Source organism: Canis aureus, chromosome 2 (assembly GCF_053574225.1).
Source record: "Canis aureus isolate CA01 chromosome 2, VMU_Caureus_v.1.0, whole genome shotgun sequence".
Classification (NCBI taxonomy): Eukaryota; Metazoa; Chordata; class Mammalia; order Carnivora; family Canidae; genus Canis; species Canis aureus.
The window spans coordinates 35,559,595-35,847,952 of NC_135612.1; the positions used below are offsets into that span (position 1 = coordinate 35,559,595).

Below are 288,358 nucleotides of genomic sequence, written 5' to 3' on the forward strand. Positions count from 1 at the left end.
GGACCTAGTGATGTTGACCTTGGAAACTTGTTTTGCCTGCTCTTCCAAGTTTGGAACTTTCTCTTGATCATTTGGGAGTGGAAGAGATATAGGAGAGGAAGGATAAATGAGGAAGGATATATTTCTTAGAGATTTGGGGTTTTGTTTTTCTTGCACAATATGCTTTTGAGAATCAAAAAGGAAGGTCTGAGGTGCTATAATATAGCAGAAATGGAAACAGTGAAGGAAGAGCAAGATGACTCCATGGCTGGAAGATTGTAGGAGGTTGCCTGCATAGGGGCCCAAGAGGCAAACATCTGACCTGGTAGGCTATTGTGGATACACTGGCACACTGCCTGACTTCCCCCTCCACAGTTGCTGAAAGCCAGTAGAAGTAGAGTTACTACATGCAGACAGACTACATTTGTTAGGAACCTCAGATGTTGCCCTGATGCTTTTCTCCTCCCTTTAATGTATATGCTGGTCATCCACAGTTGCCATCAGGAATTTCCCAGCCAAATTTTACCCCCATGTCATGCTATTATTTTGAGCCTGCTCAGAACTGTCCTGGTAGACATCCTTTTCTGTTTAATCACACAGGACACATCTGTGTTCTTCCAAAACAGAGATGAGGTCCTTAATACCTAGAGGGACAACAGTGGTGTGGAAGGGAAACCTTCAGTCTTGGCATGTAAATGTGGCTGGAGAGAGATGATAAAGTCATAATACATCTCTGTACCCCACTCAACATGGGCTTCTGTGGGCAGAGACCAACTGCTATTCTAGTGCTATTCAATTAGCATATCCACCACTGTTATTTGCCTGCCACAAGATTAGGAATGCAATGACAGGTGAATGGATAAAGAAAATGTGTATATATATACTTATATATTATGTTTATATATATTATATACGTATAATATATATTGTATACATAGACACATAATGGAGTATTATATGTACACATTGTATATATGTATACAATGGAGTATTAATCAGCCATCAGAAAGGATGAATACTTACCATTTACATCAAAGGTGGATGGAACTGGAGGATATTATGCTGAGCAAAATAAGTCAGTCAAAGAAAGATAATTATCATATGGTTTAATTAATATGTGGAATTTAAGAAACAGCATAGAGAATCATAGGGGAAAGGAGGGAAAACTGAAGGGGAAGTCATCAGAGACATAGAGATTATTTTTAAAATAATAAGAAATGTCAAGGGCTAGGAGGGAGGAAATTAGGAAAGTCTCCCCTGATGAGGCCCCAAATGAGCTGAATCTTGAGAGATGAATCTTGCAAAGGCAGCCATCAGTGACACTTGGTCACCCAGAGCAGGTCAATCTACCTAGGATTTATTTTAGTTTATGATATGAGATTAGGATTTGACTTTTTTCCCTAAATAGTCCATTTTTCCAGTATGCTATATTGAAAAGTTCTTCCTCTCCTCTATTGATTTAAAATTCCACATTTATCACAGATCAGATTTCCATAAATACAGAAATTTATGACTTTTGTCCTAGGTATACATTCCTTCATGAAAACCATTAGGAATAATAGCTTTAATTGACATATAATAGGATATCATCATCTTCTTCTTCTTCTTCTTCTTCTTCTTCTTCTTCTTCTTCTTCTTCTTCTTCTTCTTCTTCTTCTTCTTCTTGAAAGTGGAAATTATAGTGTTTTTTCCCCCACCTTTTAAATAAATCATTTGGTATATAAACATTCTTCATTAGATATGTTAGTTATAAAGCATAAAAATACACTTGAATAATAGTTATCTATTACTAAAAAACAAACAACAGTCACTTAAAACAATAATAGTTTATTGTCTTTCAGTTTTGTGGTTCAGGAATTCAGGAGAAGCTTAGCTGATGGTTCTGGCTTGGGGTCTTCCATAACCCCAAGATGCATTAAGATGTTGACCAAGGCTGCAAATATCTAAATGCTTGATTAGAGCTGGTGGCTCCACATCCAAGATGACTGGCAGTTGGCAGGAGATCTCAGCTCCTTGCCACATGGATCTCATAGGGCTTCTTAGATGCACTTCACCACAGTAGCTGGCTTCCCTGGAATGAGTGATCTAAGAGAAGCAAAAACTGCAATGTCTTATGACCAAGCATCAGAGGTCACACGTCATTTCCTCAGTATCCCATTTATACATATCATCTCTGTTCAGTGTAGGAGGGAACTAGATCACTGGGGCCACAACACAGAACAACCATGAACTCACCACCACCAAGACCAAGAAATTGTACACTACCAAATAATTTGCATCTACCCATGTGTCTTTTCCTTACCACAGCCTCCTGCCTCCCTTTGGTATTTATCATTCCACCCTGATTTTTTTTGTCTGTGTGTGTGTGTGTGTTTTAAGATTTTCTCTCTCTGTCTCTCTCTCTCTCTCTCTCTCTCACACACACACACACACACACACACACACACACACACACACAAATAGGCAGAGGGAGAAGCAGGTTCCCTGCAGGGAGCCCCATATGGGACTTGATCCTAGGACCCTGGGGATCATGACCTGAGCCAAACACTCAACCACTGAGCCAAACACTCAACCACTGAGCCAAACAGAGCCATACTCTGTTTTGTTTTGTTTTGTTTTTTAATGTCTGCGTTCTCAAAAAAATTATTTTGAGATAATTATAGATTCATATACAATTGTGAGAAATAGCACAGGGAGATCCAGTACATTTTTTACCAAGTTTACTTCAGCATTAACACCTTACAGAACTATAACACAGTACTATAACCAGAAAATTAACATTAATATGATTCATCAACTTTATTAGAATTTCACCATGCACTCATGTGTGTGTATTTGTGTGTGAATTTGGTTGTTTTTTAAAATATTTTATTTTTAAGTAGTCTCTACACCCAGTGTGGAACTTGAACTCACAACCCCAAGATCAAAAGTTACATGTTCCACCGACTGAGCTAGCCAGGCACCCTGTTATGTAGGAATTTAGTTCTATGTAATTTTGTTGCATGTGTTGATTTATATGATCACCACTATAGTCAAGATACAGAACACTTCCATCACAAGACTCCTAGGAATACCCTTATACCTCCATAGCCACTTCCCTTCATCCCTCCTCCCAAACCACCAGCAAGAACATTTGTTCTCCATCTCTATTACTTTGTCATCTCAAAACTGGAATGGAATCATACAGTATGTAACCTTTTGAGATTAGCTTTGTTTCTGAGCATAATTCCCTTGAGATCCAGCCAAGCTCTTGTGTGTATCAATAGCTCATTTCTTGCATTGTTGAGTAGTTAGTTCCATGATAGAGATGTACTACAATCTGTTTATCTACTCAAATGTTACAGACACTCGATTTCTTTCCAGTTTCTAGTTATTGAGAATAAAACTGCTGCTATAAACATTTGTGTACAAGTTTTGTGTGAATGTGAGTCTTTTTTTTTTAATTTTTATTTATTTCTAATAGTCACAGAGAGAGAGAGAGAGAGAGAGAGGCAGAGACATAGGCAGAGGGAGAAGCAGGCTCCATGCACCGGGAGCCTGATGTGGGATTCGATCCTGGGTCTCCAGGATCGCGCCCTGGGCTAAAGGCAGGCGCCAAACCGCTGCGCCACCCAGGGATCCCATGTGAGTCTTATCTAATAGTGTAATCACTGAATTGCATGGTTAGCACAGGTTTAGTTTCATAAAAAACTGCTTTATCAAAGATAAAAGTGCTGAACAACTTTTTGCTCATAAATGCTAGCATTTGTGCTCTGTAAAAACAATATTGTCATGTATGTAGTCTTCTGGGACTTGCCTTTTCACTAACATTAGGTTTCCAAGATTTCTTCACATTGCTGAATGTAACTGTAGCTTGTTTTCATAGCTATACAAATGTTTCATTTTGTGATTACTGTACCCAATCAAAGGGTAAACAAATTGCTCCCTTTATGAACAAGCACATCATTTACAAAGGAAGTGTTCAGGTGTAAGATTTACTTGGCATATTCTTAAGTATGGGGTGCTGAGATTTAAAGACTTTGTTCAAATTTCAGATGGAATACCAAATCGCTAGCCAAAGTGGCTGCATCCATTCATACTTCCAGTGGCAATGTTTAAAAGTTCCTTCTGGAGTTGAGGCAAGATGGCAAAAGAGTAGGTGTCCTCAACTCACCTGGACCCACCAACTTACCTGGATTACTTTCAAAACATCCTGAACACCTACAAATTCGACCTGAGATTTAAAGAGAGAACAGTTGGAATACTACCGAGAGAAAAGTTTTTGCTTCTAACAAGGTATGAAGGCAGAGGGGGAAAAAAATCAAGTAGGGGAGGGGGAACCAGGAATAAGCAGGGCAAAAGCAGTGCCTCAAAAGCCTCCAGGGCACAAAAGCCCAGCCAGAGACAAGTGGGAACTTTAAAAATCAGCACCTGAGTTTTCCCTGATGGAAAAGTGCTTAGCAGGGAAATTGGGCAGAATCGCAGGAGGGGCAGTGAAGCATCAAGATTCCCAGAGTCACTATAAGAGGAGGAGCATCCAGGGGAAAGTGCACCACAAACCTCAGTCTGATCTTGGTAAAGGGCTGGAGCACTGCAACCCTCTGGGACATTTGGGAGAAGACAGTTGGTTACACAGGCCTGCTCCAGAGCTGTCTTTACCTTAGAGCCCAGCAACAGACGGTGTCAGCTGTCTTCCATTCGCTTCAGGAGAGGTGGTCCCCAGGAGCGCAGGTCTAGTGGCACAGGGCTCTGGATCTGAGGGCTCTGAAGCGGACAAAGCCTAACTGTTCATCTGGTAGACAGCTGAGATAGCACAGGTGTTCTATGCTCAGTTCCCCCCAGAACAGGCAGAGGTGGGGAGGGCACAGGACAGCAAGGACTCTTACTGTGGGCACCCAGCAAGCCGTGCAGATCAGTGCACATGCACCTGTCTCCAGGAGCATCTAGGCCACTGTGGACTGGGAGACTGAGGTTACTCATGGGGAGCTCTACTCCAGAGCTGGAAATCTGGTCACTGCCATTTTTTTGTTTTCTCTTATTTCACCTAGCACCTGGGTGGGTGGGGGGGGGGGGACTCTAGGGAACAAAGGTCTCCAGGTAAACAGCTCATACTGAGCCCAGCACCTGGCAGGGGGCGGGGCATCTCCACCCAGGCACAGACACCTGAGAATCAGTGCAGCAGACCCCTCCCCCCAGAGGAGCAGCTGGAAGAACAGAGTAAGAGCAATTTTACTGAACAGGTGGCAGTGAAAAGCTCTAGGACTGAGGGAAAATAGTATAAAGAACTAGAGGGTCTTTTTTTTTTCTTTTCTTTTTCTTTTTTCTTTTTTCTTTTTTCTTTTTTCTTTCTTTTTTTTTTCATTACAGCTCCTTTTTATATCAGGTTAAAAATTTCCAATATTTTTTCTCTTTTCTCACCTTAACAATATTTTACCCACTCTTCATTTTTAAGCTTTTTCCTTTTTGACTTTCATATTTCTACAATTACATGTTATAGATATATTTTTCACTTCTGGATTCCCTTCAATGTATTCAATTTACTTTTGGTAGATGTATGAAATTTGAGTTTTTGTTTTTTTCTATCTCATTTTTTATTACAGTGGTGGAAATTAGTACCTTCTAACACACGACCAAAATGCACCCAGAACCAAGTGGAACACTATGTTGGTTCATTCTGTGAGACTATATTCTCTCTTCCTTCCCATTCAGCCCCCCTCTTTTATCTTGTTTATGTTTTTGTGGTCAATGTTGGGTCTTTATATAAGTATTGCTGGTTTATATAAATTTGGGATTGAGTACCTTCTAACATACAGAACAAAATGCACTCAGAACCAAGAGGATCACCCTCTAGGTCCCCTCAGGTAGACTATATTCTCTCCACCACCACTTCCTCACCACCACCACCCTCCACCTTTTTTTTTTTTCTTTTTCTTTTTCTTTGTTTTTGATTTTTATTTTTACTATTTTGTTTTAAAATTGTTTTTTCACCTTAGTGGTTCTTTTGTTTTATTTTGTTCTGTTCTTTTTCTTTTTATTTCTGGTCTCTGACCTCTTCAGAATGATCTAGGGTATATTTTACTTAGGTTGTGATTGATATTTTTTGACTCAGCTTGCTCAGCCACTCTGCCCTGGACAAAATGACTAGAAGGAAGAATTCACCACAAAAGAAAGGACCAGAAGCAACACTCTCTGCCACCGAGGTACTGAACATGTCATAAATTCAATTCGGAAGTACAACAATAAAGTTCCTGGTGGCTCTGGAAAAAAAAAAAAAAAAAGCATAAAGGACTCCAGAGACTTTGTTCCTGCAGAATTGATATTGAATCAGGCTGAAATTAAAAATAGATTGACTGAGATGCTGTCTAAACTGGATGCTCTAACTGCTAGGGTTAATGAGGTGGAAGAGAGAGTGAGTGACATAGAAGACAAGTTGATGGGAAGGAAGGAAGCTGAGGGAAAAAAAGAGAAAAACAATTAAGAGCTCATGACGAAAGGCTTAGGGAAATAAATGATAGCTTGAGATGGAAGAATCTACATCTACCAGAAGAAGCTGAGAGAGAGAGAGAGAGGCAGAGAGAACCACAAAGTATATTTGAACAAATCATAGCTGAGAACTTCCATAATCTGGGGAAGGAAACAGGCATTCAGATCCAAGAGATAGAGAGGAACCTCTCCCCAAATCAATAAAAACCATTCAACATCACATTTAACAGAGAAACTTGCAAATTTCAAAGATAAAGAAAAATTCTTAAAACAGAGCACGACAAGAGATTCTTAACATATATCGGGAGATAGATTAACAGCAGACCTCTCCACAGAGACCTGGCAGGCCAGAAGATATTCAGGGTCTTAAATTAGAAGAACATGCAGCCAAGAATGCTTTATCCAGCAAGGCTCTCATTCAGAATAGAAGGAGAGATAAAGAGCTTCCAAGATAGGCAGAAACTGAAAGAATATGTGACCACCAAACCAGCTCTGCAAGAAATATAAAATGGGACCCCGTAAAAGAAAGAGGAAACCCCAAAAAATAATCCACAAAAAACGGAGACTGAATAGGTATTATGATGACACTAAATTCATATCTCTCAATAGTAACTCTGAACGTGCATGGCTTTAATGATCCCATCAAAAGATGCAGTGTTTCAGACTGGATAAAAAAGCAAGACCCATCAATTTGCTGTCTACAAGAGACTCATTTTAGACCTAAGAACACCTACACCATGAAAATGAAAGGTTGGAGAACCATTTACCATTTCAAACGTCCTCAAAAGAAAGCTGCGATAGTAATCCTCATATCAGATACATTAAAGTTTATCCCAAAGACTGTAGTAAATGAAGAGAGGCACTATATCACACTTAACGGGTCTATCCAACAAGAAGACCTAACAATCATGAATATTTATGCCCCTAATGTGGGAGCTGCCAAGCATATCAATCAATTAATAACCAAAGTAAAGAGATACTTAATAGTAGGAGACTTCAACAAGGCACTTTCAGCAAATGATAGATATTCTAAGCACAATATCACCAAAGAAATGAGGGCTTTCACTGATACACAGGACCAGATGTATTACACAGATATATACAGAACTTTCCATTGGAACACAACTGAGAACACATTCTTCTCAAGTGCACATAGAAGTTTCTCTAGAATAGGCCACATACTGGGACACAAATCAAGTCACAACCAATACCAAAAGTTGGAATTATCCTCTGCATATTTTCAGAACACAATGCTTTGAAACTAGAACTCAATCACAAGAGGAAATTTGGAAGAAATGGAAACACGTGGAAGTTAAAGAGCAGCCTACTAAAAGATGAATGGGTCAACCAGGAAATTAGGGAATAATTAAAAAGATTCATGGAGGAGATGGGGCAAGATGGCAGAAGAGTGGGGTCCCCAAGTCACCTGTCCCCACCAACTTACCTAGGTAACTTTCAAATCATCCTGAAAACCTACGAATTCGGTCTGAGATTTAAAGAGAGAATAGCTGGAAGGCTACAGTAAGAAGAGTTTGCGCTTCTATCAAGGTAGGAAGACGGAAAAAGAAAGAAAGAAAGAAAGAAAGAAAGAAAGAAAGAAAGAAAGAAAGAAAGAAGAGAGAGAGAGAGAGAGAGAGAGAGAGAGAGAGAGAGAGAGAGAGAGAAGAAAGAAAGAAAGAAAGAAAGAAAGAAAGAAAGAAAGAAAGAAAGCATCGAAGGGGGAGGGGCCCCCACGAGGACCCGAGCTAAGGCTAAGCAGCGATAGTCCCCGGACAGGAAAGCCCAGGCCCGGAGAAGCAGAAACTTTACCAATCTTTTCGGACCGAAAGGCGCTCACGGGGAGCTCGGGCAGGACCCCAGGAGGGCGGGGATGCCCTCAGGCTCCCAGGGGCACTAACAGACACCTGCGCCCCGGGGAGAGCGGGCAACACACCGGCAACACATCGCAGGCAGAGCTCCTTATAGGGGTGGAGCGGGGCCCTCGGGAGAGGCTCAGGGGTGGCTCCACTCAGAGGGGGCAGCGCAGCCCCAAGAACACGATTCCGGCGGTGCAGGCCCCGGAGCCCAGGGCGCTGGGGGACACAGCCCACAATCTGGTGCTCCACCCGGGACAGGCGGATGTTGGCAGAACACAAGGCAGCAAGGACGCTCCAACCGCTGGGCCTCCTGGGCGCCCCCGAGCTGTGCAGATCGGCACCTGCAGTCCCCGGAGCATGCAGGCCCCTGCGGACTGGGAGCTGCGTTAGTTACTGTAGGAGCTGACACCAGAGCCAGAGGAGCTGGCCGCCGCCAAGGTTGTTCCTCCTCCTTGTGTCACCTTGTACCTGGGACTGAGCAGGGGCCTCGCAGGATAAACAGCTCCCACTGAGCCCTGCACCTAGCAGGGGGATGGGCAGCTCCCCCTGGGGCACACTCCTGAGAATCAGCACAGCAGGCCCCTCCCCCAGAAGACCAGCTGGAAGGACCGGAAAAAGCAAGTTACTGACCAAGCAGCACTAGAAAGTTCCAGGGGAAGTGGAGGGATTTACAGTATATAGAATCAGAGGATACCCTCCATTGTTTTTTGTTTTGTTTGTCCCCCCCCTTTTCTTCTCTCTCTTTCTCCTTTTTTCCAGTACAACTTGTTTTTGTCCACTCTGCACTGAACAAAATAACTAGAAGGAAAAACTCACCACAAAAGAAGGAATCAGAAACAGTCTTCTCTCCCACAGAGTTACAAAATTTGGATTGCAATTCCATGTCAGAAAGCCAATTCATAAGCACAATTATAGGGCAGCCCCGGTGGTGCAGTGGTTTGGCGCCGCCTGCAGCCTGGGATGTGATCCTGGAGACCCGGGATCGAGTCCCGCATCCGGCTCTCTGCATGGAGCCTGCGTCTCCCTCTCCCTCTGCTGGTGTCTCTGCCTCTCTCTCTGTGTCTATGAATGAATAAATAAAATCTTAAAAAAAAAAAGGAAGCACAATTATAAAGCTACTGGTGGCTAGAAAAAACATAAAGGATTCAAGAGACCTCATGACTGAAGAATTTAGATCTAATCAGGACGAAATTAAAAATAAATTAAATGAGGGGGAGGAGCAAGATGGCGGAGGAGTAGGGTCTCCAAATCACCTGTCTCCACCAAACTACCTAGAAAACCTTCAAATTATCCTGAAAATCTATGAATTCGGCCTGAGATTCAAAGAGAGACCAGCTGGAATGCTACAGTGAGAAGAGTTCGCGCATCTATCAAGGTAGGAAGACGGGGAAAAAGAAATAAAGGAACAAAGGCCTCCAAGGGGGAGGGGCCCCGCGAGGAGCCGGGCTGAGGCCGGGGCGAGTGTCCCCAGGACAGGAGAGCCCCGTCCCGGAGGAGCAGGAGCTGCACCGACCTTCCCGGGCGGAAAGGGGCTCGCAGGGAGCTGGAGCAGGACCAGGAGGGCGAGGAGGCCCTCGGGCTCCCGGGACAGTAACAGCAACTGCGCGCCCAGGAGAGTGCGCCGAGCTCCCTAAGGGCTGCAGCGCGCACGGCGGGACCCGGCGGGACCCGGAGCAGCTGAAGGGGCTCGGGGGCGGCTCCGCGGAGGGGGCTGCACGGCCCCGGGAGCAGCTCGGAGGGGCTCGGGCAGAAGAAGAGGCTCCGTGCGGAGGGGGCTGCGCGGTTCCAGGAGCAGCTCGGAGGGGCTCGGGCGGCAGCTCCGCGGAGGGGGTTGCGCGGCCCGGGAGCGCGAATCCACCAGCGCAGGCTCCGGAGCACAGGGCGCCGGGACACAGCCCAGGATCCCGCCTCCCCCGGGACAGGCAGAGGCCGGGAGGGCCCAGGACAGCGAGGACGCTCCTGCCCCGAGCTGAGCAGATCGGCGGCCCCGCCCCAGAGCCTCCAGGCCCTGCAGACGGAGTTCCTGCCGGAGCTGAATCCAGGTTTCCAGAGCTGCCCCGCCACTGGGGCTGTTCCTCCTGAGGCCTCACGGGGTAAACAACCCCCACTGAGCCCTGCACCAGGCAGGGGCACAGCAGCTCCCCCAACTGCTAACACCTGAAAATCAGCACAACAGGCCCCTCCCCCAGAAGATCAGCTAGACGGACAACTTCCAGGAGAAGCCAAGGGACTTAAAGAACACAGAATCAGAAGATACTCCCCGGTGGTTCTTTTTTTGTTTGTTTGTTTTTGTTTTTGTTTTTGTTTTTGTTTTGTTTTGCTTTTTGATTTGTTTCCTTCCCCCACCCCCTTTTTTCTCCTTTCTTTTTCTTTCTCTTTTTCTTCTTCTTTTTTTTTTTTTTCTTTTTCGTTTTTTTTCTTTTTCTTCCCTTTTTTTTTTTTCTCTTTCTCTCCTCTCTTTTTCTCTTTTTCCCAATACAACTTGCTTTTGGCCACTCTGCACTGAGCAAAATGACTAGAAGGAAAACCTCACCTCAAAAGAAAGAATCAGAAACAGTCCTCTCTCCCACAGAGTTACAAAATCTGGATTACAATTCAATGTCAGAAAGCCAATTCAGAAGCACTATTATACAGCTACTGGTGGCTCTAGAAAAAAGTATAAAGGACTCAAGAGACTTCATGACTGCAGAATTTAGAGCTAATCAGGCAGAAATTAAAAACCAATTGAATGAGATGCAATCCAAACTAGAAGTCCTAACGACGAGGGTTAACGAGGTGGAAGAACGAGTGAGTGACCTAGAAGACAAGTTGACAGCAAAGAGGGAAACTGAGGAAAAAAGAGACAAACAATTAAAAGACCATGAAGATAGATTAAGGGAAATAAACGACAGCCTGAGGAAGAAAAACCTACGTTTAATTGGGGTTCCCGAGGGCGCCGAAAGGGACAGAGGGCCAGAATATGTATTTGAACAAATTCTAGCTGAAAACTTTCCTAATCTGGGAAGGGAAACAGGCATTCAGATCCAGGAAATAGAGAGATCCCCCCCTAAAATCAATAAAAACCGTTCAACACCTCGACATTTAATTGTGAAGCTTGCAAATTCCAAAGATAAGGAGAAGATCCTTAAAGCAGCAAGAGACAAGAAATCCCTGACTTTTATGGGGAGGAGTATTAGGGTAACAGCAGACCTCTCCACAGAGACCTGGCAGGCCAGAAAGGGCTGGCAGGATATATTCAGGGTCCTAAATGAAAAGAACATGCAACCAAGAATACTTTATCCAGCAAGGCTCTCATTCAAAATGGAAGGAGAGATAAAGAGCTTCCAAGACAGGCAGCAACTAAAAGAATATGTGACCTCCAAACCAGCTCTGCAAGAAATTTTAAGGGGGCCTCTTAAAATTCCCCTTTAAGAAGAAGTTCAGTGGAACAGTCCACAAAAACAAAGACTGAATAGATATCATGATGACACTAAACTCATATCTCTCAATAGTAACTCTGAATGTGAACGGGCTTAATGACCCCATCAAAAGGCGCAGGGTTTCAGACTGGATAAAAAAGCAGGACCCATCTATTTGCTGTCTACAAGAGACTCATTTTAGACAGAAGGACACCTACAGCCTGAAAATAAAAGGTTGGAGAACCATTTACCATTCGAATGGTCCTCAAAAGAAAGCAGGGGTAGCCATCCTTATATCAGATAAACTAAAATTTACCCCAAAGACTGTAGTGAGAGATGAAGAGGGACACTATATCATACTTAAAGGATCTATTCAACAAGAGGACTTAACAATCCTCAATATATATGCTCCAAATGTGGGAGCTGCCAAATATATAAATCAATTATTAACCAAAGTGAAGAAATACTTAGATAATAATACACTTATACTTGGTGACTTCAATCTAGCTCTTTCTATACTCGATAGGTCTTCTAAGCAAAACATCTCCAAAGAAACGAGAGCTTTAAATGATACACTGGACCAGATGGATTTCACAGATATCTACAGAACTTTACATCCAAACTCAACTGAATACACATTCTTCTCAAGCGCACATGGAACTTTCTCCAGAATAGACCACATATTGGGTCACAAATCGGGTCTGAACCGATACCAAAAGATTGGGATTGTCCCCTGCATATTCTCGGACCATAATGCCTTGAAATTAGAACTAAATCACAACAAGAAGTTTGGAAGGACCTCAAACACATGGAGGTTAAGGACCATCCTGCTAAAAGATAAAAGGGTCAACCAGGAAATTAAGGAAGAATTAAAAAGATTCATGGAAACTAATGAGAATGAAGATACAACCGTTCAAAATCTTTGGGATGCAGCAAAAGCAGTCCTAAGGGGGAAATACATCGCAATACAAGCATCCATTCAAAAACTGGAAAGAACTCAAATACAAAAGCTAACCTTACACATAAAGGAGCTAGAGAAAAAACAGCAAATAGATCCTACACCCAAGAGAAGAAGGGAGCTAATAAAGATTCGAGCAGAACTCAACGAAATCGAGACCAGAAGAACTGTGGAACAGATCAACAGAACCAGGAGTTGGTTCTTTGAAAGAATTAATAAGATAGATAAACCATTAGCCAGCCTTATTAAAAAGAAGAGAGAGAAGACTCAAATTAATAAAATCATGAATGAGAAAGGAGAGATCACTACCAACACCAAGGAAATACAAACGATTTTAAAAACATATTATGAACAGCTATACGCCAATAAATTAGGCAATCTAGAAGAAATGGACGCATTCCTGGAAAGCCACAAACTACCAAAACTGGAACAGGAAGAAATAGAAAACCTGAACAGGCCAATAACCAGGGAGGAAATTGAAGCAGTCATCAAAAACCTCCCAAGACACAAGAGTCCAGGGCCAGATGGCTTCCCAGGAGAATTTTATCAAACGTTTAAAGAAGAAATCATACCTATTCTCCTAAAGCTGTTTGGAAAGATAGAAAGAGATGGAGTACTTCCAAATTCGTTCTATGAAGCCAGCATCACCTTAATTCCAAAGCCAGACAAAGACCCCGCCAAAAAGGAGAATTACAGACCAATATCCCTGATGAACATGGATGCAAAAATTCTCAACAAGATACTGGCCAATAGGATCCAACAGTACATTAAGAAAATTATTCACCATGACCAAGTAGGATTTATCCCTGGGACACAAGGCTGGTTCAACACCCGTAAAACAATCAATGTGATTCATCATATCAGCAAGAGAAAAACCAAGAACCATATGATCCTCTCATTGGATGCAGAGAAAGCATTTGACAAAATACAGCATCCATTCCTGATCAAAACTCTTCAGAGTGTAGGGATAGAGGGAACATTCCTCGACATCTTAAAAGCCATCTATGAAAAGCCCACAGCAAATATCATTCTCAATGGGGAAGCACTGGGAGCCTTTCCCCTAAGATCAGGAACAAGACAGGGATGTCCACTCTCACCACTGCTATTCAACATAGTACTGGAAGTCCTAGCCTCAGCAATCAGACAACAAAAAGACATTAAAGGCATTCAAATTGGCAAAGAAGAAGTCAAACTCTCCCTCTTCGCCGATGACATGATACTCTACATAGAAAACCCAAAAGTCTCCACCCCAAGATTGCTAGAACTCATACAGCAATTCGGTAGCGTGGCAGGATACAAAATCAATGCCCAGAAGTCAGTGGCATTTCTATACACTAACAATGAGACTGAAGAAAGAGAAATTAAGGAGTCAATCCCATTTACAATTGCACCCAAAAGCATAAGATACCTAGGAATAAACCTCACCAAAGATGTAAAGGATCTATACCCTCAAAACTATAGAACACTTCTGAAAGAAATTGAGGAAGACACAAAGAGATGGAAAAATATTCCATGCTCATGGATTGGCAGAATTAATATTGTGAAAATGTCAATGTTACCCAGGGCAATATACACGTTTAATGCAATCCCTATCAAAATACCATGGACTTTCTTCAGAGAGTTAGAACAAATTATTTTAAGATTTGTGTGGAATCAGAAAAGACCCCGAATAGCCAGGGGAATTTTAAAAAAGAAAACCATAGCTGGGGGCATCACAATGCCAGATTTCAGGTTGTACTACAAAGCTGTGGTCATCAAGACAGTGTGGTACTGGCACAAAAACAGACACATAGATCAGTGGAACAGAATAGAGAATCCAGAAGTGGACCCTGAACTTTATGGGCAACTAATATTCGATAAAGGAGGAAAGACTATCCATTGGAAGAAAGACAGTCTCTTCAATAAATGGTGCTGGGAAAATTGGACATCCACATGCAGAAGAATGAAACTAGACCACTCTCTTTCACCATACACAAAGATAAACTCAAAATGGATGAAAGATCTAAATGTGAGACAAGATTCCATCAAAATCCTAGAGAAGAACACAGGCAACACCCTTTTTGAACTCGGCCATAGTAACTTCTTGCAAGATACATCCACGAAGGCAAAAGAAACAAAAGCAAAAATGAACTATTGGGACTTCATCAAGATAAGAAGCTTTTGCACAGCAAAGGATACAGTCAACAAAACTCAAAGACAACCTACAGAATGGGAGAAGATATTTGCAAATGACATATCAGATAAAGGGCTAGTTTCCAAGATCTATAAAGAACTTATTAAACTCAACACCAAAGAAACAAACAATCCAATCATGAAATGGGCAAAAGACATGAACAGAAATCTCACAGAAGAAGACATAGACATGGCCAACATGCACATGAGAAAATGCTCTGCATCACTTGCCATCAGGGAAATACAAATCAAAACCACAATGCGATACCACCTCACACCAGTGAGAATGGGAAAAATTAACAAGGCAGGAAACAACAAATGTTGGAGAGGATGTGGAGAAAAGGGAACCCTCTTACACTGTTGGTGGGAATGTGAACTGGTGCAGCCACTCTGGAAAACTGTGTGGAGGTTCCTCAAACAGTTAAAAATATACCTGCCCTACGACCCAGCAATTGCACTGTTGGGGATTTACCCCAAAGATACAAATGCAATGAAACGCTGGGACACCTGCACCCCGATGTTTCTAGCAGCAATGGCCACGATAGCCAAACTGTGGAAGGAGCCTCGGTGTCCAACGAAAGATGAATGGATAAAGAAGATGTGGTTTATGTATACAATGGAATATTACTCAGCTATTAGAAATGACAAATACCCACCATTTGCTTCAACGTGGATGGAACTGGAGGGTATTATGCTGAGTGAAGTAAGTCAGTCGGAGAAGGACAAACATTATATGTTCTCATTCATTTGGGGAATATAAATAATAGTGAAAGGGAAAATAAGGGAAGGGAGAAGAAATGTGTGGGAAATATCAGAAAGGGAGACAGAACATAAAGACTGCTAACTCTGGGAAACGAACTAGGGGTGGTAGAAGGGGAGGAGGGCGGGGGGTGGGAGTGAATGGGTGACGGGCACTGGGTGTTATTCTGTATGTTAGTAAATTGAACACCAATAAAAAAAAAAAATAAAATAAAATAAAATAAAATAAAATAAAATAAAAAAAAATAAAAAAAAAATAAATTAAATGAGATGTGTTCCAAACTGGAGGTCCTAACAATGAGGGTTAACGAGGTAGAAGAACAAGTGACATAGAAGACAAGTTGATGGCAAGGAAGGAAGCTGAGAAAAAAGAGACAAACAATTACAAGATCATGAGGATAAGTTAAGGGAAATAAATGACAGCCTCAGAAGGAAAAATATATGTTTAACTGGGGTTCCACGGGGTGCTGAAAGGGACAGAGGGCCAAAAAGCATATTTGAACAAATCATAGCTGAGAACATCCCTAATTTGGGGAGGCAAACAGTCATTCATTCCAGGAGATAGAGAGATCCCCCCTAAAATCAATAAAAATGGCTCAACACCTCGACATTTAATAGTGAAACTTGCAAATTCCAAAGATAAAGAGAAGATCCATAAAGCAGCAAGAGACAAGAAATCCCTAACCTTTATGGGGAGAATTATTATGTTAACAGCAGACCTCTCCACAGAGACCTGGCAGGCCAGAAAAGGCTGGCAGGATATATTCAGGGTCCTAAATGAGAAGAACATGCAGCCAAGAACGCTTTATCCAGCAAGGCTCTCATTCAGAATAGAAGGAGAGATAAAGAGCTTCCAGGATAGGCAGAAACTGAAAGAATATGTGACCACCAAACCAGCTCTGCAAGAAATATTAAGGGAGACTCTCTAAAGGAAAGAGGAAATCCAAGGAAACAATCCACAAAAACAGGGACTGAATAGGTATCATGATGAAAGTAAATTCATACCTTTTTTTTTTAAGATTTTATTTATTTATTCATGAAAGAAAGAGAGAGAGAGAGGCAGAGGGAGAAGCAGGCTCCGTGCAGGGAGCCAGATGTAGGACTCGATACAGGGTCCCCAGGATCAAACCCCGGGCCGAAGGTGGCACTAAACTGCCAGGCCACTGGGGCTGCCCTAAATTCATATCTTTCAATAGTAACTCTGAACATGAATGGGCTTAATGACCCCATTAAAGGTGCAGGGTTTCAAACTGGATAAAAAAGCAAGACCTATCTATTTGCTGTCTACAGGAGACTCATTTTAGACCAAAGGACACCTACAGCCTGAAAATAAAAAGTTGAGGAGCTATTTACCATTCAAATGGTCCTCAAAAGAAAAAAGGGATTGCCATCCTTATATCAAATCAATTAAAGTTTATCCTAAAGACTTTAGTAAGAGATGAAGAGGGACACTATATCATACTTAAAGGATCTATCCAACAAGAGGACCTAACAATCATGAAAATTTATGACTCAAATGTGGGAGCTGCCAATTATATCAATCAATTAATAACCGAAGTTAAGACATACTTAGATAAAACACTAGTACTTGGTGACTTGAACACAGCACTTTCTGCAAGAGACAGATCTTCTAAGCACAACAACTGCAAAGAAATGAGAGCTTTAAATGATACACTGGACCAGATGGATTTCACAGATATCTACAGAACTTTACATCCAAACTCAACTGAATACACATTCTTCTCAAGTGCACATGGAACTTTCTCCAGAATAGACCACATCATGGGTCACAAATCAGGTCTTAACTGATACCAAAAGCTGGGAATCTTCCCCTGCATATTTTCAGACCATAATGCTTTGTAACTAGAACTAAATCACAAGAAGAAGTTTGGAAGGATTTCAAACACGTGGAGGTTAGGGACCATCCTGCTAAAAGATGAAAGGGTCAACCAGGAAATTAGGAAAGAATTAAAAAGATTCATGGAAACTACTGAGAATGAAGATACAACCATTCAAAATCTTTGGGATACAGCAAAAGCAGTCCTGAGGGGGAAATACATCGCAATACAAGCATCCATCCAAAAACTGGAAATAACTCAAATACAAAAGCTAACCTTGCACCTAAAGGAGCTGGAGAAAAAAAGGCAAATAGATCCTACACCCAAGAGAAGAAGAGAATTAATAAAGATTCGAGCAGAACTCAATGAAATAGAGAACAGAAGAACTGTGGAACAGAGATCAATAAAACCAGAAGTTGGTTCTTTGAAAGACTTAATAAGATAGATAAACTATTAGCCAGCCTTATTAAAAAGAAGAGAGAAAAGACTCAATAAAATCATGAATGAGAAAGGAGAAATCACCACCAATACCAGGGAAATACAAATGATTTTAAAAACATATTATGAGCAGCTATATGCCAATAAATTAGGCAATCTAGAAGAAATGGACGCATTCCTGGAAAGCCACAAACTACCAAAACTGGAACAGGAAGAAATAGAAAACCTGAACAGGCCAATAACCAGGGAGGAAATTGAAGCAGTCATCAAAAACCTCCCAAGACACAAAAGTCCAGGGCCAGATGGCTTCCCAGGGGAATTCTGTCAAACGTTTAAAGAAGAAACCATACCTAGTCTACTAAGGCTGTTCAGAAAAATAGAAAGAGATGGAATACTTCCAAACTCATTCTATGAGGCCAGCATCACCTTAATTCCAAAACCAAAGACCCCATGAAAAAGGAGAATTATAGACCAATATCCCTGATGAACACAGATGCAAAAATTTTCAATAAGATACTATCCAGTAGGATTCAACAATGCATTAAGAAGATTATTCATCATTACCAAGTGGGATTTATCCCCGGGACGCAAGGCTGGTTCAACAATCGTAAAGCAATCAATGCAATTGATTATAACAGCAAGAGAAAAAACAAGAACCATACGATCCTCTCAGTAGATGCAGAGAAAGCATTTGACAAAATACAGCATCCATTCCTGATCAAAACTCTCCAGAGTGTAGGGATAGAGGAAACATTCCTCAACATCTTAAAAGCCATCTTTGAAAAGCCCACAGCAAATATCATTCTCAATGGGGAAACACTGGGAGCCTTTCCCCTAAGATCAGGAACAAGACAGGGATGTCCACTCTTACCACTGCTATTTAACATAGTACTAGAAGTCCTAGCCTCAGCAATCAGACAATGAAAAGAAATAAAAGGCATTCAAATTGGCAAAGAAGAAATCAACTTCTCTCTTTTCACAGATGACATGATACTTTACATAGAAAACCCTAAATACTCCACCCCAAGATTGCTAGACCTCATACAGCAATTTGGCAGTGTGGCAGGATACAAAATCAATGCCCAGAAATCAGTGGCATTTCTATACACCAGCAATGAGACTGAAGACAGAGAAATTAAGGAGTCAATCCCATTTATAATTGCACTCAAGAGCATGAAAAAAATTGAGGAAAACACAAAGAGTTGGAAAAATATTCCCTGCTGATGGATTGGAAGAATTAATATTGTGAAAATATCTATGCTACCTGGGGCAGTGTATACATTCCATGAAATCCCTATCAAAATTCCCTTGGACTTTCTTCAGAGAGTTGGAACAAATAATCTTAAGATTTGTATGGAATCAGAAAAGACCCTGAACAGCCAGAGGAATATTGAAAAAGAAAACCAGGGGCAGCCCGGGTGGCTCAACAGTTTATTGCCGCCTTCAGCCGTGGTCCTGATCTGGAGACCCGGTATCGAGTCCCATGTCAGGCTTTCTGCATGGAGCCTGCTTCTCCCTCTGCCTGTGTCTCTGCCTCTCTCTCTCTCTCTCTCTCTCTGTGTCTCCCATGAATAAATAAATAAAATCTTAAAAAAAAAAAAAAAGAGAAGAATACCAATGCCAGGGGCATCACAATGCTGGGTTTCCAGCTGCATTAAAAAGCTGTGATCATCAAGACAGTGTGGTACTGGCACAAAAACAGACACAGAGATCAATGGAACAGACTAGAGATCCAGAAGTGGGCCCTCAACTTTATGGTCAACTAATATTCGACAAAGGGGGAAAGACTACCCAGTGGAGAAAAGACAGTCTCTTCAATAAATGGTGCTGGGAATATTGGACATCCACGTGCAGAAGAATGAAACTAGACCACTCTCTTACACCATACACAAAGATAAACTCAAAATGGAGAAAGATCTAAATGTGAGACAAGATTCCATCAAAATCCTAGAGGAGAACACAGGCAACACCCTTTTTGAACTTGGCCACAGTAACTTCTTGCAAGATACATCCATGAAGGCAAGAGAAACAAAAGCAAAAATGAATTATTGGGACTTCTTCAAGATAAGAAGCTTCTGCACAGCAAAAGAAACAGTCAACAAAACTACAAGACAACCTATAGAATGGAAGAAGATATTTGCAAATGACATATCAGATAAAGGGCTAGTATCCAAGATCTATGAAGAACTTATTAAACTCAACAGCAAAGAAACAAGCAATCTAATGAGGAAATGGGTAAAAAACATGAACAGAAATTTCACTAAAGAAGACATAGACATTGCTAACAAGCACATGAGAAAATGCTCCTCATCACTTGCCATCAGGGAAATACAAATGAAAACCATAATGAGATATCATGTCACACCACTGAGAATGGTGAAAATTAAGAAGACAGGAAAGAAATATTGGAGAGGATGTGGAGAAAGGGGAACCCTCTTGCACTGTTGGTGGGAATGTGAAATGGTGCAGCCACTCTGGAAAATTGTGTGGAGGTTCCTCAAAGAGTTGAAAATAGAGCTACCATATGACCCAGCAATTGCATTACTGGGAATTTACCCCAAAGATACAGATATAGTGAAACTCTGGGACACCTACACTCCAATGTTTATAGAAGCAATGTTCACAATAACCAAACTGTGGAAGGAGCCATGATTTCCATCGAAAGATGAATGGATAAAGATGTGATCTATATATACAATGGAGTATTACTCAGCCATTAGAAAGGATATATACCCACCATTTGCTTTGACATGGATGGAACTGGCAGGTATTACGCTGATGAAATATGTCAATCACAGAAGGACAATCATCAAATGGTTTCACTCACATAGGGGACATAAATAGTGATAGCGATTATAAGGGAAAGGAGGAGAAGTGAGTGCAAAAAATTAGAGAGGGAGACAAACTATGAGAGACTTCTAACTCTGGAAACAAAGGGTTGCAGAAGGGGAGGTGGGCGGGGTTTTGAGTACTGGGTGATGGATCACTGGGTGACTTGATGGGATAAGCACAGGGTGTTATACTGTATGTTGTCAAATTGAATTTATTTATTTTTTATATATTTTTTAAAGATTTTATATTTTTATTCATGAGAGACACAGAGAGAGAAAGGCAGAGAAACCGCTGAGCCACCGGGGCTGCCCTCAAATTGAATTTAAATTAAAAAATGTAGGGTCACATGGGTGGCTCAGCTGTTGAGCACCTGCCTTCAGCCCAGGGCATGGTCCTTTGTCCCGGGATCAAGTACTGCATCAGGCTCCCTGCATGGAGCCTGCTTGTCTCTGCCTGTGTCTCTGCCTCTGTGTGTGTGTGTCTTTCATGAATAAATAAATACAATCATTAAAATTAATTAATTAAAAAATAAAAATAAATACAGGTTCCTTCCTATCCACATCCTCAAAAGCCTTAAGTATTTGACTTCTTAGTTTTTGTCAGTGTAATGGGTTATTAATTTCCTATATCCAAAATGTTTCTTTAACCTACTTATCTTCATTTATTCTTCCATTACTTATATTTAAACTGTCGAGTTGAAAAAAATCAATCTAATTGCAATTAGTTTGGAAAACACACAAAATCCACAGGTTAGTTTAAGAAGCAAAACACCTCAGAGAAAGTGCATTATTTTTCCATTTATTCAGAGATATCTTCCTTTATCAGCTTCATCAATTGTTAAGTTGGCTACACATTGTGATTACATATTCCTCATCTGTGATATTGGGATAAAGATTCTCTTACCTCATGCAATGGGCAGGAGATAAAATGTGGAATTATATGCTTAGTAGGCATTACACTCCCTATGAGGGCTAAATATTATTGCTTCTATTGTTGATTTTTGTTATGATTATTCGTATACATCTTGAACTGACATTTTTTGCTTTTTGTTATATATTTTATATTATTCTAAAAATGAGATGCTTCTCTTGATCCATTACATTTTGTAATTGGTTTTTGCTTATACATGAGAAACTTCTGATTGTACATCTTTATCTCATAGTTAGCCATATTACTAACCACTTTTCTAGATAAAAATCATGATGCTTTTGGGCACCTGGGTAGCAGAGTTAGTTAAATGTCTGACTCTTGGTTTTGGCTCAGGTCATTCATGATCTCAGCTCAGGTCATGATCTCAGGGTCATGGAGTTGAGCCCAGCGTTGGGCTCTGCACTCAGTGTGGAGTCTGCTTGGGTTTCTTTCCCTCTTCCTCTCCTTTCCCCATTCCTTGTACTTGTGTATGTACTCTCTCAAATAAATCTTTTAAAAAAAGATTAATGTTGCAGATAGTGATAAATTGTGCTTTTTCTTTTCTGGTTTTTATCCCTATAAACATTACTATATGTAACAAGCTATAGATAAACTATGCATGGTTCCTTTGCAATTACACTTTCCAATTTTTATTTTATTTTTTAAAAAGATTTTAGTTATTTGAGAGAGAGAAAAAGAGAGAAAGAGAGAGAGAGAGCGAGAGCATGCATAAGTAGAGGAGAGGGGCAGAGGGACAAGCAGGCTCCCTGCTGCTCAGGGAGCCCAATGTGAGATTTGATCCCAAGACCCTGGGATCATGACCTGAGCCAAAAGCAGGTGCTTAATTGACTGAGCCACCCAGGCACCCTCCAATTTTGAATAGGAGGTTTTGCTAACTTTGTGGAACAAATTAAGAAGGTCTCAATATCTTCCTATACTAAAAATAAATCAACTGTTTTGAAGTTTCAATAGAATTTGTCTGTCAAAGGTTCTCCATCAAGTGCTTTTGAAGAATGGATTTCTGAGGAAGCTTTCAAGGCTTCCTGGGGCTTAATATATTAATCTATTCAAAATTTTTCTTATTTTTCTGAATCACTTTCATTAATATGTTAATTTATATTTTGCTAATTGTAGGAAGTAATTACCATGGATAGTAAGGTAATACTTTTTTTCTTTCAGAAAACAAGCATGGGTTGTCTCTGAAGGCTTGCTTGTCTACAAATACATTAAATGCCAGGATAGCTGGATATCAGTTTGACAAGTATGGAAATTTATATTTAATTTTGTTAAGATTGTATTTATTTATTCATGACAGATACACATTGAGAGAGAGAGAGAGAGGGAGAGAGAGAAAGAGAGGCAGAGACACAGGCAGAGGGAGAAGTAGGCTCCTCGTAGGGAGCCCGATGTGGGACTCGATCCCAGGAACCTGGGATCATGCGGAGCCAAAGGCAGACACTAAACTCCTGAGCCACCTAGTCATCCCAGAAACCTATATTTAAAATATGCTTCCCACAGAATGGTGCTGAAGTCTTTCCATCACATAATGAAAGTAAGGATTTATTTGTTGAATGCTTATAAGAGGCAGCTTGTGTGGCACCCCTCAGAGGCACATGGTCATGGTGAATGGCTAGACATGGAACTCTGCCCAGTGGAGCTCAGGTCTCCCAGTGCAGGAGAAGGAGTATCTCACAAGAAAGCATATGGCCCATCAGATATGTCAAATTAGAGAGAAATGGTTGGGGACAGGATGGGCTGTGTGGGAAGAGGGGCCTAGAGTCCTGTCCTAAGTGCGGGACTCTGTTCTCTGGTTTCCTCCTCCTTCTGGGTGTTAGCCTCATTACCTTTGCTCTGTGTCAGCTCTTAGATGCTTCCAAATAGATTTTCCATAAATGTTTTGTCCATCTTTTCTAGATGTCCTCTAAAGCCTTGGTCCAGTTTATACCTTGTCTACCAGTAGCACAGGTCAACAGGCAAGGGATTATCTGGATCCATCCTCCAGATTTTAGCCTCTTCTCTCCTATTTTCATTTCTTTATCTTTATGCCCTGCATTCTGAAAGAATTCCTCAATTTGATCATCCAGACCACTAATTTTGCCCCTCCATTATGTTTTAAAATTATGATAAAATATATGTAAAATTTATCATCTTAAACATTTTGGGGGTGTATATTCAGTGATAGCAAGTACATTCACATTGTTGTGGACTGTGTTTTTTTTAATATTTTATTTATTTATGAGTGGCAGAGAGAGAGAGAAAGAGGCAGAGACATAGGCAGAGAGGGAAGCAGACTCCCTGCAGAGACCTCGATGTGGGACTTGATCCCAGGACCCCAGGAACATGCCATGAGCTGAAGGCAGATGCTCAATCATTGAGTCACCCAAGCAGACTGTGTTTTTATAAAATATGTGATCTGTGCTGTCTTTACTCCCAAGAATTCTTTAGTGTCCCTCATTTTCTTCTTTTCCATGGTAATTTTATGGATAATAATAACATTTAATATTATTTTCTGTGTTCTGTTAGATCTTTACCCTGAAAAAGGAAAAATTCACCTTTGTGGAGTTTGCTTTCATTTATGCTACCAGTTCTTCTTAAATGTAACAGGGAGAATAACTACTCAAAATAGACAGCATCAGGCCTGGAGTGGCACATTTATCCTGGATGCAGTGAATTATTGAACTTTTTATCTCCCCAGATGCCCTACAATGGCTTGTGGTCCCAGGCCTGCCTCACATTTGGGCTTTCTTAGGAGATCTTTTTGGAGCCCCCACCCCGACACCCCCTTTTTAAAAAGCATCATTGTCTACTTGATTAAATAATGTAATTTCTTATATTTATTAGATTTCCTCACCAATTAACTTTTATCTGCTTTTTATCTCTCAGATATCCCTCATTATCTTCTGAAGAATCTTCTTTTGTCTGAAGATACTTTCTCCAGTTTCTCAGCACAACTATACATTTTTCCTTTCAAGTATATCATCTGTCTTTTTTTTTTTTTTTAAGATTTATTTATTTATTTGACAGAGAGAGTGAGAGAACACAAGCAGGGGGAGCAGTAGAGGGAGAAGGAGAAGTTCTCTGCTCACCGGGGAGCCCCATGCAGGACCCTGGGATCCTGACCTGAGCCACCCATGTGCCCCTCATGTGTCTTTTTTATAGGAATTTCGTATGAGGAAAAGGAGAACAATTGTGCTCAGGCAGGTAACCTAAAATAGAAATCATTACTTAAGCCTCTGGAATTTGGCATTTCTGGGATTTGATACATTATCATGGATTCAGCTTGTTGGATCATTACCCAATTAATGTAACCTAATTTTTGCAGCTCTATATTTTGATAATTTAATTTAAATGAATGTTAAGGCCTTGTTAATTAACAGACAACATCTGTGCCTAACTTTACACATTACAAATTCTAGAATCTCTTGACTTTTTATTTATTTTAATTAGAGACACTCACAAGAGTAAATATTAAATGCTATCAGGTTAAAATGTAGAATGTGTTTTTATACTTACTGCATAAGCATTTATTAAGCATCATACCACCAGAGTAGTGCATGAAAGCTGGAAGCCATCTTCATGACTGTTTCATCCAATTCCCTACATTTCTCAGGGAGAAAGTATCCTCCAAAGTCTCTTCTATTTACATTCTACCCATAGGTACAATCTTCTCATCACACAGCTCTAACTCACAGATATCTTCTGACATGGTCCAGATCTGTCCCTCCAGTGCTGGGTCTTTCTGACATCCTGACACTCTGCTATCACACTGCCTGACATCGGTTAGCTGTCAAACAGGCAGCTCAAGCTTCACACGGCATGTGTTAGCTTTTTGTATTTTCTTCCCCAATCCTGTTCTTTATAGGAGAGTAAGAAATTTTTTCCTTCTTCCATCCTAAGTTCTTGGTTGAACTAATAATTAAATTCATAGGAGAAAAACAAATTTAATTTCATACTTACAAGGGCCCCATAAAAATATGAGACCTAAAGAAATGACCAAAGCAAGAAGCTTTTATACCTTTTAGAAAAAGAAATAATAAATTTGTGAAAAATTGACAAGACAAAGGGGTTTGGGCTTGGGGTAGGTAATTGGTGAGGTGACATGGTCTGTTTATAGAGCCTTCTTGGTCTTAAATTCCCTATCTCTGGTGATAAGTGTGGCTTCTACCCCCCTGGTACAGCAAGGATACCTTTCACATATAAGACTTGTTTCCTGTTTTCATAGGGACAAAGGAGGGTCAATGTGTTTCCCTCTTATACTCACTGTTTCTTAAGTCACTTTTTTAAAGATTTTATTTATTTATTTGACAGAGAGAGCGTGCAGGAGAGAGCACAAGCAGGGGAAACAGCAGAGGGAGAGGGAGAAGCAGGCATCTTGCTGAGCAAGGAGCCTGACGTGGAGCTCGATCCCAGGACCCTGAAATCATGACCTTAGCCGAAGACAGACACTTAACCTCCTGAACCACCCAGAACCTCAAGTCACTTTAATTCAAAATAATCAATATGCCCAAGAGGCATATTTGGGGGCTGGAATATTCTACAATCTTTCATCTCCATGTCATCAACTAAACACTTCAGTGTTACTCTTGATTCACTTCTTTTCCTCATCCAAATATCCAACCTGTTGGTTTATCATGTTAACCCTACCTGGAAAATATACTTACAGTTTTTCCACTCTGTCTATCCACTGCCTAGAGCCTAAGCTACCACCTAATTCAGTGTCTTGCCTGCTCCCACTGGGCTCCAAATCTATTTTCTCACTTTTATTTTTTTATTTATAATAAATTTATGTTTTATTGGTGTTCAATTTGCCAACATACAGAATAACACCCAGTGCTCATCCCGTCACATGCCCCCCTCAGTGCCCTTCACCCATTCACCCCCACCCCCTCCCTCCTCCCCTTCCACCACCCCTAGTTCGTTTCCCAGAGTTAGGAGTCTTTATGTTCTGTCTCCCTTTATGATATTTCCCACACATTTCTTCTCCCTTCCCTTATATTCTCTTTCACTAATATTTATATTCCCAAATGAATGAACATACAATCTTTGTCCTTCTCCGATTGACTTACTTCACTCAGCATAATACCCTCCAGTTCCATCCACATCGAAGCAAATGGTGGGTATCTGTCATTTCTAATAGCTGAGTAATATTCCATTGTATACATAAACCACATCTTCTTTATCCATTCATCTTTCGATGGACACCGAGGCTCCTTCCACAGTTTGGCTATTGTGGACAAGGCTGCTAGAAACATCAGGGTGCAGGTGTCCCGGCGTTTCATTGCATCTGAATCTTTGGGGTAAATCCCCAACAGTGCAATTGCTGGGTCGTAGGGCAGGTCTATTTTTAACTCTTTGAGGAACCTCCACACAGTTTTCCAGAGTGGCCGCACCAGTTCACATTCCCACCAACAGTGCAAGAGGGTTCCCTTTTCTCCGCATCCTCTCCAACATTTGTGGTTTCCTGCCTTGTTAATTTTCCCCATTCTCACTGGTGTGAGGTGGTATCTCATTATGGTTTTGATTTGTATTTCCCTGATGGCAAGTGATGCAGAGCATTTTCTCATGTGCTTGTTGGCCATGTCTGTGTCTTCCTCTGTGAAATTTCTGTTCATGTCTTTTGCCCATTTCATGATTGGATTGTTTGTTTCTTTGGTGTTGAGTTTAATAAGTTCTTTATAGATCTTGGAAACTAACCCTTTATCTGATACGTCATCTGCAAATATCTTCTACCATTCTGTAGGTTGTCTTTTAGTTTTGTTGACTGTATCCTTTGCTGTGCAAAAGCTTCTTATCTTGATGAAGTCCCAATAGTTCATTTTTGCTTTTGTTTCTTTTGCCTTCGTGGATGTATCTTGCAAGAAGTTACTGTGGCCGAGTTCAAAAAGGGTGTTGCCTGTGTTCTCCTCTAGGATTTTGATGGAATCTTGTCTCACATTTAGATCTTTCATCCATTTTGAGTTTATCTTTGTGTATGGTGAAAGAGAGTGGTCTAGTTTCATTCTTCTGCATGTGGATGTCCAATTTTCCCAGCACCATTTATTGAAGAGACTGTCTTTCTTCCAATGGATAGTCTTTCCTCCTTTGTTGAATATTAGTTGACCATAAAGTTGAGGGTCCACTTCTGGGTTCTCTATTCTGTTCCATTGATCTCTGTGTCTGTTTTTGTGCCAGTACCACACTGTCTTGATGACGACAGCTTTGTAGTACAACCTGAAATCTGGCATTGTGATGCTCCCAGCTATGGTTTTCTTTTTTAAAATTCCCCTGGCTATTCGGGGTCTTTTCTGATTCCACACAACTCTTAAAATAATTTGTTCTAACTCTCTGAAGAAACTCCATGGTATTTTGATAGGGATTGCATTAAATGTGTAAATTGCCCTGGGTAACATTGACATTTTCACAATATTAATTCTGCCAATCCATGAGCATGGAATATTTTTCCATCTCTGTGTCTTCCTCAATTTCTTTCAGAAGTGTTCTATAGTTTTTAGGGTATAGATCCTTTACCTCTTTGGTTAGGTTTATTCCTAGGTATCTTATGCTTTTGGGTGCAATTGTAAATGGGATTGACTCCTTAATTTCTCTTTCTTCAGTCTCATTGTTAGTGTATAGAAATGCCACTGACTTCTGGGCATTGATTTTGTATCCTGCCACGCTACCAAATTGCTGTATGACTTCTAGCAATCTTGGGGTGGAGGCTTTTGGGTTTTCTATGTAGAGTATCATGACATCGGCGAAGAGGAGAGCTTGAATTCTTCTTTGCCAATTTGAATGCCTTTAATGTCTTTTTGTTGTCTGATTGCTGAGGCAAGGACTTCCAGTACTATGTTGAATAGCAGTGGTAAGAGTGGACATCCCTGTCTTGTTCCTGATCTTGTTCCTGGAAAGGCTCCCAGTGCTTCCCCATTGAGAATGATATTTGCTGTGGCCTTTTCGGAGATGGCTTTTAAGATGTCGAGGAACGTTCGTTCCCTCTATCCCTACACTCTGAAGAGTTTTGATCAGGAATGGATGCTGTATTTTGACAAATGCTTTCTCTGCATCTGATGAGAGGATCATATGGTTCTTGGTTTTTCTCTTGCTGATATGATGAATCACATTGATTGTTTTATGGGTGTTGAACCAGCCTTGTGTCCCAGGGATCAATACTACTTGGTCATGGTGAATAATTTTCTTAATGTACTGTTGGATCCTATTGGCCAGTATCTTGTTGAGAATTTTTGCATCCATGTTTATCAGGGATATTGGTCTATAATTCTCCTTTTTGGTGGGGTCTTTGTCTGGTTTTGGAATTAAGGTGATGCTGGCCTCATAGAACGAATTTGGAAGTATTCCATCTCTTTCTATCTTTCCAAACAGCTTTAGGAGAATAGATATGGTTTCTTCTTTAAACGTTTGATAAAATTCCCCTGGGAAGCCATCTGGCCCTGTCTTGGGAGGTTTTTGATGACTGCTTCAATTTCCTTGCTGGTTATTGGCCTGTTCAGGTTTTCTATTTCTTCCTGTTCCAGTTTTGGTAGTTTGTGGCTTTCCAGGAATGCGTCCATTTCTTCTAGATTGCCTAATTTATTGGCGTATAGCTGTTCATAATAGGTTTTTAAAATCGTTTGTATTTCCTTGGTGTTGGTAGTGATCTCTCCTTTCTCATTCATGATTTTATTAATTTGAGTCTTCTCTCTCTTCTTTTTAATAAGGCTGGCTAATGGTTTATCTATCTTATTAATTCTTTCAAAGAACCAACTCCTGGTTTTGTTGATCTGTTCCACAGTTCTTCTGGTCTCGATTTCGTTGAGTTCTGCTCGAATCTTTATTAACTCCCTTCTTCTCTTGGGTGTAGGATCTATTTGCTGTTTTTTCTCTAGCTCCTTTATGTGTAAGGTTAGCTTTTGTATTTGAGTTCTTTCCAGTTTTTGAATGGATGCTTGTATTGCGATGTATTTCCCCCTCAGGACTGCTTTTGCTGCATCCCAAAGATTTTGAACAGTTGTATCTTCATTCTCATTAGTTTCCATGAATCTTTTTAATTCTTCCTTAATTTCCTGGTTGACCCTTTCATCTTTTAGCAGGATGGTCCTTAACCTCCACGTGTTGAGGTCCTTCCAAACTTGTTGTTGTGATTTAGTTCTAATGTCAAGGCATTATGGTCTGAGAATATGCAGGGGACGATCCCAATCTTTTGGTATCGGTTCAGACCCGATTTGTGACCCAGTATGTGGTCTATTCTGGAGAAAGTTCCATGTGCACTTGAGAAGAATGTGTATTCAGTTGCATTTGGATGTAAAGTTCTGTAGATATCTGTGAAATCCATCTGGTCCAGTGTATCATTTAAAGCTCTCGTTTCTTTGGAGATGTTGTGCTTAGAAGACCTATCGAGGGTAGAAAGAGCTAGATTGAAGTCACCAAGTATAAGTGTATTATTATCTAAGTATTTCTTCACTTTGGTTATTAATTGATTTAAATATTTGGGAGTTCCCACATTCGGGGCATATATATTGCGGATTGTTAAGTCCTCTTGTTGGATAGATCCTTTAAGTATGATATAGTGTCCCTCTTCATCTCTCACTACAGTCTTCGGGGTAAATTTTAGTTTATCTGACATGAGGATGGCTACCCCTGCTTTCTTTTGAGGACCATTTGAATGGTAAATGGTTCTCCATCCTTTTATTTTCAGACTCTAGGTGTCCTTCTGTTTAAAATGAGTCTCTTGGAGACAGCAAATAGATGGGTCCTCCTTTTTTATCCAGTCTGACACCCTGTGCCTTTTGATGGGTCATTAAGCCCATTCACGTTCAGAGTTACTATTGAAAGATATGAGTTTAGTGTCATCATGATATCTATTCAGTCCTTGTTTTTGTGGATTTTTCCACTGAACTTCTTAAGGGGAATTTTAAGAGTCCCCCTTAAAATTTCTTGCAGAGCTGGTTTGGCGGTCACATATTCTTTCAGTTGCTGCCTGTCTTGGAAGCTCTTTATCTCTCCTTCCATTTTGAATGAGAGCCTTGCTGGATAAAGTATTCTTGGTTGTATGTTCTTCTCATTTAGGACCCTGAATATATCCTGCCAGCCCTTTCTGGCCTGCCAGGTCTCTGTGGAGAGGTCTGCTGTTATTCTAATACTCCTCCCCATAAAAGTCAGGGATTTCTTGTCTCTTGCTGTTTTAAGGATCTTCTCTTTATCTTTGGAATTTGCAAGCTTCACTATTAAATGTCAAGGTGTTAACGGTTTTTATTGATTTTAGGGGGGGATCTCTCTATTTCCTGGATCTGAATGCCTGAATCCTTCCCAGATTAGGAAAGTTTTCAGCTATGATTTGTTCAAATACATATTCTGGCCCTCTGTCCCTTTCGGCACCTTCAGGAACCACAATTAAACGTAGGTGTAACGTAGGTTTTTCTTCCTCAGGCTGTCGTTTATTTTCCTTAACCTGTCTTCATGGTCTTTTAATTGTTTGTCTCTTTTTTCCTCAGTTTCCCTCTTGCCATCAACTTGTCTTCTATGTCACTCACTGGTTCTTCCACCTCGTTAACCCTCGTCATTAGGACTTCTAGTTTGGATTGCATCTCATTCAATTGATTTTTAATTTCTGCCTGATTGGATCTAAATTCTGCAGTCATGAAGTTTTTTGAGTCCTTTATGCTTTTTTCTAGAGCCACCGGTAGCTGTATAATAGTGCTTCTGAATTGGCTTTCTGACATTGAATTGTAATCCAGATTTTGTAACTCTGTGGGAGAGAGGACTGTTTCTGATTCTTTCTTTTGAGGTGAGGTTTTCCTACTAGTCATTTTGCTCAGTGCAGAGTGGCCAAAAACAAGGTGTGTTGGTAAAAGGGAAAAAGAGAGGAGAGAAAGAAGGAAAGAAAAGAGAAAAAGAAAAAAGAAGAAAAGGAAGAAAAAAAGAAAAAAAGAGAAAGAAAAAGAAAGGAAAAAAAGGGTGGGGGAAGCAAACAGAAATCAAAAAAAAAAAAAAAAAAAAAAAAAAACCACGGGAGAGTATCTTCTGATTTAGTATACTTTAAGTCCCTTGACTTACCCTGGAACTTGTCCGTCTAGCTGGTCTCCTGAGGGAGGGGCCTGTTGTGCTGATTTTCAGGTGTTAGCACTTGGGGGAGCGGCTCTGTCCCCTGCCTGGTGCAGGGCTCAGTGGGGGTTGTTTACCCCGCGAGGCCCTAGGAGGAACAACCACAGTGGCGGCGGCCAGCTCTGGAGCCCTGGAGTCAGCTCCCGCAGTAGCTACAGAGCTCTTCATCTGCAGGGGCCTGGATGCCCCGGGGGGTGGGGGGGGCGCTGATCTGCTCAGCTCGGGGCAGGAGTGTCCTTGCTGTTCTGGGCCCTCCTGGCCTCTGCCTGTCCCAGGGGAGGCTGGATCCCGGGCTGTGTCCCCGGCGCCCTGTGCTCCTGGGCCTGCGCTGTTGGATTCACGCTCGGGGCCGCGCAGCCCACTCCGTGGAGCCGCCGTGAGCCCCCCGGAGCTCCTCCCGGGTCCAGCCGTGGGCGCTGCAGCCCTTAGGGAGCTCGGCGCATTCTCCCAGGGGCGCAGGCGTCTGTTAGTGTCCCAGGGAGCCTGAGGGCATCCCCGCCCTCCTGGGGTCCTGCTCTAACTCCCTGCGAGACCGTTTCCTTCCAGGGAGATTGGTGCAGCTTCTGCTTCTCCTGTACGGGGCTTTCCTGTCCTGGGGACACTCGCCCATGCCTTAGCCCTGCTCCTTGTGGGGTCCCTCCCCCTTGGATGCCTTTTGTTTCTTTATTCCCCCCCTCTCGTCTTCCTACCTTGATAGAAGCACGAACTCTTCTCACTGTAGTATTCCAGCTGTTCTCTCTTTAAATCTTAGGCCGAATTCATATATTTTCAGGATGATTTGAAGGTTATCTAGGTAATCTGGTGGGGACAGGAGACTTGGGGACCCTACTCTTCTGCCATCTTGCCCCTCCTCCTATCTTCTCGTTTTTAAAAGGGAAAATAAGATCCTCTCATCTCATGCCTCTGCTTGGGGTAGTCCACAGCTTCCTGTTGCACTATCCCTTTCAAAGGCAGGCATGGCCCCTACATGCTGGCCCTTCTGCCTCCCTCCTACTCCCAGCCACATTCTCCTCAACCCAGATCCAATCTCTGACTGTAGACTGACCTCTCTGGCTGGGCCTCCCAGAAGACCTTGGCTGTGGGCACCTCCACCAGACCTCTGCTCCTGGGGCCTGGTGACCATCCTTGGCATGACCCTCCCATTGTATTCCAGCCTCAGCAACTCAAGTTATCAACTGCTTGGGCCCTCCTCAACTCTGCTGCTTCTTTCATACCCCACACCCAGTTCAACAGCATATCATGCCTGCTTTAACATGGCCATGCCTACTCTGTACCATGGCCACACCCACAGGAACCAGAACCTTTCTTTCCAGGATTATTGCAATGGCCTCTTACGATATCTCCTTGCTACTGACCCAGTCCATCTTCATTCTATTCACCAGCAACTGATAATCTTCGAAAACCTGAGTTCAGTCACATGACTCCTGTGCTCAAAGCGCTCCAAAGGTTCCCTTCTGTCTCAACTAAAAGCCAAAATCCTTACTGCGATTCTTTAGGCCCTACATGAGCCCACTCTCTGCTACATCTCTATTCGCCCACTTGGCTTGAGACACCTGGATCATCTCACGGGGCCTGGAATTTGATACTGTCCTGTACTTGCTTGTTCTTCACCAAGACATCTCTGTAACTTGTTTACTTAGCCTCTGCTGAGGATTGCCCTGGGAAAGGTTCCCTCTAAAAGCCCTGGCCACTGTAGCTCAGGCACACCCCTCCCTGATGGGTTCCCCATGCCACTCCATTTCCTGTGTCCTTCTTTTTGGAACATCCTTCAGAGAACATAGCATTCCTGAGCACTTAATGGTGTTCTGAGAGTGTCTTGTTTAGATGCTGCCAATGTTAAGGGATGCTGATTCTGTCAGGTTTTCCCCCACACCACTAAGCAATTCTTTGACACCAGTCAGTTGTCCTATAATTCAACCTAATTCTGAGACTTCTAGTAAGCAGTGTCAGATCTCACAGTTAAGGGCTCAATCCTGCAAGACTACCTCCCAACACATACACACACACACATTTCAGATGCTAGTCACATGATCACCTGTGCTTCTGACCAGCTATATAGATCAGACGTTTCAACAACCCCATCCTTGGGTTTAATTAGGTTGCTGCAGTGGCTCACAGAACTCAAAGAAACATTTTACTTACCAGATTCCCAGTTTATTATAAAATGGTATAACTCAGGAATAGGCAGATAGATGAGATGCATAGCGCAAATATGGGGAAAGGGCATGGAGCTTCCATACCCTGTCTGGGAGCGCCATTCTCCCTGAACCTCCAATGTTCCAAACCTGGAAACTCTCCAAATCCCATCCTTTCAGATTTTTAGGGAGGCATCATTACTTAGACTCATTAAAACACTGTTTGTTGGCAACTGATTCAACCTCTATCCAGCTCCTCTCCCCTCCCTGGAGATGAGTGGAGTGGGGCTGAAAATTCTCTTTAATCACATGGTTGGATACCCGGGCAACCAGCACCTATCTAAACTGTTTTCTAAAAGTCACTTTATTAAGATAAACTCAGGTGTGGCTGAAAAGGGTTTGTTATCAATATCAAGACAACTTCAGCATTCATTGCTTAGGAAATTCTAAGGGTTTAGGAGCTCTGTGCCAGAAATAGGGACAGAGACCAAACATATATGTATTGTTATAAATCACAATATCACAGTCTCTTCCTACTAGAATGTTAGATCCATGAGAATTATCTATTGTCATCAACAGATCTGACTTTCAAGTCAGTTCTCAGTGCCTAGTATAGTGCCGGGCACATAGTGGGTGAAGAATAAGTATTTACTGAAGGAGGACAATTAAAGTGACTTGCCCAAGGCCCAACAGCACAGCCTTGTCAGAGCTCAGCGATGCAGACTGCCAGCCCAGAGTTCATCCAAGCTTGGCTCTGGCCCAGGCAGTTGCGTCTACGAGTTTAACTGGCAGAAGACATCCAAGCTCAAAATCCCAGCAGAACAATCGCAGGGAGGTTTATATATCACTGCGTATATATCAGAACAGAAGTAATTTCATGAGGTTCAATGGATTATGCAGTGTGGAAACCTCCTTGGAGGCCAGGTGAATGAAATCTTAGTGGAAGTATTGAATTTGGATTGGCGAAAAGCAGGTGGGGGAAGATTCCAGGCTTCAGGAGCAGTGTGACTCATGGAATCTTGGAACCTTATAGTGGAATGTAGATGAGAATGAGCAAGGTCTGTTCTGAGAAGGGTAAGGAGACCTCTTGTCCTGGGGCTGGGCCAGGAGTAGGGAGGGTGGAGTTAAATCAGTAAGTTGGTGCCAGTTCCCCTGAGGGCCTCAAGGGACCTCTGCCTGAGGAGTCAGCATTTGACCTTGTAAGCAACAGGGAACTCCGGTAAGCTCCAGGGTAAAGAAATGAAGGGGTCCAGTAGGTCAAGGAACCACTTAGGCAATATGTGGACTGGTTGAAGCAAAGAGACTGGGAGTCAGGGAGACCCACCCAGAGACACTCGGGCCACACTGAGGATACCTGTAGGGATGGCAGCATCTAGACATGGACATCCATAGACATGGAGCCAGTAGGCTCTGGGGCCTCATTTAGGTTAGATGATGGAGGAAAAGAAAGGAGGGTCCATGGGGTCTTAGTCATTGGAAACCAGGGAAGCTGTGGTCCTTCACTTGCTATTAATACCCAATTTGGGATGCCACTGATTCATCATGAGACCTAACTTCTTTCCCTGAAAATGCAAGTTCTTTAGCCAAATCTTTCTCTGACTCAGGCCTCTACACATTAATATTCTACCCCTAGGAATGGCGTGGGGAAGAGGCTTGATATATGGCATACGATATTTTCTTAGTATCTGTCACTCTACCCTTCTTACTGGATTCTGACAAATATTGTGGTCTGTGGCAAGGCTCCCCGTAGAGACATGAGACCCTGGCATGGCTGGATGGGTTGTGAGCCCCAGAGTACAGGAGGTGAGTGAGTGTCATGGGGAAGGCGTAAGTGGTTTGAGCAAAGCTATGGAAGTGACCTGTAGCAGGCACAAAAGGGACAACCCAGGGCTGAGGTGGTCTGGTGGGAAATGACTGAGTATCCCAGGGCAAGAAGAGAAAGGAGGCGCTGGCCTGCAGGAAGCCAGTAACTCCCAGAATCAAGACAGTCCTCATAAGGGCTCTTCTTGCCCAAATCCTCAGCCAGAGTCTCCCTGGCAAGAAATCTCTGCTGCTTTTCTCTGTGCTTCCAAAGGAGGTGCATGTCTGTGGAGAGTTTTACTTGCAGAAGTAGGAAGTCCTCAATACCTTTTGCCATACCCAGCATTCTCCCACCCCCGCCATTCATATGCAACTCTCTCGTCGGACTCCCCATGAATACTGAGGAGAGTCCTTTGTCCCAAAAGACACTTCTGCAATTCTGGTCCTCTCCTCCCCTTCCAGTCACCACCTACAATTTCCTGTCACAGCTTCTCCTAGGCCACCTCAGAACTGCAACACACAGCGGTATTTTGTCTCTGAGGTTTTACCAGAGAGGAAAGGAAAAATACCTCAAACCAAAGTCTGCCTTTGCCACCCGAAATATTCCTCCTTTCAATTAAAAGATAGAAAAGAAAAGAAAAGAAAAGAAAAAAAGAAAAGAAAAGAAAAGAAAAGAAAAGAAAAGAAAAGAAAAGAAAAGAAGCCCTTTTAGGGAAGTAAGGAAAGGCAGCGATAATTAGGGAAAGGACAAAGTCTAGTTACCCAAAAAGTGAATCTGAAAGTAGGTGGAGGTTGACAGGGACAGGAGGGAAGGGTTTAAAGGCAACAGAATCCCGACTTTTTTTTTTTTTTAGATTTTATTTATTTGTTCACGAGAAATACACACACACAGAGAAAGAGAGAGAGAGAGAGAGAGGGGCAGAGACGCAGGCAGAGGGAGAAGCAGGCTCCTCGCGGGGAGCCGGGTCCTGGAACCGCGGGGTCACGCCCTGAGCCAAAAACAGATGCTCCACCGCTGAGCCACCCAGGCGGCCCAGAGTCTCGACCTCTTGGGCTCTCTCTAAAAGCAGATACCCTTGGCAAGTGAGGCACAAAAGTCATAGCACTGGTGTGACTCATGTGGATTTTGAGGCCAGCCGGTCGCAGGAGAGGGCTCCCTGCCGGTTTCCTGGCCCGCGTCCCCCGTCCGGGCCTGAGGCAGAGCGAGCCAGGGAGCCTCCGGCTGCCGGCTGCGGAGCCTGTTCTCTCAAACTCTGCAGGTTCTCCCCACGCCCCCCACCCCCGCCCCCCACGGTGCCAGGGCGCGTCGGCCTCGTTCTGGAACCAACTGGTGCTTCTAGAAACGAAACGAAACGAAATGAAACGAAACTGCTTTAAAGTTTGCAGCTCCGGCTTTTGACGTTCCCCGCAGTCCGCGGAACCCCAGCCGGGGCGCGGCGCGGGGCGGGGCGGGGCCGGGAGCGGCGGCGACGGCCACGGCCCGGCGCGCGGGAGGACTAGGGGTGCTGTGCGCCCCGCCCCGCCCCGCCCCGCCCCGCCCCGCCGGCCCCCGACCGCGGAACCGCGGAACCGCGGGCTGGCGGGGCGGGGCGGGGCGGGGCGGGGCCGAGCGGGGCGGGGCGCGCGCTGACCGCGGCTCCTTGCGTCCCTTAGGCGGGGAGCCCGCGCCCCCGCGCGCGAGCGGCCGGCGATGATCACCTAGGAGGCTGGCGCGGGCGGGCGAGAGCGGCGGAGGAGCCGGGCGCGGCGACACGCGGCCATGCAGCGGGAGCCAGCGGCGGCCGAGGAGCCCGGGTGCCCCGGCGGGCGGCGGCGGCGGCGGCGGCGGCGGCCCGGGGACGGCAGGACGCGCGTGGTGCGCTCCAACCTGCTGCCGCCCCCGGGCGTCGAGGACCCCGCGGCGGGCGCGGCCAAGGGTGCGCGGCGGCGGCGGCGCGGGGGCGCCCAGCGCCTGGCCGACAACCGGCTCAAGACCACCAAGTACACTCTTCTGTCCTTTCTGCCCAAGAACCTGTTCGAGCAGTTCCACCGCCTGGCCAACGTGTACTTTGTCTTCATCGCGCTGCTCAACTTCGTGCCGGCGGTGAACGCCTTCCAGCCCGGCCTGGCGCTGGCGCCCGTGCTCTTCATTCTGGCGGTCACGGCCTTCAAGGACCTGTGGGAGGACTACAGCCGCCACCGCTCAGACCACGAAATCAACCACCTGGGCTGCCTTGTCTTCAGCAGGTGAGCGGGGCCGCGGCGCCCCGGGAGCCCGGCGCTGGGCGCGGTGAGCGGTGGCACCGGGCGGGGCGGCCCAGGCGGCGGCCCTGGGGGTGGAGGCCCTGGCCTGCGCGCCCGGGGCGCAGGAAGCCGGACACCTCGGGCTGGGCGCGCGGGGGGTGCCCTGCCCCTGCCCGCCGTCCAGATGCCGCATCCACACCGGCACGGTCCAGGGCTGGACTCCAGCAGCCTCATCCCCGGCGCCCCCGCCTTTTGAGAAAAAGGAGGGACATCCATGCCCTGATCTCTGGTTTGAAGTCCCAACTTCAGTTTTTGGCCAGGCTTTCTGGGACAGGTTGTTTAACAAGTTTAACTACCAAGCACAGGTATATAAAGCTCAAGCTTAGATAACCCCTTTCTTGTTTTGGGACAACAGTGAAATTGTCACCAAGGTTTGGTGTGACCAGCACAGACATATAGAAAAGCAGGGGTGATAGTAGCAATGTCCATCCACTGATGTGAGTTTGGAACAGGCCACCCAGCTGGGTGCCATCCCATAGTTGACTGTTTAATGTTAATTTTCTAAAAATCAACCCCAATTTCCAAATGGAAAACGGAGGCTTTCAGGGGTTTTCGAGCCCTGCCCATGCTTGGTACAAGGGAATGTCATCACATTGGGCACTTCCTCTCTCCCGGCACCTCCCCAGAGTTTTGGACTCTCCGCGTGGGGGAATGCTCTTTTCCGTTTAGACTCCTCACCCCCAAAAAAGCCATTTGGCTGCAGAGCAGTCTTGGAACAGCGTCTAGTACCTGAGCCCTTCAGGTGGAACCTCTCAGGAGGACAGATGGGCTTGGCTTCTCTCCAGAGCTCAGCCCAGCTTTCCTTCCTGTTCACCTTGCTTGACTCCTGCTGTAGGGGGCTGATGTGGGCCTCTGTGTTAAAGACATGATCTTGTCCAGCTTCCATTGCATGTGAGAGGCTTCCAGGAAACCCCTTATGTTCACAGTGGCAGATTGTTCCCTTAAAAGATGAGGGTCATGGTTATTCCTACCTCTTAGGATAACGTAGATGCAGAGAGTATTATTTCTCACTCTTCCAGCAACACTGGTTGTGCTTCATACTTATTTTACAAATGAGTAAACTGAGGTTCACAAAGGTTAAGTAACTTGCCCATGGCCACACAGCTGCTGTGTAGTGGTATTCAAATTCAATCCAGTTTTTTTTTTTTTTTCTTTTTCAGTTCTACAGCTTTTCCAACATTACTGGTGCTTGAGGTTCTTAAATTTATATAAAACTCACTTGAGGAGCTTGTTAAAAATAACTCTCAGGCTCCATGGCCAGTGTTTCTGACCAAGCTCTTCTGGGACTGGACCCAGGAATCTGAGTATTTAATTAGCACGGAGGTGATGCTTATATAATGGCTCATACTTTGAGTAATGCTGCCCTCTTGCTCTCAAGGGGTGCCCACTGTCCACAGTCAGCAAGCATGATGTCAGTGGACAGGGCCGTGGAATTTCCTGGCTCCTGTTCACAAGAAGCCTGAGGCCAAGAATGGAGGAGGCACCTATTTCACAAACGTCCTCTGTCCCTAGTGTGAGGACTTTGGAAAGCTGTATATCTGCCTTCTGTATGACATAATTGGTGGGACTCCAGCAGGTTTAAGTCTTTACACTCATACCCCTTCCTGTTATCACTGAGCCAGTAGCTCCTGTGGCCTCCTTTTCAGAAATACTTGGGCCTCAGGAAGTATAGTATAATTTTTAATTGACAGAGTGTTTTTAACCCATTAAGTCAATTGACCCTTAAAACAATTATCACCCCCAACATGCAGATGAGAAAATAGAGTGGGACCCAAAAGCGGTTCTCTTTACTTGACCTTGGAAGGTTTCATGGGATTTTGAAGCATTCATCTTCCCCTTGGACCATACCTATCTGTGTTCTCACCTTCCATCCTGACCAGACTGAGATTCTTAAATAATCGGTACAGCCCTAGGGGCAGGTCCTCAGGGATAATGATGCTTTCAGGAGTTCCTAAATATCTCCCAGCTCCCAAGTTGAATGCATTTCTGCGGGAGAGAAGGGGTCCTTTCTTTAGGAAGGTCCCAGGTGCTTATGCGTAGGTATGACAGGGGTGTTCAGAAGCCATGTCAAACTCCTCCAAGCCCAGGGGGTCTGAGATTGATGTTTTCAGGATTGAGCTGTGAGTGGTATGCATTTCTCAGCCCTCCCCCGTCCTCTGAAAATGGTGAGAGACTTGTGTTCCCATTGCATTCCAGGCTGTGTGTAGCTGCCTTGAAACTCCTGTCCATCAACTCAAACCAGTGCCCTGATTTGCTCCTCACTCTGCCAGGCCCTAGCTAGACCCTGGGATAGAAAAGGAGGAGGCTGGGTCTCACCTAGAACTTACTGCAGGGAGTGATTACACTTCAGGATGTATCCATGCATGGGAGACCCTAGACCTAGCCTAGGGATGCAGGATGCAGTTCAGGAGAGGCTTTCCAGAGGAGGGCATGAGTGAGGATTAGGAAGGATGTGGGTGTGAAGGGAAGATGCTGCAGTGGAGGGAACATGGTGGTGGTGGTAGGGCATGGGATAGGGTCAGGGCAGCCTGAGACTACAACCAGGGCATAACCTGTTTGTGGGGGCAAGGTGTGTGCTTGTAGCCCAGGACCTCAGGGGGCTGGCATTGGGCCAGAGAAGTCCAGGAGATGACTTATTTTATGTCAAACCAAAATTTGTTCAGTGCAGAGACAGTGGGAGGTCAAGTTCTGTTTTGGGCTGTGCCATTGCTCTGGTTGATGTGCAGAGGGATGTAAATGTAGTCAAAGCATATGTAAATCAGAGTATGAGCAAACTTTAGTTGGGGAAGCGTTACCTACTGACACTGTTTCTGGCATTCCTTGGACATCTCTTTGTGTTGTGACTACAACTGAAAGTGCGTCAGTTATTTACACCATTATTTATGTTTCCCTCAGTAACATAGTCTTTGGGTCCCTTCTTTATGAGAATCTCCATCAGACTTGTTAGAAATGCAGTTTCCCAGGCTCTCCCTTCTCACCCCTGAACTCTTGAGCCTGTGCAGGTGGGAGAGCTGGCATCTACAGCATGGCTTTGTTTACACATGAAGTTTGTGAAGCAGTCCTCTGCTTCCATGTCCTGAGCCGATTGCATCCTCTTATGGATTTCAGATTGTTGGTATTTAGGAAGATCCTCCTGAGCCATGCCCAGTGGGATGAGAGAGAGGTGGGTGATCCTGGGGGGTCAGGTCCTGTCAGTGGCCTCCGAGCTGGTGGGATTGGTCAGTTTGAGCATCACTTAGTCATGGTCTGGTGGGTTGGAGTGGGTGTGGGAAGTCCTTCATAGTCATGCAGACTCCTTGGTGCTAGCAGAGGCTGGCTAGAGAAGTCATCTCCCTTGGGGCACCAGGTGAAAAGAAAGGGGGCTTATTGAGCAGCCAGCTGGGACAAGGTTGGTGTCATCAGGGGCTTGGGCTAAGAGGGGGGTAGGTGGTTGCAGGGTGAAGGCTGATGGGGCTGGAAGAGGTGAGGGGATGGGAGCACAGAGTCCGCCTGCAGAGTGCTGATTCTGGTGGCAGAAAAGCAGAGAATAGTTATCAGAGAAGGACATTGATGAAAAAGTTGAAGACTCCTAGAAAGGGATGTTGCCCAGAAGAGGCAAAGGGAGGAAGCAGAGACCATGCATAGAAGAAATCCTCATCCTCCTCTTCAACCATAGGGGCAAGTGGATAACACTGTTAAAACAAACAAACCTCACCCCCTGCCTAATAAGGGTGCAGCTTGAGGTAAGGGTGCTACCCAAGGCCCCTGCCTTACTTGCACAGTGTTTCCTAACTTGTCAAGTGAGGTGCTGGCCCCAGGCCAGGTACCCCTCCTGGTGCTCTTGTCCTCTGGCCCTCCCTCCCTCTGCCCCATGCCTTGCCTGGGTCAGGGTGTCATTTTGTTTTCCTTTTGTCTCCATTCTCTTTGTAATAATTCAAATAGACTCTTATGGACACCTTCCAATATCTGTCTCCTAGATGGTGGAAACAGTATTTCTGCAGGAAATAATCTGAGATGACTTTTCCCAGAATCATTTGGGCTTTGTACATGGATTTGAGTGTGGTGGGTTGGTGTCTTTCCATCCTCCTTTGGGAAAACAGGTAGTCAGGAGGTGCTCTAACGCTTGCTTATCTTGGAATTGCTCAAACTTTGTTCCCTTTCCTTTGATTCTCACTTCATTTCCCCAGCTCACTGGGGTTATCTGTCCAACTGGCTTACCCTGGACTTCATGATTTGTTTTTTCAGAAGAGCCTGAAATGACACCCAGCAAAGTTCTCCTTTTGTTTTCTGTTCATTTATCTGGCCTCCCCTCCCCTCCCCTCCCCTCCCCTCCCCTCCCCTCTCCTCCCCTCTCCCCTCCCCTCCCCTCCCCTCCCCTCCCCTCCCCTCCCCTCCCCTCTCCATCCTTCCCTTTCCTGGGGAGTTGCATCTCTTCCTTGTCAGCAGCAGAAACATAGCGACTTTGTCTTAGTTGGAGTCAAAGATTTGCAAAAGCAGAGATACCAAGACCAGATCCAGGAGACAGGAATATGCCCGAGTAATGCATGACTTCTTTAAGCAGGGCTGTCTCTCAGGTATGCTAGGCAGGACAACACTTGAGGAATTATATTTGGACATTGACATTCATATGGCTTTTAGAAGTTATTTTTCTTTTGATACCTGTCATGTTTCACATGTGACTGGGCTCATGGTTGTCAAATTGTAGAAAAAGAACCTTTCTTTTCCTAGAAATTTGGTTGCCCTCAGAAGGTAGGCATGGGGCAGTTCTTCTTTACTTGTTGATAGGAGGCAAGTGGCGGGGAGCCTGATGCGGGATTCAGTCCCAGGACTCTGGGATCTCCACCTGAGCCAAAGACAGATGCTCAACCACTGAGCCACCCAGGTGCCCCAGTATAATTCTGTCTTAACCTAACACCAGTCATATTTTCACATTTCCATTTTTTTCACAGATGGGGAAACTGAGGCCATAATTCCATCTTATCCTCCCAACAGTACCATTACTTTTTATATCCCCATTTCTCAGATGGGGGAAACTGAGACTTCATATGCCTAAGGTCTCCTTTAGGAGGCAGCAGTACCATGGTTTGAAACCATAGTCCTCCTGCTCTGACTTCACTTTTGCAGTTATTTTTGTGTTTGAAACCTCTACCCCCAGGAGAAGTAGGCTTCTTTTTTTAAAAAACTGTTGAAAATTTTATTCATCTCAAAGTACTTCCTAACTTCCTCTATGAGTTTTTTTCTATGACCCATTAGATATTTAGGAATGTCTTACTTAATTTCCACATATTTGTGCATTTTCCAAATTTCTTTCTGTTACAGATTCTAATTTCATTCTATTCACACATATGGAGAAGTACACATATAATGTACCCTCATGAGGTTTCAACAGTTAGCAGCTCATGTTTCATCAGTGTTTTATCCTACCTACTGCCTCTCTCTTTTATTTTGAAGTACATCCCAGATATTTCTTCTGTAAATGTTTCACTATTTATCTTTAGAAAAGCAATGACTTTTTTTTTTTTTAATCTTTATTTCATTTTTATTTATTTATGATAGTCACAGAGAGAGAGAGGCACAGAGACACAGGCAGAGGGAGAAGCAGGCTCCATGCACCGGGAGCCCAATGTGGGATTCGATCCCGGATCTCCAGGATCGTGCCCTGGGCCAAAGGCAGGCACCAAACCGCTGCGCCACCCAGGGATCCCAAAAGCAATGACTCTTAAAAACTAAACTGCAGTGTCATTACTATACCTAAATTGATACTAAGTCCTTATTAAGTACCTAATCTGTGTTCAGATTTTCATTTGTTTCATAAATACCACATATTTCTTTTGATCTGTATGTTTCAATCAGATCCAAATAAAGTCTTACTGTGATTGGCTGGTAGGTCTCCTTTAATCTGTAGATGTCCTCCTCTCAAACTCCATTTCTCTTGCTCATTTTCTTCTTGCAATTATTTTGAAGAAACTAAGTTATTTATACTGTAGAGTTTCCCATGGCCTGAATATTGCCAATTACTTTTCTGTGGCATCATGTAACATGTTCGGTTCTGCGGTAATTCTGTTTAGTGGTAGATTGGTCTGGATGCTTTATCAGAACTCCCTCACGTACAGATTTGACTTTCTTTTCATTTTTTTTTTTTTGGTCAAAACCATATTCATAGATGTTGTGTACTTCCATCAAGAGGAACATAATGTTTCTTTGCCCCTGTTTTTCTGAATGGATATTAGCAGCCATTTGATGATCATGGCCTCCATCTATTAATTTGTTGGTGGATGCCAAATGTTGATGGTCTAGTTTACTATTGGTAACACTTTTATAAAAAGACCCTTCCCCTCATCTACTACCTAAGTTCCCAGTGGTACAAATCAAGAAAAAGAGAGAAATGTTTGATTTGCATCTCTAGCATCTTCTGGTGGGAACCAGTTGGCTTTTTAACCTTTTTATTTTGAAATAATTTGCAGAAAAGTTGCAAAAATAGTGTAGAATTTTTGTATATCCCTCACCTATCCTCTTCTAATTTTAACATTTTACTTGACTGTATTACAGTGATCAAAACTAAGAAGTTAACATTACCACAAAACTATTGATTTTATTCTTTATTCAGATCTAAACAGTTTTTCCTTTAATGCATTATTGTAGGTCAGTTATTTTGCATATTGATCCTGTATCCTGCCACCTTGCTAACTCATTTATTAGGGCTAGTTCTTGCTTTGTGTATTTGTGGAAAATTTCTCTGTACTGTCATGTCTTGTTCCTGATCTGAGAGGGAAACATTTAGTCTTTCACCATGAAATATGATGCTATGTTCGGCTTTTGTATAAATGCCTTTATCAGGTTGAGGAAGTTCTCTTCATACTTTGCTGAACTTTTTTTTTTTTTTTTTAAATCAAGAAAGAGTGTTAGATCTTGTTAAATGCTTTTTCTTATTTGACATGATCATCTGGCTTTTGTCCTTCATTAAATTGATATAATTATTACATTGATTTTCGGATGTGAAACTAAATTTTTCCTTCCTGGGATCCATCCTATGTAGTCATGGTCAATCATGTGTAGTCATGGTGTATAATCTTCTTTATAGTTTACTGGATTCAGTTTAGTAGAATTTGCTGAAGCTTTTTGCATCTGTATTTATATGGGATATTGGGGTGTGTGTATATATATCTCTTTGGTTTTGCTCTAAAGAAAACACAATCCTGGCATCATAGAATGATTTGGGGGTGTTCCTACTATTCTCAGTTTTAGAAGAGTTTGTGAAAAGTTGGTGTTCTTCACTAAATGTTTGGAAGAATTCAACACTGAGGAGAACTTCAATCTAGGCTTTTCTTTGTGTAGTTTTAAAATCACTAGTTCAATCTCAATACTTGTGGGTCCATTCAGATGTTCTATTTGTTTTTGAGTCAGTCGTGGTATTTTCTTATTGTCCTAGGACTTGTCTGTTTCATCTAAATTATCTTATTTGTTGTCATACACTTGTTCATAATAATATCTTCTAATTCTTTTTATATTTGTAAGGTTGGTAATAATGTATCATCTTCTATTACTGATTTTAACAATGTGAATGTTCTTATTTGCTTGCTCATTCTAGCTAATGATTTTCCAATTCTGTTGATCTCGTCAAAGAATCAAGTTTCTTTGTATTGATTTTTCTCTATTGTTTTCCTATTCTCTATTTCATTTATTTCTGCTCTAATCTTTATTATTTCCTTCCTTCTGTGCCTTAGGCTTAGTTTGATCTCCCTTTTATAGTTATTGAGGGTAGAAGATTAGGTTATTTTCTAAGTAATTTTTTCTTTGTTTTTAAAGATTTTACTTATTAATGAGAGATAGAGAGAGAGAGAGACTGAGGCAGAGACACAGGCAGAGGGAAAAGCAGGCTCCATGCAGGGAGCCTGATGTGGGACTCGATCCCAGGTCTCCAGGATCACTCCCTGGGCTGAAGGCGGCACTAAACCGCTGAGCCACCCAGGCTGCTCTTTTTCTTTGTTAATAAAGGTATTAACAGCTACACATTTCCCTGTAGAAACTATTTTAGTTGCATCTCATAAGATTGGTTGTATTCTTTTTTCATATTTTTTTGTCTCAAAGTATTTTCCAGTTTCCCTGGTGACTTCTTCCTTGAATTCCTGGTTATTTAGTAATGTAGTAATGTCTTATAAATTTTTACATGTTTGTGAATTTTTCAAATTTCCTTCTGTTAGTGATTTCTAATTTCATCCGATTGAAGTACTCTGTGTGATGTCAATCCTTTAAATTTGTTGAGGCTTGTTTCATGATCTATCCTGGAAAATGTTCCATGTGTGGTTGAGAAAAATGTGTATTCTGTTGTATAAAGTGTTCTAGAGATATTTGTTAGGTCTAGTTGATTTAAAATGTTTACATTTTCTATTTCCTTGTTGATCTTCTGACTGATGTTTTAGTCATTATTGAAAGTGGAGTGTTGGAAGTTTCCCAAGTCTTACCAAATCTTTTATTTCTGTTAGCTTTTGCTTCATGCATTTTGGGGCTCTGTTAGATACATATCATTTTTTTTTAAGATTGATTTATTTATTCGCGAGAAACATGGAGAGAGAGGCAGAGACACAGGCAGAGGGAGAAGCAGGCTTTATGCAGGGAGCCCGATGCGGGACTCAAACTCAGGACTCCATGATCATGCCCTAAGCTGAAGGCAGACGCTCAACCACTGAGACACCCAGGCGCCCCTGCATAGCTATTTATTTTATTTTATTTTATTTTATTTTATTTATTTATTTATTTATGAAAGTCACACATAGAGAGAGAGGAAGAAGCAGGCTCCATGCACCAGGAGCCCGACGTGGGATTCGATCCTGGGTCCCCAGGATTGCACCCTGGGCCAAAGGCAGGCGCTAAACCCCTGCGCCACCCAGGGATCTCCTGCATAGCTGTTTAAAATGTTTATGTCTCACTGATGAATTAACCTTTTTATTAATATAAAATGCATTTTTGTCTCTACCAATTCTTATTTTAAAAATCTGTTTTGTCTAAAATTAATATAGCTACTTAAGCTCTCTTGGTTACAGTTTCCATGGTCTATCTTTTCTCATCCTTTAACTTTCAACATATTTTTGTCTTTGAATCTAAAATGTTTGTCTTGTAGATGGCATATGGTTGAATTTTGTATTTTGAAAAATTTATTCTGCCAATTTTTGCCTTTTGTCATAGTATTTTATTAACATTTAATGTAATTACTGATAAGGTAGGATTTATGTCTTCCAATCTGCTGTGTGTTTTCTATATGTCTTGCATGTTTCTGTTCCATAGACTGCCATTATTGCCGCCTTTCAATATTTTCTAGTGTACCATTTTAATTCCTTGTTGTTTCTTTTACTAATTGATGTTCTTAGTTATTTTTGTAATGGTGCTTTAGAGATTGCAGATAGTATCTTAATTTAAAATAGTGTAGTTCACATTAATACTAACAATTTCCATTGTGTTTAGAAAATGTCAGGTTTAATCCAATTGGTAGTGAAATGGAATAGAAAAGCCAGGCAAAAGTTGGTCAAACAAGCTTTTAATGGGACACGATCTCAGCCTACGAGGTTCCGTGGCCGGCGGGGGAGGGAGAGAGCAGGGAAGTCCCGGGCAGGGAAGTCGCACCCAGGCACACCGCTGGGGGGTCTATAAAGGGTTTTCGGCAGGAAGATGGGGGCAGGGTGGCATTCCGATTAGGGCAAGGGTTACAGGTCTTGTAAGCTAAATTAGGGTAGGGCGGCAAGGCCGCGTTATTGGGAGGGTGCTGGCCTGGGGTTGGCCGTTTTGAGGTCCCCAGTCTCGCCAGCCCAACAGAAAATTCATTCAGTGCCCCCCTCAGTGCCCGTCACCCAGGGTGTTATTCTATATGTTGGCAGATTGAACACCAATAAAAAATAAATTTATTAAAAAAAAGAAAAAAAAAGAAAATTCATTCAGTATAATTCTATTTTTTCTTTCTCCTTTGTGCTATTACTATCCTATAAATTTGTACCTTTACACATCGTAAGTCTATCAACACAGATTTATAATTACTGCTGTATGGAATTGTCTTTTTTAGAAACTTTATTTAAATGCAATTAGCCGGGATCCCTGGATGGCGCAGCGGTTTGGCGCCTGCCTTTGGCCCAGGGCGCGATCCTGTAGACCCGGGATCGAATCCCACATCCGGCTCCCGGTGCATGGAGCCTGCTTCTCCCTCTGCCTGTGTCTCTGCCTCTCTCTCTCTCTGTGACTATCATAAAATAAATAAATAAATACCTTAAAAAAATTTTAAAAATTTAAATGCAATTAGCCAACACATAGGACATAATTCATATCTGATGTAGTGTTCAATAAGTAATTATCTTTTAAGTCCACATAGGAAAAGAAACAGTTATGAAAAAATATACTTATCTTTTTTGTATTAACTGGCATATCACCTTCAGGCAGCCATGTGATGTGGAACTATTGCTGATGATTCTTTTTTCTTTTTTTTTTTTATGATAGTCACAAAGAGAGAGAGAGAGAGGCAGAGACATAGGCAGAGGGAGAAGCAGGCTCCATGCACCGGGAGCCCGACATGGGATTCGATCCCGGGTCTCCAGGATCGCGCCCTGGGCCAAAGGCAGGCGCCAAACCGCTGCGCCACCCAGGGATCCCTTTAAGATTTATTTACTTTAGAGCACAGGCAGTCCCACATGAGTTGGGGAGGGGCAGAGAGAGATTCCAACTGATGCTGCCGCCAGAGCAGAGCTTGAGGCAGGGCTGGATCTCCTGGCTGCAGACGTGACGTGAGCCAAAACAGAGCTGGACGGTAACTGAGAGAGTCAGTGAATGCTCTGGGTATTGGGCTTTACCCACAGAGAAGGTCCAGCTCAGCTCCCATTACAACATTGTTCTGAGGCTGGGACTTTGTGAGTTACTCCGAACTCAGCCTGCCTTTTCTGGAAGGGGCAGATATCTCCTCCTGTCTGGAAGCAGGACTGCCTCCAGGTGTGCTTGCAAATACTTAGTTATCACAATGACTGCTGGTCTTCCTCGTGCTTGTGCTTGGTATTCACGGCCAGGCTGCTGCATGGTATCTGATCTACTTGCTTTGCTCTGGACAGTCCCACCCCATAAAAAACTGCCCTGCCACCAAGGCCATTTAGGCCCTCATTGAAAAGCATTTTGGGGGCACCTGGGTGACTTAGTTGGTTAAGCATCTGCCTTTGGCTCAGGTCATTATCCTGGGGTCCTGGTATTTAGCCCCACATCAGGGTCTCTGCTCAGTGGGGAGTCTGCTTCTCCTCTCCCCTTTGCTTGCCACTCTATCTGCCTGTGCTCATACCCTCTCTCTCTTTCTCTTTCTCTCAAATAAAACCTTAAAAAAAAAAAAAAAAGGATTTTGGGAAGACTTTGAAAGAAAGCACTTATCCATGTTTCTGGATTACTTGACTTGAGAAGATTCAGAAAGGTCTGTGTGACATTGGGGTCCTGCCCGTCACAGTGGGGTGGTCCCTATCTGCTGAATTCCTGAAGCAGGGGAGCCCAATGTACTTATTTGTACAAGTCTTAACCTTGCTATATATAGTACATCGAAGGAACTGGCAGTTAAAAATGGAAAGGTTATTTTGATTTTGATTTTTTTTTTAGAATACTCTTAGCTTGGTTTTCCATGTTTGCTTGTTTTGCATTTTCCCAGAGTACAGTTTGTATGCATTGCCCTGGATATACACTCTGTGGTTATTTTTCCCCTGAGTATACTGTAGTTTGAAATATTTTGCCTACAAAACTATTTTCATTAGGTAATAACACATTCTTTTGCCCATTTTAAGCCAATCAGGGACAATTAAAACCCCTTCAATGAGGTTGAACCCTTGCCAACAGTTAGATGCTGAGCAGGCTGCATCTCTCTTCAGCGCAGTGCCCTCATTTAAATAGAAGGGAGGACTAAGTGACATGATGCACAAAAAGGCTGAAGCAATGCCAGGCAGGCAGGTGTTTGAAGAAGTTATCTATAGCTCATTATTATGATTATTACTACTACTATTATTTCTATTATTGTTCAGAGCTTTTGGTCAAAATCTTTCTTAACATTGTTAATTACACTGAAGTAGATGTATTGCCAGCCCAAACAACGAACTTTAAGTGTCATTCAGTCTGTGTGGTTTCACCATAGGTAAGTGGACAGTTTTGGAAAAGCATTTTGAAATACTGAAATAATGGGAGCAGTGGACTCCCGTTGCTACCTTCATGAACCCTTGATAATCCAGGGGTACCCTTGGTTGGCTCAAGTATCTTCTTAGAAATGCACTTCACTGGAAAAGCACTACAGGGAAATAGCAAAATTAAGGCATTTTTGTTTCTTAGAAAGCAGTGTGATGTAGTTCATTATTTGGCAATAACCCTTTTATAAATGTATCAAATAAGTTAAATTCATTGATTCATTTAACGGTGTCTTTGAAATTCTCATTTTTGTTTAATCAACTGTTGTAAAAATTAAAAAAAAAAATCCTAAAGTAAGTCTTTGGTTTTCAAAAGGAAAACAAACCTAGAGCTGCCAGGACTTGCTTCCTCCAGAGATATATTCTACAGGACTCTTCGGACAAGTGCTTCCCAGGCATCCTAATCCATGATCTGTGATCTCAGAACAGTCAAGACATAAGATCAGTGTGGGAATCTGCTTTAGTTTTTCTTGCCCATCAGGTTTGCCTCTTTCAGGAACTGTAGGACTTTTCTAGGAAGGCCCCAGGCTGTGAGACGAGGGGGTAGTCTGGGTCTTATAAAGCTGTCCATCCCAAAGCTCTGGAGCCCCCCTGAGAATCCCATTTCTCCCACTTCTTTTCCTGTTGTTCTTCTCTCCCCATCAGTGCTTTTATGAATGGAACCTGCTGCCCCCAAAGGAATCCAGTAACAGAGGGGTTAATGAAATGGAAGGAAATGCAGCTGTCACCAGACAGTTGAGCTGAGCTCTTTGTTCTCACTTCTTACTACTCTTCTATCCCACCCTTTGTTTTTGTGTATTTCTAATAGCAGTTTTTTAAAAATCAAGTTCAGGAGGGTCTGTTTTTGGTTCCTGTTTGCATACTTCGTCAAAATGTGACCTTGGGACTCTTGGTGGTATGTATAGTATGTCAGCTGTGGATAGGGAGGTGCATGTGGTGGATGCTCAGTGGCACCCCATCTGTGCCACCCAGACTTCTTGTTCCAGCAGCCTCATCTCATTTGGGTGGCACCCAGAATCTGGGTTTCATCTAGACGTTCCAGTTCTCTCAAGAGGTGAGTGGGTAGAAGAGGGGGCCCTGGGACCTTATTCTGAGGATGTTAGCATAACCTTTTTCTGTGCTTGGGCAGAGATGCAGATGGGGCCTCTCCCCCAGCCCTCTGCCATGTTGGACATCATTCTCATTTCAGTTACAAAATCTGTCCTCTCTCTCTCTCTCTCTCTCTCTCTCTCTCTCTATCTTCATTGCACAGTGGCTCAGGAAATGTATTGACTCCAAAAACTCAGGACAATCTGAGACAAAAAGGCAACGCAGGAAGTTGAGTGTTATCAGGAGGGAGACAGTGGTTCCTCTTGGGATGCTTTCAGCTTTTGTCTCTCTCAGAACAAGCAAACCATTTTAAAACATAAATCCAAATGATATATTTCAGAATGTCTTCTATAAATGACAAATAAGGGCCAGAAATGTTCCCCACAGATGTTCTGCCGTCTCAAGATACACATGGCATTTATTTATTTTCTAAAAAAGAGCACTTTTATTAAATTGCCTAATATTAGTTTTGTCTTGTTACTCACGGCTAGTTGGTAGAAGCCTAGGTGGTACCTTTCCATATTGTAATTGTTATCACCCTCATTCTTTTCTTTGTTCATTTTGCCAGGACAGACTTTAGTCAAATCAGATGTGTGCGACTTTTCCTGGCACTTAACTGGCATTGTGACTTGCATTGTAACATTTTCCATTTACAATTTTTCTTTTTTTGGAAAGAAAATCGTTGCCTTTAAGTGGGATGGAAAGTTTGATTCATTACACTGAAATCTGGTTGCTGCGTTGCCTTCTGTAACAGCACGGTGAGTGTTACACCATGTTGTGGCTTGGATGCCAAGCTTGCAGAGGCCCCTGGTGCTCTTTCATACAGAGATGGGGACCCGAATTGGGTCCCAGTACTGTGGCAGCAGCCCCATGGATAGGAACTTCTTCATGGGTTCTGTTTAGACTCACTGTTGATCACTGTGAACCCCCCTGCTTATGGTCTTAGTTTCTTTTTTCCTTTTGGTTTCACATCCTCTTAACAGCTCTGTGAAGTGTGTGGGGGATATAATGGGGATTCCCTCATAGTAAGCCTGTGGGGCTGGGTGGAGGGAGCATAGTGTCTGTGATTCCTGGCTCTGTTCCAACAAGTGTGTACAGTAACGTCTTAAATCAGTCCCTGCTTTTTCAATCCTGTGTTAACTTTGTCTTTTCATTGTCTGTATTTGAGGCTTTGACATCTGGGGCCCTATGGATCCTGGTGGTTTACAACCCCTCCCAGGACCAGCCAGTTCCTAGTGAAGGCCAAGGACTTGTCTGTGAGTGCACCTTTCATATGCAAACCAACCAATCCAGAGCCCACACTCCAAATACTTCTTTATTAGGCTGTTATCCTCAGGACCACCATCTCCCTGCCCCCAATGGGCGGGGGTGGGGGGGTGGGGGTGGGGCCAGGGTGCAGGTGCCAGACAGCTAGGCACCCCTGTGTACCAGAGCTCACTGAAGTTGTTGCTAAGCCTGCTTACCCTACCTTTCCTTCCAATGGAAACCACAGTAAAGAGTTGCTCACATTGTCCCCTTGTCCTGATGGGCCCAAGTGCTTCCCTGAGTGACTGCCTGTGGTGTTGCATGCCTCTTCCTCTTGGAACTGTGAATAACTGTATTTTTAATGGCAGTCATCTCCTGATCTGATGGCCTCACCACACCTGAATAATAATAAACCCTTCATTTTAAGACATCCCAAGAAGCTGCTTCCCTCAGGCCTTCTTCACCCTCCTTGTGTGCTTGACTTGACTTGTCCTATCTACTGCTGCCTTTGTCAGTGCCTCACTTCTGGTTCTCCTTCCTCATTGTCACTAGAGCTGTATTTTTTGGATTATAAATATGTCATGTCTTTTTCTTTGAATGTTGGAACCTACCAGTAAGCCTGGAGGTCATCCCACTACATGGTGGGGTGCAGCCCTGGACCTCTGTGCATGGGATCCTGGGACACCTGTAGCCCAGCCCCTCTGCACTCTGCCACCCTCACCCCATCTCTAGGCCTTTTTTCTATGACTCCTGATGACTGCTCTCTCCTGCTGCCATCTATGCTGGGAGCAGAAGTCCCCCCTCTGTACCCTGGGTATTACTGCTCTTCTTCTGTTCTAGCTGTTTCTACGGACATACTGCTCTGTCCTGCTCTCTGGTCCACTCTGGGACCAGCCAGTTTTCACTGTCCCTGTGGTTATTGTTCCAGAGCAGGGCCTCAGCATCTTTGAATATATAGATGAGTGAGTGAACTAATCATGATATATGGGTCATGGCACGATGAATGCTTGTGTTAGAATAATGGCCCCCTAGAGATCCTGGTCCCCAGAACCAGAGACTATTAAGTTATATGGTACAGAGGTATTAAGGTTGGTGTGATGTGAGGGCGGTTGCTAATGAACTGACCCTGAGATGGGGACATTATCTTAGTTCTTAGTCGAATCACAAGTCCTTAATGTAGAAGAAAAGAAGGCAGAAAAAGATGCAGTGTGAGAAGGGCTCAGGAATTCTCGCTGGCTTCAAAGATAGAAGAGCCACAACTTGAGGAATGTAAATGGCCTAGAGAAGCTGAAAAGTCAGAGCAACAGACTTTCTCTTGCATCCTCCAGGAGGAGCACTGTCCTGCAGAAACCTTGGTTTTATTCCCGTGAGACTCATGTCTGACTCCTGATTTCCAGAACTAAACAATAACACATTTATGTTGGTTTAAGCCACTGAGTTGTAATTTTTAACATCAGCTTTAGGAATTGAATACATTAGTGTTCCTGGGAGGATATAACAAATACCAAGTGCTTTAACTACAGTTTTTGGTGTGTTACTATTGAGTTATATAGTATCAGTTAAAAACATCTGTAACTATTTGAATTAGCTGAGAATACATGAGGATCTCACTTTGCTTAGTGGGATCACAAAGACATGATATGTTGGATATGTTGGAAAAGAGGTGTTTATTATTTTTCAGTTGAAATATTTAATAATTAAACATTATGCATTTCTCTAGTATGGTATGCTTTCAGAAGTATGCTTTCAGAATTTTACAGTTTTTTTTTTTTTTTTTTTTTTATGATAGTCACACAGAGAGACAGAGAGAGGCAGAGACGTAGGCAGAGGGAGAAGGAGGCTGACGCCTCCGGGAGCCTGACGTGGGATTCGATCCCAGGTCTTCAGGATCGCGCCCTGGGCCAAAGGCAGGCGCTAAACCGCTGCGCCACCCAGGGATCCCGCTTTCAGAATTTTAAAGAACTTGTACGGTGAAGTTCCTGGCTAGCCTTGTAAATTCTTCATTGACCCTCTCTGGAAATGGTGGCTGAAGAGAGGCCTCAGCTCAGAAGGTCCAAAACTGGAGAGTGGAGAGGTGGCCCATGGGCTCTGGGATCCCAGGTGATGTTACCCAGGGCCGCTGACCACCTTCTTGTCATGCACTACCCTGCATGAGCATCCAGGGCCATCTTCAACTTGGATTTCTGTGTAGATGGGATCCAGTTGTTTAAATATTTCAGGCTCTTGAGAAAGTGTCTCAAACCAGATAATTATCCTGATAACATGACGAAACCAGAATTTACCAAGGGTAAATGACAAAGAGGCTGCATATATCCTTTTTAGAAAAAATTAAATGTTATAGACAGTCTTTTTAGTGTAACTGGATCATATGAGTCATCTTCAATCCTTTTTTTTAATTGGAGTTCAATTTGCCAACATATACCATAACACCAAGTACTCATCCCATCAAGTGCCCCCCTCAGTGCCCATCACCCAGTCACCCCCACCCCCTGCCCACCTCCCTTTCCACCACCCCTGTTTGTTTCCCAGAGTAGCAGTTTCTCATGTTCTGTCTCCCTTTCTGATATTTCCCACTCTTTTTTTCTCCTTTCCCCTTTATTTCCTTTCACTATTTTTTATATTCCCCAAATGAATGAGACCATATAATGTTTGTCCTTCTCTGATTGACTTATTTCACTCAGCATAATACCCTCCAGTTCCATCCACGTCGAGCAAATGGTGGGTAGGCTGAGTAATATTCCATTGTATACATAGACCACATCTTCTTTATACATTCATCTTTTGATGGACACCAAGGCTCCTTCCACAGTTTGGCTACTGTGGACATTGCTGCTATAAACATCGGGGTGCAGGTGTCCCGGCGTTTCCTTGCATCTATATCTTTGGGGTAAATGCCCAGCAGTGCAATTGCTGGGTAGTAGGGCAGGTCTATTTTTCACTCTTTGAGGAACCTCCACACAGTTTTCCAGAGTGGCTGCACCAGTTCACATTCCCACCAACAGTGCAAGAGGGTTCCTCTTTCTCCGCATCCTCTGCAACATTTGTGGTTTCCTGCCTTGTTAATTTTCCCCATTCTCACTGGTGTGAGGCGGTATCTCATTGTGGTTTTGATTTGTATTTCCCTGATGGCCAGTGATGCGGAGCATTTTCTCATGTGCTTGTTGGCCATGTCTATGTCTTCCTCTGTGAGATTTCTGTTCATGTCTTTTGCCCATTTCATGATTGGATTGTTTGTTTCTTTGCTGTTGAGTTTAATAAGTTCTTTATAGATCTTGGATACTAGCCCTTTATCTGATATGTCATTTGCAAATATCTTCTCCCATTCTGTAGGTTGTTTCTTTTGCTGTGCAAAAGCTCCTTATCTCGATGAAGTCCCAATAGTTCATTTTTGCTTTTGTTTCTCTTGCCTTCATGGATGTATCTTGCAAGAAGTTGCTGTGGCCAAGTTCAAAAAGGGTGTTGCCTGTGTTCTCCTCTAGGATTTTGATGGAATCTTGTCTCACATTTAGATCTTTCATCCATTTTGAGTTTATCTTTGTGTATGGTGCAAGAGAGTGGTCTAGTTTCATTCTTCTGCATGTGGATGTCCAATTTTCCCAGCACCACTTATTGAAGAGACTGACTTTCTTCCAGTGGATAGTCTTTCCTCCTTTGTCGAATATTAGTTGACCATAAAGTTGAGGGTCCACTTCTGGGTTCTCTATTCTGTTCCATTGATCTGTGTGTCTGTTTTTGTGCCAGTACCACAGTGTCTTGATGACCACAGCTTTGTAGTACAACCTGAAATCTGGCATTGTGATGCTCCCAGCTATGGTTTTCTTTTTTATTAATATTCCCCTGGCTATTCGGTGTCTTTTCTGATTCCACACAAATCTTAAGATAATTTGTTCCAACTCTCTGAAGAAAGTCCATGGTATTTTGATAGGGATTGCATTAAATGTGTCAGTTGCCCTGGGTAACATTGACATTTTCACAATATTAATTCTTTCAATCCATGAGCATGAAATATTTTTTCATCTCTTTGTGTCTTCCTCAATTTCTTTCAGAAGTGTTCTATAGTTTTTAGGATCTAGATCCTTTACCTCTTTGGTGAGGTTTATTCCTAGGTATCATGCTTTTGGGTGCAATTATAAATGGGATTGACTCCTTAATTTCTCTTTCTTTAGTCTCATTGTTAGTGTATAGAAATGCCACTGACTTCTGGGCATTGATTTTGTATTCTGCCACACTGCTAAATTGCTGTATGAGTTCTAGCAATCTTGGGGTGGAGTCTTTTGGGTTTTCTATGTACGGTAGCATGTCATCGGCAAAGAGGGAGAGTTTGACTTCTTCTTTGCCAATTTGAATGCCTTTTGTTTCTTTTTGTTGCCTAATTGCTGAGGCTACGGCTTCTAGTACTATGTTGAATAGCAGTGGTGAGAGTGGACATCCCTGTCTTGTTTCTGATCTTAGGGGAAAGGCTCCCAGTGTTTCTCCATTGAGATTGATATTTGCTGTGGGCTTTTCAAAGATCAATTTAAGATGCTTAGGAATGTTCCGTCTATCCCTACACTTTGAAGAGTTTTGATCAGGAATGGATGCTGTATTTGTCAAATGCTTTCTCTGCATCTATTGAGAGGATCATATGGTTCTTGTGTTTTCTCTTGCTGATATGGTCAATCACATTGATTGCTTTACGAGTGTTGAACCAGCCTTGCATCCCGGGGTAAATCCCATTTGGTCACTTTGAATAATCTTCTTAATGCACTGTTGGATCCTATTGACTAGTATCTTGTTCAGAATGTTTGCATCCATGTTCATCAGGTATATTGGTCTATAATTCTCCTTTTTGGTGGGGTCTTTGTCTGGTTTTGGAATTAAGGTGATGCTGGCCTCATTGAACGCGTTTGGAAGTACTCCATCTCTTTCTATTTTGCTGAACAGCTTTAGTAGAATAGTTATGGTTTCTTCTTTAAACGTTTGATAGAATTCCCCTGGGAAGCCATCTGGCCCTGGACTTTTGTGTCTTGGGAGGTTTTTGATGACTGCTTCAATTTCCTTGCTGGTTATTGGCCTGTTCAGGTTTTCTATTTCTTCCTGTTCCAGTTTTGGTAGTTTGTTGTTTTCCAGAAATGCGTCTATTTCTTCTAGATTGCCTAATTTATTGGCATATAGCTGCTCATAATATGTTTTTAAAATCGTTTGTATTTCCTTGGTGTTAGTGGTGATCTTCAATCTTTTTTGATCTCAGACCCCTGTCAGTAAAATGTACTTTTTACTGCATGTGCACTTAATGTGTGTTTATTTATGTATAAGTCATAGGCATTCAGTACATGATTGAATGAGTAAATAAATACACTAGTAAATATTTATTAGTTAATAAATCAATTAGAGAGGAATATCAATTATAAATCAAAGTTGTGATGTTTTTGCAACCCAGTGATCGTGTATTTTTTTGTGTGTGTCCACTTCTTCAGGGACCGTTGCCCTGGAACATCTTCAAGTAGCTTTATGTTGTAAAATCATCTCAGACCACTGAAAGAACATTGTATAGTTTCAGTTGTATGTCAGCCCAATTCATTCTCTTGATTTCCCTTTTATGTGAGATTACTTATGAAATTTTGAAAAACTATAGGCACCACCATGTACACAAAGGGACAGTCCTTACTTTTGTGCAGTGGGGTTGGTTCTGGTGGTCAAGAACTGTGAGGTGCTGGGTATCTGACTAGGTTCACTTTCTGGACCTTTGTGGGTGACTGCTGGTACAGGTGGTAAGCCAGCATGGGCTTGTAACTTCACACTGGGCAGCCTGAGCTGGGCTGCACAGGCACACCAGCCTCCTGCCTTTGAGTGTGCCTTTCTCATATGCCTTAAAATTTTGGATTTTTTTTTACTATGGTCAAGTATATGTGACATTTGCCATCAGAACTGCCTTTAAGCTTACAACTCTGTGGCATTAATTATATTCACATTGCTTGCAGCCATCACCACCACCTGTCTCTAAAACTTTTTCATATTCTCAAAGTGAAACTCTGAACCCATTGAACACTAAGTCCTAATTCCCTTCCCCAACCCTTGACAACCACTATTATACTTTCTGTCTCCATGATTTTGATGTACCTCTAGATACCTCATATGAGTGAAGTTATTCATGTAGTATTTGTCCTTTTGTGACTGGCTTACAAGCTTTGCATAATGTCCTCAAGTTTCATTCATGTTGTAGCATGGGTCAGTATTCCCTTCCTTTTTGAGGCTGAAAAATATTTGGGGATGTGTACATACCCCATTTTATTTACTCATCCTTATGGCAATGGACACTTGGGTTGCTTTCATCTTTTGGCTGTTGTGAATAATACTGCTGTGAACATGGCTCTGTGCAAATAAATGCTTGAGTATCTTGTGATTTATGTTTATGGTAACTTTTTGCATGAATTTAATTTGGATATCCTTTTCAAGGTCTGTATCCAGGATGGTACAGTGAGGGATGGTTATTAGGGCACCATGAATTGTGTATGGGGTCATTTTCCTACTGTTAGTTTTTGTGTTGGTCTCATGAACTCTAAAGAAGGTTGCTCTAGCCCTTTAACTGGAGATGACACTGCCAATGGACAGGCATCCAGGATTTCCAGCCACATGTTTACTTACCACACTTGTCTCCACCCCTCCCTGGTCCCCCTTCTCCTATGGACCAGGGCACACACTCAGCTTGGAGGAGTTGCTATCAACAGAGACAGTGTCATGTGCTCCTCTATGCTCTCTTGCTTAGCTATTACCCCACTATTTATCTTTGAGTTTGAGATTCCTTTTGAATCTAGAGGCAGCCCTGCTTGCTGGCTGCCTTGGCACTGCTGTGGGCCTGCAGTGTAGTGTGGGGAGCAGTGCTGGAGGCTGAGGGGACACTGCTGGAGGAGGTCAGGCCCGGTCACTACAGCTGCATTCCCATGGTGGCCTCTGATGCACAAACGTAGAATGGGCCATGCTGACTTGTTAATTTTGAAGCCATTGATCTTGATTGCCGTTCAGTCAACTATTTTATCTCCATCTGTCTTTATGGTTATCCATAGCATGCGTCCTTTGTTCACACTGACCTTTGGCAGTCAGGTTAAGGAGTTTTCTGCTAGTGTATCTTACGGCTGAGGGGGGTGGGAGCTGATGTTTTACTTGGTGATTGTCCACCATGCACACAAAGGTACCACTTCTCCCTGCATTTGGGGGATTGCTTCTGGCCAGTTCAGCCCATTGATAAGGCCTTTGTTCTGGGCTGTGCCCCTTTTGGTCAAATCGGATGCATGCAGTGATTGATTATGGGAGGAACAGGGAGGTCAGCCTTATCTAAAACTTTGTCAGAGGACAAGTCTCCAGGTCCAGAGTGCTGGCTGCTTTGCAGCTGGGAGCTGAGCCAGGGGTGTGGGGCAGGGCAGGGGGTCATGGGGAGAGATGGGGGAACTGCACCCTGGCAGCTGTTTCTCTACTTCACTCATTTCTCATTGTGTAATCATAACACCCCCTCTGAAAGAGGCTGGTTTTAAACCTTCTTTTACTAATGAGTGAGGGCTTGCTCTACCTATATTTTAAAGGCTTCAGGAACACAGAAGTTGCATCTAAAGGAAGATAATTTCCCTTATTTATTTTCCTTTTGAATATCTGTAAATTTCGTTTATCTCTTTAAAAATAATGAGGCATTCATAAAAATGAATACATTAGGAACATAGTGATAGGTAGAAAAATATCTCTTAAGCTTCATTATTCTAGACAGGATCCTTAGTTTTGGGAAACTTATAAACATGTATTTTATTCGCATCATAGTTCACCTCGAAGCTGCAGTTGCTTAACCCTTCCTTCTGTGGAAGGTCCAGCTGGCTTAAGGATGGGATGCAGAGAGAAACTCAAGAGTTATTTTCTCAAGGGCATTTCTACTGAATGGTGAATTCTTTTTTTGAAAGTGTTCAGATTGCAACAGTATGACATACAACCAATTGGAAATAATAGATATTATCAAAGTATATGACAAAGAACTTTTAAATAAGGTAATGATTTGTCTTGAACAAAAGTTTCTACTGTGGTGGGCTTTGTCACAGTTTTGTCAGAGGATTATACTGTCATTGTAGACAGAAACTCCGAAACTGTACCTTGAGACCCTGGGAAGAGGAATCAGGTGAAAAGGAGCCCTTTCTGACAGTTGCCTTTTGAGTGTTCTTGAATATAGAGTTTTGTACATCAACTGAAAAGAGCATCCAGAAATAGCTTCTAGAATTAGTGGAGTCTGTGGCAGTAGCTGTGAGTATGGTGTGATTTACCCAGGTAACTCAAATGTTGGGAGTTTCGTGTTTGTGGTTACTCATTTGTCTTTTATAATTTGGGAATGAATTCTCCTTGAATATCCTCAAAAGACCTTTTCTATTCTTGATTCTTGGATGAACTCTGAATACACGGGAAATAAGTGAGGTTATTTATGGCTAAAGGGGGGTGTTGAAAGAATATGTATTTATACATAGATGCCTAAAAGACCTGATATGTGGCATGTGTGTGCCCTATGTGCACACAGAGCTGTGCTTGCTATAATATAATGTAGAATTATAATGACAAAGCACTGTACAGAGAGGAGGATCTCTTTTCCGCACCAAATATGAACTTTGAATTGGGAAAATGTATCTTTGTGTTTATATAGGGGTAAAATTCAGTCAGTTTCTTTTTTTCCCAATAAAAGATAATTTATTATGTTTTCTACTATTTAAATCACATCTCTCTCCACTTGTAGAGAATTTCCTTCCATTTCTAGTTTTCTGCTTTGAAGTTTAATTTCTGCAGAGCTGTGTTCCCTGAAAGCCTCTGTACATACTGATGTGGGTTTGGGCAGTGATAAAGGACTTTGGAATGCCACAGCCACATAGACTGATCACAGTAGGCTCGTGGAGAGTGGACTTGCTGCTGTATGGTTCATGTCAGCCCTCTGGCACCAGGGAGAAGGCATATGGAGTGACCGTATTGGACACAAATTCAAATGACTTAATTGTGTACTCTCCCTCTAACATTAAACCATTGGCACCTCCTACGGCTATTTAGAATACTAGGTTTTGAAATTCTGGAAAATGGAGAGAGGTAATCTTAATATTTAATTAAAACTTTTTGATCATAGAGTCAGACTTTTACAGTTAAAACAGACTTTATAAAATTAGGAATGAGGTTTAATGATTGTGACCTAAAACCCTGCTGACATCAATCATGAATGTCGATTATATAAAATCTGTTCATCACATTCTGTGGAAACCATATGACTCTTATATAAATATTTCAGAAAATACAAATGAATATAAATTAATGTTTTAATTTCTAGCAGTTCCTTTAAACACAGTAAGTAGAAAAATGGAAAACAGAGACTTTTGGTTCCAGAACAGGAAGGTATAGATTCACTTTTCCCAGCCCCTTTATATAAATACAATGAAATCCTAGAAGTAATTCAATAGGAATAGTAACAGGACACTAATAGTTGGAGGAGAAGGCAGACTGGCTAGGTACCTCAGAACCTGAGGAATGATAACATGGTGAATTCACCAGATTTCCTTTTTATTTTATATATACCCAGACTAGATGTGGAGAGGCCTGTTACCAGAACTGTCAACAACTATGGACAAAAACAAAACAAAGAAAAAAAAAAAAAAACATGGCCAAAGAAGAAGGCCCACAGAGACTTTAGTGAGAGCCCAGAGTCCTGCTCTACCCGCATGATGCCAGCAAGCAGTCTGGTCCTCCTCTAGGGGCAGCATCACAGAGATCTGTGTTCTCATGCCCTCATCTAGGGGCAAAAGGAGACCCAGACCCAGGGGCTTCTGCCTACCTGACCACACTACAGCAGAAGGTGGCCCAGGGAAGGTGCCTTCCATTCCCTTACGAATAGCATTGACAGAAGGACCTACAGAATCATAGTTGAAAATCTGATGCTCCCCCCAAAGAATGAAAACAAGACAAGAATGTCTGTTCTCATCAACCTTATGTGATATAATACTAGAAGTTCTCATCACTCAAAAAGATAAGAAAAAGAAGTAAAATGCATACAGCTTGGACAAAAAAAACCCCAAAACCCAAAACCTCAATTTGTAGACACATGATTATTTATGAAAAAAATTCTTAAGGAAGCCACCAGAGATACCCCAAAACCTCTGCTAGACCTAATACATTTCCTCATTAAGATTACAGGATACCTACAGATTTGATGAAGTCCCTATCAGAATTCCAATGAAATTTTCGTGGAGCTAGAACAGATAATTCTAAAAATCTTATGGAACTTAAATAAAATCTCTCTTTTTTTTTTTTTTTTGTTTAAAAAAAAAGGGGGCAGCCCTGGTGGCCCAGCGGTTTAGTGCTGCCTTCAGCCTGGGGTGTGATACTGGAGACCCAGATCAAGTCCCACGTCAGGCTCCCTGCATGGAGCCTGCTTCTCCCTCTGCCTGTGTCTCTGCCTCTCTCTCTCTCTCTCTCTCTGTGTCTGCCATGAATGAATAAATAAAATCTTTAAAAAAAAACAAAATTCTCATGGAATCACAAAACACCCTGGATAGCTAAAGTAATCTTTAAAAGAACAAAGCTGGAGACATCACAATTTCTGATTTCAAACTATATTACAAAGCTATAGTAATCAAAATAGTATGCTGTTGGTTTAAAACAGAAGCATATATCAATGAAACAGAATTGAGAGCCCAGAAATAAACCCCTGGATAAATGGTCAGTTAATTCATAACAAAGGACAACTCAGAAATAAGTCCACGGAACTATACTCAGTTTTTGACAAAGAAACAAAAGCAATTCATTGAGGGAAATATAGCTTTTAATAAATGCTACAGGAACAATTGAGTAAACAAAAAACCCAACAATATAAACCTTGTATCTCATATAAAAGTTAGAAGGTATCATAGATTTAAATGTAAAGCTATAAAATTTTAGAAAGAAAACATAAAGAGGATTTGGGACCTACTGCTAGGCATAGAGTTGTTAGTCTTGACCCCAAGAACATATTTGATAAAAGGAAGTAATTGATGAATTGGACCTCATCAACATACAAACATGCTGTGGGACAAATGTTGCTAAGAAGAAGATAGCTTACAGACTGAGAGACAATATTTGCAATTCACAAATCCAACAAAGCATTTGTATCCAGAATATATAAAGAACTCTAAAAATCGAACATTAACAAGAACAACAACAGAAAAATCCAATTTGAAAGTGGTAAGACCTAAGGAGACATTTCACTGAAGACAATCTATGGAAGGCAGTAAGCGCATGAGTAAATGTTCAGCATTCTTAGATAACATAAATCAAGTTAAAACCACAAAGAGATTTCATTGCACATCTACCATAGTAGCAAAAATAAAAACAGTGATAACACTAAAATGGTGGTACATCCATACCATGGAATACTATTCAGCAGTAAAAAGGAATGAACTCTTGATACATACTACTTGAATGGGCCTCCAGGAAACGTTCCTGAGTTCAAAAAGCCAATTTCAAAAGGAAACATCCTGCTTTATCCCATTATGTAACATTTGTGAAATAACATAATTATGGAGATGGGGAACAGATTAGTAGTTGTCAAGGGTTAGGAATAGAGGAAGGTGCATGTGGCTACAAAGAAGGAATGAATATGGGGCCATTTATTTGATGTGGTTTTAAGAGGCTTTACACATGGAAAATTACATAGAAGTACATACACAAATACACTCATATGCTCAAAGCTGGTGAAATCTGAAGAAGCTCTGTGGATTGTACAGAGGACAATGTGTTGCTGTTGTACTCTGGTTATGCAGTATCTTAACATGGGAGATGATGAGTGAAGGGTGAACAGGACCTCCCTATCCATTTCTTTGCAACTTCTTGTGTATCTATGATTATCTCAAAAAAAGTTTAAGAGTAGTCATTTCATTATATGAACTATAATTATTAAATATGCAGTTGAGACACAAACTTATTAAACCTAGTGCACAATGAGAATGTGAAACTGCCAGGACCACAGCCTCAGGAGGGAGCCCTGGTCCCCTCAGGATGCTATGCCACTTCAGATGAGAGTAGGGGAGAAGATACGCCTGCTACTTTTTCTAGGGAGAGGTAGCATCATAGGTTTACATTCTTTTCAGCAAAGATGAAACACTTAGGTAACAATATCTCTTATGGCTGTGAGCATAATCATGTGAAATTTGTGAATAACTATAATTAAGGGCAAATAGAAGGTTCTTACTATTTTTTCAGACTTGACTTTAAGGAGACTTAGTTCTCTGGTTATAAGGGAAATAAAAAACACTCAGGAATATTAGTTTATTAAATTAATGCCTGGAAATATCCACCAATATTTTATTTTAAAGTACTTTTATCTTCTAGTCATGAGAAATTCAGATAATTGCAATTGGAAGGGATGCACCAATGCACATCCCCTGCTGCTTATTATCCCTTTCTCAATCCTAGGAGTGTCACAGCCCTTTGCCTTTTAAATCAGAACTGTAATTGTGTGCTCACAGCCTATGCCTTCCATAAAGAACAGGTATTGGATAAAAACATATTGTTGCATCATGGTCCATACCTAAGTAGTTATGCATCTTTAACACATTTACAAGAAATGCATACTGTAGCAAAATACTACACTGCTGTGCGATGTTTCTAAATAAACAAGCTTGTAGTCGGAGACATTCACTCCCATGAGACAAAACATGGTAAAAATGGGGCAGGTGTCTTGCACTAATGGACAGGTGAGGAAGTTTTCAATGGGAAATGCTTCCAAAAACACACGAATTGTTAACTATAAAAAAAAAGACTCCTTCTGGAACTGAAAGAATATCCTGGAGTAATACACACTCTTACTCTGTTTTCTCAGGGGAAATAGGTTTTAAGGAAATGCCTCATGCAATATTATCAAGAACCATAACTCGCAATGGGATGCTTCCTGTAAAAAAAAGAGCAAGGGACTCTGTTGCAGAGTAAGTCTAAAGATACAGAAAATCCAATCTCGATCTGCATTTCAGTAACAACATCCAGTTGTTGGATTAACGATAGATTAGCTGTGCAGAATTAGAGAGTATGGAGCCAAGCCCTAAGGCTATAACTGGGGTGCTATATAATGCCATCTAAGATGGCAGAGGCCCTCAGAGGCCCTTTGGGCTTTCCCACTAACAGTGTGACTGGGACGTAAATAAATAAAAGCTTCAAAAAAAATGAACTGAGATTAAAAATGTAGTTCAAAGTGCAAGTCCTCAGAAATTCTTTTTTTTTTTTTTTGAGATTTTATTTATTTATTCATGAGAGACAGAGAAAGAGGCAGAGACTGAGGCAGATGGAGAAGCAGATTCCCTGGAGGGAGCCTGATGTAGGACTCGATCCTACGTCCCCAGGATCACGACCTGAACCGAAGGAGATGCTCAACCACTGAGCCACCCAGGTGTTCCAGTCCTCAGAGATTCTTAATGCTGAGTGTTGGTGTCACCTGGAAAAAGTGAAAAGTATCACAGTTTCTGTTAGCAGGTCTGAAGTATCACAGTCTAAAGCAGGTCAAAAAAGAACCTGCAGAAAGCAGGGAAACTGTGCTTCCCTGGGTATACACTTCATGGTAGGGCCTTCCTGTGTGACCAGCCACTTATTGCTGGGGACATCTGGTGTGGAGCTTCATGGAAATAGCAGAACATCTTCTAAAGTTACGCTGGATCCCCCAAGAGCACTGGTTTTCAAAGTGTGGTCCCTGGACCAGCATCATTGCATTACCTAGGAACTTGTTGGAGGTGCACATTCTATCACCCTGTCCCTATCCAGCTGAATCAGAGAGTCTGGAGTGGACACCATGATCTTTTTGATGCTGTCACATGCTGGAGTTAGAGCATCCTGTCCTTGAGCATGGTTGCTGTCAGCTGTCTCCCTGCTCTTGTCCTCCACACTGCCAAGGAGCAGCGCCCTGCAGCCAAGATCTTCCTTCCAAAAGCATAGTCATCTCATTTAGGGTCTATGCCTGCCTTGTAAACAAGGCCACCTGTGTTTTTCCCCTTCCGTTTACCCAGTCTACTGCATGTTCTCAGCTGTTTTTCAGGGGCCCTCCTGCTAACTAGAAGCAGGCAGGTGATTTTCACTGAATTGGCTGTTTGTGAATGTGCATGTTCATTATCCATTAGTGCCCATTTGTGTTAAATAATAGTTCTGAGAGCTTAAAGAATATTGCAGCTTATAACTTCCTGCTTTGTTCTTCAAGTCAGTGTCATTATCTACACATAGAAAGCCCCGTTCTAGGTGCTTTGTGAACAGAGGTGACATATTAGTCTCTGCATTTAAGGAACTTACAGCCTAGTTGGAGGGACAGACATGCGCATCTATGACATTCCTAGATGTGTGGCTCTTTGCAAGTGACTTTTACTCTCATGCTCCTCCTCTGTGAGTCAAAGATGATTTGCTGTGGAGTGTAGTGCCCATGAGCCAATACCTGCAAGTCTTAGGACAGTTTTACTATGTTGTTGGCATTAATTGAGTAGAGGAAATCTGGAGAAGGTGGGGCTTTAAGGGGCCTTAGGAATATCTTAGTGTTTGAATAGGCAATTAAATTAATTAATTGAATTAAGTGTGTTTGTGCTTGATTGCCTTGCTTCAGTGTTGGCTAGGGCAATTCAGCTCATACCATGAGCCTTAAATGCTTCTCACCTTGATATCAGCACTGCCACCTCTGTGGTCAGGGAGTGTTTCCTTTGTCATGCCACACTTATGGGGTAGTCAGTTCATACAACACTCAGAAAGGCAGTAAGAAGGAAAAGAACATTAACAAAGAAAAAAGGATACAGAGAAAGGGATGAGGTATCTGGGAAAGATGGGGCAGGAAGAGTATAAGAAACTGAAGGGAAGAGAACATGACAATGGATCAGAGTGGAGTTTGGGATGCTCTTGTGCCCAGTGACAAAACTCGTGCATCATCTTCATGTAGTGCAGAATGCCCTGACTGCTGGAGCCCAGAAAGCAGCTTTAGAGGCTGAAAGTCTGTGTCCCCACACTCTCTGTCACAAGTAGGGGAGCCATTTCTGAGAGAGATTGCCCCTGTTGAGAATCAGGATGGCCCATGGGTCATATATATATTTTTTTAATCTTAGACTTAAAAGTGAATAGAAATGTTGGTAGCAATACTCTACTGCAAAATGACTTCATTTTTAAAAAAAGATTTTATTTATTTGTGAGACACAGAGAGAGAGACAGAGACACAGGCAGAGGGAGAAGCAGGCTCCCTGCAGAGAGCCTGATGTGGAACTCGATCCCAGGACCCCGGGGTCACACCCTGAACCAAAGGCAAACACTCAACCACTGAGCCACCCAGGCATCCCAAACGACTCTTTAAAACATAGAACTGGGTGTTATCAGAGGAAGACATAGACATGGCCAACATGCACATGAGAAAATGCTCTGCATCACTGGCCATCAGGGAAATACAAATCAAAACCACAATGAGATACCACCTCACACCAGTGAGAATGGGGAAAATTAACAAGGCAGGAAACCACAAATGTTGGAGAGGATGCGGAGAAAAGGGAACCCTCTTACACTGTTGGTGGGAATGTGAACTGGTGCAGCCACTCTGGAAAACTGTGTGGAGGTTCCTCAAAGAGTTAAAAATAGACCTGCCTTACGACCCAGCAATTGCACTGTTGGGGATTTACCCCAAAGATTCAGATGCAATGAAACGTCGGGACACCTGCACCCCGATGTTTCTAGCAGCAATGTCCACAATAGCCAAACTGTGGAAGGAGCCTTGGTGTCCATCGAAAGATGAATGGATAAAGAAGATGTGGTTTATGTATACAATGGAATATTACTCAGCCATTAGAAATGACAAATACCCACCATTTGCTTCAATGTGGATGGAACTGGAGGGTATTATGCTGAGTGAAGTAAGTCAATCGGAGAAGGACAAACAGTGTATGTTCTCATTCATTTGGGGAATATAAATAATAGTGAAAGAGAATAGAAGGGAAGGGAGAAGAAATGTGTGGGAAATATCAGAAAGGGAGACAGAACATAAAGACTCCTATCTCTGGGAAACGAACTAGGGGTGGTGGAAGGGGAGGAGGGCCGGGGGTGGGGGTGAATGGGTGAAGGGCACTGAGGGGGGCACTTGACGGGATGAGCACTGGGTGTTATTCTGTATGTTGGTAAATTGAACACCAAGAAAAAATTAATTTATTAAAAAAAAAGAACTGGGTGTTATAATGAGAAAGCTAGCACAAAATGGCCTGCAGCCAACCCTCTTTGGTGCTATAGACTAGGTTTCACTGTCGCTAGATTCCAAAGAGACATCAGTATTACCTTTCAGTGAGGTCTTTGGGGAGCATGACTCACATGCATGTATGCTTTGTGATCTTTTAATTTCTTTAGGCTATCGCTCATGCCTATTTTTATTTTATTTTCTACTTTACATGTAGTATATCAAAATAGAGTGACTGATGCAAAGGAAATGTATTTGAAGAAAACCTGGAATCCATTTTAAGTAGGACCCATCATCATAAAACAAAAAATGGAATCTGCCCATCAGCAACCGGGCGTGTAAAGATGCCCATTTGGAATTCCAGTGATTAATCCAGAGTGTCTCCAGTCTTTATGATGTCTGTGACTTGCATAGCACACTCAGTGTAATCACCCTCCCAGAAATGAGGCCTTGTGTCAGCATAGAAAATAGCGTTCAGTTCTCCACCATTACCATAGTAGTCTCCTAGGGCTGTTGTAACAAATCACCACAAACTGGGTGGCTTAAGACAACAGAAGTTTATTTTCTCTCAGTTCTGGGAGTTAGACGTCTGAAATCAAGCTGTCAGTAGGGCCATGCTCCCTCTGACAGCTCCAGGGAGGACCCTTCCTTCACTCTCCCAGCTTCTGATGGTGGTTGGCAGTCGTCAGAGTTCCTTGGCTTATAGGCTCCAGTTTTTGTCTTCATCAAAACATGGCCATCTTCACTCTGTGTGAGTCTCTCTCTTTCTTTTCTTTTGTTATAGGGATACCAATCATTGGATTAGCACCTCCCCCCCAACTCCAGTATGGCCTCATTTTTTTTTTAAGATTTTATTTATTGATTCATGAGAGAGACAGAGAGCGAGGCAGAGACATAGGCAGAGGGAGAAGCAGGCTCCCTGCGGGATCACGACCTGAGCCAAAGGCCGATGCTCAACCACTGAGCCACCCAGGTGCCCCCAAATGGCCTCATTTTAACTTGACTAATTACATCTGCAAAGACTCTTTCTAAATAAGATCATGTTGTTTGGTTCTGGGTGGGCATGATTTTTGGAAGGATGCTATTCATCATAGTATAATTGCTCTAGTCACTTACTGACACTTGCAAATCTCTGTAGAGAGTATTTTTAAGGATTCCATTTTGGTGTAAGAAACGAGGAGTTATTAAGAGCAGAAAGTTTTAAGGCTTTTTGGAAATCCATGACAATGTTTGTCTTCTGGATGTCTGGATCAGGCAGTGAAGTAATATACCCAGGAGCCTCTCTGTAAGTTCAGCGAGAGTGTCACAGTACCCCATGCCCAGCACAATCCCTTGCACACCATCTGAGCTCAGAGTTTGTAGATAAATAGAAACTCAGAAAACATGGCACATTAATGCCTATGGTATTTAGAAAAAAAATCCTTTAAGGCAATCTAATTGATTGCCATATATTTCAAGAATATTGCTGGGTCAGCTTTACTTTGACATCTCTACACATTGAATGTGTATTTTTAGAAAATTCCCAAATGTGGTTCCATCCCGTATTAGGAATTGCCCGCCCACGGCATTCCCCCGGAGAATGTTATCAAGGAGATTAACTGTGTCCGTGAATAAATCTGGCATTTTTCTGAGGGAGCATAAACACGCAGAACCCATTACAGTTATAGTAATGGCCCAACAGCGTGTAATTGCAGCACGTACCTTGTATGGGAGGAGTCCGTGGAGAACCCGAGCCACACATGGCTTTGGAATGAGCTAGCCTTCCTTAGAAAGGAGAGGATGTGGGCAGCAATCCCAGACATCCAGACAGAGTTGAGGGGGAGCTAGGCCCAGGGGCTAGCCTGTCAGATGAGGGTAGGACAGGGTGTGGTGGGGAAGGTGGGTCGGTGGCCAGGAGTTTTGTTGGTTTTGTTTGCCTTCATTGCAGATTTGTCATTCACTCCAAAAATGATTTTGGCTTTGAATAATGTGGATGGGCAGTCAGCCAAAGGAAAGTCTGACAGGACATGAAGCTGTGAAGCCAGAGAAGTACTGATGTCTCCCTCTGAGAGTACTGCTAGCTCAGCTAATTGTTTTTTGGTGCCTTTTGTAAGTCTGAGGAAATGAGTTTCTTAAATTGGAAATACTGATTCTCATAAATTATTAGATATTGAAGCTCTTATCAGATGACAGGTTTCCCAAAGCTAATTTTTTTTTAAAGGGCGTAATAGTTAACATGAGAAGAGATAATCTTCAAGTGTAATGTCTTCCTGGGATAGCTTGGGTGTGGGAAAATGAGTCACAGACTTAGAGTTCTGGACTAAAGATCCAGACACAGTGAAAGGAGGAGAAGGGTCATAATAGAGCAAGTAGTGCTTTGGTAAAGCGGAGATGTGGTGTCTGGGGACACCTCTTGAGTAAGGTGAGAGTGAGGATGGAGGTGCAGGGCCAGGAGCTGCCCTGTGCACTTTCTTTCCTGCACTTAAACCCCTGTGATGCTTGTGTGGTGGGGTGAACCCTCTACATGCCTTGTTCCATTTGTAGATCCATCCACAACTCCCACTGCTTTTCCCTGAGGACCTAGCTGCCTCCCCTTACTATGACTGACCTTGGCAGCCTAGCTGGCCTCTCTGCCTTTACTCTTGCCTATTCCTGCCTTTAACCCTTGCCTTAGCACGCACTGTGTACCCTCCACTCAGCTACCACAGTGGTGCCTTAAACTATAAAGCAGATCATATGCATCTCTGCTTGGAAGCCCCCCAGCCCCACCTGCCATATGCCCTTTCCTGGGCCTGCAGGTCTTTGTACCTGGCTGTCTGCTTTCTCTCTCCCTCATGTCATCACCCTCCCACCTTGCACCTGCCTTATACCACCTGGCCTCCTGGCAGTGCCCTGCCTCAGGTCCTTTCTGAAACCTTCCTCCAGTACTCTGTAGGTCCAGTGTCATATCCTCAGGGAGTCCTTCCCTGACCACCCTATCTTTGTCCTTAATGCTGGTCTGGTTACCTCGACAGCACTTCACCACCACCTGTCCTTTTACCTGTTTGACCTTTAGCTGTTTTGCAATCCTGCCTCCTCATTATAAGGTAAACTCCAGAGAGGCAATGACTGGCTGCACACCTGGCTCCTAGAGTAGAGTGATGCTTGTCTCCTAAATGATGCTCAAAAGTATATATATATATATATAATATTTAATGTGTATTAACATATGCATGTATGTATTTTAAAGATTTATTCATTTATTTTGAGGTGGGGGAGGAGCAGAGGGAGAGAATCTTTCAAGCAGACTCCATGCTGAGTGAGGCGCCTCACTGGGGTGGGGGAGTAGGGCTTGATCCCACAACCCATGAGATCATGATCTGAGTGGAAACCAAGAGTTGAAACACACTCAACCAACTGAACTGAGCCTCGCAGGCGCCCCAGTGTGTATGAGTATATTTGAAAGAACAAAGAACATCAACACACTCAATATTCATTGACTCAGTTACAAAATACTTTTACTAAAAATATCTATTTATGGGGTACTCTATTTTAGCACTTAAAAAAAAAGATTTCATTCATTTATTCATGAGAGAGAGAGGCAGAGACAAGGCAGAGGGAAAAGCAGGCTCCCTGCAGGGAACCTGATGTGGGACTTGATCCCAGGACCTCTGGGATCATGGCTTGAGCTAAAGGCAGACCCTCAACTGGTGAGCCTCCCAGGTTCCCCTATTTTAGCACATTTTTAATATGGAACTGATATTACCTTCTCAGTGTAAGTTTCATCAAATAAATTCAAAGCCTGTGGGTAGTCATTGATCATTGGATGTTGTCAGAGGTTATCATTGTTTTTGTTGATGTCAGTACCACACATGAAACCATGTGAGCTGACACCCTTTCCTTACATGTATGACCAAGGTTTGTAAAAATTCTTTTATGAAAAAGTATTCTTTTGATCAGCATATGTTGTTACAAGAAAGAATGGGAAAGGATGGAATACAACTGGTTCCACTTCCCACACCTTACCATGTTGATTCTTTTTTTTTTTAAATTTTGATTATTCATTTGAGAGAGAGAGAGAGAGAGAGATATCAAGAGAAAGCATGAGGGGGCCAGGGGGTGTGAAGAAGGCGAAGCAGACTCTCCACTGAGCAGGGAGCCCCATGTGAGGTTTGGTCCCAGAACCTCAGGATCTTAACCTGAGCTGAAGGCAGGTGCTTAACTGACTGAGCCATCTAGGCACCCCTACCATGTTTTGTTGATTCTTATATTGAAAGTATGATGTTTGCCACTTGTCCTTTTTCCCCAAACATTACATCATTACATATGATGTTGATGTAGCTTTACAAATAAGGTTACCAGGTATCACCAGCCATAACACTTGTGTTTAATGCACATTCCATTTCTACAAATATAATCTGGGGAAAATAATCTTTAACACGAAGATTAAAGTGCTGTGAAAGACAGCCAGTATTTGGGACAGCAAAAAAGGAACACAACTTAATGCTGTCAAATTGACACAACAGATATTATGGTAATTTCAATTGTTAGAATACTGTATAATATTGTATTTATTAAATTGCACTTAAAAATAGCTTTAACTAAATGGAAATGCTTACATTTGAAAAGAAACATAGAAATTATATTAAATATAGGACATTAAATTTCCCTCCAATCACTTTTTTGGCTGCATCCTTTAAATTTTGGTGTGTTCTGTTTTTGTTTGCATTTACCTCAAAGTATTTTCTAATTTCCCTTGTGATTTCCTCTTTGACCCAATGGCTATTCACTAGTATATTGTTTAAGGTCCACATGCTTATGTATTTTCCAAGTTTGCTTTTATTACTGAATTCTGAGTTCCATTTCATTGTGGTTGGAAAACACAGTTGGTATATCAATCCTTTAATCTTACTGAGGCTTGTTTACGGCCTAACATATGGTCTATGCTATAGAGCATTCCATGTGCACTTGGGAAGAATGTGTATTAACTGTTGTTGGATGAAATGTTCTGTACTTGTCTGATAGATATAGTTCACTTTTGTTGTTCAAGTTTTCTGTTTCCTTGTTGTTTTTCTGATAGTTGTATTCATTATCATAAATGGGTTTTTGGAATCTTCAATATTTTTGAATTGTCTGTTTCATCTTTCTGTCAATTTTTGCTTTATGTGTTTTGTGACTCTTAGGTGCATTTATGTTTGTAATTGTATGACTCCCTGATAGATTGACCCACTTGTCATTAGAAAACATCCTTTGTTATCTCTCTAGTACCAATTTCTATCTTAAATCTATTTTTTTCTAATATTAGTATAGACAATCCAGCTCCCCTGCTTACGATTTGCTTATTATACTTTTCCATCCTTTTACTTTCCACTTTTTTATATTTTTGAATCTAAAATGTGTGTCTTATAGATAGCATGTAGATGGATCATGTTTTTTAATACGACTCCATTTTGTTGGGGCACTTGAGTGGCTCGGTTGGTTAAACATCTGCCTTTAGCTCAGGTCATTGTCTCAGGGTCCTAGGACTGAGCCCTTTGTCTAGGGCTCTTTGCTCAGCAGGGGAGTCTGCTTCTCCCTCTCTTTCCATGCACTCTCTCTGTCTTTCAAATGAATAAATAAAATTAAAAAAATCAAAACCCTCCATGTTGTCAATCTCTGCCTTTTAGGGAGTTTGATTCATTTACCTTTACTGTATTTACTGAGAAGGCAGGACTTAAATATGTCATTTTGCTATATTTTTTTTTATTGTGTCTTATGTATTTTTTCCTCTGTTCCTCCATCACTGTCTTATTTTTTGTTAAGTAGATATTTCCTTGTGTACTATTTTTTCCCTCTGTGTCATTTATTTATTTGTTTATTTTTGGAGGGTGGAAAACAAAGCAAAGTGTATTATCATAAAGTTTAGCAAGGTTTATTGAGGGATAATACAAAGGTCCCCAAGAGGGGTGGGGACCTGAGAGAGTTATTCTGTTTTTTGATATCTTAGAAGTTGGCCTGGGTATTAATATTAAAATTAACATCCTAATTTATTGCAATCTAGTTCAGTAATAACACCTTAATTATAGTATTGTAAAAATTTTGCCCCTAATGTCTTCATTTGCTCTCCCCTTTCTTGTGTTATTGTTATGAATTACATACTTATGCCTTACATGTCCATCAACATAGATTTGTGTATTCTTTTTAAAAGATTTTATTTATGAGAGAGCAAGAGGGGGTGGGGAGAGGCAGAGGCAGAGGGAGAAGCAGGCTCCTCACTGGGCAGGGAGCCCAAAGGGGCTTGATCACAGGACTCCAGGATCATGACCTGAGACACCCAGGCACCTCCCATCAACATAGATTTGTAAGTGTTGCTTTATGCAGTTGTCTTTTATTTATTTATTTATTTATTTATTTATTTATTTATTTATTTAAATTTTTTCATTTATTTATGATAGTTACACACAGAGAGAGAGATAGAGAGAGAGAGGCAGAGACACAGGCAGAGGGAGAAGCAGGCTCCATGCACCGGGAGCCCGACGTGGGATTCGATCCCGGGTCTCCAGGATCGCGCCCTGGGCCAAAGGCAGGCGCTAAACCGCTGCGCCACCCAGGGATCCCCTATGCAGTTGTCTTTTAAATCAACGGGAAAAAGAGAAAACTATGTTTATACTGTCTTTCATGTTTACTTAGTAGATACTTTTACCTGGTGCTCTTTATTTCTTCATGTGAATTCAAGTTACTGATAGTGTGCTTTTATCTCAACCTGAAGGATACTGCTTAGTAGTTCTTGTCAGGGAAATCTGCAAGTGATAAATTTTCCCAGTTTTTGTTTATTTGTTAATGTGAATTTCTCCTTCATTTTTGAAGGACAGTTTCTGTTGGATATAGACTTAGTGGATGGCAGCCTTTCTTTCAGCACTTTGAATATGTTATTCATCTCCCTTTATGATTTCTGATGAGAAATCAGTTAACACTTATTACTTGATAGCATATCTGAGATGAGTTGCTTCTCTCTTGTTGCTTTCAAGATTCTATTTGTTACTAAAATTGGGCTTTTGACAATTTGATTATGATATGTGTTTAGACCTCTTGAGTTCATGTTACTTGTATTGTAGTTCATTGAGTTTCTTATGTGTGTATATTAATATTTTTCATCAAATTTAGGAAGCTTTTAGCCATTATTTATGTACTTTCTTCCCCTTTTTCTCTCTCTTCCATTGTGACTTCCATTTTGTATGTTTCCATACACTTGGTGTCCTACAGGTTTCTAAGGCTCTGTTGGTATTTATTCCTTTTTTTTTTTTTTTTTTTTGTTCCTCATACTGAACAATCTCAGTTGATCAGTTTTCAAGCTTTCTGATACTTCTGTCTGCTCAGAAATCTGTTGAGCCCTTCAGTTTTTTCATTTCAGCTATTATACTTTATAATTCCAGAATTTCTACTTGGTTCTTTGTAAAAATTTTTATCTCTTCACTGATATTTTTAATTTGGTGAGATTTAATTCTCATATTTTCATTTTTTTAGACATGGTTTCCTTGAGTTCTTTGAACATATTTAAAATAGCTGATTTAAAGTCTTTGTCTTGTAAATCCAACATCTGAGCTTCCTTGGTGACAGTTTTGCTTGTGTATGGGCTGTACTTTCTTGTTTCTTTGCATTGTCCCCTAATTTTTGTTGTTGCTCTGTTGAAAATGACATTTAAGGAATATGATCCAGAAATCTGATTCTCTCTCCTCCCCACAGTTTGTTGTTGTTTTTCTTTGTTGCTTGCCTGGTGACTTTTCTGAACCACTTTTCTAAAATTTGTGTTCCTTGTTTTATGGTCACTGAATATTACTTGATTACTAACTTAGTGGTCGGATTATGATTGAGCAGCCCCCTAGTCTTTCCTGGTGGGCTCTGTATTCATGTTGTGGCATGTCTTTAACACTCAGGTAGGCAGTTTACCCTGTTTTAGCCTTCACTTTCTGCTTATTCAGAACTTCACAGTCAGAAGTTAGAGCTTAAGGCATACTTAGGTCTCTTCTGAGCATGCACACAGCTCTGGGCATGTGCATATTTGTATGCATGCTTATGGCCTTCTAGATTCCCAGGAATATGTTGGAGTTTTTCAAAGCCATATATTATCTCATTTTCCAGATTTTCTTTCTTTCTTTCTTTTTTTTTAAATTTTTAAATTTTTTTTTTTTTTAAGCTTTTGGTCATCCTGTTGTTTGCTCCAACTCTGATTCACCATCTGAGGCAGCCTATACACTTGCCTTTAATTGTTTTTAACCAACACCTCCAGGAAAAAGGCTTTTCACACTGACTGAGTTCCAAATCAAATCAAATGAAGACAGTTTTGTTAGAGAGATCTTCCAGGGAACAAACTGACTAGTCAAATAATTATACATCTGTGAGGATGGGCTGTGCAGGCACACGTGTGTTTTGTTACTCCCAGTGGTTTCCAGGCTGTGAATTTTCACTGTGGTTATGGCTACTATGAAGCTAGCGTGAGGGTAATAGGAATGAGTAGGGAAAGTTAAAATGCCAAAAGCTCACTGCTCTTACTGAGTTTCAGCCATTTTTCTTTAATAAATATTCCCAGATTATTGCTAGTCTTTGATTAGTTTTCAGATATCTGAAAAAGTTGATTTTGACAATTTTTGCCAGTGTTGTCTTTGCTTATCTTGAGGAGAGAATTTTCCTCTAACATGGAGGAGGAAGTCAAGGCTTCAGTCCACTGTTTGCATCGACAACCTAAACATAGGATGTTAAAAATATTTTCTTAAAATTTGTTAAAATGTAAAAATGTTAAAAATATAAGAAATAATAATTGAGATTTTTTCAGTTACTAAAAATTATCTCTTCTTTCTGAAAGTCAGAAGCATTAACAATAAATTTAAGTTCATACACAAGTAAGTTTGCCTTATAGCAAATTATTGGTAACTGGTGAGTGGGAGCAAACTATGACCCGTTTTTGTAAATAAAATTCTGTTGTATGGCCAATACCGTTTGTTTCCATATTGTCTGTATCTATTTTGTGGTACAGTGGCAGAGTTGAGTTAATGCAAAAGAGAGCTTATGGCCTGCAACATTTACTCACTCTTAAGCCCCTTACAGAAAAAGTTTGCCAATCTCAGGAATATAGTAAAATACGTAGCTATTTTATTTATTTATTTATTTATTTATTTATTTATTTATTTTTTTTATTTATTATTTATTCTTGAGAGACACAGAGAAGCAGAGATACAGGCAGAGGGAGAAGCAAGCTCCACGCAGGGAGCCCGATGAGGGACTCAATCCCGGGACTCCAGGATCACGCCCTGGGTGGAAGGCAGGCGCCAAACCACTGAGCCACCCAGGGATCCCCAAGTAGTATTTTAAATTACCTTTTTTTTTCTTTCTTTTTTTTTTTTTTTGTTATAGTGATGAATTGGAAAAGTGTTAGCTTAAAGTTTGCTTATTACTATGTGTACTTTCAAAACCATAATGTCAAGAATTCATAAGAATATTTTGGTTGTAAGCAATGTTACACTATGAAAATATTTTGCTTGCCTTATACTGATTGAAATTAAGATGTTAAATTAATGCAAGTGATGTTTTTGTGTTCTGAATAAATTGTATACTAACTACCTTGGCAAATCATTTACTTATAAACAATTTGGTCCAGCATTTGAAATACAATAGTACACATTTCTGACCATAAAAGGAAGTATACCTGTGTAAAGACACTAACGCTACAAAAGAATATCTGGAGAAAGTCCTCAAGTTTTTAGTGTCCAGCTGTGTGAACTTGAGCAGGTAACTTTGTCTTGCCGGCTTCAGTTTTGTCCCCTGTTAAATGAGAATAATACAATTCTTCTGGAAATGCTTTGTGAAAATTGGGTTATGTATGTGAAAATTTCACATAAACTATAAGAGCTAAACAATGGTCTATGTCATTATTATTACTAATATAGTTATTAATAGATAATAGATATGTAGAAGATACTTTTTTTCCCCTAAATGAATACCATTGAAGCTAGAATATTTTTGTGTGTTAGTAAGCTCTTCATTAACTTAACATATTAGGCTTTTCCAAACTTAAATCACAATTTCTCTTTCACTCTTGAGGTTTCTAAATTTAGAAGTCTACTAGAATATGTAAAAAGAGTTTTTTCTTTAATTGATTAACTTATGAAAGTTTGCACATTGCAGGGGTATCAGGAGATCTTTTTTAGATTAAATGGTTCATAACTTAATGAAGGTAGAATTTACAGCCTTAGATGGAAAATCTAATGTAAGAAAGACGTTATATAGAAATCCAGATTTGTTTTTATTTTAGGTTAGAATCAGCAATTCAGTTTGGCTTAAGCTTTGGTTTACCGTGGTTAAACTTTTAAATGTTTATTTGCTGTGAATTAACAGTACACCACTTTGTGTAAGGTGTGAAAGGAGAGGAAATTGTTATATGTAAGATAGTTTTCCCTGCTGACATTATTATCTAAGTTGTAGGTTCACTCTGTGTGAGAGAATACATGAGTTGGTATGTCTTTGGAGTGAAATAGACCTGGATTTGGCTCCAGCTTACCTTAGAGGCTAATTAATTTGAACAGATACATAAAGCCCATGTTCTTCTGTAAAAGAGGAATATTACCTACCTTATAGCCTTATTGTGAGTTATGCAAAGGCATGTCACATCATTGTGACATGCCTGGTTAGCAAGGATAGGAGGAAAAAACATAAACCAGAAAAATAAAATTCACATGCTGTCCCAAAACTCACAAAGCCAGGGTAAAATTCTAATGTAATATTGAAATAAACATAAATTATTTGCACCATGAATTGTATTTTGAGAAGTAGTACATAGCAACTTAGTATCATACAATGCAAAATAACATATTTTATGATTCTAAAATGTATAGGTTAACTATAGATCATTTGGAACATACAGAAAGAAAAACACAGCCATCATGTGTAACCTTTTCTGCCACTCAGAGATATTTTTACTATCCTGATATATCTACAGCTTTGTATCTCATGTTGGTCGCATCATTACTGTATTTCCTGTGTAATAAAATATTTTGAAAATGTATGATTTTGAAAGACTGCAGAGTTTCTGCTCTAAAGATTGTCACCATTTACTTCATTGCTTGTTAATTTTTGAACTAGTTATGCATCCTTGTGCACAATTCCTGTTGGTTATCTCTGGATATATTGCTTCAGGGCTCCTATGAGTTATGGGCAAAAGCCCTTTCTTTCTTTCTTTCTTTCTTTCTTTCTTTCTTTCTTTCTTTCTTTCTTTCTAAAAAAATTTTTTTAAGATAATTTATTTGCAGAGAGGGGAGCAGAGTGAGAATCTCAAATAGACCCCCACAGACATGGGGCTCAATCTCACGATCCTGAGATCATGACCAGAGCTGAAATCAAGGTTCTGATTCTTAACCGACTGAGCCACCCAGGCACCCCCAAAGCCCTTTTCAGTATTAGGTGCCACAATTATAATGCTTGCTCAGAGTCCTTTTGCTCAGGCTTCCCCGAAAGAGGCAAAAATGGCATCTTTTGCTTTTAATTTAGGTCTCTTTGATGACTAGTAAGATTGTGAATTATTTTCTTAAGGTTACAAGCTATATGTATTTCTTGTTTTTAAATCACCTATTTCTTTGCTAGTTAAACAAAATGGTGTTTATTTTTCATTAAAAATTTATAAAATATATAGATATCCCAACCTATAAATTGATTTTTATCTGGTATATATGTTGCAGGTACTTTTTCTTCCACTTAATCATTTCTTTCTATTTCTTTTATGGTGAATTTTTTGACATAAAGTTTGAAAATTTTCATTTAGACAAACCTATTCTTAGCTTCTTTTATACCTTTTTCGCTTTAAAAGTTCTTCCAAGTCCTGAAATATGCAAATAGTCACCTATGTCACCTATATTCATTTCTTTTCCTTATGATTTTATAATGTCTTAATTTAAAAGTTTTACAGTTTGAGAGGATAGAGGTATATTTTTCCTCTTGGTATAACAAATCTGTCGAAAAAGAATGTATTGAATTCTTTCTTCTTCAACAATTTAAAATCCTAAAAAAAAAAAATTTAAAATCCTACTTTCATTGTATTAATTTTTAAAATCTTATTTCATACCACTGATCTTACCTTGCACATTACATTGCATATTTATAAGCATTTTAACATGTCGTCATGAAAAATCCTTCTACTTCAGTAGTTTTCTTGGGTATTTTCATCTGTTTATTTTTCCATATAAATAGTAGAAATATTTTCAAACCACCCACTACCTCCAGAAAAGTCCCTTTGGAGTTTTGGTTGGGCTTGCTCTTATATAAGAAGAATCAACATTAGTAAGGTGCAGAATGCTTCCATTTAGGGCAGTGGGGTGGGTCTTTGTATTAATCAAGTTTTTTTAAAATATTTATTTATTTGACAGAGAGAGAGAGAGAGAGAGAGAGAGAAATGGCAGGCAGAGGGAGAAGGTGAAGCAGGCTCACCACTGAGCAGGGAGCCTGATGCAGGGCTTAATCCCAGGACCCCGGAACATGACCTGAGCTGAAGGCAGATGCTTAACTAACTGAGCCACTGAGGCACCTCTAAGTTTCCTTTAAGTCACTCAGAAAGCATGTTGTTTTTGTCCATATAGATTCTGCACATTAAATTTTTAAAAATATTTATTTTAAAGGTTGGGAAGGGGCAGAGGAGAGAGAATCTTAAGCAGACTCTGTATTGAATGTGGAGCCCAATGTGGGGCTCGATGCTTACTCAGCTGCTCCACTCAGGTGCCCCTCTGCACATTAATTTTTAAATTTATTTCTTTACAAATTTAATTTTTGTGGTATTGTGAATGGACTGCCTTCTCTGGACAAGCGTCCTCCCTCAGATTTTTGAACTTTGTGTCAGTGCATAACTATATTATTTATAGTTATATTTGGTTATTTCATTGAAGTTGGTATTGTAATCATGATGGTTCTATCATATATATTTATCAGCATACTGTGACCTATTCATTTAATGTCTTTTGTTTAAAAATATCTTCTTAGTATTAATTTGCTGTCTTAAAAAATATTTTTTCTTTTATGTTTGTCCTCTGTTTTTCCACATTAAAAGTTCCTTTTCAGTTTCAGTTTGCTTTAAGTGTTATCTCTTGTAAAGAACAAATATTTTGGGGTACCTGGTTGGCTCAGAGAGTGGAGCATGGGATTCTTGATTGTGAGGTCATGAATATGAGCCCCGTGTTGGGCATGGAGCCTACTTTAAAAAAAAAAAAAAAAAGAATTGAAAAGAGCAGGGTGCCTGGGTGGCTCATTGGCTAAGTGGCACTGCCTCTTGGTTTCAGTTCAGGTCATAATCTCGTGGTTGTGAGATGGAGCCCCCCATTGGGCTCCACACATAGTTCAGGGTCTGCTTCAGGTTCTCTCTTTCTTTGTCCTTCCCCCTGCTCACTCTTTCTCTGTTTCTCTTAAATAAGTAAAGTAAACAAACAAAATCTTTTTTAAAAAGGAAGAAATATTTTTCTTTTTATACAGTTTTGGCATAAAAATAAAGTTAAATTAGTTAAATTGGCAATGTAAAATTATTCCTACATTTCATTTTAATGGGATTTAAGATCAAATAAATAATGACATAGATTAATTGTATTTTTCCATGTGGCTTCTTATATTTGTGACTTTACCTCACAGTTATTTCAAACAAATTGCATGAAAATGCAGTTTACTAGAATATTAAAAGTAGTTTCTTGTGTAAAGTAAAAATAAGTATCTTTGTACTCTACCAAAAAGCATGTGTGTTTACAAGCCACATTTTGCTTTATCGTCATCATAACATTTCATTACATATAATTCTTCACATTCTTTAGTACTCTTAATCTTTGAGAGAGCCCCATGTTGTCTTGTTTCCATTTTGGAGATAAGGAATCTGACCCTGAAAAAGGCTAAATAATGTGTACCCAGCTGGATCTGCATCTGTTAAGAGTTGAACTGATACTTGAACCTCATAATCATTTTTCACTGACTGCTTCCTCCCACCTGTAATCTGATTGGACAAGAAAGTTTGGAGAAAAGAGTGTGAGCAGTTTATGTTTATGTACATTTGGGCAGTTGTCTTCACTAAAGACATTACCTTATCAATCATTCCTTGTAAGATGAAGTATGTTACATGAAATTAAGTTCCCCAAGTGAATAGATAGTATTTTCATTTTAATCGTCTTTGTACTATCAGAATTGGAAGTCAGTCTATTAAACTGATCTATTTAAATATGGGTTTTACTTTCCCATGGGATACAGACTGTTAAAAGAAAGAGGAAATGTTATATTGTAAATAGTTGATTACATAGACTAGTGAAATTATAAAATATGGGCAGAATTTTTTTCCTACACATTATCAAGTTCTAGGATAGGGCCCTACCCTTTTGTAGCCCAGAGTATAAGCTACAACTGGAATTCTTACTCATTCCTTCAGCAGGCTTTTCTTTGTAAGTATCCCATCTCCCTGATGAGGAGAGCAGTACTTTAAACATGGGATCTTATACTTTTTACTTTGCAGATTGGTCAGACCTCAGAAATTCATATGGGTAAAACAAAACACATTTTTTTCTCATTTTTAAAATTTCTTGTAATATTGTGCTATCTCAAAACTGTAGTACAATGGCCGAGAAAGAGGGAGAGAGGTGGCCAAACCTTTAGCATGGTTGACAGTTACCTTTTAAAATGATATTAAAGGTGTGGTAGTATTCTGGAAATATTAAACAAAGTTATACTTTACAAAAAGTACATAGAATTCTATATTTCATGGATTTTTACTATGCCTATCTCTTAATGGAAATCTGCATTTTTAAGTTATGTAAAACCAATCAGAATTGGTTGGCACAGTCAGAAAGGAAAAACTTTGAATTCGTTTGATTTTCCATACTTTTACACTTTAAGCTTTTAAAGCAAACCCAGGGGCAGCCCGGGTGGCTCAGCGGTTTAGCGGTGCCTTCAGCCCAGGGTGTGATCCTGGAGACCTGGGATCGAGTCCCACGTCGGGCTCCCTGCATGGAGCCTGCTTCTCCCTCTTCCTGTGTCTCTCCCTCTCCTCTCTCTCTCTCTTTCTGTCTGTGTCTTTCATGAATAAATAAATAAAATCTTTTAAAAAAATAAATAAATAAAAGCAAACCCAGAAAAGCAATGTAAAATTTTTCATTTTATTCATCCTAATTTTCATTGTTCTGCAAGTTCTATTTATCAACTTCAGTTTAATTTGTAAATTTTAAATATTACTAATTTTAAAAATAATATAATGGGAATATCACACTCTGAGAAATAGTTTTAATTTTTTCATGAATTAATACAGGTATTCTAGATCCTTACCATGGAAATTTCTGCTTAAAAAAAGATTTAAATAATTTTCCTCCTTTTCTTGAAACTCTTTCATACAATGTAAATGTCAGATATTTGCCAGATTATCAGCTTGGAATTGGAAAGATAAAGTTTTCTTATATTTCTAAGAGTTGGAATTAAAAAAACAAATCACTTTGAACTACAAAGGTATCAAGTTTTTAAAGCAAAAATGTATCATTCTAAGCAGAGTAGCTAGTTGCTTGGTAAGGTTAACATATTCTCTAAAATTGCTAATAAACCAGTCTTTTGTTTGAACATTTCCACCACAATCTCATTTTCTTGGGGAAAGGTGCTTTTCACATGTGAAGAAAATATAATCATTTAAAAAAAAAAAAGCTTAATGTTTTTGCAGAATTCATTTCTGAGTTTGGGTGTATTCCATGCCCTGTAATAACCATTGAGAATTGGAAGAGGTAAGCAAGCCCTAAGGTTCTTTGCTTTCTAAGATTCTGCATTTGAAGAACATCTGCTATTAAATAGCAAAAGTGATACATTGAAGTTTCCTACTCCTGGCTTTGGAAATGGAAAGCTGGTGGAGCAGGAGAGGAAAGCTAACTGAGAGGGTGTGTGCACCCAGAGGGCAGGCACCCCACGTACATATTACTGTGCCTACAGAAGCCCCTCAGCCCCAGGAGATGCCCTTGTTCTCATGGAGTTGCACTGTTGGCTGGGTTTCACAATAAGCTAGACATGGAGATTTTTATAAATGTCTTTTTATAAGCTTCTTTTTTTCAACCAAGGGCAGAGGTTATTGTGGGCCACTGGTTAGAGACCTCAACACTCCCGTGGAATAGACTCTCTATCCACACTCTAGGTACCATTTTTAGAAGAGTTCAAAATAGAACCTTGAGACAGAGAGCCACAGTTCCTACTTTATGCAGTGAAAATGCATTTATAAAGCATACTTAAAAAAAAAATCAGAAAACAGGCCCAGAGTATGTGAATGGCCAAACTGTCACTACTGTATTTTGGCTCTGTTACTTCCCTGTGCCCCCCTCCCTAGGAGGCCACACAGATTTCTCCTGTTTTAGAATTTGAGGTTATGTTAATAATTTGAGCACTGGTCATTTCAACTGATCAATAATCTGAACTAATTATATTGATTGAACAGGCATCTGGTTTGATTTTTGTTTTTTGATGGAGCATACCAGCATGAGTTACGGAATTTAACTTGAGTGTCTGGTAGTTTTGATGTAAGGTTGGTAGAGGATGCAGCAGATAGAGGGAGTTCAGTTTAATCAAACTGATTTTAACAAACAGCAGGAGGTTCCATTGTAATATCTTTTTTTCTTAACAGGACCTTCTAATCTCTTGAGAGAACCTTTGTCCATACATACTGTTTACAGTCCAGATGGACATTTCCTGTTTAGAAGGTATACACCATAAGCAAAAAGTGAAAATATTTGTATGTTTTCCCATTAATTTTTAAACATTGGTCCCAGACTCTGACATACTTTAGAATTCTAGGTTCTGTGACTCACTCAGCCTTTATCATCTTTCTGTGCTCAATTTTGGAAATATAAAATATTTTTTCACTTTTTATACACAAAATAAATTCCCAAACCAGAAATAGTTCCAAGGGAAATCCAAAGTAGCCTAATTTAAATGTAAAAAAAGGCTCATTCATTTATCTTTAGACATAACTGACTCCCATCTGCCCAGCTTTAGGGCTGTGGAAACCTGCAGGCATCACAAGGAAACATGTATTTTCCAGAGCAACTTTAAAGAAACAAAACAACAAGGTCCCAGTAAGCATGGATAGTGCTGAGGAAAAGGGCAAATGAGGATTTGCACTTGAGACCCAAAGGTGTGGATGTGCAGGCGTCACTGGTGACACCAGGCACCATCACTGTTCCTGGTGCCTCTTGTGGCTTTTCTTACATATGCAAGGTTTTCACCTGGGATCATTTTCCTTTCCCAGAGTACAGGTCAGCCTGGATGAATTCTGTTCATTTTTCTGAACCTGAAAAAGTTTTCGATTCTCCTGTGTTTTCAAAATATATTTTCCCTAAGTATATAGTTACAGATGGACAGTGTTTTCTTTCAGTACGTTAAAGGTGTTTCTCTACTGTCCTTTTGCTCCATGGTTTCCAGTAAGAAATTTATTTTTCTTTGCTTTGCTTTTATGTACCTAATGTATGTTTGTTTCTGTTCTAAAGGTTCTGTCATTGATTTTAAACAGTTTGAATAGGATGAACATGGGAGTTGTTTTTTTCTTGTTTCTTGTGCTTGGGATTTATTGAGTGTTTTGAAACTGTGGCTGTATAGTTTTCATTACATTTGGGAAATTTGGGGTCATTATTTCTTCCTCCATTTTTCTGTGTTCCACTCTTCCCCCTAGTCTAATTATAGGTACATTAGATTACTAGAAGTTGTCCCATAGCTTCCTGATGCTCTTTTCATTCTAATACCTCATCTTTTTTTTTTTTTTTAAGATTTATTTATTTGAGAGTAAGCCAGCCCACTCATGTGGAGGAGGAACAAAGGGAGAGGGGGAGGGAAAGAGAGAATCTCAAGCACACTTCTGACGAGTGCTGAATTCAGTCCCAGGACCCTGAGATCACTTGTTATAGCTCAACCAACTGAGCCACCCAGGTGCCCCCAAGCCCCCCATCTTTTTTTTTTTAAATCTGTGTTTCATATTGGAGAGTTTCTGTTGCAGTGTGTTAAAGTTCCCTAGTTTTCTTTTTCTTTTATGTCTAATATGCCATTAATCCCATCTAGTGAGTTTTTTTGTTTGTTTGTTTTGTTTTTTTAAAATCTCAGACATTGTAGTTTCAACTCTGGAAGTTTTATTTGGGTCTTTATTTTTTAAATCTTTTGTGTAGCTTCTTGAACTCATGCATTATAGTTATCACAACTATCTTAATGTCTTACTTATTTTATTTGTATCATTTAGGGATCTATTTGTAATGATTGATTTGTATCCTCATTATTGGTTATATTTTCCAGTTTCTTTGCTTGGTAATTTTTATTCTTTTTAAAGATTTTATTTATTTATTCATGAGAGACATACAGAGAGAGAGAGAGGGGCAGAGACACAGGCAGAGGGAGAAGCAGGCTCCTGTGGGGAGCCTGATGCAGGACTTGGTCCCAGGACCCCGGGATCATGACCTAATAAGCCAAAGGCAGATGCTCAGTCACTGACCCACCCAAGTGCCCCTGCCTGGTAATTTTTTATTAGAAGCCGAGCATTTTGAATTTCACCTTGTAAGGTGTTGGGCTTTTTTGTGTTCCTATAAATGTTCTTTTTTTTCTTAAATTGAAGAATAATTGACATACAATATTGTATTAGTTGCAGGTATACAGCATAGTGAATATTTATGTATACTGTGAAATAGTCACCATTGAGTCTAATTACCAAGTACACCATACAAAATTGTTGGTATTACTGAATATGGTCCTTTTGCTATACATTACATCCCAATTCATTTATTTAATTGGATGATTGTACCTCTAAAACATTTTTTTAATTTATTTATGATAGTCACACACACAGAGAGAGAGAGAGGCAGAGACATAGGCAGAGGGAGAAGCAGGCTCCATGCACCGGGAGCCCGATGTGGGATTCGATCCTGGGTCTCCAGGATCACGCCCTGGGCCAAAGGCAGGCGTTAAACCGCTGCGCCACCCAGGGTTCCCCCTCTAAAACATTTTTATCTGTTTTGTCCTTCCCTCTATCCCTCTATTCTCTGGCAACCACCACTTCTCAGTATCTATGAGTCTCTTTCAGTTTTATTTTGTGTTTGTTTTTTATTTTAGATTACAAGTGTAAGTGAAATTGTATAGTATCTGTCTTTCCCTGTTTGGCTTATTTCACTTAACAATGCTCTCTAGGTTCATCCATGTTCTTGCAAATGGCAAGGTCTCATTTCTCTCTGGGCTGAGGAATATTCCACCACACACACATATTTTTTTTGTATATATATACATATATATATGTACACATACACAAAATGGAATAATATTACATGGAAATTCATCTATTAGTGGACATTTAGGTTGCTTTCACATCTTGGCTATTGTAATTAATGCTGCAGTGACCATAGAGGTACATATATCTTTTGGAATTAGTGTTTTGTTTTTTAAGATTTATTTATTTTAGAGGGGGGAGGGCAGATGGAGAGAATCTCAAGTAGACTCCCTCTGAGCATGAAGCCTGACATAGGGCTCCATCACATGACCCTGAGATTATAACTTGAACCAAAACCAAGAGGTGGATGCTTAACCAACTGACCTGCCTGGGCACCCTAGTGTTTTTGCTTTCTTCAGATAAATATCTAGAATTGCTGGATCATACAGGAGCTCATTTTTAACTTTTTGAGGGATCTGTATATTGTCTTCCATAGTGGCTGTACCAATTTATATTACTATGAACAGTGTATTCTCTTTTCTCCACATTCTCGCCAACCCTTGTTATTTGCCCTTTTCATGCTCGTCATTCTGATGTGAGCTGATATCTCACTGTGGGTTTTTCTTTTTTAAAGCTTACTTATTTAAGTAATTTTTACACCCAGGGTGGGGTTTGAACTCACAACCTGGAGGTCAGTAGTCACATACTCTTCTGACTGGCCAGCCAGGCTCCCCTCCTTCTGGTTTTGGTTTCTGTTTACCTGATGACAAATCATCTTTCTGTTTACCTGATGACAAGACATCTTTTCATATGTCTATTGGTGATTTGTATGCCTTCTTTGGAAAAATACTGATTTTTTTTTTGTTTTTTTGATACTGAGTTTTAGGAGTTCTTTATATATTTTGGAGTTAATTCCTATAAATGTTCTTGAGTTTTGTTCTCAGTATAGTTAAATTGCTTAGAACAGTTTGGTCCTGTGGAGGCTTACCTGTATGTGACCTTTGTGGGGCAGGATCAGAGCAGCCTTCAGTCTGTGACTCATTTTCTCCCTACTACTGAGGTGTAGTCCCCATCAGATCACTCTACCTGAATTGACATGTTCTACCCTGGCTGGTGACAGCGAGGACAGTTCCTCTACCTCTGGGCTCCAGTGATCTTCCCTTTGTTTTTTTTAATTTCAGGTGGCTCTTTCCTGGTCTTCAATAGTTTCCTTACATGCAGTGCTGATCTCAAACTCAGCTGAAAACTCAAGGGGAGACCCTCTGTTGACCTCCATTATCTTGTCTCTCTCTTTCCTATTCAGTGGATTTTATATCTCAAACTTCATAGTTGTCGACTCTGGAAGATTTATTTTGGTCTTTATTATTATTTTTTAATCTTTTGTGTAGCTTCTTGAACACATGGATCACAGGTATCACAGCTGGGCAGCTCTCCCCTGTCTGGCCCTCTGCCCTGCAAACTGCAGCTGTTCCCTGTGCTTAGACCTTGGGCTCTGCCTGGTTCCCTGTCCCATCTGCAGCCCACATCTTCCTCCAGACAATACAGTGGGGCAAATGTAGGCCTCGCCATGTTTGTACCACTCTCCTTCAGTCCCTGTGGTCCAATGTTGGAAAACTGGTATTTTTTTTCTTTAAAGGTTATTTATTTATTCATGAGAGACACACAGAGGCAGAGACACAGGCAGAGGGAGAAGCAGGCTCCATGCAGGGAACCTGACGTGGAACTCGATCCCAGGACCCCAGGATCACAACCTGAGCCAAAGGCAGACGCTCAACCACTGAGCCACCCAGGTGCCCAGAAAACTGTTTTAAAAATGTTTTTTGTTCCAGTTTCTTACTTGTTTCACAGACGAGGGTAAATCCTGTACCTTTATTTCATCTTGATTGGAAGTGAAAGTTTGTGGTCATTTTTGAAAATGGAATTATTCTTGGTCTTCTTTAAAAATCCAACTGAGAGATTAATAATGTGTTTTGCTGCCCTTCTATAGTTGAGAGAGAATAACAGTACAAGGTTTCAGAATAGTGTATTCCCCTGTGTTCAAAGAAGAAGAAAGACAGCCTCGTACCAACAAAAAATAGCTTGTTTTAATTTAAAGTGAAACAAAATGAATATTTTTTCCCCTGTGTTTAAGTGAGGCTGATCGTAGATAAATTAAAGCGCTTTGATATCATCAGTAGAGCACTCTTGCCAGCCCAAGAACAAATGCAAGTGTTCTTGGAAAAGGTTTGTGGGTGTGCTTAGGGCGTCCTTGTTATTTTCCCTTGCTTTGAATGAAAAAAGAAAGGTATTTATTTTTGTAGTAATGTTTCCTCAAAGTGATTGTGTAGCAACGGGTAGAACATAAAACTCTACATTACAAAGCAGAAACAAACAGAGCTTTGTAGTCTGTACAGGGCATGATATCCAAACTACAGAAGTGTTCTTTAATGCTGTAAGAATCTCAGTGAGGTTCCTGTTTCCTGACTTGTTATTTTTTAAGTGTGCTTGATACCATGTTCCTCACCAGAGAGTAGTCAGAAACTAAGGAAACTTAAAAAACAAAAAGCAAAAACAAATAGCACAAAACTAAAACTCAGTCATTTTGGTTGTAACTCCTAGGCTTCAGGTTCTTAGTGTGTCAGGCAGGGACCAGAGCTGTCATCTTTGCTCTTAACAGTGTTCATGTGCTCTGTCTCCTAGAGATCTTTGGTCCATTTCAGAGAAGCCGTGTGGGGAGAAACCTGGAATATGCACTGAGAACTATCCTCGTGCACTGTGCCTGGATGGTGCTATGCACTGCCAAGGGCAGTGGCTATCAGCCCACAGGCAGCTCCCAACCACATGCCTCAGTGTCCCCTAGCCTCTAGGACAGTCTTGTAGAGTGGAGAGCAGTGGGGTGCATCCAGGCATGGACAGATACACAGGGGGCTGGTGGGGGGACAGCTGAAGCCTAGCCATACTGAGGAAGCACCTTGAGTCCAGACTGGGTCTGAGCTCAGTCCCCATGTGTCAGAGAGCCTGTGTGTACTATCTTTATACTCTTGATGCATGTGGTTTTTTCTCAGCCCCTGAATCTCTTCTTTCCCACAATCTCACAAGTGCCTTTTCACTATCTTTCTTGTAAATTTTTGGATTGCTTTTCCATTTAGGCATGGTCTTGCCACACACACTTGAAAAATAGTGGAGAGGACAGTTTATACTATCTCCATCTGTTTAAAGTGGAAGCAGACCCTCAGGGGTAGTTTCCATTTGAGGCCATTGGAGGGCTTCTTGCACGCCCCACACTATTAATTTTGTCTTTCTCCTCTGTTCTCCTCCTTATCTCTGTTCCTTTCTCTTAGAGTTTTCCTCTCCTTACTTCTCCCAACCCTGCCTTATGTCCAGTGGGATGCATCACTCTCTTTATGGCCAAGAACTAGCCCTTCAGCAAAATTTGCTTCTGGCCTTCTTCTCTTAATCATTCAACTCTAGTGTCTATGAAGAGGCCATAAGAACTGTGGGCTCTGACCTCCTGGCAGCTCCCTCTGGGTCCATGCACTGTCTTCTGATGCTGACTTTTCCTCAGTCTCCTATGTCCCACCCACACTGACCCATCTAGGACCTATTTGTCAAAGATCCTATTGTCTGGTAGCTGAAGAGTGTTAATGGATTGTAACTAATCCATTGAAGTAAAATTCCTGCTAAGCTGCTCTCAAGGTCATCTTGACCCCTGCTGGATAACACAATTCCGACACCTCATTAAACACACGATGGTTGTCATCTAGCTTGAGGACGTCAGCCGACTCACATCAGGGCATAATTCCTTTTTCTCTGCTTTGGTAAGGTTGTTGTCAAAGGGAGGCCATCATATGCCCTCTAGTTAGCTTGTAAATATAATTGATGGTGTTTGGGTCTTTGTAGCACCTGACCTTCTTGGCTTTGTGGATGATTCTCCAACCACCCAGTGGTTGCCTGCTGGAATGCCAGGAAGGGTATTTTGTGTGGAAGGCTTTTATGTCAGATCCTAGGCAGCCTTTGCCCTCTAAGTCCTGCTGGGACTGTTTGTTGTTTTCAGACGATGGCACAAATGTCTGTTGATCTTATGCCTGTTGCAGGCAGGTATGAGGTAGAACCCTGTTAAACAGGGCATTATATGTTGGTCATATAATCTGAGTCAGTCTGGCTATTATTTTCTTTGGCTGTATTTCATGGTGTATTTTATTATTATTATTATTATTATTTTCAGTGAGCTCTGTGCCCAACATTGGGCTTAACTTCCTGACACCAAGATAAGGAGTCGCATGCTCTACTGACTGAGCCAGCCAGGTGCCCATTAGGGTGTATTTTTAACTTTTGCAAAGCAGTTTGTGTGCCCAGAACCCTGTTGGCATTGCTGTACTTTGAAAACAATTAAGTACATAGATGTGCATTTCCTAGAATACCTTCAGATTTAAAGGAACCATAAAATATTGCAGGCAAGAGGATTGGTCTGCAGTTAAACTGCATATGAATGGTTGTGACTTCTAAGAGATACAAGTGGGGGTGTCAGACTCTGATTGGTTGGTAACTCACCTGTCTTCTGCCCTGCTCTCCTCTTCTTCCTGGCAACCCTACCCTGTGTGTAACAGCTATCTTGTTAGGTGACTAAGGACAGCAAAATTAGGGAAACTTGAACTAGGCTCTTGGGCTTTCTGACAGCAGATCTGATTAAAAGGTTTGTGGGAAATGAGCTTGGGAATGGTTTTCCTTCTCTGGCCTCCTTGTTCCTTCCTTTCCATCACTGCCATGCATCATTGGGAGTTAGCTGTAAGTGATGGAGTAACTGCCAGCAGACCTTAGTCTTTGATTGGTGACCCTGATTTTTAAGACAAGGCTCTAAAATACTCTTTTGGTTATTTCAGAAAAAAATTCTTGTAATTAATTTCTTATGTTCAGATAGTTTATCATACATGTCCTAGATATACATGAAGTACTTATACTTAGAGTCTTTAGCTTGGTGACTTCAGGACAGGCCGCTTCCCTGTTAGGTGACCAATAATGATCTAAACTCCCAAGTAGCAGGGCTCCAACGGTGGAACCAAGAATAAAGGCCTTGGGAAAGAGGGCTAGGTGTCTTTGGTCCCTTTCTTTCTCTCTGTTTCGGGATTTTTAGTAGCAAGTCCCATACTTAAATCACAATGTGTTGCTGGAGACTAGATCATTGTGTTAGTGGAAGTGTCTTCCTGCTTTCCTGGTATATCCTGGGTGATGAGCATGGTTCTCAGGCACACTGTACATCTGTGGACCTAGGAGTGACTTTGAGGTCTTCCCAACAATAAGAGGGAAGTGAGTACAAATGAAACATATAAGGCAGAAATTTAATTATGTGTTACAAAAAAACCTCGAAATACCATTCCCGTATAAAGTAAATGTTCCCTTTATTTCAGCTCACAACAAATTTATGAAGTGGATGGGTTCCTTACATTAAGGTTTGATGCTCAATTTGATTTTTTTCCTTGTCTTTGATTTTTTAAAAATCTTATTTAAAGTTGACAACATAGAGTATAACACTCTGTGCTTGTCTCTGATTTTGAAAGAAAAATATATTTCTTAGAGAAAATCAGAGTGAAATGCATGTTCCCCATTACCATGGCAAGCAGTAATTGTTCCTGAAGGGGACTCCCTGAGGGAGTTAATGTACTTGGTTCATGACACACCTCTTTCCCCTACTCACCCCTAGAATATGTTCAGGAACCAGGGGAGTTACAGGCTTCCTCCTATATGCTAGGACCTGTCCTCCACCATGACATCTTTCAGGGCTTGCATCATCCTACACAGCTGGACTCTTTCTGGTAGTGGTCCCTCCTCTCCACCTCATAACATCCCATCCATGGTCACCAGGGATGCTCTTACTCAGGATGCAGTTCATCCCAGTGCTCAGTAAGCTTGTGTAGGGCCCAGGCCTCAGAGAATACAATAGGGACTCTCTCATTTAACCATCATATCTCTTTTATCCTACAATGGTGCCGCTCTTCTGTTAGGACCTTATTGCTGGCATCTGGTGCCTCCCCATATCCCCATCTCATGGCCAATGAGCACATCACATCCTCCTAACCACTTCAGTTTTTCCCAAAGTCCAGGAAAGCTTGTTTTAATGTTAGCACTTGTGAATTTCTTACTGTCTAATCATAAACCCACACCCTACCTTATCCAAGAAACTTCACTAGGTTTCTCCAAAGAATGGACAGTATTTGGCATAAAAGTACCATAGATCCAGACTTGCCACTCAGGAAGGGTACAATATTGGCATAAAAAGATGAGTTGGGAATCATTAGTTACTTACACAAATGTTTCCCACCTGAGAAACAAGTCACAAAAGAGAGAATGTTTTAATGAGGATTGTTGAGCAATTGTGTTGAAATAATCTTTTGTTCATTAAATTGTTAATTATGGCTAGCTGCTTATTAATCCAAATGCCTGGCAAGACAGGCCACAGTGAAACCGTGAGAGAAAGCAGATGCAATATGAAAACAAACTTGAGAACTAGGAATGAACCTTGATATCCAGGGGTGGGTGACCATGGCAATGTTATTTTCAAATTGCAAAACAAAGGGTCTTATTAATATTAACATAGTACAGCATGGAAATAAAGAGTTAAGTCAGCTTGGAAACAAAGAGTTAACTCTTTTTTTAATAATAAATTTATGTTTTATTGGTGTTCAATTTGCCAACATACAGAATAACACCCAGTGCTCATCCCGTCAAGTGCCCCCCTCAGTGCCCGTCACCCATTCACCCCCACGCCCCGCCCTCCTCCCCTTCCACCACCCCTAGTTCATTTCCCAGAATTAGGAGTCTTCATGTTCTGTCTCCCTTTCTGATATTTCCCACACACTTCTTCTCCCTTCCCTTCTATTCCTTTTCACTATTATTTATATTCCCCAAATGAATGAGACCATATAATGCTTGTCCTTCTCTGATTGACTTATTTCACTCAGCATAATACCATCCAGTTCCATCCACGTTGAAGCAAATGGTGGGTATTTGTAATTTCTAATGGCTGAGTAATATTCCATTGTATACATAAACCACATCTTCTTTATCCATTCATCTTTCGATGGACACTGAGGCTCCTTCCACAGTTTGGCTATTGTGGCCATTGCTGCTAGAAACATCGGGGTGCAGGTGTCCCGGCGCTTCATTGCATCTGTAAGTCAGTTAAGAGGGGGTATGATCTATCAACCTGATTTATTTGACTCATTTGAAAGGTAAATATATTTAGCTTTAAGTGTTATTTGATGATTGCTTATTGCTTTTTTTCTTACTGATATGTTCTTCCGTGGTCTCCCTCAAAGAAATCAGATTTTACCTTCATCTCTACTATAAAGACAGCTACAGAATTCATAAAGAAGTCATTTCAGTGTCTCAACTGACACCAATCAATGCATTTTCCTTTTAAAAACATTTGGTTAATTAGGATTTCATTTAAAACAATTACCCCCCCCCCAAAAAAAAACCCAATTATCCCATAAAGAATGCTTGACTGTCACAAGAATTGTCAAAGCCTTCTTTCATTCAGCCAGAGCATGTCTGGTAGGCCTGCTGTAGGTGGGTGTGGGGATGGGTGGCCTGAAGACCAGCTGGGAGAGGGCTGTGCACAGGGCTGCAGGAGAGTGGGTGAGAAGGCTCATGGTCAGTCTAGGGCACTACCTGGCTGCCGGGCCTCCCTGCCTGGGGTGCAGGTGCTCAGAGACTGGACACATGATCACCTCAAGAGTTCAGAGGTACTTGGCAGTAGAGATAAGAAGGCATTTGAGCCACTTCTTGAAAAATTTAAAGGTTCTACGAAGTGAGGAAGTGAGTAAAGGAGGTTTTAAAAAAAAAAAAAAAAAGGAGGTTTTGCTAGTCTCACACTCACTATGGTCATTCTTTAAAAGTTCTGAGAACCTCTCAAATCGTCCCTTTTGCTCTTTTGTTGCCTAATAAAAAGCTACACTCTGAGCTGTGGTGGAGGCCCATCTGTTTGACGGAAACATGGGTGTGTTGAGGTATAAGCTGTGGTCAGAACTGTAATTTAGATGCAGTAGAGAAAAATATGTGCTTGCCCTTCAGTTATTCCTGGAGAAAGAATGTATTATGACTTGGGGAAAGGAAACATTTACGGTAGGGAGGAGGAAAAGAATGTGTTAGGGCAGCTGTTTGGTGTAGTTCATGGAATGAATGAAAAATCACTTGTTCTATGCATGGCTAAGAGGACATTTAGTCTTCTGTATAGAAATAATCATCTTCAGCAGTTTTCACTGCTGCTTCTCAATGCAGTAAGGACCACATGTAATAAGATAAACTTCTTGGCAAAATTAGTTGAAATAAATATGATATGTGCCTTCCATCTTTGATTCCAAAATACTGTTTTTTCTAATTGGTTGGTTTGGGAATTATAAGAATTACAGGTTTTATTTTTGTCTTTTATTTTTAGTAAAGGTAGAAAATTATTTTCATGAAGCAAGTTATCAAATGTTGGGCAATCCCTAGAGTTAGATGAGTTTGGGGAAGGAAGATAGCCCAACCTTCATATTTCATCTATGGATTTAACATTTCCTTGTGTTCTTCCCCTAGAAGATAAACATAATCCTTCAGTCTGTGGACCCAAAAGGTGCTAGAGAGAAACATGACCCACATTTCTTGGGCTATAAGACTGATTTTTATCTGGACTGTACTTGTATGTTAATGCATTATTTTTCTCCTCAAGATCTATGTATAGTCAATTCATTACTGTTTCAACTCAGAGAGAGTATAGAAGTAAATGTGAAGTGTGCTGCAGTGGGCAGGTGTGGTTTTTTTTTACTAAAAGTAAATGCAAGTACTGAAATATTGATGATGATAAAGGATTTTTTAAAAAAATAAAGGTGGTATCTCTTTTCCCAGATCATGACTCTTAGGCACAGTAGAATGAACTTAAAGCCATGTAGGTGGCAGTATAGTTCCAATCCTTTTTGAGGTACTGGCTCCGATGCCCGTGTACGGCTGAGTATGACAGATTGCATCTGCAAAGTGGGTCAAAGGGACTCAACTAGTAATCCAAAATCAAGCTTGAAGTGTTTCATTGAGTAGGGACCCAGCAGGCTCATGTGGGCCCATGTGTTGAAATTGGAGCCGGCTTCTCCAAGAATATCCCCATGGACCACCATTGATGTACTGTTCTAGCAATGCCCCTTATATTTCTTTTTAAAAAATTTTTAAAGATTTATTTATTGGGAGAGGGGGACAGCATGTGCATGAGTATGGGAGGGGCAGAAGGAGAAGGAGAGAATCTCAAGCAGACACCCTCCTGAGCCCAGTGACAGGACTGAATCTCATGACCGTGAGATCATGACCAGAGCTGAAATCAAAAATTGGATGCTTAACTGCTAAACCACCCAGGTGACCCAATGCACTTTATATTTCAAAAGAGTTTTTACTTTTCCTCCATTCTTGCCTATTTTCCAAACCAAGAGCATTTACCTACCCAGGATTTATTATAATTTAAGCAAATCTCAAAAGCTAATACTTAAAATTCCTAATATTTCTGTAATATTTGATACTTTTAGAAGAAATTTCAGAATCATTCAACTATTTAAGAAACTTTTATTTGAATATATATATTAAATATTCAACAAATACCTGATGTTTGCTAGGAAAATCCTGATTTGTTTCCCAGGGACAGTTCTGAGAGGCAATTTGCTTTGCATCATTAGCCATATTTTACAGATAAGATGACTTAATGTTCATGTTTACAGAAGTTGGATGGTGCACCCAGGCAGTCAATGGCAGAGATGAACTTGAGCAGTTGCTGTTTATTTTAGGTCGCATGCTCTTTCTCCTCTATTTTGATGTCTCTTTTATGTGTATATCCTTGATGTATATACCTATTTGCAAGTGCATGTGTGCACACACACACCCCATACATATAGATATACACACACATACACATGCCCACACATGTCTTGGGGGCAGAGCATTGTGAATACAGACCGGCAACATGTAGGTGGCGTTGGAAGTACATGCAAGCCTGAGTCTGGGAGGAAAGCTGCTGCTTCCATTCTATACTCAGAGAAGCCAAGGCCCATGGAGGTTTGGGAACTGCCCAGAGTGGCCAAAACTGAGTGACCTTCACTGTCAGGTTTTCTGAATCCACTATTCAGTTCCCCTGCTGGCACGTCCATTATGAGCCATCTTGCAAGTACAAACAGGATTGGCAAGATGCTTTGGAGTTTTAAGAATGTATATCCTTAAAAAAAAAAAAAAAAGAATGTATATCCTTAATGGGATAAGTGCTGATGACAGAGCCACTTGCAAATGGGAACTGGATTTCCTGAGGATAAAGCCAGCTACACTGGGGCCAAACTCTGGTTCATATGGACTCACAAAGACAGAGGAATTTAGGCTGCTTATTTTGATTCTTAGGAGAACCCTTGAGTGAGTAAATTGCTCTAGAGGCACAGTCCTTGTAGCCAAGAAGCAAAGAAAATGTGCAGATGCCCAGATGGCAAGAGGACATTGGCAGACCCACCTTGCTTAACACCTGATGTGTCCTTAGCACCTCGCATGAGCCCTGCAGAACCAACTTGATATTTCAACAGATGAAAGAAAGAAGGAGCATGGGATGCCTGGGTGGCTCAGCGCTGTAGTGCCTGCCTTCGGCCCAGGGTGTGATCCCGGAGTTCTGGGATCGAGTCCCACATCAGGCTCCCTGCATGGAACAGGCTTCTCCCTCTGCCTATGTCTCTGCCTCTGTGTGTGTGTGTGTGTGTGTGTGTGTGTGTGTCTGTGTCTGTGTCTCTCATGAATAAATAAAATCTTAAAAAAAAAAAGGAGTGTAGGTGGAAAAGTGTAATTCAAGTGTTAGAGGAGACATTATGATAGACTGGGAGGAAGAAGACCAGCACGGGCTGCAGTGTCACTACCTACCTTCTTACTAATGATTTGTTTCCCTTCGGACCCCTGAGGGAAACAAACCCCCAGGGGGCCAGATGAAGGTGTATTCCTGAGACTTGGCTTTGCCTTATCAGGAATTATCCACCTGAAAAAGATCCCTTGGTCATGTGGACACCAGGTGGAAACTAAGTTCCTGGTGAGATCCCTAAAATGGCACACCCCATTGAATATTAATCACACTTTCCTCATATGTACAATGCAGTTGTATGTACCAAATTTTGGTCTGTGATTTATTTCAGGCAAAACAATGGCCTCCCCAAATATGTCCATCTTCTAATCCTCAGAACCTGTGAATATTTTAGGTTACATGGCAAGGTAGAATTAAAGTAGTTAAAATCATTTAGGCTTAAAATAAGGAGATCCTTTTGGATTTTCTAGGTGAGCCCAGTGTAATCACAGAGGCCCATAAGGTAGAAGAAAGAAGAAAGAGAACCAGAAAGATGGCAAATCAGTAGGAAAGACTTGGCCTCCATTGTTGGCTTTGAAGATGGAAGAAGAGGTCATCAGCCAAGGAATGTGGGCGGCCTCTTAGAAACTAGAAGAGGCAAGGAAACAAATTCTCTCTTAGAATCTCCAGAGAGGGACACAGCCCTGTTGATTCCTTGATTTAGCTCAGGGAGACCTGTATTGGGATTGTGACATCCAGAACTCTAAGATAGTAAATTTGTATGGTTTTAAGCTACTGAGTTTCTGGCAATCTGTTAACAGCAGCCATAGGAAACTTGATTTGTGATATTATTGACCTGGCTCAATAGACTGTCCACATAGCCCTAGGTTGCAGTGAGAGGGGTTCTCAGGACTGAGAAAATCTGCCCGGATATTTATCAATGTGTTCATTTCAGTTTTCAAAGAGGAAAGCCCAACTCTGTGTTTGCGATGTTAAGACAACACAGTCTGTACTGTGGAGATGGGCATATGCCAGTGTTTCCACAGTGCACTTTGCCCAATTTCTGTTCTGTTCTAAGAAGAAAAGCATCCAGACAGAGAGTTCCCAAATAACGTCTTGGCCCAAAAGCAACATTTTACTGATTTAAAACAGGAAAATCATTTAAAAAGTCTCTCTGGTGAACAAAGATGGCTTTGTATGTGGTACTGAACCTAAGTAGGCCACATGCCTCCCTCATGTGGAGTGCATGTTCCCTGTGTTGACATAAAAATGTAGATGAGATCCTTCCCTTTGGAATACTGGGAGCCTTTAGCCAAAGGCGTGTGGCTGGCTGCTCACCAACCTGGATCAGTTATCAGTGTGATGAATTCATAGCATAGGAGATTTGCTGCTATAGTGGCTTTTGTATTCTGGCAGACACTTTAGGGTTCAGAGATTAGTGTGAGGGACTCCCCAAGGGGGGATTGTGATGCCCTTCCTGCTCAGTGGTGGGAACGGGCAGCTGGCCAGGTAAGCTGTAGGTATAGTGGTGTCAGGGCCAGGGTGCTTTATAGAGCTAGGATGTGTAGTTTTCCATGCCAGATAGAACAGTTTTACCAAAATGAGCAAATTGAGGCCCAGATGTTGGCTACCTGGGACCTGAATAAGAATCAGCATTTTAAGGCTGTGGGATTGCACTGTCCCCCAGAAGCTTACACCTGAGATGCATTCACAGCAGCCGTGACTGCATACAGAAGCAGCTCAGGGCTGCCTTACTCACATTAACAAACCTGTTCCCCAACCACCCACGATGCTGTCACAGAAACTGGTGTCCTCACTTTACAGATAGGGACACTGAGGCTCAGAGACATGACTGCCTGTGCAGACTGCAAGTGCCATATCAGAGGCCAGTGTGGGGCCTGGTTCTGCCCTGACTTCTCAGCTCACTCACCTCCTGCTGTGTGCCCAGGTGCTGCTGAGGGGTATCCAACCCTGTCCACTGTGCATGACTACCGCCTTGGGGGTCTGGGGAGCTGCTGGCTGAGTAGCCTCCTAAACTCCCAGTGTGTACCCAACAGCGTATAGGGGAGCACATGTAGGATAAATCCCCTAATACAGCCCATCTCCCTGGGGACACTCCACACCTTCACTCCAAAGGGTTTTCTTTTCTTCAAGTTAGTTACCGAAAAGGAAACACATTTTCTTTTCACCCACAAGGGCTCACCAAACTCTTGGCCTGCAGCTGAAGCTCTAGTCAGGGACAACAAAAGGATAGTGCAGTCATCCAGTTGTTCAAACACCAAGAATATACTAAATGCATGGATTTTACCTCTGTAAAAACACAGTCTCTGGTGTCATTGAAATACTGGTAATAAAACTGATAAAACAAGTAAATAAGAAATAGATGCTTAACATTGTTACTGTGAGTATTGGTGTTTGAAGTAAAGTGGATTTAATTAGGACAGGTAGGAAGCTTCAGGGAATGTTCCAGAGTGGGCTGGAACACTAAACAAGGCTTAGTTTTACATTACTGGGCCTTTCCACACTAAACAAGGCTTAGTTTGCATTACTGGGGACTCCAAGTGGGGTCAGTCTATCTGTTGTCCATGTGCTAGTGGCACTGTATGTGTTTCTGAGGAGGAGGAAGGGATGGTTGGCTAGAGTGGTCAGGCAGCTACCACAGAATTGGGTTTTGCTCCTGTGATCTGGAGAAAGTTTGTTCTTTTGTTTAGTGTTTGTGTGTCATCCAGTCCACTTTAGCAGTGGAGATCTGGAAGCTGTTTCACCAGATTGGAATCTGGCACTTTGCAGGAAGGAGAAAATCAGAAAGAGCCTGGTTTTTCTCCTGTTGATTTGAATCTTCTCATTGTTCCATGCTGCCTTCCAATGTGTCCTTGGTCATTTGCTAGGATGTCTATAGGCAGGCTGAGACAGGGGATCTCCATCCTTCCCCCACCAGGTACATTTCAAGAGTCATGATTTCACATGTCCATTCTGTCATCCATGTGAAGTGGGGGACTTAGTCCCTTCTCTTTGACAAATGACCTGCACGACAGTGTCTCCTGGGCTTCCTGGGCCTGTTGAAGCTCTCCTGGCTGCAGGAGGACAGCAGGCAGTGGGGGCTGGGTGGGCACCTATGACTCTCACCCCAGGGCACTAGCCTCAGAGATGGGAGTCACCTTAGTTTCGACTCCAGGCCCTTGAATCACAAACCACAGACTGAACCTGGCACCTCAGGAACACTTGCCTCCAAGATACTTTGATTTAGTTGACTCTAGAGTCCAATCCTCCCAACCAGGACAGGACCGTCATCACCAGAAGAGTGTCAGATGTCAGAGCCTGCTAGGAGGTTATAACTGCAAGTTAAAGGAAGAGGGCAGGTGGGAGATATATGGGGTTCTTTCTTGGCCAGAAGAAGTCCATATCCCTGATTGGTGGCCTTGACAAACCTTGCAAGGGTTATGTTTTGAAGAAGCCTAAGATCACAGTTGTAAGTCATAGACCCTCTCCTAGGTCTTCTGACTTCTACTTGTGAGTTTTGGGGCATGGACTTAACCCCTTCTGACCTTAATTATCTTCATCCTTAAAATGAGTATGTCACCACCTCAGGGGCACTGCAGAAACAGAACGAAAATGATGACATGCAGGTGATGGTCAGCATGGCCACTGTCACCATATTTTTACCCAAGGAGGAAAACAAAGAGTTCACCATTCCTTCCTAATTCTAGCATTGTTGATTGTTCTCAGAAAAATATTGGGTGAAATCAATTTCCCCGGGTTAGTGCTACCATTACTGCTCTACTAGAGAACACTGAAATTTGGCTCTGAAGCTATTAATACCAAAGGTTTCTTATATCACCATACAAACTGCATCAAAAGAAATTGTGTCACCACAGCATACTTTGATCTATTTTTAATATTCCCTCTATTTTTCTCTGACAAGAGCAGTGCTTATTTGAGGTTTTTTACTGACCAAACTTTGTAGCTTGTCATAATTGAGGGACATTTGTAATATGGAGAAATGTTGTTATACTGATTCTTTTAGAAAGGCTTAATATAGACAAGAGATTGCTTGCATGATTTCTAATTCTGCATAGTAGGGAAAAACCCAGGTTGTTGGTCAGGGACCGATCTGGAAGTTAGTGCTGTTCAGTAAGCCCTAGGAAGACTTCCCAGTGGTGCAGTGACAGACAGTTTGGGCTGCACTGACCCAGTCTGCCATGCCCATTGGTTAAGAAAACTGCTGTGCTGCTCTGGTTTTTAGTCCCCTCAGAATAGCAAATGGGAGGAGAGGATCTTGTCATCAATGAAGACTTTTACCCTTCAAATTCTGATTCAGAGGAAGCAGGGAGCTTTGGGGAAATGGTAGCCAGCAAACAAACCCTTTCCCCCTCCAGCCCTCACACACCTGAGCAGGGTGGGGCACTGGGGGCTAGGTGCCTCTGGAGCAGTCTTTAGTCCATCTGGGGCCATGGAAGGCACTGGTGCAGCCTACCCGCCATGGGCTGCAGGCACTGGAGAGCACCATTAGAAAGCCCTGAGGTGAGTCCCACAGAGCAGAGCATCTTGGAAAATACCTGGGCCTGCAGAAGTCTTCTAGCCTTTAGTGGGGAAGGTGACAGTGCGTGCAAGGGTAACCACATGCCCTGGTCCCTGGTGTCATTCTTGCTCTTGGGGCTGGAAGAGACTGCCAGAGAAGGCGGGGTAAAGGTTTGTGCTCCTCTCTCAGCTGGGGAGCTACTTCACCTGCCACAGGAGGGGACCTGCCATCACTGTTGAAAGCACAGCAGAATCCAGGTGTGTTAAACAAGAATAGTAACCATTCCTCCAAAGGGGCTGGGCTGCCCGGGGGAGGAAGATGGTTTGAACAAGAGAAATCGAGCTGGGGGCAGCGACACTTGTGGCCACACAAACAAGAACTGCTCATAGTAATTGAGGGCACTGAGTCTACTGAAGAAGGGAAGTGGGGAAGATCAGCTACTGAAAGTAGGAACAAAAACTGTAAAAGACCTCAGAATAAATTTAAAAAGAAAGGTTCAAAGCCCTTCTATGAAAGTGTAGTACCTTTCTGAAGGATGTCAGCAAGCACTCAGCGATGAAAAGCTTCCTGTGGCCCTGCGTAGGAGAGTCAGTGCTGTCATAATCCCAGTACTCCCAAGGGGGATATGCCTGTGTGTAGTGCGATGCTGCTTAGAAGGTGGGACTGAATAAAATGGCCTTAAAGGTTTATAATGCTCCAGTAGAGCCAAGACATTTTTTTAAAAGATGAAGGAAGGACTTTGTACCAGTTAGTGAAACCTGGGCTGCAGCATAAGGGTGTACACGACTTGCAGGTGCCCTGCAGAGTAAGGGTAAGGAACCCATCCAGCAGTCACTCTGCATTGCTGGCCCAGCTGGTTTGGGACCTCTTTCCCCCAGAGGGGGGCACCCAGTGCTGCAGCTGATCCAATACACTGCAATCAAACCACTAGTATCACGGTGTGGACAGGAAAAATGACACGCTGATTGCTTGAACACAATAGATAAACCTCCGATACTGTATGTGAGAATTTTAAAGTAGGTATTTAAGTTCAATGGGAAAAGGATTATTTAATAATTAGTGTTTATACAATTGGCTATGTGGAAGAAATAGCATTGGATCCTTGATTGTACCTTATAAAAATGAATATCAGTTGGTTTGAGCATTTAAATATGAATAGAACTCTGCATTCCTACCCCCAATCACCCAAAACAAGGAAGCCACATTACAGCCAGGGGCACAGGAGATTTTCTGAGTTAGGCCTAGCAAGATCAGGCATATGTAACTAAATAAAAATTTTAACTGTTATATGACAAAATATGCCACAAATAAACATTATAAAAACTGTAATACTTTAGAGAAAAAAAATTCAAGGCAGAGGACAGAAAGGAGGTGAATATTTTTAATATGAAAGTTCTCACAAATTGTCAAGAAGGAAGCAAAAAGTATAGAAAAAATGAGGGGAACATAGGCATTAATTCGCAGAATAAGTCAGGGAGATGCAGATAGAAAGCTAGAGTGCCCTCTCCTACCTTTTCAACTGGAAAGGGAGGATTTTGGAAAATGAAGCAGCTGTTGCTTACAGAAATAAGGGGGCTGGTACTCTAAGATACCAATGGAGAAATGTAATTGGTGCCTTTAAAATTATTAAAGACACAGGACCTCTTCCAGCTTTAGGGCATTGCCTGCCAGAATGTGGATCATATTATTTCTGCCCATTTTGTGAGAATATCATACCAACAAGTGAATTACTGTAGTAGAAATTACCTTGGCAACTCTTAAAGTGTGCCCCAAGTGTTTATTACATGCTTCAAACGGCAGTAATTGTATTATTATTGAGATGACGAATCTGATCCCCTGGTCTTGATATCTAAGGAATTATTTTTGAGAATGTCCCATTAAATTCAGAAAAGACTGCAGTAGAAATGATTTGTCCAAAAAAAAAAAAAAAAAAAGTTGAAACTCACCAGGGGTTTTCTAAGTGATCTGGCTTAAGGTATCATTTTGCTGTCACAGGCTAGTATATTTCCTGAGAAAAATGGTTTCTTCTGGATAGGCAGTGCTGCATTGTAGCATATAATTGTGCGGTCCCAGCATAATACAGTGTAGGCTGGGAAACTTCATCTACCTCACCTTCATTCTTTTTTTTTTTTTTTTTAAAAATTTTTTTTTTTTTTATTTATTTATGATAGTCTCACAGAGAGAGAGAGAGAGAGAGGGGCAGAGACACAGGCAGAGGGAGAAGCAGGCTCCATGCACCGGGAGCCCGACGTGGGATTCGATCCCGGGTCTCCAGGATCGCGCCCTGGGCCAAAGGCAGGCGCCAAACCGCTGCGCCACCCAGGGATCCCCCTCACCTTCATTCTAAAGAAGCCTGAGGCCCTTGTTACATGGGAGATTCTGCATTTTCTGACTGTATCTCAGAGGGCTCAGTATAGACTCATTTGAGCAGTCTTCTCCATGCACACATGTGCTTCTATATATATCTGGAGCATTTCTTACTATGCATGTAGCTTTTAGAAGACATCTGGAATAATAAGTATTTTAGAAAATACATTTCATGCATATGGGTTAAACTACCATACTTTTGGTAATTTTGCTAATCATTAAGATTAACTGCAGGAAAACCACTCCCAAAGATCTTCTCACTGCCTTTGACTTTTAGTATTAAATTGAAAAGCCATTAGCATGTCTCACCAGAGGAGCAGATGTTTCAACTTAGGGTAGAAAGAAGACACATTCTGGATGTTGTGCAACATACTTGGGTCAAGTTCCTGTGGCAGATTTTGCCATTTCTTTTTCATTGCTGACTTCTCATGTATATGATTTAAAAAATATGTTGGTTTAGTTAATGTTTACTTGATAATCCATTTTCTAGAATGTTTGTCACAGGTGCTTTGAAGCAGTGCTTCTCAACCTGGGATGATTTTGTCCCCCAGGAGGCATTTGGCAATGTCTGGAGCCATTTTTAGCTGTTACAGCTTGTAGGGAGGGGCACACTGCTGGCATTTCTTGGGTGGAGGCCAGGGATGCTGCTTAACATCCTGTAAAGCAAGGTGGCTAGCTCTCTGTGGCCCAGGGACCCCTGGGTGGCCCAGCAGTTGAGCGGCTGCCTTTGGCTCAGGTTGTAATCCTGGGGTCCTGGAATCGATTGAGTCTCGCATAGGGTTCCCCATAGGGAGCCTACTTCTGCCTCTGTCTATGTCTCTGTCTCTCTCTCTCTCTCTGTGTCTCTCATGAATAAATTAAAAATCTTAAAAAAAAAAAAAAAGAATTATCTGGCCCAAATATCTGTGCTGAGGTTGAGAACTCCTGCTTTAAAGCCACTGTCTCTCATTCTGGGCTCTTCATTTCTCTGCCTTTGTGTAAATGAGGGTTTATTAAATTTGAGATAATTTTAGAGTCTCAGTGGATCTTTTTAAAGTGCTGTGAGAATTTTTCCTGTCTGTGTCTCTCTCTCTCTGTGCTCCACACACACGCCTTCATTTGTTTACAAGATGAAAAATAACTTCCATGGAGGATTTTCTTATCCCCAAGGCATTGGGCCTTGGCACTGATGATTATTCCACGAGGTTCTTGGATCACTTGCCGTGAACCTCCCATTTAGGGCTTGCCTCACCGTGTCCTGGTTTCTCCTTCATTCTGTTTGCTTCAGACGTGTTGTGCTGCTCTCCCCTTCCTGGGCCCGAGGAGTCCTAAAGTCCAGCCAGGCTGGGGATGTTGCAGTCTAGTTGGTTTGCATGTTAGGTTTGTTCCATGGTCTTCTCTTTTTCTTAAAAATGTGTTCTGTGGATCTTTATATATACTTTACATTTGAACATAGCTCAGCCTTGAACTATTCAAGAGAGGAAGAATATGGATTCAGTTCTTGTCTAAGATGCAAAGCATCCAGAGATTTCTACCAACTGTTTTTGTTGGTTTAGCAGATGTAACAGAACTTAGTTTAGTTGCAACAAGCCTGTCTCATCCATGGGATGAGTTCCTTTATCACAGGAACTGTGATAAACTGAGAGGCCAGAGTCAATTTGATGTTTGGAAAAGATCTCTCTTTTTACAGGGATTAATTGTTCTGTGCCAATGAAATAGTAAAGAATGGTGCTGAGCACGCAATCTTATTTTCACTGTGATTCTACTCATCTGGGTGCTCTATTTTACTTAACTGCAATGAATGATTATGCCATCTTTCTAAGTTAAGAAAACAAAATAGCAGCTCTTGCTTTAACTCCAAACCACAATTTAACTGTAAGGTGTAACTTGTTCACGTGTAATATTTCTGATTTTATTAGTCAAAGTCAATCTCTTGTTTCAAAAGCATAATGAGGAAAATCATGCACAAAAAAAAAAAATGGAAAGTGATGTCAAAATAGAGACTGTGGCCTTGCTCAATTTGAAGGTCCTTGTGGATGGTCTGATGCCCACCTGCAGAGCAGGAAGTCTGTGCAACCAGAATGAAGGGCTGCTGGGAGACAGGTGTGAACAGTTTCTGTGGGAAGACAGACTTCCATTTATGGACCAGGCACCTGAGGTGCTGAAGTTCAGGCTTCTGAGCCCCCAGAATGACTTAACCGTCATTATGAGGCAAGACGGTGCCTGTGCTGGGGTTTCAAGCCCTCGGTGGGAGCAGTGACCAGATGTGAGGCATCATCATTCATTATTGATCATTCCAGAGTCAGCTGCTTAGTACTGTTTGGAAATATTCTCTGGGGGAAGAAGTTTTCAAGAAAGGTGGGGGCAGCTTTCCCTAGAAGTGACCTGTAACATGCCTGCCATAGGCGAGCTAGCGAATTTGAAAATGGGCAGTTTGGCCAATAGCCTTGTCTCCAGCCGTGCCATGTGTGCGCTACCCAAGTTGGGAGCCCTTGTCAAAGCTACCAGCTCATTCCAAAGCCATGCAAAAAACCCTGCTCTCCTGCCCCAGTGACAACCCACTGACTGCCCTTCAGCCCCAGAGGGGTGTCCCCAGAGTCAGAAGTCCGAAGTGGGTGGTGTCCAGGTTGCCAAAGCTCAGAGGCTCTTGGCCGCAGTTAGGGATGAGCTCATCTCTCAATCTGCCAAGGCCCATTTAGGACACACTTCCCAGTTTGTAGCAGAGACCACAATTTGGTGACTTCTAACCTTGGATGTGGCTGCTCTGGTTGTTTGCAAATAAGCAGACGGTCAGACAAATGGACTGAAATCTGTGTCAAACACTGCAGAGGTCTAGGACTGTTTGCCTTTCCACCCTTATTCAAGTATATCAGTATTTTACTTTCAGACTACATTGGTCTCTGGGCTGCATAATTTAAAAGAAAAAAATAAGTTTTTGGCTTGGAATTTTGCAAAGTTGTCAATAGACAACTCCTTTAGGAGTTGTAGTTGTTCCTCTGTTAGGACACCAGATCAGAAGTGCTTTCAAAAGCAAATGGCCCTTGAGGCTTCATGGTTCCTGGAGATTTGGTCCTTTGTCTTCCTGGCTTGTGACTTTGGTTAGGTCATTCCATCTTTATTTCTCTAAGTGGGAATATAGTGTTAGGATTGTGTGAGGACTTAGTGAGATAAAGCTCCAGATTCCTATCTTTATCTGCCTTTGTCTTCCAAGCTGTGGGCATCCCCTACAAGGCCAACCCACATACGCTACTAGTGCCTTGAAGATACCACAATTGGACTCTCTTCCTTCCCACAGCAGACGCACCCCTGTGTAAGGTCAGTGGCTCCCACATTACATCCACCAGGGCTGGAGATGTGGATACTCACATGCCCATTCTCTTATTTATTATATTCAATTAATTAACATATAGTGTATTAGTTTCAGAAGTAGAATTCAGTGATTCATTTGTCTTATAAAACACCCAGTGCTCATTACATCATGTGTCCTCCTTAATGCCCATCACCCAGTTATCCCATCCTCTCACCCCCCTTCCCTCCAGCAACCCTCAGTTTATTTCCTATGATTAAGAGTCTCCTATGGTTTGTCTCTCTCTCTCTCTCTGATTTCATCTTTTATTTTTCCCTCCTTTCCTTTATGCTCCTCTGTTTTGTTTCTTATATTTCACATGAGTGAAGTGATAAGATTATTGTCTTTCTCTGATTGATTTTTTAAAAAGATTTTATTTATTTATTCATGAGAGAGACAGAGAGAGAGAGAGAGGCAGAGACACAGAGGGAGAAGAAGGCTCCATGCAGGGAGCCCGATGTGAGACTCCAACCCAGGACTCTGGGACCATGCCCTGAGCCAAAGGCAGATGCTCAACCACTGAGCCACTCAGGCATCCCTCTCTGATTTATTTATTTCACTTAGAATAATACCCTCTACTTCATCCATGTCATTGCAGGTGGCAAGATTTTTTCTTTTTTTTTTTTTTTTTTTTGGTGGCTAAGTAATATTCCGTTGTATGTATGTGTCACATCTTCTTTATCCATTCATCTGTTGATGGACCTCTGGGCTCTTTCCATAGTGTGGCTATTGTGGACATTGCTGCTATAAGCATTGGGGTGCGGGTGCCCCTTCAGATCACTACATTTGTATCTTTGAGGTAAATACCTAGTAGAGTAATTACTGGGTTGCAGGGTAGCTCTATTTTAAACTTTTTGAGGAACCTCCGTACTGTTTTCCAGAGTTGGCTGTACCAACTTGCATTCCTTACAATGATGTAAGAGGGTTCCCCTTTCTCCACATCCTGGCCAACATCCATTGTTTGTTGTGTTGTTGATTTTAGCCATTCTGACTGGTGTGAGGTGGTATCTCATTGTGGTTTTGATTTGTGTTTCCCTGATGCCCAGTGATGTTGAACATTTTTTCATGTGTCTTTTGGCAGTTTATATGTCTTCCTTGGAGAAATGTCTATTTATCATATGCCCATTCTCATCTAATCATTCATGGTGGGTATCTAGTCATATAGATTATAGTCAAATTTCCATGCCCATCCTTTCTTCCTGTTTCTATTTCTGAATTGACTTCTTTTGATTCAACCCTGCCTTATCTTTGATTTGGGCAGTGCTCTTCTAGCCTCTCCCTAAATTCCATTCTTTAGTATAAGTAGTCCCCTTGGGGTATGGTTTAGGCTAAGATTCTTTTCATCTGTGGGACACCTGGGTGGCATAGTCAGTTAAGCATCTGACTTCCACTCAAGTCATGATCTCAGGGTCTGGGTATTGAGCCCTGCCTCCAGCCTCATGTTGGGCTCTGCACTCAGTGGGGTGTCTGCCTATACCTCTGCCCATCCCCCCGACTCATTCTCTTTCTCTCAAATAAATAAATAAAATCTTTTAAAAAATTTGAAAAGGGGGACGCCTGGGTGGCTCAGCGGTTGATCGTCTGCCTTTGGCTCAGGGAGTGATCCCAGGTCCTGGGATTGAGTCCTGCATCGGGCTCCCTATGAGGAGCCTACTTCTCCTTCTGCCTATGTCTATGCCTCTCTCTATATCCCTCATGAATAAATAAATTTAAGAAAAAGAATCTTTAAAAAAATTTTTAAAAAAGGAAAAGATTCTTTTCATTCTTTAGGATCTAAATTCAGGTGTCCCCTCTTCTAGGAATCAGTCCCCAATTGCCTATTCAAAACAAATGTTCTTCCTTTGAGCATTAAATTGTACATAAAAACTGTAATGTGAAAACCTTTACAAAAAAAGAAAAGAAACTGAAAAACACAACCCTGAATCTCTTCTTTCTCATCCTCACTTTATTTCTTGCTCATCCTCACCCAGGATATTCCTTTATTGATTGGTTTTATTAAAGGAGAGACATTTTTAACAGAAGGGAGACAGCACGGGAGGCAAGTGAGATGTGCCGCATTACTCCCATGTGCCTCCAGTGCCAGCACCTGAGTAGGATGTGGGTGTGGTGAATGAGGAGAGGACAGGAGTGGGATTCCCATGTGTAGTTGTGAAAATAGTTTGCCATTGAATTAAAGCTAACATTTTTACAGCAAGGGGAAGTATACAATAGAATATGGCCATGTCATGTTGTTAGATAATGTAAGGGTAAGAAAACCAAATGTGTATTCATGTTGCAGCCATTTTGAACTTTTTCATTCCTCTCCTAAAATACCAAAATAGAGAAGAAGCAATAATCTCCAACTGTAAGATGACCTGGAAGCTGGCAGGTGGCAGCCCCAGGCATGTGGCCTGTGGTATTTTGTGGGCAGCCTGGCACTGCAAACACCCGTTGCTACTTTGTATTGATTACACTGTTACAGAATTTGAACGATCATGTCATATGACAACAGAGGATTAGCCTGTGTGTGGGATCAGAAATGAGCATGCCTCTTTGTGCAGCCTTTGTGGAGGACTCTTAAAAAGCAGAATTTCATTCTTGAATTCATAGACCAGGTTGGAGATGAGGGCAGTGATGATCCAATTACTCTTGTGACTGTCTTTGTACAAGGAGTGGCAGTGGGTCACCAGGGATGTTGACTGGTTGTGGCAAATTGGAACCTATTGTCACCTTAAAAAAACAAAAGCTGCTTTACTATTAGGTAGTGAAAATGATAGCCAATAACCTAAATGCAAATCTTCTGGGAAACAGTACATTAAAGATGAAAGTATAATTCCCTCATTTTTTGCAAGTGCATTTTTTTAAACTTTAAGTTTGTTTGTTTTATGCAATATATCCACCTTCACCACATTGGAGATATCTATAGATACATTGTTGAAAATTCTGAGCCATTGCTGAGATACCTTAAACACTGGAGGGTGAGGGGTTAGTAAGATTGCAGTGAGTGAAAACTCTGCCTTTTTTTAAGATTTTATTTATTTATTCATGAGAGACACACAGAGGGACGCAGAGACACAGGCAGATAGAGAAGTAGGCTCCATGCAGGAACCTGATGCGGGACTCAATCCTGGGACTCCAGGACCATGCCCTGAGCCGAAGGCAGGCGTTGAACCACTGAGCCACCCAGGCGTCCTGACTCTGATGCCTTTCAAAAGATAAAACATTAACAAGACATTCTGAGCAATGAACCCTGTATTCATGAAGAAGAGCTATGTGAACAGTGATCTGAAGGGAAAACATGCTTTCAACTACTTAGAGTAATTCCTGTGAATTCTGTAAGTCAGGTATCTCCTTTTAGGGGATTGAACCTTAAAAAACATAACTAGTACAAATAAATAGTTTAACTCAGCCTAAACATTAAATAACCAAAAATGATGAATTAAGGGATCTTAAAATTTTATTTACTGTTTGTCTTTAAATAAAATTTGTCATTGGTTATCCTCTTGTTTCCTTATTTTTTCACTCCTGCGTTTTGTTGTTTTGAACAAAAAAAGGCTCAGATGAAAATTGCCAAGTTCAGCATGACTAATTATAAAATGTTAGTAATAGATTTTCCCAGAAGGGGAAATCTATTAATCTCAGAAGGCTCACATTAGCCTCAGAACAGATTTTCAAAATCATTTATTTAATATTCTCAACTGTTCAGCTGAGGAAACAGCAGGCCCAAAGTGAGGTGGTTGGTGCAGAAAAACAAAAACAAAAAAATAGTGGCAAGGCTTTTCTTAAGAAAAGACTTGCTTTTGTCTATGGCTTCATCTGTGGATCTTTTAAATATGAGACATCTTTATCACTCTACCCCTTTTAGGTCCCCCCCCCCACTTTTCAAAAGAATCACTCTTTTTTTACTCATGAACTTCGAAATCTTGGTTCAACACACCAGAGTTCAGACCTTTCAGGAATTATGAGCAGGGAATTGCAGCTAATTAGAAGAGCCAGTTGACATTCCTGTGGAACAATTGTGCACCATGTTTGTAGTATTTATAACATAGCTGCTATTTCAAGACTGCACATTTTCAGGGTTTCCCCACATGTTAGATTTTATTTATGAGAGAGAGAGAGAGAGAGAGAATAAGCGAGCGGAGGGAGGAGCAGAGGGAGAGAAGATTCTCACCAGACTCCCTGCTGAGCATGGGGCCCAATGTAGGGCTTGATCCCAGGACCCCGAGATCATAACCTGAGCTGAAATCAAGAGTCAGGTGTTCAACCAGCCGAGCCACCCAGGCCCTCAGGGTTTTCCCACATTTTAATATGTTATTCATGCCCTCGATGGGCTTCCAGTTTATGGGAGAGAGAAAAACACGTTTGGATCTTGCTCTGCATTCTTTTCTTGCTGAATAGCTTTTCCTCAAGTATGCAGATTATAAAACTCTGGTACCTGGTAGAATCTTTAGTTTGTTACACGCTGTCCAAAATTGAGCTGCCAGGAAGGGGGAGCATCTAGCTCCTGCTTCTGTGCAGAAAATAGAAATGGTGCATATTGATTTTTTTTGTTGTTGCTCTGCAATAAATCTCTGCCAACTCAGCAACTGAAAACAGTGTTGCAACAACATGGATGGACCTAGAGGGTATTATGTTAAGTGAGTAAGTCAGAGAAAGACAAATACTGTAGGATCTCACTCATATGTGGAATCTAAAGAACAAAACAAAAATAGATTCACTCATACAGAGAATAAAGCTACCAGAGTGGGGCAGGGTTAGGTGGCAGGTAAAATTGGTGAAGAGGATTAAGAGGTACAAATTTTCTGTTATAAAATAAGTAGGTCATGAGCTGTAGTATACAGCATAGGGAATATGGTCAATAATATTATAATGACTTTCTATGGTGACAGATGGTAATTACACTTTGGGGATCATTTTGTATAAAAATATTGAATCACCGTGATGTACACCTAAATAGGAATGAATCTGTGTGTCAAAAAAGAGAATACAGATGTATTAACTTGTTTTCTGGGGGTCAGGAGTCCAGGCATGGATTAGCTGGGTCCTCTGGCCAAGGTTTCAAGAGGCTACCATTGAGGTGTTGGCTGGGCCTATGGTTTTATGTGAGTCTTGGGTCCTTTTCTAGGCTCTTTGGGTTCTTGGTGCAATGTAATTCCAGTGGTGGTTAGGACTGAGACCCCACAGTCTCAGCGCTGCCATGTGGCCACTTTCAGTGTCTGATTTCCTGTCTCTGGCCTTAGACCCAGATTTATAGGACTCCTGTGGCTCCGTGAGGCCCACTCAGATGGTCTCTTTGTTGATTGGCCCATAGTCTACCGATTGGTCACCCTAGTTACATCAGCAGGAGTGATTTCCACCACATTCACAGTCCCTACCTCACTCGGGGGCGGCAGGAGTGTGTACCCCAGGACTGATCTGAGGATCTTGGGGCCATCTCAGAATCCTCTCTTTAGAAGGAATATTATGTGGGCAAACTAAACAGTGCTACTTCCTAATTGCTATGAAGGAATGCAGAGTATTGAGGACTTGGAGATTTCCAACCTTGCTACTATAAAAAAAAAAAAAAAAATACAAGTTGTGTGTCTCAGGGGAGTCCTCGTTTCCTGGAGGAGTGCAGGCCCCTCCCTGGTGGGGGTTAGAGTTGACAGGGCAGCCATGGTGCAGTGTGCACTCCTGAGATTTTTACCATGGAGAGGAGGGTCACCCATTCTGTCCACCCTGAACTGCGTCCTTGCTGACCTAAGGAAATATAAGGCAGTTCTAAATTGTTTACCGGCTGCATATTAAAGTCTGAAGGAGAGTGTCATTAGGAGGCCAGTGTTATGTAGTATTGTGTCAGAGATTTATTTCTGTCTTCTCTGCAGTGTTTTCCTGTGCACAGATGTGTAGGGGAGTGTGGGACACATGCCTGTAGATAAATCACCTGGTACAGTGCCCTCCACTACCTGCTTTCTCTGCTGCCTCTCTTTCTCTGTCACTGTAGCTTGGGAGCCTGTCCTTCTCAAGGAGTCATGGGAATTGCAGTTACTAGGTGTTAGTCTATTCAGGCTGCCATAACAAAGCACCACAGACCAAGTGGCTTAAACAAGTTTATTATCTCTCAGTTTTGGAGATTGAAGTCCAAGATCAAGATGTTGGCAGGACGGGTTTCTTTTGAGGCCTTTCTCTTTGGCTAGCAGATGGTTGTTTTCTCACTGTGACCACACATGGTCTTTCCTCTGTGTGCACACATCCCTGGTGTCTCTTCCTCTTCTTGTAAGGATGTCAGTCACATTGGATTAGGACCACACCCTCCAACTGCATTTCAACGTAAGACCCTATGTTCAAATATAGTTGCTGGGAAAAAATAAGTGTTATACCTTCCTCATGAGGTCCACGAGAAGAAGGGTTACTCATATATAATGTGTGTGTTACATGTAATATATATTACATATTGCATATATCGGTATGAATTTATTTTTTAATTTTCTTTTAAAGTTAGCTTGATTTTTTCTTTATATGGGGCAGTGTTTCTTAAAATTTCTATATCATTAAAATTACTTAATGTTCTTATTTTGAAAAATCGACACATTTATAGGTGAGTTTTTAATATATAAAATAGCATATAATATATGCACATAGAGTATATACAATATATTTAATATATAATATAATTATATAATAAAAATTACAGAAAAGTAAGCAGGAACATTGCAGGGGTTGGTGTAGGGTCCAGACTCAGCACTGATGCTCCAGCTGGAATTGTTGATGGGACAGTGGGGCTTTGATGGGGAATCTTTGGTCTGTTGAGGTGTCAAAAGGTTCTGTCATGCTGCTCTTCTTTCACAAAAGATGCCCAGGTTTGGGTTTCCAAGGATCCAACCTACTGTAGGAATTCCTGTGAGTTGCAGGACTTTTTCACAGAAGCCTGCATTCTTTCAGGCATCCTGGAGCCACCCTCTGTCCTGCTTCCTCTTCTTTCCGTGGCTCACAGGGATCCACTCCCCAGCACTGTCGCCAGAGATCTCCTCACCCAGTGATTGCAGTTCATGGCCACATCGGGATCTGTTGGGGGTGTTCCAACAGTGAGAATCTCCTTGGAGGCTCAATGCCTCCACCAAAGTTGTTATTTTTTAAAAACAGTGCTCCAGTGGAGTGGGCAAGCTAATGTTTTAAGACTCCAAGACAGATGGAAACTGACTTTATATTAGATGAGTTCTATAAATGGAATGTAGTTAAGGTAAGCTGAACACAGACACTTCTGCTCCTCCCCTTGTCATCACCTTCCTGTGCCCCTCCCTGGGCAAGTCTGTTACCACCAGTCTCCTGGCAACTCCCATCACAACAAAGCCTGTCCACCTCACTCTCAGGGTGTATGCTGCCCTCCTCTGACTAATTAGTGACTTCGCTTTGGGAAACTTCTTTGGGAAGAGGATGGGCTCTTTCAGATTTCTCTGTACTTTCTCAACAAATGATAAGGGAGAGAAACTAAGGAAGTAATGCTTGCAATGATATAAAGTCAAGGTTTGACCTTTAGAAAAGGAGATAGGAACATTTTCAAATGTTTCATCTTTCACACATCAAGGCTGTCTGTCCACAGGGAAGAGGTCATACTGGCAGTGAGCCAGCAGGATGGTTGGATGACTGAGTGCTAATTCTGTCCCTTATCTCAGAGCCAGCTGACCTCGAGCTGGAAGCTGATGGGACCTCCTCACAGCTGTTGAAGCAGTCTTGAAGAATACCCTAGCTTTGTAGGGAGTGTTGGATTGTCCCAGGAAGAATACCTTTGCTCACATTGTGGGCTTGATTATATAGTCCTCAAGGGTTGCTATCCTGTGGTTTGGTCTTGCCTTGCATTATTTTTGAATACAGAGCTATCTAATTTATCTTTATTGGTCTTATGGTGGCCAAACTGTGCTTTGCACATGATTGGTTTGGTGGGCCTTGAATTAGAAGAAAAAGAAAACAGAGGCTTAAAATGGAAGGGGATACTTCTCCCTTCACATCTAGGGCAGCTGATGGCTAGGAGCTCCTGGAAGTTTGCCATGGGTTTCCTCAGATCCACAGCGTGGGAGTTAAATAGATGTGTAAAACTCTCAATACTTCTTCTAAAGTTCAGGAGTCATTTAGATGTGACTGACTTGGTCCACCTTGAGATCCAGACTGGCCTGAATTCAGGCTCTCCAGGAACTCAGGCGAGGAGAGGCATTTTATGAGACAGGAAACAGTAAGAAGGTGATGGTTAAGGTGAAATGTGTTTTGGTGTGTGTTTTTTCTTTCCCCTCAACACTATAAGCCAGAGGATTTCTTGCTAAAATTTCCTTATAGCATATCATGTTGAAATACAGTCCTGTTTCTATACTTATTTATAAAAACGGATAAAGCAGCCTTGAAGGAAGTCTTAAAAATGCCCTTTGTAGGATTAATTGGCCTATATTTTTTTAGAGTAGGAAAAAAACCTAAAGAAGAAATCTACAAATACGGTTTCCATCTAAGAATTTATTAATAGTAACTACTTGATGTTGAAAGCTGACTGTTGGCTGTTGTTCTGAGTGATTGGCATGTGCTTGCTATCTACTTCTTGAATGAGTTGAAGAGGATGCATCTATTATTATTTCATACTGCAGATAGGAGAAGGATAGTGAGATGCAGACAGATTCTGTTCTGCGTTTGCCTTTTGTAGTTCCTTCATAATAGTGCACTCACACAGTATTTGTCCTTTTGTGACTGACTTCTTCTACTTAGCAAAGTGTCTTCAGGATTCATCCATGTTGTAGCACGTGTCAGATTCCCTTCCTTTTCATAGCAGAATCATATTCCCAGTGTTCATATATACCACATTTTGCTTATCCACTCATTCAGCATTAGACATTAGGGTTGTTTCCATCATTGGCTGTAATAACTGATGCTACTAGGAAGATGGATGTACAAGAATCTATATCAGTCCTATCTTTTAATTCTTTGGGGTATATACCTATGGGTGGACATTCTAACGATTTTAAGGTGTATAATTCAGACATTTAGTGCATTTACAGTATTGTGCAGCCATCATCACTACCTAGTCCCAAAACATTTTAATCAAATGGAAGCCTGTACCCAATAAAAAATTTCTCCCCATTTCTCTTCCTCCTAGTCATTGGCCGCTACTAATCTACCTTCTGTGTCCCTGGATTTGCCTATTCTGAATACTTTATGTAAATGGAGTCATATTATATATGGCCTTTATGAATATCCCTTTTAAATATTTTTATTATAGAAATTTTTAACATACTGGAAAATAGATATATTTGTTAAATGAGCTGCATGTGCCATCACACAGATTTAGGTATGATTGATCTTCTGCCAGTCTTTTTAATGGTAGTCTTTTTATCAGGGAGGAAAAGCAGTATGTGAATCGATTCTGGAAAGAAATCCGAGTGGGAGATTTTGTGCGTCTTCGCTGCAATGAGATCATCCCTGCAGACATTCTGCTGCTGTCCTCCAGTGACCCTGATGGACTGTGCCACATTGAGACTGCCAACCTGGATGGAGAGACCAATCTGAAGCGACGGCAGGTGGTCCGTGGCTTCTCAGAGCTTGTAAGTGACCTGATACTTTCAGGGTATCCTGAGCATCACATCCACATGGTACCTCCCATGCTAGCTTCTGGGTGTCAGAGCACTTGCATCCTGCCCCTTATGTCCCCCCCACCACCACCTTCCCCTGCCACTCCCATCAGGCCAGGCTACTTTTCCTAGTGGATAGATGTGGAACTGAGGGTCTGAGAGGATCCCTGACCTCCTGCAACCATGACTAGCCTGTGACTGTGGGGAACAGGACCTAGTGTTTATAATTCTGATTTCTACTGTAGACTTTGGAGTTTCTCAAAACAGTATTTAAAATTACAAAGAATATTTATGACTAGCTGACTGTTAACATTTATTCAGTTGTTTTTCTAGTTTGCTAAATAGCGCTGCAGAAGTAATGCCCTATTCTGAGAGTGTAGCTCTGGAATGTTTTCTCCTCAAGGGTGTTTCTGAGTTTGGCATTAGATCTCCCATATCTGAATTCTGCTTTAGAGAGCCTCAGCCACAGCTCAAAGATGTATAGTTGATGGAGAGTGAGAAGTAGGAGCAGAAGTGAGGTCTGACTGCTGACACTCACCAACAGACTTGTGGCTGGAAAATCCAAACCCTGTCAGAGATTTCTAACCTATTCCCTGCAGGTCTGTGTAGAAGGTGTAGGGGTCAAACTCCAAGTGAAACTGAGGGGGGCACTTGACAAGCACTGGGTGTTAATACTATATGTTGGCAAATTGAACTCCAATAAAAAGATATACAAAAAAATAAAAAATAAATAAAAATAAAGGAACCTACAGTGCATTTTTTCATAAGGAAAAAAATGCAACCTACAGTGCATTTTTTCATAAGGAAAAAAATGAAATGGAAGTAGCATGAATTGTCAGGGATCAGGAGTGTCTGGGAGGGAGGTCAGCTACCCTGAACCCTGACACCTGCTCTGTCCTAGGCTGCTGCCTGTCTCAATCATGCCTGGCAGTCCTGCCATCAGCCAGCCTATATGGAAGGAGTCTTTAAGAAGTACCCAAGGAGGACAGCCTGGTGGCTCAGCAATTCAGTGCTGCCTTCAGCCCAGGGCCTGATCCTGGAGACCCGGGATTGAGTCCCACACGAGGCTCCCTGCATGGAGCCTGCTTCTTCCTCTGCCTGTGTCTCTGCCTCTCTCTCTCTCTCTTTCTCTTTCTCTGTCTCTCATGAATAAATAAATAAAATCTTAAAAAAAAAAAAAAAGACGTACCCAAGGAAATGAGTACCTGCATTTCAGAAAGGATGCCACTGGGGAGTCTCTTCCTGTGTCACATAATATGTGTCAATCAGTGTCATATATTGGGAACTTTCTTCCTCTGTCACTAAGACCTCTCCCTGAACTCCTCCTATAGGAGAACCATCCCTAGAATCAATACCAAAGGCTTCTTTGGAGCAGTTGGCTTGTTTTATAGCTTCTTGATCTCACCATGAACACTGTCAGAATTTGGGGTGGGGGGGTTGTTTATTAGGCAGGATTTATTTGGGGCTGCCATCCTTGCCTCCCACTCATGAATGAACGTGTGACTCCCCCATTGGTCACTATGACTTATCAGAAGGCCAAAGAGAATTCTACAAGCTGGGGCTTCCTGCCTTGCCTTCACTGGTGGGGACTTCAGAGCCTGACACTCTTCCAACCTACAGTGCACTTATTATCATTAGCAGCATCTGCCCCCACTTACTTCCACCACAAGTTCCTCATTCACTTTTGTAAAAGAGTTGAGATATAATGGACATACAATATTATATTAGTTTCAGGTGTACAACGTAAAGATTCATTATTTGTTTATATTGTGGAATAATCACCACAGTAAGTCTAGTTGACATGCATCACCACACACAGCTACAATTTTCTTTTCTTGTGATGAGAACTTTCAAGATTTACTTAGCAACTTTCAAATATGTAGAGCAGTATTGGTAACAGTAGTCACCACTTATTTACTTTTCTTTTAAGCCTTCTTTTGTGCCAAGTATTTTTTGTGAGCTGCCTCAAATCTTTCTTGGAATGACACAGAGCTGACATAAATATTAAGAATAGCACTTTAAAAAAAATGGGGTGCTGTCATCATACCAGATCAGGAGAGCTGGTGGAATTTGGGCCCAATGCTGGAAGTTTCCAACTTCTGCATTGATTGTGTTCCAGGGTTTGGCAATAAATGGGGGCTCACCTTCCACTGCCAGCCCCTCATCCCCGAGGCCCACATGCATATGTGTTTTCCTAAGGTTGGCTTCACTTCCATACTTTCTCCACCAGTCCTGTCCCAGTCTACTAGACTAGAGCCCAGAATTCCAGGGCACAGAGCAGTGTGTTGACTAAGCCTGAAATCAGTATGGCGGCTGCATTGCCTGCCTTGTTCTTGTCATCTCATCATCTCAGCATGCCTGCGGTTATGAGGAAGTGGCTGCAAGGGCTAGAATGTTACCCTCCTGGGAGAGTGGCTGGTGTGCATGGAAGATGACCTCAACATGAATTAATACATTTGAATCTTTAATGGATGAAAATTTGAAAACTGAAGAGCAGAACATACATGTTTGGGGTGATGGTGTAGGGAAAGCCACATAGGTGTGTCTCCTTGGTCAACTCTCAAGAATATCTTCCATGTTTCACATCTTCTAGTTTTATTCAGTTGCTAAACCCAGTAATATCTAAAAACCTCCTCCACCTACTCTTTTCTCAAACAACAACAGGAACATTTCATAGCTTGGTAGTGCTTTATATAAATGAGCTGTTTGTAAGTTGGATGTTTATTCAAGGGTGGCTACAGACTGTTTCTGTATCACCCTCCATCAGGCCCATGAATGCCTGAGGAAGTAAATGGAGTTGAGCCATAATTTAGTGAAAATAGCCAAAATGAACAACCAAAGCAATTCTGATTTAAAATAAAAGTAAATTGAACACCAATAAAAAATAAATTTATTAAAATAAAATAAAATAAAATAAAATAAAATAAAATAAAATAAAAGTTTATCAGCACCCAAATTCTTTAGTATGCATGCACATTGTCCCTGTTATTGATATATTTTTTTCACTTTTTCTTTTATTTTCCTTTTTCTCTAAAAGTCCAAGATATTTTTCTGGTAGCTGAATTCCCATTCATACATTATTATTCTGAAACATAAGAACTGCCCTGTGGAGAAAAAAATAGGAAGTTTCTGGCATTTGAAAGCCTAACAGTTGGAAAACTAATATCCTACGCTATATTAATTTTACTGGAATTAAAATTAATTAAAATTAAAAATGTTTAAAAACTAAAAAAAAAAAAAAAAAAAATTAAAAGCCTGACAATTAAAAAACCAGAGTTCTGACTACAGCATTACAAGGTCAGGAACATTTTAGTTCTCAGTATTGAAATGGGTTTTTCATAGAATGAAGTCAGCTAGTGTGTCTCAGACAAGTGATATGTTGCCATTTTGATGAATGGTCTGTTGGAAGAGGTAGTCCCTAGGAAAACTTAAATTAGAAGCAATTTGCAAAACTGAGGTGAAGAAATGTGACAGGGACTCTTTGTGTATGTCAGGGTCTGGTGAGGAGGTAGATATTACATTTGATTCAGTCAGGGCAAGGTATATGTAAAGAACTCCAGTGGGGGATTGTGAAGGAAGAACAAAGATCTGAGAAAATACAGACCTCGCTGATAGACCAGTCATTGACCCTGGGAAGAGGTCCCTAAGGTTGAGTCTTGTTTTCATGGCTGAGGGCACAGCCATTACTCACATGATGATAGAAAAGCTTCTGAGGGGCTGTATCAGCCACAAGTCAGCCATTCACAAGAAAGTGCCAAGCCAGGGACCTTGGAGATCCCAGGGCAGCTGTTTGCCACTGGGCACTGGCTGGGCTCTCGGAATGCTGCCTTCTTGTGGATCCAGTTGCTGCAGTGGGTAAAGGCTGTGTGGTGGCCCCCTCTACAGCCAGCCTGTAGAGCCCAGACCTGCACATTCAGAGGGCCCTCTACTGATGAGGCAAAAACCTAGCTCTGTTTTCAAAAGTCTTGATGAAGTGCTTGTTTGCTTAGGGAAGGATGCTACGAAAGGGGGACTTGGGCAGTGCTGAGGCTGTCCAGGTTGAAAGTGGTAGCAGCCTCAGGGTCCCTGGGTTTCTCAGCCAGGGCACAGTTGGGGTGGTTTATGTGTGCATGGCACAGACAGCTGAGCTGGCACGTGGAAGGCTCTCACCTACTTCACAGTGACCCCGGGCGTGGGATTGAGCAACCTGAACATCTTCCTGAAGTCATATCATGGAGACTATAAGAGACCCCAGTGTGTCACCTACCCCATCTCTGCATCAGGTCCAAGCTGTTAACCTGGGGAGATGGTAATCATACTGTATTCCATAACTCTCACGTGAATCTGCTTCCCACTGGCTATGAAGCTGAATAAAGAGACTCTGGAATACCACCCAGTGTAGGGAGCACAGAACTAGTTTGGACCATGCCTCTGCACATGAACCTTAAGCTCACCTTCTTTCTTGCATCAAATAATGATCACTGCACTGATCTTCCTTCCCTTTGCTTATGGCAGGAGATGGCTTAAATAAATAACTTAGATTGGTCCATGACCAAAAAAAAAACAAGAAAGAAAAGAAAAGAGGGACTTGGTTCATGTGCTGCAGGTTCTAATGATTTAAGGCAATGGGACCAATATCTAGAGGACTCTCAGGTTTGTTTACCAGCAGACTCCCAATACAGAAATTGAACAGGATTCATAGACTAGCAGCAGGAAGGCAGCATGCATGATCTGCCCAGGCCCTTGAATCTGAGGATAGGGCTCTCAGACACTGGGTGATGATCCCAGGACTTTAAACTACCTAGCCATCTGAATTCTGGCAAAGGAAACATAGATAAGAGGACTTCAAAATAAATATATGATTTAAAAGTGGGAGCCAAATTGACATTAACCCAGAAGTAATAGAGAACCCCAGTGTTTCACATGAAGCTCTCAGGATAACAACTTGAATTTGTTCAGGGTCTCCTGGTATCAGACCTTATCATGCTTCTCACATTCATAGTAGCACAGACATTTTAAAAACAGCTTCACATATTTTAGAATATAAATCTTGGGGCACCTGGGTGGCTCAATGGTTGAGCGTCTGCATTTGTCTCAGGTCATGATCCTGGGGTCCTGAGATTGAGTCCCACATCAGGCTTCCTAGAGGGAGCCTGCTTCTTCCTCTGCCTATGTCTCTGCCTCTCTCTCTGTGTCTCATAAATAAATAAGTAAAATCTTAAAAAAGTAGAATATAAAGTGAATATTAAGTGAAGATATGAGATTTCCTAAGGCACCCCTGCTGTGGATCACTGAATCAGGGTAGAGTGGAGGCAGTTCTGGGTTCTGTCACCTCCTGAGTTGGCATGCATGCGGGGATTCTCCAGCATGCAGTCCTTCCCTTTTGCACTGGACATCTGCTGTTGCTTCTCTCTCTCTGTCTCTCTCTCTCTCTCTCTCACACACACACCCTCATTCTGACCCATAGTCTTGCCCATGAGGCTGCATGCTTTTAGCCTCTATTCAGGTAGAAGTGTCTAGACTAGTTGGTCTGTAACATTTGCACGATGATTTCTGCAGAAATGACAGTTCCTTAGGCTGATGATTTAATATAAAAATATTTTTTAGAGTTTCATTTTTGTGATTTTTTACTCTTTCAACAGATATTTATTGAGCACCTACTGTGCTTCAATGCAGTTGTAAGCAATCTGTTGATCAAAAGAGGCAGATGTCTTTCTTGTCATCATGTTTATGTGACCTTTGTAAATAGTGATAGGCGCTGAGGAGGGACGTGAAATACTAGGTGAGTGTTGGAATTTCAGATGGGCATTGGGCCAGGGCAGGGCAGGCCTCCCTGAAGACAGTGGGAGAGTCCAGACCTGAGATCTTGCTGAACAAGCTATGTTAGTATCAGGGAGGAACCTTTAGGGAATGACTTCTATGTCGGTTAATTTACTGAGAAAAAATGTTCCTCTAGTTTATCTCTTGGGTAGACCTGTGGGATAATTGCCCACAACCCTGGCTATACCCACAGGGCCATCTGCTTCAGGCTGTTTGGAGCTGCAGATTATGAGGATTTCAGAAAAAGCTGAAATCATAAGCCTATGGTAGCTAGCTTTTCTCAGGTGTGTGTGGGTGTACGCACATGAGTGTGTGCACAGGCATGTGCATGTATGCCTGCTGGATGCTCCCTTTGAGGAAGAAGAATGAAACTAGTGTGGAAACTTTCCTAGGCTGGGGAGAGTCTGAGAAGCACTAGTTTAAAAGATGTACCTAATGTCTAGACCTGCACTGATTACAAGACAGTGATGTGGCTTTACCTCCATTTTGCACATAAATTTTTACTAAATTCCTAGCAGGATTCTTGAATGCCAGGCACTCAGGCTAACAAAGCACAGGGTTACCTTTATAAGGGCCATTTAGGCCTCCCCTGAGTTACTTGACAGAATTCAAGGAGCTTAGGGAAAAATCACTTTGCATCCATATATGTAGGAGACAAAATTACTTTGTTGTTAGTTGTTTCTACCTATGAATACTCTCAAAATTATCTCTACCACAGGAAGTGAATAAGGACTGTTTGCAAGATCTTGCACCAAAGCTGTTTTTTCCTTAAGCTTTTTAGGTTGTTAGTCTTTACCTACGTTAGCTAGATGCTCTGCTGTGGAATCAAAGAGGAAACAATCCATCATCTGAGTGCAAAACAAAGACAGGTATCTGGGCCTGTTAATTGGAAAGGTCAATATCAAGCCTTTACAAAAAGACTCATGGTTTTATTTTACATAATGAAGTGTAGTTACTAAGCTCATAATTTCTACTGTGGGACGTTTTCATTCCCAAACTTAACAATCAGGTAGCTTTAGTTGAAGGATATGAAATATGCAACAGGAAAGACTTTGAGAAAGAACATTACTTGAAAACACAACTGTATTTATTTATTTATTTATTCATTCATTCATTCATTCATTCATGAGACACACAGAGAGAGGCAGAGACTCATGCAAAGGGAGAAGCAGGCTCCCCACGGGGAGCCTGATGCGGGACTCAATCCCAGGACCCCAGGATCACAAGCTGAGCCAAAGGCAGATGCTCAACTGCTGAGGCACTCAGGAGTCCCAGCACAATTATATTTAGACTAAAATTTTAATTCTAGCAAGTGTGGATATTCAAATCAATGTGGTTAGGTAGCTAATATAATTATCTGAGAGATACCATGTTTTGCAATATCAACTGTGTTTACTTCATGGGAAATGTAAATTTGGTTATATAATAAGATTTTTGTTTCTAATCCCCATCACTTTGCCCTAGATTCTTTGCCTTCAACCTATAGTCTAGCAAATCAGTGGGTAAAGAGAGTAAAGCATGGTGATCATAATGAGAACAACTAAATGCCATGGGTTGATAGTACTAAGATAACTTGACATATTAATCCAAAAAGATCTTGTGCATGAAAACTTGAACATTCTCTATGTACATTTAATTTAATGCTTTTGTGTAATTGCAAGTGGTCATTTTTTATTCCAGAAAAAGACAACCAAAGCATTAATAGGTTTTTGTTCTATTTATGGTGGTATGTGATATGAAATGCTATTATTCTCTTTGATTATATTTTCATTGTTAAAAAAAGAAATTTAATAAAATTCCCACTTTCCTAAATATAGTTGAATCACATCCACAACTGCAAAGAGTTTGAGCTGAGTGTGTTTGTGTGTGTGTGTGTGCGTGTTTCTGGACTAGAAATTTCTTTACCAGTGGGAAGAGCTGACAATAGTGAGATCTGTCCAATTGACACCAAGTTCCTCTTCAGAAGTGGGTATGGATGTGTATGTTTATGTCTGAAAGGGTGTGCATGTGTATGTGCACACAGTGTTTATGCATATGTTCCTATGTGCACACTTATGAGTATACACAGGTATATGTGTGTGAGAGTATGTGTGTATAGGTGTGACTGTGCATGTTCCAAAGAAGAAAGCAAAATTAAGTAAAAGGGCTTGACTTACTACTTTCTGTTATCTTTGAGAAGAGGATAAGTATTCTTTCCTGGACTAAGACATGATGTTTAGAAGCAGATTGATCTGTAAAAACAACATTCCTGGAGAATCTGAAATTGTCAGTCTGGTTATTGAGCACCTACTATGGACTGTGTACATTAGGTGGTAGTGGTGGAGTGTTTGGATAATCCAGTCTTTGCTCAGTGGACAGGGAACATTTTGCTCCATGATGGGGTATCTGTACCTGGTGTCATATCCCTTCCTCTAGTTTTGTGAGCAAAGCCCCCAATGAGAGGAAAATAGCTGTTTCTACAACATGAAACCAGTCACCACACCCTGATTGCCAGAGCATTTGAATTCTTTGAGTTATTTTAATTTTGTTTCTGAATTTGTAACAGTCTATTTTCCCATTTCACAGGAATTACTGGGGAAGTTACATAATGCCTTCAGTTTTCATGTGTTCCTCCAATGAAAGGCAGTACTTTGTTCTTATTTTGGTATTAGTGCTTCCTAGGATTTCTCCTCTTCACAAGTGAGAGACACTATATATGGGTATATATACACACAGAATCAGTATACACATTTGGACCCTTGTAACAATATTAACATAAACCACACCTTACAAGAAAATCTGTCTTAAGCAAGGACTTCAGAAGACAATATTACCTCCTTATGTGTGGGTGAAACCGTATTTCCTAATATCTAAATTGGGTTTCAACTGTAGTAAAGTAAATTCAGGGCTTTTTCATCATTATTAATGAATAATCCATGTTGTGAAAGGTACCCAATGATGTGACTTAACAGACCCCAATGAGAATTTTAACCAAGCTGAGATCTGACCTGAAGCAAACTTTTTTAGTTTGTTGGTTTTCACTGAGGTTATTTTCAGTAGTATATCTGTCGGAATGCCTTATACTTCCCCTCCCAATATAAAAAGCATGCTTTGCTAGTGACAAAAGTCTTTCCCTCGAGTTCCAGAGAGCAAGCACTTAGGTACATCTGGGAGGTTTTGCAGGCTAAGAATTGAGCCAAACCTTAGAATCATTCTTTTTCATACTACACACATATGCCTTACCCAGATAAACATGTCTATATGTGGTTCTTGTGTCTTTTAGAGAAAGGGGAAAAACATAGTTCTCACTCATCTGTAATGGTTCACTTCTCAGAGTAGTACCTGCTGTAGTCCAAAAATGAGCCTTTTTGTTTGGTTGTTTTAAAAAGACCAACTTCAAAGGATATGGATTTAGGTTTGTTTTGGATGTGACTTCAAATAGCTGGTTTGCTCATCCGGCCTTTATCAAGTATTCTGGAGCCTTGACCATGAGGCAGGAAATTTTATTGAGGACAGACTTGTGGATGTTGATGTCTCCACCTTGGCGTCAAGTGAAGCTGGTGTTGGCCATGGAAATCCTTTTCTGATATTCTGAGTATTGGCCTTTCAAAGCTAACAGTGGACAGGGAAAGGTTGTGCATTGTAGTGTTGGATTCAGTTGCTGATACTGGACTGTTCATCTCAAGCATTAAAGTCCAAAGGTTGGGGCAGCCCGGGTGGCTCAGCGGTTTAGCACCGCCTTCAGCCCAGGGTGTGATCCTGGAGACCCGGGATCGAGTCCCATGTCGGGCTCCCTGCATGGAGTCTGCTTCTCCCTCTGCCTGTGTCTCTGCCTCTCTCTCTGTCTTTTCTAATTTTCTTGATGACTCTCTGAGGGAGGTGCTGTTATTTTTGCAAATCAAAATTTTAACTTTTGCAATTAACAGTAGCTTTGGATGCCCCCAAAACATGCACTTGGGCACTTGAGACACTGGAGCAGCAATGTAGATAGGTCAGTTTGAAAAGCTACTTGTTAAAGGCAGTGCTTGGTCACCACTGTGTGCTCACTGACCTGCCCACATTGGGGGAATGGGATTACTAAGTCCCTGGTTTACTTAGATCATGTGAGGGATCTGCCTCTCCTCCAGTAAGGACATGCAGGCCTGTGGTGGCAGCATGTTGGTGGCACTCACCAGGAAGTACCCCCTTGCTACTGTGGTCAAACCTGAGTGTGCCAGTTCCCTGAAACTGCTGGCCCCAAGAGCCCACACCGCATGGGCCGAGTGCCAGCCGTGCAGTCCTAGAGTGAGTGCTCAGGGAATTCAGTCTCCCTTGCCTCCACAAGGAATCCTCCTGAAGAATGGGGACGAAATGCAGGCTTATGCAGACAGGAAGGAAGGAAGGGAGGAGGGCCTGGCATCAGTTTTGTGATGCTCCAGCTCTGAAACCCCAGCTCTGAGGCGTCAGGGCCCTGTGCTACCTGGTGGATTCCTGCACATTTCAGATTGAATCTACAGGAGTCAGTGAGTATACATACCAGCTTGTGTATCAGCATCAAGCTCCAGGAGAGTCTCCCAACTGGAATGTCAGACAGTGATGGCTCAAGGCTTCACTGAGGTAACTCTCAGTTTCAGGGCAGATTTTGTTTTAAATGTGCATGTTTTCATTTGCAAATGATGTCGCAACAAAGTCCCACAGACCTTAGCTTAAATAACCAAGATTTCTTGTCTCATAGTTCTGGAGGCTCAAAGTCCAAGATCAAGTTGTCACAGGGCTTGTCTCTTCAGAGGCTTCTCTTAGCTTGTAGATGGCCATCTTCTCACTGTGTTCTCACATGGTCTTCCCTCCATGCCTACGTCCTAATCTCTTTTTATGAGGACATCAGTGAGATTGGATTAGGACCTACCCTAATAACCTCATTTTACCTCAGTTATCTCAAGACTCCATATCTACATTTTGAGGTACCGATAGTTAGAACTCTAACGTATAGGAATTTGGGGAGAGGTCATAATTCAGCCTCAGTGAATTAACATAAACAGTGCAGTTTCAGGGTGAAAGTGATGTCATTTCTGCAAGTTACATAAGCATGCTGATCACCTCAGATCAACTCACCATCGCATTCCACATCCCTTCTCTTCCACTGCCAGGAGGAAGAAAATGCTTTCTCTTGATGAATTAACTTCTAGAAACTTGATCCCTAGTATATTACTCCCCCATTATCCTTGGGGGGTACATTCCAACACCCCCAATGGATGCCTGTATCACAGATAGTCCTGAACCTTGTATATATCTTTTCCTATACATACATACTTGTGATAAAGTTTAATTTACAAATTAGGCACAGTAACAGATTAATTATAACTAATTATATTATAATGAAAGCTATATGAATGTGATTTCTCTCTCAAAATATCTTACTGTAGTTACCCTTCTTATGATGATGTGAGATGATAAAAGGCCTATGAGACAAATGAGACAAAGTGAAGTGAATGATGTAGGCATTGTGACATAGGTGTTGTGGTGTTAGGCTGCTATTGATCTTTTGATTATAGATCAGAAGGAAGGTCATCTGCTTCCAGACCATGGTTGACTGTAGGTAACTGAAACTGGAAAGAGATCAGGGTAGGAGGACTGTGGTGCAGTTAGTTGTCAAAGGCTGAGGCAGGATGGCTTTCTCTGGCTGGCTGCAGCCTGCTAAGAAACTGAACATTAATATATGTATGTTAGATATTAAACATTCTATGAATGACTGTAAAACAAAAAGAACAAGAATTATACTATTGGGAAAATTTTAAAAATTCGGTTAGAGTTCTTTTAAGTATTTGTGCATTTGTGTGTGTAGGGCACTTAATAGATAATGCCACTCCAGGACACAAACTCTCCTTCCTAAGTAATTTGTCTTAGAAATAGTGAGAGAAAAACCTTTCAACTCTTGACTAAAGTTTAAAAAAAAAGATTTATTTATTTTATTTTAGAGAAAAGAGAGAGAGATCGCACAAGTTGGAGAAGAGGCAGTGGAAGAAGGAGAGAGTGGATCCCATTGTAGACTTCCCACTGAGCACGGAGCCTGACTCAAAGCTCAAATGCATGATCTGAAGATACTGACCTGAGCTGAAATTAAGAGTCAGACGCTTGGGCAGCCCGGGTGGCTCAGCGGTTTAGCACAGTCTTCGGCCCAGGGCCTGATCCTGGGGACCCAGGATTGAGTCCCACGTCGGGCTCCCTGCATGGAACCTGCTTCTGCCTCTGCCTGTGTCTCTGCCTCTCTCTCCCTCTATCATGAATAAATAAATAAAATCTTAAAAAAAAAAAAAGTCAGACCCTTAACCAACTCAGCCACCCAGGTGCCCCTTAACTAGAGTCTTTTGATTTTAGAGTTTCCTTTAAGGAAGATGTCATTTCCATTGACAGAGCATCTTGTGTTTTTCCTATCACCTATTCATTTTACATTATAAAAGGAATCTCAGGATTTATTTTATACCAGTAGTAGAAAGAGGGCTCTTCTGAGAATTAGTTTGGGAAAAAGTCTGGACCTGGGGGGCAGACAAGGTGAAAATCAAGTCCCTGTGGCTGCCACCACCACACCTGTCCCCAGTGGGGCTTCCTAGCCAACTCAGAGTTTGTGCTTCTAGTTTCACAGTCATGACATGATTGGAGTAGGAAACATTTGCTTTTATTCTAAGCAAATGAAGCCATTTTCCCCCTTGTTAGACCTTTTTCACAAAAAAGTCCACAGTTAATAGCATTGAATTGTCATGGAGCAGGTGGTCTGGGCATTCCTTCTGTTTACCACCCATTCACAGCTCTGGAAGCCCCACTGACCTGACCATTCCCTTTATTGTGGCTGCTCCTTTTACCTCATCCTATGGTGATCTGGTCATTTCCCAGCCACTCCTGCCCAGCAACTAGAGTTCCCACTGTCCTGAGACCCTGCCTCACTGAGGACATACAGCTATTTCCCAGGCCTGTACATTCTCCCAGGGCAATGCCTAGGAACCACACTCTAGGGATGAGGGGCATTTGGGAGGCAGCCCTCCTCAGCCCCACCCTCATCAGGTGTCACTGCACTCAAACACATGTATCTGTCCAGGTTGGCATGTCAGATTTGCCTCAAATATATGACTCTGAAAGGTCCCTCCCCTCCTTGGGGCCACGTGGAGGACATCTAATCTCCCCTCCCCAGGAAAGTTCTTCAAATCTTTGAAAGCTGCCTGGTGGCTCGCCTGTGGTCTCCACAGCTAACATTTGCCCGTATTTACACTTAGCATGTTACTAGTATGGTTGATCTAAACCCAACCTGGGAGGTGCACAGGATCCCCTGAGGAGCTTTAGACATCCCCTGAGGGCCTGACCCACCAGCACTCTAGCCCCTTGGTGTGGGGTGGGCAGAGACATGTTCAGCCTCCCCAGGGCTGTGGACCACTACCCTAAGATAAGTACAGTTGCTTCCCTAATTTACAGATAAGGTGGCCCAGGTCTGAGGGATTAGGAGCCTTGCCTAAAATCCTGCAGCTACTCAAAGGAGGGAGCCACTGCAAATGGTACCCTGGCTGCAGAGCCCATTCTCACAATGATCCTCCTCCTGCTCCTTGGCTTGCTCCAGCTCATTAAGGGCACCCTTCTGGGGTGCTTGCATCTGTCCTTTGCTTGCCACCACCAGCAGCCTGACTTGGCTCCTCCTCACCTTTTCTCTCTCTCTCTCTCTCTTTTTTTAAGATTTTTATTCATTTATTCATGACAGGCAGAGAGAGAGAGAGAGGCAGAGACACAGGCAGAGAGAGAAGCAGGCTCCATGCAGGGAGCCCGATGTGGGACTCGATCCCAGGACTCCAGGATCACACCCTGGGCTGAAGGAGGCGCTAAACCACTGAGCCACCTGGGCTGCCCCAGTCCTCACCTCTTCTCAAGTGCACTGCGTGGCATCCATGTGGTGTTTCTCACTGCAGTAGGCCCTGCACTCTCTGCAGTAGCTGCCAGAATCATCCACACAGATCACAGTGCTCTTCTGCACATTCTGACTCAGAAGCCTGCAGGTGCTGTTGGCACTGTGGTAAAGTTACGAAGAAGCTCTCTAGGAGAACAGACAGAAAGTAAAATGATTACTGTCTAAAAATCTGACTGCAGTGGGCTATGTAGAACAGCTTGGACAGCTTGGTGTGGAGAAACTGCTGATGCCCAGATGCCGGTCAGGGCAAAATGCATATGTACGTATGTGTCCCTGTATGTCTCTATGATATATGCATACACACATATGTAGGTACATATATACACGTAGATATAATAGATAGACACACATATTTATGGGTTTCACTTAAGATTTTGTTTGATAAGAGAGTTCTACTCAAGTGTTGACAGAACTCTGACTTGAATATTTTTAGGATACATTCTGACTCTGTGCCTCTCCAGGCTATGGTTTCAATCCATGGCTTCGTTCTGGAGGCTTTGCTGAGGCATGATGGGTGCTCTTACAGTTGAGCACAGACACTGAGTTCTGGGGTTCCAGGGCACAAAGACCTGGCTTGGGCCCCTGGGGACCTCTCCTTCACCTCCCAGCTGGTAAGATGGGGGTAATGGAGACCCTCCTGGGGCTGTTGGCAGGTGAGATGACATGACCCACCTAGGCCCACTGTGTGTACCTCACCAGATAGTAAGGATGGGAAGTTGCTTTTCAGCAAGGGTGCAGCACTGGGAGTCCTTCAGATCACATGTTGCCATGGCAGTGCTACATTTGGGCTTAATTAGCATGGCACCTGAACCACACTTAGGGATGTGACCATGATGTGGAGAGAGAACTAAGCCCTCACTATGGGCCCCTTGTGTGAGGCAGCCGGAGCGGAGGCAGGGAGGCAGGTTGAGACTTCAGCCTTGTCCTTCAGAGGATGGATGTGTCCAGGTGGTGCAGATGAGGAAGCAGGAGGTTCTGAAAGACTCATTCACTGCTCACAGATTTATTAAGCACATGTGTGTCAGGCACTATAATTAAAACAGAATCCCTTCTCTCAGGGAAGCACTGGCTAAGTAATTTGATCTGCGGAGCTGGATTCAAGCTGAAGGCTGCCTCAACCAGCAGGGGAAGGAATAGGCCACACCTCCTCCGCTGTCTGTTACTTGCTGAGGGTAGAGGAGAATACTTGGCCATGTGGTTCCTCCGTGCTTGTGACTGCTGCCTGTCGCATTCCCTCCATAAATTTCTGGGAGAAAAACCCATTAATCCTGTAGGAGAGCAAACTGGGCAATGCTAAATGCTAAAAATCTAAACACTACGCCCTTCAGGTAGTATGAAGAAGAAATAAAGCTGCACATTCTTGGCCTGGGTCATGATCTGCAACTTCCTGCTTTCTCAGCTTCCCAACCTGCTCTGGTGGCAGCTGGCTCTTCTCACCCCTTCTTGCTGGCTCAGAGGAAATCCCTATGTTTGGAGGGTACAGTGAACTGCCAGGGCCTGGCAGGAAAGATGCTGGTGGACAGTTGGGGGTCTTAGAAGGTGCAGTCTGGGCAGGCTTGCTCCCCTTGGAGTTGGGGACTGGTGGCATTGCTGCATGGAGAGCAGGCTTTGGTGTCCTGCATTTGCCAGCTTGGGACCTAGGAATCCTAGGACTTCTCTGGACCTCAGTCTCAACATCTGCAAAATGGAGACAATGCCAGTTGTCCTTCTTTCCTGGCAGGCTCATGGTCTGTAGGGGTGGCCATTCCCATCACCAGGTCTTCTCCTGCCCATGCTGTTGTCCTTGAACGGCTTCTGGAGGGATGGTGGGAGCAGCCCCTTTGGGCCTTGTTTCAGGGAGAAGGGTTCACTGCTCTGTGCAGAAGAACCTGATAATAAACACAATAGATCTGTCTCAAGTGGGAGGCCTGCCTTGAATTCCATAAGTCCACAGAATAGTGGAGAGGCTGGAGAGTTTATGAGCTAGTTGAGAATTGTGCAGAGTTCTGGAAAGAAGGCGGCTACATCATTGACCCCTTCCCAGGGCAGTGGGTGTCACTCTCTGCCTGTGCTCAAGAGCAGGGCAGCTTTGAGACTGTGGTAAGAGCAAGCTCTCCACTGGCAGAGTGCCCGCCCATGGGCTGTGGGATGCTAGGTCTGTAGCTATGACCTGAGCCTCTCTGGTGTAAGAACATGAGAACAGGTACGACAGAACCAACACTTGAGGGGGCTGCTCCTTGAAGCAGCTGCAAGGAAGGAAAGTTCTGATTTTTAGAGGGAATTGTTTTGTTGCATATTGTCGTTCTTGGAAGGCATTCCTCAGAGAAAAGGAGGATATTGGCTTGATGTGGCAGCACCTGTTAGACAAATGTACACTCACAGCCCAGTAGCCTGGGCTGCAGTGCTGAGCTTAGCAGACACAACGCCCCACAATCCAGTGCCACCTTCATTATGAGTTCACATGGCCACCACGGCTCATCAGAGATGCTCCACTTCAAGCTGGAGGACTGTTATAAAAGCCAAGCTTCCAAAGGGGAAATAATCCAGAAGCAGGCCTTAATTTATGTCCAGGGTTTCTCCTGCCTCCTCATAAATATTTAGCAGGCACACTGCAGAATTAACCGTCTGCAAATGGCAGGCTGCAGTCCTTAGTTCTTGGCATCCTGAATCTGAGGGTAAAGCCTGTATGGCTTGTAGTATCTCAGGTGGAGCCATCTGTGGTGATAACCCTTATGTTTCAGGGAGGTAAATTAAAGGTGCTAAGATCACCAGGAAGGGAGCATGCTCAGTCCTGGAAACCCAAGTGCATCATGGATCTTTGGATAACTGTTTGCACATAAATCCTTGTGTTCCTAGGTCCTTGCTCCACAGGTCGGTGGGTATAGCAGCAGCATTGCCCTCACCTGGGGCTGGTGAGAAGTGAAGAGATTCCAGGTACCACCCAGCCTACAGAGACAGGATCTGCATTTTGATAAGATCCCTGGAGGATTCATATTTGAGTCCCTTCGAGTTTGAAAAGCCACACAGAAAAAAAAAAAAAAAAAAGCCACACAGTGCAAGATTTACACCTGATAGAAATACTTGTTTTTCTGCAATTATTTCCTGTGTTTTCCAGACATGAGTGGGATAATAATCAGTCTTAATGTTCTTCTTATCCTCTTGACAGAAGCTGATATTTCCATAATTCACTAATTAAGACACTTCTCTTTTTAAAAAGTCACAAAACATAGATCACCTTCAGAAGATGCACTTTTGAAAACCTCTGGATGAAATAAAATTGAGTGATATTCTTTCATAGATATAGCTTCAGAGATGCTTTGTTTGTATTACTGATAGATCTCATTGATCTATGTGGGAGGAGCCTGTGTTGGCTGGCTCTGATCCATGTAGTAGTTAATTTTGAGCAGTGTTCCTGGGGTGAATCTTTTTACAGCAGGTGCTGTGTGTCCCAGACTTCATTGAACTGGCAGCCTGTGTTCCCACCGGCTTTTCTTAATGAGAATCATTGTCAACTGGCCTCCTAATGAAGTCCCTCTGCCCCCTACCACAAAATGCTGTTCCATGTCTGACCTGTTTTGCTTCAAACTGTTGGCTTAGTCTTTCATGGTCTGTCCTCCCCCTGCCTCTGTGAAATTCCTTCAATCCACCACTACCCAGAATGAACACACTTTTAGGAGATGCTAGCATTTTGGAATATCTTCCACAGCATGCTGCAGACTTCCTTTGTTTGGTATCCTGGGTTTCTGTCCAGTTGTGAACTTGGGCAACCTTGGGGATTTCCTCTCTTCTTGGAGTCTGGCCTCTTTTTCAGGTAACTGCCAGTTTTTTAATATTCCAAATACCACACCCTATCCTCCAAGGCCTCCAGAAATCTTGCAAATACAAGATTAAATCATGTAACAAGTATTCTTTGTTTTTAAAGTTTAAAACATAAGAGTAAGCTGCAGGTGCACTGTGTGTGTGTGTGTGTGTGTGTGTGTAGATAGGTACACACAGAGCTATAGGTGAAGTTTTCCCATGGGGAAGTGTCTGCCTCAGGAACCATGATTTTTTTTTAAGATTTTATTTATTTATTCATGAGAGATGCAGAGACACAGAGACACAGGCAGAGGGAGAAGCAGGCTCCATGCAGGGAGCCCAATGTGGGACCCAATCCCAGGACTCCAGGACCACGCCCTGGGCCAAAGGCAGGCACTAAACCGCTGAGCCACCCAGGGATCCCCAGGAACCATGATTTTTATCATATAGGTCAGCTGAGACTCCAGGAGGCAGTCTTTGGCAGAAATTACCAAGGGTGGAACCATTTACAGAAACTGTGTTCTTTCCAACCTCTGCTTATTTCCTACTGATCTTAGGCCTTGAGGCTTTTTTGAGAAGAAGCCTGCCTCACTTAGATCTCTTGCAGTATTCAGAAAGGCTAACAACTCTAAAAGGTTGTTGGGTATTAGAGTTCTTGAGAGACATAGCCAATAGGAGAGATAGATGTATCTTTATCTATCTCTCTGTGCCAATATCTATAATAAATCAATCTGTAGTTGCATATATCTAGAGAGATATAGACATATAGATATCTATATATATGGAGGTCTGTATGTCTGGAGAGATTTGTTATAGAAATTGGCTCATGTGATTATGGACAGTGAGAAATCTCATGATTTGCCATCTGCAAGCTGGGGACCAGGAAAGCTGGGGTTGTAATTCAGTCTCAGACTGAAAGCCTGAGAGTCAGAGAAGCCAATGATGTAAATCTGTCTGAGGGCAGAAGATGAAATAAGATATCCCAGCTCAGTCAGTGAAGCAGGAAAAAAGAGCAAGTCTCTCCTTCCTCTTATCTTTTGCTTTATTCAGGTCCCCAATGGATTGGATGATGTGATGCCCACTCATATTGGGGAGGACAGGGTACTTTACTGAATCCACTGACTCAGATGCTAATCTCATCTGGAAATACCCTCACAGACACACCCAGAAATAGTGTTTAATCTAGGCACTGCTCTTTGGCCAGTCAAGGTGACACATAAAATTAGCTATCACATGTAAACACTTGGTATCTTGTAGTGTTTTTCTTGGAGAGAATATGAAAAGTAAAAAGTAGTGGAGGCAGTTCTGGAGCTTTGCTCATTTGAGCATGGACCATTCTTCTTTTGACCCTGATTAATGGCTTCAGAGGAACAACATGATCCTGGGGACTTCTGAAGGAACATAAGAAGAGGAGCAGAATGGAGTTTGGGGAACAGTTTTGGGGGGGCAGTGGGGCTGGGTAGAGAGAGGGGACACCAGCCATGACATGGCCATGGGACCTTAACCATGTCACAGCCCAGGATTGTCCCCAGTTTGGAAATGGACATTGTTGGACTTTAAGGTCTCAGAGATTCTCCTGTCTCTGCTCTGTGACTGCCTTTTATGGAAAAGGACAGAGGCATGGTAAAGGTGTGAGGTAGTGAGGTGGCAGTGCTAATCAGGCAGTTGTGCCCCTGTCATCACAGTGTTCAGCTACAGTGCCCACCAGTGTGTGCACTGCACACCAGGCCCCCTGTGGCAGCTGGGCAGGGGTGTGATATCTACTTCTCAGATGAGATGCAAAGCAAGAGATGCTGCACTCAGGCTTTCAGCTGACACCTGCTCTCTTCTGCCTTGTTATGCTGTAGGAGAGGTTGAGCTTTGTCAAGCTTTGTCAAGAATAGAACGGAAGAAGACAGACTTGGGCCGCGAAGATTTTAAATTAGATGTGGGGCTAGACTTTCCTGAATTCTTAAGATAATTTATTAAGATAAAAAATAGTCCTAACCTTGTGTGGGAGAAGGCGGGGGGGGGGACAGAACTCCCTGCCGCAGGGCCTTGGTTTTGAGAGGAAGATCCAGGCTTTGTTGCATTGTTGTCAGCAAGCAGCTGTGAATTGAGGGATGTCCTCATTAGCAGAAGGACGAGGGCTTGGATGATACTTAACACAGAGTGCCCTGGTGGCACAGAGGGGTTATGCTCCAGAGAATGATGGCACATCTTCAATTTAGACACCTGCCAGGGCTGGAACCTCCACAAGTGGCTCATCTTCACAGCCACCCCCTTGGAGTCCTGTTAATCCTCACCCCACAAAATAGGACTGTCATCATCCCTACTTTCCATGTGGGATTCAGAATCCTAGCCAGATGCAGCATTTTGCTGGCAGGCATATGGGAGATGTAGAATTTCCATTTGAATTTGCCTGACTTTGCCCATGTTTTTGTTCTCCCGGTGAGGTTACGAGTACCCACACTCATTCATTCATGCTACCTAGTGGATAACCAGAGCTGAAGCACATGTATCTTCCTATAATATATGCTTATTTATTATAAACTAAATTCTGTGCATCAGGTTAAGTCATTATTGTGTTTGTGAGTCAAATCACAAACTTGTAAAATATTTAATAGAAAAGAAACATTTCAGGATGAGATTAAAAATGAGTATCAATGCCTGGGTGGCTCAGTTGGTTAAGTGTCTGCCTTTGGCTCACATCATGATCCCAGAGTCCTGGGATTGAGTCCCTTGTCTGGCACCCCACTCAGTGCAGAGTCTGCTTCTCCCTTTGACCCTTCCATCTCTCTTGTCTTCTCTTACTTTCTCTCTCTCTCAAATAAATACTTAAAATCTTTTTAAAAACTGAGTTATCAGCAGAAGTTCTGTTTTAACTTGCTTCTGCCTGGGGATCTTGTCAGAGGCCAGCACGGGTAGGTTAGCTGTGAAGGCATTGGTGTCCACTTGTCACAGGGGGATTGTACATGTATATAGCAAAGGGAGTGATCAACACTGCTTTTCCTCCTTGGAAGAGATGGATATTTGTCATAGTGCAGTGGGAGCCTTAGAGACAAAGAGCCAGGGCACCCCTTTCTATGTTCCTTTTATTCCTTACTTTTCCACTGTTTTCATCGGGATAAACCAAGACAGTTGCCAAAGAACATGTAAGAGTGAACCTGACAGGGATTAGATAAACTGCACCACCATAGCTCTCTGTCCAGCAGGAGCTGAGAATCACCCATCCCATGTCCTGGAAGGACAGAACCACAGCCACCCCACCTGTCCCCAAGGGAGAAGTGCATTGAAGGCTGGGCCGGGAGCAAGGAGGCAGGGCTGTTTGGCCAGAAGGAGAATTGCTGTCCAACTTCATATCATTGGATAACAAAGGAAATCCTTTTATTTGTTCAGATTTTTAATCCTCATAAGGATTTAGGGATTTGATCAGGAGAAAGAGTGTTGCTAGCCAGTTAAGCATGGGATTTGGAGCATCGTTCTAAATCAGTTTAAGCAACAGAGGCCACTACTGTTGGCCTGCTTGGCAGAGCGCAGTGAGCAGGTGCTGACATGCAGTGCTAATAGCAGAGGAGGAAGGGAGACATGCATGAAAGCAGTACACACATAACACAGTGACTCTCCCTGAGCAGGAGCCCCCTTCCTCCATGCCCACCATGCTGGACAAGGACCCTGGGGGAACAGAGGAATGCCAGGAAGAGGATGGATGTCTCAAAGGGTTTAGCCTTCTTGCTTAACTCTGCCTGGAACCAGTTATGTGTCTTCTGGGTTCCAGTTTCTTTATTTGTGCCAAGTGTATATTTTCCTGGTGCTTGTGTAAGGATTGGACCCAAATTTAGGCATGGTTCCTGGCACATGGAAAAGATAGTGCTATTTTGAGTTGTTAGGTATGTCTGCAAAGGCCAGGTGTGTTGTAGATGTTCCCAGGGGCTGGGGATCAGAAGGGTTGTGAGTGGGAGCCAAGCTGAGCCCAGGGGATTTAGAAGGTTTAGGCAAGAGGGACAGTGAGAGTGGATTGGAGTCAGTGATAGAGGTGCAGGGAGAAGAGGGCTTGAGAGGATACTGGAGAGCCAGCTCATAGGAAGAAGTGAGTCCTGGGACCCAGTGAGAGTGAGTTGGTTGCCACAAGCAGAAGTCTGACCATCTGCTGTCATCTGGGATGAGCTGGACTCTCCAGCTGCTAATACTCAGGAAATAAACAAATATGTGGATGTTAAATTAATGATCTAGAATCAAAAGTATGCTGAGTCCCAGGGAAAATAATTTATTTCAAGAATTCCATGTGCAAGCAATGTAGGCTTCTAAAAGTAAAGTCCTTGCTCTGGGGAAGTTACTTTTGCGGGAGAGGGAAGCAAGCACAGGTGGAGAAGCAATTCTTTTCTTACAGAAATGAATTTCTTGGCAGAAAGGAGGTCCAAGATGGTGGTGTAGGAAGACTCTGAACTCAGCCTCCTTCCATGACACACAGAACCTATACCTGTGTATAGAGCACTTCCTCCTGAAGGTGAAATGAGGGCTGATTGAACGGCTTCTATACAACAAACAATTGAGGGACCACATACAGCAGAGCCGGAGGGATGAGACACTGATAATAGGACCCCATTCCCAAGGGGCCATCTGCAGTAGGAAGGGATATTACTGAGGGGGCCCACATGCAGATTTGGCTGCCCTGGGGCACAGTGAAAAAAACAGTGGTTTAAAGGGCAACTGGGGAATTGGGGGGGTGGTGCATGGGCTAGATGGGTCATGGGTATTAAAGAGGGTACTTACAGTGATGAGCGCTGGGTATTGTATGTAAGTGATGCATCACTGAATTCTACTCCAGAAACCAATATTGGACTGTGTGTTAACTAATTAAAATTTAAATAAAAAATTAAGGGCAACTCAACTGTTAGTAAAGGATATCTACTTACTAACCCTAGAGCCTCTAACAAATGGGCAAGAAACTGCTTGTACTCTCTCTGGGGTTGAAGGTGCCAGTGAGAACCATTTTTTATGTTCACTTTCCATCTTGATAAACCCGATGGGAGCAGGTTCCAGGAACTCTAGCCAGCCTGGTAGGGCCACCTCAGCATGCCTGACCCCTAGGCTTTACCAACTCTAGCTGTCTCCCTAAGGTGACCCCAGTACTGCACACCCTGAGCATCCGTAGCATATACCCACCTCAGTTCCAGCTGTTGGGTAAAGGGGATCCTGGTACAATGATGAGCTCAGGGACCCCATGGCCTGTGCCCAAACCAGCCATCCTGCTAAAAGGCAGTCCCATTATAGTGTGTTCCGGGAATGCCCTCCCTCCACATTTGCTCTAGCTCTAGCCAGCCAGCCATAATTGCCCAGTGTGGCATGTTCCAGGACACCCCTGTCTTGTGTCCACTCTAGCTCCCATTGTCTTGCTATGCTGGCTTCTATATAGCATGCACTGAGACTGCCCCTTGGCCTGCATCAGATCCAGCCATCTCAGCAAGGCAAACCCAGCATGGCCTGGGACCCTCTTGCCCCACACCTGCTCCAGCTCCAGCTGGCTTGTAAAGCTGCCAGACACAGTTTACACAGGGACTTTTGGTTACCAGTGTGGGGAGGAGTTGGGGGCAGGTGGAATAGGGAAAGGGGATTAAGAAGTACACATTTCTAGTTATAAACAAATATGCCATGAGGATCTCATATACAGCACTAGAAATAGTGTGGAAATAGTGTGAATAGTATTGTAATAACTTTGGTAACAGACTTAAATTGAAATCTTCATATGAATAGCTCCTGACATCTCAGAGCTTAAAAATGGGGCCAGAAACCGAGCAAGAATTTGATCAACTGTAAGTTATTCATCAATTGTTGCCTCTTCCATTTTCTCTCTAGAGGGACAGAACTGATACTCTATTTTTAGGTTATGAAAGAAAATGTGATAGTTAGAACTTAGTAAATAGAAAGAAAAAAAACAAAAACAAAAGAAAGGCACCAGGAATTCCACCACCCAGCGATAAGTACTCTAAATATTTGGTAATACCTCCTTTGTGATATTTCTCATGCCCTAATATATGCATATATACATAAATAAATGCAATAGTTTCTAGATGCTGCCCTTTCTATTTAGGTATTCTGGCATTACACATGCAACTTAAAATACTGCACCATGTCCCTGGATTTTAAAGAAACATTCATTAGAATTATCAAGAATTAATTGCATTTCTTATTTTTGCTTTTTGAAAAAAATCTGGCATTGTAACTATTTCTGAGTTTTACCTTAGTAAAACTTAGTATATTATCCTAGATTTGTTCACTTACAGCGTTGAACCAAGTGTTGTTCATTTTCACCTCCTAAACGTGCCTGAATTTTCCCATTCTTCTTCATCTCTGTAGCCACAGACCTCTACTGGCACCTAGCTAGAATGCTCTTGTGTGAATACCAAAGATTCACTCTTCTTGCACAACAGAGCCCCATGTAGAGCTCCTCGCCGGTCTTGGTGCCTTTGTGTTGGCCACTCTGTAACAGTAACCTGATGGCTTCACGTGCATGGTCTTCTGTCTGGATCACCCAATCCTAATCAATTTCTTTTTCAACAGTGATCATTCTTGACCTCATTTCACTTTCAGATGAGTCACCTCTTTCTCTGTTCTTCCTTACTAATCCCATTAAAGGAGATGATGATTTGTATTTGTTTTTTTTCTTTTTTTTTTTTTTTTTTTTTTTTTTTAAATTTTTATTTATTTATGATAGTCACACAGAAAGAGAGAGAGGCAGAGACATAGGCAGAGGGAGAAGCAGGCTCCATGCACCGGGAGTCCGACGTGGGATTCGATCCCGGGTCTCCAGGATCGCGCCCTGGGCCAAAGGCAGGCGCCAAACCGCTGCGCCACCCAGGGATCCCCGATGATTTGTATTTGACTTCAAATACAATCCATGTAAAATTGAACTCAGTTTTTCCCCCGCAAAAGTATTTCATTACAATTTTCCGCATTTCAGTTATTGGATGCTTCATCCTCCAGCTTATTCCTGCCAAAAGCACTGACTCTCCTCTTCTTCCTATTTGGACCAAGCCAGCATTGTTTTTTGCTTGGGTTACTGTACTGCCCTCCATACTAACTACCCCTCTTGCTTCTATGCTTCCCCCACCTTGCCTTCAGCCAACCCAGTCTCTGCCCCTTACCTACCCAGCCTCCTCTTCAACCCTCCAGTGGCTTCCTCTCTCACTCAGTGTCAAAGTCAATAATGGCTCACTAGCTCTGTATGATCTTCCCCTATCATCTCAGACATAGTCTTTTACTACTGTCCTCCTTGCTTTCTTCTCATTTGTCCACATTGGCCTTCTTGCTGTTTCCCCAGAAGCCAGCATGGTTCTGCCTCAGAGGCTTTGAGCTTGCTGGTTCTGTCTGCAATGCTCATTCCCCAGTTCTCTGTATGGCTGACCTGACTCACCCCCTTTAGGTCTTCACTTAAATGTTTTCTTTCTTTCTGTGATTATTTCTGTGACTTTCTCATGAAAAGCAGACTTTACTCTTTTTCCTTGGCCAGGCTCTGCCTTATTGGCCATTTTCTGCCTTATTTTTTCCTCATAATAATTCTTCTCAAACAATATATCACATATTATATTTATTTATTTTTATTGTCTGTCTTCTCCCACTCAAATATAAGCTCAATGAATATTTATATATTCATTATATATTTATATTTATATAAATTTATGTAAATTTTATATTTATATTCTCTATGACTTTATTCTCAATGTCTAGAATAATGCCTGATAATTAGTAGGTACTGAATAAATATTGATTGAATGTAGAAGGAAGGAAGGAGGGAAGAACGGAGGGCGGGAAGAAGAGAGAGAGGAAGGGAAATAGGGAGGAGGGAAGGGAGGAAGGTAAGAAGAAAACAAAGTGTCTCTTTTCCTAAGGTGAAAATAGCCTTGGAGAAGTCACATGACTATATAGTTCCTAAAGAACAGGCAATTTATTAAGCATTTGTTTTTAGCTTCTCTGTTAAGACCCATTCAAAAAATACAAAGGGAAAATTAACGTACCACTAGTGGGGGAAAAAAAAACCTTTCTGTAGTTAATTATCAGTTGCAAACTTCATCTGCCCTTTTATTGATATAACTGCTCCACTGAGGTACAGTCGACATACAGTAAGCTGCACATATTTCAAATGGACAGTTTGATGAGTTTTAACGTGTACACTCTAGGGTAACTGTCACCACAACCAAGTTAGTGAACATGTCCTTACCCCAAAAAGTTTATAAAGCCTTTCTCCCACCGTTCCCTGAGCCATTGATCTTTTAGTCACTGTAGATTATTTTGGATTTTCTAGAGATTTGTAGTATACTTTTTTTCGTCTGGTCTTTATCTCTTGGTACAAAGATTTTGAGATTCATCCTAATTGTTGTATATGAGTAATTTGTTTGTTTTCATTGCTATTAATACTCCTTTATGTAGCTATATGTCAACTATATCTCAATACATTTATCTATTGATAGGCATTTGGATTGTTTGTAGTTTTTGGCTATTATAAATAAAGGTGCTGTGAAAATTCATGTGTAGATCTTTGTATGGAAATAGGCTTATAATTTCTCTTGGATAAATAAAATACCCAGGAGTGGCATAGCTGGATTATATGGTAGGTTAGTTTTATTAAGAACTGCCAATTGCTTTCCAGATTGGCGGCATAATTTTGCATTTCCACTAGCATGTATGAGAGTTCTGGTTTCTCTACATCCTCAACAATAACTGATATGGTGAGTCATCAACCAGTGTTTTTATTTTAATCATTGTAAAATATATATAATGTAAATTTAGATTGTTTACCACTTTAAATGTATAATTTAACAGCATTAATTTTATTCATATTAGTGTACAACCATTGCCACTATTGATTTCCAAAACTTTTCATTAACCCAAATAGAACTCTCTAACCATGAAGCTATAACCTCCTAGATCCCTAGCCCCTGGCAACCTTTTCTCTACTTCCTGTCTCCATGAATGGGCCTATTCTAGGAATTTCATATAAATGGAATAATATTTGTCCTTTAGTGTCACTTATTTCATTTACCACTTATGTTTCGAGTTTCATCCATGTTTGTAGCATGTATCAGAACTTTATTCCTTTTATGGCCTAATAATATTCCATTGAATGGCTCTACCATATTTTATCCATTCATTTCTTTTTTTTTAATCTTTTTTAATTGGAGTTCAATTTGCCAACATATAGCATAACACCCAGTGCTCATCCCGCCAAGTGCCCCCCTCAGTGCCCATCACCCAGTCACCCCAACCCCCTGCCCACCTCCCCTTCCACTACCCCTTGTTCATTTCCCAGATTTAGGTGTCTCTCTTGTTTTGTCAACCTCACTGATATTTTCACTCATTTTCTCTCCTTTCCCTTTCTTGATGGACACTTGGATTGTTTCCACTTTTGGCTATTGTGAATGATGTTACAGTGCACATTGGTGTACAAGTATCTCTTTGAGCCTCTGTTTTCAGTTCTTTGGTTTTATACTTAGAAGTAGAATTGCTGGGTGATGTGGTTATTCTGTGTTTAACTATCCAAGGAATTACCAAACTCTTTTCCACAGTGGCTGCACATTTTACATTCGCACCAGCCATTGTATGAGTATTTCTTTAGTTTCTAAAGAATGAAGTATGAGTGTTTTCTTCAGTTTCTTTAGATCCTTTTCAACACTTACTATTTTCCTTTTTTTTAAAAGCCATCCTAGTAGGTGTAAAGTGGCATTTCTTTTAAGTTTTTATTTATTCATGAGAGACACACACACACACACACACACACACACACACACACACAGGCAGAGACACAGGCAGAGGGAGAAGCAAGCTCCATGCAGGGAGCCTGACGTGGGACTCAGTCTCGGGACTCCAGGATCAGGCCCTGGGCCGAAGGCGGCGCTAAACCGCTGAGCCACCCAGGCAGCCCGTGAAGTGATATTTCATTGTGATTTTGGTTTCCATTTTCTTGATGATTGAAGATATTAGGCATCTTTTCATATGCTTTTTGGCCATTTGTATATATTATTTGGGTAGATTTTCTTGTTCAATTTCTTTACTCATTTTTTAAATAGGTGATTGTCTTTTGGTTTTGACTTGTAAGCATTCTATATATATTTTGGACATTAAACCTTTATTAGGTATATTATTGCAGATACTTTCTTTCATTCCCTAGGCTATCTTTTCACTTTAATCATAATGTCTTTTCATTTGCAAGTTTTTTAAATTTTCATAAAGTTGATTTAATGTTTTTTTTTCTTCTGTTGCTTGTGCTTTTGTTACCACATTTAAGAATCCATTGCCGGGACACCTGGGTGGCTCAGTTGTTGAGCGTCAGCCTTCGGCTCAGGTCATGATCCTGGAGTTCTGGGATCGAGTCCCATGTCAGACTCCCTGCATGGAGCCTGCTTCTCCCTCTGCCTGTGCCTCTGTCTCTCTCTATCTCTCTGTGTCTCTCATGAATAAATAAATAAAATCTTTAAAAAAAAAAAAAAAAAAGAATCCATTGCCTAGTCCAAGGTCAGAAAGATTTACCCCCATGTTTTCTTTTAAGAATTATATGTCTGAGTCCTTATATTTAGATCATTTTGAGTTAATTTTTATACCTGGTATGAGGTAGGGGTGCAACTTTTTAGCATGGGGATATCCAGTTGTCCCAGCACATCTGTTGAAGAAACTTTTTTTCCCCCATTGAGTGGTCTTCAAAAATCATTTGACTTCATGTGTGAGGGTTTATTTCTGGGCTCTCTATTCCTTTGGTTTGTCTATCTTTATGGGAGTACTACAATGTTTTGATTGCTGTAGCTTTGTGGTAAGTTTTGAAATTAGGACATATGAGTTGTCCAGCTTCTCTATTTCATGATTTTGAGGATTGTCTTCCATTTCTGGAAAAAAAAAAAAAAAGGCTGTTGTGATTTTGACAGAGATTGAATTATATCTGTAGTTCACTTTGGGTAGTGCTGATGTCTTAACAATATTAAGTCTGCCAGTTCATGAACAGATGATGTCTTTTCATTTATTTAGTTAATTTCTTTCAGCCATATTTTATAGTTTTCAATGTACAAGTCTTTCACCTCCTTGGTTAAATTTATGACCAGATATTTTATCTTTTTGGATACTGTTGTAAACAGAATAGCTTTATAAATTTCCAGAGTATTCATTTTTAATGGACTGAAACAGCTGATCTTTGTGTGTTGGTCTTGTATCCTGCAACTTTGCTGAATTTATTAACTATAGTACTTTCTTCAAGATTCTTTGAGACTTTCTATATATAGCATTATATCAAATGTCAGTTTCTTAGTAGACACAGGGCTGATTAGTTATCTGTTTTTTTCTTCAGTGAGATTGGCAGTGTGTCTTTTAAGGAGTTTTTCCTTTTTCATCCAATTCGTTGAATTTATTGGCAGTGTTTGTTCATACTCTGTCCTAATATTGGTAACTTTCTCTCTCTCTCTCTCTCTTTCTCTCTCTCTCTGTCTCTCTTATCTGTCTGGCTAGAGGTTTATCAGTTTTATTGATGTTCTCAAAGAGAAAGTGTTTGATTTCATTGATTTTTTTTCTGTTTTCTGTGTCATTGATTTCCAATTTGATCTTCATCACTTTGTTTTGCTCACTTTGAATTTAGTTTATTCTTCTTTTCTAATTTCTTAAGGTTAAATCTGAGATCATTGACTTGAGACCATTCTTCATTTCTAATACATGAACTTAGTGCTTTAAATTTCCTTCTATGTTCTGCTTTAAAGGAATCCTACATATTTGTGTTCTCATTTTCATTCATTACAAAAAAACTTTCCTTTTTGAATTCTTTTTGACCCATAGAAATGTGTTAATTTTGTTTTCAAATATTTGGACATTTTCCAGGGATCTTTGTTATTGATTTCTAACTTAATTCTGCAGTGGTCAGAAAACATACTTTGTATGACTTAACTATGTTAAATTTATTCATACTTATTTTATTATCTAAAATATGGTCCCTCTTTATTAAATGCTCTTTTGAGAATATTGTGAATTTTGCTTTTGTTGGGTGGAATGTTCTATAAATTTCAAGCAAGTCATTCTGTTTCATGGTGTTGTTCAAGTCTTCTGTGTCCTCGCTAACTTTATGCCTATTTCTTCTATGAATTATTGTAAAGAGCTACTGAAACCTCTGAGTATATTTGTGGATTTGTCCATTTCTCTTTGGATATCTATAAATTTTGCTTCATTTATTTTGAAAATTCATTGGGGGGGGGTGCATTTTGACTCTTTTCTCCCTATGAGATGACCTTCCTCATCCCTGGCAATACTCTTTGAGCTAAAATTTATTCTGTCCACTCCAGCTTTCTTTTGAGTAGTTTTAACATGCCCATCCTTTATTTTTAAACCTGTGACTTTGTTTTTGATGTCCATTTTTCTTATAAACAGCATAAAGTTGGGTCTTGCCTTTTTTTAAAATACTTTTTCATAATCTCTGCCTCTGAATTATTTAAAGGTTTTGCATTTAATATGATTACTGACATACTTAAGTCTGTAACCTTGATATTTGCTTTCTCATCTTTGTTCTATTTATGTTCTCTTCTTTGTCTAATTAGCTAGAATTCTTTGTTTTGCTATTTTTATAATTACTTCAGGGTTTATAGGATACATCTTTAGTCTGTCTCAAGTGATACTATTCCACTTCACATATTTCAAAAGAACTTTGCAGTGGTATGCTTCCATTTCTTTTTTGGCAGTCTTGCAGCCTTTGTACTATTTTATGTGTATGAAATACTATAATATCTTGCTGTTCTTTGTATTTATACATATATTAAAGAGATTCATATAAATAAAGAGATTCCTGGTAGTGTGTGGTTCTTTTAGTGATGATTTTTTTCAGCTTTTGTGTATATGAAAACATCGTTATATTGCTTTTTTTTTTTAAATATATCCATTTTGGATATGGATTCTAGGTTGACAGCATCTTGTCTTTCAGCGCTTTGAAGATGTTGCTCACCTGTCTTTTTGCTTACGTAGTTTCCAGTGAGAAGTCTGCCACCATCCTTATTTTTGTACCTTTGTATATAACACAGTTGTACTTAAAAAAATTTTAAAAGATTTATTTATTTATTTGAGAGAGAGAGAGTAGAGGAGGGGGCAGAGGGAAAGAATCTGAAGCAGACTCCGCACTGAGCACAGAGCCCAACATGGGTCTTGATCCCAGGACCTCAAGATCATGACTTGAACTGCAACCAAGAATCAGAGACTTAACTGACTGAGCCACCCAGGTGCCCTTATATAACACAGCTGCTCTTAAGATTTTTTCAAATTGTTGGTTTTGAGCCAATTGACTATGATGTAACATTGTAATTGCCTTTGTCATTTTGAGAATTGGAATTCTTGGATCTGCAGGATTATGATTTTCATCAAGTTTGGAAACTTTTCAGCCATTAATATTCAAGTTTTTTTTTTCTCATATCTTCTCCTTCAAGAACTCCAAGTACTTCAGTTTTAAGCCTCTTGAAGTTGCTCCATAAATCACTGATCTTTTTCTTTTTGATTCTTCATTTTCTCTGTATTTCAGTTTGAATGGTCTCTGTTGCTGTCTTTTAAGTTCAACTATCTTTTTGGGGCACCTGGGTGGCTCTGTCAGTTAAATGTCCAATTCTTGGTTTTGGCTCAGGTCATGATCTCAGGAGTTGTGTGATTGAGCCCTTCCTGGCTCCATGCTCAACAAGGAGTCTGCTTGAAGATGTTCTTCCTCTAACCTTCCTCCCACTCATGCATGTGTGTGCTTGCTCTCTCTCTCTGTGTGTGTGAGTGTGTGTGTCTCTTTTCCTCTCTCTCAAATAAATAAAACTTTTAAAAAATCCAAGTTCATCTTTTCTTTTGCAATTTTTAATCTGGTATTCATCTCATCTGGTTTATTATTCATCTCCAACATTATAGTTTTTATAACTAGAAGTTCAATTTGTGTCTTTTTCTAAACTTCCCCATCCCTCCTTATATTTTGATCATAGGAAATCTAGTTATAATTCCTCTTTTAATGTCATCTTCTGCTAATTCTAACATCCATATCTCTTTTGAATCAGTTTTAACTTTTTAAATTTTTCTCTTGATGGGTTTTATTATCCTGCCAGATATTTGGATTTTTCATTATTGGGTGCTGCCCCTTTTTGTGTTTTCATAAATATTCTTAAGCTTGAGTTTCCCTTGTGTATCTGAAAATGGTTTGGTTTGTTAAGTGTAATTTAAGCAGTACTCAACTAGAGCTGATTATTTTCCATTCTGAGTAGTCCACCAGTGTCCCTGAATTATGGCTTTTCCTAGTCTGCTTCCTGGGAACAGGCACTGTTGCAGGATGCGTGTGAACCCAGAATAGAGCTCCTTCTAATCCTTAGATTATTCTTGCCCATCTGTAGTCACTCTTTCACATGCATGTGTTTGTCATCTTTGCTGGATACTCAAGGGGAACTGTGTAAAGGTTTCGGGGGTTCTCTGTGCACTTCTGTCTGGTACTCTATACTAAAGACTACAGCTCTGTACTGAAACTCTTGGGTCCAGCTCCTTCACTGGAGAAATCAGCCAATGGGGTTCCCATTCCCTCTGTCATGGCCTGTAATGTCTTTCAAAGCAGTAATCTGGGGAGAATGTAGGGATCACATCCTTTGTTTCCCTCTCAGGTGTTACTGTCCAAATGTTCAGTGTCTTGAATGTGTTTGTTCTATATATTTTGTCTATTTTTCATTATTTCTAACTGTAGATTAAGTCCAGTCTCTGTTACTAAATCTTTGTCAGCAGTTGTAGTCCTGAATTTTATGTTTTGAAATCTTTCCTTGTTGAGGCTGCTTTTCTCATCAATATTGTACTTGTCTTTCAATTCACTCAGTTATGGATGCTCAACCTCTTCTCCTAGCAAAGCACTTAGGTCTGCAAGGAGAATGCCCATGACAAGGATGGGCCTGCCTTCACAACATTTAGTCACAGGGGAGTGTTAAGTACGTAGACTGCTTTCATCCAAGCAGGGGTTAGTAAAACTCTTAGAAGTTTGATGGAAGAGAACTCAGAAGTTAAGGATAGAAGAAAATTGTTTCATGTAGAAGATGACATTTAAGAGTCCTGAAAGGTGACTCTTTGATTGACTCTATACTTTCATTAGTATAGAAAAACTTCACATTTGAATAGTACTTTACAATTGGCAGAGTTTCACACTCATTATTTCTCTTAAGGAGATATATGGACATTGGAACACTTGAAAGAACGTTCCCTGGCATAGGACACAGCTTCAATAAGAACAAGGTTTCAAGTAAGCCTTGGGTGTGTATAGAAAAGAGTGAGTTCTCCAGGTGGATTATTGTACAGATGGAAGATGGCAGCAGGCAAAACTTCTGGAGAAAAGGTCAGTTGGGGACCATTTTGTCAAAGCAATGATGTCAGGTAGAGACATTTATACCTCATTTATTAGGGAGCAGGAGCCACTGAGTGGAGCATGGGACAAAAATGATAGAAGCCATGTGTTCTGAAATTAACTTAGAAATAGGGTATGGGGATCCCTGGGTGGCGCAGCGGTTTGGCGCCTGCCTTTGGCCCAGGGCGTGATCCTGGAGACCCGGGATCGAATCCCACGTCGGGCTCCCGGTGCATGGAGCCTGCTTCTCCCTCTGCCTATGTATCTGCCTCTCTCTCTCTCTCTCTCTCTCTCTCTCTCTCTCTGTGACTATCATAAATAAATTTAAAAATTAAAAAAAAAAAAAGAAATAGGGTATGATAGGAATGGGGAGTGCAAAGAGAAAGTAGGGAAACAGGAGTCTGTTAACAAATGGTATCTCTTCTTCCCTCTACTTGAGCTTTTTTTAAAATTTTTTTAAACCCCTGTCATTCATATTGTTGTCTTGAAGCACACTGAGAAAAGGATTTGGTGTAAGCAATCAGTATTTCTAAGTGGAAGCCATTAGAGTCTCTTTTGAAAAATTAAAATAAGACAATTGTTGGTCCTGAGGCCATAATTAATATACATGATCACTCTCCTCTGCCACCTATTTCAGGTTCCCTCCACCTCAACCAGCCCATCTGGTCTAGGTCTGCTTGGTGGGGTGACCCAGACCCCACTGTGCCCTCTTGTTGGTGATGGTTGCTACAGCTGTGCATTCATTGCCACCAGTTATGAAAGCACCAGGGATGACCTAGCAAATTCTCTAAATTTCAAACATGCTTCTCCCTGTCCTAGTGATGTAGTGGCAACCTTCTATATTCATGATTTTCAGGAGTTCCTGAACTATGACAGATAGTAACTATGGCTTTAGGTAATGGAATGGTTTCCTAGTGGAAATTTAATTCATTCCACTCCCATTTTCCTCCTCCAGGAACCAGAACCATAGTGTAAAGGTGAAGGGACCAGAAACACTAATTCACCCATAATGATCTCTGTGATTAATAAAGGGAGGGGCCACTCTACTTCCACATCTTTTTTATTTCTTTTTTTCCTTTAATTTTATTTATTTATTCATGACACACAGAGAGACAGGCAGAGACATACACAGAGGTAGAAGCAGACTCCCTGCAGGGAGCCTAATGCAGGACTCAATCCCTGGACCCCAAGATCACGCTCTGAGCGGAAGGCAGACACTCAACCACTGAGCCACCCAGGTGCCCCTCACACCTTTTTTTATTTAAATAGGCAGTGCCAGTCATCCAAAGGGGTTGAACTCAATACTGATATGTAAGAGTTACTTTGTACCAGTTCCTCATTAGTACTCAGTACTTTTTTTTTTTATTGTAGTCATATGATGGATATGTAGAAGTATCTCATTGTAGTTTAATTTGTATTTTTCTAATTACCAAGGATATTGAACACCTTTAAATTTTTTTTCTCACATAGATTCTGTCTTTTGTAACATCCCTATTCATGTCCTTTATCTAATTTTCCACTAGGTTAGCTATCTTTTTGTAATTATTTTCTAGGAATTCTTTATATACTCTCTTATCAAAGTCCTGTGCAGATATTTACTTCTATTCTGTGGCTTGCCTTTCCACCCTCTTTATGGTGTCCTTTGATGAAGGTAACTTATTAATAGTTCTATATGATAATTTATTGGTCTTTTTCTTTATGATTAATTCCTCTGGAGGCCTATTTAATAAATCTTCCCTTATTCTGGTATCATGAAGATAATTTTCTAAAAGCTTCATAGTTTTTCCTTTCACAGTTAGGACCACCTGGATTGATTGTTGTAGATGAGATTAAGTTTCATTTCCTTTCCCCATGTAAATATCCATTTATCCCCAAATCATTTATTGGAAAGATATCCTTTTCCTAGAGTTATGCCATCTTATCATAAATCAGGTGACCGTATATATTCATGACTCTGGAGGACTCCTATTCTCTTCTGTTTATTTCTCTAACCTTATACCAGTACTACAGTTTTAACTACTCTGGCTTTCTGATTAAGCCTTAATACATGGTAGAGATCTTCCTCTCACTTTGCTATTCTTTTCAAAAGTATCTGCTATTTTTGGTCATTTACCTTTCCATTTTTGGGGGAATGAACTTGTCTAGTTCCCAAAGATGTTGGGATTTTTATTGTAATGGTATTGAATATATAGGTAAGTTTGGAGAGAAAGCAGTTGATAGTTATAATTTTGAATCTCCTAAATCATAAATATATATGTTTATATTTATATATATGTATATATATATATATATCCTCCCTTAATTGTATTTCCTTTAATTTCTCTGAATAATACTCTGTAATTTCAACATAAAGAACTTGAACATTCTTGTTAGATTTATTCCTACAAAATGATTTTGTAAGCTTGTTATAATGTGTATATAAATGTAATATGTATGTGCATTTTCAAAGCAGTAAATGTAATATACACACACATGCACACATATATATGTATGCATGTATGTATGTTTGCATATACAATCTATAGAAATATGGTAGATGATCTTATATCCAGAAATCTAAACCCATTTATTAATTCTGACAAGTTTTATGAAGGCTTATTTGAGATTTTTTACATATATAGTCATTTTGTTTGCAAATGATGATGGCATTATTTCTACTTTTTCAATTATAGTTTTGGTTCTTTTTCTTACCCAGTTGCAATGGCAAGAACCTCCAATTCAGTCTTGAATAGAAACGATGATATCAGTTATTCTGTCCCTGATACCAATCTTTTTTTTTTTAGGGGGGAAGGGACAGTGGGGCCCAGCATGAAGCCCGAAGTGGGCCTCAATCACATGACCCTGAGATCATGACCTGAGCTGATCAAGATGGATGCTTACCTGACTAAGCCACCTAGACACCCCAAATACAAATCTTAAAGGGAAAAATTTGAACATTTTACCATTATATACTATATTTCATTAGGCTATAGCTGAATATATTTTACAGACTAAGGATGATCCCTTTTTTTTTTTCTTCTTCCCTAGCAAGGAAGCATTATCATGAAGAGATGTTTAATTGTATTAAATGTATTTTCTGCTTCAGTTGAGGTGATCAAATGATTTATTTTTTTCCTTTTGGGGTTATATGGCTTATTACACTGATTTTTTTTTTACCAACTTTGAATTCTTGGATTGCATCCACTTTCTAATATATTGTCTTTTAATATATAGCTGGGCTTAGTTTGCTAATGTTTTATTAAGAATATTTTCATAAATGAGGTAAGCTTGTAATTTTGTTTTTAAAATGTTTTTAGGTTTTTATATCAAGTTCATATTGGCTTCATACAACATTCATAAATTTCAAACCTAATATATTTAGTAAAATTAATTGGTAACAACTGAATTTGAAATTTTCTTTGAGGAAAGAATTAAGTGATCTTTCAATTTATTTAAAGTTAAATAACTAGGGCAGCCTGGGTGGCTCAGCGGGTTAGCGCCACCTTGGGCCCAGGGCCTGATCCTGGAGACCCGGGATTGAGTCCCACCTCAGGCTCCTGCAGGGAGCCTGCTTCTCCCTCTGCCTGTGTCTCTGCCTCTCTCTCTCTCTCTGTATCTCATGAATAAATAAATAAAATCTTTAAAAAATAAAAATTAAAAAAATAAAGGTAAATAACTATAAAGTGTATCTTTTTACTGTAAATTATAATAATTTGTATTTCTCTAGTAATCCTTTTTAAATTTTCAAATTTATTGGCATATAATTATTCATATAATACTCTTAACTTTTTAATAGTTATAGATAGAATCTATAGTAATATCTTCTTTTTTATTTCAGTTGCTTATCATTTGTAGTCATTTTTTTCAAGCTCTGCCTTTCTAGGGTGGGTTAGTTGTTATATTTGGTTTTTTTCTTGGGTTATTTTATTATTCCTTTAACTTTTTTTTAGATTTCATTTACTGTGTTCTCATTTTGAAACAAATGCCTACTTTGTTAAATTTATCATTTAATATTTTGATATATGCAAATAGGCTCTTAATTTCCCTAAAAGCAAGCACTATCCCACAGATTGATACATATTCTATTTAATATAATTTTCATAAATACATGTCCCAGTTTGTCTTGTGACTTTTTTCTTTGACCCTTTAGAATTGTATTCCATAATTTCAGAGCAAATGGGTTTTTAAAAAAATTTTCTTATTTTTTTAATTCTAGTTTAATTAAGTTCTATATGAATTATGTTTTTGAAATTGATTACTTGCTTTATGGCTCAGAATATGATCAGTATTTCTAAATGTTGTGAGTGCCCTTGAAAAGACTATCCTATAGTTGTTGAGTACAGTTTTTATATATGTCCATCAGGTTAAATTTGTTAAAAGTGATGTTCAAATTTTCTGTACCTTTCTGGTTGTTTTGACTATTTGTTCTACCAAATAATAAGAAAGGATAGTAAAATCCCCTGATTAAGATTGTGGATTTCATTGTGTCTCATACGTTTCCATTAATTTTTGCAAGCTATAATTTGAAGTTATTAGAAGATGTAAATTTAGAAGTATTTTTATTTTCCTTTATTTATAATTTAAATTTTACTTAGTTAACATACAGTGTAATATTAGTTTCTGAAGTAGAATTCAGTGATTCAGTAGTTATTTACAACACCCAGTATTCATCACAAAAAGTGCCCTCCTTGGGGCAGCCGGGGTGGCTCAGCGGTTTAGTGCCACCTTCATCCCAGGGTGTGATCCTGGAGATCTGGGATCAAGTCCCACATCAGGCTCCTTGCCTGGAGCCTGCATCTCCCTCTGCCTGTGTCTCTGCTCCCCCCTTCTGTGTCTCTCATAAATAAATAAATAAAATCTTAAAAAAAAGGGACCTCCTTAGTACCTTTCATGCAGCTATCCCATCCCCCCACCTTCTTCCCTCCATCCACCCTTAGTTTGTTCTCTATTGTTAAGAGTCTTTTATGATTTATTTCTCTCTCTCCCATTCTCTTCCCTTCCCATATGTTCATCTATTTTGTTTTTTTAAATTCCATAGATGAGTGAGATCATATGGTATGTGTCTTTCTCAGACTTATTTCACTTAACATAATATACTCTGGCTCCATTCATGTCTTTGCAAATGACAAGATTTTGCTCTTTGATGGCTGAGTAATATTCCAGTGTGTGTGTGTCTGTGTGTGTGTGTGTGTGTGTGTACACACTACATCTTATTTATCTGTTCATCAGTCTATGGACATTTGGGCTCTCTCCATAGTTTGGCAGTTGTTGATAATGCTGCTATAAACATAAGGCTGTGTGTACCCCTTCGAATCTGTATGTTTGTATTCTTTGGTTAAATATCTAGTAGCGCAATTCCTGGGTTGTAGAGTAGCTCTATTTTTAATGTTTTGAGGAACCTCCATACTGTTCTCCAGAGTGACTGCACCAGTTTGCATTCCCACCAACAATGCAAGAATGTTCCCCTTTCTCCACATTCTCGCCAACACCTGTTGTTTATTGTGTTGTTAATTTTAGCTATTCTGACAGGTACAAGGTAGTATATCATCATGGTTTGGTTTGTATCTCCCTGATAATGTATGATGTTGAGCATCTTTTCATGTGTCTGCTAGTCATCTGGGTATCTTCTTTGGATAAGTGTCTATTCATGTCTTCTGCCCATTTGTAACTAGATTATTTGTTTTTTGGATGTTGAGTATGATAAGTTCTTCGTAGATTTTAGATACTAGCCCTTTATATGATATGTTGTTTGCAGATATCTTCTCTCATTCTGTAGGTTGCCTATTTTTGTTGACTGTTTCCTTTGTTGTGCAGAAGCTTTTATCTTGATGAAGTCCCAATAGTTCATTTTTACTTTTGTTTCCCTTGTCTCTGACAACGTGTTTAATAAGAAGTTGCTATGGCTGAGGTTAAAGAGGTTTTGGCCTGTGTTCTCTCCTCTAGGGTTTTGATGGTTTCCTGTCTCACAGTTAGGTCTTTCATCCATTTTGAATTTATTTTTGTGTATGATGTAAGAAAGTGGCCCCATTTCATTCTTCTGAATGTGGCTATCTAGTTTTCCTAACACAATTTATTAAAGAGACTGTTTTTTTTCCATTGGATATTCTTTCTTGTTTTGTCAAAGATTAGTTGACCTTAGATAGAGTTGTGGGTCCATTTCTGGATTCTCTGTGCTGTTCCATTGATCTATGAGTCTGTTTTTGTGCCAGTACCACACTGTCTTAATGATTACAGCTTTGTAATATAGCTTGAAGTCGGGGATTGTAATACCTCTAGCTTTGTTTTTCTTTTTCAGGATTGCTTTGCCTATCAGGATCTTTTGTGGTTCCATACAAATTTTAGGATTGTTTATTCAAGCTCAGTGAAAAATGGTGGTGGTACTTTGATAGCAATTGCATTGTAGATTACTTTGGGTAGTATAAACATTTTAACAGTGTTTGTTCTTCTAGTCCATGAGCACGGAATGCATTTCCATTTCCTTGGATCCTCTTCGATTTCTTTAATCAGTGTTCTGTAGTTTTCAGAGTATAGATCTTTTACCTCTTTAGTTAGGTTTATTACTAGGTATCATATTGGTTTTGGTGCAGTTGCAAATGGGAGGAATCTATTCCTTGATTTCTTTTTCTGCTTCATTATTGGTGTATAGAAATGCCAGATTTCTGTATGTTCAATTTATATCCTGTGACTTTGCTGAGTTCATGAATTAGTTCTGTTAGTTTTTGGTGGAATCTTTCAGGTTTTCTATACAGAGTATCATGTCATCTGCAAATATTGAAGGTTTGACCTCTTAATTATTACTGATTTGGATGCCTTTTATTTCTTTTTGTTTTCTGATTGCTGAGGGCAAGACTCCTAGTACTGTGTTGAATAACAGTGGTGAGAGTGGACGTCCCTGTTGTGTTCCTGATCTTAGGGGAAAGACTCTCAGTTTTTCCCGCACAGGATGTTATTAGCTATGGGTCTTTTGTATATGGCCTTTAAGATGTTGATTTATTTTTCTAGTGAATAAAACTTTTTGTCATTTCATATTAACCCTTTTTATATATAGAAATGCTTTTTGATTTAAAAATACTTTGGCTAATATTAATACAGGTATACTAGGTTTCTTTGTGTTAGTCTTTGTCAGATAAGCCCTTTTGTCTTTTCACGTTGTTCTTTGGTTTTTTTTTTATATTTTTAGAAATATTTTTAAGTTTTTAGGTTTATTTCTGATAAGCCTCATTTTGTTGTTGTTTTTTTAATTCTGACAGTCTTTATTTTCACTTCATGATTCTATTTGATTTACTTTTAATGTTAATATTGGTATATTTGAGTAGGAAGCTTCTTTCATTTTTGTTTTTCTGGCTGGTTTGTTTCTCTTTTTCTGTCCATGTCTGCCTTCTTTTCTTTTATATTTTTGCCTTCTTTTAGATCAAGAGATTATTCTTCCTTTACTCTCTTCTCTCTTTTTTTTTTTAAGATTTTATTTACTTATTCATGAGAGGCACAGAGAGAGGCAGAGACATAGGCAGGGGGAGAAGCAGGCTCTTCGCAGGGAACCCAATGTGAGACTTGATCCCGACAGGATCATGCCCTGAGCGGAAGGCAGATGCTCAACCACTGAGCCACCCAGGCGTCCCCCACTCTTTTACTCTCATTGTAGTTGTTACATTAGTGATTACAACATGCATCTTTGACTTATCCATATCTAATACGCATTAATTTTTGTTTTCCTAGATAATGCAAGGACTTTAAAAAAAATTCTTTTTTATTCCCTAACTTAATATGCTCTTGTAGTCATGTGTCATAATTGTAGCTGTTTTTGAACCCCCTAAGACATCATCATTATTTAAGACAACACACATTCATATTTACCCTCATAATTGGCCATTTTTGTTGCTCTTTATTCTTTTCTGCTTCTTACCATTTGGTCAGAGCCATTTTTCCTTCTCTTTGGAGAACACTATTTAGTCTTTTGTTTTAGTATTTAGTTCTGTTTTACCAGTATCAAATGCTCTCAATTTCCTTTTAAGATTTCATTTTTGGTTTTCAGCATTTTCATGTCATGTGCTTAGGTAAAATTTCCCTCTATTTATCCCATTTCAGGTTTTTGGATCTGTGAGTAGGTGCTTTTTTAATCAGATATTCTCAGCTATTACTTCTTCAAATATTGGTCCTGCATAATTCTTTCTCTTCTTCATATCTGGGGCTCCAGAAATGTATGTACTGGCCTTTCCTCTCAGTCTTCTCTGTCTTTTGCCCCCTCTGCTGTGTTTCCCACATTTTGGTCTCCCTGTGCTTTATTCTAAACAATTTTTCTGACCTTTCTTCTAGTTTAATAGTTTTTTTTTTCTTCAGGTTACCAAATATGCTATTAAACCATTCATTCAGTTTGCAATTTGATTTTTTTCAGGTCTAATTTTTTTGTTTTGTTTTGAGGGGAGGTTGTTGGTTTGTTTTGTTTTGTTTTTTCCAAACTTCTCAGGTCACATTTTAAGGTTTCTGACTCTTCCAAAATATCTTTAGCTTCCTGATCATGGCAAGCATGTATTACCATACATACAGTTATTATCATAACTTAAAGTTCCTATAAGCCTATTCCTATTCTTATTTGCGTTGGTTCTTTTTGCATGATGCCTTATTTCTTCTTGTGCCTATCTTTGAGTACATGTATGAAGTTTTACGTGGAAATTTGTTGTTGTTTTTAAAGATTTATTTATTTATTAGAGAGCAAGAGAGTGGGGGGAGGGACAGAGGGAGAGAATAATCTTCACAGGGACTGTCTGCTGAGTGTAGAGTTTATGTGGGGCTCAATCCCAATCAAGTCATGACCTGACCCAAAACCAAGAATTGGACGTTTAACTGACTGAGCAATCCAAGCACTCTGGAAATTTATGTTTTTTATAAATAATGTGAAGCCTAGGATTACCTTTTTTTTTTTTTTTTTTTTTTCATTAAGAAAGGACTTTTGTTCATTTTGTTCCGGTATCTGTAGGTTCTAGCAATCCAGAATTGCTTTCATCCAATTTTAGGGGTAGAGATATTCTGAGTCACCCAATTGATTTTAAGCTTGGGTGGCAGTTTCTACAAAGGCTCACTCTTTTAGTTCACTCTTTCTTTGCAGTTCAGTTGTTCATGGTCCTCTAAAAAGGCATAGCTGTTTATCAATCAGGCCCTTCTGTTGGTGAGTTCAATGGGAGGCAGAATAATAACCCTTAGAAGCTGGCAGTGTCTTAACTCTCCGAACCTGAGAATAGGTAATATTACATGACAAAGGGAAATATAATCAAGGTCCTTGAGGTAGATTATTCCTAATTATCCTGAATTATTGAGGTGGGCCTAGTATCATCACAAGAGGCTTTGGAGGCAGAAGAAAGAGTACACAGTGATACAGTGTAAAAAAGACTTGGTTTCCCTGCTGCTAACTTTGAAAATGAAAGGAGCCCTAAGTCCAGGAGTATGGGCTGCCTCTGGAAGCTGGAAAAAGCAAGGCAATGGATTCTCTCTTGCAACCTTTGGAAGGAATGCATCACTTTTAGCCCAGTGAGACCTATTTCCAACCTTTGACCTCTAGAACTGTCACATATTTACATCATTTTAAGCCACCAAGTTTATAGTAATTTGTTATGGCAGCAATAGGAAGCTAGTTGAGGTTCTAAAACATTTTCTCTAATTTTGCTCAATTTCTGAACTACCTCTTTCAGAAACTGTAGACTACTGTGAGAGAAAAGAGGCCCCATGGAGCCTGCTTCTCCCTCTGCCTGTGTCTCTGCCTCTCTCTCTCTCTGTGTGTGTGTGTGTGTGTGTGTGACTATCATACATAAATAAAAATTTTAAAAAAAGAAAAGAAAAGAGGCCCCAAAGATCAGTCTCAACTCCCTGGACTTTTTGTCTTTATTGAATCTTGGTTTGATTATTCTTTACCTTCTTGTTAAATTGCTGGTACCTTTGTGAAGGTGTTTATAATATTTCCCCAATATTTCTTTTTGCTGTCAAGCTGATGTTTGGTCCCAATTGCGTAGTCCTTAATGCTGGACAATCTTCCTTTTGAATCTGAGGACTGAGCTAATCTGGTTGTGCTTTAGCATTCACAATCCTGCTGTCATTTTGGTCTCGGAGTCATTCCCTAGGGTAATGCAAGGACTTCTTCACTGACCTCTTCTTTTTTAAGTCTTCCATCCTGATTTTATTCTTAACAGTAGCTGTATGACTTTTTCCTACATGGTTACCACTGGGACTCGCCCTCAGAGGTTACTTCATTATAGATGTCTCTAGTTCTTTCTGTGCTGCCTGGTGAGAGGAGAGCACCTTATCTCCAGTTAGGATGTCTGTTTAGTGATCCCCAAAACTTGATGGGTTTATACCCACAGCCCTGTCTTTGCAAATTCTATTATGCCCACCTGTAGTGATGGAAGAAGGACAAAGAGGTTCATGGCTATGAGACAGGCTGACTTGTAACCTAGCAGTGCAAATTTAGCTCAGCAGCATTGCTATAGACATATTGTGTACAGTGGCACCTTGTTAGATCAAGTACAGATTCTTTTAAGAGGGCTATTTTAAAATACAACTCTCATTTAGGTTTTGAAGTTGGTTTTCTATAAAACAACTCCTGCTGCTTGCTGTCTGGTTGCATAGCCTGTCCTTAGATACTCTTAACGCATTTGATAAAAGAAAACGTGGAGCTCTGCTGGCAATCACAGCCCATGAAGGCAGCAAGAAGCATTTGTAGCTGTGAGAGAAAGAAAGTGTTTTGATTTTGAGAAGTTAGGCTCAAACCCAGAACTCTGGGCCTTTGAATTTTGCCACCATCTAAACTAAACCTTGAGGGCTTTTTGAGTATGAAACAGCAAGGAGGCAAGGAACAAAGGATGAAAAGGCAGGGAAAGGAAGGGAGGGGTTGCTCCTCCACTTTCAAGTCAGAGTCAAAGAGGATAAGGCTGGCTTTCTACTTTCAAACAAAGAGAGGGCCACCTGATTCTTGTAGTTAGGACAGGAAAATTTGCAATTAGAAAAAGAAGGCAGCAAATTAGATACCCCTTGATCAGTTTTTGTATGCACTGTCAAAAGCTTTGAGCTTCCAGAAGCCTCCTGTAAGGCTTGCTGAGGCCCTTATGCCCCTCCCATGGTCCTTCCTAGTCAGCTTTGTTTCCCTAGAGAGGACGGTGGCAGCAGGAAGGAGTGTGGCAGTTATTAGAGAAACTGTCATGAGTTGCACTACATCCAGTGCTTCATCATGGGCTACGGCACCAGCCTACCTAAGCACTTCTATATTTAGGACACATTGGATAACAGTCACAACTACTGCAACCATAGAGTAAATGGTTATTTAAATGTGTTTTATGATCATTTGTATCAAGGCATAAACTCCCAGTGAAACAATGAGTCTATGAAAGTGATTAGAAGAGAGATTACTTTGATTTAAGGCTCCTTAAATGTTTGATATCTCCTGCTACCAGTGCCAGAATGCCTACAATTTCATTGAGACTTTTATTTTTTGATTGATTAAATACCGACTGTGTGCCAAGGGGACACATTGGTGGACAAGACAGACTATTTCTTTCCCATTTCAGGTTAACTATTTGAAAATATATTTATTTGGCAATACAACGTTTGTAGTAAGTGAGTAAATTCATTCATTCATTCATCTGCTTCTGCAGTATTGGGCTATCCACCTTCCTTTGAATTCCACAGCACTGAAAGCTATGTGGTAAATACAAATTGGATTAAAAATGCAGAACAAAAGTTAGAGTAATTATTCCATTAATGTAGGGTAAAATGCTTTGCCTAAGTTAATTCAGATACTGTCCACCCTTTGTTAATAAATAAGCAGCTAGATTAAAGACTGTGAAGAAATTCTTTTACATTGCTACTAAATGAAATGCATTTGTACCAGAGAGGGACTGAGTTTCTGAAATACAGAGAAGCCCTACCAGCCTCTTAGCATCAGATGAGGGAACACCAGGCAGGAAGAGGTTCTAGGCCCCAAGAGCCCAGCATGGAACGCTAGGTCTATTTGGAAATTTGTAGTATATGAGATCCTTGCAAAATAAGCACCCATCCCCCTGGGCCATGTGTACATCAGGCTCTGTACTAGTCTGGAGGGGATAAAGGTCCTGTTCTCAGAGAACCAGAAGTCTAGCGAGGCATGGATGAAGTCAGCAAGCTCAAAGCAATGGCACCTGCCTATCCTACCTAGGGCAGGAGGCTGTCACTTCTTGAAATGCAGGAGGCAGTTAAGCAAGTGGAGGAGTGTGGGAGGGCGAAGGAAGCCATGCAGAAAGGTCTGAGCCTCTCCAGGACATCCCAAGTGGCAGGAATAGGAGGTGGGAGGGGTGGCAGCCAATCCTGGGCAGAGCCTGGCTGCTGTATTGGATGTGAATTTCATTCTGTATGGCAGCAGCTAATACAGAGTAATCGGCCTTTGTAAAAGTTTTTTGTAAAGATGTATTTATTTTATATATATAGAGAGAGTGTGAGTGCATGTTGGGGGGGGGGGCGCGTTGCAGAAAGAAAGGGGAGGAAGAGAAGCAGACTCCCCCCTGAGTGGGGAGCCTGACTTGGGGCTGAGTCTCACCACCCTGAGATCATGACCTGAACCAGAAACAAGACTTGGATGCTCAACCAGTTGAGCCACCCAGGTGCCCAGGGTAATTAGCATTTGAAGGCCAATGTGGGGTGGTGATGTTGAGGCTGGAAGTAGAGGGAAAATCCTGAGTCCCTTGTAACCAGGAGCATCATGACAGATGGCACAAAGGACATTTTCAGGACAGAAGGAACATAGGAGTTCTCTGTGTCTTGTCACTGCTTGTTGCTCTCTGTACATTCTCTCACCAGGCTTCTTTGGCACCATGTCATCCAGAGACCAAGACAGACAGCCTCACTCTGAAATCTGTACATGGAGAGCTGGTGGGGTCTCTGGAAAATGTGCTTATCCCATTTTCAAAGCAGTGTCAACTGGTTCATTTCACTCTTCTTATGATAAAATATAATTGTGTCTACTTTAATGGACTGAAAATATTCTTTTAGATATCACTGCTTATGTTTTAGGGTGGAGGAAGTGCACTTTCACTTTTACTAAACAGGAATTCATTTAGTGCAAATGTGAACTATAAGATTGGTAACAGAGTATCCCCCGTGAACCAAGCCTTCCATTTAGTGAATAGTCTGGGTACTGCTCAATTAGGCGTCATGCCTCCCCCATGTGGTTGAACAGGGGGACACAGCACCTGCAGAGAGAGATACCTGCATGGGGGTGGTTGCTGAGCATAAGGGTGAGGTGAGCACTGGGCATCTGAAGGATGGACCATTTCCTGGAGTGACTTGGTTCATAATGCTCTTGGCTGCTGCAGTTTTGAACAAAAATGCAAGTTCAAGGGCAGAACTCTCTCTCTCGTATCACTGCTCTGCCTCCTCCTTTTCAGGTAAGATCAAATCCCTTTGTCTAAGAAGTTGGAGAAATATTCAGAGTATAGCAGCAGAAAGTATGAGCATTTTATTTCCAGTAAGGTACTTGTTTGGAATGTCATCAGCTACGCTTGGCCTGAGATGTTCAGCATGCTGTGGTGGTGCTGGAGAGGGCCAGCAGCTTCAGTGTGAGGACCTGCATGTACAAGAGCACTCTTATAGGTAATGATGCTTCTGCAGCACCTCCCAGGACTGAGGCTGTCACAAGCATGGCAGTGAATGAGAATCACCTCTGCATTCTGTGGAATTGTTGATTTGTAGGGCTCCTGAGACCTTGGAGATCCAAGTCTGAAAGCTCTCTCTTGACTTGTTAAAAGGCTCATATCTATTAGACTGCAGAGCAAGGGCTAATCCCAAGCCTCCTGATTTTCTTTACTCCATTTTTGAGTGAACTCTGGGAGCTCCACATCTACAGGCATTGCCAAAGATGGGAAGGAGGTGGCTATCAGCAATCAGACCAAGATATATTTAATTGGAAGCATGTTTTTAAAAATATTAAAACTTGAAGATACGTCTAAATATCTTTGAAATTTTCTGTAGAATTAATTATACACTTTCTGGCTTGTTAAACATAGTGTCATCTTTTCCTGGTAAAGCAGAATAGTCTCAGTGTCAGTGGCTGAGCTGGATGTCTGGGAGGCTGAGGAACTGCCGTCAGTTACTTGAAGGCCTCTTGACCTTGGGCATGACCTTAGGAATGGTCCTTCATCACCCTAAATTAAAGGTGGCATGAAAATCAACCCTGTCATGAATGGTGGTGAATAGCACTTAGCACAAGGCCTGATGTTTAGCAAGCTATCAAAAAATTGTAATTGGTGATGCAGATGTTATGGTGCAGTTGTGCCTCCAAGAATTACTTACACAACATGGTGCTTTCCATATTTTTATTGAAATCCCTGGGTTTCTGGGCTGTGTTCTACTTGATGAGTAATTCGTTTCATCATAGTCAATTCTCAATGTATGTTTATATATGCTTTTTTTAAAAAAAAACTTTTTGTCATGATAAAGTATATAAAACAGTTTATCATTGTAACCATTTTAAGTGTATAGTTCTGTGGCATTAATTTTATTCACATTGTTGTGCAACTGTTATTATCAGCTACACTTTCCTCTTCTCCAACTATGTATCTGGATATTTTTTTTAATGGAATTAGCAAGCTCAGAATGGAAGGGTGGGCTGGCATCCTTTTACTCTGTCCATGCTCCAGGTGGCAGGGTTGGCAAAAGTTTGGTGGCTGATGGTGTTGAAGGCATGACCTTGAGGCCGGTTTGAAATGAAGCAGATGGGTAGATGAGTGAATGGGGAGATAATATATTTATTAAATGGGATATTATTATGTTGTTAGTTTACTCAGAAACAATCAATATAACTAGAATTTTCCCATCTAAAAAGTGTGCTCTGGATGTGAAATCTCTTTTAAGTGAGAATCTTAAAGGTGGTCTCTATATTAGTGTGCTAGGGCTGCCATAACAAAATACCATAGACTTAAGTGGCTTAAACAACAGAATTTCACTTCCCGGCTTCCAGAACTATAAGAACTGTAACCCACTTCCACAGGGTTGGTTTCTCTGAGAAACCCCTCCTTGGCCACATCTCCTCCCTTTTTCTTTTTATGATTGTCCTTCAGTTTGTGTCTTTTTCCAAATTTCCTCTCATGAGGATACCAGTCAAATTATATTAGGGGTCACCCTAATGACCTCATTTTAACTTAATGATCTCCTTAAAGATACTATGTCAAATATGGTCACATTATGAGGTTCTGGGGGTTAGGACTTCAACATATGAATTCTGGGGTGTGGGCAGGGATAATGGTGGTTACACAATCCAATTATCACAATCTCTGAAGATCCCTCCAATTCTAAAAATCCTCAAAATTCTCCCCAATTCCAGATGAGGCAGATGAAACCAGGTAACCTGTGCCCTGGACGTATACATTCCCCAAGGCACATTGTTATTGATGGAACATTAAGAATGCAGCGCTGAAATCCAGAGATGGAATGTCCTACCATTTCTGAGCCGCTCACATTACATTTTTTTTAGAGAGAAAGAATAACAAACAGAGATAGTATTTTAAGTGCACCCTCCTTGTCTGCCAAGAATAATCCTGCGTGCTGTGGAACTCAGGCCCTTCGTGGCTATCCTTGATACTGCACCTGCAGATATCTGCCTTGGAAAAGGCAACCAACTGGCTTCAAGATATTTCACATGGCTTTAAATGAACACAAGGCAGCTTGAAACATAGCCTCACTCTAGAAATAGAGCCAGAGGCCATTTCAGTTCACGGGGAGCAGGGCTGATGGCTAATTTAACTTCAAGATGAGCCTTTTAAAATGGCATTTTAATTTCAACTATTGAATTAAGCTACTATTATCCAGTGAGTTCTCTTTTTAATCTACACGATGCACTGGAAAACAGTAAGAACTGACATTTGAATAATTACCTTTATGGCTGTATTCTGTGCTGGAAACTACACTGTTGTGGTAGAGTAATAATCACCTGGGGTGGTATTAACAGTGTATATGCCATTGCTGTGATTTTTAACCACTTGCACTTTTTTTGATGGATTTACTTGTGTGAGCAAAGGCAGTTCAATTTTTCACCATGTTGTGACAGTTAGTAGAGAAAAGACAATGACAAGCCTGAGCAGTGAGAGCTAATTTTTTAAAGAATTCATTAATGATAGTTATTTATACTAAAGGTCTATTCCCTGCACTTCCCTCTGGTTTTCTTCCTCCCCTCTCCCTCCCCTCTACTTCTCTCTACTCCTGATCTGGTCATATAGTTTATGACACTGTTACATCTCTCAGTGGCAGAATTCTCAATGATAGACTTTGTAGTGAGCTGCCATTTTTCATCAAGTAGAATAATAAAGAAATTATTGGCTTACACTTTGGTTTTTTAAATGTATTTCATTAAGTATCTATGCAAAATTTTTAGTGCACATTGGGGAAATGTCATTTTATTGTAAGTTCCTATTTTCCAGATGGAATTTGCTTCTTTAAATCTGTATAGGAAATTGGAAGATGCTGGTCTGTTTCAAAATAGTCATTTATCCCTTTCAATCATTAGTGGCTTCCTTTGTGGTTATCTCATATTCTCTTATTTTCATTAGAGCAATAATCCTTTCCAGCTCACTTACTCACCAGTACTGTTCTACTAATTGCTATTACATTCTATAATGATCAGTTATCATTCAGTATAAAAATGAGAAAGCATGAGCTAAGCTCTGAGTGCATATTGGCATTCTGCAGAAGGTTATTGCAGAGGGTTATTGGGCAGACTCCTTCCATGAAATTTCCCTGCCCCACGAGGATGTGAAACAGAAGAGTAAGTGCCTTTTAGAATGCAATAGTCTGAGCCCAGATTTTGCCCCATGAGGATGTGAAACAGAAGAGTAAGTGCCTTTTAGAATGCAATAGTCTGAGCCCAGATTTCTCTAATGTATGCATGCTTTTGTTATAGGTCTCCGAATTTAATCCTTTGATGTTCACCAGTGTAATCGAGTGTGAGAAGCCAAACAACGACCTGACTAGGTTTCGTGGTTGCATGTGAGTATTATACATATGCTTGATCTTGCTCTTACACACACACACACACATAAATATATAGGATATATATAGTATATATAATATGTACATAATACTGTATATATTATATATATACGATATATATATATACATACACATCTACATGTACATATCTATATACACATAGTTCAAAAATATACATTTAATATTCTTTGCCACATTGTGTAGCCTTTTAGGAATGCTGCCCATTTCTGAACTTTCTTGGTTGCTTATTGGACTGGTTTGTAAGATCCTGTCAGCAATAGAAACTTGCCCACACTACCTGTGATGAATAATTACTGCTTTTCCTTCTGCTAGCTGGGCCTGGAAAGTTGAGGGGAACAAGGGAAGTATGGTTGACTACACATGGCCCCACTAAATGGAAGCATGCAGGCCACTCAGGAGGAGCCTGTGTGGAAGCACACTCATTCGTTCACTTAGGTACTCAGTCACCAAGTATTTGTTGAGTCTCTGCTGCATGATAGGCCCTGTTGTGGAGGGGCTCTGAGAGTAATGCAGTGAACTGAATAGTGGAAAAAAAAAATGCTGCCTTCGTGTTTATTTCATTCTAGTTAGGAGAAAAGAGGGACAATAAACAACCAAAGTAAGTAGAATATATATAAGTGTCAAATAGTTTAATCCCTTGCTCCAAAATGGAAAGACAAAAAAGGTAGATAAATGACATAGGATTGGCATATGTTGGTACCTGCTGAAGCTGGGATGTGGGTACATGGGAAATATATATGCTAGTCTCTCTACTTTCATACTTATTTGGAAGTTTTAATTATAATTGTGGGGTGTGTGTGTGTGTGTGTGTGTGTGTGTGTAGTCATTTGGCTTCCAGGAAAAGAAAACGGGAGAGAAGAGGGAGTGTCAGCATGGAGTTGCTGAGTTGGGTGCCAGACCTGTTGGCAGCAGCCTCACAGAGAATGAGTGTGTGTGCAAGAACATGAAGGACTTCAGGTTTGACCTACCCTAACTTGCTGGGTAATCTCTGGGCCTTACTCTGCTCTCCCAGTTCTCTTGTGTGGAGAATTTTTTTTTTTTTAGATTTTATTTGTTTATTCATAAAAAACACAGAGAGAGGCAGAGACATAGAGGGAAAAAGCAGGCTCCTTGCAGGGAGCCCAATGTGGGACTCGCTCCCAAGACCCCAGGATCATGACCTGAGCTAAAGGTAGATGCTCACTTGAGCCTCCCAAGTGCCCCTTATGTGGAGAATTTGACGCCTTCTCTCTGCCAGCTTTCCTGCTTGACATGTGAGCTGACCAGTCTACTGCTTAATGGTCCAGGCACAGAGTGGTCCCCCACAGAATATGGGGTGAGGCAGGATATTCTGTTTCTCGAAGTGCATTCCATTTCTAAGACCTTTCAGTGTATGTTTGAATCTTTGGGTTCACTGGCACATCCAGCATTGTTGCATGTACCCCATATACAGTCAACTTCCTGTCATACTACAGGGTGATCAGTGAATGAAAAGTGTTAGTAAAGAGTAAAATGTGTGTGCTGCCAAGAGATGACCCAGTCACCCAGTGAAATCGCTGATCCATGCCTGAAGATCAGAACTTGGACAATGTTAGATCACCCCTTAACGGAACCAGTTAAAAGAGGATAAAACTTGTTAAGAAAAATGTTAAAATATAGTGTATAAAATATAGGAGAATACTTAACTACTCATATGTAACTGGCTACTATAGATTTTCCCCTGACCCATAGCCCTCCGGGCCATCTTCTGTAGGCCCACAGCCCCGTTGTCCCCCAGACTTCACACATGGCACCATTCTCAGCACCACTGTGAATCTCCAGGACCACATCAGCTAAATGGAGCAGATGCTGGGTTTCCAAAGACCCTGAAATAATCATGTTGAAGGGTGGCAAAGGCATCTTCTAAGGGGAATATTCTATGCACGTTTTTGCTTATGAGGTAATTTGGGGTGGTTGACTCTACCAAAGACAATGAATAAACACCCTTCACCAAAGACTATACTCCTCTCTTATGGTCTGTCTTCTCTTCTGTGGGGGTTCCTCCAAAGACCCTAAAAGATGCACTGCTGCCATGCTCTGATGACTCTTCTCATACTTTTGTTACCTGCTCTTGGGTTGGGTTAACATTGAAAGAGACTGAACCCTAAGACAGCAGCTCTGAGTCCTGCCCTCTAGGAACTACTTTGTCATTGGGATTTAAACAAGTCCAGTTCAGTGCTGAGGCTGGTAGGAGCCCACATTTTCTAGCTAGATAACCTTGGGCAATCTAGTTAACTTTACCCCCTCGAGCCCTTGGTGCAAAGTTTTAGTCAGTTTAATACACGGATAGCTTTCAATGCATGCTTAATTAATATTTGCCACTATTATGGTCATTGCTGCTATTGTTAATACTACTGTTACAGATAATACCATAGAGCAAGGAGGTAAAAGGATCAGGATAGAGGTAAAGGTGAGAACACAAATGTGTCCAGGGGAGGGAGGTCCAGTTTAAAGGGGAGGGTGATTTGTCTACAGTATGTGTATTAGAAGAAGCCATAGAAGGAAGGAAGATTGAGTTTTGAGGTTTCCTGAATTTGAGGAGCTGGTAAGTGCCTCAGATGGAGTGAACCAGGACTTTAGGGTGCTAAAGTATGAGCTAAAGATATGGATTTGAGGACCCTCTGCCTCGAGGTCATGTATGAATTCAGGGAAGGGGCCCAGGAACGTGGGATGGAAGGCTTGGGAAAAAAGGAAAGGAATAAAGACCGTAACCCCACAATTAGAAGCAAGCATCCTTGGGTGTGATAGGGGTGTGGTTACAAAGGCAATGTACAATAGTGGAGGCATAGCAAGGACATTTGGAAGATCTGCATGCCACACTCCAGTGGTAATGTAAGGAACGGGAAGGCCACACCATTGGAGCATAGACCAAGTGGGGCAGAGTCCAGATTGCAGGAGATAGAAAAGGACTTCTATTTTTTCACTACTCTTTCTAGAAATGTGGCATAAAAGGAGGAACAGCTCCAGAGATGAAAGCCTCAAAGAAAGGGGAAGTACTTTTATTAGGAAAAGAGAAGATAACAAAAAGCCAGGCTGGTAGAAATCTCCATGTGGGCAATGATAACTTTCAGGTGTAAGGAGTTAGTGGTCAATGAAGGGTAACATCCCCTTTCAGGTGTGAGGAGTTAGTGATCAATGAAGGGTAGCATATCCATGTGCTGACTGGCTCCTTCCTTCCTTCCAGTACCTGCACCACCTCCATGCCCATCCCTTAGCTGATTTAGCACCCCTGCTGTAGTTTTTTAATATAGGTAAGGTTTGGTGGGGTCCAGAGTGAATGGCCAAAAAAGAATTCTTGAGACATCTTCCGTGCAAAATGGTGGTTTTGTTAAAGCATGGGACAGGACCCATAGGCAGAAAGAGCTGCTGCTCCCTGCAGCCCCTGGATTATGAGGAACAGTTGATTATATACTTTGGGGTTGGGGAGAGTAAAGATTAGGGAAATTTCAGAAGGATTTCCGTATGCTGAAAGATGACTCAGGAAACCTGAGGCCTTGCTATTGTCAAAGCAAGATGGTTTTTCCCTCTAGCAAGGCATTAACATTAAGACAATTGGGAGCTTCCTGGAGGAATTTATACTCTGCCTGCCTCAAGTATTTGTAAATGAGCTGCAGGTTATGAGGACATTTGATTTTATCTATATTTCCTCTGCCTTTGTTTCCCACATCACCCCAGCCACTTTTTTTTTGGAAAATGGCATCTTGTGCCCCACAGCCTGACAGGCTTACTCAGCTTCTCCAACAGATGCCTCCAGCAAATGTTCCCTAACATGGATGGGCCTCTCTCCCAGCAAGCAAGCTCAGACAGGTCTCTGGAGGTGGGGCACAGGTGACTGTGTGTTGAAGTTTCTCCTTCTGGTGCCTCTGTGGTGCAAGCCAGCATGAGGAGCCCTGCTCCAGGAAGAGTTGAAGGGAGAGGAGGGCAGGTAAGTGGAGTGTTAGGGGAGGGGCCTCTTCACACCAGAGTCCTGTTTGGGGCAGAGAGAAGGGAGTCCCCAGTTCCCATACTGGTCCTTATTATGCTCATGGGTGGGGCTAACTTGGGTGGTAGCCCTGCAGTGTAGACACAGGGAGCAGTAGATGAGCAGCCAGTTCTCTGGTTTGCTGGCTTGCTGGATTTCATCACCTGCGGAGGGTGGCCTCCCTTCAGCCTTGCCTCCGCTACTGTCCTGTAGCCTCACGCCAGCCAAGGAGCCCAGGCCAAGCCCAGCCACCATTGTACCAGCAGGTTTCATTACTATTTGGTACAGCCAATCTGAACTCAAAACTTTAGCCACTTGCATTTAGACCTCAGCTTAGGTTTATAGAAAGAAGAAATCTGAATTCCAGCTTTGTCCACTCGCTGGGCAGGTTATTCTGGCATTTCTCAATGTGGCTTCCTCCTAATGCTGGAGATATAGTGGCTGACATGAGAATAGAGGGAAAGAATATGGGTGGAGCATGAGGTGAATTAGAACACATCATGTAAGAGAGCGGTGTTAGCCATGGTATGTAGGATTAAATGACTTCAATAGGAATGTCTTTCAAGACTGAAAGTACATTAGTGATTGCCAGGGTTTGGGAGTGGGAGGGGGATGGGGAGTGACTGCCATTGGGCATGAGGTTTCTTTTGGGGGTGATGAAAATATTCTAAAACTAGCTGATAGTGACAACTGCGCAACTCTATGAATATACAAAAAAAAAAAAAAAAACGACAACAACAATAAAATGCTCATCCATACACTTTAAATGGGTAGATTTTTTGGTATGTGAAATGTATCCTCAAGCTGCTAAAATAAACAAAGTGTCAGGAGCTCCATTATTGAAGTGCACCTTAGTGCTCACCGATGTATAACACAATCCCAAAGTTAAGCACTAATGAAATCCTGACTGTTCTCCACCCCTGCCGGTGCCCTCTCCCTAACCTAAGGCCCCAAGAGGCCCCTGTGAATGGAGAGGGGTGGCCTACTGTCCCAGCAACTCAGGGCACCCTGCTCAGCTGTGGTTAGCCAACTTCGTGGCATAGAGTGGGTGATCTTTGAAGCCACCAATCAATCAAACATTTTCATTTACCTTTAGAAATAAAGCAGAGAGCCTGGTTGGTTTAGTCTGGTTTAAAATTCCATTTCAAATTAAAACCCCACGTTCCATTTCTAATCCCAGAGTCTTCCACAGACTAAGTCCTGAGCTCCCTCCCCACATGCTGGTGGGAGCCTTATGTGACCACATAGGGCTGAGAACCTGTCATTGCCTTCCTGGGTGTGTTTGTTGGGATAGCCTCCCTGCCCTGCAAATGATACACTCCATCACCACTGTCATCCTGTAATAGATAATAGCATTAGGACCTGGTACAGGAAAGCCTTCATTGCTCCTCACCCCTCCAGCCCAGTGTCTGGATAGAGCTTTGTGTGAGCTTATGTCCACGATGTACTCACTACCAATGACCAGGCATTAAGATGTACTATAGCTATACCACCTGGACTCATTAAAACTGGGAAATGTTTATTTTACCTTGACCCCTTTAGTGGACATACTTACATCTCAAGAAAGTCCATCATTGGCACAAAACACACAATTGGATTATTTCTGCATGTACATTAGAGAAACCTACTATCTCAAAGGAAATTCTGGGGTGCCTGGGTGGCTCAGTCAGTTAAGCGTCTGCCTTCAGCTCAGGTCAGGATCTCAGGGTCCTGGGATCGAGCCCCGCATGGGGCTCCTTGCTCCATGGGAAGCCTGCTTCTTCTCCCTCTCTCTCTCTGCCTGCCACTCCCCCTGCTTTTGTGCTCTTTCTCTCTCTGTCAAATAAATGAAATCTTAAAAAAAAAGGGAAATTCTGCCCAGGGTTCAGCCATGGAAGGAATTGTCTATTATTACTTTCTCCCTACCTCTGTCACTTACACAATAGAAGTTTATTATCTCACATTTCTGGAGGCTTGAAGTTTGAGTGTCAGCAGGACTGGTTTCTCCTGAGGTCTTTCTCATTGGTGTGCAGATGACCATCCTCTCCCTGTGTCTTCACATGGTCTTAACCTCTCTGCTTGTCTATCTCTGTGTCCCAATTTTTCTTTATACGGATACCAATCATGGAGTTATAGCCCGTCCATATGACCTCATTTTGACTTAGTTACCTTTTTAAAGACTCTGTATAAATGTCACTTTTGAGGGGATTAGGACTTCAACAAATGAATACCAGGGCAGAGAGCACATGTCAGCCCATAACAAAAAGTAGGTGTTGGGAACAACTAGATGGGGAACATCTTCCTAGAATCAGGCCTCATACCTGCTTGGCCCTGGGCCTATTCTGCCAAGTCCAAGGACTTCAGCTTTCCCCTTGTTCTTCAGCTTTCCCCTTGTTCTTCAGCTACCCCGCTAGAGCTTGGCCTGCCTTGCTCCACCTCCTAACACAGGGGCCATTCACTCAAGAAAGGCCATTCATATCCATGTGCTGACTGTCCTTGTGGTAGTAGTCCTGATAGATCTATGCACCTGCTGGTAACCAGTTCTGGTCTGGCTTAGTGTAATTAGAAAGCACAGTATCACTCAAAAAGTGTGTGTTATGTCAACGAAAGCTTAATACAAACTATTTTTCTTGTTTCTATAGAGTTCACCTTTTATTCTGAATGAGCATGACTGGAACTTTGATTGAAACTGGTTTTGTTTTTTTTTTGTTTTTTGTGTTTTTACTATTATCCCTCAGAAATAGTTTCTATGTCCAGCTATTACCAAGAAAACTGTGACCATAGGCATCCTCTCCTTCCAGACGTGGGAATGGTGTTTTGTGTGTACCATCTTATGCATGCTGGTGTCTTGATGCATTAGCCAAAAATAAATCTTTTCTAAAGCAAAACCTGTTCTGGAATTTCCAAAGGGGGGCATTTACACAGTGTTGTTTGAACCCCCTACCCCCATGTTCCTTTGCATGCTTTCTGCAGAATAATTAATGCTGTATCGTTTAAATAACAGGCTTGTGGAAAGTGCATCTCCCTAGCCTGCATTTTGGTTTTGTCTTTATGATTTAGCCTCTCTTCTTCACCAGAAAAATATATTCATTTCCCTGGTTGTAAATAACATGGGTTGTGTCTGAGATTGAATGGTATCCCTACCCCTTATGCCAGTTACCAGGGTCCAGATGTGGCAGGAAATATTGTTTCCCCAGAAACCTTGTGTGCGTCCTCTGATCTTATACTCCCCAGACCATATCTACTCTCCATGTCAGTGACACTGTGTTAGGAGTTGGTGTGAGGGAAAATGCCTGCAGGTGTCCTTGGTGAGCTTTAAGAACCAGAGGAGTTTGGGTTATGTGTGTGTGGGAGGGGTGAGGAGGCTGTCTACTGATGATGTGGGAAGCTGGCTTTTCTGAAGTCAGCTTTGGAGGCACTGCCTGATGTAGCTTAGGCTGGGCCCCTGCTCTAGTTTTGGAAACCTCCCAAGCCTCCCCTTGGTGTTCATCAGGCTCCAGGACCAAATCTGTCCCAATGTGATCCTAGCGTGGGGTGATTCTGGTCAGCATGGATGATGATAAGGCCATCTTTAGTGGATCAAGAGGACAAGTTTGAAAACCAGTGGCTTAAACATGGACTATCCCTCTGGCTCAAAACAGCAAGGAAACCCAGTTTCTAAAATGGAATTTACCACATTTCAAATGTAATACATTAATATTTCTAATAACATAGTGACTTTTTGTAAGAGAGATTTAGAAAATGTTGCTGAAACCAATACCATCCCCTTTTCTAAATCTGTTGCATTTCTATACACCAATAATGAAAAAGCAGAAAGAGAAATTAAGAAAACAATCCCAAAAAAAAAAAAAAAGAAAAGAAAACAATCCCATTAACAACTGCATCAAAAACAACAAGATACCTAGGAATAAACCTAACCAAAGAGGTAAGATATCTGTACTCAGAAAACTATAAAACACTGATAAAGAAATTGAAGAGGACACAAAGAAATGGAAAAGCATTCCATGTTCATGGATTGGAAGAACATCTATTGTTAACAAAATATCTATATTACCCAAAGCGATTACACAGTTAATGTAATCCCTATCAGAATACCAACAGGAGTTTTAACAGAGCGAGAACAAACAGTACTAAAATTTATATGGAACACAAAAGACCCCAAATAGCCAATGCAATCTTGAAAAAAGAAGAGTAAAACTGGAGACATCACAATTCCAGACTAGTTATATTACAGAGCTGTAGTGATCAAGACAGTAGGGTACTAGCACAAAAACAGACACATAGGTCAATGGAACAAAATAGAAAACCCTGAAACAAACCCACAACTATATAGTCAATTAATCTTTGACACAGAAGGGAAGAATATCCAATGGAAAAAAAAAAGACAATTTTCTCAAAAAAATTGTATTGGGAAAATTGGACAGTAACATGCAGAAGATTGAAACTGGATAACTTTCTTACACCATACACAAAAATAAATTCAAAATGGATGAAAGACCTAAATGTAAGATAGGAAACCATTAAAATCCTAGAGGGGAACACAGGCGGTAACCTTTTTGGCATCCGCTGTAGCAACTTCTTACTAAATACATCTCCTAGTGCAAGGGAAACAAAACTAAAAATGAACTATTAGGACTTTGTCAAGATAAAAAGCTTCACAGCAAAGGAAACAATCAACAAAACTAAAAGGCAGCCTGTGGGATAGAAGAAGAAATTTGTGAATGACATATCTGATAGTGTTAGTATCCACAATCTATAGGGAACTTACCAACTCAACACCCTCAACACCAAAAAAACAAAAATCCAGTCAAGAAATGAGCAGAAAACATAAACAGACATTTCTCCAAAGAAAACATACAAATGGCCAACAGACACATGAAAAAAATGCATTCTCTCTCTCTCTTTCTCTTTCTCTCTCTCAAGTAAATAAAATCTTTTTTAAAAGATCCTAAAATTTGCATGGAACCATAAAAGACCCTGAATAGGCAAAGCAATCCTGAAAAAGAAAAACAAAGCTGGAAGCATTACAATTCCGGATTTCAAGGTGTATTGCAAAGCTGTAACCAACAAGACAGTATGGTACTGGCACAAAAACAGACACATAGATCAGGGAACAGAATTAGAAAACCCAGAAACGGACCCTGAACTCTGTGGTCAACTAATCTTTGACAAAGGAGGAAAGAATATCCAGCAGAAAGAAGTCTCTTTAATAAATAGTGTTAGGAAAATTGTACAGCCACATTCAGATAAATGAAATGGGGCCACATTCTTTACACCATACACAAAAATAAATTCAAAATGGTTGAAAGCCCTGAATGTGAGACAAGAAACCATCAAAACCCTAGAGGAGAACACAGGCAGAAACCTCTTTGACCTCAACCATAGCAACTTCTTATTAAACACGTTGTCAGAGACAAGGGAAACAAAAGCAAAAATGAACTATTGGGACTTCATCAAGATAAAAACTTCTGCACAATAAAGGAAACAGTCAACAAAACCAAAAGGCAGCCTGCAGAATGGGAGGGAGAAAATAATTGCAAATAATATATCACATAAAGGGCTATAACCAAAATCTGTAAAGAATGTATCAAAGTTAACACCCAAAAAACCAACCTAGCTACCAAATGGGCAGAATATATGAATAGACACTTAATCCAAAGAAGATACCCAGATGACTAGCAGACACATGAAAAGATGCTCAACATCATACATTATCAGGGAGATACAAACCAAACCATGATTATATACTACCTCATACCTGTCGAAATAGTTAAAATTAACAACACAAGAAACAACAGGTGTTGGTGAGGTTGTGGAGAAAGGGAAACCCTCTTGCACTGTTGGTGGGAATGTAAACTTGTGCAGTCACTCTGGAGAACAGTATGGAGGTTCCTCAATACATTAAAAATAGAGCTACCCTATGACTCAGCAATTGTACTACTAGGTATTTATTCAAAGAATGTAAAAAATACTAATTCAAAGGGATAGCAGCATTATTTACAACAGCCAAACTGTAGGAACAGCCCAAGCCCCCATTGACTGATGAATGGATAAAGATGTGGGATAGATAGATACAGATATATACACAAACATACACATATATACATATGTGTATATGTATATATAATGGAATATTTACTCAACCATAAAAATAATAAAATCTTGCCATTTGCAATGATATGGATGGAACTAGAAGATATTATGGTAAGTGAAATAAGTCAGAGAAAGACAAATACCATATGATTTGACTTATGTATGGGATTTAAGAAACAAAACAAATGAGCATAGGGAAAAAAAAGAGACCGAGAAACAGACTCTTAACTATAGGAACAAACTGATGGTTACCAGAGGGGAGGTTGGGGTGGGGGAGGGGAGAGGGAATGAGTTAAATAGGTGCTGGGGATTAAGGAGTGCACCTATGATGAGCAGAGGGTGTTATATGGAAGTGCTGAGTCAGTATATCATAGACTTGAAAGTAATATTACACTGTATGTTAACTAACTGTAATTTAAATAAAAACTTAAAGAAAGATATGTGTATTTGTGACAACACAAGGTACTGATGAGGAGCAGTGTTCTCTATGATGAGCAGGAAACGGGCATGAGACCACCTAGCAACCTTCCCTGGCCAAATTCTGAGTCTCACAGTTCCCAGGTCTGTCCTTTCTAGCTGTGGTCTGTCCTTGTGATAAAAACAAGCCTGTGATGCTGACACCAATTCTGACATGTGGGTTTTTCCTACACGGTCAAGCAATTCTGTGACACCAGCTAGGTGTCCTCTAATTTAACTCAATTCTGACACTAGTTGGAGACAGCATCAGACCCCAGAGGTTAAAGCTCAATCCCACAAGACTTCCTCATTTAAAATGCCAACTACAAGTCCAGATTGTCACCTGTCCTTCTAAGTGATCAGCTATAAATCAGAGGTTCCCACAATTCCCTTTTCAGTTTCAATTAATTTGCTAGAGCATCTCATAGAACTCGGGAAACAATTTGCTTGCTGTTTACCAGTTTATTATAAAATGATATGATAAAGAATACAGGTAAACATACAGAAATGGAAGAGATGCATAGAGCAAGATATATGGGAAGGGGTGCAGAGTTTCTGTGCCCTCTCTGAACATACTACTCTTCCAGCACCTCCATGTGTTCACCAACCCAGAAGTTCTTTGAACCCCATTCTATTGGGATTGTATGGAAGCTTCATCACATAGGCATGATCAATTATGAACTTAATTTTCAGTCCCTCTCTACGCTAGAGAATGGAAGGTGAGGCTGAAAACTAAGTTTCTAGTCATGGCTTGGTCTTTCTGGTGACAGTCCCCACCCAGGAGCCCACCTAGAGTGGCTTCATTAGAACAAAAGACACTACTATCACCCAGGAAATTAAAAAGGATTTAGTATCCTGTGTCAGGAAAAACTGGGTTCAGAGACCAAACATTAGAACAAAAGATGCTTCTAGTGCTCTTATCACTTAGGAAATTACAAGAGTTTTAGGAGTCCTATGCTGGGAACTGGGGTCAAAGATTAGGTACTAGAATGAAAGATCCTCCTAGCAGCCGCACTTAGAAGGGTTTTAGGAGCCCTCTGTCAGGAACCCAGGGCACAGACATATCTATCTTACTATTTCGCAAAGCCCTTGGACAAAATAAACAAACATCAGGCTGTTGAGATACTTCTAGAAGCCCAGTTACTAGTGAGCACCAGCTCCCTCTCAGCTATTGCAGAGACCCACGGAGACAAGCAGCCCACTGCTAGGGTTCCCCGTTCCCCTTCCTAGTGTCCAGACCTTGAGGAAGAAGGCCTCCTTAAGACCCAAGGTGCACTAAGCATCCACATAATGCATGCCACTTTTTCCTTTGATAGCATACACGACAATGGGAAAAAGGCCGGGCTGTATAAGGAAAACCTGCTGCTGCGAGGATGTACCATCAGAAACACAGAAGCTGTTGTTGGCATCGTCATCTATGCAGGTAGGCATGGCTATGGCACATACGGTCTGTAACACAGCTGGCTTGCCACCTGTGCTGTGTGCTCTTGAACGTTGCTTCTTGTTCTTTTTTTTTCTTTTTTTTTTTTTTTCTGATTATAAAAGCACATAGCCATTGTAAAAATTTAGAAAACTACGAAAACAGAAGAAAGCAAAATTTCTAACAGTATCTCAACCAAAAGTGTTCTCTCTTAGCATCTTAGCTTATTTCTTTCCATTGTTTTTTCCATGATTCTTACATAGTTAGGGTTAAGTTCATACCCTGTCTTTTTGACTGAGCATATCCTGTAAGTATGATTGGATGGCAGCACTGTTCTTCAGTCCCTGTGTCAGGGTGCTCTGTCAATTCACTGTTGGGCATCGATTTACTGCGCCCCTCATGCTCCCCTTCCAGGACATGAAACGAAGGCCCTGCTGAATAACAGTGGGCCCCGCTACAAGCGCAGCCAGCTTGAGAGGCAGATGAACTGTGACGTGCTCTGGTGTGTCCTCCTCCTCATTTGTATGTCTCTGTTTTCCGCGGTCGGTAAGTCTCCTTCATGGGTCATGAATACGGGGGCACTATTGGAAGCCTCCAGGTGAGCCCAGTGGGCTGCTGACGATTCATTTTGACCAGCACTCTAAAGTTAAAAAACACATTTGTCATCCACTTAGACTCAAGAGCTGCTTGCATCAGCACAGACCATATTGGAGATGCCTAGATGAATGAGCTTGACAAAGTAATGTTATTTTTCAAATTTGCAACTTCTTGAATGAAAGAATGTTTTAATCACACCAGTAATGATGATTCCAGCAGAAGTATTAGTAACATGGTGATAAACTGAGAATAATATAGCAGGAGAAGCACAAATGCTACTAATTAGAACTCTAAGAGAAAAGGAAAAAAAAAAGTGTTTGGGTCCTAAGAAGGTGCTAGCACTTAGATTGCACATGAGCTCTGGGCTCTCAGACTTTGATGGCCTCCAGACCTGGCATGCTGCCCTGGAATGCCTTGCAGGGAACTGTGTTCAGCCTCCAGGTAAATGGTCTTCACCACGTCTCCTGCACAGCTACCATTGTGAAGCAGTGCAGATGGGTGTGATATGGTCTCGGAGCTCAGTGCTAAAAGACATGGTGTATGGAACACGAAAAGGGCTTCTGTTATCAGATAGTTGTGGGACTTAGATGATGAAATAATGTGCTTGGCTTCTGAGGGTCCCTGATAGGTGCGATTTAAGTCTATAGCAAGGGTTGATAATGGGCAGTATCTGGGGCTGACTGATGACACTGGTATTTTGTGAGGCACACACTGGGAGATTACTTTTTGGGGATTTCCTGTCAGTAGCTGCCAGCACATACCCAATTTCTGCCTCATGACCAGTGTGCTTTTCAGTGCCAACAATGGGAAATGCCCAATGTGAGGAAGAGTCCAAGAACCAGTACCTTCCAGCAGTCGGATTGTGGGTGCCAATAGTATGTGCCATGTGCTTTTGCTTTCTTATGTGGCAAGGCAAGCTAATGAGGCACGAAGTGCCTGTGTTCATAGTCATAGTTTTGCTTTTATTTGCACAAGCAGTGTCTTATTTTTTCATTGGATGAATGGTATATCTTTTTGAATGTTGCTGTAGGACATGGACTGTGGGTACAGCGGTATCAGGAGAAAAAATCATTATTTGATGTCCCTGAGTCTGACGGCAGCTCTTTATCCCCGGTCACAGCAGCAGTTTACTCATTTTTGACAATGATAATAATTCTGCAGGTAACAGTACTAAATACCATACAATGAATTGCTTTACTCTTCTGGTAAGAACTTAAAGTCATCATACTCTGCTAAGAATGTCCTATAAATTTTGCATCTGGGAGGACCACAGGTGTACCTGCCTAGTGTGCTGCTTCTTACTTTTCCACCTAACTTATCTGTAGGGTCTTTTTTGGGTACTTTTCAAGTTAACATTCTCCTTTGCTGTCCCTAAGATTCTTAGGGCTTGCGGGGTTGGTTTTTGGATTATTGTGTTTGTTATATTTTTCCATTCAGTTCCTTCTTTAAAAAAAAACACTATATTTTGATATAATTTTAAGATTTACAAATAAGTTGCAAAAGATAGTATGGAGACTTCCCATGTGTCTCATACCCAGAGTCCCCTAATGTGAACATATTACATTACTGTGGTGCGTTGTCAAAACCAAGAAGCCAACTTTAGTACTTTGCAGTGAACTAAATTCTAGATGTCATTTGTTTTTTTACTAGTCTTTCCACTTGTTCCAAGGTTCAATTCAGGATATCACACTGCATTTTGCAGCATTGGTTTTTATTATTTTTATTAGTATTACCATTAGTATCGTTAGTTCACGATACCTCATGTACAGTCCCCCATCACTAACTGAATCTATGCCCAAAGGGCTTGTTTGAGAGTAGAGAAGGGGCAATGAATGTCATCCTAGGAACAAAGTGTAAACAGAGGACGTCTGCTTAGTCTTTGCCTATGAGGGGAACTCTGCTGTCTTTTATCACATCTATTTCATACGACAGGAGCTTTCAAAATTAGTCTTTTTTATGAATGTACATTTCGTTCTAGCTTTGTAGTAGTAGTAGTAGCACTACAGTAGGGGTAGTAGGTGTGCACCAACATAAAGTTACCGGGAGAACCCAGTTAGTCTGTCTGGATATGATATTCTGAGCCCATGAATATCAGTTCAATACCATTATTCAAAAAAGATTTAAACATTAACTTTATGAAGATTATCTTATATTGTCAATGTCTGTGAATATTCTTGTCAGAGCCTTCTTCCCTTTGCTATGTATTGTACAAGATCACAAAAATTGTCCTGCAACACAAACAGTCTCTGGAAAGACTGTCTCTCCTGAACTGTGGGGTTGTGTCCACAGAATGGGCATCTCTTGTTGCCGGGAGCCCTGGGAGAGCCTTGGGGCTGAGTGCAGCTGTGGTGCGAGGTGACTTTGCTTATGAGGACTCTGACTCTGTGCCATGTGTTTTTTTCTCTTTCTCTCTCCTCTTTCCTTTCCTAGCTTCTCTCAAGCACAACTTAGTAATACGAAAATGCTTGCTTCTATCCAAGCCATGGTTACCATTCTTCCAGACACGATAGTGGATTTCTGCTCTGCAGTGACACCATAGGCTGTCCTATTTTAAACTCTTTGCCAATATCCTAATACTTTTCCAATACTGACTCTAAACCAACCTTTTAAGCTCTTAAAGGTACAGTATATAGTCCCTACTTATTTGTGGTTGTAGTCATTTGAATAGTTTGGACTATTTCTACAGCTCCCTAGTTCTCATCATTGTTCTTCTATATGCCTTATGTCTTCTAGGTTTTGATTCCAATTTCCTTATATGTTTCCATTGAAATTGTTAAAGTATGCCAGGTGTACTTCATTAATCAGGACATAGAGTTGTATGACGAAGAAACAGACTCACAGCTGCAGTGTCGAGCTCTGAACATCACGGAAGACTTAGGACAGATACAGTATATCTTCTCAGATAAAACTGGCACTTTAACTGAAAATAAGATGGTTTTCCGAAGATGCACTGTGTCTGGCATAGAATATTCCCATGATGCAAATGGTGAGTCTGAGGGTAGGGACTCCCAGTCTGGGCTGGACAGAGCTGCTATGTCAAAGCTGCATTCACATGTGCCTGTGTGCATGCGCATGTGTGCACACAGACACACCAGCTTCAGGGATTGCTGATTTTTGAGAGAGAATAAAACATGGGCTGTCAGAGCAATTCAAGAAACTGAAGCTGGGTGGCATTTATAGAATTCCCTGTTGCTGACAACGCCCTATTCACTGCAGTGTCTTGTGTGGTGGGCATCTGCTTAAATAGTCATTTTCTGCCAGACAATAGAAGCAGGAAGGATATTCTTGAGGAACTCACTTTTGAAGCACCCAGTCTCTGCCACACCAAGAAATGATGAGATATTTTTTTGTTACCCATCAGTCTTCTTACAGCTGAAATTTCTCAGAAGGGCATTGGACAATTCATGATGCATTCTTTCCCTTAGAAAGTGTTCATGGAAGCAGAAAAGAAATGTCACTCCCTTTTGAATTTTGTAGGTGGTCATTCCTCCCACCTCTCCTTTCCTTATCCTTTGCTGCCTCTGTCCTCCCTGAACCCATAGGGGAGCTATCCACTTCATAAGTGGAGGGTATGGTGAGAACTATCTACCCTCCTGAGCCAGAAGAGGGCACCGTGGTAAGTGTCCTGGTGGCACAATAGGATTTGTGGAGCCATGGTACCTTTGAGAGGCACACCAGCCAGGACTTCCTCTCCTTCTTGTAACAGCATCTGAGAACATGAAAGGAGTCTTGTCACAGGAATAGAAGCAAATATAGAACAGGAGTCAGTACATGGGCATCATTAGGAAGCTTTTATTTAGGGGGGTATAGTGGGATAGATCTTTTAGAAGCATGGGATTTTTGCAAGTTTCATAAAACCAAGCTTTAGGATATCCACTAAGGCCCTTTGTGTAAAATGAAAGTAATCATATTAAACAGAAGACATAGGAACTTATCCACTCAGTTTATTGCTGGTCAGAAGCTGCTACATCATTGTAGACCATATACACATCAGCAGTGCTCTGAAAGATTGCTACTTTTAGGCTAACATTTGACTACTGCTTCAGGAGGGTGGGACAGACAGGTGTATCCTTGGAGAGGTTGACACCAAGCTCTAAACGCACAAGCCCAGAAGTTTGACAGCACTGTGTCTGGGCTTTGTTCTTCTTTGCTTTCCATTCACCACCAAGCTGGACTTATATCAGCCAGGAGTGGGTGGAATGGGCAGAAGATTTACTTCTAGGGTGAGGCACCCCCTGAGTTGAATCCTGGTATTGGCAATTATTTGGCCTTATGACCATGGGTGACTTTCCTTGCCTTATCTCTGTTTTTCTCATCCCAAAAGAAAAGTCTTACTGATGAAAGATACTGAATATAAGGCCTGGCTCACAGGACAGACCAACGCCACAGGCATGCCCAGATTGGAGAGCCCTTCTTACCTCCTCATGCAGGCCACCTTGTGTTGAGATACCTTGTGCTCACACCCAGCACTGAACTTGCCCTTGAAGTTCTTAGTAATTGCTTGTTTTGAATGAATAATCCTCATGAATAGTCTCCTTGCTTGTCTATGATGAAACCAGCTGAACTAACTGGGCAAAGCCAGACAGATGTGTTTGGAGACATCCTTTAGCAAGAAATAGTGCAGATGTACTTCATGTGATTCACTGAATGGCCACTTGGCCACAAGGACTTTTGCTGGACTGTGCCCCCTTGAGGGTTCAAGCATAGAATACAGTCAAAGTAGTCTTTAGTGGAGCTTTGCCTGCTGGCTCTGTATCCTGGTGGCATTTATCCACCCTGTGCAACCACAAGGACTGTTAGCCTCCCTGATGCATAGAGCTTCATCCGTATAGGGTGAATGCAGATGATCCCCACCCCCTGCCTGGCCCTGAACAAGGATCCTCCATGGAAAAGCACCATCAGCACATCCTGAGAACCAGTACTTTTGTGTGATTACAGGGCAGATGTTTAATATGTGATCTGTCCTGACAGCCCCACAGAGCCAAGTGGCCCCATGACCCCAGGATAAAGCACAAAGCCTGGAGCCTAGCTACTCTGGGGACTAGGCCTTCACTGTGTCCCTGCCTTCATCTCCCTGCTATCTGCTGCCCAGACCCCATTCATCACTCCTCGAGTCACCTGAAGAGAGAGGCCAAATATGAATCTATATCTGTCCACTCCTTACTTGTTTATGGAATGGGATGGCCACTGTGCCAAAATGCACTGGACCTGAGCTTGGGCATCACATTGACCTGGATGTCATCTCCACCCTCTTGAGTCCTATGCACTTAGCAAGTTCTTTAAGTTTTCTGTGAGTCAGTCTGCTCATCTGTGCAGTGTTGTTGAGAATGTCAACCTCATCAGATTGACTGTAGGTACAGATAACTGAGAACAGCATCCATCTCTCAGTGGAAATTCTCAATAAAGTGGCCTTGCCTTTAAAAAAGCTACAGTGGCGAGTGCTCTGAGTCAGCTTCCATTTTCCTAGCCTCCCTGTGACATGTCACCCCATGTCCCTCTGCCCACAGCCCAGCGTCTGGCCAGGTACCAGGAGGCAGACTCAGAGGAGGAAGAGGCAGTGTCCAAAGGAGGCTCACTGCCTCAGCGTGGCAGCATTGGGAGCCACCAGAGTGTTCGTATCATGCACAGGAGCCAGAGCACCAAGTCACATCGGCGCACAGGCAGCCGGGCTGAGGCCAAGTGGGCCAGCATGCTGTCCAAGCACACGGCCTTCAGCAGCCCTATGGTGAGTCCCACTCAGAGGACAGCAGCTGCCCCATGCTGGGGTAGCACCACCTTTCCTTGCCCTGTCACTTAGCTCCATTCATCAAAAGTATCCGAATGTAACAATAGAAATGAGCTGTGGTTGGGGGGTTAGCTCTCCTCAGTTAACAGAACTTTTGTGGCCAACACCTTCTCCCCACAGTGCTGTATCTTTTCTAAAACACTGACATGGCCCCTTTGACATGGCCTCTAAGAATGGGGGATTGCCAGTGAACTACCCAGGTGGATGACGGAGAGGAAGTTTGTCCTGCCAAGTGAAATAAATAAAGCTTCAGAGCAAGATGACAACTGTGAAAAAGCAAAGCCAAGTGGAAAAAAAAAAGTTTTCATTAGATGAGCCTAAATCCAATAATTTCTTTCTTCCTTGCCTTGGCTGCTGCCCAAACATTTATGGACCATTCTGATCAGTCAGGGAAATTTCCAGAAGTGAGTGAATGACCATCTCTAAAAAATCCTTTCGCTTCTAAAATGATTTAAGAGCAGAGAGAGAGAATCCATTTTGATCACTCTGTGGTGGCCTCATTCTCTTATGTCCTTTGAAACCCATATAGAGGCTACCTAATATTACCTTATGGTCATGACTGGTGGGTTTTTATAAAAGCATTTGGGAAGGAGGCCTCTCACACTTGATAGGAGGGAAACTGTGTTGGACTAAGCTTTTCTGACATTGATTTAACAATATGAGTCCAAGAGTATTTGAAATATTCAAACTTTCTGACCTAGGAATTTAGTGATTCAATCAAAGATTTCTGTGCATAGAAGTTTACTAGTAGAAAAAAATGTATTCAGTGATCAAAGAACGGCCAAATGAATCATAGCATGCCTATTTTGAAATTGTTAAAAGTTGTATTTTCAAATGATCCTAAAAAGGCTGGAAAGTTCAAAGTGCACATGACTGTTGAACAACACAGATTTGAACTGTGCAGGGCCACTTACACACATAATTTTTAAAATAAATACAGTATAGTATAAAGTACTGTATTGCATTTTCCTTATGATTTTCATAATAATATTTTTTTTTAGTTTTTTAAAAGATTTTATTTATTCTGAGAGAAAGTGAGAGAGAGAGGGACAAAGTCAAAGAGAGAGCATGGGGGTGGGGCTGACAGGGAGAAGCAGACTCTCCACTGAGCAGGGAACCCAGTGGGGGACTTGATCCCAGGACCCTGACATCATGATCTGACCCAGAGACAGACACTTAATTCAGCCACCTAGGCACCCCTTCATAATAATATTTTCTTTTCTCTAACTTACATAATTTAAGAATACGGTACATAATGCACATAACGAGCAAAATATATTATTAGTCAACTGTTTATGTTATCAGTAAGGCTTTCAGTCAGTAGTAGGCTTATTTTAGGAGTGTCGAAAGTTATACATAGACTTTTCTCCTGTGCCCCAACCCCTGCATTGATCAAGGGTCCACCGTATATAGTGTTTTAGGGAAAACAGACACTGCCAATTCATGTATACATTCTTTTTATTGAGAAATAGTTGACATATAACATTGTATAAATTTAAGGTGGGGATGTAAATCAAAACTATAATGAGATATCACTTCACACCTGTTGAATGGCTGTCATCAAACAGCCAAGAGATAAGAAGTGTTGGTGAGAAAAAAAAAAAAAAAAAGAAGAAGAAGAAGTGTTGGTGAGGATGTGGGAAAACGAGAACCCTCAGACACTGCTGGTGGGAATGCAAACTGATGCTGCTGCTGGGGAAAACAAGTATGGAGGTTCGCGAAAACTTAAATAGAATTTCTGTCTGATCTAGCAATCTCACTTCTGAGTTTATATCAAAAGGAAATGTATAAAATATTTGATGATGTAAGATGTAAATGTATAGAAAACAGTTTGCAAAAAAAAAAAAAAAAAGAAAACAGTTTGCAAGGCAACACAGAAGCATGTATTTCAAAAAAGTATGTATTACCGTCAGGTGATATACAGATTTGTGAAATTTTCCTTTCTCTGCCTTTTTCAAATCTTTCTGAGTTAGATATGTTATTATAATACATATTCTTACCTGTATTATTTTATAATGAGAACATGTGCATTAAAAGGAATGATTACATGAATTTTATTTCATAGGTAAGTCATATATTCTTTTACCAATGATACATAATTCATCATTATAAAATAGCCTATGTATATGAGCCACATGAAGATGTCTTTACTGCTTATAATAAAATCAAGGTGCCTTAAATAGTCAAGCACCAGGGTACCTGGGTGGCTTAATGGTTGAGTCTGCCTTTGACTCAGGGCATGGTTCCAGGGTCCTGGGATCCTGCTTCTCCCTCTGCCTATGTCTCTGCCTCTCTCTCTGTATCTCTCATGAGTAAATAAATAAAATCTTTAAATAGTCAAGCACCATTACGCTTGGCAAGTCACTGGGTTATACTCACCCCTCAGTCTCTGTCCTCTTCTAGGAGAAAGACATTACACCCGATCCAAAGCTGTTTGAGAAGGTGAGTGAATGTGACAGGTGCCTAGCCATCGCAAGGCACCAGGAACACCCTCTGGCCCACCTGTCACCAGAGCTATCTGACGTGTTTGACTTCTTCATTGCACTCACCATCTGCAACACAGTAGTTGTCACATCCCCGGATCAACCACGGCAGAAGGCAAGTTATGGAGTATCCCTGTGAAGCTAATGCCTTCAGCCTTTGGCGTGGACTCACTGTTGTCCGTCCTCCCTTTCCAGTAGGACTGCTCAGCACTACTTCTCAGGTTTAAGGGGATGTAGTAGGGGGTTGGTATAGGGCAACCCAGCTCGTTGGTTCTGTGGTGCCATCCCCAGGCTACAGTGAACAGGTAGGGGGATTGGGGCCAAGTGAGAGGAGAAACTTCTGAGGCCATGATAAGTGGGGCATATACCAGACTGTCCTGGAGGGGGGCTGCCCTGCACAACCTACATAGAGCTGCAGGGTTCCAAACTCTCACAGGAGAGTGGACAGGATAGGACAAATCTCCTGGACTTGAATCTGTACCTTACCACCCAGCTGAGTGGCCTTGGACAAGCCATTCCCCTCCTGTGCCTTAAGCACCTGACCTGTGACATGGAGGCAGTAGTAAGAGTTTAAAGGAAGGGGTCAGAGTAGGGCTTTGCACATAATAATTGTAACTGGTGTTAAAAGGGCTTTTAATGTCTTTCAAGGAGAGGTGGTCAAGAATCAATCAGAGGTTACTAAGATGGTAGAAATATAGCAATGCCCAAGTTGTTTTTTGTTTGGGTTAATTACAAGGTTCTCTCTGAAGAGAGTTAAGTTTCATGTATGAACGGGTCCTTTATATCTGTTAACAACTCCTCCAGGTAGGCCAGGAGGTGTGTGTGTGTGGGGTGCACCTAAGGAGGAATCTGCATAGTGCAGCTAGGCAACTTTACATGGATAAAAACCAGTGTATTCTAGGGCCAGATGCATGCCATAGACCTGCCCCTCAACCGCCCTCTCTCCCAGACCCATTTCCCTCCCCCTAAGTCAGCAGGTTCCACTGATGGAGCCATTGGTGTGTGATGTGGGATAAACAAAGGGTCTCTGCTCTGTCTTCACAGCAGCATATCTGGCAGTGATGCAGCTTCCCCCACCCCCCCACGGCACCCCCCACCATGTTTTTGCTCCTGTGCTCTTGCTCCTGCCACATTGGCCTGCAGAAGCTCCAGTGGGCCTGGTGGATCCAGAGTGGACAGGTCCCATCACCCAGAGACTGCAGGGTTGCACCATCTGCCTTAGGTGAGGGCTGCTTCCTGGGGCAGCTCACCTCATAGCTGCCTTAGTATCCCTCATCTGACCTTTGGGTTCTGCCACCACCCTGTATTCAAGTCCCACTGGCATGCATCCCTAGAGAAGTGTCTGGTTTCTAGTTAGACTTGTCTGAGACCCAGACATTGTTGCAACTACTGAATAAGTGAGAGAGACCCCAGCATAACTGAGGCATGTGATGATGGTCACAGATGTAGTGCATTCCACATAGGATATAGGATATTTAATCTCCTGCCTTCAGACTGCTAAGGAACAGGTCTCTGGATAGCACTTAGTGAGTGCTATCTTCAAGGGTATTTGGAGCCAGCAGGAGCTCCACTATGGCTGCTTGAGTCTCCCCCTTGGATATGTAGCACATTTAAAGTCTATACAAACAAAGAAGCACCATCTTTACCAAAATTGGTCCCATGTGCCCTGCTTTAGCAAATGCCTAACTTTTCTGGAAGCTGTTATGTAATTTACAACTTTGGGCATATGGGGAAAATTATGAAAATTTAAGGCTAACTATAATTCAGTGTTTTGATTGTTGCAACATTTGCTCTGAATCCATTTTCTAGCAGAAAATTAAAATAGGTATATTATACCAGCATTAGTGAACAATACTCATTTAAATAGAAGATTGCTGTTGCTCCATCATTGAGCTGTTTAGAACTTTAGCAAATATATATAACTGTCATTTTGTTGTTTTCACTTCTTGTTAGAAGATACGTAATTTATTGTGACTTAAAAAAAACATGCTAAATTGTTTGAATCCTGAATTTTTCCAACCATTTAATCTGTTTGGAAAAGTTCTCTTGGGTTTGGGAATGTTATTTAAATTTTATATAGACATAATTCAAAGCAATGTATAAATTGATCTTTTGTTAACTGCTTTTTGTAATTGATGGGGGGCAGGAAACAAAGCTGGATTTTGTGCCAGGCAAACACTTCTGAACCTCATCTGCAAAGCAATGGGACATTGCAGTGTGGGAACAGCTATCAGAGGGGATAGTGTCTAAGCCTGCAGGTACTACTAGCCAGACGGTCCCTGAGTCAGTCCAGAGCCTTGGTGTGGCTACTTAGGGGATCACATTCTAAAAGAATGTATATTGCTAATTTTTGTTTAAGTAAGTGGAAGAGACCAAAGGATGGTCTCAAGGAAGAAATGCTGGCTCTGGTTGCAGTTTCTACTGTATGCCCCCAAATCTGGGAAATGGGAACTCTGTGCTCTGAGCTTCCACTGGAGAAGGGGAGGGGCGCCCTGTGGTAGTTTGCATGAGTCCTCTAGACATACCTCACCTGCCTTTTGACTGCATCTCTTGCAGGTGAGGGTAAGGTTTGAGGTGAAGTCCCCCGTGAAGACGATAGAAGACTTCCTACGGAGGTTCTCACCCAGCCGCCTGACCTCAGGCTGCAGCAGCATCGGGAGCCTGGCCACCAACAAAGCCACCCACAAGTCAGGGTCCAACTTTCTGTCCACTCTATCCAATGACCGTACGCTGCTCAAGCTGGAGGAGAAGCTGAGCCAGCCAACCAAAGCCATCGCAAGCAATGGCTATAGCAGCGGGGCTGCCAGTTGGGCCCCGGAGCACACTGCCCAGGAACAGGAGCTGGAGAAGGAGAAGGAGCAGGAGTGGGAGCTGCGCTATGAGGCAGAGAGCCCTGACGAGGCAGCGCTTGTGTATGCTGCACGAGCCTACAACTGTGCACTGGTGGACCGACTGCATGACCAGGTGTCAGTGGAGCTGCCACACTTGGGCAGACTCACTTTCGAGCTCCTGCATATACTGGGCTTTGACTCTATCCGCAAGAGGATGTCAGTGGTGATCCGCCATCCACTCACTGATGAGATCAATGTCTACACCAAAGGAGCCGACTCAGTGGTCATGGATCTCTTGCTGCCCTGCTCCTCAGGTATCCAGCTCCCCTCCTCTGGGCAGTACCCCCAGTTCCAGGTGGAAGTCCCAAGAAATCAGTCCCTTTCCCCAGTCCCTTCCCATGTGAATGTAAAATGATTTTCATTAAGCCTTTTCTGAAGCAGTGCCCATCAGAGATTTGCCTCTCTGGATTGTCCTCTCCTCTTTTAAGGGATTTGGACTAGAATGCTCTGAGGGGTGGGAGATGGAGAGTTTCAGTGCCTGAACTCACCTTAGAACAGTGGGGTTGGGGGTTCCCCTTTTTTTAAGATTTTATTTATTTATTCATGAGAGACACACAGAGACAAAAACATAGAGGGAGAAGCAAGCTCCCTACAGGAAGCCTGATCAGGGACTCCATTCCAGGACCCCGGGGTCATGACCTGAGCTAAAGGCAGATAAACGCTTAACCACTGAGTCACCCAGGCATCCATTAGCATCATTCTATAAATCTGGACAATGAAGGTTAAGAACTTTTAGACTGGAAGTTCCAAGAGCTTCCATCCTGCTCTATGATGCCTGGACCAGGGCAGGTATGCAGCCAGGTTATGGTTCTAGCCCATTTGTGAAGCTGCCTCAGGCCACAGTGAGAGCCTAGGTAGTGGATGCTGCTGGTCTCTCAGCTGCCTCCATCTGTCCCACCTTCAGGCAGAGCAGCTCCATCTTAGTCTCTTTTGTGTACTAGAGTTCCATATAATTTCTATGTTAAACAAGAGGAATTTGAAAACTATTGGTGTTAGAGAGTGGAACTTTTTCCAGCAGAAGGGTTTCCTTTAACCTCCTTCTAGATATAAATACTTTTGGGTCTTGAGAGAAGAATGGCCTAGGTCCCCATTAGTAAACCTGGTCACCCCTCCTCTCTACTTGGATAATGATGGAGTGCACATCTGACCTCCAGGAGAGAGAGAGGCAGGATGGAGGTGAGGATGCTGCTGGCAGATGGAGAGGTACCTGCTGGGGTTCTGCTGCCTGACCTCCATAGTCTCCCTGTCTATTGTATCCTGGAAACAGCTCTAGGTGCAACCTGCTGTGAAACCCTGTACACTAGGTATAGCCTTTCCAGAGCTCTGGGATGGAACTAGGGAATACTTTGCTTTCTGTGGTCCTCTCACCATAATCTCAGTGTCTCAGAACAAGACTCCTGGCTCCCAAGTGTGGCACCACTCCACTGTGGGAAAGTGTAGGACTCTTTTCCCATGGCAGAGCTGTTGCCTCTTAATTTGTAAACATGTCTCTGAAAACAGTTTGGATAACTTTTCATGACAGTAACCTACCAGAGGGCAGGGCTTCTGTGCTAGTGGACATAGAATCCAATTCACAGGCTGACTTGGCCTTTCCAGGAGCCTTCTTCATTTTGCCATGCCATATGTTGCCTTTTTGTTTTGTTGATTGTTTCCTCTGCTGTGCAAAAGCTTTTTCTTTTTGATGTAGTCTCAATAGTTTTTTTTTTTTTTCGCTTTTGTTTCCCTTGCCTCAGGAGACATAGTTAGAAATAGTTAGACATAGTTAGAAAAATTGACATATGGCCAATGTCAGAGAAATTACTACCTGTGTTCTCTTCTAGGACCTTTGTGGTTGCAGGTCTCATATTTAAGTCTTTAATCCATTTTGAGTTTATTTTTGTGTGTGATGTAAGAAAGTGGTCCAGTTTCATTCTTGTACATATAGCTGTCCAGTTTTCCCACCATTTATTGGGGGGGAAAAGACACTGGAACAGAATAACACGTGGAAGCTAAACAACATGATATTAAAGAACTAAAGGGTCAGGAAATGAATCGGAGAAATCAGAAAGTACATGGAAACAAATGGACATGAAAATACAATGCTCCCAAACCTTTAGGATGCAGCAAAGGTGGCCATAAGAGGGAAGTATATAGCGATATAGGCCTGCCTCAAAAAATGAGAAAAAGTGCAACTAAACAGTCTAACCTCACACCTAAAGGAACTAGTAAAAGAAGAACAAAGACCAACAGTAGTAGAAGGAAGGAAATAATAAATATCACTGCAAAAATAAATGACATAGAGACTGGGAAAAAAAACAGTAGGAAGAAAATCTTTGAAACCAAGAGCTCAGAAAAAAAAAAGAAAAGAAAAGAAACCAAGAGCTCATTCTTTAAAAAAAGATGAACAAAATGGATAAACCCTTAGCCAGGCTCATCAAGGGAAAAAAAAGACCCAAATAAATAACCAGAAACAAGAAAGGAGAAGTAACAACTGACACTACAGAAATACAAAGGATTATGAGAGAATACTACAAAAAAATTTACATGCCAACAAGTTGGACAACCTAGAAGAAGTAAATAAATTTCTAGCAACATACAATGTTCTAAAACTGAAAAAGTTTCTATTTTCTGTAGAAAACTTTCTATTTCACAGAGAAATAGAAAATCTGAACGGACTAATTAATAGTAACAAAATTGAATTAGTAGTCAAAAAACTACCAAAAAATAGAAATCCAGGACCAGATGGATTCACAGGTGAATTCTGCCTAACATTTAAAGAAGAGTTAATATGTATTCTTTTCAAACTATTCTAAAAAAGAGAAGAAAAATTCCACATATATTTTACAAGCCTTCTTTATTCTGAAATTTAATTTTGCATCCACACAAAAGAAAAACAGATATGGCAATTATCTGAACAGACTTAATTCTACTATTAAAAAAATCCAATCATCTCTGTGCTATTTCACAGCCTTTCATTAAAGACAGTTTAATGGACCACCGAATTTCAGCCTTCACCACATACAGCAGAGTTATATATAAAGTAAAAGGTCTGGAGTAGCACTAGCAAACAGAGGTCTCTCGGAGGAAATTACTACCCATATCTAGGTAACTATAGATGAGAAGCAAAGTTTTCCATCTGTTCCACCATGAAAAAGCCCTGTAAAAGAGTGATATTACTATTGCCCAAACCATGACATTGAAAAGGGGAAATTAAAAATAAAACAGTTTGTGTAGTTCTCCATCTTATTCTAGGAATTTCTAAGCAGTGTGTAGTTCAGGTAGTATGGGATAGGGAAGATCTGCATGTAGACATCCAGCAACTTAAGATTCAGGATGTTCTGAGACCCCGTTGGTTTCCCAAGAGAGGAACTGGAGGATGGCTCTGGGGTCACCTTGAGGTTATCTAATGATGACACCCTGACATTCATTATGTATAAATGCTTCAACTTTACTTTGTGCGGTGGGTGGCTGTGGAGAGAAGCAGACATACAGAGTACTTACCTGTGCTGCTGTACCTGTGTGCTGGTGATAGAGTGAAGTAGGCACGTAAGTATTATCCTCGAAATTACTTTAGACCTTTAAGATCTTTCTTCAAAGAGATCTAACACTTTTACCAAAAAAGGCATGAAGAGGCTACACTAATGGTGGATGTGACTGTTAGAGGGAATGTGTCCTATTCTTAAGATGTAATCATGGCTTGGAAGTTGTATGGGATCAGATGGAAAGCAGGGAGTCCACCCCACCCCGTACCTGTATATCTCTCTTCAAATCCCAGGTCTCCATTTATGGGCTCGTAGGACGCTGGATAAGTCACTTATTTTCTTTGCCTCTGTCTCTCATCTGTACAAAGGAAATCAGGATGCTGACCTCACAGGAGGCCCTTATCCAAGGGCTGGTCTGATATAAGTATGGAGTATAACCTGTAGGTCCCTTTCCCTTCTCTCGGGTTCCTTCCCCTTAAGATTCACTTGCTTGAGGTTTGGTCCAGTTGCCACTTTGTGGGGTGTCTAAGACACAAATACCCAGACTGCTCCACCATCCTCCAAGAGTGAGGATGGAGAGTGTCCCACCAATTAGCATGGGCCTCACACACTGCTGCTATTCAGTAAATCAGTCAATGCATGCATGACCAAGAGGGGAATTCACCTTCTTATTTTACTCTTACTACAGTGAAACTCCTTATAGAAGAAATAAACTTGTCTGAAGCATAGAAGAAATAGAAATTGCACTTAGAGCATTTTAAAAACACATGTTAAGGGGCACCTGGGTGGCTCAGTGGTTGAGCATCTGCCTTTGGCTCACGTCATGATCCCAGAGTACTAGGATCAAGTCCTGCATCTGGATCCCCATGGGGAACTTGCTTCTCCCTCTGCTTATGTCTCTGCCTCTCTCTCTCTCTCTCTCTGTGTGTGTGTGTGTGTGTGTGTCTCATGAATGAATAAAATAAAAAATTTTAAAAACCACACCTGTTAAAATCATGAGTAGGAGTGGATGTTTTCCTCTGAGGTCCCCTCCATAGGGTTCTGAGCATTGCCAGCAGTGCCCTGGTAGGGACTCCACTGCAGTGTCCATCTGCACTGCTCAGCCAGAGTCAGAGCTGGAGTAGGGTTCCTCTCCATCTACTGCATCTTGAGGTCAGGGACTTGGGAGTCATCCGTACAGACTGACAGGAGCTGTTACTGTCTGATACTGTGCATGCCCCCCCAAATCCCTCCCTACCCAGCACCTGGCTGTGGCTGCAGGGACCTTCTCCACGTGCCCTTTAGGCCACCACCACCCACCAAAAGGTGCTAGGTAGCATTGGTGCCACTTCTGCCCCTGGTGTTGCCCCATTGTTCAAGTAGCTATGTTGCAGACACAGAATTCTTCCTACTGCCAAAGACAGAAAAGCCGCAAGGGGTCTGGGTTGCCTGTACAATATCAGAAAGAAGAGGCTGATATAGTGTGAATATCACTTAAAGTGCAGTATGAATGTGGGAATGCCTATAGTCTGAGATTAGTGCAGGAGAGCCAGGCTGACCACTTAACTGGGGGGGGGGGGGTCAATGGGTTTGCTTTCTAGGATAGGGCCCAATGCCCTCTTTTTAGATGCCTCCAGCTCCCTCAGTGCTTGCCTGCTTTGAGTTTGTGTTCTTTCCACCGACCTGGCCCCTCCATCAGAATGTAGACGTATCCCAGCATCTACGAATTGCCAATCCTGCAAACCCCAACACTGGCTCTTCCCAGTGACTGTCCAGCCATTGGTGGGGTGGGAATATACGAGGGAGAAGTCATGTAAGAATCAGGAGCAAGGTCGTACCTCAGGTGGCAGAGGATGTGTGTGTCTGGAGGAGTGAGGGGCCAAGGCAGAGCAGTACTACTTTTCTCCCTGTCCCAGGCCCTGCTTTGGTGACCTCATAGAGAAACAGCTCAGCGTGGCAGCCTGTGTGATCACACGCTCATCCATGGCTCCCAGTGTGCCAAGCTGCCAAGCCCACCCTCTAGCTCTGTCAGTTCTGTTTTGACCAAGTGTTCAGCCACAGCCCCTGCACACTGCTGCTTTGCTGGAGTGCAGTCTTCCTGTCCCCTCTCTGGAAACCAAAGTACTTTATTATTATTATTATTATTATTATTATTATTATTATTATTATTATGATTCCAAAGGCCCTCAGGTAGACATGTATTTGCTCAAATAACAGCATGTGGAACAATTGTTATTATACCCTTCTAAAATTGCTATCACAGTATCAGGAGTAAATGGTAGTCAAAATTAAGATGTCATCTTTGGATTGTCATCTTTTCAGGAAATTTAAATTCCTAAAGCAAAGTAATCTAGGGCACTGTTTTCTCTTTTTTTCACTATTGTTCCTTTAAAGAGCCTTTTTAGACATTTTTTAATGATTTCCCCATGACATTTTAATGCCACAGATATGCTGTGTATTTGTTATATATCTGTGCCTTATGCTCTGCCTAAGTATGTTTTAAATAGGTAATTAAAATTAATTCTGGGCTTTTGTCCCAGAATCAATGTTTTAGACCCTCAGGGGTGCTATCTTCTCTCTGAAGAACACATGTCTGAGAGGTGAAAGTGTTTCTCCCAGGCCCAGTTTGTCTAGGGCCTGACTCAGATAGTAGACAGCCTGCCCCAGACCAGGGGCCTCACTACCAGTAAGTACAGTTGCTGGATTTAGCAAACAAAATATATTGAATGCCCAGTTAAGTTAAATTTGAATTCCAGATAAAAAAAAAAAAAAACACAATGTTTTTAGTAAAACTATGTCTTATGTGATATTTGCACATCCTATATTCTGTCTGGTAATACTGTTGGTGCTCTGGGGAAAGAAACTGCATTTTGTATTAAAGTACATTTTTTTTCACAAACTAGAAGAATATGTAGCTTCATTTACATCCACCTCCTGGACCAAGGACACCAGAGCACTCCTAATAAAGTTTTGTTTATATAAGCTTCTCATTTCAACAGAGGTCATTAATAACCATCAAAAATATGATTTGATTCTTTTTTAAAATACCAGCTTTTACTTTAAATTTTACGTGAAAAGTGTGTACTGTTTACATGTGATGAAATAGACTGGGGATGAGTCTAGTGGTGGGGAGGTTTACACATGTCTCTTATAGGAGGTTGTTGGAAGGATGCTTTTGTGACATTCCTGTTGCTTAATGAATTGCAACAAAATGCAGTTCCAAACTCAGCCAGCTAGAGCACAGCAGGAAGGTGCAGACCACTTATTTCCCACTGGCCCTGAAACACTCATAATATATTTTTATCATGCACAAACTAAAATGCCTTATGCCTTTCCACTCATAATTGGCAGCCCATGAAAATGGCAGATTTAAGAAAGTAAGCATCACCTTGTCATGGATGCCACAGTCAGGTGAGGCTCAGAGTCAGCACTTCTGGTTTGTCAATAAGAAGTAAGTCTGCTCAGCTGTGTCTACAGGAAACAAAAAGGGGCGGCTGTTTGGAGAACTATTAATGGACTTAGTTTTTTCTTTTTAATTGTGGTTAAAAAAAATACCCCACATAACCTAAAATATACCATCTTAATAAGTGACAGTTCAAGTAGTGAACATTGCTGTGCAATAGATCTCCAGAACTTCATCTTGCAAAACAAACACTGTACCCATTGGACAATTGCTCTTGTCTCCTCACCCCCTCAGCCGCTGGCAACCACTATTGTACATTCTGTGTCTGTGAGTATGACTACTTTCATGGGAAGCTAGCCTGGAAGCGGGGTGAGAAATGCTTCCAGGCTGGAACCTCTGGGGTGATACCAACCTCTGATGTGGGTAAGCTACATATGTGGAGTTGTTTCAATGCCATGCAAAGCTACCTGAGGTTTATTGAATGGTCCAGGGCATTCCACTGGACTCTTGTTCTTACTTATCCCTATTTCTGCTTCTAATCCAACCTAGATGATGCCAGAGGAAGGCATCAAAAGAAAATCCGAAGCAAGACTCAGAATTACCTCAACTTGTATGCAGTGGAAGGCCTGCGCACCTTGTGCATTGCCAAGAGGGTGAGTGGGTGTCACCTCCACAAGCCTGTGTGCTGACCACTGCCTCCATAGTGCTCAGTGCCTGCGTGGCACTCATCAGTGTGTTTCACATAGGTTCTGAGTAAAGAAGAGTATGCCTGTTGGTTGCAAAGCCACTTGGAAGCAGAATCTTCTCTGGACAACCGTGAGGAGCTTCTTTTCCAGTCTGCCATTCGCCTGGAAACAAACTTGCATCTGTTGGGTAATTATGCACATGAGCATGTGTTGTGCCAAGCAGTATGGAATTTGCAGAGACAGTTCTGGATGGGGAGGTGACATGGCTCTAGTCATTTGGTAGTTCTGCACATGCTTGGCTTGGTTGAAGAATTGCCTGGCCTGATGCTAGCATGGCTCCCAGGCCCAGCCATCCTTGAGAGAACATTCACACCATGGCCTGTTTCTGTGGCCTTCCATGTGCTGTCCGACCAGGCACCCAGTGACAACACCTGGCTTGCCTCCCCTTAAACCCTGCTTTCCCACCAGAAATAGAGATGAGGAATGAGGCTTCTCAACAACTGATGCTTGAAGGGACTCCCTCCACCTCCTACCCCTAAAACAAAAAGAAACTATTGGACTCCAGAAATGGCTGTACTTTACATCTTATGAATGTTTCATAGATTCAATTTGGATGAAAAGAAAAAAAGCTCAGTTTTACTAAAATGTGTTCATATTTGCTACTGTGTTCATATTAGTATTTATAAGAATGTTTATTTTAATATTTAAAATATTTAATACTAAGTCTGTATTAAAGTAGCTGAGTCTTTGTATATGTACTATGACCATACCAGGAACTGCTTGTGATCAAGCTATATATGCACACACCCCAATCCGTGGTGCCAATAGTCAGATGGTATACCTGGGGCATGAAGAAACTGGAGTCCATCCCTCTTCATTTAATGCAGAAAGACTGTAATTTATTTGGCCCTATTCCCTGGACAAAGGATCTGGGCTATCTATATATCTATATATGCATATCTAATATAGTAATATATTTAATAGCATAACATACACACTGTATAATATTCTTTTTTGCCTATGGTGTCCTATAGAGGACATGCACTGCTCAAAAAAGCCCCAAGATCCAGATGCCCAGAGACATCATGAGCAATATCCTTGGGGGTGATTAAATAAAACACTTGGAAGACAGCTGTGTTTTTTCTAGCTTGCTGGGTTTTAATTTACCGCACTAGGACTGTTCACATCTAGGAGATGCTTCTCCAAAAGACGCTGTTGATCAGATCTGTGGGATAGGCAGGGGTTCCTTCTTGATCCTCCTGGCCTATGGGCAGGTTGTACCTGTCTCACTTCTTCGACCCTTCACTGTGGGCACTCTCTTTGGAGGGCTCTGACTCTTGGATGCAGTAAAATTTGCCTCCCCAGTCCCGTCTACCAGTGGGTGATGGTCCCACCCTGTGGAGCAGGGAAGACAAAATCTCTTCCCTTTTCCAGAGGGTGAGACCTTAACTGTTTGAGGGCTTGGCTATGAGTCCCCATGCTGTGTACCTGTATTTTTAGGCACTCTTACCTTTCCTTCTTTCAGAGTCTAGGAGCCTTGGCTTGGTTATCTGTCCTATCCTGGCTCTGTCACTTACTGATCATGAGAGCCTGGGCAAGTGACTCAGTCTTTTTGGCATCCTAGTCTCCTTATCTGCCAGGTAATAATCCTGTGGGGGGTGAGCAGAGGGGGTGCAGTGAAGCACTGAGCAAGGTCCAGGCACAGGGTCGAATACTCGGCTGCACGTGGGGATGAATCTTAGGTTACTGCCTCCATATCTGTTACAGCCTAGCTGACCTCTTCTGTACAGACTCCTTCTGGTGGTTGGGCATCCATCACCTCCCTTGGCCTCTATGCTGTATCTCTGTTAAGATGTCCTGAATTTTTAATAGCCCTAGAATACCCGAAGTTCATACTGAACTTGAGATCAACTCACCTTCCTCGATCTTTTTCAGAGGAATTGCTTTCTAGCTTGGATTCTGTAATGTTTACTTGGGCAACTATGTAAACATCTAAAAGCAAGGTTTTCTACTCATCCCTGTTCCAGTGTTTTTCTTTTGGGGCTAGGATAATAGAGGTTTTTAGGATCCTGATTCAGCCACATTCTGCTGTCATCCTCAGTGGATGTGTATCTCCAGGGCACATTCAATGGCTCTGAGAGGAGACAGTGAACCACCAGAGTGCCCCACAGTGGGCACCCGCAGTGTGCTGGAGTCTACTCATGCCTGCTGCTTGAGGGCCTTTTCATACATTTTCAGAAATTTTGCAATCACTGCTGTATTGCATAAATTTTCAAGAATTTTGCATAGCTTTTTGATGCTGTTGGTAGCTTGACATCAGCCAAGGTGAGTATATTTGTACCACAGAAATGGGAAAATACACCAAATCAGCTTCCCTCCTGCTAGCTGGTTGTTAAATACTTAGCATCTCTTCAAGTCTGGGATATTTATTTAGGATTCAAATGATGAAGCCTGAGCTGGAGAGTAGGAGAGCCACCATCACAGCTTTATCTACAGACACTGTGTTCCAAATCCTCACATTAATTTTTGAGAAATGCAAAGTAAACTATTTATATTTTTAATAAGCCCAAAGCCAAATATCCCTTCTAAACCTTTTCATTTAGGTTCTTATATTAAATAACATCAGAGAACTACAAAGAAAGGGTTACCAAGTATACTATGTTCTTGAAATTTTCTTTTCCATAATGTTCTGGCCAAGAGCCAAAATTCAAAGGACAACACTCTGTTCACTTTCCCCAGCATTCCTGTTTGTTTTCCAGATGTCACGTGAAACTCCCCTCCCACAAAAAGCCACCTGACACATTTGATCACAGTGAAGCATGGTGGCACTAGCTTGAACCCTACTACCTATCCTGTTATAACACTCAAAATGCCAAGTTCTCCCAAGGCTCAAGCTGTAGAGAGATGGCATTTACTCTAAATTGCATGGATTCCATTACTAATAAGCTACGTTAGAGAGCTGAAGAAAGACCACTATGCTTCCAGATAATTTTTAAAGAACTGTTCCCTGAGATTTACTCTATTCTCAGCCGCATTTCATACTGAGATAGGTATACTTTACATAATTCTCTTTGTGAGTTCGATAATATTTCTGTGTTTGATTCAAAGCTTCACAGAGGTTAGGATCAATCCAGCAACCTAGTTAGGACCCATTACTTTGGCCAGTTAGCTCCTGAAATGAAGACGCTTTATTTTTAAGGTATTAGGTTTTCCCCCAAGGACTGGAATTTATGTCAGTCCTTCCCTGCTTTTCTTGGAGGACATTTATCAAGGAGCCCTGGCTGAGCAACTGGTTTACAAAGGTGGAGAGTTACAAGTCCCTTTTGTAGAAAGTGGCTCTCTAGTGAAGGGTGGGTAACTGGTTGAGTTACTCACAAAGTACTGCTTTTGTAGTGGAAGCTTTCCTAGAGCAGCCAGACAGGTCAGAAGTTTGGAGCATGAGACACACTGTGCATAGAATGCTAGCTATTCCCTAGCTAATCTCACCTTTGCTTTCCACATCTATATGATGGGGATAGTTGTAGTACTCACATGTTAGGGATGCTGCAGAAATTTTTGACAATTAATAATTCATCAAGGGTAGCCACCATTATGATTATTCCATACACTGTTATTATTAAGTATGAAAAAGATATTTTTTTAAAGATTTAGAGAGAGAGCACACACGTGCACATGCCCAAAGGGAAGGGTCTGTGGGAGAGGGAGAGAGAAACTCTTAACTAGACTCCATGCTGAGCACAGATCTGATATAGAGCTTAATCTCAGAACCCCAAGATCATGACCTTAGCCAAAACCAAGAGTTGAACACTCAACCAACTGTGCCACCAAGGCTGCCCTGAACAAGACATTTTGAATACATGAAGACAGACATGATCATCTCTCCCTCTTTCCCTAGATATCAGGGAATATATCACAGCAAAAGTGATATATTGGTAGATGTCAACTCTTTTGGATGATTAAAATAGGGAGCCAGAGACCTAGAGCACACACTGTCTCCCCATACTAGAGCTGGGGGGCTAGGGGTTAAGAGAAAGGCCAAGACCAGGTGGCTTTCCAGTGCCTGGGTTGTCAGGGATATGCTTACAGTGCACATGAAGTGTAATATGGTTTTATTCCTAAGTAGACTTTGAAACCCACACCCCTGCCTGATTCTTCTCATGTGAACTCTGATTCAGAGCTGAGGGCAGCTTGGGTACAATATCTCCTCTTCCTTTTTAATCCCTTCCCAGGTTCCCATTAGCCTTATGATACATTCAAATGAGAGGTAAGCCCAGGTCTAACACACTGTACATACGGCATGAGATGAAAAGAGAGAAGACTGACACTTACCCCTGAGGGGGCTTCTAGAGAGCTCTTGATGCTCTGTTTCCTGAGCTCAGGTCTGGTTTAACAGGTATGTGATTTGTGAAAGGGCATTATAGGATATATTTAAGAAATGCACGGTTTTTGTACATGTATTATACCTTGGCTCCACGCTCCCAGCACCTCCCAACATCCGTTCTAGGAGGAGAAGGGGTGTCTTTCTTAGTCATTTCAGGTTGCCATAGCAAAATATCATACATGGGGCAGTTTAAACAGCAGACATTGGTTTCTCACAGTTATGGAGGCTGGAAGGCCCACATCAAAGTGCCAGCCAGTTTGGTTCCTTAAAGAGCTCTCTTCCTGGTTTGCAGATGACTATCTTCTTTATGTATTCTTGAATGGTGGAGAGAGATCATCTCTCTTGTGTCCCTTATTAAAAGGGCACTAGCTCCATTCATAAGTATTCCACCCTCCTTCATAATGCCATCACAACAAGGGTTAGGGCTTCAACCTATGAATTTTGGAGATGGGGGACACATTCAGCCCATAGCAGCCTCAGGGAACAGTGTGACAGGGAAAGGCTGGGCCAATGAGAAGTCCTCAGGCAATGCTCTACTTCTAGAGGGAAGGTAGAGACCATCTCATTAAGTTGACAACAGGAGAAAAATTTAAGCTGACCTGGAGAGCACTTGTCTCCACTGGGTAGAAGATTTGTCCCAATATACAGAGGCCTGCATCGGGAAATTCGCTGTTTATTATGTTTGTGGAAATTACCCATTCTGGATAATGTTGCTTTCAAGAAATAATGGACTTATATAGTCTATTCAGACTGCTAACAGTAAGCATTGCTGAGAACAAATATTGTGGATGTCATTTAGAAGCTGTGTATGGGATGGACAATACTGAGAGAAAATATTGTGGATGTCATTTAGAAGCTGTGTATGGGATGGACAATTTTTAGGACATTTTCATCCTTCAGAATATGGTCATTCCATATTCTTCCTTACAAGCTTTGTTTCTAAGTTGTTATGTTAAAAATTAGCCTTGTGTTGGAAAGCATTGGAAGTGCTTTGTTGTAGATACAAAGAATTATATTCAGTGCCTCAGTTATTCTGTCTCCTTGACTGTGTCAGTGGAGGGAGATACTAAAAGTGTTCACTGCTGTCCTGAAACGATGAATCATCATCCACAGGAGACGGGGAATCAAGCAGGTCCCAGTCTGTGGGGTCATGCCAGTATCTTTGGTACGTTGGCAATGGCATTTGTACCCCATTAGAGTTTGAGGACATGTGAGGAGGGGGCTCACCTACACTTGCACATTTGACCAGGTGCCACTGGGATTGAAGACCGCCTGCAGGATGGAGTCCCAGAAACCATTGCTAAATTGCGTCAAGCAGGCCTGCAGATTTGGGTTCTCACTGGCGACAAACAAGAAACCGCCATTAACATTGCATATGCCTGCAAACTGCTGGACCATGATGAGGAAGTCATCACTCTGAATGCTGAATCCCAGGTATGTAGATTTCCAGGAGGCCATGCTCTTCCTGGGGCAGCTTCATACCCAACTAGCCCCCACAGCAACAGGAATACTTGCCATTTCAGGAAACTGCTGTAAGATGGGCCTTTGCCCTCTCCCTCTGTGTTTGCACCTGTGTTGTGTTTCTGGCACTTACATGTTCTTGTTATATTGCCTAGGAAAATGTGGGATTTGATGGAATTTCTTAATTTCCAAAAGGTGCATCTCTGGACTTTATTAATGCAAAGTTCAACCTGCTTTTTTCTGACCTATTCATGTCAACAATATTGGAGAATTGTTTCATGAGGTCACACAAGTCAGCAAATCAGTCCATTCAGCACTGATGTACCCAGGATAGGATGAGTTGTCTCAGAGATGTCTGGGCACTTAGAGTCTTCATCCAGTCATGTTTATCTATCCAAATCTCCAAATATGTAGGGAGTATCTACTTGTCATAAACCTGGCCTGAGCTCTTATTCTTTGAGTGAGCTCCCACTTGAAACAACTTTTTTAACTGTATGACGAGGTCTGATTCATCAACTTTTTCTCCTATGGATTATCATTTAGCTGTTACATTTAAGATGGGCCTAGTCACAAAGATTTCTCCTGTATATTCTTATAGTTTATTGCATCTTTAGACACATTCCACTCTGTGTAGAATTTTGTATAAGGTATAAAGGTCAAGTCAAACTTCATTTTTCTGCATGTAGCTGACCAATCCAGCACCATTTGTTGAAAAGTCTTTTTTTTTTTCCTTTGAATCGTCTTACTCTTTTGTTGAAAATCAGTTGGTCATGTTTTTTAGGGTCTATTTCTGGACATTCTGTTCTGTTGAACTGATCTGTGTGTCTTTCCTTTCACCAGTGTCATGCTGCTCTATGGGATTTTTTAAGAAGTCTTAAAATTGCCGGGGTTTTTTTTTTTTTTTTTCTGATTATTCTCTCTGTCATTAGTTCTTCTGTTCCCTTTCCTGCCTGTCTTTGGGTTATTTAAACATTTTAATATTCCGTTTTAATGTGTCTCTTTCCTTCGACAACATTGTTTTACTTGGATTCTTTAGCTTCCTTTTTTTTTCTTAGAGATTACAACATGCATACTTAAATTGTCACTGTCTACTTACAACCCGTATTTTGCTACTTCACGTAGAATGAAGTAGTTTTGTCCCTCCATGTGTCCTTTTACCCTCTTATATAGTAGGCATCTTCTGTATGATAGCTACAGAGATTGAAATTCTCATCAGATAATAATTTTTGCTGTCAACCAAAAAGCATGCTTTAAAGAAGTGTAGAGGGAAGGAATAGCCCATTTTATTTACATAAATATTGACAATCTCTGCCACACTTCTTTCATCCTTGGTGTTACAAGTGTCCTTGTAGCATTTTTTCCCTCTTCCCTACTTTAGAGTAGGTCTACTGGCAATAAATTTTGTTACTTTTGTTACTTTTCTTTATGATTTATCTCTAAATCATTGTTACCCTATAGCTAATGCATCATTTTTATCTGGATGTTTTTAAATTCTTTTTATTTTGTTTTTAGTTTAAGCAGTTTGATTATGGTATGTTTGGGCACAGATTTATGTGTTTATTTATTGATACTCTGGGATTTGATAAACTGTTTGGCTCTGAGGTTATGTCTTTCACTAAATTTGGCAAATTTTTAGCCATTATTTATTTCTTTAGACACTTTTTCTGTACTGCACTTGCTCTTCTTGTGGAAGATTGATGATATGAAGGTCAGATCTGGTTTGCCTCAAAGCTCTCAAGCTGTCTTCATTTTTTAATTTTGTTTTTCTCTCTTGTTCAGATTGGTTAATTTCTATTGATCTTGGAGTTCACTGACTTTTTCTTCTGTTATTTCCATTCCATTATTGAGCCCATTTAGTAACTTGTTAAAAAAATACTTTATATGGTTTATGGTTTTAAACTTACAGAAAAATTGCAAAGATAGTATTGACAGTTCCCATATAATCTACACCCAGATTTTCTTAATATTAACATCTTTACAGTAATCAATGAACCAATATTGACATATTATTACTTACTAAAATCTACATTTGGAGTGCCTGGGTGGCTCAGTATATTGAGCACCTGACTCTTGATTTCAGCTCAGGTCATGATCTCAGGGTCCTGGGATCAAGCCCCATATCAGGTTCTGCACTGGGCATGGAGTCTGCTTAAGATTCTCTCTCTCTCTCTCTCTCCCTCTGCCCCTCCTTGCCTCTAAAAAAAGAATTAAAAAATAAAATCTATCTTATATTTAGAGTGTCTTAATTTTTACCTAATATCCTTTTTGTGTTCCAAGATTCCATATACAATATCACATTACATTTAATTGTCATGTTCCCTTGAGCTCTTATTGGCTTTAGCAGTTTCTTAAACTTTCTGGTTTTGATTACTTGGTAGTACTAGTCAGGTATTTTGAAAAATACTCTTATGTGGGGATTTGTCTGATGTTTTTCTCATGACTAAATAGGGTTTTGAGTTTAGGGGGAAAACTCCATAGACCTAAAGTGCCATTTTCATCATTTTATTACATCATATCAAGAGTACATTCTATCAACATGACTTATAACTGTTGATGTTATATTTGTCAGCTTTCTCCACTGTAAGCCAATTAATTCTACCCATTTCCATATTGTACTCTTTAGAAGGAAGCATCTACGCAGAGTTCACAGTTAAAAAGTATGGAGTTATATTCCCCTCAATAAGGACAGAGTATCCACATAAATTATTTAGAATCTGGTGAGCTTTTTATTTTTTAAGGTGTTTTTTGGCTGTAAAAAATCTATTGGTTCTTTATGTCTTCTGTTTTTTTTTTTTCCCTGACACTTTTTATTCATTTCTAAAATGTCCACTCTTATTAGAGCATTTTTATAATAGCTGCTTCAGAGTCTTTTTCTAATTCTGGAATCTATCATATTGGCTTTGGCTTCTGTTGATTGCCTTTTTACACATGCATAGAGAATTTCCTGCTTCTTTGTATTCTGATGAATTTTGGACAGGTAATCCATCCTCTTAGATTCAGGCTGTAAGCTCTGCACAGCCTCTGGATAGTGGTTTTAGTGTCAGTATTATATAGCTTTTGTCAAGCTGTTAGAATATGTCTCACATTTTTGTCATCCCTTAATAAAAGTTTGGAACTTGGGTGACAGTCTATTCCAAGTTCGATTCTCAAAAGTCTTTATTACACGTTTTAGGATTATGGCTATGTGTGCACAACTTGTGGGTGAGTTCAGGAATTAATAAACTATTCTATGGGGTCAGCTGACCAAGGTCTTCCCTCTTCACAATTTTTTCCAGTACTTTCTGGTTCTCTGGGATTCCCCTTTCTAGGCCTCTGGCCAGAAAGCAATGGTTTGAGTTACCTTGCTCTACTTTGTATGTCTGCACCAACACCTCCATCCAAGGCCAAATGGTGGTAGAACAGAAAGAAAAAAAGCAGTAATCTTGCCACTGCAGGACCACAGCTTCTCTGATAGAGCCTTCAGCAGCATGTGATCCTGCTGCCACTGTTAGCAAAATTTCCTGAGGCTGGGTTCAAAAGAATAGAGGAAAAAATAAATAAAAATGGGATATCCACTATCTTCTCTGAGCATTGGGAGTTCTCTTTTCCACTCCTCAAGCCAGAATGGGAAGGCTTCTCCTGGAGCTCTCTCTTTCCCTGCTTTGGCAAACATTTCCTCGTTCCATAATGCTTGGGTACAGACCAAGTGCTTCCAGAGGGAGAATAGAAAACTCACTCACCTGTCCAGTGTGCTTAGAATAATGGTCTTCCTCCCCAGTCCAACAGCTACTATTTATTTTCAAAGTCCTCAAACAGTTACCCAATGAATTCTGTTTGGCTGCCATAGCTGCATTCAGTGGGGGAGCCAGGGTGGATGTGCTTACTCCAATTTTAGCAGTGCTTTGTGCTAGCCCAAGGAAACTCATGGTGTTTATACGATGAGATCCCACATCCTCTTCCAGCCCTACTTCAGTTATTACCACTCCCAACCCCACCTTGAAAGCATATCTCTCCCTCTTCCTCTTCATTATCTTGTAACACTTTGGCGCATCCTAGTCTATACTGTGATCGTGTGTATGTTCAGCTCCTCCCATTTGTTTGAGGACCAGTAACTCTGTCTTCTCAGTCTTCTTTTCTTTTCTCTTACTTATTTTTCTAAATACAAAAAGTATTATCAGTAAGCATCTACTTAACACAACTGAATTTCCAGAGTCCATTGTTGGAAATTGGTTGCTTACCCTGTGGACTCACTTTCCATAAAGGGCCCAGAACCACTTGCCTTCTCTGGAGTGTGTTTATTCCCAGAATAGCCATGTCTTTTATGTCCCCCGATCCTTCAGTGTCCCCAATAACTTTTCCTATTCTCTCTGGAATCCAGGTACAGTTTTGGAAGGGTATTGCCAATAAAAGCCTCAGTAATTATGCTTCTTAAAATATTTATTTCCCTGGTCGACTGGAGAGCTTAGGAAAACAATAATAATTACACTTCTTTAGAGGATAATCATCACAAGGACTTTTAAAGGGTTTTGTACCTCACAGGTAAATAAGAATGACTGAATAAAAGCCTCAGAGAAGCATAGAGAAGTACACACAAGGCCCCCTCAGCCTAACCAGCCAGCAGTTTAGCCACAGTATAGTCAGGCATTCCAATGTAAAGATAATCTAGTCTAACCTCCACACGGTATGATGGGCAACGAAGTGGGAATCTTATTAAAACCCTAGACAAGCTCATCTTCAATGTGGAAAATCATCTTCAACTAAGTTCTCTTCTGGGCAGCGTCTATAACCTGGTGCCCTTGAGATTATCAAACTATCAGTGTTGAGGTAGGTAACCTAATCTGTGGTGCAGCTGAGTGAACTGTGCTTCCTCTCGTGTCCATTTCAGGAGGCCTGTGCAGCCCTGCTAGACCAGTGCCTACACTATGTGAAGTCCAAGAGCCCTTGCAGCACCCCTCAGAAGACTGAAGGCAACGTGAGCGTGGGGTTCTCCCCTCTATGCCCACCCTCCACATCCACCACCTCTGGCCCCAGCCCAAGCCTCGTGATCGATGGGAGAAGTCTGGCCTACGCCCTTGACAAAAACCTAGAGGACAAATTTCTCTTTCTCGCTAAGCAGTGCCGGTCAGTTCTTTGCTGTCGCTCGACACCTCTGCAGAAGAGTATGGTGGTGAAACTGGTCAGAAGCAAGCTCAAGGCCATGACCCTGGCCATAGGCAAGTATCCAGGCCAGCCAGGCAGGGCCCTGTGAAATGAGTAGCCCCCATCTTATGCAGCTGCTTCCTCTGACACATCTTGGACTTTTCACTTCTTCTATTCTATACTATAAGATAGGGAAACACTTCCTTGTTCTTCTTACTGTTTATAAAATCACACCCAATGCAATAAAATAAGCAGCCTGGTTGAAATATAAAACATAGATTTGAAAACCACAAAAACGGTACAATAGTTAAAGCTATATATATAGAAGGCTGGTAGATTTAAGAAAACAGAGCTTATACTTTTTCTTGGGAGACAAAAGACTAAAGATCTGCTATCCCAGGCAGCCTCTGCCATAGCAGAGCCCTGCAAGCTAAGCATTATCTCAGAACACCTTAAAAAGAAGGCCCTAAAAAAAGAAGAAGAAGGCCCTTTGCAGGAGCTTCTGGTCACCATGAGCCAACTGGAGTCCAAGACTCCATAGTACTGCAAAACCCCAGAGACTTGATGATGATCAGAATCCCCATTACCTCTTATCCTTTGAACTTTACTAATTTTCCAAGACAAGCATGTAATTAAATGAGTCCATCATAAACATGTGAATAGATGCTAAGTCTTACATCATTTCCTTAAGGACCGTGCATCTAATGGTGATCTTTCCTTGAAGACTGTTGGCCTGGAGAGCCTTCTAGGCTCCACTCCAATGCTCAATAGTCCTCACCTACCTCTTCTGAGGGTTTCATCCCCACCCACATCTGGTTGGGGTCCCGCCTCCAGCCAGGTTTGGGGACTCAGCAGCACCACTTGCTGGTGAGGTAGCCTGGAGAAAGGGGTGATCTTGACTCCCAGATATCAAAAAGTTTGGTCTCCCTGAATATAGAATCCATACCTAGGTGAGATTTTGGATCTCACCAATCAATAGTAATTATAGTATTTTCTGCAAAAGATCTGTGACAGCCTCACCTTGTTGATATGGGGATTGCTACCCTCTCACATGGGATGCTTCATTAGGACAGAATTGAAGCTGGTAGAGCCTGGGTCTGAGGTGAGATGACCTTAGTGTGGTTGTCATGGAGACAGCCTTGTACATCCTGAGGACTGTGGTAGCAGCTGTGGAGAGTGAGATGAGCACAGAAGTGAACACATGTTTAGCTATGACTCCCTGGTCCAAGCTATGGGAAGGCCTAAGGAGTGGACCCCTTTCAAGGGAGGCTATCTTAGTCCCACCTTAGCTCTTATGTGTCTGCCTTGGCCTACAGAGCTACCTTAGCAAGTGTTGAGGTGGGTGCTGAGGACTGTGCAGGCTGGATACAGGCTTTTCTGAGATCCTCTCTGGTAGCATGAGGATCATACTCCCTGGGTAAGGCTGTCATAACACATGGAGGAATTAATTACATTTTCACAGCCTGCTCAGTGCCTGGGTCAGCCATGGAATCACTGGTGTATGGTATTTATTAAAAAAAAAAAAAAAAAAAAAATGGAGGTAAAGTCTTAGTTGGTTAGAAAAAAAAGAAAAACAAAATAGACTCAAAAGAGAAAGGGAAAGTAATGACCCATTAGAACATTAGCTCATTTCTTGACCTTGAGTGAAAGCATTAATGGCACCTTGTCCCCAGTGTCCAATGGTTAATAATGTAGAGAGAACGTTGTTGTCTGCCATATCTCACTTTGATTGGGACATTCTGGGAAAAGCTGCAGAAATTGTTAACTATTTCACAGAATTTCAGCTTGACAGATATTGACTAAATACTTATGTTGGGTCCAGTGCAATAAAGAATACGAAAAAAATATCACAGGACAGAGACTTCCTATAGCTAGGTTATAAATTACTCTGACTTGTATATCTGCACTTTTTGTATATTTGAAACCTGGGAGGTACTCTGTGATTTGGGCCCTTCTGCCCTATTCCCAAGTGACAATGACTTTAAGTCTATGCTTGCTTTTCCCCAAAGGTGATGAGATCTCTGACCTATGTCCTGTGTTCCTAACCATTTTCTGTCAGCAGCTTCACTGAATAAATAGAAGTACTTTTTTTTCTTAAGATTTTATTTATTTATTCATGAGAGAGAGAGAGAGGCAGAGACACAGGCAGAGGGAGAATCAGGCCCCATGCAGGGAGCCTCATGTGGGACTCGATCCCAGATCTCCAGGATCACACCCCGGGCTGACAGTGGTGCTAAACCGCCGAGCCACCAGGGCTGCCCTAGAAGTCCTTCTTTATCACAGGTTTAGAGGGCCCAAAGGTAAGCACAATACCTTACCTTACCTGATTACCTAGCTGGTAAGCAGCATACAAAAAGAGCTATACAGTTTGCTGGGCAGAATTTAACCTCCTTTGTTCAGTTTAGAAAGCTGTTCATGGGGCAGCCCCGGTGGCCCAGTGGTTTAGCACCGCCTTCAGCCCAGGGTGTGATCCTGGAGATCTGGAGTCCAGTTCTGCATCTGGCTCCCTGCATGGAGACTGCTTCTCTCTCTACCTGTGTCTCTGTCTCTGTCTCTGTCTCTCTCTCTCTCTCTCTCTTTCTCTGTGTCTGTCATGAATAAATTTTAAAATATAAAAATAAGAAAGCCATTCATGTGAGCATGAACTAGAATAGCCTTTACTGATATGTTCTACATATGATAAAGGCTAGAGCTCCATAAGTAATGATGACGATGATGATAGCATCTTTATTATGACAGACACTGTATTAAAGACTATAATTATGTGAGCCAATAATGTAGAGTGAGTACTAAACAAAATGGTAACCATGCTAGCCTGCTTTCTGAAATATCTCTTGATGTGACTGGCAGTTCTAAACCTCACAACATGTTTGTTCTGACTGCTTTACTCAATTTTCCCAGGGCAGACTCTGCGCTGCCTCTTCCTCACTCATCCCCACGACCCTTTCACAGGACTCACTCAGTAGGGACCCCATGAAGATCCATCAAGCCCTTTGATTCTGTGCATCCCAACTCAAACGATTCTTCTATCTGTGCTTTTCTAGGAGATGGAGCCAATGATGTCAGCATGATCCAGGTGGCAGATGTGGGTGTGGGAATCTCGGGCCAGGAGGGCATGCAGGTAAAGACTGATCCCGGCTGTCCTATATGACCAAGTGGCCTACTGTTTTACCTTCCCATGGCTTTTTCCAACAAAGCTAAAGGGTTGGCCTTCAGTACAATATGATGCTCACCTTCTGCTAAGCCAGTAGTAGAAGATAAGGTATAATGGCTAGTTCTTCATGTTTATGAAGCAGTAAATAGCTTTGCCTACGTCAGTAAGCAGATTTTTGTGAAATAAGTGGCACAGAGTGAGGCAAGGTGAGTCATCACCTTCTCTCCGGCTGTTTATGGCTCATCCTTGGAAGAAGGCATGATTTACTATTCCTGAACATTAGGGATACCACGTAAAAAAATGACTCTGCTGTAGGACTGTTGGAACTTGGTATCACTATAAAAATGGAATGTAGCCATCTTGACTCACATGAAAATTTATCTCTGCCTTTTTCATTTGTCACTAGGTTGGTCCTCAGCATGTGATTTAGATGTTGAACAACTGAGTTCATTAAAAATAACTTTCTTCTAGATGCAGTATTACAACAATTTCCAACATTTGATTAACTTCGAATCATATTTTTTTAACTTGGTGGAGAGTTTAGAGAACACGTATCTAGTTTCCTTCTAATCCTTCTAAAAATCCAGAGTTGGTCACCATTTAGTCATTGGTTGATTTAATCATTGATGCAATCAGTAGTTGTTCAGGAACTTTTACATGTGCCAAGGCTGATGCAGAACTCATTAATTTTCTTACCTGACATTAAAATAACAGTAAGTTGGAAAGTCCCAAGCTAGAAACACAGTAGTTCCTCTTGGCCCATCCTCAGTATGTACCTTACTCTCCTCTTGCCCTTATCTGACCAGAGTCACTGTGCAATATTATTCGTGTAGTTTTAGTTCTTCCACAGAATTGAAAATGCAGCCCAGGGTTGGACTCATCCTGGCCTTTAAACACTGTATGCATGGGGAGTGAATAGGTGAACAAAGTCACTGGTTCATTTCTGATGTTTTCATCATTACCTCCACTGTAGCTGTTTCCCATAGTGAACTGCTGACCAAGGCAGTGCCTGTATATAGCATATGCAGAGAAATGCACCGAGTAAATATATTTTGTATGAAAGACTCCCAGATATGTGGATGGGGAGGGGACTGAGTTACCCTCACTGCTCACTCCCCCAAGGCAGGGCCAGTGCAGATATACACTTCAAACCATGTGAAAAGTGATGGGAACAGCTAAATGATAGGGCACATACTAAGATGAAGCTTTGTGTGGGTATAACTTCTAGGTAGGATGTAGTTGGATAGTTCTGCATTTATTTAAAGCTATATTTTTTATTGAGGATACATTATGTAAGATGATGGTAAGGTCTGATACCTTTCCTTCCTGTTCCAAGTGCTCAGGTTCCCAGGGAATATTTCCCTATTTGCATTTTAGTCAATCCAGTAAGCAAAGGTGAGTCCTTTGGAAGATGGACTTTGTGGAATGCTGTGATAACACAGACACTAGGAATCTGAGCAGAGTCATCAAGAATGAGTAAGGGTGTTTGGAGCTCCCCAGCTTAGCCAAGGTGGGAAGCTTATCCCAGTTAGGCAAAGGAGATCCTGCATCTCCATGAAGCTTGGTCTTCGTGGGGTCATCTGGTCCACTGTGTTTATTGAGCATCCCATGGGGCCAAGCACAACTGGGAAGTCAGGGTGCAGGGTGATAACAACATCTACTAACCTAGCTCTCATGGAATGTCCAGAAAAGCTGGGAAGATGCGTACATATTTTAAATGTACACAAATAGTTAAAATTGTAATAAATGCTATCAAAGAGAAACACTGGTCTTGGTGTTGAGTATTTCATAGGAAGATCTAATCTAGCTGGGAGCATTTTGGAAGACTGCCTTATTGGAGAGACAAACAGTGGGTTTAGGCCTAAATTTGGAGGTGGGAAGGAGTGGCAGAAGGCTGGAAAGGAGTACACAAAGCCTTCAAACCCCAGTATTGACAGGAAGAGGTATATAAACAGTATTTGCTTTGAATACTGTGCATCCCAACTCAACTTGAATCCTTAACTTTTGGCTTAGGAAGAAGACCATTCAAAGGCTTCACACTTTTCTGTCACGTATAATGACATTATTCTGTTCCACCAGAGCGACTGCATCAAGCATGATCTAACTCTTTTCAAGGAGTTATTTGATTAGAGGGAAATCAGTTGAATTTTAAAAGCAGACTTATATTTTTGTGTAGAACAATCCTCCAAAAATAAGCAGAAATCTGTCTTTTCCTGACATTTTCTTTGACTTTTTTTTCAAATAGAGAAATTCATTATATGGTGGGTTCTGAGTTATTTTGGGTACAAAAGGTGTCATTTTGATGGCATTTGTCTGGTCCACTTAGTTTAATTGTATAGAGCATGATACTAGTGAGGTGAGTGGATGCTTCTGCCCCCAGTCATCTGCCCTTTCCATGGAGGAAACCTGCTGTCCCCACTCCCTCTGGGTGGAGTAGACACCCGTTGCCCTTTTGCAGCTTCCTAGGACTGGGTTATATGAAGGCCAGCAGAGCCATGGCTTTGCTTATCACCTGTGGCTCCTGAGGATAAGTACCCAAAACACATCTCACAAGATGGCCAACTGCTTGTATCTGATTCATACAAAAGGAAAAGGGGCAGCTTTGGCTCATCTTTGAGTTGAGATCCTAATATGAATGAAACATAAGGAGGGTGGAGAATAGCAGGGAAACTGTGTATATTTCTGGGTTTGGGTTTTTTTGTTTTTTGGGTTTTTGTTTTTGTTTTTTTTGTTTTTGTTTTGCTTGAAGAAAGCATGAAAAAACAAAAACTTTTAAATATTTTTATTTATTTATTTATTCAGAGAGAGAGAGAGAGAGGCAGAGACACAGGCAGAGGGAGAAGCAGGCTCCATGCAGGGAGCCCTACGTGGGACTCAATCCCCGGTCTCCAGGATCACACTCTGGGCTGCAGGCGGCGCTAAACCGCTGCGCCACCAGGGCTGCCCACAAAAACTTTTAAAAATCAGCTACATATATTTGAAATCTTAAATGAATTCTGTAAAATGATATCCCTGAACTAGAGTGCTTGTTGAAATTGATTTTTTTTTATTTGAAGGAAATAATAAGGGAAACAGGTAAAGTTAGCCTTGGCCTGTCACATGCACATTGTGTTTGAAACTGAATTTCTCCATGTCTTGTATTTGGGAGAGATATGACAGATTTTAGACGGCGTAACTTGTCACTGATAAAGGAACTTCTTTCCCTTTCAAGGCAGTGATGGCCAGCGACTTCGCAGTGCCAAGATTCCGATACCTTGAGAGACTCTTAATTGTTCACGGACATTGGTGCTATTCCCGACTTGCCAATATGGTGCTGTACTTCTTCTACAAAAATACAGTAGGTATTTGACATTTCTGGTTTCTAGGTTTTTGAATCAAAAAGCCTGAGCTATGTCAAACCATCACCTGAATGTAGTCATCTGACCATCCCAGAGCTTCCTGTTGGTTCCATCCTCCTTGACTTTTGTGAACTTACCCTGAGCCTGGCCTGGCCTTCTACCCGATAGGCTCAGAAGTCTAACTTCCAGGCACATGAAGGTTAGTTGCACCCCTAAGGGAGAAGGTTGTGGAAACAGACTGATCAAACAAGAATGTCCATTTAGTGCTTTATAATAAGAAGTGGGGAATCATGAGTTACAGTGGTCCATTCAAGGTCACACAGCTAGTGAGTAGTCAAGGCATTTGACCCCAGTTCATCAGATTCCTCACTCTTAACCACTCTGTTAATGTTTCCTAGGAGCAGACTGGTGAAGTGTCCACAGATAGGAATCCTTTAATCCGTGCTCTCTGTAGAGCAGACAAGGAAATCCAGTGATAAGCAGAAGTGTATTGGCAGTGCTAGAATGTGAATGAGAACACTTGGTCATGTTATGATTGCAATACCAACACTGGCCCAAGTGTGTGAGTCCCCTGGTCAGGACACAGGTGCAGGGCCCAAGACACAGGGCCACCAGCAGGGCCTTCCCCACTTTCTCCTGTGCTGGCAAGGCAGATGTGTCACCTTCTGGCCAGCTTGGTCTATAATTGACCCTCCAGTGAGTTCATGTGCAGGCCTGGCTGGCTGATTACAATTCTGTCTCCAGAAACTCTAATCTTGGGCCCTATTCCAGTTCATGTAGATCCTAATGTATAACTTTTAGATCTTTTATTACTAAGTCCTTGGCAGACAGGTGTCTTTCTCCATAGCCCTCCAGGATGGATTCCATGGCCATTTTAGAACCCTGCTCTACCTCTAGATAAGTGATGGACTGCTAAGAAGTTGCTAGTTGCTACTTGTTGCTCTTGTCTCTAATAGCTTGTGGCTGAATGTACAAATAAGGAGATAAAAAACTCTTGGGGTAAGTGATCTTTCAGGGTAGTCCCACAAATCTACCACATTGGATGCTACAATTCCAGTGTCAAGATCTTCCTATACTCTTCTAAATAAACAAAATACAATAAATTAAAACATATGTGTATGTGTATATATATATATATATTTTTTTTTTTTTCTAATTCCATTAAAAACTCTCCATGCTAACTCTAAACTGCCATCAGTGCACCTCTTGGTCATGTCCTTGTTTGTTCTGGAGATTTAGACCTATCTATTTTTTCCAAACCTCTTGCCCCTTCACCCTCATCCATTTTTCTTTTTTTTTTTTTTAATTTTTTATTTATCTACGATAGTCACACACAGAGAGAGAGAAAGAGAGGCAGAGACACAGGCAGAGGGAGAAGCAGGCTCCATGCACCGGGAGCCCGACGTGGGATTCGATCCCGGGTCTCCAGGATCGTGCCCTGGGCCAAAGGATCCCAACCCTCATCCATTTTTCAAAATGTCTTCTAGCAAATGAATACTCAGAAACTCAGCACCAGTCATGGCATTTTGATCTGTTGGGTCCTGGAAATTAATTCTGATTAGGTTCTGCCTGGGAGTCTATCCAAGGAAGTCTGTGCCACACCACCCTTGGCCTTTGGCCAATTACTCCCCACAGTCTCCTGGCATTGCATCCCCAGAGCTGAGGCTCCATGCATATAGTTGCAAACTTAGAGGTTCTCAGTTACCAAAGAAGTAGATGGATGCCTGAGTATAGATTAGTGGTGCAGGGCAGATGGGACCCCAGCTCTGTTTCTGTCATTAATTTCTATGCAATCTTGAGCAAGTTATTTGGTCTCTAGGGGTTTTATTTCCTTTATTTGAAAACAAAACATGAGAGTTGAGCTCCTCTCTCCATAATTCCTCATGAAAATTTTACCATCTTGGGAGGGAGTGGAGGAGGGAGGAATTCAGCATTTCAGTTGCAAATGAGTGCAGAGTAGCCACCTGAATGGGCACAGCCTGCTGCCTGCCTTGATGAATCTGTCCTCAAGGAGGGCATGAGAAGAGGGGGTGTCTGTCTTTATTCCAGATAAGATGCAGGGTCTCTGTTCACAAGCACTTAATCTAGTTGAGAAGTGCAAGGACAATTACCCTGCCCCCCAAAGTGAGAATTCATTAGTTTTAGTAGTAAGTTGGTCTTCCTTTCCAAAAAAGAACAGAGAAAAAAGCTTCCATAGCAACAGTAGTTTGGGAAGAAGGCTTTTTGGTACTACAGGAAAAAAAAAATCTCAATTATCTAAGTACTTCTCCTCCTCTTTCTCTTGACTCCAGTTGCTCACTGATGACTCATTATGCAGAGCCTGTGGGGGTGGGTGAGAGAAGTCAGCTGTGGGAGTGACAAGGGAAGAAAGTCAATGAAAAACCCAAGTTTGTCAGTTTTCAGTGTGGAAGGGAAAAGTTGCATTAAGTCATAGATTGAAACAAGACTTGGAGCATATGTGTCATTTTTTTTTTTTTCTGATCTTCAGACCAAGCCAATTTCAGGTCCAAAAACCAAAGTTCAGAGAAGTGACTGAGTCAAGGTGAGAACCAAAACCCAGGCCATTTACCTGTGGTCCCAAGCAGAGAATATTCTTCCACCTGGGAGTGTCCTGCCCTCCTGTCCTTGGGAGGGTCCATGCCCTCCAGGCCAAACAACAAGTGGTTTGAGCAAGTCAGGTTTATTACTCCTACGATGACCGATGACCGTAGTCAAGTCATTTAACATCATGGGCATGAGTGTTCTTTTTCTGAATGGAGTAAGCACTCTGGCCCTGCTTGAGCCTCAGAGGAAGTAGCTCTACGACCCTCTGTAAAAACAATAAATCATAAGTACCTACAGTGTACAAGGAGACCTCGTGACTACTTTAAATGCATAAGTTCATGAATCCTCACAACAACCCAGAGCTAAGTACCATTGGGATGCCCATTTCATGGATAAGGACACTGAGACAGCAGGGTGTTAAATGATCTATGCCAAAGTATACAGTTAATAAGTGTAAATGCTTTGTCATTGCTAAATTGCCATGCCCCCATGTAAATGCAGTAAGCCACTGATGTTTAGTGATCAAGTAATAGAGGATCCACCCAACTCCTCCTACTGAGCTGAAGAGGCTGTTCAACTTCTCTTCTGCTCACTTTCCTGTTTAGCAAAGCAGGGGTAGCTTTAAGAACCAGTCATAATACTATACCTCACCTGCAAGCAGAGTACCCAGTAGATACCTGGGCTTGGTCAAGGCAACAATGTTGGTATCATCATTGACTTTGCTGCTGTGCTTATATATGTCCTCCCTGCCATGGGAGTCAATAATTGTCCATGGTTAATTATCAGAAATAGTATGTAACAAAACAGAGAGGTAAGATCTGGGATGTAGAATAGGTAGGTTTCATTTAGGATCACAGAGGAGAGCTACTAGGGAAGAAGATGTATGAGCAACCCTAGACCTTGCTGGACCTTTATGGGGAATTCCTATACTCAGCTGGACCTCATCTCCTCAACTGGCCATGGGATCATGGTACAGAATTTGTCCTGTGAAGTTAAGAGACTGTCAGGAAGGGCTTAGCCAGCACTTTCATAAGTGCTCAATAAATGCTATTCCACCCAGTCTGCATTTCTTGTGAGCCGGTGCCAGTGTCACTTCTCCATGGGCTGTCCTTGGGAATTCCCATCTCCCCTTCATGCTCAAGGGAATGAAGAGGAAGAGAGAGGGCAGCTTTGGAGGGCTGTCTTTGGAGAAGATTTCTGCCTATAGATTTAGTCCTTATAGACAAATTCTACAAAACCTCTACCTCCTTTGGATGCTAATCTACAAAGACAGTTAAGAATTGCTTGTCCCCACTCTGCCTTTCTTGATTTCAGATGTTCGTGGGCCTCCTGTTTTGGTTCCAGTTTTACTGTGGCTTCTCTGCATCTGCCATGATTGACCAGTGGTATCTGATCTTCTTTAATCTGCTCTTCTCATCACTTCCCCAGCTCGTGACTGGGGTACTGGACAAGGACGTGCCAGCTGATGTGCTGCTGACTGCACCACAGCTCTACAAGAGTGGCCAGAACATGGAGGTGAGGCTCCCCTCCTGCTCCCAACTCCTATTTCTTGGTCCCCCCACCCTCCACATTCGCCTTACAGAAAGTGCAAGTGTCCACACTTCCCTTTACATGGATACCCTGAGAGAAATGTTAAAATTTTGGAAAATGACCAAGAAGGAGCTAAAAAATGGATTCTCTCTACTTGATTGTGCTTGTATTAAGTAGAGTGAGGTTATTGGTTAGAGTGATCATGGTATATGCTATGTCCAAACCAATCAAGATGTATACATTAAATGTATGCGGTTTTTGTGTATCAGTTTACCTAAAAAAAAAAGGGGGGGGGCAAGATTAATAGAAAAAGTATACTGATGTGAAAAGTCTCTACACCAACAGTTTCCAGGAGCCCAAGGAAAGTTCACTTGGATTGAAAGGTGGAATCATGTGGATCACTGCCTCCTGAGCAGGGATTTTTTTTTTCAAGTCATAACCAGTTTTATTGCAAAAGGACCCTGTACACATTTATCAATTCTAGTACCTTAATAGCTACCCAACAAGTCATTAACATACAGAAACATGCATCATGAGAAGCAAGAAATATCACCCATCCCTTCTGCATATTAGCAACTTGTCACTCCTGAGCAACAGCACTCACATCACTGAGGTCTGTGAACAGTCACTTTTCGCATTCATCCTGAGTGAAAGATGGAATGACTTAAGTACAAATGCAACATATTATAAACAACTTCTTACAAAAAAAGTCACAAATTAAACCAAAGTATTTTACAGAATTTACTACAAAACACCATAAAAACTGCCTTCACTTAAGCTCTCTCTCCCCGTATCCGGCGAGCCAACTGGATGTCTTTGGGCATGATGGTGACACTCTCAGCGTGAATGGCACACAGATTAGTATCTTCAAATAAACCCACCAGGTATGCTTCACTGGCCTCCTGAAGCGCGCCAATTTGAAATCCTGGGCGATCTCCCTCACCAACCTCTGGAAAGGCAGCTTCCGGATCAGAAGCTCGGTGGACTTCTGGTAACGGCGGATCGGGCTACGGTCCCAGGCCTGTAGCGATGAGGTTTTTTCACCCCGCCGGTAGAAGGGGCACTTTTCCAGGAGGCTTTAGTGGCCAGAAACCCCCTCAAAATGTGGTTTCTTTTGAATGGGAGTTAACCAGAAGATAAACCCATAGGGAACCCATTGAGAGAATAAGTAAATACAAACAGATATAAATACATGTTTACATCAATTCACTGCATAGATTGACATGCTAATTACCAGCTATTCCTACAGTAAGCCCTCTAAATTCTTCTCTTTGTTAGTTGGAATTATCCTATATTTGCAGAGGGAAGGGAACTCCCTATCTCTTATAACAGTGTCTGATTTAGAATTTGTTTACTTTTGAGTTGGCTTGCCCTGATTACCTTCATTGACATTGGGTTCCCTCTGAGTCAGGCAGCAGGGGTGGGGCTGTGGGGTGCGGCCAACTGAGGTTCAGGCAGATGAGGAAGGCCTCTGCTTATTACCTGTCACTGGAGAAATTCCTGTACTCAGCCAGTGGCTGGGGCTGCCGGGGAACAAAACACAAATAGTGTGTCTTATGGAGCTAGAGGACTGAAAGAGGGGCCTCGCCAGCACTTTCTTAAGTGCTCAGTAAATGTTCATTCAGTCCAATCTACTTTTCCTACAGGCCAGTACCAGCCCAGCTGCTTAGGAACTCAGAGTCGAATACAAATCTGGTTACCCAGTAAATGAAGGCTTGATCAGTCCATATCAAGGTCATTTTTGCCTTCAGTGTACAGCTTTTTTAACATTAAACACTTACATGATCTTAATTTAAAGACTCACTTTTAAGAAACATTCCAAATGACTCCCTAACAAAGGGGTCAGCAACACATACCCTGACAAAGTAGGTATGGAAGACCTCAAATTGGAGCAGGATGTCCAGAATTTGAGGTGCTATGCCTACTGTAGGAAAATGCTCCATCAGCAGTGCCTGGGTGGCTCAGTCAGTTAAGGGTCTGACTCATGATTTCGGCTCAGGTCTTAATCAGCATGGGTCTTGGGATTGAGCCCCACGTTGGGCTCCATACTCAGCAGGGAGTCTGCTTTAGATTCTCTTTTTCTGCCCCTCCCCCTGCTCTCTCACAAATAGATAAATAAATCATTTTAAAAATGCTCCTTCATAGGATTTAGGAATTGACTTTATCTGTCTGCTGTCGACCTAGAACTAGAGTAGCTGGTCTTGTGGACAGATCCTCTCAATGATTGACTCAGCTATAGATGAAGCTTCTGCAGACACTTGTGCGGTGTTTTTTTTTTGTTTTTTACCCAGCCTCTGGGACTGAGACTGGTATAGGGGCTTTTCACATCACTTGCCAAAGTCCTGAATTAGCAAGTTGCCCTGGGGTGCTTGTCTTGTACATTGATGGCCTTGTAGATACTGGAAGACATCATTTGAAGAGACGTGCACTTTCCTTTAATCTCTGTGCTTGTTTTGTGTCTTAGGAGTATCGACCACGCACATTCTGGTTAAATATGGCTGATGCTGCCTTCCAGAGCCTGGTTTGCTTTTTCATTCCTTACCTGGTAAGTTGGCACCTGACAGTCTTTCTCACCAGCTTCATCCAGTGACCCACAGATACAGGACTCTACTGTCTTTCAGGCCTATTATGACTCAGACACAGATGTGTTTACCTGGGGAACTCCCATCACGGCAATCGCACTGTTCACCTTCCTTCTGCACCTGGGTATTGAAACCAAGACCTGGGTAAGAGCTGTGGGCATGATCCCAAGGGGTCCTGGTGCTGAGGGCCCCATATTCCCAGAAAGACTCTATGACATCTAGAGGATTTCTGAGCAGACAGGTGACTGCAAAGCCAGTTTCACCATGGAGAAGGGAAATAAACACATGGGCCCTTCACATGTACTCAAGCCCCTAGTGTGGGAACTGCATGCTGCATCCTGACTTGTGTCTTCACCTGGGTAGCACTTATCATACTCCTGACTTCATCTCCCTGATGTGTCCAGGCTGGTCCATATATGCCAAAGGCTTTGTCAAGCCCTCCTGGCTGCCTATGCCATAGAACTGTGTTTTCATGAAGCTCTTAGAACAGCTACCCACTGATGGATGACCAGTGCATTTTTGTTGACATAAATACCCTTTCTCTTTCTCCCTTAGACCTGGCTTAACTGGATAGCTTGTGGCTTCAGTATCCTTTTATTTTTCACTGTGGCTTTGATTTACAATGCTTCTTGTGCAACGTGTTATCCTCCATCCAACCCTTATTGGACTATGCAAACATTACTGGGCGACCCCGTGTTTTATTTGACTTGTCTCATAGCACCTGTTGCTGCACTGCTTCCCAGGTGGGTATCAGGGACAGTGTCCTTCAAGTCCTAAGCAATCTCTGATAGCCTTCTCAGGCCTGTTTCTGTACTGTAAATGTCTCAGAAAGCTCAAAGGCACCACCCATAGATGACTGTTTTTTATATGCTCTTTCCAGATTGTTTTTCAAAGCTGTGCAGGGGAACCTTTTCCCCACCCAACTTCAACTGGGGCGCCAGCTGGCCAAGAGGTCTCCCAAGAAACTAATTGCTCCAAAAGAGACCTTTGCTCAGGGACACCTCCTAGGAGAACCCAGGACCGAATCATCAGAACAGAGGAGCATCAAAACCTCTGGACCCCTCTCCCAGGACTGTACCTCACAGGCATCTTGGCATGTGCAGCAACCAGCCTGCTCCCCAGAGGCTAGTGGGGAGCCCAATGTGGTGGACATGAATATGCCCTTAAGGGAGGACATTCTGCTAGAGGAACTGAGTGGTCAGGCCCCAGGGTCTGTGCCAAGGGAGGCTATTCTGGAAGGGTGTTCTGGAGCCTCCAAGATGAAACCCACAAGTACCAGCAGGACAGCCCCCTTGTCATCCATTTTCAACCTGCCCAATTTTAGCTCACTCAACTGGATTTCCTCCTTCTCACTGGTCAGTGGGCTGGGAAGTATCCTACAGTTCTCTCGAAACAGTTTACAGATGGACAAACAGGACAGCGAGTTCCTCCCCAGCCCACCTCAGCCAGACCAAGATCTGTGTGGCTTAAGTGGGCAGACCACCGACTACTTCTAGGAGCATCTTCCAGGGACTGCAGCTGATGGCAGTAGAAGTGAATACCTTGAAATGGCCTCTCTCTCTCTCTCTTTCTTTTTTTTATGACTTAGATGTTAATATTATTTATGTTTATTATTTGCACAGAAGAGTTCTAGTGAGATATATTTTATGTTTCCAAGGCTAACACAGGAAATGAAAGGTACCAAAAAAGAAACTTTATTTTTTAAAAGTTCTAAGTAGAATATATTGAAAAGAGCTTTAACATATATAAAAGTTTAAAGAGTAACACTTGAAAAGTGTATTTAGATTTATTTTTTCATCTCATTTTATAAGAAAATGCAATATGATTGATTTTCTTCAACATGCATGACTTTGGCTTTCCCCACGTGAAAATGTGTGTATGAGCCCTGTGAATCTTAGGTGTGTGTGGATAGCAGTGAGGGGAGATGACAGGGCAAGCATTCAACTTCTTTGTCCTTGTCCTTTGTTCCCCCACCCTGCCTCTACAAACCTGAGAAAGCTTGGCTCTGTTTCACCCAGAAAACGGAAAGAAAGAATGCATGCATAGAGTTCACCCCAACGTTGAAGTCTACGCAGGCATTCTGTAAAGGTCACCTTGTAGGTATTACAGTCCCTTTGTTGGGTCTTGCCTGTCAAAATCATAACAAGCAATAAACAACCTTCACTTTGCAAAAAGAATGTGCCCTGTTGCCACTGTTTTATGAAGTTATTAATATGTTACCTAATAGCATGTTCTGAGTACCACAGGATACTTCCTCTTCTCAAGTCCTTTTAGATACAATGAAAGATATAGCTGGGTGTCATGCAAGTTAAACACTAAATATGATACTAGGATACACCATAGCTCCATATACCAGGCTATTAGGACCATGAGACCCTTCTTGCCAAGGAGCTAGGCTTTTTAAGTATCTTTAGACATTTTTCTTACGACTCATTATTTCTATTTCTTTGAACAGAGGGAAAAGGAAGGAAAATATCTGAAATATCCAAGGCAATTAATTATATAGCATTTCCTCTTCAAAGACCTTTCTTTGCACTTAAAAAAATGTTTTTGTTTAAATTCAATTTAGTTAACAAACAGTGTATTATTAGTTTCCTGGGTAGAATTTAGTAATTCATCAGTTGCATATAACACCCAGTGCTCGTTCCATCAAGTTCCCTCCTTAATGCCCATCACATAATTACTTCATTCCCCCCACACCCCCTTCCCTTCAGCAACCCTCAGTTTGTTTCCTATAGTTAAGAGTCTCTTATGGTTTGCCTCCCTCTGTTTTTTATCTTATTTTATTTTTCCTTCCTTTGTCTATGTTCACCTGTTTTGTTTCTTAAATTTCACATACAAGTGATATCATATAGCCTTTCTCTGATTGATTTTATTTAGCATAATACCCTCTAGTTTCATCCATGTCATTGCAAATGATAAGATTTCATTCTTTTTGATAGCTGAGTAATATTCCATTGTGTATATATACACCATATCTTTATTCATTCATCTATTGATAGATATCTGGGCTCTTTCCATAGTTTGGCTATTGTGGACATTGCTGCTATAAACTTTGGGGTGCAGGTGCCCCTTCAGATTACTATTTTTGTATCTTTTGGATAAATACCTTATAGTACAATTTCTGGGTAATATGTAGTTTTATTTTTAACTTTTTGAGGAAACACCATACTGTTTTCCAGAGGGGCTGCACCAGGTTGCACTCCTGCCAACAGTGTAAGTGTTCCCCTTTTTCCACATCCTTGCCAACACCTGTTGTTTGCTGAGTTCTTAATTTTAGTCATTCTGATGGTGTGAGGTGGTATCTCATTGTGGTTTTGCGTTATGGTTCTCTGATACGAACTGATGTTGAACAATTTTTTTCATGTATCTATTAGCCATTTGTATGTCCTCTTTGGAAAAATGTCTGCTCATGTCTTCTGGTCACTTCTTGACTGTATTTTGTTGTCTTTTGGGTGTTGAGTTTGATAAGTTCTTCATAAATTTTTGGATACTAGCCCTTTATTAAATATGTCATTTGCAAATATCTTCTCCCACTCCATAGGTTGTGTATTAGTTTTGTTGACTATTTCCTTTGTTGTGCAAAAGCTTGTTATCTTGATGAAGTTCCAGTAGCTCATTTTTGCTTTTGTTTCCCTTGCCTTTGGAGATAAGCCTAGAAAAAAGTTGCTGTAGTCTCGGTCAAAGAGGATTGCTGCCTGTGTTCTCCTCCAGGATTTTGATGGATTCCTGTCCCACATTTAGGGCTTTCATCCATTTTGAGTTTATTTTTGTGTATGGTGTAAGACAGTGGTCCAGTTTCATTCTTTTACATGTAGCTGTCCAGTTTCGCCAACATCATTTGTTGAAGACACTGTTCTTTTTCCATTGGATATTCATTCTTTTCTGCTTCATCAAAGATAAGTTGACCATAGAGTTGTGAGTCCATTTCTGGGTTCTCTATTCTATCCAACTCATCTGTGTATCTGTTTTTGTGCCAGTGCTATACTGTCTTGTGGATTACAGCTTTGTAATTAATATAGCTTTAAGTCTGGAATTGAGATGCCTCCAGCTTTGGTTTTCTTTTTTTTTTTATTTAATTAGTTTTCTTTTTCAGTGTTACGTGGGCTATTTGGAGTCTTTTGTGGTTCCTACAAATTTTAAGATTTTTAAAAAAGATGTATTTATTTGAGAGAGAGAAAAAGAGAAACAAGCAGGAAGAAGGGGTAGAAGGAGAGGGAGAAGCAGACTTCCCACTGAGCAGGGAGCCTGATGTAGGGCTCAATCCCAGGACCCTGGGATCATGACCTGAGCCAAAGGCAGATGCTTAACTGACTGAGCCACCCAGGCACCCCAGATTTTAGGATTATTTGTTCTAATGCTATGAGAAATGCTTTGGTGTTTTGATAGGGATTTCATTGCATGTGTATGTAGATTGCATTGGGTAGCATAAAAATCCTAGAGAAGAACACAGGCAACACCCTTTTTGAACTCGGCCATAGTAACTTCTTGCAAGATACATCCACGAAGGCAAAAGAAACAAAAGCAAAAATGAATTATTGGGACTTCATCAAGATAAGAAGCTTTTGCACAGCAAAGGATACAGTCAACAAAACTCAAAGACAACCTACAGAATGGGAGAAGATATTTGCAAATGACGTATCAGATAAAGGGCTAGTTTCCAAGATCTATAAAGAACTTATTAAACTCAACACCAAAGAAACAAACAATCCAATCATGAAATGGGCAAAAGACATGAACAGAAATCTCACAGAGGAAGACATAGACATGGCCAACATGCATATGAGAAAATGCTCTGCATCACTTGCCATCAGGGATTTTTTTTTTTTTTTTAAGATTTTATTTATTTATTCATGAGAGAGGCAGAGACACAGGCAGAGGGAGAAGCAGACCCCATGCAGGAAGCCTAATGCGGGACCTGATCCCAGGACTCTGGGACCACACCCTGAGCCAAAGGCAGACACTAAACTGCTGAGCCACTCAGGCGTCCCTAGCATAGGCATTTTAACAATATCTGTTCTTTCAACCCATGAGCATGGAATGTTTTTCCATTTCTTTGTGTCTTCTTCAATTTCTTTTGTAAATGTTCTATAGTTTTTAGAGTACAGATCCTTTACCTATTTAGTTAGGTTTATTCCTAGGTATCATGGTTTTGGTGCAGTTGTAAATGGAACTGATTCCTTGATTTCTGCCTCATTCTTAGTGTATAGAAATGCATTTGACTTCTGTGCATTGATTTTATATCCTGCAATTTTGCTCAATTCCTTTATCAGTTCTGGCAATTTTTTTTTGATGGAGTCTTTTGGATGTTCTACACCCAAAAGTATCATGTCATCTGTGAAGAGTGAAAGTTTGACTTCATTGTTGATTTGAATGCATTTTATTTCTTTTGTCTGATTGCTAAGGCTAGGACTTCTAGTACTATGTTGAATAACAGTGGTGAGACTGCACATCCCTGTCGTGTTCCTGACCGTAGGGGGAAAGGCTCTCAGTTTTTCACCATTGAGGATGATATTCCCTGTGTATCTTTTGTACATTGCTTTTATGATGTTGAGGTATATTCTCTCTACCTCTACATGGTGGAGGGTTTTTATCAAGAATGGATGCTGTTTTTTTGTCAAATGCTTTCTTTGCATCTATTGAGAGGATCGTATGGTTCTTTTTTCAGTGTGGTGTGTCACATTGATTTGTGAATGTTGAACTGTCCCCTGCAGCCCAGGAATAAATCCTACTTGGTTGTGGTGAATAATCCTTTTAATGTTTTGTTGCATCCTATTGGCTAGTATCTTGGTGAGAATTTTTGCATCCAGATTCATAAGATATATTGGTCTGTAATTCTCCTTTATAGTGAGATGTTTGATTTTGGGATCAAGGTAATGTTGGCTTCATTGAATGAGTTTGGACATTTTCCTTCCATTTCTGTTTTTTGCAATAGTTTCAGAAGAATATGTATAATTATTCTTTAAATGTTTGGTAGCACTCCCTTGGGAAGCCAGCTGGCCCTGGACTCTTCTTTGTTGGAAGATTTTTGATTACTGCTTCAGTTTCATTACTGGCTATGGATCTATTCAGCTTTTCTATTTCTTCCTCTTTGGGTTTTGGTAGTTTGTGTTTCTTGGAATTTATCTAGTTATTCCAGATTGCCTAAAGTGTTGGCATATGATTTTTCATAATATTCTTATAATTGTTTGTATTTCTGTGGTGTTAGTTATGATCTCTTCTCTTTTATTCATGATTTTATTTATTTGGGTCTTTTTTCCTTTTGATGTCTGGCTATGGGTTTATCAGTCTTATTAATTCTTTCAAAGAACCAGCTTCTAGTTTTTCTACTGGCCTTCTTTTATTTCTATATCATTGATTTCTGCTCTGTTCTTTATTATTTCTCCTCTGCTGGATTTAGACTTTATTTGCTATTTGTTCTCCAGCTCCTTTAGGTATAAAGTTAGATTGTATATTTAAGACCTTTTCTGCTTCTTGAAGAAGTCCTGTGTTGCTACATGCTCCCCTCTTTGGACCACCTTTGCTGCATCCTAAAGGTTTTCAACTGTCATGTTTTCATTTCATTTGCTTCTGTGTATTTTAATTCTTAAATTCTTGGTTTAACCATTAATTCTTTAGTAGGATGTTCTTTAACCTCCATATATTTGTGGTCCTTCCAATTTTTTTTTTTATTGTGGTTGATTCAAGTTTCATAGCACTTGAAGACAGAAAAGATGCATGGTATGAGCTCAGAATTTTTTTTTTACCAGTTGACAACTGATTTGTGACCCAATATGTGACCTGGAGAATGTTCCATGTACAACTGAAAAGAATGTGTATTCTGCTTTAAGATGAGATTCTGTGATTATATATCTATTAAGCCCATCTGGTCCAGTGTTTCATTCAAAGCCCTTGTTTCCTTGTTGATCTTCTGTTTAGATGATCTGTCCATTGCAGTGACTGGAATATTAAAGTCTTCTATTATTATTACATTATTATCAATACATTTCTTTAAGTGTTAGTAATTGATTTTATATTTGGGTGCTCCCAGGTTAGGGGCATAAATACTTATAATTATTACATTTTCATTTCGGAAGGACCCCTTTATTATGTTATAGTGTCCTCTTCATCTCTTATAACAGTCTTTGGTTTAAAATCTAGTTGGATACAAGGATGACTATTCCAGCTTTCTTTTGATGTCCACTGGCATGAAAAATGGTTCTCCACCCCCTCACTTTCAATCTGGAGGAGCCTTTGGGTCTAAAATAAGTCTCTTATAAGCAGCATATTGGTGGATCTTCTTTTTTTATTTTAATTATTTTTTTTATTGGAGTTAATTTGCCAACATATAGCAAAACACCCAGTGCGCATCCCGCCAAGTGCCCCCCCACCAGGGCCCACCACCCAGTCATCCCAACCCCCAGCCCACTGCCTCTTCCACTACCCATGTTCATTTCCCAGAGTTAGGTGTCTCTCTTGCTTGTCACCCTCACTGATATTTTCACTCTTTTTCTCTCCTTGCCCTTTATTCCCTTTCACTAATTTTTATATTCCCCAAATGAAGGAGACCATGTAATCATTGTCCTTTTCCAATTGACTTCTTTCACTCAGCATTATACCCTCCATGTCCATCCATGTTGAAGCAAATGGTGGGTATTTATCGTTTCTAAAAGCTGAATAATATTCCATTGGATACATAAACCACATCTTCTTTATCCATTCATCTTTCGATGGACACCGAGGCTCCTAACACAGTTTGGCTATTGTGGACATTGCTGCTATAAACACTGGGGTGCAGATGTCCTGCCATTTCACAGCATCTGTATCCTTGGGGTAAATCCCCAGCAGTGCAATTACTGGGTCATAGGGCATATCTATTTTTAACTGTTTGAGGAACCTCCACACAGTTTTCCAGAGTGGCTGCACCAGTTCACATTCCCACCAACAGTGCAAGAGGGTTCCCCTTCCACCACATCTTCTCCAACATTTGTTGTTTCCTGTCTTCTGAATTTTCCCCATTCTCACTGGTGTGACGTGGTATCTCATTGTGGTTTTGATTTGTATTTCCCTGATGGCAAGTGATGCAGAGCACTTTCCCACGTGTTTGTTGACCATGTCTATGTCTTCCTCTGTGAGATTTCTCTTCATGTGTTTTGCCCATTTCATGATTGGATTGTTTGTTTCTTTGCTGTTCAGTTTAATAAGTTCTTTATACATCTTGGATACTAGCCCTTTATCTGATATGTCATTTGCAAATATCTTCTCCCATTCTGTAGGTTGTCTTTTAGTTTTTGCCTTTGACTGTTTCTTTTGCTGTGCAAAGCTTCTTATCTTGATGAAGTCCCAATAATTCATTTTTGCTTTTGTTTCTCTTCCCTTCATGGATGTTTCTTGCAAGAAGTTGCTGTGGCCAAGTTCAAAATGGGTGTTGCCTCTGTTCTCCTCTAGGATTGTGATGGAATCTTGTCTCACAGTTAGATCTTTCATCCATTTGAGTTCATCTCTGTGTATGGTGTAACAGAATGGTCTAGTTTCATTCTTCTGCATGTGGATGTCCAATTTTCCCAGCACCATTTATTGAAGAGACTGTCTTTTTTCCAGGAATCAGGAATGGATGCTGTATTTTGTCAAATGCTGTCTCTTCATCTAATGAGAGGATCATAGGGTTCTTATTTTTTCTTTGCTGATATGACCAATCACATTGATTGCTTTACGAGTGTTGAACCAACCTCGCATCCCAGGGATAAATCCCACTTGGTCATGCTGAATAATCTTCTTAATGCACTGTTGGATCCTATTGGCTAGTATCTTGTTGAGAATTTTTGCATCTGTGTTCATCAGGGATATTGGTCTATAATTCTCCTTTCTGGTGGGGTCTTTGTCTGGTTTTGGAATTAAGGTGATGCTGGCCTCATAGAACAAATTCGGAAGTACTCCATCTCTTTCTATCTTTCTAAACAGCTTTAGTAGAATAGATATGGTTTCTTCTTTAAACGTTTGCTAGAATTCCCCTGGGAAGCCATCTGGCCCTGGACTTTTGTGTCTTGGGAGGTTTTTGATGACTGCTTCAATTTCCTCCCTGGTTATTGGCCTGCCAGTTCAGGTTTTCTATTTCTTCCAGTTCCAGTTTTGGTAGTTTGTGGCTTTCCAGAAATGCGTCTATTTCTTCTAGATTGCCTAATTTATTGGCGTATAGCTGTTCATAACATGTTTTTAAAATCGTTTGTATTTCCTTGGTGTTGGTAGTGATCTCTCCTTTCTCATTCATAATTCTTTTAATTTGAATCTTTTCTCTCTTGTTTTTAATAAGGCTGGATAATGGTTTATCTATCTTACTAAGTCTTTCAAAGAACCAACTTCTGGTTTTGTTGATCTGTTCCACAGTTCTTCTGGTCTCTATTTCATTGAGTTCTGCTCGAATCTTTATTAATTCTCTTCTTCTGGGTGTAGGATCTATTTGCTGTTTTTTTCTCCAGCTCCTTTAGGTGCAAGGTTAGCTTTTGTATTTGAGTTACTTCCAGTTTTTGGATGGATGCTTGTATTGTGATGTATTTCCCCCTCAGGACTGCTTTTGATGTATCCCCAAAATTTTGAATGTTGTATCTTCATTCCCATTAGTTTCCATGAATCTTTTTTTTTTCTCTAATTTCCAGGTTGACCCTTTCATCTTTTAGCAGGATGGTCCCTAACCTCCACGTGTTTGAAATCCTTCCAAACTTCTTCTTGTGATTTAGTTCTAGTTTCAAAGCATTATGGTCTGAAAATATGCAGGGTACGATCCCAATCTTTTGGTTTCCGTTAAGACTGATTTGTGACCCAGTATGTGGTCTATACTGGAGAAAGTTCCATGTGCACTTGAGAAGAATGTGTATTCAGTTCCGTTTGGATGTAAAGTTCTGTAAATACCTGTGAAATCCATCTGGTCCAGTGTATCATTTAAAGCTCTTATTTCTTTGGAGATGTTGTGCTCAGAAGACCTGTCGATTGTAGAAAGCACTATATTCAAGTCACCAAGTATAAGTGTATTATTATCTAAGTATGTCTTAACTTTGGTTATTAACTGATTGATATTCTTGGCAGCTCCCACATTCAAGGCATAAATATTCATGATTGTTAGGTCCTCTTCTTGGATAGATCCTTTAAGTATGATATAGTGTCCCTCTTCATCTCTTACTATAGCCTTTGGGATAAACTTTAATTTATCTGATATAAGGGTGGTACCCCTGCTTTGTTTTGAGGACCATTTGAATGGTACATGGTTCTCCAACCTTTTCTTTTCAGGCTGTAGGTGTCCTTCAGTCTAAAATGAGTCTCCTGTAGACAGCAAATAGATGGTTCTTGTTTTTTATCCAGTCTGAAACCCTGCGCCTTTTGATGGGGTCATTAAGCCCATTCACTTTCAGAGTTATTATTGAAAGATATGAATTTAGTGTCATCATAATGACCTATTCAGTCCCTGTTTTTGTGGATTATTTCTTTGTCCATCTTCTTTCTTTTACAGAGTCCCCCTTAATATTTCTTGCAGAGCTGGTTTGGAGGTCACATATTCTTTCAGTTTCTGCCTATCTTGGAAGCTCTTTATCTCTCCTTCCTTCTGAATGAGAGCTTTGCTGGATAAAGTATTCTTGGCTGCATGTTCTTCTCATTTAGGACCCTGAATATATCCTGCCAGCCCTTTCTGGCCTGCCAGGTCTCTGTGGAGAGGTCTGCTATTAACCTAATACTTCTCCCCATAAAGGTTAGGGGTTTCTGGTCTCTTGCTGCTTTAAGGATCTTCCCTTTATCTTTGGAATTTGCAAGTTTCACTATTAAATGTTGAGGTGTTGGACGACTTTTATTGATTTTAGGGGGGGATCTCTCTATCTCCTGGATCTGAATGCCTGTTTCCCTTCCCACGTTAGGGAAGTTCTCAGCTATGATTTGTTCAAATACACTGTCTGGTCCTCTATCTCTTTCGGCACCCTCTGGAACCCCAATTCAATGTAGATTTTTCCTTCTGAGGCTGTCATTTATTTCTCTTAACCTACCCTCGTGATCTTTTATTTTCTCTTTTTTCCTCAGCTTCCTTTCTTGCCATCAACTTGTCTTCTATATCACTCACTTATTCTTCTACCTCATTAACCCTCATCATTAGGACCTCCAGTTTGGATTGTATCTCATTTAATTGATTTTTAATTTCGGCCTGATTAGATCTAAGTTCTGCAGTCATGAAGTCTCTTGAATCCTTTATGCTTTTTCCTAGAGCCACCAGTAGCTTTATAATCGTGCTTCTGAATTGGCTTTCTGACTTTGAATTTTAATCCAAATTTTGTAACTCTGTTGGAAAGAGGACTGTTTCTGATTCCTTCTTTTTGGTGAGTTTTTCCTTCTAGTCATTTTGCTCAGTGCAGAGTGGCCAAAAACAAGTTGTACTGGAAAAACAATAAAAAGAGAGAAAGATGGGGGGGGGGACAAACAGAAAACAGAAAACAAGGGGGAGTATCCTCTGATTTTATATACTGCAAATCCCTAGACTTCCCCTGGAACTTTCCAGTGCTGCTTGGTCAATAACTTGCTTTTCCTCTGTCCTTCCAGCTGGTCTTCTGGGGGAGGGGTCTGCTGTGCTGATTCTCAGATGTGTGCACCTGGGGGAGCTGCCCAGCCCCCTGCTAGGTGCAAGGCTCAGTGAGAGCTGTTTATCCTGTGAGGCCTCTGCTCAGTCCCAGGTACAAGCTAACACCAGGAGGAGGAACAACAGTGACGGAGGCCAGCTCTCCAGCCCTGGAGTCAGCTCCCGCAGTAACTACCACATCTCCCAGTCTGCAGATGCCTGGATGCTCCGGGGGCGGAAGGCACCCAGTGGCAGGAGCGTCCTTGCTGTCCTGTGTCCTCCCGGACTCCGCCTGTCCTGGGGGGGAGCGCCAGAACTTGGGTGTGTTCCCCAGTGCCCTTGGCTTGCGGCCTACACCACTGGAATCCTGCCCCAGGTGTGCAGCCCCCTCCACGTGGAGCCGCCACCTATGCCACTCCTGGGGGCCCTTTAAGGAGTTTGGCTGCAGAGTGGGCCTGCTCTCCCCCAGGGCCCAGGTCCTCTGTTAGTGCCCCTGGGAACCTGAGGGCATCCCCGCACCACCTGGGATCCCGCCCGAGCTCCCTGCCAGCACCTTTCCACCCGGGAAGATTGGTAAAGTTTCTGCATCTCCAGTTTCCTGCATCTTTCCTGTCCTGGGGGCACTCGCTGTGCTGCCTTAGCCCGGCTCCTCACAGAGACCCCTCCCCCTTCGATGCTTTTTTATTTCTTTCCCCCCCCCCCATCTTCCTACCTTGATAGAAGCACGAACTCTTCTCACTGTAGCATTCCAGCTGTTCTCTCTTTAAATCTCAGGCCTAATTCATAGGTTTTCAAGATGATTTGAAAGTTATCTAGGTATGTTGGTGGGGACAGGTGACTTGGGGACCCTACTGTTCCCCCATCTTGCCCCACCTCCCGGATCTTCTTTTTTTTTAAATCTTTGTCTTTTGATTGGAGCATTTAGTCTATTGACATTCAGAGTAATTATTGAAAGATATGAATTTAGTGCCATTGTATTACCGGTAAAGTCATCTTTCCTGTAGATTTTTCCTTTCTAGTCTTTGTTACATTTGGGCTCTGTCTCCACTCAAAGGATACCCTTTAATATTTCTTGGAAGGCCTGTTTGGTGTTCACAAATTCCTTTAGCTTTTGTGTCATGAAAACTCTTTATCTCTCTCTCTGTTCTGAATGACAGCCTTGCTGGATAAAGTAACTATTCTTAGCTGCATATTTTTCTCATTTAGCGCCTTGAATATATGATGCCATTCCTTTCTGGCCTTACAGGTATCTGTGGACAGGTCAGCCTTTTGTTTCTGCCCTGGTAGGTTAAAGACTTCTTGTCCCTAGCTGCTTTTGGGATTTTCTCTTCATCTTTGAAATTTGCAAGCTTCATTATTATATGTTGGGGTGTTGACCTATTTTTATTGATTTTGAAGGGGTTTTCCATGCCTTCTAGACTTGAATGCCTGTTTCTTTCCCCAGATTAGGGAAGTTCTCTGTTATAATTTGGTCAAATAAGCATTCTGCCCCTCTCTCCTTCTCATCTTCTGGGACCCCTATTATCTAGATATTATTCCATTTTATGAAATCACTGAATTCCTTCAGTTTACCTTTGTATTCAAATAGTTTTCTTTCCTTTTCCTTTCAACTTCCTTATTTTCCATCATTTTATCTTCTATATCACTGCTTTTCTCTTCTTCCTCATTCATTCCCATTTTTATGACCTCCACTTGGGACCATGTCTCAATAATAGCATTTTTAATTTAAGCCTCACTAGATTTTAGTTCTTTTACGTCTCCAGTAAGCAATTCTCTTCTATGCTTTTCTCATGCTCAGCTAGTATCTTTATAATTGTTGTTGTAAATTATACTTCAGATATCTTTACTTATATCCATATTAATTAAATCCCTGGCAGTTAGTACTACCTCCTGTTCTTTCTTTTGAGGTGAGTTTCTCTGTCTCATCATTTTGTCCAGAAAAGAAAGGAGAAAGGAGAAAAAACAAAAATAATAACAACAACAGGAAAACATACACACACACACACACACACACACACACACACAACCAGATCCTGGGTGTGCTTTGGTCTGCTCCTTAAAAGAAACGAGATCTCGGGTCACTTGAGTGGCTCCATGATTGAGCATCTGCCTTTGGCTCAGGTCATGATCCTGAGGTCCTGGGATTGAGACCTGCAGCAGGCTCTCTCTGCCTATGCCCCTGCCTCTCTCTGTGTCTCTTATGAGTAAACAAACAAAATCTTAAAAAAAAAAAAAAAAAGAAAAGAAACTAGATCTCAATATCAGAAAGAGAGAAAACATATATAAAAGGAAAGGAAACAAAAATAAAAACAAAAACATATGAAGTATATATAAAAATAAAAACTGGAAAAATAAAATAAAAATAATACTAAAAAACTATAGAATAAAAAATATTAAGAATGCTATATACTGTTTTCCCCAACATCTGAAGTTTTGCAGCCTTGTCTCATCAGTAAATTTGCTGCAAGTGAGTTGTTTGTACTGATCTTCTGGGGGAGGGACCTGTTGGGCTGATTCCCAGATGGACTTGTCCCAGTGGAAATGTGCCTCCAGTCCAGAGGCAGGACTTGATGTAAACAGCTCCAGACTCCAATAGGTGAGGCTGTTTTGCTCCCCGGAGGCTCTCAGCACTGGTGGGCAGGATGAATATGACTGCATTCCACTCTTAGCCCCAGAGCTGAGAATTTCTGCCCCCGACTCTTCAGTGACCCCTCACAGAAAAGCAATCAACCATTCTGGTTTCCCTGGTTTTTCATCAGAACTCTGTGTTCACCTGTACTCTGAACTATGTAGTTATAGACCCATGCTATTCCTCTCCGGGGAGAGTGGGGGATTTTGCCACACTTCTGCCTTTTGCTGGACCCTTCCCAGGCAAACAGTTGCACAACTGTGTAGAGGTTTGCAGTTTATAGCAAAATAGAGCAGAAAGCTAGCACCTAGACTCCTTGTTCTCATTCAGCTTTCCTACTTCTATGCTAGGAACTCTGCTGCAGTCAGGCACAAGCCATTCTTGTGATCCTGGGATACTGAGACCACACTGTCACACCTGGGATTCCACCCTGCTTCACCATCTGAGCACTTTAAGCCAGGCGTACGCACCTCCTCTACACACACACACACACACACACACACACACACAGAGTACCAAACTTTTAAAAGTTCTGATTTTTTCACTGCACTGCTTATAATACTTTGCAGTAACATCCTGAAGCAGGTTCCTTCTCCTCCGCATATCCTCAGCTATATCACATCAGATTCAAGTCTCCCCACATCCTACCTTCCAAACAGCGGTTGTTTTTCTACTTGTAGACTTGCAGCATTTATTTTCTCTGATCTCTGATTGATTTCTCAGTTGTTCAAAGTGATTTGATAGTTATCTAGTTGTATTTCAGGGACAAGACAAACTTAGACTCCCCCTACTCCTTCACCATCTTAACCCTTCTTCCCTCTCTTTGAATTTTGTCAACAGTTGTTAATCAATTGCTTTGCTCAACCTTGAGATGTGAAGTGAGCAGCATGTGCTCCGTGCTTAGAGGTCTTTTGGCTGCTTGTCCCCAAGAAGAGCAAGGTACAGAGGATGGAGAATCTCAGGAGAAGCAATTCCTGAGCATTGCACAGGAGGAAGAATGGCTGGTTGGTTATTCAATGGTGAGGGTCATTGAAGAAGACAGGAGATGCATCCTTTTTGGTTAGACAAAGGGAAGGCAGGGCTTACTGTCTACAAGCTCAGAGATAGGATGAGCTTTTGGGCTATTGAAATCAGCAACTCAGACCTAGGGTTTTACTCCCTTCTCCTTCACCTTTCTGAGGTCAGTTTTGTTCTAAGGCTGGCTCTGTTCCTGGTGATGACATGACCTGAGCCAGGTCCCACTGTCCATAGAAAAGGTTGTTGCTCTCCACACAGAAGCAGAGTTCTGGGTTCCTTCACCTCAAGTTGCACAGATTGGAGTTTTTGACAAATTGAGGGGAGAATGTCTTGACTGGAGCTTCTGGCTAAAGCTGAAAGAAAAGTAAACTTCCCTCCAAGTACCTGAGTTACATGAATGTACTCTCAGGAATATCTGGGTCCTGTTAGAGCAGGGACAAAGAAGGAGTAGAAGGAAAGTGATGCTGTCCCAACTCTCTCCCTGCATGCCTAAGTTTGCCTCATCTCTTCTTGGAGCAACACATACAAAAAAAACTTACTTGGGAAGATCCACAATACTGCTTTCCAGAGCTAATGTAATAATGGTTGTTAGCACAAAGTACAAGAAAAACCATATGCATATTTCTCATATGCATATTATCTGAGTTCAGAATGCTCCAGCTTCCAGATTTTCCTGAATTAACCTTCTTTCCCAAGGACTTCTCTCCTCCCTAGATACCTCCTCTTGGAAAATGGTATGATCCAGGAAGTGGCTTTGGGAATATGCATACCAAAGCCATTTCAGGGAAATAAACATCATAAAGGGAACTGTCAGCTACTCTGTAGAATGACAAATATTCATAGAAGCCTACAGTAATAATGGATCCAGTGAGTGTGATCTCAAAATGAACATTGTACAAAGATGAAGTTGATGATTATCTCAAATAAACACAGGGTAGGATTTAAGATGGCAGTGCAGTAGGCAATACACTATCTTTGCCTTGTCCCTCAAATACAGCTAGATAAATATCAAATTCAGAAGAGCCCCAAAATCAATAATGCTGAAAGCGAACTGCAGAATTGGAGGGCGAAAAGAGTCCACATAGTGGAAAGTAAAAGGTGTGGAGACGTGATTCAGGGGGAAAAGAATTGAGGGTGCTTCAGAGGGTAGGGAGCCTTAATCTCAGAGAGAGAGGGGAGAGAGATAAAGAGAGAAAGTAGTGTGCAAAGGATTACATAAGAAAAACACATCCCCAAAACCATTGACTGGGGAAACTAGAGCAACTGATAATCACAAATTTTTACAAGCAGTGGAATTCAAAGTCTGAAGTTTTAGACGTCCACACCATCATCAGGTGGAGCCTGGTGGGCGTAGGGGTGCTTCTGTTGGGAAGGAGGATGGAGGCCTGAGAGTAGACTGCGTGGTCTGAGGATCCCCTGGGTAGCACTGGGAGATACAGTCCCCCTTCTTGGAGTGCATTTGGGGGGAAGTGGCACTGCCTCCAGGGGACAAAGAGCTGGCACATGCCAATGTGCTGCCCTATTCTTTACCATAGGAATAAGGACCCCTGCTGAGGGCAGCAAACCTTGGTGCCTGCTTTTTGCTGTGCTTCCTCATGAACTCCAAGCCGCTGTATGATGTGCAACTGCTTTTCTGAGACAAGCCAACACCAACAACAGCATGGCCATACCCTCCCCCGAAGGATCACTGCAGTTCCATGCTACCTTAGGTCCACAAAATTTGGAGTTTTGAACCCCAGCTGCATGCCCAAGATAAAATAGAGGAACACTGCACTGCTGGGTGGGCCAATGGCTTGGACATAGGCCGGGTGAAGGCAAGAGTCTGACAGTTGCCTGGGACATGACACAGGGCATTGTTTGCTCTTTTGTGAGGGTTTGTGAGGGCTCTTTTGTACTAAACAGTGGCAAGTGGAAACTCCCCACTCGGGACAAGAGAGTGGAGCGAGGCCATTTTCCCCTGCCCATCCACCAGCACTAACTGAATTCAGTGAGCGACACAGCACACATAGTGGAGGCTAGAGCCACTTAACCAAGTCCTGCCCTGCTGCACCCTGCAGGAATGCCTTTACTAGAGCAAATCTGCCTGAGAACCAGCATAGCAGGCCCCTCCCCCAAATGACCAGCACAAACCCCTCACATGCACCAAGTCTACTTGATCATAGTGCTGTAAAATTTCAGCTACTGTGGAAATAGGATCAGGCTTATTTTCAAAAGCATACCAAAGCATAGCTAGTTAAAACACCACACAGTGGACAGGGTCCAAATATTCCCCACAGCAGGCAAGGAGAGCTGCAGAGGATTGACCTGAGGGAAAGAGCAGCCAAAATATAGCAACAGAGTGCACACTCTGAAGCACTTCCTGAAGCACCAGGCCCTGGACAGTATAGGCTGTCTTCTTAATATAGCCATTACTCTCAAAAGCAGGAAATATAATAGACTTTCCTAATGCCCTAACATGCATGCATGTGTGCACGTACACACACACACACACACACACACACGCAAAAACAGTGACCTAGACAAAATACCAAGATGGAGGAATTCATCCCAAAAGAAAGCACAAGAAGAGGTCACAGCCAGGGATCTAATTAAAACAGATATAAGTAATATGCCTGAACCAGAATTTAAAACTGCAATCATAATAGTAGCTGGGCTTGAGAAAAGCATAGAAAATACTAGAGAGACCCTTACTACAGAGATAAAGAAACTAAAAATTAGTGAAGCCAAAAATAAAAAATGCTATAACCAAGATGCAAAACCAACTGCATGTAATGACCACAAGGATGGAAGAAGCAGAGGCATGAATAAGTGAAATAGATAAAATGATGGAAAATAAGGAAGCTGAAAAAGAAGAGGGAAAGAAGAGTATTGGATCACGAATGTAGATTTATGGAACTCAGCAACTCCATAGAGCATAAAAACATTCATATCATAGGAGTCCCAGAAAAAGAACACAGGGGAAAGGGAGCAGAAGGTTATTTGAGCAAATTATTGAAAACTTCCCTAATCTGGGGAAGGAAACAAACATCCAAATCCAGGAGACAAGAGAACTTCCTTCAAACCCAACAAAAACTGGCCACCAAGACATATTGTATTAAATTTTACAAAATACAGAGATAAGGAAAGAATCCTGAAAGCAACAAGGGAAGACAAATCCCTACAAAGGAAGACAAATCAGGTTCACAGCAGATCTCTCCACAGAACCCTGGCAGGCCATATGGGAATGGCATATTATATTCACTGTGCTGAATGGGGAAAAAATGCAGCCAAGAATACTTTATCCAGTAAGACTACATTCAGAATAGAAGGAAAGAGAAAGAGCTTCCCAGATGATCAATAGCTAAATACCCTTCCCCAGAGGATCATTGCAGTTCCATGCTACACTAAGTCCACAAAATTTGGAGTTTTGAACCCCAGCTGCATGCCCAAGATAAAATAGAGGAACACTGCACTGCTGGGTGGGCTAACGGCTTGGACATAGGCAGGGTGAAGGCAAGAGTCTGACAGAACCCTGGGACATGACACAGGGCATTGTTTGCTCTTTTGTGAGGGTTTCCTAAACAGTGGCAAGTGGAAACTCCCCACTTGGGACAAGAGAGATAACTATTAAACCAGCCCTGCAGGAAATATTAAAAGGGACACTTTGAGTGGGAAAGAAAGACCAAAATACTATGATTAGAAAGGAACAGAGAACCTCCCCACAAACATTGACATTACAGGGAAAACAATGGCACTAAAATCATATCTATCATTAATTATCCTGAACGTAAATGAACTAAACGCTCCAATCAAAAGACATAGGATATCAGAAATGGATAAAATGACAAGACCTATCTATATGCTGCTTACAAGAGAGTCCTTTTAGACCTAAAGACACTTCCAGTTGGGAGTGAGGGGGTGGAGAACCCTCTATAATGTTAATGGATATATTAAAAAAAAAAAAAGCCAGAGTAACATCCTTATATCAGACAAACTAGATTTTAAGCAAAGACTGTAATAAGAGATGAAGAAGGACACTATATCATAATAAAGGAGTCTATCAAACAAAAATATAAGATAATTGTAAATATTTATGCCTCTAACTTGGGAGCACCCAAATATATGCATCAATTAATAACAAAACTATAGCTCTAAAAAATAAACTCATTGATAATAATATAATAATAACAGGGGACTTTGACACCCTATTCACAACAATGAACAGATCATTTAAGCAGATCAACAAGGAAATAATGACTTTGAATGATACACTGGACCACATAGACTTAACAGATACATTGAGAACATTTTATCTTAAAGCAGCAGAATACACATTCTTTTCAAGTGCACATGGAACATTCTCCAGAATAGATCATATACTGGGTCACAAATTAGCCCTCAGGAAGTACAAAAATATTGAGCATGGTATGAACCATGCATCTTTTCTGACCACAGTGCTATGGTGACTTCAAGAAAAATCTGGAAAGACCACAAATACATGGAGGTTAAAGAATATCCTACTAAAGAATATATGATTAAATCAGTGAATTAAAGAAGAATTTAAAAAATACATGGAGGCAAATGAAAATGAAAGTATGATAGTCCAAAATCTTTGGGACACAGCAAAGCCAGTCCTAAAAGTAAAGTATACCACAATACAGGCCTACCTCAAGAAGCAAGAAAAGTCTCAAATATGCAACCTAATGCTATACCTGAAGGAGCTAAAAAAGGAAAGCAAATAAAGCATAAAGCCAGAAGAAGCAAGGAAATAATAAAGAATCGAGCAGAAATCAATGATTTAGAAACAAACAAACAAAAACTCCCAGTAGAACAGATCGATGAAACTAGGAGCTGGTTCTTTGAAGGAATTACCAAAATTGATAAATCACTAGTCAGACTTATGAAAAAGAAAAGAGAAAAAACCCAAATAAAGAAAATCATGAATGAAAGAGGAGAGATCACAACAAACACCACAGAAATACAAACTAAATTATAAGAAAATATTATAAAAAATTATAAGCCAACAAATTAGACAATCTGAAAGAAATGGACAAATTCCTAGAAACAGACAAACTATCAAAACTGTAATAGGAAGAAATTGAAAATATGAACAGACCATAACTGGCAAAGAAATTGAATCAGTAATCAAAAATCTTCCAACAAACAAAAGCCCAGGGCCAGATGCCTTCCCAGGGGAATTCTACTAACTATTTAAAGAACAATGAATACCTACCTATTCTTTTGAAACTACTCCCCAAAAAATGGAAATGGAAGGAAAACTTCAAAAGTCATTCTGTGAGGGCAGTATCACCATGATTCCAAAACCAGATTAAGACCTCAAATAATAGAAGAATTATAGACCAATATCTCTAATGAACATGGATGAAAAAATTCTCCATGAGATAATAGCAAATCAAATTCAACAGTACATTAAAAGAATGATTCACCATGATCAAGTGGGATTTATTCGTGGGCTGTTGGGGTGGTTCAACATTTGCAAATCAATTGATGTGATACATCATGTTAATAAAAGGAAGGCTAAGAACCATATGATCCTCTCAATAGTTGCAGAAAAAAAAATTTGACAAATTCAGCACCCATTCTTTTTTTTAATTTTTTAATTTTATTTATTCATGAGAGACACAGAGAGAGAGAGAGAGAGAGAGAGGCACAGACATAGGCAGAGGGAGAAGCAGGCTCCATGCAGGGAGCCTGATGTGGGACTCGATCCCGGGACTCCAGGATCATACCCTGAGCTGAAGGCACACACTTAACTGCTGAGCCACCTAGGCATCCCATTAGCACCCATCTTGATAAAAACCCTCAAAAAAGTAGAGATAGAAGGAACATACCTCAACATGATAAAGGCCATATACCAAATACAGCTATTATTATCCTCAATGGAGAGAGACAGAGCTTTTTCTCTATAGTCAGGAACAAGATAGGGATGTCCACTCCCACCATTGTTATTCAACATAGTCCTCAGCAATCAGATAACAAAAAGAAATGAAATGCATCCAAATTGCAAGGAAGAGATCAAACTTTAATTATTTGCAGATGACATGATACTCTATGTAGAAAACAAAACAAAACAAAAAAAAAAAGAAAAGAAAAGAAAACCCAAAGACTCCACATAAAATTGCTAGAACTAATATTTGAATTCAACAGAGTTGCAGGATATAAAGCCAATGTACAGAAATTTGTGGCATTTCTATACATCAATAATGAAGCAGCAGAAGGAGAAAATTAAGAAAACATTCCTATTTACTATTGCACCGAAAATCATGATACCTAAGAATAAGCCTACCAAAATAGATAAAAGATCTATACTCTGAAAGCTATAAAACACTTATGAAGGAAATTGAAGATGACACAAAAGAATGGAAAAACATTCCATGCTTATGGATTGGAAGGACAAATATTTTAAATCTTTAAATTTGCCACCCAATGCAATCTACATATTCAATGCAAACCCTATCAAAATACCATCAACATTTTTCACAGAGCTAGAACAAATAATCCTAAAGTTTGCATGGAACCACAAAACCACAAATAGCCAAAGCAATCTTGAAAAAGAAATGGAAAACTGGAGGCATCACAATTCCAGACTTCAAACTATATTACAGAGCTATAGTCATCAAGACAGTACACTACTGGCACAAAAACAGACACATAGATCAGTGGAACAGAATAGAAAAGTCAGAAATGGACCCACCATTATAATGTCAATTAGTCTTTGAGAAAGCAGGAAAGAATATCCAATGGAAAAAATTCTCTTCAATGAATGGTGCTGGTAAAACTAGACAGCAACATGCAGGAGAATGAAACTGGACAACTTTCTTACACCACACACAAAAATAAACCCCAAATGGATGAAAGCCCTAAATGTGAGACAGGAATCCATCAAAATCTTAGAGAGGAACACAGACAGTAACCTCTTTGACCTTGGACATAGTAATAGTAACTTCTTACTAGACATGTCTCTGGAGGCAAAGGAATCAAAAGCAAAATGAAGTATTGGGATTTCATCAACATTAAAAAACTTCCTCATGGTGAAGGAAACAATCAATAAAACCAAAAGGCAACCTACAGAATGAGAAAATATTTGCAAATGACATATATGATAAAGGGTTAGTATCCAAAATCTATAAGGAACCTATCAAACTCAACACCCAAAACATAAATAATCAGTTAAGAAATGGGCAAAAGACATGAACAGACATTTTTCCAAAGAAGACATACAGATGGCTAACAGACACATGAGAAGATTCTCAACACCATTCATCAGGGAAATACAAATCAAAATGAGATACCACTTTATCCCTTTCAGAATGGCTAAAATTAACACAGGAAACAACAGATGTTGGTGAGGATGCAGAAAACAGGGAACCCTCTTGCACTGTTGGTGGGAATGCAAACTGGTGCAGCCACTCTGGAGAACAGTTTTTTGAGGTTCCTCAAGTAGTTGAAAGTAGGACTACTCTAGGACTTAACAATTGCATTAGTAGGTATTTACCCAAAGGATACAAAAAATATTAACTTGAAGGGGCATATACACCCTGATATTTATAGCAACATTAAAAACAATAGCCAAATTATGGAAAGATCCCAAATATCCATTGACTAATGAATGGAAATATATTTTATATATATATACATATATAAAACAGAATATTACTCAGCCATCAAAAAGAATGAAATCTTGCCATTGCCATTTGCAATGATGTGGATAGAGCTCAAACGTATTATGGTAAGTGATATAAGACATTCCAAGAAAGGCAAATACTGTGTAGTTTCACTCATATGTGAAATTTAAGAAATGAAACAGTTGAACCTAAGAAAGGAGCAAAAAAAGAGAGAGAAGCAAACCATAAGAGACTTTGTTAGAGAGTACAAACTGAGGATTGCTGGAGGGGGAGGCCGGCTGGGGGGTGGGCTAAATAGGTGATGGGTATTAAGGAGGACACTTGTGCTGATCACTGGGTGTTATATGTAAGTGATGAATCACTGAACTCTGCTCCTAAAACCAATATTACATGGTGTGTTGAGTATAATTTAAATAACAACTTTTAAAAAAAGCACTGGGTAATATATTACTCAATCCTTATCACAATGTTAAATAATTTTAAATGGCTTTCTAAAGCTACCTCTGCTCCTGGTGACAAAATGACAGAACTAATTATTTGACTTTATACAGAATGCCAATTCCACACCCCAAATCAGTTTTAAGTTTCTGGAGCCCAGATCTTGTGTCATCTTCACCTTATATCCTTAGCTCTAGCATAGAACCTAGCTCTTAGAATATGTTCAGTAAATGTTTGATAGATCCAAGAATAAATGTTCATAATGAAACACTAAAGGCATTCTTGTTAAAACCAGAGATAAAGAAAATTGCTTGTTATAAACTATTATTATTTAATATTTTCTGGAATTTCTGGTTAATGCAGTAATACATAAATTTTAGAAAGAATGAATATTGCAATCCAAAATAATATTATCATTACTTACAAAAGTTAAGCTCATATGCCTAAAAAGTCCAAATTAATTAAGAGGTTCTCAGAGCTAATAAGAGAAAGCAATAAGTTGACTATGAGGAAAACAAACTAGAGCTTTCCTATAGAGGCAGAAGGAAAAGATCTTAGTCACCAATACAATAGCAACACTAGAAAAATTCAAATGCCAGAGAATAATCTTTGTAAATTATAAAGACAATTTGCCGGAAGTTAAGAAGACATAAACCAAAGTCTTAAACTACAATGACCTGCCTCATTTCTAGCTTAGAAAACTAAACATTGCTTAATCTATCATTTTTCAGTGGGAATGCCATCCCTTCCATAAGATTTTCTCCAAAAAACTCCTGCTCTGGAACTGACTGTCAGTTCTAGGGACTAAGTGGGGTCCTAGTCACGGCTTCTCATGTTCTATGGGAGTATTGGTGTATGAGTAGGATTCTGACTCCAGTTCTTTTTCCGCATCACCAACCAAATCTCAGATACCAGATGACTGTAATACAATTCAACTCATTTCTTTTTTTTAAATAATAAATTTATTTTTTTATTGGTGTTCAATTTGCCAACATACAGAATAACACGCAGTGCTCATCCTGTCAAGTGCCCATCTCAGTGCCCGCCACACATTCACCTCGACTCCCCGCCCTCCTCCCCTTCCACCACCCCTAGTTTATTTCCCAGAGTTAGGAGTCTCTCATGTTCTGTCTCCCTTTCTGATATTTCCCACTTATTTTTTCTCCTTTCCCCTTTATTCCCTTTCACTGTTATTTATATTCCCCAAATGAATGAGAACATATAATGTTTGTCCTTCTCCGACTGACTTACTTCACTCAGCATAATACCCTCCAGTTCCATCCACGTTGAAGCAAATGGTGAGTATTTGTCGTTTCTAATGGCTGAGGAATATTCCATTGTATACATATACCACATCTTCTTTATCCATTCATCTTTCGATGGACACCGACGCTCCTTCCACAGTTTGGCTATTGTGGACATTGCTGCTAGAAACATTGGGGTGCAGGTGTCCCGGCGTTTCATTGCATCTGTATCTTTGGGAATTCAACTCATTTCTGACACTATCTACTGGGAATTATCTATCTACAGATTAAGGGCTCAGATTTAAGCCCTGTAAGACTGCCCTTCGTTTCAGATGCCAATCACAAACCCAAGCTATTGCCTCTGCTTCTGACCTACTGGCTATAAATCAGAGGTTCCCAAAACCTCTCCTTGGGTTCGATTACTTTGCTAGAGCAGATCACAAAATTCAGGAAACTACTTTACTCATTAGGATACCAGTTTATTATAAAAACATATAATTCAAGAACAGCCAGATGGTGGAGATATGTAGGGTAAGGTATGGGAAGAGAGATGTAGAGCTTCCATGCCCTCTCCAGGGACATCACACTCCATCACCTCTATATGTCCACCAATCCAACAGCTTTCTAAACCCCTTCCTTTTGTGTCTTTATGGAAGCTTTCTTATATAGGCACAACTGATAGACATCAGTGACTTTAGTGATTGAACTCAGTCTCAATCCCATCTCCTCTCCTCATAGGTCAAGGTGGAGGGTGGTGTGGGAAAGGTATGAAGACTAAAAATTCTAGCCTTCTAATCACATGATTGGCCTCACTGGTAAGGAGTCTCCATTTTTAGGTGCTTTACAAGACCTGCCTCATTAACATTAACTCAGAAGTGATTTAAAGGGGTTTCTTATGAATACCAAGACAACTTTATCACTCTCATCCCAGGAAACTTCAAGGTTTTTAGGAGATCTGTGCTAGGAAAGAGGAACAAAGATCAGATATGTATTTATTTATAAGTCACAATATCATGGTTAGCCTAAGGGGAAGTTTGTAGGAGCAGCATCCTAAAAAGCCCAGGTTGATTGTTTCAAATAATAATATAGAACAGGGTTGCCAAACCTAAAATGAGCAAATGAGAAGCCAAAAAAGTTGAGAAAGAAGCTGTGTAGGGCATGACTCACAGCGGCAATGGGAGGCAGAAGCTGGGAAAAGACCCCAGGACTTCCCCAAGTGCCCACAGGGCCACCCTGTCCAGAGGTACAAAACCTGGCACATATTATTCTCTAAATACATATTTGCTGAACCAAAACACAAGCCATGTCACACAGCATATACAGGCTTTGGGGACCATGGGCATGTTGTACTATTAAAACTGTACTAAAAGATACTCTACCTTGATTTGACACTTTTGGTATGTCTATTAGATCCATTGGACCTACTGAAGTCTTATGTCTGCTTCCATTTGTTTTTGGATCCTAATAATTGAAAAATAGCATGATGTGGAGGTGGAAACTAGAGTGTCACAAAATTGGAATTTTGATCTTGGATGAGCCACAGAGTAACTGTAAATCCACAAATGTTACCTCCCCTTTGGAATCCTTTTCCTAGTTGAAACATAGTCCAAGTAAATAATTAATGAAGTCCTTTTCGTTCTATAATTCTACTTCATTAGGATAGGCCACCAGTTTTAAAAAATGGCGAAACAATTTTAATTGCTGTCATAATGTGATGTGCTGGACAAGCCCTCCAGGTCCCTTTAGGAAAGTAGCACTTATTCCCCAACTCCTGGCATTGTTGATTCCAACAACTCTCTGGTAAGTACCTCTCTAGAAATACCCTCAGCTAAAGAGACTATCTTCCCTGGCTTGCATTTTCTCACTGGTTTCTTTTTTATTTTTTAAAGGATTTTATTTATTTATTCATGAGAAATACAGAGAAAGAGGCAGAAACACAGGCAGAGGGAGAAGCAGGCTCCCTGCAGGGATTCAATCCCAGGATCCCGGGATCACATCCTGAGCCAAAGGCAGATGAGCAACTACTGAGCCACCCCAGGACCCTTCTCCCTAATTTCAACCCACATCTTGGTTTATGTGGATGTACCAGGCTTTAGCAGCTTTGAAGAGATAACACAGCTCCAAAGCTCCTTGTGGGACCAGCCAAGACCTCTGTTACAAAGTCATCACACTTCACCGATTCCCTCCGCCCAGTCCTGCTTCCTTCCCAGACCCATACTCTGCGAGCATTTCCCGAGAGACTTGCTACTCACTAATCTCAGTCTCAAAGGATATTGAACTAAAATGGCTCCCAGATTAGGAACTAGTTTTCATGTAAAGAGGCTCCTTAAACCAATTTTTAAGTAAATATCAAAATATGTATTTGAAATCACAATGGAGTGGAAGATTTTAATATGAAATACTATTTTAAGATATAGTTACATTTTGGGCAGCCCAGGTGGCTCAGGGGTTTACCACTGCCTTCAGCCCAGGGCGTGATCCTGGAGACCCGGGATTGAGTCCCACGTCAGGCTTCCTGCATGGAGCCTGCTCCTCCCTCTGCCTGTGTCTCTGCCCCCCTACCCCGTGTGTCTCTAATAAATAAATAAAATCTTAAAAAAATGATGTAGTTACATTTAAAGAACAGGTGTCTCAGTGTGCTTCTGTATCATACTTGTCTGCTATTGTCTCAAATTTATTGTCTACAATTAGAACTAAACTTTTCTTAGTAATTTTTTAAAAGATGTATTTATTCATATGTGTGTGAGAGAGAGAGAGAGATTGTGCACACGTGTGCGTGCACACGTGCACCCAAGTAGGGGGAGGGGCAGAGGGATAGAATCCTTAAGCAGACTCCCTGCTGAGTACAGAGCCTGACATGAGGTTCACTCTCATGACTCATGAGATCATGACCTGAACTGAAACCACAAGTCAGTCAACCTACTGAGCCACCCAGGCACTCGTTCTCTTAGTAATTTTTTAAAAAGAAACTGGCAGTTTGGGTTGGCACCAATGGCCACATTATGTCTTCTGGGCTTTCAGCACTCCATCACCAACAATGTCCCCTCTCCTGGATGCCTTTCCTCATGTCTCTTCTCAGCTAAAGTGCTCTTACCCCTCTTTCACTACCAGAGATGCAGATGTGGATGTACAAAACCTTAGCAGCAACCTCACTTTCTTTTGATCTGCAGCAGTTTCATCCTTGGTCTCCAATATTCCCATAAACGCCTAGATCTCCTTTCCTAGATTGTTAGCTCCTTCAGGGTGACATCTATGACTTTTAATTGTAGAACAATGACTTGTTCTATAATTACCATTTTTATCCTGAATTAGTTGAGCTGTCCATGCCATGCATCACTAGAAGAATAAGGTCACTCTTACTGATTTTACTTTGTCTTTAACTTCTTTAACATAATGACTATATTTACCTAAGTAGAAATCAGGATTCCCCACCTTGTCAGTCCCAAGAACAATACAATATTAGAAATGGTAATTGTATAGAAAATCATTATATAGAAAATAAAAAAATTATAATACAAAGAATTTTAGCCTCAACAACAGTAGGTAATAAGCTGGATATCTAAAAATTATTTGATTCATTCCTCTCTATATATAAAGGGAGGAGGAAAAGATGGAACAAAGAACAGATAAACACTTAGAAAACAAGTCACAAAATTATAGACTTAAACCAACCATATCAATAATTACATAAATGTGAGCAAACTATAAAATCTTTAATTAAAAGACAAAGATTTTGAGACGATAAAAAATAAGACCCAACTGTTATCCATTTGAAGTATAAAGGCATGGATAGGTTGAAAGTACAAATATGATAACAAAGAAATTTTTTAAAAGGAAATGTGATTGCTATCAGGTACAGTAAGACTTTGAGACAAAAAAAGAGACATCATATAATGATAAAAAGTCAGTATCTCAGGAGAACAACAATCCTGAATGGTCTGCACCTAATAATAGAGATTTAAAATACAAGCAACAGGGTTGCCTGGGTGACTCAGTCAGTTAAGCAACTGATTTGATTTTGGCTCAGGTGGTGATCTCATGGTCATGAGACCAAGCCCCATGCTGAGCTCTGTGCTCATGTGCTCCTGAGGAGTCTACTTGAAATTCTCACTCTCTCTTAAACAAACAAACAAACAAACAAACAAACAAACAAGCAAACAAATAAGCAACAAGACAGAAAGGAGAAATAGAAAAATAAAAAATATAGCCTGATCCTCTCTCAGAAATGAACAGAATAGATAAGGAGGGGGAAAATGGTTGTAGGAACTAGGATAGTATAAGTAACTTGTTTCTGTGCTTGTAACTGTGAAATGAGTGGAAAATAAAGACCCAGATGTAAGTGTGCAGTTTCTGCATGAGTTAAACACAGACTGCCTCTACCTCAGCTAGAAGCAGATTAGGCCAAGCAAGGCCGGGGATGAGCTACAAGGGGAGTAGTCAGAAAAGTGAGCAGAGAGAAAGGCAGGAAGGAGACTATGGGTAGAGAAGTGAGTCCAGCGAAGTTCTGAGGTCCCTGACTCTCATTGCTTAGGGAGGCAGGTCCTCCTCACCCACTGGCTCTGCCCTGCCCTCTTTCCCTTGTCTTTGTCCAAGTAGGGAGGGCTCCATTGGGCTGCTTGCCCAAGCCTCTAGCATCGTGTGCTGACCCCAATGCTGCCACTCAGTTTCACCCTCATCCTGCATTTTTTGTATCTCTACTGAGTAATCTCTGAATTTGTTCTCTTGCAAAGACTTTCCTTGAGTGTCCATCCTTCCACTGCAGCAAATCCTATGTTTAGGACAAGGCTTTTCACACCCAAGTTCTCACACTGGAGCCCATCCATAGATTATGAAATCAACTTTTTCTCCATTAGCTATTTCTTTGTCTTTAATGAAATGATGGCTTTTGTTCATCTGAGCAAGCCACGAGGAAGATAGGAATGCCTGCTCACCTCCCTCCCAGCACCTCCCTCCCAGCTTTGATCTTAGAATGAAAGAGGGCTCAGGGTCAGCCTCTCTATCACACAGACCCCTGCACAAGTCCTAGTGTCTTTGCCAGAGGATCTGCATTATCCAATTTTTTTTTTATCTCACCCTGGCCAGCTTAAACGCGATTGAAACCTGTCTGTTTTTTTTTTTTTTTTTTAAGATTTTATTTATTTATTCATGACACACAGAGAGAGAGAGAGAGATACAGGCAGAGATACAGGCAGAGGCAGAGGGAGAAGCAGGCTCCGTGCACCGGGAGCCCGACGTGGGATTCGATCCCGGGTCTCCAGGATCGCGCCCTGGGCCAAAGGCAGGCGCCAAACCACGGCGCCACCCAGGGATCCCCCTTTCTTTCTGTTTAAAAGTACTAAACGTCCTTGGAACAATTTGAACTTAGTTTATATCTGATTTGAAGTATTTTGGAGAAACAATAGTGACAAAGTATCACTTATAATAGCATTGCTTTCCTCCCGTCCTCATTAACAAAAACATAGCTGGAGGCCTCCATAGGAAAGTTTATGACGCAGTCAAGACACTGGATGGTGTAATTAAAAGCAAGGAGAAGGTCCTTAGCCACACCCAGTCTACCAGGAGGACAATCCACTGCTGGTTTAAGCTCCCTGAGCTGTGTGCCCATTCCACACACAGTGGATTCTGACAGTTTAGTCATGGCCTCAGCTCAGGGTGGATGTCCGGTGACTCGGGTTTTCTTTGTTATTAGGATTTTCAGTGTCTTCAGTTCTTCTTTGTTAATTTTGCTATTCCATGTACATGCTTCCATGTCAAGTCTTCCAATTCAAAATTTAGGTGAATTGAGGTTAAAAATCATCTGTCATCGTGGGTTCTTATTTAAACCAGCATGTAAGCCCCAGATTGTCCACTGAACTTAACACCTTTCTGGTTCTCACCCTTTTCTACCCTTTCTGGCTGGAGGGTGGGGGTCAACCCAGGCTAAGAGGAGTCTGAAAAAACGACTGTGCTCAGAAAGCCACTGGTGTCGTCTGGTTTGCCTCTTGTACTTTCAGCAGGACCGCCTTCTATGCCACCCCAGGCAAATTAGGTTTTTACCACAGAAATTAATACTTCCTAATCTGTAATTTAATTATGTTAAAGGGATTGCTTTTTGGTTTTAGAGACTTTTGACTATATCTTGCCTTTCAAACCTAAATCACAAAAAATTAATATGTGACACATGATACACTGGTTACTGGCTCTAGCAAATAATCCACACACAGAGAAATGCAAAAGTGTTTTGGGCAGTCTGGGCCATTAAACTTTGAGATGAATCCATGAATTTCAAGGAGACCTGTGCAGGGACACAGAAACTTAATAAAATAGGAGACTGTAATGGTTGATATTACTCTAATTTGATTTCTCCAGTCATGTTCATACTTGATATGTGCAGCCAAAAAAGTAGAGATGTTTTACCAGCTTCTTTCTCTTCCTGAATTCCACTCTGTGCATGAGCTGAGGATCTGTGACTCTTGGGTTTTGGTTGTAAATAGTTGCAGTGACTTCTCTGTGGAAAATGATCTGGAATCCTGACCCTGTGTGAGGGATGGCACCTGGCCATGGTGTATAATGGCTCTGCATCCCAGCAGCCCTGAGGGGACACTGAGTGAGCTTCCTATTTTCTCTCTAGTACTGCTGATGGGTCAGGGCACCACAAGGCCCACGTGAACTAATTCTGCAGCTTTGACAGAAAGTATCCCAGGCTAGGGACATTGCAAAGGCTTTTCATCATGTTCTTTTCATCAGTCTAAGAGTGACCATCTGGGGGCACTTGACCCCCCCCCTTCTTGTATCACACTTTCCAGGCCAAAACACTCTCTAAAACAAACAAACAAACAAACAAACAAACAAACAAACAGTGCTGCTTCAGCTGCAAAATATCCATCAGTAGAATGCTCAAGATGCCCATAAGGGGGCATACAGGTGACTTCAGGATGGCTCCCAGCAGCTGAAGCAGGGCTGAGGATCCCAACAGAAAGGTACATTTCACAGAAGGACACACAGAGAGAAGTATTGCCACCTACCCCCTTCTTTAATACAAGGAAAAGAGATTTCAATATTTTAAGTACTATTCTTAAAACTTTTAAATGTAGCAACTTCAAAAATGAGCCAAGGCAGACAAGGGAGGGTATGCTAGGTCTTCTTTATAGACAGTCACAAAGGGCAAAGCGGGCTCCTGAAAACCCACTTGCAAGTCCCACCTTGATATGGAGCCACATCTGCCCACCGGGAAGGCACGGTCATTCTTCAAATGCAGAGTTCAGTGAGTGCCTGTTTCTGAAAGTCTGGTGTGTACTGAGATCTGAAGAGGCATTGGAATTGTTTGAAACCAAAGAGCACATCGAGTGCCAAAGGAGGGCAATTCTGATAGGAAGTTTTTTCTTGCTGATGTTTAGCTGTGACTCGTTGGTGTTCCCAGGAGTGGAAGTCTGACAAGACAGACATTCAGGAAACTCTACCCCTCCTCCATTCTTGTTTATAATTTTATCTGAGGAATTCCTGTTCACATGTGTAGAGGGGTTGGCACCCCCACCACTGCCCAGCAAGACTGCCAGTACCAGCCTCACTTAGGGGAACAGGCTGTCCTCCTGTAACACATCCTCCATAAAATGGGATTACAGGGTCCTTCTTGTGGCTGACTGCTGTGGCAGGTAGCTTACCATAAACACCTGTAGGTCCTGGGTGTGGGCCTTGTATTCTGCTAACTGGCAACTCGCTTAAGGACCTTCCTTTTGTCCTCTCCACCCCATGGATATGATTGGGATGTAACTGAGCATATGTTCCTGTACCTGTGTGTCAGTGGTCACAACCATAGGTTAGCTCTTAAACTGTTATCTCTCTGTACAAAACATTTAGAAGTATTTTGTCCTGCCCCAGGGACCCCTGCTCCCTCCTTAATACCACGGTTTCCCTTATCCTCCGTCTACACTTCAAAACATAACCTATGAGAGTTCTTTTTTTAGAAGATTTTATTTATTTATTCCTGAAAGACACATAAAGAGAGAGGCAGAGACATAGGCAGAGGGAGGAGAAGTAGGTTCCATGCAGGGAGCCTGATGCGGGACTTGATCCCAGGACTCTGGTATCATGACCTGAGCCAAAGGCAGATGCTCAAACACTGAACAACCCAGGTGTCCTGAGAGTTCTTTTCATTGTTTTAATAATTGTTTTAATAATTGTTTAATAATTTCATTGTTTTAATAATCACTCATGTTAAAATTTTATAATGCAGAGACATATAAAATGATCTGGGGTCCTGGGATCAGGTCTGCATAGGGCTCTCCATGGGGAGCCTGCTTCTTCCTCTGCCTAAGTATCTGCCTCTCTCTGTGTATCTCTCATGAATAAATAAATAAAATATTTTAAAAATAATAAAATAAAATAAAATAAAATTTTATAGTATAAATAGTCAAGGCATGCTGAACATCACTCATCATTAGGAAAATGCAAATCAAAGTCACTTAATAGTCATTAAAAATACTATTATCAACAACAACAACAACAACAACAACAAAAACCCAAAAAATGTGTTGGTGAGGATGTGGAGAAATCGGAAGCCTTGTGCACCATCAGTGGGAATGTAAAATGATGCAGCTACTGTGGGAAACAGGATAAGGATTCCTCAAAAAATTAAGCATAGAATTAATATATGATCCAGTAATTCTACTTCTGAGTATATACTCCAAAGGAGTGAAAACAAGGACTCAACAGATATTTGCGTATCCGTGTTCACAGAAGTATTATTCACAATTGTCAAAAGGTGGAAGCAAACCAGCATCCACTGACAGATGAATGGATAAACAAAATGTAGTATGTACCTGCAGTGGAATATTATCACCATAAAAAGGAAGAAAATTCTGACATATGCTGCAACATAGATAAACTTGGATGACAGTAAGCTAAGTGAAGTAAGTCACAAAAGGACAAATACTCTATGATTTCACTTATATGAGGTCCCTGGAGCAAATTCATAGGAACAGAAAGCAGAACAGTGGTTGCCAGGGCTAGGAGAAGGGGAGAAGGTGCAGTTATAATTTAATGGATGGAGAATTTTAGTTCAGGATATTGAAAAAGTTCTGTAGATGGATGGTGGTGATGGCTGCACAATAATGTACTTAAGGCCACTAAAGTGTAGACTTAATATGGTTAAGATGGAAAATTTTATGTGCATTTTACCACAATAAAAAATAAGTTAAAAAATTTGCAGCATAGCCAAGAGCACCTTGGAAAATACGATTTTAGATTAAAATGTTTCCAAGCATGCTATTCTGACCAGAGTTCAGAAAGACTGCACTGGCCTGCTCTCCTGCTGGCTCAGCAGCTGGGCCTCCCTAATCCCACTTCACCGTTGTTGAACGGTCTGAGAGTTTATATGCTTATAAAAGGAACATGACAGCAAACGTGTCTACTGAGTCAGAAGCTCTAAATAACTTGTTGGAACCAGGTGGCCATGAATCACTGTCATGAGCTACATATGACCCACAGAAGCAGGAAACACATTGGCCATGGGAATATAGGTAGAGCCATTCTACTATTTTCAACTCCCACCTCCTCTTAGAGGAAATGAGGGTCAGCCCACAGAGAGGCTGTGAGGAGAGCTGCTTGGGACCACTGTAGGCACAGTGCTCTGCCTATCTTCTCAGGACAGCTTCCATGAAACATCTAGCCTCTGCCAGGAGTCACCTCAAGAGACCTTCCCAGAACCCCAACCAAATATCCTCTGTCTGCCGTACACACTCTCTATTTCCTTTGTAGCAATGTTCATTTTACATTATTTTGCCTACTTTTTACTCATTTGTTGGGTTATCTCCCCCTTCTCAGCCCTTCCCACCAAGGGAGGAAGTTTCCTTTTCCAATATCCCATACAAAAGAGAAAGATAAGAAGGGGACTGGTGAGGAGGAGAGGAAGAAGGGGAGGAGGTGAAAAGAGAGGAGGGAAAGAAATAAGAGATAGAAATTACCTGATAGATGAGACAGTATTTTTCATAATTAATTGGAGACAACTTTTATGGTTAACAATGTCATTTATAGGGATCCCTGGGTGGCGCAGCGGTTTAGCGCCTGCCTTTGGCCCAGGGCACGATCCTGGAGACCTGGGATCAAATCCCACATTGGGCTCCAGGTGCATGGAGCCTGCTTCTCCCTCTACCTATGTCTCTGCCTCTCTCTCTGTGTGTGGCTATCATAAATAAATAAAAATTAAAAAAAAAAACAATGTCATTTATATCTTTGTATATGTAACATCAGCTCCATCTCACACCAGAAAACACAGATACAGTCCTCCGGTTTTTACCTTTCCTTTAGAAATAAATGCACAAATTCCATCAGCTGCCTGATGTTGAAAATGCCAGCTTTTCTAAACACACGAAATTCAGCAGAGCATTTATAAGTAGACTCAATAAAAGGATATTCTATATGGGGTAAACCTTGAAAACTTAAATATCTTTATAAATTACCCCAAATTCCCTTTTCTCTCTCTCTCTCTCTTCTTATTGAATCACACCCTGGGAGCAAATGATGCAATTTTATTGCTGGAGATAACTTGTGTGTGTGTGTGCATGTGTGTGTGTGTTCAACAAAGTATAATATTATATTCCACCGTGTGAAAAAGGAATGTGATTATTGGTTACACCTAAAACAGCAGCTGCATTGTTATTCCTTAAAAGAGTGCCCACGTGACAAATTCTAAGCTATGTGACCCTTCTGCTAGAAGCTCCTGTGTATACAGAGACTAGTTACCTTCCCAGGCTTAGGAGAGGAGTCCTCACAGCCTTGAACCTTGGGAGATGCCGCCTTGACAGCTTGGCATTCCTTACTTACACAGTCCAGATTGCATCAGTGAGCACTAAAAGCAAAAACAAAAACAAAAAACCCTAAGCATTCAATGTTTTTCAGTGTGCAGATTAGAATAAACCAAAGCCTCTAGTGTCTGTAATTTCTTCTGTGCTATGCACAGAGCTCTCCTAAGGCCACTTAGGCCCCTACATGAAGAGTTGTGCCTTTCCTAGTATAAGGCTGCACTATTTTCAGCTTGAATTTCTCATGTGGATTGGCCATGTGCATCTGCTGCTCTGTGCAGGAAGCAAGCAGCAATCCTGCTCCTTCTCTCCAGTGGTTCCCCTCATTACCTCCCTCTCCTCTGACAGGGATTCCCTAACCTGGCCAGGACCAAGAATCAAACACAGACACCCCAAGCTGGGACTATGGAGAGATCTCTTTATTTTTTGCAAAGGGGGGAGGAGGGGCAGAGGGAGAGAGAATCTTTTTTTTTTTTTTTTAAGATTTTATTTATTTACTCATAAGAGACAGAGAGAGAGAGGCAAAGACACAGGCAGAGGGAGAAGCAGGCTCCCTGCAGAGACTGTGATAAGGGACTCCATCCCAGGAGACCTAAACCAAAGGCAGATGTTCAAGCACTGAGCTATCCAGGCATCCCAGAAAGAGAGAATCTTAAGCAGGCTCCATACCTAGTGTGGAGCTGGACTCGGGGCTTGATCTCATGACCCTGGGGTCATGACCTGAGCTGAAATCAAGAGCCAGACACTCAACCGACTGAACCACACAGGTGCCCACAGAGAAATCTCTAAATGAGGATGTAGTCCATAAAAAAATTGTCCCATATTTTCCTGAATATATATATGATGCTACATATACTATAGTTACCTTTTAAAAAAGTGTGTCCATGGCTTCTTAACTTATTAAGTACAGCAGATTATTAAGTATATACCAGGAAAGTGATGCAGAGGGGTGATCCAGGGAAGAAGATACATGTAAGTAATCTTTCAGGATTACTCTCCCACTCCAATACAGACACACACACACACACACACACACATACTCCAGTAAGTGTTCTATAATGTAGCTTTAATTAAGTTATTTTAAATGGAGATGATATTAATTTGATTCTCTTGAAACAGGGACACAAAAGTTATGAGGCTATCTGATTCTTACTGTTAGGTGTGAGAGCAGCATAGTTTTCCCAGATCTAAATGTATTTTACATATATATTTTCATCATCTCTAACTACATCTTTAAGCTTTCAGTCAGCCAACTGGTTGGGGAGGAGATAGGGATCCAGGTCCCTCCACTAGGAACATTAGGTTAGTCACTTAATGTGGTGCCAATGCACTTCCAAACTAAATGAGATAGTATCTGTTAATATGCTCATTATGAATCAGATCTCCATCTAAGTGATTTCTACAGATGAACACATTTACCCCTCGTGAAGAAAGCCTGTGAAGTATATTCTAATTTTGCCCATTTTTCAGATGAGGAAAACTGAGGCCCAGCAAGAGTAATTATTATGCTCAGATTGCATAGCAGTAAGTGGTAGAGCTGAAATCTGAGCCCAGACAGGCTAGCGTGTGAGCCTTCACTCATACCGCAGTATCTGTGTTGAAGACAGAAAATTTCAGGAAACATTATCCTCCACATATAAGTGAAGAAAATTAATTTTACTTGTACAGAAACATGCCGATTGCCATTTTCAGTTGTGGATAAGGTAAATTAAAAGAACTTCAGTACCTTAAATGTAATTCTGCTGGGGCACACATTACTTCTAAATCAAGATTCACGCAACACCTACTGCTTAATTCAATTTCCTCATCATTCATTCACTCATCCAACACGTGCCCATTGAGCACCAAAGATGTGGCAGGTTGGGGACTCCACTTTCAGCACATGAATTCATTGTTGAGCCCTGTCTCAGGAAAGTTTACAGCATTACCCAAAGTGTCAAAGAATCAGGGTAGGAATGTGACTAATGACAGATATGTCCCCCATGTGGCTGGTGTGTTGGGATTCTTGTGCTTGCATGAGTTCTGAAGTCAGGGCTCTCAGACATGTGCTCTGGGCTCTCTGTGCTTGGAGAGAGCTTGGCAGCCTGTCAGCAGAGGCATCAGACTGTATGGTGGTCCTGGCCTCAAGGCACGTTGGGGCTGCCATCAGGCCCATGCCTCCTGGGGATGATGGGAGTGCTGCAGTGCTTGGACTCCAACCTCTTCATGCCATGGATCTCCTTGACCCTCTGGTGAAGACCACAGACTCCCCAAACTCATGTTTCTAAGCTTGTAGAAAGGAATACATTAATGGCAAAGTAGGCCAATTATACTGAAATAGCAAGATAAGGGTTTTTTTAATTAGTTTTATGTGAGATAATAGAAAAAATATATGCAGTTGATCCTTGAATAACATGGGCTTGAATTGTGTGGGTCCACGTGTACATGGATTTTGATAGTATAATACTATAAAGGTATTTCCTCTTCCTTGGTCCCAGGCCTGGTGGGAACCTGCTCTGAGGGCTCAGGAGCCTGGCTGAGGTGAGCCTTCCACACCCAGAGGCAAGCTGCTGTCTGACACAGAGGGGCAGTATCCCAGAGCTTGTTTCCCTTCTGCTGCTCCTGTATATTATGGAATGTTATTCTAAAACACCCTGTGAAACATTAGGGGACAAATAATGTGGTGTTCATACCTTATACAAAGTAAAAATGTTAGGTCAACATTTTTAATAAAGCTGGAAAGAAGTAAAAGGAAGAAAAACCCATGGCACACTTTCTTATTATGATGTGGCATGCCCACCCTGTTCTCCCGTTTCACATTAGTATTAGTTCTGTTCCTCAGGTGATGGCTTCTCCAAGGTCAGGCTTCCAAAGCAGGTGGAAATGGCCATTTCATCACATGTGAGGTATTTCCAACCCTCCTCCTCCCCAATACCGCCACTGTAATTTGCAGCTTGAGGCTACAGGTGCCAAAAGGTGGAAACAACAGAATGTCCATCCACAGATGAGTGGATACACACAATGTGGTATACATATACAGTCTATGTCATGGTTAATATTGTATCAGCTTGACTGGGCTAAAGGATGCCAGGAGAGCTTGTAAAACACTATTTCTGGCTGTGTCTGTGAGGATGTTTCTAAAAAAGACTAGCATTTGAATCAGTAGACTGAGAAAAGATCCACCCCCACCAGCACTGATGGGCATCATCCAATCCATTGAGGGCCTGAACAGAATAAAGAGATAAAAGAAGGGTGAATTCTCTCTATTCTTTAGCTGGTACATTCATCTTCTCCTGCCTTCAGACATCAGTGTTCCTGGTTTTGGGACCTTTGGACTTGGACTGAATTTTATTATCAGCTCTTCCTTGTTCTTTAGCTGCAGACGGCAGGTTGTGGGACTTCTTGGCCTTAGTAACTGCATGAGCCAATTTCTATAATAAATCTCCTCTTAAATATTTCTATATGTATCCCACTGGTTCTGTTTCTCTGGAAAACCCTATAGAATGCGATATTTTTCAACCTTGAGAAGAAAGGAAATTCTGACCCCTGCTACAACATGGGTAAAGCTTGAAGACATCATGCTGAGTGAAATTAGGCAGTCACAAAGGACCAACTGTATATGATTCTACTTACATGAGGTCCCTTGGGTGGTCAGATTCATAAAGAAGGATTCATAGATAGGATTCATAGAATAAGATGGTGGGGGCGGGGGGTTGGAGGAAAGGGAATGAGTGCACAGTGTTTAATGGGGACAATTTCTGTTTGGAATGATGAAGAAATTCTGAGGATGGATGGTGGTGGTTGTACAACAATGTAAATGTATTTAATGCCATTGAATTGTGCACTTAAAATACAGAAAATGGTAAACTGTATGTTATTTGTATTTTATCACAACAAAAAATACATAAAAGAAAAAAAAAAGAATACGTAAGTCATCAGAGTGAGTACAAACCTTGAAAAGCTACTGAGGGAACATGTGAAAACATTTCCCCAAAGGCTTCTCAGAGGTGGGAAGCTGTCATATTCCACCCTGTGACTCCTTGAGTCACTCTTGAGGTATGCACTGCCTTCATTCAAATATCAATCTTTGTATCTACCCAAGCAATACATGTTCCTGGATTAAAAAGCCAGAGTACTGAAAACAAGGCAGTCCCCAGCACCTCCATCCCTATCCAGGCTGGATTCCATGAAAGTGACTACTTTCAACATTGCATCTTCCAAATTTCAAACAAAACTGCTTACATAGCTATCTATCAATTTATTCCTTTAAGCATTACCCATCAGCTGTCTGGTATGAAGATAAACTTAGCATTTACATAACCTTCACCTTTCCTCCCCCATTCTTTCAAATCTATTGTCATTTTTGTTAAGTCACTTTTCATTGTTTACATTCTATTTTTAGCACCAAGGCCAATATGCAACTGAGCTAATTACATTTCTTTTCCTACATATGTTTTTTAAAAATATTTTCTTAGAATTAATAATTTCTTATTTTACCTCATTTTCTATAGCTCTATCCCAAATTCATCCCGTCTTATCCTACAGGTCAGTAGGATAAAATGCCTCTCAATGCTGTTTTCCACACAAACACAGAAGTGATTTATCAGTTCATTAGTGTGCTGGTCCCAATTTCTAGCAGCTGGGGAGAGCTAATTATTAAATATTCAGAAATTTTGTAAGTGGGCTGTCATTGTGTTGAGAGCTTGATATCAGCATAATGGAATATTTTATGTTATAGAAATTAGTAAATGTCAGTAGTCAGGGGCTGTTGTTTTGTATTACGGACAGTCTGTTTCTCCACATACCATGTTATCGATTTCATTTTGTTCCCTAGAGGCAAGTCTTCCAGAGCATCTGCAGGTACAGGCTGTGGGGCTGTCCTCAGCATTCCTTCCCTTACTGCTCTTTGTCTCCCTCCTGCATTGTTCTCCTTTCACTGGACCGCTTTTATTTATTGCATTTGATGTGGATTCTTTTTTTTTTTTAAGTTATATTTTATTGGAGTTCAAATTGCCAACATATAGCATAACACCCAGTGCTCATCCCATCAAGTGTCCCCCTCAGTGCCCGTCACCCAGTTGCCCCCACCCCTCCGCCCACCTCCCTTACCACCACCCCTTGTTCATTTCCCAGAGTTAGGTGTCTCTCATGTTCTGTCTCCCTTTCTAATATTTCCCACTCATTTTTTCTCCTTTCCCCTTTATTCCCTTTCACTATTTTTTATATTCCCCAAATGAATGAGACCATATAATGTTTGTCCTTCTCCGATTGACTTATTTCACTCAGCATAATACCCTCCAGTTCCATCCACGTTGAAGCAAATGGTGGGTATTTGTCGTTTCTAATGGCTGAGTAATATTCCATTGTATACATAAACCACATCTTCTTTATCCATTCATCTTTCGATGGACACCGAGGCTCCTTCCACAGTTTGGCTATTGTGGACATTGCTGCTAGAAACATCGGGGTGCAGGTGTCCCGGCATTTCACTGCATCTGTATCTTTGGGGTAAATCCCCAGCAGTGCAATTGCTGGGTAGGGCAGGTCTATTTTTAACTCTTTGAGGAACCTCCACACAGTTTTCCAGAGTGGCTGCATCAGTTCACATTCCCACCAACAGTGCAAGAGGGTTCCCCTTTCTCCATTGATGTGGATTCTTCACACTAACTTCCTAGCAAAGATATACAGAAGGTAAATTGTTTAATTCTTTGCAGGCTTTTGTTTTCATTCATAACTGATTAATTGTTTGAACATGAAATTTAAAGTTGAAAATATTTTCCCTTGAAATTTTGAAGGCACTGCTCCACTGCTTTCCAGCTTTTGATGTTGCTGTATAGAAGAAGTTTGAGGATATTCTTGATAAGAGTCTATTGATTCTTACTTTATCAAAATTCTTCTCTTCCATTTTTTCAATTCCTCCTTTACTGGTTGGGTATTTTACTTTGTGCATTTATACTCTGGTTTTCTTCTTTTTCTTTCCTATTTCCATCTTTGTCTTTTTAAACCTACAAATAATTTCCAGAATATTTATTGACTTTACCTATCTATTGAATTTTTAATTTATTATCATTCTTTTTATTTCTTTTTTTTTAAGATTTTATTTATTTATGCATGAGAGACATACAGAGAGAGAGAGACAGAGACACAGGCAGAGGGAGAAGCAGGCTCCATGCAGGGAGCCCGACATGGGACTCTATCCCAGGTCTCTAGGATCCCTCCCTAGGCTGAAGGCAGTGCTAAACCGCTGAGCCACTCGGGCTGCCCCTTTTTATTTCTAAAAGCACTGTCTTGTTCTTGATTCTTACTTTTTGTGATATCGTGTTATTTTTTCACAGATGGACTATGTCTTTGAAGATATTATGCTTTTCTCTGTTTGCTTTGAACTCTAGCTTTCATATTAGAGATTTCTCAAATGTTTGATGATTCTTTGTACTTATTTAAAAGTAAAGGACTGGACATCATTAATCACTCGGATCAACCCCTAACTTTCCCCCTTTCCTCCTTGTCCTTTTGGGTCTACACATTTTTTATTCCTTTACTATATTTTGACTGGGGTTTAGGATGGAGCTGAGATAAACACCTGTGTTAGCCTGCCATGTTTTTTTTTTAGTTTATTTTTTATTTTTATTTAAGATTTTTTTACTTATTTATGATAGAGAGAGAGAGAGAGAGAGAGAGAGAGAGAGGCAGAGAACAGGAGGAGGGAGAAGCAGACTCCAAGCCAGAAGCCCGACGTGTGACTCAATCCTGGGACTCCAGGATTGCATCCTGGGCCAAGGGCATAGCCTGCCATCTTTAAATAGAAATGGTTTATTCCTCATTTTTCTTGCCCTTTTTGTCTTTCAATCTGTTCCTGATAGATGTGTCCTTACTCTTTTGCAACTAAAATCCTTTTTCCTGGACTCATATGCCATCCTGTGTCTAGTGTTGGGGGAACGGAGGACTAGCTGAGGACAAAGCACAAGTCCAGGGCAGCACATTGACAACCCCTTGAAACAGGCAAAGGGACATTCCTCTACTGACTCAACTGCCTCGATGTTCATACTTTTTGCTAAGGGCAAAAGGCAATCTTAGTCCAACCCCTAGGACCCTGTAAGTCTACTTTAACATATAAAAATTCCTTTAGAAATTTCCTTTATCTCTGCCCCCCAAGATACATGTTGGTAATCATCCCTCAAGCACATGGCCCATCCATATACATCTGAAGGGTCTTATGACTCAGGTTTTATTAGCCGGTAATAAGTGACCTTTTCCCAACAACAGCTAGCCCCCTCAAGGTCCTAGAAACTTTGCTTCCAAAATTCCTTAGAGAGTAAGCTATTCTCAAGCCCCTCACAACTCCCAGCTATATACTCAGCCACCCCTCACAGGCCCGGGACGGCAGCTTTTCCTACCCATGGGTCCTGTCCCCATGCTTTAATAAAACCACCATTTTGCACCAAAGGCATCCCAAGAATTCTTTCTTGGTAGTCAGCTCTGGACTTCACCCCATTAAACCTCATCTATATTCCAAAACTTCATCATCTAGTACCTTAATTTTTTTCATGTTTAATTTCTCTTTATTAACTCCTTCTCTTCTGCCTGTAAATGTGTTCTTCCCCTCTCTTCATTTACGAAAGTAGTCAATGCCCCCTCAAGCACTTCCTGCCTCTTTCTCTCTCTCTTTTTTTTATGTGCAAAAAAATTAAAGAAATTCATGTAAACAGAAATGCGAGACAGGAGATTTAATAAATTATTGTTTTGCTCAATTAATCTTAAAGAGCAAGTAGATGGATTAAGTATTGGTACAATTTTCCAATATGCCTAATATAATCTCTTAGTTTACCTATTACAATGAATGTTCACTCAAATACAGAATTTAGAAGGCCATTGCTTAGTGTAGTGTACTGAAAGTGTCTATAAGCATTCTGATGGTAGTGCACATTTTATGAGCATATTATGACACTAGTGGATTCCCTAAAAACATTGCAGCAATGCCCCCCAAAAAACAAATTTTACTTTTTTGATAACTTGCTCTCTAATTTTTATTATTACACTTCTATAGAAATCACTCATTATATCACATTTTTGTGGTGATTAATTCTTCCTTCATGTGATTTCAAAAAACATAGATGAATGGAACGATTCTTTTGAAACGAATCTGGTAGCTACTGTTACTAAAATGACTTAAAAATTTGCACTTCTAATATGAAGTATAATAGAATCTTGTCACAATGTTCAATTATTTTTAAAGAAATAGGAAACAAATTATGTTCTTGTAGTACAAAGCATGAGGAGCTAGTGAGAGAATATTAACATATTCAAGAAAATATGTACAGTTTGCAAAGAAATTACGAAGTCATAATATAGACTTCAAAACATAAAGCTTGATAAGATACCACTGTTTGTGGAGACTATGAAGAGTGAGTCAAATACCATAGAGAAATCAAAAATTTTTTTTAAAGATTGAGAAATGCTAATGTGACTTGACTTTAAGATTTTGCCAAGGATGGATCAGATGAATACACTAAAGCTAAGCTGTGTCCCATTCTACTCTTACCCTAATTCTGAAATATGAACTTACAAGAAGTACTTCCCTAGTCCTAATAAGGAGACTTTCTTCCCCTGTGTCTAAATGTTAGGATCAAAAAGGTAGAACCTTATAACCCAAAGTGTGATGTGTGAACCAGCAGCACCTGGGAGGTTGCTAAATGTAGACTCTCAGGCTGAGTTAGGGAAAAATGGGGCTAGGCAGGGCTTGGTAGGGGGCTATAGACTCAGGCTCACAAAAACCCCAAAAATGAGATGGTGATGAAGATAAACCAGAAATAAATAAATAGACCATCCTGTCCCTGGTGCCAGAGGTGGGGTCTTGTTATAACAGCTACTTGTGACCAACAAAGAATTACCTTACTGGACCCTAAAAAGAAAGTAAGCCATTGAAGTTATTATCACTAGTCCTTACTCAATGGTCCTAACAATCAGTAGATATGTTAAAAGGACTTAGGTTCCTTAGTTGGCTTTCAATAAAAGACAAACCCTACAAACCCTCAGTGGAAACCCTGTTGGGACCCCTCTCACTCCTGAGAGGTTTCTCTATATCTTTGCTTAATAAACTTCTATCATTTTACTCACTCTCCTGTGTCTGCGAGATAAGAACCAAGCTCTCCCATATCAAGGCCCTAACTTAAGCTTACTGAAACAAAATATGCATTTCCATAAAATCTCCAGGAGCTCTGTATGCACTGTAAAGCAGTGACCCATAATCCTGGTTGAATACCAGAGTCACCAGAAATGTAAACTATAAAACCAAACTAAAACCAAAATATAAACAAACTACAGCCAACAGCAAAAAACAAAAAAACAAAACACAAAAAAACTAATGGTCAAGATCCCCCCAGAACAATTGACTAAACTACAACTTAATCGGTCTGGGTTCCAGCCATCTAGATATTTTAAAATTCTGCCAGGTAATTCTGATGGGCAAAAGTTTGTGAGTTCCCGTTCACGACCTACTAGGTCCAAAACCCAGAAACTACATTTCTCTCTTAGAGAATGGATTCCTGCACCTGCATCACAGTCCCCTTACCATACAAACAGCTCAAACACACTGACTGCATGCTTGAACTTCAAATACTAACTTCCTTACGGCTTCTCTTTGCCCTATTTTTCTTGTCTGTCAGGACTATGTCTTTTTGTATTCCCGAAATTAACTGCTGTCCTGAAATATAGTCGTATATTTTCAGACACTGCCTATACCATAGACTTTCTTTCATAATCTGTAAACAATGAAAAGGAAGAACTCCAGCCTCTGGCCCTTCCCAGACTCTTCTCATGCCTGTCTTTCAGTAATTAGCTCAAACATTTATTCCATGGTCTGGACGATGGACATTTACTTTGTACCTCTTTTCTTCTGTGTTTTTGTTTTCTTTACTGTTATGTTAGATATCTGCATATTGGTTATTTATGAATTGCATCATTGTCATTTACTTTATTAATCGGTACAGCAAAAGTCCATTCATTGTTGTTACTGGTTTGGATTTCAAGGCCTAATCATGAGAATTGATAATCTTTCCCTGATTATCAATGAATTAGCTACTTTATACTATTTTTTTCATCATGATAAGTGTACTTTTATAGCTCAGAGTCGAAACTTTTTATTGTGGCCAACATGACTCTTCATAATTTCATCTTCATCGGTTTTGAGTTACTCCTGTTATATCAAACATATATAGAGTCAGTAAACTTCAGGATTTCTCCTCCTGACTATGTAGTGGCACTGCATAACCCCACTTCTTTGAAGATAGGTAGGACCATGTGACTGCTTTGGATAATGAAATGTGAGTAAAAGAGACATGAGTCACCTATGCAAAGCAGCCTTTAAGAGCAGTATATGAGTCATCGCATGTTCTTGTCCTCAGAGATAGTGACCACAAAGCTAGAGATTGGGGTCATGTCATCCTGAGACCATGAGACATCATGCAACAGAACGTGCTGTCAGCTAAAATTGACATTAGCATAAGTAATAAGTCAACCTTGTTTTTAGCCCTTACAATCGTAACATTATTTGTTACTTGGCATAGCCTAGCCTGTCTGACAGTCTAAAATAACACCAAAGGTAGACAGAAATTAGAAGAGTAAAAGCAGATTTTACTCAGAAATTATTGCAATAGGGGAAATGAGATCTCATTATAGAACCAGGCTCAATTTCAAATACAGCATGGGTAAGTGGGTGTTTATAGGCCAGGAACCTGGTGGGGGTCATTGTGTGGAAGTTCCTAAGAGGAAACATCATGGGTAAGAGGAGATTCTGGCTAAACTGACCTTATAGGAGTCTTGTTGAAGTCAGTGATCAAACATCACCTAAGGGATAGTGGAGGATGAGGAATTTGGTTAGATATTGAGGGTGATCATATATCACCTGTTGAGGGCAGAAGATTCCATCTAAACTGATTTAGCTTAATTCATACTAAAATTGAACTCTTACAGACATGCTAAGGATAAGGTCTCATTGAAAAAGAGCTCAGGGACACCTGGGTGGCTCAGTGGTTGAGCATCTGCCTTTTGGCTCAGGGTGTGGTCCTGGAGTCCCAGGATTATGTCCCACATTGGGCTCCCTGCATGGAGCTTGATTCTCTCTCTGCTTATGTCTCTGTCTCTCTCTCTGTATCTCTCACGAGTAAATAAATCAAATCTTAAAAAAAAAAAAAATGGAAAAGGAAAAGAGCTCAGAGTTGCCTGACTCAAATTTGGTTGAGGGAATCTTTGTCAGTAAATCATTCACATCTCCCAGTCTTGTTCCCACTGTCTGAGATGCATGTTAAGCTCATCCTTTTTCCTTTGGCAAAATGCCTTTCATCCTTCACATCTCCTCTCCTCTTGAGATTTCCAGGGACAGTTATGGCCTCCCTCAGGCTCCCATATCTCCTTGTTCACACCTAATACTTTTCATTTTGTATTGAATTGTATTCAATTGTATGAAGTATTTTCTGACTATGGCCTCTTCTCAGATGTAAGTTCCCCAAGATCAATGTCTTTTCACTATCAGCATACAAAGAACTTGCCAAGTGCACAAAGACTCCCTAGTAAGCACCATCTTAGAGCCTCTTTTTAAAATTTTTTGTTCCAATTTTGCTTATGGACGACTAAATTACTTCCAGAAATCAGCAATCTAAGCATCCACCAAGTGGATTTTTTCTATTTTTAAACAAATTCAAAATATAAAAATCTGGGTTTATGTAATGGATCCACTGGGGGGAGAAAACATGATGTACATACAGTTTTCTTCACCATAAGCCCAGTCTAGAAGCTTTCAAGGCTATTGTGGCACACCAGCTAGACAGCTCTAAGAAAGAATGGAATATATTTTATTCCTTTTGTTTCCCAGAAGCTAGCACAGTGCCCAAGGTAGAGTAGCACACAGTTGACAATTTCTGAATTGAATTTAATGACTAGGAAAACAAATACCTATGAAAGCTAGTGATGAGTCAGTCCTTCCTTGAGTCTCCTAACTGCTCTGTCTTGTACAAAGTCTTTTTCACTCTTCAACTTTCAGAACGAAATCCAGGCACAGCACCATCTATTTATTTGTTTTATAAAAATGGTGTCCTGAATGCCTCTGGGAGCTACAATTAAGTAAGAAAGACAGAGGAGGAGTAAGAAAGTGATATAAGGGAGAGTGAAGGAGGTGGAGCCAGGGGAGGAGGGGAGAAAAGGAGGAGGAGGAGAAGATGATGTTGACAAAGACCACACAGTACAAAACTGAGGGAAAACTGCAAAAAGCACTGCCTAGTACTAGCAAATGCTATATTGCCCTGAGCTCCAAATCAATGGGACATTTTACCTAGTTATCCACAATCATCACCAGATCTTGGTGGCAAGGGCTCCCACTTTACTGTGTGATGAGGTATATGGTATGGTCAGGAGGAAGTATCCAGGGCAGCTGAGGCTCAGAGTGGGAGTCAGGTCAGCCTGACCTCAGAACTTGCCTCCATCTGCTCTAACGCTTCCTCTACTCCTGGGAGCTGATCTGTAATTTCTGGGTTCTGGCTTCTAACTGGAAGTCTAGTTCTGGGTTGGAAGAAGCCACTATGAAGTTTCACCCATGGTGAAAATTGGCTCACCCACCTGGCTTGGTTCTGACAGCAGAAGAAAAGTTTGGAGGAATGCCCTTTTTAAAACTTCCTTGCCTGTGGCTGCCCTCCCTAGCCAAACTGCTGAGGGTCTTGCCCCCTTGCCTCACTGCTATTCCTGGAGTGGAAGCTCAAGTCCTGTTGCTGTCCATGGAATCAGGAAGGAGCTAAATTGTCACCCTCAAATTTTAGTTTTACTAAGATATAATTTTCATATAATGAAATGCACAGATTTTAAATTCATAGTTCATCATTTTATATATCACATATATTTATATATCATGTATATTTTAATATACCATATAACCACTCTAATTAAGACAGACAAAAAATTCATCAGTACAAAAGGTTCTGGTTTGTCCATTTAGATTCCACTCTGCACCCCTATTACTGATCTGATTTCTGTTACTGTAGATTAATTTTGTTTGTTCTTGAACTCTGGAATAATAGCCTATGTACTGTTTAATGTCTAGCTTCCTCAACATAATTATTTTGGGCTCATCCATGTTGTTAATGTGTATCAATAATTCTATTTTTATTGCTGACTTATATTTCATTGCATAACTATGTCACAATGTGTTTATTGGTTTTCTCCTACTGAAAAACATTTAGGATTTTTCCAGTTTGGGACTATTATGGAAAAACATTACTGTAAATACTTATATCCAACTCTAACTGTGAATGTATATTTTTATTTCTTTTGGATCAATACCTGGAACTGGAACTGCTGAGTCATAGAGTAAATGTATATTTAACTTTTTCAGAAACTGCTGAACTGTTTTCCAAAGTGGTTGCACCATTTCACACTCCTTCCAGTAGTGTTTTCAGGATGCTCCAAATCTTTGTCAACTTTTAGAGATACCAGTCTTTTCAATTTTAGCCATTTTAGTGAGTGTGAATTGATATTTCATTGTGGTTTCACTGACATTTTATTGATAAAGTGATATTGACCACTTATTTATATGTTCATTGGTTGTTTAGTCTCTTGTGTATTGTTTATTCAAGTCTTTCAATTTTCAAAAAAATAAATTAGGTCTGTGTCTATTATTGAGTTGTAGTAGTTATATATTCTGGATATAAGTTCTTTGTCAAATATATGTATTGTAAATATTTTATCTGTGTCTTTTTTATTTTTAACATTTTTTCTTTTGATGAGCATCATTTAAAAAATTTTTTGATGAACTTGAATTTATTATTTTTTCTTTTAAGATTAGTACTTTTGGTGTGTTGTCCAAGAATTATTTGCCTACCCTTGGTTACAAGATAGTATTCTAGCTTACTTCTAGAAGCGTTATAATTTTGGCTCTTATGTTTAGGTTGATGATACATCTTGAATTAATTTTTGTGTAAGGCATAAGGTTAGAGCTTCTACCTCAGGAATCAGGTGGGTATGGGTGATATTATCAATGCCTCAGCCCAGTTAAATTTCTTGTAATTCTCACTTTGGAATGGAATACCATTTAACTCTCCCAGCTTACTACACTCAGTTGGCACTTGGCTCTCAGAATCTTAGGTAAGGGGCAGCCCAGATGGCTCAGTGGTTTAGCAACACCTTCAGCCCAGGGCCTGATCCTGGAGACCCAGGATTGAGTCCCACGTTGGGCTCCCTGCATAGAGCCTGCTTCTCCCTCTGCCTGTGTCTCTGCCTCTCTCTCTCTAATAAATAAATAAAACATTTTTTTTTTTTTTAAGAATCTTAGGTAAGGTCTGTATTCATGACATACTGGCATTCACAGCAAGACAGACATCATAGGCCCCCACATTTATTACAGAATCACTGACTTAACATAAAGAGCATTGGAGTTATATACACTAGTACCTTAATTTTATAGAGGAAAGATTAAAGTTCAAAGAGGTTAAGTGCCTTGCTGGAAGTGACATGGCTTTGCAAATAATGGAATCAGGTCTAAACACAAACTAGGACTTCCGGTTTACATTTTTTTTTTTTTAAGAGGGGTGAAGAAAAAAAAGAAAACAAAGAGACCAAAAAAAAAAAAAATCCCATAAGACTGCACCATATATGATGAGTGGCTGGAAAATTAGTGGGTCAAAAAATCTGGAAAAGTATATATAAAATAAAGGTACCTAAAATGCCTCCTCAGGACACTGATCCATATGACTCCAGAAATCCACTGGCAAAGTCTGAGTAGTCCTGTTTCTTAAACTTTGAAGTAAATGTATATTTATATTCTGCACTTATATTCCAACGGCTTACAACATTTGTCACCTGTAGTACTTCTCTAAACTGTACCCACCATAATCTGGTATTGTCCGTGGTTCCACAGAGCCCTACTCAAGAGCAATCTTGGACATTTCAAAGGCATATTATGAGAGAGTCCACCCTCTAAAATGTTGAATAGTGTCAAAGATGAGGGGGAACTATTCTTCAAGAGCTGGCCTAATTTTGGAGTCCCTGTGTGCCTGAATCTACTTCCTGTGAATGCCAGTTGTGAGCTAGAAAAGCATGTGTTGATGTCAGTTGCATTGCCACTGACATGGACAATGATAACCTTGAGTCTGTCTATGGGTATATAGACATGCTGCATGTTGACACTTCAGTGCTTATAAAACAAAATCACATGGGATGACTTGATGGCAGAATGCAGAACACAGGGCTTATGTGATCTCCCCTCAAAGTTCTGAATCCTTAAGCTCATTCATCACTATCTCCTGATATACCAACATGTCAAGTTTTGGAAACTACTTAGGCAGTTCTTGGACTGCTGCCACAGGCCCAGGGCCACTACTCATCTGGGGATCAGCAATGATATGCACAGTGTGCAGTGTTTGTGCAAACAGGAGTCTGCTCCACACCCTGTGTGCTAAGCCTGAGAAGTGGGGCTACCACAGCTCTTATGGGTGTCTATCCTGAGGCGGTAGGATGACCACTCACTACTTTTTTAGGACATCACCCGGGTCAAAGGCCAGGGTGTGTGAGCTGAAGTACTTCTGCTGCTGCTACTGCTGCTGCTGCTGCTGCTGCTACTGGCAGCTGGGCAGAAGTAAATACTCACCTTCAAGGTAAGTGCCACCCTAAGTAACTTGACTTCTGCTTACAAAAGAGTGTTATGGCATATATATGTTATCTTTGATATCTATGAGATTTATATTGTACACATATTCTATAGTCTGAAATGTTGAAATTCCAACCTCCAGTGTGATATTGGGAGGGAGGGTCTTTGGAAAGTGATTAGATCACAAAGGTGATCACAAGAGTGAAGCCCTTGTGAATGGGGTTAGTGTTCTTACAAAAGAGCCTCTTCTACCATGTGAGGGGCACAGAGAAAAGTTGGTAGTCTGCAGCGGAAGAGGGTTGTCACCAGAACTTGACCATGCTGGCACCCTGAACTCAGACATCCAGCCTCCAGAACTGTGAGAAATAAATTTCTGTTGGGATGCCTGGGTGGCTCAGTGTTTGAGCATCTGCCTTCAGCTCAGGGTGTGATCGTGGGGTCCTGGGATGGAGTCCTGCATTGGGCTCCCTATGGGGAGCCTGCTTCTCCCTCTGCCTGTGTCTCTGCCTCTTTCTGTATGTCTCTCACAAATAAATAAATAAAAATTTAAAAATTTTTAAAAAGAAATTTCTGTTATTTATAATTCACCTAGTCTGTGGCATTTTGTTATAAAAGTCCAAATGGACTAAGACATACACTTATGATTATATGCAAGTCTTAAAAAATAATGATGAAATAAACTTCTGTATCTCCATAATTCATGCTTAGGACAGGGAATATCATTGATACTATAGATGCCTTAGCCACGTGTCTTCCTTGATTGTCCCCCACCCCCAATCCCACTAATACTCTGAAATTGGCTAGTTGTTCCTTGGTTTACTTGATACCCATGCCCAACAGGTGCATATTCCCAGGTAATGTAATGTTCAGTTTTTCCATTTTTGAGCTCTACATAAACCAGATCACACTGTGCATACTTCTGCAGCCAATTCTTTCTACCTGATGTGGAAAGATTATTGGTGAGATTCTTCTGTGTTCATATGTAGAGAGGTGGTTTGTCTATTTTCACCTCTGTGCAGTGTCCCTTACATGAATGCATTTCCCTGCATCTACCCATTCCACTGTTGTACTTTTGGGTCTTGGCAATTAGAGGCTGCGGGTGACAGTGTTGCTGTGAGTGCTGGGGTACATATATCCTGGGCCACATGTATAGGCATATACCAAAGGCATATGTGGCATTGGCTTTTGCTAGGGAGAAGTGTAAATGCATCCTTAACTTTTCTAGTTTTATGGACTGAATTGTGCCCTGCTTCATCCATATTTTGAAGCTCTAACCACTAGAGTATTTGGAAGTGAGGACTTTTTGTTTTTTTTAATTTAAATTCAATTAGCCAACATATAGTACATCATAAGTTTCAGAGGGAGTGTTCCACAACTTATCACTTGCAAATAACAGCCAGTGCTCATCACATCATGTGCCCTCCTTAATGCCGTTTGCCCAATTATACAATTCCCCCACTCACCTCACCTCCAGCAACTTTCAGTTTGTTTCTTATAGTTAAGAGTCATGTTTTATCTCCCTCTCTGATTTCTTATGATTCGGTTTTCCTTTCCTCCCCCTATGATACTCTGCACCATTTCTTATGTTTCACTTGTGAGTGAAAATGAGTGAAACTATATAATTATCTTTCTCTGATTGACTTATATCACTCATAATACCCTCCAGTTCCATTCATGGCAATGAAAATGGTAAGTTTTCATCCTTTCTGATGGCTGAGTAATATTCATTGTATAAGCATTATTTATCCATTCACCTATCAATGGACATCTCAGCTCCTTCCACAGTTTGGCTATTGTGGACATTGCTGCTATGAACATCTGGGGTGCAGATGCACCTTCAGATCACTACATTTGTATCTTTGAGGTAAATAGCTAGTAGTGCAATTGCTGGGTCATAGGGCCATTTTCTAGACTTGCTGTACTAGCTCACATTCCCACCAACAGAGTAAGAGGGTTCCCCTTTCTCCATATTCTCACCAAAATTTGTTGTTTCCTGTCTTGTTCATTTTAGCCAGCCTGAGTGGTGTGAGGTGGTATCTCATTGTGGTTTTGATTTGTATTTTCCTGATACCCAGTGATGTTGAGCATTTTTTTCATATGTCTGTTGGCCTTTTGTACGTCTTCTTTGGAGAAATATCTGTTCATGTCTTCTGCCCATTTTCTGACTGGATTATTTATTTTTTAGGTGTTGAGTTTGATAAGTTCTTTATAGATCTTGGTATTAGCAAGTATCAGATTTATCATTTGCAAGTATCTTCTCCCATTCCATAGGTTGTCTTTTAGGGTTTTTTGACTGTTTCCTTTGCTGTGCTGAAGCTTTTTATCTTGATGAAGCCCTAATAGCTCATTTTGTTTTGTTTCTCTTGTCTTTAGAGATGTGTCTAGCAAGAAGTTGCTGTGGCCAAGGTTGCTGCTTGTGCTCTCCTTTAGGATTTTGAAGGATTCCTGTCTCACATTTAGGTCTCGCATCCATTTTGAGTTTATGTTTGTGTATGGTGTAAAAGAATGGCCAGTTTCATTCTTCTGCATGTGGCTGTCCAATTCTCCCAGCACCATTTATTGAAGAGGCTGTCTTTTTTCCAGTGGATATTCTTTCTTGCTTTGTCAGAGATTAGTTGACCATAGAGTTGGGATCCATTTCTGGGTCCCCTATTCTGTTGCACTGATATGTTCTTTGTACCAGTACTGTACTGTTTTGATGACTACTGCTTTGTAATACAGCTTGAAGTCAGGCATTGTTATGTCCCCAGCTTTGGTTTTCTTTTTCAACATTCCTCTGGCTATTTGGGGTCCTTTCTGGTTCCATACAAACTTTAGGATTATTTATTCCAGCTCTGAGAAAAATACCAATGATCTTTTGATAGAGATTGCATTAAATGTGTAGATTGCTTTGGGTAACATAGACATTTTAATAATATTTATTTTTCCAATCCATTAACATGGAGTTTTTCCATCTCTTTCTGTCTTCCTCAATTTCTTTATAAGTGTTCTTTAGTTTTAGAGTTTAGATACTTTACCCTCTTTGGTTAGGTTTATTCCTAGGTATATAATGGTTTTTGGTGTGATTGTAAATGGGATTGATTCCTTAGTTTCTCTTTCTTCAGTATCATTGTTAGTGTATAGAATTGAAAATGATTTCTGTGCATTGATCTTGTTCACTCTGTGAACTTACTTACATGTTGTTGAATTGCTGTATGAGTTCTAGCAGTTTTTTTGGGTGGAGTCTTTGGATTTTCCATATAAAGTATCTTGTCATGTACAAAGAGTGAGAGTTTGAATTCTTCTTTGCCAATTTGAATGCCTTTTATTATTTTTTGTTGTTGTCTGATTGATGAGGCTAGGACTCCTAGTACTATGTTGAACAACTGTGGTGAGAGTGGACATCCCTGTCGTGTTCCTAATCTTAGGGAAAAAGCTCTCAGGTTTTCCTCACTGAGAATATTTGCTGTGGGTTTTTCATAGATGGCCTTTGTGATATTGAGGTATGTTCCCTCTATCCCTGAACTATAGATAGTTTTAATATAGAAAGGATGTTAAATTTTGTCAAAGGCTTTTTCTGCATCAATTGAGAGAATCATATGTTTCTTGTCTTTTCTTTTATTAATGTGATGTACCACATTGATTGATTTGCAAATGTTGAACCACCCTTGCAGCCCAGGAATATATCCCACTTGATTGTGGTGAATAATCCTTTTAATGTACTGTTGGATCCTATTGGCTAGTGTCTTGGTGAGAATTTTTGCATCTATTTTGGCCAGGGATGTTGATCTGTAAGTCTCCTTTTTGGTGGGGTCTTTGTCAGGTTTTGGGATCAAGATAATGCTGGCCTCATAGAATGAGTTTGGAAGTTTTCCTTCCATTTCTATTTTTTGAAACAGCTTCAGAAGAATAGGTATTAATTCTTCTTTAAATGTTTGGTAGAATTTCCCTGGGAAGCCACCTGACCCTGGACTATTGTTTGTCAGATTTTTTATAACAGTTTCAATTTACTTGCTGGTTATGGGTCCATTCAGGTTTTCTATTTCTTCCTGTTTAAGTTTTGGTAGCTTTCAAGTTTCCAGGAATGCATCCATTGCTTCCAGATTGCCTAATTTGTTGGCATATAGTTGCTCATAATATGTTCTTAAAATTGATTATATTTCCTTGGTGTTGGTCATGATATCTCCTTTTTCATTCATGATTTTATTAATTGGGTCCTTTCTCTTTTCTTTTTGATAAGTCTGGCTACAGGTGTATCAATCTTATTAATTCTTCTAAGAATCAGCTTCTTGTTTCATTGATATATTCTATTGTTCTTCTGTTTTCTATTTCATTGAGTTCTGCTATAATCTTTATTATTTCTCTTCTCCTGCTTGGTTGGGGCTTTATTTGCTGTTCTTTCTCCAGCTCTTTTAGGTATAAGGTTAGCTTGTGTATTTGAGACTTTCCTAATTTTTTGAGAGAGACTTGTACTGCTATGCACTTCCCTCTTAGGACCGTCTTTGCTGTATGTCAAAGGTTTTGAAAAGTTGTGTCTTATTTTCATTTTTTCCATGAATTTTTTAATTCTATAATTTCCTGGATGAACCATTCATTCTTTAGTATGATGCTCTTTAACCTCCAAGTGTTTGAGTTCCTTCCAAATTTTCTCTTGTGATTGAGTTTAAGTTTCAAAGCCTTGTGGTTCTTAAAATATGCATAATCCCAATATTTTGGTACTATTTGAGACCTGATTTGTGACTCAGTATGTGATCTACTCTGGAGAATGTTTCATGTGCATTTGAGACAAAAATGTACTGTTCCTTTAGAGCAGAATGTTCTATTATATCTGTAAAGTCCATCTGGTCTAGTATGTCATTCAAACCCTTTGTTTCCTTTTTGATCTTCTGCTTAGATGATCTATCCATTGCTCTGAGTGAGATGGTGAAGTCCCCTACTATTTTTGTATTATTATCCTTGTGTTTAATTTTTTTATTAATTGGCTTATATAATTGGCTGCTCCCCTGTGAGAAGCATAAATATTTACAATTATTAGATCTTCTTGTTGTATAGACCCTCTAAGTATGATACGGTGTCCTTTTTCATCCTTTACTACAGTCTTTGTTTAAAATCTAATTTGTCTGATACGAAGTTTGCTGCCCCAGCTTTCTTTGTATGTCCATTAGCATGAGAAATGGCTCTACACCGCTCACTTTCAATCCAGAGGTGTCTTTAGGTATAAAATGAGTCTCTTGTAGATAGCATACAGATGAGTCTTGACTTTTTATCCAGTCCAATACCCTGAATCTTTTGTTTGGATCATTCAGCCCATTCACATTCAGAGTATTGAACGATATGCATTTAGTGTCATTGTATTACCTGTAAATTCCCATTTCTGTGGTTTGTCTCTCTTTCTTTCAGGTCTATGTTACTTTTGGACTTTCTTTTCACTCACAGGCCTTAATATTTCTTGCTGGCCTGGTTTAGTCATCACATATTCTTGCAGTTTTTGTCTGTACGGGAAGTTCCTTATCTCTCCTTCTATTCTGAATGACAGTCTTGCTGGATAAAATATTCTTTTTTTTTAATAAAATATTTTTTATTGGTTTTCAATTTACCAACATACAGAATAACACCCAGTGCTCATCCCGTCAAGTGACCCCTCAGTGCCCGTCACCCACTCACCCCCACAGCCCACCCTCCTCCCTTTCCACCACCCCTAGTTCGTTTCCCAGAGTTAGGAGTCTTTATGTTCTGACCCCTTTCTGATATTTCCCACACATTTCTTCTCCCTTCCCTTATATTCCCTTTCACTATTCTTTACATTCCCCAAATGAATGAAAACATACACTGTTTGTCCGTCTCCGATTGACTAACTTCACTCAGCATAATACCCTCCAGTTCCATCCACGTTGAAGCAAATGGTGGGTATTTGTCGTTTCTAATGGCTGAGGAATATTCCATTATATACATAAACCACATCTTCTTTTTCCATTCATCTTTCAATGGACACCGAGGCTCCTTCCACAGTTTGGCTATCGTGGACATTGCTGCTAGAAACATCAAGGAGCAGGTGTCCCGGTGTTTCATTGCATCTGAATCATTGGGGTAAATCCCCAACAGTGCAATTGCTGGGTTGTAGGGCAGGTCGATTATTAACTCTTTGAGGACCCTCCACACAGTTTTCCAGAGTGGCTGCACCAGTTCATATTCCCACCAACAGTGCAAGAGGGTTCCCTTTTCTCCGCATCCTCTCCAACATTTGTGGTTTCCTGCCTTGTTAATTTTCCCCATTCTCACTGGTGTGAGCTGGTATCTCATCGTGGTTTTGATTTGTATTTCCCTGATGGCAAGAGATGCAGAGCATTTTCTCATGTGCATGTTGGTCATGTCTACGTCTTCCTCTGTGAGATTTCTGTTCATGTCTTTTGCCCATTTCATGATTGGATTGTTTGTTTCTTTGGTGTTGAGTTTAATAAGTTCTTTATAGATCTTGGAAACTAGCCCTTTATCTGATAAGTCATATGCAAATATCTTCTCACAATCTGTAGGTTGTCTTTTAGTTTGGTTGACTGTGCCCTTTGCTGTACAAAAAGCTTCTTATCTTGATGAAGTCCCAATAGTTCATTTTTGCTTTTGTTTCTTTTGCCTTCGTGGATGTATCTTGCAAGAAGTTACTGTGGCCAAGTTCAAAAAAGGTGTTGCCTATGTTCTCCTCTAGGATCTTGATGGAATCTTGTCTCACATTTAGATCTTTCATCCATTTTGAGTTTATCTTTGTGTATGGTGCAAAAGAGTGGTCTAGTTTCATTCTTCTGCATGTGGATGTCCAATTTTCCCAGCACCATTATTTGAAGAGACTGTCTTTCTTCCAGTGGATAGTCTTTCCTCCTTTATCGAATATAAGTTGGCCATAAAGTTGAGGGTCCACTTCTGGGTTCTCTATTCTGTTCCATTGATCTATGTGTCTGTTTTAGTGCCAGTACCACACTGTCTTGATGACCACAGCTTTGTAGTACAACCTGAAATCTGGCATTGTGATGCCCCCAAATATGGTTTTCTTTTTTACAATTCCCCTGGCTATTCGGGGTCTTTTCTGACTCCACACAAATCTTAAAATAATTTGTTCTAACTCTCTGAACACAGTCCATGGTATTTTGATAGGGATTGCATTAAATGTGTAAATTGCCCTGGGTAACATTGACATTTTCACAATATTAATTCTGCCAATCCATGAGCATGGAATATTTTTCCATCTCTTTGTGTCTTCCTCAATTTCTTTCAGAAGTGTTCTATAGTTTTTAGGGTATAGATCCTTTACCTCTTTGGTGAGGTTTATTCCTCGGTATCTTATGCTTTTGAGTGCAATTGTAAATGGGATTGACTCCTTAATTTCTCTTTCTTCAGTCTCATTGTTAGTGTATAGAAATGCCACTGACTTCTGGGCATTGATTTTGTATCCTGCCATGCTACCAAATTGTTGTATGAGTTCCAGCAATCTTGGGGTGAAGGGTTTGGGTTTTCTATGTAGAGTATCATGTCATTGGCGAAGAGGGACCGTTTGACTTCTTCTTTGCCAATTTGAATGCCTTTAATGTCTTTTTGTTGTCTGATTGCTGAGGCTAGGGCTTCCAATACTATGTTGAATAGCAGTGGTGAGAGTGGACATCCCTGTCTTGTTCCTAATCTTAGGGGAAAGGCTCCCAGTGCTTCCCCATTGAGAATGATATTTGCTGTGCACTTTTGGTACATGCCTTTTAAGAGGTCGAAGAATGTTCCCTCTATCCCTACACTCTGAAGAGTTTTGATCAGGAATGGTTGCTGTATTTTGTCAAATGCTTTCTCTGCATCTAATGAGAGGATCATATGGTTCTTGGTTTTTCTCTTGCTGATATGATGAATCACACTGATTGTTTTACGAGTGTTGAACCAGTCTTGTGTCCCGGGGATAAATCCTACTTGGTCGTGGTGAATAATTTTCTTAATGTGCTGTTGGATCCTATTGGCTAGTATCTTGTTGAGAATTTTTGCATCCATGTTCATCAGGGATATTGGTCTGTAATTCTCCTTTTTGGTGGGGTCTTTGTCTGGTTTTGGAATTAAGGTGATGCTGGCCTCATAGAATGAATTTGGGGGTACTCCATCTCTTTCTATCTTTCCAAACAGCTTTAGAAGAATAGGTATGGCTTCTTTAAACGTTTGATAGAATTCCCCTGGGAAGCCATCTGGCCCTGGACTGTTGTGTCTTGGGAGGTTTTTGATGACTGCTTCAATTTCCTCCCTGGTTATTGGCCTGCCAGTTCAGGTTTTCTCTTTCTTCCTGTTCCAGTTTTGGTAGTTTGTGGCTTTCCAGGAATGCGTCCATTTCTTCTAGATTGCCTAATTTATTGGCGTATAGCTGTTCATAATATGTTTTGAAAATCATTTATATTTCCTTGGTGTTGGTAGTGATCTCTCCTTTCCCAATCATGATTTTATTAATATGAGTCTCCTCTCTCTTCTTTTTAATAAGGCCAGTTAATGGTTTATCTATCTTAATAATTCTTTCAAAGAACCAACTCCTGGTTCTGTTGATCTGTTCCACAGTTCTTCTGGTCTTGATTTTGTTGAGTTCTGCTCGAATTTTAATTAACTCTCTTCTGCTGGGCGTGGGGTCAATCTGCTGTTTTTTCTCCAACTCCTTTAGGTGTAAGGTTAGCTTTTGTATTTGAGTTCTTTCCAGTTTTTAAATGGATGCTTGTATTGTGATGTATTTCCCCCTTAAGACTGCTTTTGCTGCATCCCAAAGATTTTGAACGGTTGTATCTTCATTCTCATTAGTTTCCATGAATCTTTTTAATTCTTCCTTAATTTCCTGGTTGACCCTTTCATCTTTTAACAGGATGGTCCTTAACCTCCACATGTTTGAGGTCCTTCCAAACTTCTTCTTGTGATTTAGTTTTAATTTCAAGGCATTATGGTCTGAGAATATGCAGGGGACGATCCCAATCTTTTGGTATCGGTTCAGACCCTATTTGTGACCCAGTATGTGGTCTATTCTGGAGAAAGTTCCATGTGCACTTGAGAAGAATGTGTATTCAGTTGAGTTTGGATGTAAAGTTCTGTAGATATCTGTGAAATCCATCTGGTCCAGTGTATCATTTAAAGCTCTCGTTTCTTTGGAGATGTTGTGCTTAGAAGACCTTTCGAGGGTAGAAAGAGCTGGATTGAAGTCACCAAGTATAAGTGTATTATTATCTAAGTATTTCTTCACTTTGGTTATTAATTGATTGATATATTTGGCAGCTCCCATATTCGGGGCATATATATTGAGGATTGTTAAGTCCTCTTGTTGGATAGATCCTTTAAGTGTGATATAGTGTCCCTCTTCATCTCTCACTACAGTCTTCGGGGTAAATTTTAGTTTATCTGATATAAGGATGGCTACCCCTGCTTTCTTTTGAGGACCATTTGAATGGTAAATGGTTCTCCAACCTTTTATTTTCAGGCTGTAGGTGTCCTTCTGTCTAAAATGAGTCTCTTGTAGAGAGCAATTAGATGGGTCCTGCTTTTTTATCCAGTCTGAAACCCTGTGCCTTTTGATGGAGTCATTAACCCTGTTCACATTCAGAGTTACTATTGACAGATATGAGTTTAGTGTCATCATGATATCTATTCAGTCCTTGTTTTTGTGGATTGTTCCACTGAACTTCTTCTTAAAGGGGAATTTTAAGAGTCCCCCTTAAAATTTCTTGCAGAGCTGGTTTGGAGGTCACATATTCTTTCAGTTCCTGCCTGTCTTGGAAACTCTTTATTTCTCCTTCCATTCTGAATGAGAGCCTTGCTGGATAAAGTATTCTTGGTTGCATGTTCTTCTCATTCAGGACCCTGAATATATCCTGCCAGCCCTTTCTTGTCTGCCAGGTCTCTGTGGAGAGGTCTGCTGTTACTCTAATACTCCTCCCCATAAAAGTCAGGGATTTCTTGTCTCTTGCTGCTTTAAGGATCTTCTCTTTATCTTTGGAATTTGCAAGCTTCACTATTAGATATCGAGGGGTTGAACGGTTTTTATTGATTTTAGGGGGGATCTCTCTATTTCCTGGATCTGAATGCCTGTTTTCCTTCCCAGATTAGGAAAGTTTTCAGCTAGGATTTGTTCAAATACATATTCTGGCCCTCTGGCCCTTTCGGCGCCCTCGGGAAACCCAATTAAACGTAGGTTTTTCTTCCTCAGGCTGTCGTTTATTTCCCTTAATCTAACCTCATGGTCTTTTAATTGTCTGTCTCTTTTTTCCTCAGTTTCCCTCTTTGCCGTCAGCTTGTCTTCTATGTCACTCACTCGTTCTTCCACCTCGTTAACCCTCCTCATTAGGACCTCTAGTTTGGATTGCATCTCATTCAATTGATTTTTAATTTCTGCCTGATTGGATCTAAATTCTGCAGTCATGAAGTCTCTTGAGTCCTTTATGCTTTTTTCTAGAGCCACCAGTAGCTGTATAATAGTGCTTCTGAATTGGCTTTCTGACATTGAATTGAAATCTAGATTTTGTAACTCTGTGGGAGAGAGGACTGTTTCTGATTCTTTCTTTTGAGGTGAGGTTTTCCTTCTAGTCATTTTGCTCAGTGCAGAATGGCCAAAAACAAGTTGTAATGGGAAAAGGAGAAAAAGAGAAAGAAGGAAAGAAAAGAGAAAAAGAAAAAGAAAAAAGGAAGAAAAAAAGAAAAAAGAGGAGAAAAAGAGAAAGAAAGAAAAAGAATGAAAGGGAAAAAGGGTGGGGGAAGCAAACAAATCAAAAAGAAAAAAAAAGAAGAAGAAGAAAAAAAACTGGGGAGTATCTTCTGCTTCTGTATACTTTAAGTGCCTTGACTTCCCCTGGAGCTTGTCCGTCTAGCTGGTCTTCTGGGGGAGGGGCCTGTTGTGCTGATTTTCAGGTTATAGCACTGGGGGAGCTGCTCTGCCCCCTGCCTGTTGCAGGGCTCAGTGGGGGTTGTTTACCCCGTGAGGCCTCAGGAGGAATAACCGCAGTGGCGGGGCCAGCTCTGGAGCCCTGGATTTATCTCCCGCAGTAACTCCGGAGCTCTCCGTCTGCAGGGCCTGGAGGCTCCGGGGCAGGAGCGTCCTTGCTGTCCTGGGCCCTCCCGGCCTCTGCTTGTCCCGGGGGGAGGCCGGTTCTTGGGCTGTGTCCCGGCCCCTGTGCTCCGGTGCCTGCACTGTTGGATTCGCGCTCCTGCCCCGCAGCCCCCTCCGCGGAGCCGCCGCCCGAGCGCCCCCCCCCTCCGAGCTGCTCCGGGTCCCGCAGTGCGCGCTGCAGCCCTTCAGGGAGCTCGGCGCACTCTCCCCGGGGCGCAGGTGTCTGTTAGTGTCCCAGGAAGCCTGAGGGCTTCCCCGCCCTCCTGGGTCCTGCTCCAACTCCCTGCGAGCCCCTTTCTGCCCCTGAAGGTCGGTGCAGCTCTTGCTTCTCCGGGATGGGGCTTTCCTGTCCTGGGGACACTCGCCCCAGCCTTAGCCCGGCTCCTCGTGGGGCCCCTCCCCCTTGGAGGCCTTTGTTTCTTTATTTCTTTTTCCCCCATCTTCCTACCTTGATAGAAGCCCGAACTCTTCTCACTGTAGCATTCCAGCTGGTCTCTCTTTAAATCTCAGGCCGAATTCGTAGATTTTCAGGATGATTTGAAGGTTATCTAGGTAATTCGGTGGAGACAGGTGACTTGGGGACCCTACTCTTCCGCCATCTTGCCCCTCCTCCTGGATAAAATATTCTTGGCTGTGTTTTTCTTATTTAGTACCCTGAATATATTATGCCAGCTCTTTCTAGCCTGCAAGGTCTCTGTGGATAGATCTGCTGCCAGTCTAATATTCCTGCCACTGTAAATTAAGGAATTCTTGTCTTGAGCTGCTTTCACAGTCTTCTCTTTATCTCTGAGTTGCAACTTCACTATTATACTCAGGGTGTTGGTCTATTTCTTTTTGGAAGTGGTCCTCTCTACTTCTTGGACTTGAATGCCTTTTTCCTTTCCAAGACTATAGAAATTCTCAGTTATGATTTACTCAATTTACCTTCTGTCCCTCTCTCTCTTCTCTCTTGGGGACTCCAATAATTCTAATATTGTTTGATTTTATCAATTATTGATGATTTCTTGAAGCCTCCCCCCATGGTTCATTAGTTGTTTTTCTCTTTTCCTCAGCTTCCTTCCTTTCCATCATTTTGTCTTCTAAGTGACTGACTCTCTCATATACCTCATTTATCCTAGTTGTCAGAACATCCAATTTAGCCTACATCTCAGTTAAGGCATTTTCATGTTTGGCCTGATTAGATTTCATTTCTACACTAAGAGATTCTCTAGTGTCTTTTATGCATTTTTCAAGCCCAAGTAGTAACTTTAATAATTGTTATCCTGACTTACAGCTTTGACATCTTATTTATTTCCATATCGGTTAGATCTGTAGCAGAGAGCCTTTCTTCTGGTTCTTTCTTTTGTTGTGAATTCCTCCTTCTAGTCATTTCTAGTCATTTTTTTCCCCCCCGGGGAAGAACAGCTGAATGAGAACAAAATCAGAAGTATCAACCATGACCCAAGTGAAATACACACTAGACAAATCTGATGAGGTCAGAAACTGAAGGAAAAGAAAGAAAGAAACAAAGAAAAGAAAAGAAAAAAAAAAGAAAAGAAGAGGAAAAAATTTTAAATAGGGGGAGAGAAGAGAATATAACCTCCCAGGTGAAGAAAACAGGGTGATCCACTTGGTCCTAGTACATTTTGGTCTGTGTGTTTGAAGACACTAAATCCCAAATAATAGCAACTGCTAAAAAAATATATATATATATATCAACTGCTGAGTTGATTCTCAAGTGTCCTTGTCTGGGCAGAGTTGCACCACTGCTTGACAGAGGCCCAGGCTCTGTGCAAACTGTTTTAGATTTTCTATATGGCTTTTGTTCCCTGAAGGCTTTCCACTCCTCATAGAGGATGAGATTAAAAATGACCATGCCCTGCCCTGATCTGCAGCCCAGAGCTGAAAGACTGAAGTCCCCTTTCTTCAGTGAACCCTCAAGGAAATAAACCCTCACTTTTGTGTGTACCACACTCTGTAGGTTCCTGTGGTGCAGCCCCGCTCTGATCCTCCTGGGGGAAGGAGGAGGGTCAAGCATTCTGTTCTTTGCAGGAACAGTACATGGAGAGCACCCACACCACCCCTCCTCAGGGAAGATGGAAAGTCTCAGCATTTCTGTCCTTTACTGGACCCCCAAGGAGAGTGTGGGACCCGGGATATTTAACGAAAATCCCCTACCCCTGGACAAGCAGAGCAGGACTAACTCCATTTTGTGCTGCACCTCCACCTCCTATATGACCCCCACATGACCTGCTTCTTGCTTAAGGCGCTGCCCCACCCTAGTCAAACTGCTGGGCACACCCTTATCGGAAATCGGCTCAAAACAATGTAATCCCAAAAAAAAAAAAAAAAAAAAAAAAAAAAAAAAAAAACAATGTAATCCCGCCTTGTGTCCGCCAAAACTGCGCCTGGATTCTGACCAAAATAATAGGCCAGCTCAAATGGATACTATAGGGTAAAATGTAATTCAATCAGCCACCTGCGTGTGGACCAACATGACTGCAACTTTCTGCATATGTTACAATCCCATTGGACACTGGCCCCTGTAAAGCTGCTACGCCTCTTGCCTCTTAGGCTCGGGGTCCAAGTCCCTGCTCCGCTATGTTGGGTATACTTGGACCCAAGCTAGAGCTTGTAAATAAACCCTCGTGTGTTTGCATCGGTGTCGGCTCCTTGGTGGTTTCTCGGATTTGCAATCTTGGGCACAACAGAGAGCAGTGGTCAGGTCATGCACATACCCTCAATATTTCTTCCAGGGGAAGGCTGAGGGCTGCCACTTCTTTTGCTTTGCAAGACACCGCCACACCAAGTGTCTTTGTGGATCCTGCAGTGGTTCAAGGTTTATGGTGATCTAAGCTGAGAGCCCCCTCCAGGCTAGCAGACTGAAATTGGCTTCCCCACTCCAATGCTTCAGAACTCTGCCAACTCTGACACCCTCATTCTCTCTGTGCCCCAGATCCTGGGACCACCCTGTCCCACCTAGGATTCTGCCAGA

At 41.3% G+C, this 288,358-nt stretch overlaps 1 protein-coding gene and 2 long non-coding RNA genes across 9 annotated transcripts; 1 reads left to right on the top strand and 2 right to left on the bottom strand.

Annotated features, from left to right (window-relative positions):
- Positions 1-1,817: 1,817 nt before the first annotated feature.
- LOC144295854 (uncharacterized) lies at positions 1,818-32,502 on the bottom strand. 3 transcript variants are annotated; one of them, XR_013362965.1, is made up of 4 exons: positions 32,368-32,502; positions 4,618-4,722; positions 4,151-4,192; positions 1,818-2,064 (listed from the first exon to the last, which is right to left on the bottom strand). It is a non-coding gene; the product is annotated as an uncharacterized LOC144295854 (long non-coding RNA). The 3 variants fall into 3 exon arrangements; XR_013362970.1 differs by lacking the exon at positions 32,368-32,502 and adding an exon at positions 4,845-4,987; XR_013362960.1 differs by lacking the exon at positions 32,368-32,502 and having other exon boundaries at positions 4,618-4,978.
- A 2,379-nt stretch (positions 32,503-34,881) lies between these two features.
- ATP10A (ATPase phospholipid transporting 10A (putative)) lies at positions 34,882-225,589 on the top strand. Its single transcript, XM_077868486.1, is given in 23 exon segments — positions 34,882-35,032; positions 37,267-37,839; positions 118,056-118,260; positions 167,983-168,068; positions 179,916-180,022; positions 180,434-180,565; positions 181,647-181,777; positions 183,350-183,602; positions 186,124-186,341; positions 188,805-188,999; positions 191,441-192,029; positions 199,168-199,271; positions 199,365-199,491; positions 204,935-205,119; positions 210,011-210,338; positions 213,309-213,385; positions 216,630-216,755; positions 220,615-220,815; positions 223,295-223,375; positions 223,452-223,556; positions 223,968-224,155; positions 224,293-224,801; positions 224,804-225,589. Coding segments are annotated over 22 exon segments (4,545 nt in total). The 5' UTR covers positions 34,882-35,032; positions 37,267-37,372; the 3' UTR covers positions 224,935-225,589.
- On the bottom strand, positions 178,274-197,132 carry LOC144295871 (uncharacterized). 5 transcript variants are annotated; one of them, XR_013363009.1, is made up of 4 exons: positions 197,054-197,119; positions 195,505-195,594; positions 184,277-184,325; positions 178,274-184,036 (listed from the first exon to the last, which is right to left on the bottom strand). It is a non-coding gene; the product is annotated as an uncharacterized LOC144295871 (long non-coding RNA). The 5 variants fall into 5 exon arrangements; XR_013363002.1 differs by lacking the exon at positions 197,054-197,119 and adding an exon at positions 196,221-197,047; XR_013362999.1 differs by lacking the exon at positions 195,505-195,594 and adding an exon at positions 188,781-188,953 and having other exon boundaries at positions 178,275-184,036; positions 197,054-197,093.
- Positions 225,590-288,358: the final 62,769 nt, after the last annotated feature.